Source organism: Myxocyprinus asiaticus, chromosome 33 (genome assembly GCF_019703515.2).
Source record: "Myxocyprinus asiaticus isolate MX2 ecotype Aquarium Trade chromosome 33, UBuf_Myxa_2, whole genome shotgun sequence".
Lineage (NCBI taxonomy): Eukaryota > Metazoa > Chordata > Actinopteri > Cypriniformes > Catostomidae > Myxocyprinus > Myxocyprinus asiaticus.
Window position 1 is genome coordinate 39,107,139 of NC_059376.1, and position 288,358 is coordinate 39,395,496.

A 288,358-nucleotide genomic window follows, 5' to 3' on the forward strand; every position below is an offset into this window, starting at 1 on the left:
CCTATAAATAGTAAATCCAGAGAAACTGATCATTTTGCAGTGGACACTAATTTTTCACGAGCTGTATGATGTAGAGATGTACGATATATAACCTCCTCATAATTCTTCTTAACCATCCATGGGACGAAGTGCACCTCCAAAATGTTTGTAAGCAACATGTATTTTTACAGAAGAGTGTCTAGAATGGACAGGTGGAGGAGGGCTTGTTTGAAATTTGTTCTCTTCAATGCAGGGTGCAATTTCAAACAGTTTGGCATTTATTTGTGTATTAATTTAGAAAGTAAATTTAAAATGGAAACCAAATCCCCTGTGTGTATTTGTGGATTGTATTAAGCCCTTTCAATGCAGTGTGGTAGCTACATGCACACATGGCTAGATGTATACATAAAATATTTAACATCCAGACCACTGTTTTAAAATCTAGGGGCATTAGTTAATTACGAGCTAGTTATTGCCTTTGGTTGATTGGTGATGAAATCAAGAAATGTAATCATGTAATTCATAAATTTAACTATAATCTGATCACGTACATTATAAAATGTAATGTAATCCAATACAAGTACTTGACTTTTGTAATCTGATTATGTAATCTACATTACATGTAATCTATTACCCAGCACTGACCGCTGATTACCAAAAATATGATTATTCAAAGAATCCGACAACACAAGAAACAGCATTATGAAATTTGAAATCATCTGATTATTCTCTGCTTTTGATGTCAAACCGTAAACAGGCCTGTACATTCAATAATCAGCAAATGTGTTTATACAGAGTGAAATTGTGTGTCGATCGGTTTATGCTTAAACTGTTCATGACCTTTTAAACCCCCAAAAATAATGCCGTTTAAGTCATTTACATGACAACACAAGTTGTCGGCTTATAAAGTGTAATTGGTGTAATGTGCATGTAAATGCACTGTTGAATGGCCCTCAAAAGTTAAGCATTTTAAGGACTTTTACAATCGAAGTTAAAAGGTACAGTTAACCAAAAATAATAAATAAATAAAATACAGCTGTTTTAAAACTTTATTCATACTTTTTTCCTAAAAGTAAAAAACAAAAGCAAAACTAAAATCGAAGAGTACAAAAAGAATTCTGCATAACTGTTGCTTATTTCAATGTTGTTAGGAAAATACAGGAATAAACATCCACAGTGTGGATACATTGAAATAGAGAACAACATACAACAAAACACATTCCCTTTGCTCAAGTCTGACTGGACATCTACAAGATATTATCAAGTACATATTCATGACATGAATGTAAACACTGCCTATTTTTTATCTATTCGTTTGCAATACAGTGAATTTCAAAAGTTTTGACATAATTTTTCAGATGACGCTCTTGACATACCACATAACTGATGGCAAATTTTAGGACATTTGAACAAGCAGAAACTGTACAACAATGTCCAAAACACACAAAGGCTCAGATCCCAATGCTGGGTGTCAAAAAAAAAAAAAAAAAAAGAGGCTACAAAGGAATATATTCAAAGTAATAATTTAGCTGGAAGAGAGCCAAGAAAACAGCGATTCCCTGCGGTTTGGGACTGAATTTAAGTTTCGGCAGCTCTGAGCATCTTCAGCTGTGATTCTGCATTGACAAAGCAGCTGCACACCAGCTGTGGACATGCAATTCTGCATTATACCACGCTAAAACTGAATGCAACAATACAGGGATCACACAAACACAAGCACAAGGGATTGACATTGCATAGATCTTAAGTAATTGATTTATTTACTGTCATTTTACGACACGATAATCATGTGTTCTGTGATTTTTCTAAAAGGCATTTTAATTAAGTAATGTTTACTAGAAAAGTATTTTTTTTTCCCCTTTTTGCCAGCAAGGTACTAAAACTATCCATCATGTTAGACACTAATATCTTTGAAAACATTAAAAAATATATTTTGTGTAACCTTAAACACAAGTTTTATAACTTGATTCACGATAATAGCACAGTTAAAGAGTAAAATAAAAATATCTTCAGAATGTTTGTTAGTTGTTGTGCTACACAAGCACGTCATATATTCAATATATATTATTATTATATACATGTTTACCCAGATACATCACCACATGGTATAGATAAGTCGAAAATATTCCTGCACCTTTTAGTTTTTATCTTTTCTCCACTGGGAAAAAAAATTATAGCGCCAAAATCTGAAAATCAGTCTACAGTCATATAAAAAACAGTTTTATACAGTATGTTTCCAGCGTTGTTATACACAAGTACTTTCGCAAAAGTAAACTTAGATTACACCTCATTCTACGGTTTCATTAAAAGGAAGCGTTTTCGTCTGATTTCCTTTCAATGTGGCTTTTGGCTCAAAAACTGGGTCTATAAAACTTGAAATAACCATTAATGACAATGAACATGTGTAACAACCATAATTCAGCCAAATGCATTGCAGTAATGCATTTCAAACTCAAAATGACAGTTCAACGATTCATTAAAGGAATAGTTCACCCAAAAATGAAAACTCTCTCATCATTTACTCACCCACATGACATCCCAGATGTGTGTGACTTACTTTCTTCTGCAGAACACAAAGATTTTTAGAGGAATATTTCAGCTCTGTTGGTCCATACAATGCAAGTCAACAGGGTCCAGAACTTTAAAGCTCAAAAAAGCACATAAAGGCAGCATAAAAGTAATCCATACGACTCCAGCGGTTAAATCCATATCTTCAGAAGCAATATGATAGGACTGGAACTGTTTCTTACCCGCACCTATCATATCACTTCAGAAGACATGGATGTAACCACTGGAGTATGGATTACTTTTATGCTGCCTTTATGTTCTTTTAGGAGCTTCAGAGTTCTGGAAGTTCTGGAGTTCTTTGTGTTCTGCAGTAAAAAGAAAGTCATACACATCTGGGTGAGTAAATGATGAGAGAATTTTCATTTTTGGGTGAACTATCTATTTAATATGATTTGTTCCTGTCTGGCAGAGAACAGGAACATTTTTGTGGCATCAGAGGTTCTTTGAATGTCAAATGAAACTCGACTGTCATCTGATCACGTAAACCTTTGGTGCTTCGCCATGAAAGTACTTGCATAGACAATCTAACATCAGCACATTATAATAATTAGTGATCCAAAATTAGAAATTTTGAATTGTTGGGGTCTCAATTTGATCAAATAAAAATCATTAAGTTAAAATCAAAGTTGGCCTAAGAAATATCCTTGCTGGCCAAGATCCAGTTTTGTTCAGAATAGATAAACACCTATTTAATACATCTTTAAATGTGTAGGTATTGAATGTACCAGCTCTGGGACATTTGGGCCTTTTTCTAAAATATCTCAAGCATTTATTCATTCTGTTAAGCTTTACATCTTTCAAAGCCTTCAAAATCTCTGAAAGAAAAAAAAAAAGATCCCAACTTGAAATGAACGCAGAGTTTTTTCTGTCAGTTGGTTTTTCCTGAGGACACATACAAGCACGTTTAAAAACAGGTTTACTGCCACCTTGATCAAATGTGCAGACGTGCAAGCATGCAGATACACATTCTCGCACACATTCAAAAAAGGAAACAAAAACACTACTGTCCCTTTGATATTTGATGAGCTACCTCAAAGTTAACATGACAAGTTCAAAAGTCTGAGACCACAAGATAAAATTCTCCTATTATGCATTTATCTCATAAACATTTTTCATTTTAAATTTGTATACAAATTATATTATCAGCATAACAATCTGAGTGAAAAGTTCAATTAAAAAATGTGTATGATTTTCAGAATTTCTTTCTATTTGCTATGTCCCACTTTTGCTTAAAGAATAGCGTGCACTCGAGCTGGCATCAAAAGCTGATGATCATGTAATCCAGCATGATTTAAGAAAGTTCCGCAGAGCATCTTGTGTGAAATTTGACCGTCTAAACAAGGAAGTTAACATGCTCAAATTTGCTTACATTTGATAAGTGACCTAGAAATCTTAAATACCTAAATATTTCTTCTTCATTTTATTAAACTTTTCCTAAATCTCCTTTAATTTTTTTTTCTCCAGGTTCAAATGATTCTACATTTTCAATGTGGTTGCAGACTTTTGGACCCTACTGTTTATGGCATATAAAGGTGACAATTTAATCTAAAATTAATCAGATATTTACCTTTTCAGGCATGTTTTTGTCCCGACATGTCTTATAAATTAAGGTGGCTTTTTGTCTAGAAGTTATTATTATACTGCTTGCTACTTTTCATTCATCTGCATAATACAAACACAAAATAGATGTTTTAGATGCACTAAATCTACTCTATGTACAAATATATTCTGCTATTAATCAGAGGTCCAGATAATAAACAAGGCTTTAAATATCAGCGTCTGCTCCCAAAGTCTTTGTATTTTTGAGTCCCCTCTCGTATATAACTTACCACTGTTCCTACAAGACTTCAACAGTACAACGATAAATGAATGATCTTGGGATTACACTGCCCTCTACTGGCCGTCAATGGAGAACGCAAGCAGGAACGTAGACGCTGGGTTGCAGCGCTGCTCTACCAACTTAAACGATAGTCATTGTGGACCACGCCAAACTATTGTCTGACATCAGGGTGTCACACATCTTCCTCCATGCTGAAGCTGCTTCTACGACTGCTTGTTTTGGAAGCTCCCGGGGACACAGAGGAAAGCAGGGGATCGATGCCACCGTCGTCCATTAGGATGTCCCCCAATCCTATATCTGCCATCAGGGCAGGGTTAAATACGGAGGAGGCAGGGTCGTCTAACTCGCCAAAGCTGAGAGTCCCGAGGTCCAGGGGGCTTGTAACTGCCCCGCCCACAGAGGAGGTGGAAGAAGGCGGAGACAAGAAAGAAGAGGGTGTGATCTGGTTGAGCCCCACCCCATTGAGCGACAAAAGGGTTTTGGAGAGGGGATCATTGCTGGGGTGGGAATCCAGAGTTAATGTCTGCTGCTGGGATAGTGTGGAGTCAGAATTCTGGGATGAAGAGATGCCGTGGACACGAGCCTGCATCTCCAGCTCCTGTAGATCCCACATAAAAAAACAAAAAAAACAATCAAATTACAACAAGAGCATTTATAAATTGACAAAATGTAGGATTTTAAAACAAATATTTCCAACTCGTTTTGTCTGAAATTCTGATCGGATGAGCAGCGTTCAAATTTGTTGTAAAATGGCCCATACTTGCAGAAGCTGTTTTAACCACTCGATGATTTAAAGCGATATATATGTTGTAAATACATGTGTAATTTTTCAGGTTTACTTTTTGCATTCATGCCGCTAATGCGCTAACAAGCGGCCAAATATATGCGGATTACACAGTTATTGTAATTTATTACATGGTTTTCTGGAACACTCTATTCTGATTGGTCAATGGCACCATCTAGTGGTCCAATATTGCTCTGTAACAACCGCACCTCCACGTATCAGAACACTCATCCGGGTTCTGCGAGCCATCTCTCCTGCTTCTCAGCTCACTGTGCGATCTCTACAAGTAAGCTAATAAAATAATTTAAACTCAAATCAATGTTTCATGTTCATTTATTTATTTGGCAAGTAGTCTTGTAATAGGCTGAATATTGGGGAGTCATTTTTACAAAATAAACACCAACAGAACGCAAATCAGAGGTTGATTTCAGCTGTTCAGCTATTTCTTTCTTCTCAAATTACATAATTTCAACGCAAATCAATATTATATGTCCATGTATTTATTTATTCGGTTAGTAGCCGTGTAATTAGCGGGATAATGTACAGTCAGCCAGTTGTGTCGCATCAGGGTCCTGATCACCCTGTCAGGGTTTACTGTGCAATAACAACCGGCTGACTGTACATTATCCCTTACTTATTTTGACACTGATACTATTGCAAATGAATGATGGGTGTATAAAAGAGGGCTAATGGGTAGAATACAGACAAAAGAATGATGGTAAGAGAGGCATCTCTCACTTTGGGCAGATGTGTAAATGGCTTTCGCTGCAGAAGGCACATGAATGAAGCAGCATATCAAACAACAGAGACAATAATTACTTAAGCGTATTTGAGTAGATTTGATTCCTTTTGTAGACTAGTAAAAGGAACTAAAAAATAAATAAATGGAAAAAATTATAATCATATGACATGTTCTTGGAAAATGTCTCTATGTGAGCGATCGTACAGATGTAGATAAGTTTGCACCAGGTCACTAATGTAACAACACGCCGGTGTGTTCACGTTGACTGATCTTAACTGACTGAATGGGAATTAGCTGTTGGCCTCAAAGAAGGTGGAGCTCCAGATCACACCTACCGATGATGTGGACCAATGGCAGTAAGAAGGTATTTAGTACGAAGTTTTCCCGAAAGTTCACACTGGCGAGCCGTAAAGAACCACTGAAATGAACTCAAAAACACAGTTTTTCACACACGTTCGTTCTTCGATTTCATATGAAATGTGCAGGGCCTCTAGTCTACTGTTAGGCTAATGAACTGTATTACTTGGCGGACAAATTTATAGTGATCAACATTTTTAATAAATGTATTTATTGAACGTCAGTGTGTCTTTTAGCATATTGCTTTTGCTTTATAAAAGCCACTAAAATCCATGAGTTACAGTGATTTTACCATGGCTAAAGGGGAAAGACTTCTTTGCATCAAGCCAAACAACACCCCCTAATTGTGGTAAAAATCCCAGTAATAACCTACCATAGAAATTACCCACTAATATGACATAAATACTGGAACTAGAGGAGCAGTGGGACTGTAATCATTCCTGTACTATTCAGTTTCACATAATTATACAATAAATAGCAGGATGATACTAACACTTATAAATTAATAAAAAATGTGTGGGGAAACTGGACTGTTTTATTGAAGCGGAGGACAAAAAAAAAGGGGCAAACAGTTTGCATTGGTAGGTCTAAATGAAATCTGTGCATGTTTTTTTTTTACTTGCATTGATTGTGTGAGATTTCTCTGGAACTGATTTAAATAAAGTAAAATGTGTTAGCTTGAGCTAAGAATACCACACTCTTATCAATATCTGAAAACAAATAGAAAATATTTAATAAAAAAAGAGAGGGAAATGTGTAGAACTTTGTGAAAGACGGGCGTTTGAATTCTGCAGGTGCAGCTTCTGGTCAATGCATTAGCGAGAGCTGCAGTATACCTGAATGCGCAGGAGCAGACTGCGGTTGGCATGTTCGAGCTTCTTCTGTCTCATCTCCATCTCTTTGGCTCTCTGCTGCTCCTTCTTCAGCTTGCGGATGTAGTCGACTGACGCCTTCAGGATGGTCCCCTTATTCCAGCGCATCTCCCTGTTGAGAGAACGCAGAGTAATCGTTTTATTTTTTTAATCCCTTTTAATCCCCAATTTGGAATGCCCTATTCCCACAACTTAGTAGGTCCTCGTGGTGGCGCGGTTACTCACCTCAATCCGGGTGGTGGAGGACAAGTCTCAGTTGCCTCCGCTTCTGAGACAGTCAATCCGCACATCTTATCACGTGGCTTGTTGAATGCATTACCGCGGAGTCATAGCGTGTGTGGAGGCCCACGCTATTCTACTTGGCATCCATGCTCAACACACCGCGCGCCCCACTGAGAGCGAGAACCACATTATAGTGACCACGAGGAGGTTACCCCATGTGACTCTACCCTCCTAGCAACTGGGCCAATTTGGCTGCTTAGGAGACCTGGCTGGAGTCACTCAGCACTCCCTGGATTCGAACTCACGACTCCAGGTGTGGTTGTCAACGTCAATACTCGCTGAGCTACCCAGGCCCCCCTACACTTGAGTCCTCTTAAAAAAAAAAAGAACCAGACTAAATAACAGGGTATATGCAGGTTTAAAGGAAAGACATTTTAGATATATTAAGACTTTTTAAATGGCAATTTTAAAAAGATTTAAGACCATTTATGTAACAAAACTTGTACATTTTGAAGTCATTAAAAAGTGAGGTCAACACGCTGTAAGTTGTATGAATGGTAGTTAAGGGCCTTTTGATGATATTTGATATTCTCAGACAGCTTAAAAGGGTGATTTTAACTCACAAAAGAATAATAATTTGGACAAAACAGCAATCTTTGCAAGATAAAACAATTCATAGTTCCGTGAACAATATTTAAGGCATTTTCTGTGCTATTTAAGACTTTTTATTGCCTTACATTTTTAAAACTGAATTTAAGACTTTTTAATACTTTTAAGAATCCTCAACAAAACAACAATTATTAATATTATTATAATACATAAAACAGTACCAGTAACAGAATGTAATATTTATGTAATATTTTGTTAACCTGCATGCGGCATAGCAATGCAGGCCTTCATTTTGGCAAGAGCTTTTATTCTGGTGGTACACTAAAGGAAGGCATGAAGTTAGAGAATTGACAGAACACTTCTAGCAAGTTGAGCCTACAAGCTTAGCATAAAATAGCATAACGCAGCGGTCCCATAGACATGCTATGGGTGGTACACTGGCGAGGAGACAAAATGCCGTGTTTTTATTTTTATGGATGTCTATGGAGTAAATGCTTGAGTGTGCTGAATAAAACTGCTTTTGTGAATAAACAGCTCATCACTTAATGAATTGAGTGCCTGTCCACTAATCTTCAAAAGGATTGTTAGTGTAAAACATGGAGTGAAATATGTGAGGAGATTACTATGATAAAATTGCTATTTTATAAGAGAAGACACAGACAATTTTGTGACAGGTAAGTGTCAGTTTACGGCTCTTCCCATTCATTTGTATGGTATCCGCAAACAGTGACTTACTGTCGTACCACGCTAGTTGACTGTTACACTCTCTCCTATGGTAAAACGCAGAGGTCATTATCTCGGTATAAAAGATCTCTGGAAATGCTCTCTCCTCTGTCCACAATCACCCAGTGTTATGAGATTACTTTAGATTTAGATTTTTGGAATTACAGAAATGTGCTAATAGTGAATCTAGAGCGCTGTAAATATAACGTGTCAGTTCATTAGCCTCACACGCGTGCTCTTACTACAAAGAACAGTAGTGTGCATATACAGTAAGCGCAGCGAGCAGTGAGTGCAAAATATTTAATTAAATTACAACCTTTGAGGTTTGATAATTGCACTATGTCAAAGATATTTAGATTTTATTTATATTTTTCGTTCAGCCCTAATTATTTATATATTTAATTACTTCACTGTATAAAGGCATGACATACTCATAAAAGCACATGCACTGCACTAAATCATTGTAAAAATGCTAAAAAAAAAAAAAAAAAACGATAAGAATGTACAATATGGTTGTATTCATTAACAATAGTTACTGCAATACTAGTGCAATAGTTAACCTGAACTAACAATGAACAATAAATTTTACAGCATTTATTAAACTTTGAAAATGCTAATTACGGGGGGGCCTGGGTAGCTCAGTGGTAAAGATGCCGACTACCACCCCTGGAGTTCGCTAGTTCAAATCCCAGGGCGTGCTGAGTGACTCCATCCAGGTCTCCTAAGCAACCAAACTGGCCCGGTTGCTAGGGAGGGTAGAGTCTCATGGGGTAACCTCCTCGTGGTCACTATAATGTGGTTCATTCTCGGTGAGGCACATGGTGAGTTGTGCGTGGATGCTGCAGAGAATAGCGTTAAGCCTACTCATGCGCCATGTCTCCGCGGTAACGCGCACAACAAGCCACGTGATGAGATGCGCGGGTTGACGGTCTCAGACATGGAGGCAACTGAGATTCGTCCTCCACCACCCGGATTGAGGCGAGTCACTACGCCACCACAAGGACTTAGAGCGCATTGGGAATTGGGCATTCCAAAATTGAAAAAAAAAAAAAAAAAGAAAATGCAAATTACTATATATTAGGGCTGCAACAGTACATGTATCCACGCCGAACCGAATGGATAAAAGGTCTTCGGTATGGTACACGCAGTCACACGAATGATTACATATCTTAGCATGTGTGAAACCAATATTAAAACATATAATGAACAACACTGAACTAAAATGAAAAAAGATTGCAGAGCAACACGGGGCCGCACGGAATCAAAACTTAGCAGAACAGAGTGGCACACAGTACACTAGAAACGCGTTTATATCCGCGTCTCCCGCTGAACGTGCTTAGATGCGATATACAATATGGAACAGCCTGTCTGCCCAGGCCCGGGACAAAAGGTCCAATCATCCCCCCTTATCGGCGGCCCAGCTCAGGAAGCACATCTAACATGATGACTCATTTGCGGCGACATTATCCACATGTGTCTCTTGAGCTTACAGGAGCAAAGCATAAACAGCCTGTGCAAGATAGTCTCGCCATGGCGTTCAAGCATCCTCTCGCTGCAAGCTCAGACAGGGTTAAAGCGATAACGAATGCCACAGGAGTATATATTGCTGCAGATATGCGACCATACTCAATCGTCAAGAACACAGGATTTAAGTATCTGCTTAACGTGCTTGAGCCCTGTTATAAAGTTCCTACAAGAATGCATTTCAGCAATTCTGTAGTGCCCGCTCTATATAAACAAGCACACACTGTAATTGTCCAGCAGGGGACATTGTCAATGCTAACAGATCCAACCTCTCCTCTGATAATGTGGATATTCTGATTATTATTATGTTTGTAATGTGCATATAAGAGGCTCTTAAGTTTTGCATTGGAATTTTGTTGAAGAAATAGTGCAGACATACATGAATGAACCTTCACAATAAGAATTGTTGCCCATCAGCCACTGTGTTTTCAAAATAAATAATTTAAAGAAAGATTCTTTGTTTTCACTGCTGTACCGAAACTGTACCGAACCGTGACCCCAAAACCAAAGTATGTACCGAACCGTGAATTTTGTGTACCGTTGCAGCCCTACTACATACAGTATTCTACTACAATTTTAAACAACATTTTAAATTATAAGTTAACATTAGTGCATAATGAACTAACATGAAACAACGATGAACAAATGGTATTTTGATTTTTCATGGTTAGTTCATGATATCTAATGCATTTACTAATGTTAACAAAAATATATAAATAAAATGTTACCAAAGAAACATATTTAACATAAATAAACAAATCAATTCATTTACAACATAATTCAATTCATCAATTAATTTACCACGTAACAATCACTGTTCAACACAATAGAGAAGTGAGAGTGAGAGCAGAGATACTGACGGGTCAGAGGATTTTGGAATAAGCGCTCCCAGTTCCTTAATGCGGTCATTAATGTTGAACCGTCGTCTTCTCTCAACTACACAAAACACACACACACACACTGAATGGATGGGAAAGACTAAACAGGCAAGATGTTTGTTACAGATAAACAGTAATGCAACTTCCTTATACTCCACAGATGTCTGAGGACAAACTTTATCAGACATTCAGACAGATTTCATTTACATTTAGAGATCTCATGAGACTCAAAAATATTATAGGTTAAAACACCAACAAATTAAAAACTCACTGATGTTGTGGTTGTCTTTTTTCTGCCTCTCCTTCATAAGAGCTTTTGCCTCGGCGTCTACAAAAAACAATTTACATTTAATATTAACAACATTAAGTGTGACATGCAATACTCCCATCAAAACAATTTAAAACAGCATTTTATAATCATTATGCATGCATCTTTTATGACATCATATTAAATGAATTTGCACTTTTTAAAATTCATCTGGCACACTGCATGACCATGTAAATCTTTACTGTAAAAGGCAAAAAAATTAAATAAATAATAATTTAAAACAAAATGGTGACTATTTACATGAGCCAATATATGCATTTTGCCTTATACACAACCTAAAATTTTGATGTTGATTAAATGTCAATTGACATAATAGGGGCTGTTTAGACAGAACGTATTACTGCGCTAAAAAAAGCTAGATGCATCACAATGTACAGAACAGAAAGCAGACAAGATGTGCTTTTTAATGTTTAACTCCTTTTTAACTTGACACAGCATCTAAAAAACATGGCGTTATTGTGTGAGATACAGGAAAAAAAGCAAGATGTGGCGCAACGATTAAAAGACGTCTGTCTAGCACGTTAACAGAAAACATTTGAAAAACAGTACGGCCAGATGCAAACATGTGCTAGGTGTGAACGGACCTGTATGCAACGCTACCCTAATCACTTCTGCAAAAGCATAAATATACACCAATGGCTAAAATCAAGGATAAATTGGTGAATCATACGCTGTGATAATTTCATCTGAACTGGAAATGGCTGTGAAACAGAGAAATGGCAAATGTGGTGAGGGTTGGGCTGTAACGGAATACATGTAGCAGCGTTACATAATCAGAAAACAAAAATGAAGTAACTGCATTCAGCCCTTGTTACATTTTCAAGCGCCTGTATTAAAAAATACAGTTACTTCATAAACTTTTGTTAGAATACTTTAAAAATCCTTCTCATAATGACCACAAAAAAAGGCAGATGTGAAAGAAAAAAGTCTCAATCAAGTGAGAAACAGCGTTTTTCTAAACATCGCACAAGCGCACGAGCAGCTGCAGCGCGTATGCAGTGTTGCCAGAGTCGCGCATTCAAAACAAATTTGGCTAATTTGAAAACACAATCGGGGTTAAATTTATAGACTTAGTTTTTATGGGGGGGGGGATACTTAGACACTAGATAATAAAATACAAATATTCATGTTCAATGATTCCATTATAGAATATCTGGCAACCACACTGGCACACCTTAGTAGGGTAACCGACTGTGGATTTTGCAGATACCAATAACTTAGGTGGTGGGAAAGGCCGATAACAGATTAATCGGCCGATAGTTTTAAAACTGATTTACAGAATGTCAAAAAAAAAAAAAAAAAAAATCTTATTCTTTTCTTACTATAACAGAGACAAAGAGTCCTAAATAAATAAAATCCCAGATGCAGTTTATTGTTCAACCAAAATCCCTCAAAAAACAAGAAAAAATAAAGATTTGGTGCATAACACTGGACTTTTAAGCCCGAAACACACCGGGTACTCTTATATTGAAATGACGAAATTATGAAAAAACTATGAGCAACTATCGCCATAGATTTTTACCAATAACGATAGTTCCAAAAAGCAACTATCGGCACCGATTAATCGGTATAACCAATATATCGGTCTACTTCTACATCTTAGTCTTAACAATCAGAAAGTTTTTTCACAGATATAACATTCTGCGCATGATACATTGTTTCCCGCGATTGTAATTGCTGTGTAAATACATTTATGCAGCTGCTGATGCGGCTTCTGTGCCGAGCTTTGCAGTGTAAAGACGGACGGCTCTTGATAAGCATTTGGTGAGCCACTTCCACATCGGAAACTTGCAGAATGAAGATCTGTTGAGAAACAGCAGTTATAAACAACAATAATATGAATAGGTAAAATACGGGAAAGTACTGGAAAGACTGAAAGAGGGAAAAGGACTTGAAGTAGATCAGGGACGTTCCAACGTTTGCAAAAAAACCTTGTGTAAAACGTTTCTGTAAAATTTGTGGTTTATAGGCGTACGGCCGGCTAGTTCACAAACATCTCAGATGAAGTGATTCACACAACAAAGAAAACAACAATAAAAAAAATTAATAAAAAAATAAAAAAATAAATAATAAAAAAAGTAAAATAATTAAAAGCACCCAAAAATAAAAGTGTCTGTAATAAAAAAAGATGGAAGCAATTAAGTTAATAATTTATACACTACATGTACATATGTTTTCATTTGACCTCAATAGATTGTTTAATTTCTGCATGTGGCATTCAGTTATCATCTCTGAAATAAATGTGGTTACTTCCCATTTCTTATCTAATTTTGTGTCAAAAATTATTAATCAGTCTAATCAAAGAATAGGTAAAGAAAAAGATGAGTGCTGAAAATAGTTAAAAATTTAGTCATGTCTGAGAGTATTTGTACCTGTCAGCTCTCTCTTGATGTCATGCAGGTCTGCAGGGCAGGAGTTGCTGACAGTGATGGTGGGTGTCGCCATCCCCTGACTGCTGTACACATCCAGGAGGTTCCCTGAAACTGGCAGCTGCAGAAAACCAATTGCAATGCATTAAACCAGGCCCCAACCACCACATTATCTGCTGAGAGCCCCCCCCCCCCCATGGTGTCCCGTACGGATAACATTCATTCAACTCAGATAACCACAAACACAAACTAACCTGTATATCTGAAGGGCAACACCTTTAACAGTGACCAAATGGTTCTTATGTGCACATTTAATTGAAAGTGAAACTACTCAAAAGACAAGTCAAGGACAAATTTATGGAGAACATCTGCAAAACTAAACAGATAAAAATGAAATATGGTGGCCAAAAAGTACAAATACTTCAATATTCTTATGTTAATACATACTGAAACCTCTTGAGCACTGAAAACAAACTAACCTTGACATCAGAACTTTTTGTCACAGTTATCCAACCATCCATAAACATGTTTGAAGTTTAAAACACACAGGTTTACCAGAAACACAGAAGTATTTAATTAATCTTGACCAACAGAGCAAGCCTGAAAAGGTGACTTTTGATTTTCAAAGCCGAAGAGGTGACAAAAGTACAAAAATCAGTAATATGTAAATCCAACAAACTTTCTGCAGTTCTGAGGTCTGGCACTTTAAAGATGGCCTCAAATAAATCTCATATTCCATAACATGCAGAAACAATTTAAAACTTCACATAACATAATTTAATCAAATAATGTCAAGCCACCTCTCTGCTTGAAAGCAAAACTAAAACACAAACCTACCATCTTCCATGAGTCATTAACACAAGCCAGGAGTAAAAATGTGTCAAATTTACCTCAATCTTGTCTTTTTTCTTTTCATTCTCCGACAGTAAAACCAGAATCCTCATGTTCTTTCACACACCCGTGAAGTGCTTCCTCTTTCAATGTAACTCCGTAAAAAGGGACGTTTAAAAATGGGGAAATATCTTTGAGTACAAAAAACAAAGCTTGCAACTGAATTCTATCAGCTTGTGCGCACACACGTTGAATGGCCAGAGTTTGTGTGTGTGTGTGTGTGTGTCTGTGTGGGGCAGCTCTCAGTCACTCCTCCACATCGTGCCAACCCCACCCATTGTGCGCCATGTGTCAGAAGTTTATATTTGCTCTCAGTGCAGAACTGAATTCCAGTGTTTCCAGCACACATTCAAACCAAACGGTCTGAATACAAACACAACACTGACTATTAATCACATAAGGCTTCACACAGAAGTTAACCTTTGATCGTTACTGGTTGCACAACCTCCACTGTCTGACTCAACTGACATTATTGATTTGAAAACCGAATTTGCATTTCTAAACCAATGGGTTAATATCGACATATCATAGCATGATTTGCTACAGCCTGTGTTTTGCAGTAACAGATTTGTTGCAAAACACAGGTTGCATCATGGAATTCATAATTGGACAAGGAATGGAGAGTTTACTTTTTATGAATTATTTACATTCTGCTCCCTAAGGGTCATAAAAAAAGCAACAAGTGACTATAGGCCACACATTACAGTGATTTTACCATAGGTCAGGATTTTCCCCTGCATTCGCATTACGCCTAAACCCTCTTAATCACTGGTAAAATTACTGTTTTGCACATCATTGAGTGGTTTATTTTCTTTTTTCAATTACAGCAATAGCAATAAGTTAAATAAAAGGCAACATTTATTATTATTATTATTATTATTAACAACGTTAACAAAATATTCCGGGCTCAATGCAAGTTAAGCTCAATCAACAGCATTTGCGCTATCATGTTGATTACTACAAAACTATTTCAACTCGTTCCTCGAGCAAAAACCAAAGTCACTTACAAAGGAAGTGAATAGGGCCATATTTTTGGAAAATTTAAAAAGGCAAAAAAGTGAAGCTTCTAATTTTATAAAAGCACTTAAATTCATTCTTATGTTAAACTTGTGTATTAATTGAGCTGTAAAGTTGTTTAAATCATCGTTCACTTGAACAACTTACGGTCATTTTAGGGTTTACTGCGTTATGTCATCAAGGCGTCATCATTGTAAAATTGGATTTAACTTTACACAGAAAAGGTTAGTAAACAGTTTTTACCACACTTAAATCATGTTAACAAACATTCTGTTTGCGCCCTGCGGCTAATCTTTTGAAACAGTGAGTATTTTAATGTTTACGGATTGTCCACATTTACTTGTAAAAGTACTTGTATTGAACCCAGAATATTCATACTCTATACAAGTACTTGAACACAGACGCTTCTAGCTATTCAAGCTTAATTTTGTGTATTGTTGCGTTCCACAGTGTGTCAGATATAATAGAAGTATGCGCTGCATTATCAACATTGCCACAAGGGACACTGTAGCGAACATTAATGTGAGCTGTCCGTTTCTACGGTGAGTTTGCTCTTTCAAGTCAACTACTGTCATGATGGAGCAACAGTTTGAAGAGAATATTGCTGAGCAAATGAGATGAAGTCAATATATTTATAGCAGCTTGCCTGAATAATAACAAATCCAGTTTAAGGGTACAGACTTCTGAAGGGAAATCTATCCCCCTGCCACAGTAACACAAAAACGCTCATCATGTATGTTCAACCAGACCGGGCGTTGGCAAAGCATTGGCCAAGTGTTCGCATTTGCATACACGTACTTGCACAAAAGTATGTTCCTGGCTTTAATCACAATAACAATCCTACCGCCAAGTAATATAGTGCATTATCCTAACTATACTGTCCTACGAAGTAAGGTTGGGTATTGATACAGATTTCCCGATTCAGTTCGATTCTGTTTCACAAGCTCTCGATTAGATTCTGATTTGATTCAATATCGATTCATATGGGTTTATTTCAGTTATAATGTTCCTTTTGCTTACATATAAAAGAAATGATCTCCCATCTAATGCTGTTAATTATACAGGGGACCTTTTAACTAGGTACATTAGGAAAATATAAATTTTACTAATTATATTTTATTACTTTTTCATCATTTTGGCTTTTTAAAAGTGAACAAATAAATGCATTCAATCAATAAATAAGATATTATACAGGGTTGCTGCAGAGTTTTTAAAATACAAATGTAAGACTTTTTAAGACCTTTTTCAAGACCTGAACAAATAAAATTAATACCGTATCCCCATACAAAAAAACATAAACATATATAAATCACATTAAAATTGGTTTATGTACCATTATATAAATACAAATTAGAAGTAGACCGATATTGGATTGTGCTGATTCAATAATGTGTTGAAAGCCAGTTAATCTGCCAATAGTTTTTAAAATTGGTAGCCTACTGTGCAAAAGTCTTAGGCACATAAAATGTGTTACAAAAACATTTGTCTTAAGATGGTTATTTATTTCTTCAATTTTAGTGTCAATGGGAAATATACATTTTAGACTTCCAAACATTCCTTTTGCTAATTGCACAGAATAGAAGAACAGGGAGCCCTGCAACAGATGGCATTGCCCCCACTGAGCCCCCCACTGAACATCCGAGTTGGTCTGGGATTACATGAAGAGACAGAAGCAATTGAGACTAAATAGATAGAAGAATTCTCCAAGAAGCTTGGAACATCCTATCTGCTAACAACCAAGAAAAACTGTGTCCAGGTGTACCTAGGAGAATTGAGGCTGTTTTAAAGGCAAAGGTGGCCACACCAAATATTTATTTATTTATTTTTTTTACCCAATTTGGAATGCCCAATTCCCAATGCGCTTTTTTAAGTCCTCGTGGTCGCGTAGTGATTCTCCTCAATCTGGGTGGCGGAGGACGAATCCAAGCTGCGTCCAAGACCGTCAACCCGCGCGTCTTCTCACGTGGCTTGTTGAGCGAGTTGCCATGGAGATATAGCGCGTGTGGAGGCTCCAAGCCATCCACTGCGGCATTCAAGCTCAACTCACTACATGCCCCACCGAGAACGAACCACATTATAGCGACCACGAGGATATTACCCCAAGCGACTCTACCCTCCCTAGCAACCAGGCCAATTTGGTTGCTTAGGAGACTTGGCTGGAGTCACTCAGCACGCCCTGGGATTCGAACTAGCGAACTCCAGGGGTGGTAGCCAGCGTCTTCACCACTGAGCTACCCAGACCCCCACACCAAATATTGATTTAGCTTTTTTTTTATGTTTACAGGACTTTATATGATGTTAACTGATAAATGAAAACTATTTATGGCATTATTTTTGAAGACATTCTCACTATGCATAATTTTTCACAAATGCCTAAAACTTCTGCACAGTACTGTACATTGATTGTTGAACACGTGTTAACACCAGTACTGTCTCTCTAACAAAAATGGCATTTCTGTACACAACGCCTTTAAATGAGTGCATGTTATCTAGAGAGGACTTGAATGGCTTTACCTCCTCTGTGCGATGCATGATTAGAATAAAAAAAAAAATTATCAACAACTGACTGTAAAGAACAGAAAGGGTATTAAGAGACAGTATTCACTGACAAATTGATTGTGTGGATCTCGTCTTGGACACACACGGAACAACTTCTACTCTCAACAAGCTGTGAAAGGCTCTCACTGCTGAACACTTCATGACTAAACTACATAATTACTGGTGAGTACATCCAGTTGCCAAATATATTCACTTTAGTCGCAGATGTGAGTGATTTCCTCTCATTGGAATAGAGGGTTGTGCATCGAGTTAAAGATTGATCTTGGGATTTCAGAACTGATATCGAGATCGTTCAAATGAAGACTGTGATTAATCGGAAAAACAATAGTTTTACCCACCCCTACTACAAAGTGAACAGGCTATTTTATAATGGCACTGAACAAGCCTAATCCATTCAGAATGTAGTGCTTCTAACTCTAAGATGTAATGTAAATAATGTTTAATTTGTTCTTAAGAATGGGTGGCAAAATTTCTCACACATAGGATAATAGTGAAAGTTCCTAGGTGAAGTTACATACCGTGTTGGGAAGCTGCAAACCCGAGTCGATCAAAGTCATAAATTCATCATTTAAACTTGACTCCAGGCTGATGATGTCATCGATGACGTCCTCAATCTGTTAAATGACAAAGAAAAAACTGCTTAGCAGGACTTGTAGATAATGCCAGTTTGAGATTCCTTGCAGCACAGACATCTGTTTTAAAGTAATATTTCCACAGTGAGTCATTCAGTACAGGTTTAAATAACACAGTACACAGCGATTTCCAGAGTGACACACCAGCCACATGGAAATGAGAAGTACAACCAGACATCCGATTCAAAAAGACACTTATCTGAGCCACCTATTAGGCCATATAAACTAAGTCTCGAACCTTAGACAGCTTGTATTTCATTGTAGGGCTTTCCAGGCAGTTGTTCTGTTTGTGAAGGGTTCTTCAGTACATTAACAGGAGAAATACAGGGCTGAGAGTCTTTAATGGCCAAACCCACACAAAGTGCAAAGTGTGCTGGGGTCATTGAGCCATGAGTGTGATATTTACCAGCACAATGTGGTACCAAAAACAAAGTGCCCGAAAGAGTCTGACCGACTTCACACAGTTGCGACAAAGCACTCCATTGTATTTAGTCCACGAGAGACGCATTCCTCAAAAGGATCTTTTAGTTTATGAGTTGTCTAGCACACTCTAAATGGCTTAAAACTTGAGATTATTACGACAATAATTACCGGTAAGTCTGGTGTTTTTAGGCATTTGAAATTCGCAGACTGTGACTTGCAAAATAAGCAGCCTCACGTGCAAGCTGGTAAGAGAATATAGTCTTGTCCAGTAAATGTAACATTGTTCGACAACCATAATGTTAAACTTTGACAAATTCATAGTTTTACACTTGTGCTCCTCTTCTAATGACTTGAGAGTCTTCAAAAGACATGACAACCCTTCCGGTAAGGGAATACAGTGAGCAACGATGCTCACTTTATGGTGCAGTGAGATTTTTTAGGGAATGAACGTTTCAGTACACTGGAACGATTTTGCGATGAAGACAGGCCTAGAAATGGCCGACTGCCTGATCAGTGCCCTGACTACTGAACTAGAGAGCTGATTGAGACACTGAACACTGAATCTGTTCAGATAAAGACATAATATATGTTACTGTGTCTGGCAATTTATTTGTTAAAGTCACTGAGCTCAAAATAATGGTCAAATACTTCTCTGAAATATAGCTATTATCTGTTTCTCAGGTTCAACGCCTGCTGTGGGATTCCGCTTCATTGTAAATGTACTGTTAACTGTTTTATTATGTATAGGTTTAAATCTGATGTACGCTGTTAGCTCACTTCACAGTGTTCAGTGAATATGAGAAATACAACTGTTCAACAGGTTTCTGATTTAATTATAACTTTTCTGTTTATTGCCATTTTATGCATTCATAGCATATCACAATCATAAATCAAAAAGATTCTTTGTTCATTATCTCATAATGCCGTTAGACTTGTTGATATCAGCTGTATTTACAATGACAGATTATTTACTCCGGACTTTAGAAACGAGACCCAGCCAAGTTTTGTATTACCTTAAAAGTAACATTGTCTATTTGAAAATTAAATGTAATAAATGAGACACAGTGAAACAATTAATTTCAGAGTATTCAATTAATAAGAGACCTCAAACAAGATAAGCAAGCAAGCTTGCATGCTAATGCTAACTGTCCCGAGTCCTGACTGCTTTATGTAAACAAAATACACAATGTTAGTTTCGTAAGTTCAAGAATGAATTTATTGTCATTCAACGTTTACACAGGTGTAAAAGAGATAAAAATATTTTACTAAAGGGACAAGATGGCAACAGAAGAACACTTACAAATGAAAGAAACAGCCAGGTAAACTTTAGCGTGCCATTACACTCCATAGCCTTTAGCTGGCCATCATTCATCTGTATTACTCCAGTATGAATGGTAAATTCTGTATATCCTTAAAATACCTAGATTTAAACTTAAAAGATGTGATCAGAATACACCCAGCTTAAAGTTTTTTTTTTTTTTCTATTCATCCTGGCTAATTAAGTATCCCTTCTTTTCTCACTAAGTGCTCTGATGTTCACTCCTTTGTGCTTCTTCACCTATTGGCCAGATTATTGCATTTTGCAACTAGTTACCATTTAAAAATTAAAACAACCAGTTAATAAAGTATGTAAGCTTGATAGTTTATACCAAAATTAAAATACTACACTAAACTTTACATGGTATTTAGTCTTTCTCTCGCTGCATCGCCAGACGACAGTGTTCTTGTCGCAACAACAAACAAAAATCATGCTTGCAATCATCATCAATGGGGCAAGTGTACTGAAGGGAAACAGACATTTGAAGCTCATATTTTTGTTAAAGCACTTAAATGAATTCATATGTACAAAAATGTGTTTCTGGGTCTTTTAGCTGTGGGACTACTTTTCTAGCCAGATGCATCAAAGTCCCTTTCAAGGCAAGCCAGTCCACTTGGCAGCCATCTTTGGAACACTACTGGACAGCTATTTTCTATGGATACAAGCGGCATACAAGTACAGCTCTACATGAATGGGGAAAGACCGAAATCTCCAAAATAGTATTGTGTCAAGATTATGATCAAATAACAATTTAAATCTGCAATAACTTCTAACAACAATCATAAATTGTGCTTCTTCAGCTCAAGCTCATGCTAAGAACGTTGTTTTTCAGGCTGGTCCAGCTAATGCGCGTTGTCGAGTTAACGGACAGTCAATGTCTGTATCTAAATAGGGACTGGCTCTTTCACCTGTAAGGCGGGACTTCCGTTTCTACACCCTCCACAATGAAGTATAGGTCTCTGTGGAACAATAATGGGTGTTTTCAAACCAGGATGGCCATTTCTGAACTATCCAATGAAAGTAGGGAATCTCAATATAGTAATCAGTGGCCGTTTTCAAACCAGGATGGGCGTTTCTGAACTATCCAATGAAAGTAGGGAATCTCAATGTAGTTGGCAAATCATGTAAAGCAGTTGAAAAACGCCCAACCCTGTTTGAAAACACCCACTGATTGGGAAAACGCCCATTTTTGTTCTGCAGAGACAAGTCTTGCCACATTATTGTTCCAATTTCTCCCATTAATTTTAATACAAGTGCTCCATCTCCGGATAAATACTGTCTGGTATGCAATACAATGTCATTCCTGCGGGTAGAGTTTGCACCATGCAAACAGTACTTTGCAGATGGTTACTTCACATCTCTTTCTGTGTATTGTGCTAAAGTTACTGCATTCAGCAGCTTTGCATGGTCATGACAGAAGTTGAAAGATTAAATATAACTTTGGCACAATATGTTAACGTGTATAATGTTTAAATCTTCATGTCCCTTTCTGATCTCTTTCTGTGTATTGTGCTAAAGTTACTGCAATCAGCAGCTTTGCATGGTCAGGAAAGGAGCTGAAAGATTGGATTTAATTTTGCACAGACAATTTTAGGGGTAGTTTTTAATCACAATAGTTTCATGTTAATATGCATATTGTTTCAATCTTGTTTCTATACTTTCAAAAAATCTGTAGTTTCATGTTCATTCTGGTGCTGTGTCTTGTCCCACTGGCTTCTATCGTAAATCCAATACTGTAAACACAAGTTTTGCTTGTTTTAACAAATTAAGGGACGAGATAAAGTTATTGTGGACCTATAAAATATGCCATTCATAGAATGTTACTTTTATTGAGCACAGAAGTTTCCTTTAAGACAGAGAAACTCCATTCAAAACCAGCAGCATTACTGCCTACAGTATACGCCCTGTACAAGCTATATCATAGCTGTATAAAGATCTGTTCTGAGTTCATATCTTACCTCTTCTTTGTTTGATCCCAAGCTGAGCACAGCCAGTGGGCTGCAGGGAGTGCTGCTGGCAGCAGGTGCCAACTCTGGGGCGGAGCCAGGTTTGGGTGAGGGTGATGTCACCGGGGTCTGATTGGCTAATTTATTTCCCAGGGTGTGAGAGAGGTATTGCTTCACTTGCTGTCTCTGAGCCTGTTGGATGTGGTACTTTGTCGGATTTTCCAAGTGAGTTTGAACCTGGGATTCAAACACAGAACAATAGGCTTATACTTTTGAATAATTGTTTGCAGGACAAGAAATACAAGGCTTACTGAGGATTTGCAAAAATGAGTACACCCTAATGCAGTAATTGTAAAATGGATAGTTCAGGTCCTGGATGCGCAAATACTCAATACAGTTACAGATATGACACTGGAGCAACATGAGGGCAAGTAAACGATGAAAGAATTTTCATTTTTTGGGTGAACGACATCATCAATAATACATCATAATATCAATATACCTTCAGCACTTCCACGGGCACCTGGGCGGGGGTGGCAGGCAGTGTGGAGGCGACAGAGATGGCAGGGGTGGCATCAGAGGCCCGCAGCTGAGCACTGGAGGCCTGTTTCTGGGCCTCCCGCCTCTCCTGGTCCTGAGCCTGCTGTCGCATCAGCTCCTGTCTCATCAACACACGTGACGTCATCACAGAGCCAGCTGGGGTCACGGGGTCAGCAGAGGTCAGAGAGCCACTACAAGGGCAGATGATGAGGCAAATCAGCTTAAAGTACCACGCTACTCCCCCATACTGTAATCATATTACCACAAGCTATTTCTGAAGCACATGGCTGAGAATTCCCCATGTGAGAACAGCGTGAGAACAGCAACTTACAGGACAAGGAAGCTGAAATGATTTTTTCTTACTCAAGAAATATGCATTTGTTCTTTTCCCATTAATAAAATGTATTGCTTATAAAGGGGGATAATCCTTTTAAGAAACAAAATCAATTGACTTTCTATAGTGGTTAAATCCATGTCTTTAGAAGCGAAAGGTGTGGGTCAGATCAATATTTAACTCTTTTTTTTTTTTTTTTTTTTTATTACTATAAATCTCCACTTTCACCAACCCTCCTAAGTGCTCATCTCTATTAAGTGTTGTTCTTTTGTTTTTGGTGATTCGCATTCTTTATGCATATTGCCATCTACTGGGCAGGGAGGAGAATTTACATTAAAAAAGGACTTTAATATCGATCTGTTTCTCACAAACACCTATCATATCGCATCGGTAGACATGGATTTAACAATTGTGTCATATGGATTACACTGCCCTTATGTACTTTTTGGAGCTTCAAAGTTTTGTTCACCATTCTCTTGCATTGTATGGACCTACAGAGTGGAGATATTTTTCTAAAAATCTTTGTGTTTTGCAGAAGAAAGAAAGTCATACACATCTGGGATGGCATGAGGGTGAGTAAATGATGAGAGAAATTGTAATATTTGGGTGAACTGTTCCTGTGTTTACCTCTCTTTACTTCTCTCATTTAATATCCTATTTCTGCGAATGCCATTATACGTTACATTAACTACAGTAGATTTAAGAAAATAACCATTTTCATTTTAGATGCATTCATTTTAGCAGATGCTTTATCTAAAGCGACTTACAAACAACAATAATACAAGCAGAATATGTTTTTCACAATACGTCAGTCCAATAAACCTCTCTGCAATCAATGAACACAACGACGCTGCAAAATAAATCAAATCTCTTCTCACTGTCTTGCATTTCCAACAAAACTCACTTTACATTTCCTTCACAGACTCATTTCTTTTCTGCTGAGTCATTCTGGACAGACCCAGAGTGAAAAGAAAACAAGCAGCCAAGACCAAAGCTGCCTCAAGCACAGTATTTGCAACAAGATGATCTAAAGAGCACCATGTCAGGTAGATTACTCTGTCAGATAAGAGACTGTGGGAGAGAGCAGCAAGTGAACTTCGAAACACTTCTATGATCATTTTATTTTGTGAAAAACACCTGGTTACGTAATTCAGTGCACTCTTTGCCGTAATCATACCAACTGACCTACTATCCTGAAAAATATAACTCACTAGTTAATATATGTAAGGCTTTTGGTTGAAAGGAGAGGAGTGGAAAGAGGAATTATGATTGAATGGGCTTGTTTACATCACTGCTGAATAACTGGTAAGTTCCTGAATACAACACTAGGAAGCTCTGTCAACAGAAACCCAACACCCAGTCTCTCACCTTCAACACAACATGCGCTGACCTGCCATCATTGCAGAAAAAATATATATAAATATATGCGGCGCACACACACAGACTGGCACAAAAACACAATCCTGCACTGAAATTATTGATAATTAATAATGAAACGAGAAACATGCAAATTAGTTAACCCTATCCCTTCACATAAATGAGACGAAGAATTCAGAATGTGTCAATTCATATAACTACAGTACCAGTAAAATCTTACAGAGGTTAACCTGATCCAGTATAACAATGTCACAGGTATATGGCAATACCTAGACTGCATTTTGGGGTATCAATTCCCAAAACCTAATATGCATTAATGCCCTAGTGAGCATCAGATCTACTGAGATACCTATATAGACCGCATATTTGGGCATCAATGCCCAAAACATAGTTTGCTACCTACCTAGACTGCATTCCTAGTGTGCTACATATGTTGAATGTATTTATATATTTGGCATCAGTGCCCAAAATCTGCTCATTGTAAATTCCCAAAACCCTTGCGAACTGCCTACCTAGTCCTAGACTGCATTTCTGGTAGGGATGGGCATTCATCAATAATTTGGTATTCAAATATTTAAGCTAATAAAAAAAACAATACTCGAATATTCTATTATTTAAATGAAGGTAATTAATGAGAGAGACATTGTAAAATATTTTTTTTAGTCATAAAGGTTGCATCACCATTTAAAAAAAAAAAGAAAACATGCTTCTAATTATATTCAAAACAAGCTTATATTATGTCCTATGTTTTTTTTATTTTTTTTTATTTAAACATTTAATCAAGCAATGTGTGAAAACAAAAAAGTACAGAATGAAAGCATTTAAGCTCATGCAAAGCGAAGGAAAAGAAACCACTAATAAAGTAGACTGACACAATTAACATACAGGATGAATATAAACACTCGACATATAATAGTTATGTTTATATGGTATCTCATGTCATGTTTTTGTTGAGAAAAACAAGAATATCCAGGTGCTCAGTAAACTATACTCATTTGTAAACACCAGTTTAAATGATGGAATGTCCCTTACCTCAGCTAGCATAGTCTTTCTTGGATGCCATGTTTGTTTTTTACAGAAGTGTCACGGGGATTACGTTGCAACGGGGAAGCTGCTTTCTGATGAGTTGCTCATATACGGGAGTAAAGGGTACACCACTTATACAGTACATTTAAACAGGAACCCAGCTTTCTCACAGTAACCCACATTCTCGCAATAACCCACTTTTTGGTGTCCATCTAAACGTACTGACAGAACAGTTTGCTCATCAAATGTGATCAACTTGTGTCCACACTCAACAGTGGCACACAGTGCATTCTGTTATAACTGAATTGTAGTTTGTGTGTTCAGGATTTAACATGCATCTCACTGCATATATGGCCAGCAAAGCAAAACTTTGTTAAATTCGAATAATATTTTTACTTTCAAATACTTATTGCAAAACGAATACTTGAGTATTCGACTACTCGTGCACTTCCCTAATTTTTGGACATCATATCCTAAAACCTAATAAGCATCACTGCCCTAGCGAGCATCAAGCCTAGTACAGCAGCCAATCTAGACTGTAATTTTTGCCATCAATGTCCCAAACCTAGTGTGCTACCTACCTAGTCTGAATTTTCAGGCATCAGTGCCCCAAATCTAGTTTGCTACCTACCTAGACAGTATTTCCAGTCATCAGTACCCCAAACTTAGTTTGCTACCTACCTAGATTGCATTTTTTTTTTTTACATCAGTGCCCCAAACATAGTATGCTACCTACCTAGATTGAATTTTTGGGCATAAATTCCACAAATCTAGTATGCATCAATGCCCTAAAGAGCATAAAACCTTGTGAGATACCTACGTAGACCCCATTTGTGGACATCGATGTCCCAAAAATATAGTGTGCTACCCACCTAGACTGTATTTGCTGGCATCAAAGCCCCAAATCTAGTGTGTTACCTACCTAGATTGCATTTTTGAGCATCAATGTCCCAAAACTAGTGAGCTCTCCACTTATGCGGCATTTTTGGACATCCATCCTCATAACCTAGTAAGCATCAATTCCCTAACTAGCATCAAACCTAGTGTGCAGCCTACCTGGACTGCATTTTTGGGCATCAATAGCCAAAACATAGAGTGCTACCTAGCTAGACATCCTTTCAGGACATCAGTTCCCAAAACCTAGTAAGTATCAATGACTAGACAGCATTTTCGATCCTAGATCAATAGGCAGAGCATTTTAAGTGCCTTCTGAACCACTACAACCCAGTTGACTTACAATCTATCAGCAAATTCCCAGATCTTCCAAAAATCCACCATCTTGACAACCCACCACAGTTCTCTGAAGTCCTTAAAGTCATCAGAACCCTGAAGAACAGAGCAGAGATACTAAAGAACGGGGGCTACCTGCTCACTCGCCATCTACACCTTCTGATCACAAATAACTGGCAGTCAGAGTTCCTCCATCAAGAGAGGAAGGACTCCAGTATTGTGATCATTTACAAACAGAAGGGGGACAGAGCAGTATGTGGAAACAGTCGGGGAATCTCTCGGAAAAGGTGCTGGCAAAGGTCATGCTCAACAGACTAGTGACCCACATTTCTGAACACACTCTCCCAGAACAGCAGTGTGGTTTTAGGAAAGGCAGGAGCACAACTGAATTGATCTTTGTCATAAGGCTGCAGGAGAAGAGCAGAGAACATCGTCGAGATCTTTACATAGCCTTTACTGACGGTTTCAGCCCCGTAATAAATCTCTAACATGTCAGATACATGAGTTGCAATATGCAGATGACTGTGCAGTCATAGCCCATACCCCTCAATCCATGCAGCATGCCCTCAATACAATCTCCAGCATCTACCAGTCCTTTGATCTCCAAGTCAATATTCAGAAAACAGAAATTACTGCACAGTTCTCAGTACAGCCAGCCATATTTCTGAGCTTCCCCGTCAATGGTGTTCCACTGAAAGTGGTGGACAGATTCACCTATCTTGGCTCCACACTCTCCTCAGAATGCTCCCTTTAAATAAACTGCCGCATTAAAGCCTCCACAGCCTGTGTGTGAGGGTCTTTGAGAACAAAAATCTGAGAATAGCCACCAGGTTGCGTTTAATAACGCGGTATGTGTTTCCACTCTCCTCTATGGGGCAGAGAACTAGACACCATACAGACGGCATATTGTGCTCTTGAAGGCCTTTCCTGTGCGATGTCTTAAAAAAATCCTTTGTCTTGGGAGGATTGGACTGAAGCAATACTGGCTAGACGTCATCTTTGCTGGCTTGGGTATGTCATCCGCATGCCAGAACACCGGTTACCATGGCATGTCCTGTATGGCCAAATCCCTACAGCAAAACGTGCTGTTGGTGGGCAGAAGAGCCGTTTTAAGGACTGCAGCAGAAACATCCTGAAATGCTGTGGCATTGATCCCACTCATGTTGAGACCCTGGCTCAAGACAGGTCTGTCTGGCATGCTTCTTGTGCCAGTGGGACTGAAGAATTGCATTGATCCGTACAAGAGCGGAGGAATGAAAGACGTGCTCAATGCCACAGATGGGCTGCTGGCTCTGCCCTAGCATCCGGCTTCTCCGGCCCCACCTGCAACAGAGCGTGTGGTTCTCGGACCGGCCTCCACAGCCACATGAAGTGGCATCAGCATCAACCCAGCTGATGCCCTCACCTGAAACCTACCCATTCTCCGAAGCAAGCGTCATCATCGGATACGATGGACATAAATTTCCTAGCTAGCATCAAACCTAGTCTGCAGCCTACCTAGACTGCATTTTTGAGCATCAATAGCCAAAAAATAGTCTGTGTTCCACTTCACTTTTAACATCCACTCGCTAACTCGCCTAAGCACTTCCCCTCAGGGGAATCCCCGCCTCCATTCTGGAAGTCCGTTCCACTTAGTTCAGTGAGCGAGGGAAGTTTCTACTGACAGACCCTCAACCCCTCGATCTTGACCGAGGGAGCGAGCCTACTCTGATATAAACTTCAGGCAGCTTCATATCCCACAATGCAACTCGATTGTGACAGCATATTGCGCTTCAACAACCCCACCCCCACACAACTCTAATTTATAATGAAAGTGAAGTTAAGCAGTTTAAAAAGTTATATTGAGGTTTGACAGCATAATACTTGTAGCTACCTTAAACTATCTGTATGTCACACAGTTATAGCCTGTGTTCATTGTTATCATTTTTGTAAAGCTTGATTAATCCTTTCTAACAATTAATTCTAATTAAAAAAAATAATAATTAAACATGAGATTTATACATAAGCCTCTGAAATTACAACTAAACTTTATCTGAATCTGTGGTTGCATCAATCTCCGAAAACGTTGTTTTCTCAGGTGCAAAAATCACTTAATAATTCCACAAATTGACATCAGCCTTTGACGTGCTCCAAGTGATCAAGGGTTTAGGGTGTTCCAGTTAAACCCACTGCACATTTTCCGCCAGTAGTGGGCACTCACGCGACGTAAGCAATGATGTACATCCGAGTCCATGAGACGGAGGGAAGTTAGCGAGGGAAGGGCATAAAAATTTGAAGTGGAACACAGGCATGGTGTGCTACCTAGCTAGACAACTTTTTACGACATCAGTTCCCAAAACCTAGTAAGCATCAATGCTCTAGCGAGCATCACATCTTGTGAGGTGCCTCACCAGACAGCATTTTTGGGCATTAATGGCCAAAACCCTGTGAGGTACCTACATATAGTAGACCACATTTTTGAGCACTAATTTAACCTGGTTTACAGTGCAACAAATAAACATGTCAGAAGTACTGTATGCAGCAAGATGTGATCAAAAATATCAAGATATGATTATTTTAGAGTATGCAGGAAGCAAAACAGATAGGTTGTGGTTCTCAAACATATTTGGCATGTGGCCAGATAATGTGTAGATGAGTGTACAGATACAAAGAGGAAGTGTATGAACATTTGAATAACTGAGTGTTGATCAATGTTTTGTTTGTGAGTTTCCAAACTCACCTTGATGTAATGGGCTGACTCTTTATCTCGTAGAAAATGTCAGAATCGGTGGAGAAAATGCCGTCCACCTCAATATCAGCTACAATCCCAGACTCAGGCAGCAGGGGTTCAACACTGAGAAGGGAAGAGCATGAATACTTAAATACTGTCGAATTACTGTGAGACCAAAAACATCTCCCGTAACTGCCAACATGTTGATGCAGAGACCGGCTCCAACAGCCTGTTATGGGAACAGGAGGGTTCGAAGTGTAAAACTGCGGTAATGACACATTGGAATGAATAAAGAAAGGCTGTCAGTCACTAAACACAGTTCCTCTTTCCTAATACTGTTCATTTAATGTATCGTAGGATCTGATGGCAAAAAACAAAAACAAAAAAAACATGCACATATACATTACATACAAAATTGAGATGATAGTACAGTCATTTAATACAGCTAAGCAAAATGATTTAGCATTATCATCATATATTAAATATGCATGGATTGATTGTTATTTAATAAAACATATGCAAAACAACAACAAAAATAATAAACATTCTTTTTCATAGCTCTGGCACTGACACAGACTTATGCATTATACTTTCTGAGTAAATACTGGCTGTGTCTAAACCTAGTTAGCTGCCTACCTAGACAGCATTTTTAGGCATCAATGCCAAAAAACCTAGTGAGCATCTACGCCAGAAATCTATAGTGAACTGTTTACACAGACAACATTTTTTGGGCATCAATGAGCAAAACAAAGTGTGATACATACATAGATATTATTTTTGAGTATCAAATCCCAAAGCCTTGTGTACTGTCTTCCCAGAAAGCATTTTGGCATCAATACCCAAAACACAGCGAGCTCAGCTGCCTACCTAGATAGTATTTGGGGCATCAATGTCCAATACCTAGTAAGCATCAAGCCCAAAACCTAGTGAGCTGTCTACCTAGAGAGTATTTTGGGGCATCAGTGCTCAATTCCAAGTGAGCTGCCTACCTAGACAGCATTTTTGGACATTGGTTACCATAAAGTGCTGTCTAGACTCTAGATAGGCAGGTCACTACTGCAGGTTTTGAAAAAGCCATTGCCATCTTGCCAAGATGCCAGACTTTACTATTACAGAAAAAGGTGACAAAAACATGACAAGAGTCAACAAAACCATCATATCTTAGACAAAAAGTATGACATTATATACACAGAGGGTCTTAAGCGCAAGACCACGCACAGAAATCACATACCTACTGGTTAGTGGGAATAATCCAAGCGATGTAATCAGATCAAACGTTATCAAACGATCCCATTCCGGTAAATCCGGTTTGTAAACCTCATCTAGTCATAATCTGTATCTCAATTTTGCACTGATACGACGCTGTCACATTGATATAGACGGTCTAACGGTGAGATTTAAGGGCACAACTTCGCCGTTTTGCCTGTGCTTTAGTTACACTCGGTAGCCATGTTTGTGCCACTCCGGGCATGTGAAGCTCCTCTATCCTCCTGTGAAACTGCCAATTCTACTACGACCAAGGCTAAGCTCATGTGTATTAAAGAGCTCATGCCGACGTTGCTTGGTAACCTTCCACAGAACGTCCAATCAAGAGGCCTGATTAATATTCATGAGCCAAGCCTACGCCACAGAACTGTTCGCTAGCTAGCGCCCACTTGCCCACGTCTGCCTCTCAGCCAATCGGTCAGACTTTCTGGCCCTACGTAATTAATATACATGAGCCAAGCCTTCACAGTAGTAGGTTATATACGTTACCATAAAAGAGAGCGTTTTAGGCAACGAAACTAAAAAAAAAAAAAATCCCTCCACATTTCTTGTGAGAAACTCATCCCCAAGCTCGGATAATAGACACTTCCCAATCGTTTTAGCTGCGGACTGCCCCAAAAAGTCACCTAAAAATAGCGAGATGGAAAATTACAATATTGGTAGTGACCGCCAGAGAGAGCCACTCCATCAATCCAATAAAAGCTAGTTAGTACAAATATCAATGTGTTTAAAGACATTTATAAAAAAAAATTATAATAATAAAAAAATTAAAACAATAACATTTTTTTACACTGTTAGCTCTGGCTAGCTAAATAAAGAGAAATAGATGCTTATTTAACATTTTAAAACTTTTACTTCATCTCCTGTATTTATTGTTCTGCTGTCTGCACTAATGTATAGCCTGCTCCTTCATTTTGATTCACACTGAACAAGAAACATATTCTGAGTTTTATGTGCTAAAGTAAAAAGAAAAGTCTCGGCCAACATTTAAATGGTTATATCTCGGCAATGGTTTGGAGTAGAAACATAACAGTTATATAACATTAAAAATCTGAGATTTGACCTTTTACATAAGTGCATAAAACTCACTCAAAATGATGGATAAGGTTACATAGATATTTCCTTTAAGCACTTAAGCATTTACATACTGTACTTTATTTTGTATTGTGTGTGTGTATGTGCGTATAATGTGTTATTCCATGTCTTGCACTGTGCCATACTGAACACTACGACTAACAATTTGATTTTGACATGTTATGCAACAAGGGCTTTTTATGCAAAACATAAAAATGTAAATTTGTATGGTGATTGGGCTATAGAAAGAAACAGCAGTTGTCATGTCTTTCTCTGCAGATAGCAATTGAAAAACACATTCCTTTTGGGTACAAAAGGAGCAAAATAGTGTGTATTCAGCAAGTGTTCAGTCAATGTAAGCAAGAACTTCAGAGGAAGTAGAGCAAAACCAGGGATATGAAAAAAATGGAAAGGGAAAAATCTGAGTGGGAAGATTTGCTGAGTCATATCCCATGAAACCCATGGCTCAGAACTGAAACTGAAAAACAAAAGGCTGCTGGTAAAAAGGCTCTTCTGGGTCAAAGAACCCAGACATTCCATAGGAATTTTGGGGAATTTGAAGTCTGTTTAAATGGCTTTGGGATTTGCTGTAAGGACTGAGAATGGTTCTCGTTTGAATTTTCGTGCATGAAACAATTTTCATAAATAAAGAAATGCAAAGTGCCATTGTTTTCATTATATATATATATATATATATATATATATATATATATATATATAAAATCAGATGTTATAGTTCCTCTCAACTAGATTAGCACATGTGCTTTGCTTAGGTCAGATTTAAACATTTAAGACTAATAAGAATGAGAAATGAACTCTTAAATAACAAACCTAAAGAAACCCACTCAAAATCTCAGAGTGCATAACTTCACAAACACCCTTCGAAATTGGTTGCTTTTTATATGCTGAAGCAGTGTCTTATGCACCAATGAGTCTGTAGAACTAACCAGGGCATCCACAGACATAGTATAGTTCTACTGTCAATGCATGTAACAGCAAACAATAAAGAACCCTGAAAGAACCATACAAAGACCAAAGACCAAAACATTCAGTAATAAGCATTGCACTGAATGCAACAACAGCAACTGCTCCAAAGCTACCAGATCCAATGCATTGTTTATAAAGCTTCTACAACGTTTACTATGTCTTTCAAGAGTGATCAATATATGCATGCCAACCTCCGCGAGCACAAAGACCCTATCTGTAACTCTTAATTATTAACCATTACACAATAGCCTTAAGAAGTTTAACAAACTAATAATATATCCTTGAACTAGTGCAGTCACTACAGTCTCCACTCAGGAGCCCAAGACTGTAAATGGCAAAAGTTTAGGTAATTGTAAGGACTACTAGATCAACTATTTGGATGTTTAACTGATCTAAACTGGAGTCTGTAGAATGTTTTGATGGCTCGTGCTCAGACCTGATGAGACTGACAGATTCGGCTGAGGAGTCCAGTATGACGTAGACGGTTTGAGGATGCTCGTGCGGCGCCGGTTGTCCAGGTAACGCCGCTGGACTCGTGCTCTTGGGAGGAGAGGCAACTTCCGGTCTGCCCTTCTCAGGTATGATGGCAGGCAAGGTGGACATTTCTCCAGAGGTAAAATGGTTTTTAAAAACAACAAAACGAACGGGTAAAAACAACTATATGTGGCTGAAATAATAATGAGGTAAATAGGCTGGCGAAATGAATATTCTGAAGAAAATCACGTTAAAATAGACAAACGTCGCACTCAACAACCCCTCAGCAAACTGCCGAGATGTTTACAGTCCGGTTGGTCTATTCGTTTCCTTAAACTACCGCATCGATGCTTTCTTCTTCTGTCTAGACTATTTAGATGTCCAAAGTACTTATTTTCAGTACCAGTGTCTGTCTGTCTCCCGGTCTGCCGTGTACACAGTTGTCTTGCTCGTTTCTCCACACGCTGAGGCGAGTGAATTTTACGGAAAACCCCCAACATGACGTTCTATGATCAGCCGAGTGTGGACTGATAGACGAGCGCACCAATAGCTGTGCGCTAGGGGCGGGACTTTGTTGCCATCAGCCAATAGGCGGCCAAGAAGAGTGCTTGTTTTCTTCAAACGTTAGGTCAGCCTTTGATATAACGTTACAAAGTATTTCGTCATACTTGTTTAGAAGATTATCTTCCTTGCCCTCTGTGATGTTTAATGTACACGTTGATATCAGTACTCGTCATTTATTATCTCATTCGCATAGCCTTTATGAAATATGGGGAAAACATTATTTAACTCAATTATTTATTATAAAATATGATTATAGTATCTTGAAGCATAAAGTGTCAATGGAATTTTTCTTTTTAAATCAACATCATGATTTTAGGCTAAAATTTATATCAATGTATAAAAGAAAGTATATATTTAAGGTCCTGTAAATGGTTGCCATTCCTTTGCCTTCACTAATTAATTTTAAGTTGTCCTGCGGTGTTACAAATTAATTTTTAACATTAAAAATATTCTGTGTCGTCTCTAAATTAATATGAAAGTTATACAAGCATTATCAAAATGCTGTGAAAAATAGGTTCAGATGGAGTATAGCATGCCACACCATCCATTTGCATAGGTATATGCTTTTACATTAGTGATGAAAAACGGTTTGTTAGTGAGCTCTGGTACATTATTAAAGTGCACATTACAGTGTTTGGATATTAGAAGTGAATCTGATACATGGTTGTTCTTTTATTTCTTTAATTCATAAACATTTTCATGATCTTGCACAGATTTCATTGGGATATTAACATACAATGGTACACAGTGGCCTGCCACTAATTTAATTAATAATAATAATTATAATAGTATTTGAAATAACAGTAATACCCATTATGTTTACAATAAACCAGATTTCATGAGGGAAAACAATATAGTGTGATGTTTGGCTTGTTGAAACAATCATATCAAAGCTCATAATGCAGTCAATTCATGTTCGTCTGAGAGTGTTTCTGAACAAAATTACAGAGTCTCAACTTCTTTCTTGAAAAGTTCTGGCAATGTTTTACAAATCCCACTTTTGCTGATTCGTTGCAGACATACATCACAAGAGGAGTCAGCGTTAAAAACAGATACAGGTCAGAGGTGTTTGTTCCAGTACCTCGGGTTTGGCAGGCAGTGATTATGCCAGACAGGAGACGAGAGGGGATGGTAAATCACAACCAGGGTCACTGCAGGTAATCATTAACATCTATGTGCAAAAACAAACGTTTGCACTCAGAATTTGCACATTTCTTTCCTTATCTCCATTACGCATGTGTCCATATAAAAGAGATATAGAAACCTGCTTGATCAAACTTTGGTTTATAATAAATAGGTTTTGAGTTTGGATTGTATCAAAGTAGGTCCTCATGACAGGATTGAATTTGGTGCAATCAGACAAGGGTATAAAAATGAGCAAAATTTTTACACTATAACAAGTCAAAATCCCAGCTGTAGGAACAGGTCATCATCAGACTGTGCTATTCATGTACTCTTGATAGATTTGAGCATAAACATTTGCAAAGCTAATATATACAAACTAACATTTAATTGTCTGCTCTGCACTATGGTTTCTCCCAAATGATCCTTGCTCATATTTTGCCAGATAGCCATGTAAAAAGAGTCATTCTCAAAAGAGGTCCTTTGTGCTACTCCTGCATACATTAGAAGCTTTGATTACCTTGTATAGCCCATTTATTCAGGTACAGCGATATGCATGAAAACTGAATTCCTGATCCCATCATGATGTCATTGTGTTGTTTATAAGCACAAAGCTGTTCCCTTGATCAAACAAACAAAATAGCATCTCTGTTTCGGAATTCTTCACTTCAATTTCAATCAAAGATTTTTGCTAAAATGAACTACAGTGTATTTCTCTGTTGTTTGAGTATGTAGTTGGTGGGATCTTAAATAATTATTTACCTTTAAATGTAGTTTACAAATAATTTAGTTGACTGAATAATGTAGAATAGAAATGTATGATTGCTGAGGCTTCAGTTGAAAGATCACAAATCAAATCTCATGGATTAACTTCCAACTGTTGTGATACTACAGAAACAGTACTTTTGTCTTATTTTGCATTAAAAAAATGATCTAAACATCCTTTAAACAAGAAAAAATTACTTAAGAAGCAGAATGATGTGATATTAAGTCTTGTTTTTAGAGAAATCTAAACATTTAGTTGAGTATTTGGATAAAACTAGAAAAAATTAACTAGTTTTGCCTTTGAATGAAGTTTTTCTTCTTTTCCACTGGCAAAAAGTTTTTTCTTGTTATAAGCATAATTACTAAATTTTGTTAGATTTCTAATAAAATAAGACAAAATATCTTGTCATTTTGTGTCTCGAGTAAATTTACCTTGTTTCAAGAATGTTTGGATATTTTTACAGAAAAACAAGACAAAATACTCAGAAAGATTTTTTTTTTTTTTGCAGCCTGAGAGTGAACAGACACCATAACTTATGTTCTCAAAAAAAAAAAAGCTTTAAAAAAAAAAAAAAGTATTTGTATTTTGGTTGTGTTCAACTTTTGATACCACACATATTTTCACAAGCCTCTTTAAAGTTACCTCAAGGAGTAAAAAAAAATCAAAACCACAATAAATACTCATAGTAAAAAAGAGAAAGGAAACAAACAAATAACCAGATAAAAACGTGATCAAAGACAAAACAAAACACACACAGAAAATGACATTTCAATCTCTAATACACATTTTCTGCAGTATACTTTGGCAAAAAGCAATTGTGAAAAATAATCCGTAGATAACCACAGGGGCGCAAAATATCGTAAGGCAGGATATCAAGAACAATAATACCGAGAGAAGCAGGCAGATGAGAATATGTACGTGCGAGTGACAGGCAGGCTCAACTGAGGTCCCGGAATCACCAGTACCAATCGTAAACATGTAAATTAACACGCAGCCCTGTCCCATAACCATCAACTCTCCTAAACCATACTCTGCCATAAACAGTCGGGGTAAAAATCAGCAAAAGTCACAGCTTTCTTGCATCTTAAAGGGATAGTTCACTCCCCATCATAAAGTCATTTTGGATGAACTATCCCTTATTATTCAAGCAGACAGGCTGGAGGCTGGTGGATTGGGGAAACACACTAACTGGTTCCCCTTTCCTTTTCATCAAGCAATGTTTTTGACAACAAAGAACAAGATTAAAGCAATATCAAAACACAAAAACTTAAAGCAGTTCTGAATGAGCCATCAGGCGTTCACATTGGCAAATACATTTTGGAAACTGGATTCACAAGAGGAAATGAAATGAGCCTCTTTCTAAAACACTGAATATCTACTTCTGGAATAAGTGGTAAAAAAAAAAGAGAGAAAACTTTTCCTAAGCTTTTCTTAACCCAAAATGTACCACAATGCTCTGAAGTCCATTTAAAACGGCACATAACAAAGATTAAAAAAAAGACAAGCTCATCAACAATACCTAACCCACAAAACTGGGCTCAGAGGAATAAGTTATATTTACAAATTAAGCTGGCCTTAAACCGCTTGCACTTTTCATGCACAAATACAACACTGCTGAAAATGTTTGATAGCCTCATCAAAACTTTTATCATGTTTTATTTACTTATATATATACTCTATATTTATCAAAACCCCTCTAAATAAGGCAGGAATATCACTGGATTTACAATGATAAAAACTAGCCCCATTCATACCTAAAATCTTCATATATCTGCAGTCTTATCAAATACCCCAAACATCCCTGCATTCATAAAACCATTGTGCACAAATGCACATTCATGCACACTCAAAGAGGGCCCACTAGGTGGCAGAGTGCATTTGGTTTTGTCTTCCAAGTGTTAACAGGAAGTTCACTTTCTAGAGCCTGATATTTCTGTTATAAGCGGATCATAAAACGTTCGGTTTTCCTCCAACTCAGTTCCTGATTACCACACATAATCAGACATACTATGAATAACCACTGCATTTCTATGATAAACACAGGCTTGCATAGCTGAACAATAATCCATGTGGCCCATCTTTTAACAATTATTTTCTCACATTGTTTTATATGTAATGGAAATTTAAAATCCAGGTTTTGATCCTCTTACCAAGGAATTATTGCCGTAAATATAGGCTGAATTCATAGTTCACCTAGTTTTCCTCAATTTAAAATGAACAAACCAAATCATAAATAAATATCTGTCTCTCTTTTAACTGCTTCTGATTGTGTAAGCTGGGGGTTGCTGGGTGTATCTCACAAAATCTGTCAAGAACATGTCCTAATCATATATCACCTCAAAATCAAAAGAAATAAACAAGAAATAAAATTTTGCCTAAAAACAAAGCCTATTTAAAGCAGAAGTGTAATTTCTGCACTACTAGCGTCACCAAACTGAATTGCAAAAATAAACATTGATTTCAAACAGCTTTCCCAATACACCTTCATCTGCCTTTGGCTGAATCAATAAGATAGCCTCACCCTAAACTTACACCATTGGTTGAGCCAGTGTTGCTGTCGCTCATACAAACACGGCAAAACTGGAAGTGGCATAGATCCACAGTGTTTACACTTTTCAGGGAAATCAACCAATAAATGATTTATTTATAATTGTCTCTGCATACTAAGCTGGGAGAAAGTGATTTAACAATTAAGCATATTTTTTTTCTGTGCAAAAAAAAAAAAAAAAAAAAAAAAAGAATTCTAATTCTCATTACTGAATAAAAAATACAATTATTTAAATTGTAAAGTATTTATACATCATGATAATATTTGTAGCTCTGCCTTTAATTTATGCAGATTAAATTTTTGTTTTTTTACAGTATTACACTAATGAGAATCTAATGACAATAAGAATTACAAATAAAACGCAAGTCTGGACGCATGCAAAAAAATATAATGGTACTTAATTTCCAATGCAAAAAGTATTTATTTATTTTGTTTTGATTTTGAGGTGAAATGTGACCTAGATGTGTTTTTGACTTATGATTCTTTGTATAACCTGAACTTTTCATGAAACCAGACCAAACATTCAAGCACAGTCACTCCACCAGTCACCTCACCGTACTGACATCAATAAAACCATGTCATTTTGCTAAAACAAAGCCTACAGGTCTTCTTTTGCAGAGTTAGAATCCTCGGTCGAGAAACCTTTTCACAACACCTCAACATTTGGCAGAAATGGTCGATTTAACACAGAAACTGCTAGCGGTCGAAAAAGTGGATACTCAATATGAAACACATAATCACGTATCCTTTGATACGTTTTCTTTAAAGTGTGCACACTTTCGTCAGGTTGTTCCGAACACTGGCCACTCACACAAGCAATACACATTGAAACGTACCTGTAGAGTTTTTCATGCAACTTACAACTGACAATTAATACAGATGTGTGTAAGAGAGAAGTTAAATGTGTGTGTTCTTGTCTACTATATCCTGTTGCTGTGGTCACATTTGTACAGTTTGTGTGTGCAAAATGATATAGCATTTTTAAGCCAATCATGTGCTTTCTCCTGCAGGCACTGGCTCCTCCCCCTCTTCCTCAAGGGTCTCAGAAATTGGACCATTTGACTGCAACTCCTCTCCCCTCCCAGCTCTTGATAAAACCTCCATCCAGCGTCGCTGTAGCTCCTCATTGTCGGCACTGAAGTAAACGGTCAAATGACTCTGGCTCATTTTGAAGGCGTAGCGACGTTCGAGACGGTCACTTGATTCAGGTAGAGATACCTCGAATCCAATCAGGGGAATACTGCGCTGAGCTTTGACATCCTGTTGAGAGAAAGAGATAAAGAGAGAAAATAATCAATACATCACCGGTAAACCATTAACCGATCACTGTAAACCACATTAGTCATTCGGTGGTTGCCCGGTTAACTTAAGTGACATGGAGAATCGGTTTCTAGTAAATAAATAAATAAAATCTAAAAATCTAAAACATATAAATCACATCTATTTTATGCAGTATGCAGACACCTGTTTAGTCAACATGAAATAAAAAAATAACCGTTTTTAATTTCTTCGTAAATTTTTTATTACGATTCATCTGTGTATGTAATTCTAAAGCAAAAATGTTTGTCTTTATAATCTTTCATTGAGACCACTTTTTGCAATCTAATCAATTCACAATGGATAAAATTAAGTCTCACCCTACAATTGTTTTTGCATTGAATATTACAATTTCAATCAAAAATATGTCACATTACTACAGTACAAGGGGCTGTGAACGCCATTTAATACTGACTTTAATAATTGTGTGTATCATGTATAAAGCCAGTGGATTAGTTAAAGGAATAGTCCAGATTCAATACAAGTTAGGTGCAATTGACAGCATTTGTGGCATAATATTGATTACCACAAAAATGAATTTCAACTCGTCCCTCGTTCAAGGCACTTGAATGAATGGGGCCAATTTTGGAGGGTTTTAACACAGAAATGTCAAGATTATAATTTTATAAAAACACTTTCACATTATTGTTCTGTTAAAACTTGTGTATTATTTGAGCTGTAAAGTTTTTAAAATGTTTTTAATGGTCATTTTAGGGTTTTAGGGTTTACAACGTTACATCGTTATGGCAACAAAATCATAAAATTGGATATAACTTTACACAGCAAAGTTTAGTAAGTGATTTTAACACACTAAATGCTGTCATGCATTTGTTTACATCTTGTTGCAATACTTTTGTAACTGTGGGTATCTTCGCGTTTACAGATTGGCCCCCATTCATTTCCATTGTGAGTGCCAATGTAACCTCGATTTTTGCTTCTTCTTTTCTTTTTTCGAGAAAAGAAGGGGCAAATATATATAAATATATATTTTTTTGTGGTAATCAAAATTATTCCACAAATGCTGTCAATTGAGCTTAACTTGTATTGAAGAGAAATATTTCTTTAATGCCACCCTGTTTGACTATCATACCTGTGGAGCACCATAGATATACAACACCAGTGGTTCATTTTCAGGGATGACAAACCAGGCCTTCTGCCATCCACGTCCACTTCCCTTCTCCATGTGTTGCAGGAAACTACACAGCACACTGTTTTCAGCTGCCACAGAGGCCTGTTTCTGCACATCAGAAAACACATTACAATCTTAATATGGACTACCACAGTTTGCAAGATCAAAAAATGTGTTTACAGTGATACACTTACAATGGAAGCCTAGCACGCAGGCAGGTTGGAGGGTAAAGGATTGTTCAAATTGAATGTTAGGGGCTGGGTATTCATACATATTTCTATTCAGGGTACCTTGAAACTAGGTACATTATGAAAATATACATTTTATAAATGATACTTTGTTTTTCTTCATTTTGGTCCCATTTTAGCTTTTAAAACATACACAAATCTATGTATTACATCAATAACTACAATATTATATTGCATATATTATTTTTTTACATGTTTATTGTTTAATGCATAATTTGTACTATTTACAAGTATTTACATTGATTTGTAGAACACACAAGTGCTAAAATCGGTACCATCTCTTTAAGAAAACTGGCAGTTCTGTAAAGAGTGTCTGTAAATGAGCGTATATGAGGAGAGGACTCGAATGGCATCTTTACCTCATCCGTGCTATTCGTGATTTAGTGTTTATTTTTGGTTGTTTTTGATCAACAATTGACTGTAAAGAACAGAAAGAATAATAAAAGACACATTATTCAATGACAAATGGATTGTGTGGATCTCGTCTTTGGACACACATTACACAAAACGTGTCTAATCAAACTTTTACTCTCAAGATGCAGTGAAAGGATGCTGAACTTCTTCACCAATATGTTACTCAATCACTGGTGAGTAAAATCTGAACATTTACCAGCCAGTGGCTAATCACAGACATTTTTAACCGATTAACACAAAATTTGGTCTCATGTGCGATTGATTTACTCGCATTGTAGAGAGTTGGACATGAAGTGAAAGATCACTCTTGGGATTTAGGAATCGAGATCAAGACTGATGCATTATGGCAGCAGTCATATCACCCTGTAGCTCTAGACTAGTTACCCACTGAAGCTAAGCAGGGTTGAGCCTGGTCAGAACCTGAATGGGAGACTTCCTGGGAAAACTATGTTGCTGCTGGAAGGTGTTAGTGAGGCCAGCAGGGGGTGCTGACCCTGTGGTCTGTGTGGGTCCTAATGCCCCAGTATAGTGACGGGGACACTATACTGTAAAAGGCACCATCTTTCGGATGAGATGTTAAACTGAGGTCCTGACTCTCAGTGATCATTAAAAATCCCAGGGCACTTCTTGTAAAGATTAAGGGTGTAACCCAGGTGTCCTGGCCAAATTCCCCCCATTATATATATATACACATTTTCAGTTGTGTATTTTAATGCATTTTTGTTTAGTGTCAATTCAATTTGTTTAATTTACCATTAATTTAGTAGCAATGATAATATTTTTTAGAGATTATACAGACAAGACATTGTCTCTAACAAAACTTGTGTGGTTCGTAAAATACTGTACTTAAGCTAAGCACAATAGTTTGTCAAATTAATTGTCTGTGGTAATCGAAAGCATACAGCAGATGCTGTCCACAATCATTAGGCTGCAAATAACCTGGAATATTCCTTTAATATATTCATTCTTGTCTCTAAAACGTAACCATCTCCATATTCTGTTTTACCTCTAAAATGGAGCGGCGCCTCTGTGTGCTATTGGTCAGACTGGCCGGAGACGGCGGGACTCCTACCAGCGTCGTATAGCAGTCTATGCACACACGGTTGGCTCGGTTGTTATCGTACAACAGACGAGCGCGGAACTCCGAACACTTTCCACACACCACCTGAAATCAAGACATCACATCCAGCAATTGGCTTCAACATAATGAGCATTTTAATGAAGTTGTGTAACCTACATGTCCGCAGGCTTTGCAGTGATGTCGTCGTTTGGTAATAGAGTTGAATGGCTCCTGACACTTCATACACAGTGTGACCTCTTTCTCTCGGATCGGAGTGGGCGCTCGCTTTCCAAGCTCTGTGCAATTCTGACCGGGTAAAAAAAAAAGAATGGGGAGAGAATATTATTTTATTCATATACTTTATTTTGTCCATGGAAGGTCAGTATGGGGTGAATCTCACAAAAACATGTCAATAATCAAAAAGGATCAAATCAAAAGAAAAAATAAGAAATTAAATTGTGAAAAAAGAAAATAAAGGCTATTTTTTTTGCGGCATTGCGACATTAGTTTTATGACAATTAAGCACATTTTCCCCTCAAATTCTCATTACCATAGCGTTAGTTAGGTTACTCTAGAGCTTTTTGTAATTCCTATTATTCTTATGGTGATTCTCATTAGATCTGATTTAATTTCTGTCTATAAAATACTTTTTTGAAACTCCTTGTCCGATTTGCACAAAATTTGGTATAAATCATCTACAGACCACCCTTGACAAAACTTTTCAAAAGAACTTTGATTCGTCAAATCGCTTCATAGTTACAAGGCAATAAAATGTTTGGCCATTGCCCATTTTTGCTTTTCAGCCAATATCTTCTAAACACAATGTCCAAACTTAATGAAACTTGGTAAACTTAGAAACTAAAACATTTTTAGGATGCACACCAAATATTATCCAAATCTGCCCATGAGGGGCTCTATAACAATACAACCATCTTAACTCTGCATCTGTTTCCTCAGGGAAGTTGGGATTTAGCATGCATCTTCTTGATTACATTGCTTACATATCCTTAAAATATTGATTGGACAAATCATAAAAAATGGCTGCCAGCAGCTAAACCTTGCATTGTGAATGGCCAGACATCATGAAATTTGGCATCCACTTATAGGTTGCATTTACCAAACTATTAGTGTAAAACAGTCGTTCTGATCTGTATTAAAGTACAAAAATGACTGTATTACAATGGGCCTCCTCATTCATGAAAGATGAGCACAATGTATTTCTGCATAAATCGTTCTAAGACTATTAATATGTAAATTGTTGCACTTAATTGAATGTGAAAATGTACTTTAGAGAATGTTTTAGAAAAAAAAATTTTTATTTTGGGGTGAAATGTAACCCGGACATAATCTTGACAGGTTTCGTGAGATTCACCCAGTGAGGTCCAAGTGCCCTGGGTGTGAGTGATAAGATAAAAACCAACCGGAGAGTTTGGAGGAGTGAAGTCCTCCTCACGGAATGAGCAGTTCATCATACGGAAGGTTTGTTCATGTCTCTGTATAGTGGCCTGGACTGCCTGTGAGAAATGAGAAAGAAATGAGAACAGTATGAGTGGGAGTGTTATGGTTAAGCTGGACGAGATCAGAATAAATATTAAAACCTCTGATATGGCATATGCAGGAAAAGCTTACCTGAATCCAGTCTCTCTTCTCTTCCTCCGTCCTGGCAAAAGTGAAAATTCGGTCATTTAAAACGCTAAAAGCCATACATATTTTTATCGTGTTTTCAATAGCTCATGTACTCTTCCTGAGTTTTTCCCCACAAAAGCTTCATAAACATAAAAGAACATTTCTGTGGTTTTCAATCAACCTCAGATAAAATATTTAAGCGGATGAAGCACATTCCCTCATATTTTCAGCCATTAATCGTACCTTGCTTGTAGCTCTAGTGAACGTTGTTTTCCAGACACCAGGAACGTCCGCGGTACATTCATGCTGCTGGTCTCTTTCAGCTGTGAAACAAAGCGAGTGCATAAATGGTTTCATAACAGCAGGTTTACTTTGAATATAATGCCGTGAAGGAGATAAAAATGTGACAAACCTCCATGCCGTCGACGTCAATCCGTGCTCGGACACCAAACTTCTGTCCTATCAGCCTCAGTTTGGGAACACAGTACAATAACCTGTCGTTGAACTTCAGAAAGAGAAAATAATATGAGTTTAACATAATTTCCCATAAGACATTAAGAAGAACAGTTTTTCCAGAAGAAATAGTGAGCAAACACCACTAATCAAACAACTGCAGTATGTTTCACTCACCAGAATGAGGTATCGATCCTGTGAAGTGCCATTCTTGGCTGACAGTTTCAGGATGTGTCCCTCTTTAATCAGTTCATTAGTTGGGTTAACGATGTCCTCTTCTCCACCGAGCAACTCGTACACCTTCAACAGCTTTCTCATGCGCTCCTGAAGGACAAAACGTACAAAAACACACTTGTCGAGATTATAAACATTTTTGTAATGTCGCAAATGAATAATTTAATCACAGTTTTGAGTCGATTCACTGAAATGGACAGTTTAAACTGTTTACAGAAAGGAATCGAACTTACCAACTTGAACAGCATTTTTGCTTTTGAAGTTTAAAAGTTGTGAGTCGCAAGAAAAGAAAGGATTGCAAAACTAGTCTAAAGATAAAATTAAAGATCTAAAGACTGTTCTGGTTTAAGCTCAAGCAAGTTAAGCTAAAGCAACAGCATTTGTGACGATGTTGATTACCACAAAAAAAAATTTCCACTCGTCCCTCATTTATAAAAAAAGTAAATAAATAACGGTTATAGTAAGGCATTATAAGTGGAAGTAAATGGGGTCAGGCCATAAACATTAAAATACACAGTGTTGCAAAAGTATAGCTAAAAGATGTGAGCATTATAAGTGTTAACATTAAAATTGCTTACTTACCTTATCTGTTTACAGTTATATCAAATATTGCAACTTTTTTTGGCATGGCGACGTAACGCAAGTAAACTCTGTAATCTGCCAAATGCTGTACCGCCTTTAAATCCTTGATTTTATCGCAATAAAATCACTTTAACACGTATAACATTTACATCTTGTTGCTATACTTAACAGTGTCTATTTGAACCTTTAGGCCTGGTCACATTAACTTCCATTGTAAGTGCCTTACTGTTTTGCTTAATTTAAAAGAAACGAGGGATGAGTTGAAATTACTTTTGTGGTAATCAGTATTGTGCCACTAATGCTGCCGGTTGAGCTTAACTTGTATTGAACCTGGATCATTCCTTTAATGGACCTAAAAAAAGTGCAATAAAATCATTGCAATATTTACACTGTTGCTTGATTTTATATTTATAGCAGAAACATTGCTAATCAGATAAATTCAATATATTGCCCAGCCTGTAGAGAGTGCCTCAAAATGTGTAAAATAAAAAATTTGCAATTAACAGCTCCAAATGAAAGACTTTCCAAACAGACTACACATTAAATATGCAACCATGCTTAATTACAAAGGGATGTAAAGTGGCAGTGTTGGTTTTCACCCCAGATGGTGTATGACGTGCTGTGGTGTGGTTCTTCTTAAACTTCACTCACCATTTTCCTGATGGCAGCATTTGAATGTTCTGCCGCAGTGGCAATTAGCTCCAGAGATTCTGTAAAGAACAAAAGCATAAATTCGGGTTCATCCCACACGAGTCTTCATATTCACAAGGTGTAATTTTCCTCTACCTTTCATCTTGGCCAGTTAACCTCAAATGAAACTTCTCACTGAAATATTTCCAGACACATGCATCGACAGTTGAAATAAAACACAGAAATTGGGCTGCCATGGCCAGTGAAGGAGATAAGGCCCATTGCAGCGTTCCGCTGTGCTGCACTCACTCTGCGCATCTTTGAAGTCGTCCGCGTCCTCTGGCAGACGGTGAAGATAGTCTTTGAGCAGCAGCTCGTAACGTGGGATTCGCTGCACAGGCTCCAACATGTGGTGCTGCAGGGTAAGATTCCCACACATCTCCTCTTTCTGCATTACACACAAACACACCCAAAATCACACTATGAACTAAAACACAACTGCAAAAAGAATTCTCTTAATCAGTATTTTTTGTCTTGTTTTTCAGTAAAATATTTTAACATTCTTAAAAAGATAAATTTAATTGACAAGTAAAACTTTGTAAGATAAGACTTAAAATCATCACATTTATTTTTCATACCCCATTGGCAAATAGTATTCTTTTTTTTTTTTCTCATTTTAAGCATAAATCTAACAAAATTTAGTAAGGTTTATCCTTAAAACAAAAACAAAATATTTGCCAATGGGATAAGAAAAATAACCTTAATTCAACATATAGGAGAAAAAGGAGGACTACAGTAGCTGTCACACTTTTTACTTCAGCGTAGGTTTATCAGTACATTTTTGTATAGGCACATAACTTAAGAAAAAACACTATTGAACTTTTCCACCATTATTGCCCAGGAATAAAGATACAGTTCAGTAACACATTTAGACCTTTTGTGACAACATGCCCTCTATAGACCTGTTGAATCCTGGCATTAAATAGCCTTTGTGGACTTTTTAGCAAAGTGTAAACCGTAAAGCACTCACAAAATAAATAAGCAAAAATGTCAAATGTAATGTAGATTTTTTATATTGTAATTTCATAGCTAACATTTTAAGCATCCTAAACACACAATTAAATAATATTTTCACACATTTTGTGTAATTTGTGGGACTGCGGGGTCGTAAATATTGATAAATTGATAGAAATAATTTTAATAATAAATATTGCAATGGTTCATATTTATTTTATTCTTTGTTTAGACTGTCATAGTTCTAAACATGTAATAACTTGTATTTTTATAATGCAATTTCATAGTACTATTGAAAGTTTGGGTTATCTTTATACTCTAGATTGTTGGTGCCAGAATGGTCCCATGCCACGTTCCAAATCACTGAGATCTCATTTTCCCCATTTTATAGATATATGTGTGTGTGTGTGTGTGTGTGTGTGTGTATGTATAGTTTACAACAAGGCTAAATACACACCTTTAGACAAATTAGCTTTTTTTCTGGTCACAAAATGTATCAAGATTGAAAAAAACAAACAAAAAAACAGATTTACTTATATTGAATATTGATGGAGCAACATCATTTGTGTGAAAATAAATAATTACAGAAGGTTGTTTTGCTTAAAGTGGCGAGGGGGCATTTTACCCCTCACCTGGGGTAAAAGGCTTCCTCACTTGGGGTAAAAGACTTCCTCACTTGGGGTAAAAGGCCCCCAGAGGTTTTATAGTGATATTGTGTAGATATAGGGGCAATAGCTATAGTGCAAAATTTGTCAACTAATGCAAATAATTTTGAAACAGCAAGAAGCTTTTTTTTTTGAGGAACAAATTAAGATAATGCCTATTTAAAACAACAACTTTAGAAAAGTTACCAATTACCAGGTAATTTTAAACACAAAAATCAATGTTAGTCCACTTTGAAAATTTTCATAACTAAAGTGGAGAGGCTTTAGCCCCGTTATACCCTATACATACATATTCTGATATATTAATATCAGAAATATGTCAGATTACATAAGTTACATAAGTTAATTGCATTATGAATCCCTTTTCATGTTGTCTTTGACAATAAGATAAACATACAAAACATGGTTAAGTACTGTCAAGGTAATTCATTGCTAGTGTAACCTTTGCGTGATGGAGCTTATATCATGCCTGATCTTCTTACAGCAGTCTATGATCTCAGGCTTTGGGCCTCCCCCACTCTTAATATTCTTCACACAGTGGCAAACAGAGACATTTGAAGTACAACACCAGGTCTGATTGCATCTCCATTGGTATTTAGCATAACCTACAACACCTCCAAAACATGCCTGCACCCACAGCAATTCGCTCTTTCATCTGATGCACTCGCTGAGCCATGGGAGCGCTCTTGATATTTTTAACATGAACGCTCTTGTTTCAGACTGTGAAGGTGAATTTCGTGGAGCACACCTGGTGGATGAGATTGCTGTATGACTAATACACACTCTGTTGATTCAGTTGATGGGTGTGAATTATGCACGGTTGCACGCAATTAACACTTGTTATAAACCACGAAGGGGGTTTCACACATTTCAGCCGAGAGTGCGATTGTTCACAATACTCACCCTGTCTGACTTTCACTCGATGTTAGTACCAAACGATATCTGTCTCGATATTGTCACGATTACAGTTTTGCAGAGAACTATTGAATTTTATTTTAAGTTTAACTCCTATTGTGTTTTTACACTTCTATATCTAGAGATCCAATCAGATACTAGGGCTCTTCTCTATTCTAGCCATTTTTAGGCATCAAAAGGGCACTCCAGACACAAAAGCTGTTCTAAACAGTGAGCAGGAAAATAATGCTTGTCTTTTAAGATGCCTCATTTTGGCCAACATCTGAGGTAGCATTGCATATTTCTTTTGTAGAGGGTGAGCTCATTGAAAATTGTGATCTAAGATGATGGACCAAGCCGAATTAAATGTTAATTTTAAATATACCTTTGCTATATTATACTATACATTTTTGTATATAATTGGTATCATGACTGTATTATCAAATCCTTGGCCTTGCAACATGCAGTATGATACAACTACAGCACGTTGTATCCCTTACACTGGCAAAAGCAGATGTTATTCCCACCTTGCGTGCCCGCAGTGAGAAGCTTCTCACTTCAGAATCACATTAAAACAGCCTTGTACTGCCATCTCCTTCTGGAGGAGAAGGACACCAGGAAGGTTTAAAATCTGCTTCTGTGCAAATTTATAAATAAAAATATAAAAATGGGCACCTTAAGTTGTAGAGAAACACTGAATACACTTAAATTCACTGTGTCAGTAAAAATCTTTTGTGGTATGAAAAATAGGAGGGAAATAGTCATAAAAATAAAGAGCCGGACACGTAGGCCAGCACCAAAATATGTTAGCAGAAACTCTGTACTGTATATATATAATATACAGTGCCTTGCAAAAGTATTCAGACCCCTGACCAATTTTCTCATATTACCGAATTACAAATGGTGCATTGAAATTTCATTATGTTTGATATTTTATTTTAAAACACTGGAACTCAAAATCAATTATTGTTAGGTGACACTGGTTTTATGTGCTGTGGAAGCTGCCAGGTTACACCGATGAAAGAAATTGCCCTAACGAGGACACAGTTACTTTACCATTGGCATCCACCTGTGAATCATTACAGTTGCAATCACATTTTCTGGATAAAAACCCATTGTTGAAGGATCATTTGTCAGGCTGTGAATCTGAAGGAAAATGAAGACAAAAGAGCATTCCACAGAAGTTAGAGATAAAGTAATAAAAATGAATAGATTAGGGAAAGGATACAAAATAATATCCAAATATTTGGATATCCCAGTGAGCACAGTTGGATCAATAATCAAGAAGTGGAAGCTGCACCACACCACCCAGGCACTACCAAGAAAAGGCTGTCCCTCAAAACTTAGCACTCTAACAAAAAGGAGACTTGTGAAAGAAGCCACAGAGAGGCCAGCAATCACTTTGAAGGAGCTACAGAGTTCTGTGGCTGGGAGTGGAGTAATGGTGCACCAGTCAACCATATCAAGAGCACTGCATAACGCTGGCCTGTATGGGAGGGTGGCAAGAAAGAAGCCGTTACTCAAAAAGTACCATCTGAAAGCATGTCTGGAGTTTGCCAGAAAGCATTTGAGTGACCCAGCTGCGATGTGGGAGAATGTTTTGTGGTAAGATGAGACCAAGATAGATAGTGTGGCACAAACCTAACACTTCCTATGCCTCAAGACACACCATCACTACAATGAAGTATGGTGGTGGCAGCATTATGCTGTGGGGATTCTTCTCATCAGCAGGGACTGGGCATCTTGTTACAATTGAAGTAAGAATGGATGGAGCAAAATATAGGGAAATACTGCAAGAGAACCTGCTTCAGTCTGCTAAAAAACTGAAGCTTGGGAGGAAATTCACCTTTCAGCAGCACAATGATCCCAAGCACAAGGCCAAAGCAACATTGGAGTGTCTCAAGAACAAAAAGAATCTGTGGCACTATTTGAAAATTGCAGTCCACAAGCATCACCCAACCAACCTGAACAACCTGGAGCAAATCTGCCGAGAAGAATGGGCCAAAATCACTTCGTCACTGTGTGCAAAGCTGGTACATATGCACCCCAAAAGACTTAAAGCAGTTATTGCAGCAAAAGGTGGCTCGACCAGATATTAATGTGTGGGGGTTGAATACTTATGCAAGCAAGATATTTCAGTATATATATATATATATATATAAAATACAAAAAAAAAATAAATACAAAAAAAATAAAACATTATATACAGTATACTGTATGTACTGTATATATATATACTGTATATATAGATATTATTCTGCTCAGGTGGCTGAAGGTTCTGCCCCATAGAAATAAGATTTGCTAAGCAAGAACAAAAGTTAGAGAGAACATTGTTTATATTGTGCATGCATGCTGAATGAAACCGAGTAACAATCGCATTATCTAGCTCTGTTAGTCTGACTTTGCCAAAAAAAAAAAAAAAAAAAAGAGTTACACTGGAGTTATGTTTTATGATGCCTGTATGTGATATTTTGAGCTTCAAAGTTTTGGTCACCATCTCTTGCATTGGACCTACAGAGCTGAGATATTCTTCTGAAAATAATTTGTGTTCTGCAGAAGAAAGAAAGTCATACACATCTGAATGGCATAAGAATTTTCATTCTTGGGTGAACTATTCCTTTAAACTGCAGGTAAAAAAAAAAAAAAGTGCACATATTGTCAGACTGAACTGTGCGAATCTGTTGAGGAGAACTATTAGGGGCTGTTCACAAAGGGCATGTTCTTGAGTCCTGCATCTGTCTATTTTGTGCTATTTTTTAATTGTTCTGTAAGAATTCACTAGACAGATGCCTTTCGCTGATTTTACAGTGTTTTGTCCCATGAGTTCTGTGTTTTTAAGACAATGTATTAAGTTAAAGAAGATTAACTAATAAAAATGGTTCTTGAGAGACCCCTATATTCTACTCCATTTCACTGTGCTATGTAAAAAAAAAAATAAAAAAAAAAAGAAGCTAAATGCAGCACAATGAATACAACGCAGATGTCTTAAGCCACATTTTTTTAACTCCTGTCCGAAAATAGCAAGACATGCCACAAACATCATAGAAATTCGTCTAGCACTGGGATTTTCAAAATGGGGCCCAGAGACCTCCAGGAGTCTGCAGATAATAATAATAATAAAAAATAAATAAATAAATAAAGAAAAAAATTATATATATATATTATAATTTTTTTAATTATTTTTAAAGTTGACTTTCTAATTTAAGTTATTAATTAAATATGCTTAATTGTTCATTTTTAACACAACTTCACCAAATTTGACATAACATTTTACTTTACCATTTCATTGTTTTTTTCTAATGGCTGTCGAAAATCATGAGATTAATCTTTATAATTTTATTCTATAAAAGTTGGACTGTCAATTTAATACAAAGTAAACATTTTCCAGAAAATATTTTATTTTAATTGAATGTTTTTTCAAATTAAAAAAGGACAATAAAAGCTGAATTGAAAAAATAAACATTGATTTCAAAAAATTTGCCCACCATAAGCTGTTTATCAAACAAAGAGATAGTCCCGCCCCCAACTCACACCATTGGTCGAGTCAATGTTGTTGCATCTCACTACATTTAAGCAGGCTCGAGTAACCCCGCTGTTGAAAAAAACCTGCACTTAACCCCACAGTAGTAGAACCCCACAGACCAGTCTATCTCATCCCATTCATGGCGAAAACACTTGAAAGGGCAGTTTTCAATCAGATCTCTGCCTATCTCTCACAGAACAAGCTGCTGGATGACAATAAGTCAGGCTTCAAAGGTGGATACTCCACCGAGACTGCCCTGCTGTCTGTCACTGAGTCGCTGAGACAGGTGAAAACTGGATCCAGATCATCCGTCCTGATTCTACTGGACCTTTCTGCAGCCTTTGACATAGTCAACCATCAAATCCTACTCTCCATCCTCTCTACTCTGGGCATCACAAGAACTGTGCATGACTGGTTTAATTCCTATCTCTCAGGTAGGTCCTTCAAGGTAGCCTGGAGAGGTGAGGTGTCCAAGTCACATCAGCTGCTTACTGGGGTACCTCAGGGCTCAGTGCTTGGGCCACTTCTCTTCTCTATATACACAACATCACTGGGACCCATCATTCAGGCACATGGTTTCTCTTACCACTGCTATGCCAATGACACACAGCTATGCTTGTCTTTCCAGCCCAATGACACCATGGTGACTGCTCGAATCTCTGCCTGTCTGGCAGACATCTCAGCCTGGATGAAGGAACACCACCTGTAACTTAACCCAGCCAAGACTGAGCTCCTTGTCTTTCCAGCCAACCCTGCTGTTGAACACAACATCACCATGCAGCTGGGTGCAACTACAGTAACGCCTTTCAAAACAGTCAGAAATCTAGGGGTAACCATCGATAACCAACTAAATTTCACAGACCACATCTCAAAGACAGCACGATCATGTAGATTTACACTCTACAATATCAGGAAAATAAGACCCTTCCTCTCTGAACATGCCACACAACTTCTTGCTCAGTCGCTTGTCATAACTAGACTGGACTACTGTAACGCTCTCATTGCAGGCCTCCCTGCATGCGCAATTAGACCCCTGAAAATGATCCAGAATGCAGCAGCACGTCTGGTCTTTAATGAACCAAAGAGCACATTACACCACTCCTTGTCTCTCTTCACTGGCTGCTGGTTGATGCACATATCAAATTCAAGGCTCTGATGCTGGCATACAGAACAGTCACTGGGTCTGCTCCAGCATACCTAAAATCATTTCTGCAGAGCTACGTTCCCACCAGAAGCCTGCGGTCAGCTAAGGAACATCGCCTTGTTGTACCAACACAAAGAGGCACCAAAACACTTTCCCAGACTTTTGGTTTCCTCTTTTATAAGTCACTTTGGATAATGTAAATGTAAAACAGAGACATTTTCATAGAACCTAAGAAACACAGTTTTTCAGTTTTCAAGAAAATTAACCTATGAACAACTTAGCTGAGATAGAAGAAAGTATTTTAACAATGAAAAAGTTACACACTTTAGCTTTAATTAATTTAGCAAAGACCATGTTTTATTTATAATATCACAAACTATATTTCTCACACAGTACAAATGGGTCTATATATATTAAAATATATAGCTGCATGTATATTTTAGCAAGGGGGTCACATCATCATATTTTGAGGCCCTGGTATCAAAACATTTGAAAACCCCTAGTCTAGCACATATTTACATAGAAAAACAATTGAAAAACAGCGCAGACGGTTGCAAAAATGAGTTTGATGTCAGCAGCCCCTTAGAAGGTAGCAGCCTTAGTACACAAAAACAGCAAGGAAGCTCACTACGTTTTGGAACAGCCTGGATCTGGCTTTCACAACCTATTAAGACCATGATAGAACATACCGGAGATGGCTAAATGCAATGCATTGCCTGTCACAGTCCTGTCACTCTGTCAGTCTGGGTTTTTGTCTGACAGGACCGTGGCATTATTTTCCCATGTCTGTCTTGTGTTTTCGGTCGGTCATGTCTGGAGCATGGTGTCTGGATCCTGACCCTTCTGTCTTGTTCGGTTTTGGTGTCGGGATCCGGACACTCATGTTCCATGTCTTGTCCTGTATTGGCGTGAGTGCATTGCACTTGTCATCTTGGTGGCATGCACTCTATGGCAGTCGGTGGCATAATAATCTATGTCTGTCTCTCACGACCGCGGACGCACGTTGCACTCGCTTTGTGCTGCACGCCCGGGTCGAAAGTTGTCTTCATGTTGTGCTGAGGTTCGGTCATTTCGGCCCTTCTCAATCATGGCCTCCTAATAATCACCATACACTAATTGGCTCTATAACTCTACTCTCTCCTCACCACCATTAGCTGGTGTGTGGTGAGCATACTGGTGCACTATGGCTGCTGTCGCATCATCCAGGTGGATGCTGCACACTGGTGGTGGTTGAGGATTGTCCCCTGTTCACTATGTAAAGCACTTTGAGTGTAGTGTCAGAAAAGCGCTATATAAATGTAACGTTCATTCATTCATTCACTTCGGTCTGAGGTGTCGGGTGTCTGTGTGGCCGAACTCTCGCACAGGCGTCCTGTCTTGTTTTTGTCACCTGTTGCATGCATCGCGTGCCATTTGCCTTGCTCAGGCTTCGTTTAGTGTGAGAATGTGTGGCATTGCTTTGTTTGGCATTGCTACGCATTCTCTCATCTTGTTTGTCGGTTGGCATCATCGGTTGCGCTCGTGACATTCGGGTGTTCTGTCTTGTGAGAGCATGTGGATTTGTTTTGTTTCTGTATCGCCGCGTGTCTCTCTGTCTTACGTCATATCCCGCCTCCTTGTTTGCCCATTATTAGTTTATTAGTCACACCTGCCCTCTCTTGTTAACCTGTTGATTTCTCTCCCTATTTTAGTCTCCTCATGTTTGCTGTCCAGGGCCAGTTCATCTTGTTTCCAGTCTTGTGTGTCTTGTGTGTATTCTAGTCTGTCCTGTTGGTTGGTCTTGTTCCAGTCAGTCCTGTTCCCTGTCCAGTCGGTCTTGTGTGTTTGCCCCGTTTTCCAGTCCAGCCCATTTCTGTTACCCTCTGCCCCAACCTGGACAACTTTTTCCCCTATGGGGTAGTTTATGTTTGTTTCCCCCTTGTGGGAGTTTTGGTTTGTTTTTTATAAATTTTTGTATTTAAATAAATTCCTTGTTTTTTTGAATCTCTGCGCTTGGGTCCCGAGCCTCTCTATTCCTGACATTACCTGGATGTTATGAATGATGGCTTTGAATTGAGAGGAGCGTTGCATCCATGTATTCACCAGCTCCATAGCTCTGTCAAAGTTTTTGACATACTCTCCGTACATCTTCAGGAAAGGGGCCAGCTTCTGCAGGATATCCCCGATGCGGGGGTTCAGATCCCTAAGGGGAGAGGAGCAGAAGTCAAGGTTCTCTCGGCAGTACAAATTTTTGTCGAAACACTGTGAAGGTCACCCTTCCCTTTTCCAAATTCTGCATATTTTAAAACAGTAGGAGAGTTTAGTTTGTGTACAAAATGATCTCTCAATATTTCAATGATTGATTTAACTGCTGTTCAGATACAATTCTAGCTACATCTGTATAAAAAGGACTTTCAATTACTTTTCCATTACTATAGATTTTAAAATATTTAGTAGAGATTGCAGTCAGAAAGAGAAGTTTCTAGTGGGTGAAATATTTTAAAGCTGAGGATAACCAGAAAAATGTATGTATATTCACCATAAAAAATTTCCATGACTTTTCTATGCCTGAAAAAAATCACAATTAAAAACATTCCCTGGTATTTCCAGATTTTCCAAGACCATGAGAACCCTGATATTGACAAAGATATCTATGATGAACTATATTACTTTGAGGCAGAATCGTTTATTGTGATTATTATTCATAATATATGAATCTGTTAAACATTGGAGTCTTAATCTTATTGCTGTTATTGACATTTTAATCAATAAATCACCTGAGGCTGATGCAGATGTCAGACCTTTAACCATGGTAAAAACACTGTACAGTCTTTCGTGTCTTATTATTTTATTTAAATACTAATTAAAATATGTACCATAAGCACATAATATCCTTTTACAGTCCCTTTCTTTCTTTCTTTCTTACTTTCTTTCTTCTCTTTTCTTCTTTTTTTATCCTTCTTTTTTCTCTTTCCTTAATTGTTTCTTTCTTTTTTTCTTTCCTTATTTGTTCTTTCTTTCTTTCCTTCCTTCCTTATTCTCTTTTTCTTTCTAATTTTCTTTCTTTCCTTAATTTTTTCCTTTCTTTCTTTTTTCCTTTTTATTTGTTCTCTTTCTTTCTTTCTTTCTTTCCATCTGTCCTTCCTTACTTCATTTTTTTTCTTTCCTTTTTTCTCTTTTACTTTCATTTTTTCTTTCTTTCTTTAATTTGTATTTGTTCTCTTTCTTTCTTTTTCTTTTCCTTTCTTTTCTTTCCTTCTTTTTCCTTTCTTTCCTTTTTATTTGTTCTCTTTATTTCCTTTTTTCGCTTTCTTTTTTCTTTTCCTTCCTTACTTCCATCCATCCTTCCTTCCTTCATTTTTTCTTTCCTTTTTATTTGTTCTTTCTTTTTTCTCTTTCTTTCTCCTTTCTTTCCTTTTTATTTGTTCTCTTTCTTTTTTCTTTCCTTCCTTCATTTTTTCTCTTTCTTTCTTTCTTTCCTTTTATTGTTTTCTTTCTTTCCTTTTATTACTTTCTTTTTCTTTTCCTTTCTTTTCTTTCCTTCTTTTTCCTTTCTTTCCTTTTTATTTGTTCTCTTTATTTCTTTTTCTCTTTCTTTCTTTTTTCTTTTCCTTCCTTACTTCCATCCATCCTTCCTTCCTTCATTTTTTTCCTTTTTATTTGTTCTCTTTCTTTTTCTCTTTCTTTCTCCTTTCTTTCCTTTTTATTTGTTCTCTTTCTTTTTTCTTTCCTTCCTTCATTTTTTCTCTTTCTTTCTTTCCTTTTATTGTTTTCTTTCTTTCCTTTTATTACTTTCTTTTTTCTTTCTTTTTTTCTCTTTCTTCTCTTTTCTTCTTTTTTCTTTCTTTTCTTCCTTTTTATTTGTTCTCTTTTTTCTTTTTCCTTTTTTCTCTTTCTTTCTTTTTTCTTTCTTCTCTTTTCTATACTTATTTTTTCTCTCTCCTTAATTTTTTTCTTTCATTTGTTTTTTTCTTTTTTTATCTTTTTTCTGTTATGTTTTTCTCTTTCTTTTCACTTTCTTTTCTCATTCTTCATTTTCTTCTTTCTTTTATCTTTTTATTTCTGTTCACTTCTTTTTCTCTTTCTTTCTTTCTCTCTTTCTTTCTGTCTTACCACTCCTCCATGCGTTTCTCCAGAGCAGGCAGCAGGAACTGCTGGTGGAAGCAGTATATGGAGCAGATGTTGGAGAAGATGCCCATGACCACCTCACAGGGGAAAAAGTTGCGGGTTCGAGCCTCCTCCATCAGCTGAGCGCAGAACACCTGATCCAGGAGGTGCAGTCTGGACACGTAAGCCTTTTCTGTATGCAGCAGCTCATTAGCAATGTTAAACACTCGCTGCTGGACTGAAAGCTGGAAAATAAGACAACACTTGCTGAACACACCTGCAACAACAAGTTGTGTAGAATAAGGTGCATCTAATTCTGAAGGTTAACATATGTCAAGGAGCAGATATGAGGGCATAATTCATATACTGAATATTTATTGCAAGTGCTGAGCCTAATTTTATGTCACTGTCTACTTAAACCATCTAATAAAAAGTTAAATAATTAAAATACGTCTTAAAACAATTAAGTGCTAAATGATTTTTTGTTTATAGTTTGCTGGGTCTTATTTATCTACCTAAACTACTGATACATCAGTGGTCTTGGACTTTAAACTGACACCTATTGGTGTGGAAGCAGCATTAAGCAAATGCAGGCATTTTCAATTACAGATGCCACTGCAGAAATACCCTCGTTGCAAACATATCACCCATGATTAATTTATTCTGCAACCAAAAGTGTTTGATAATAGAGGAGTTACTGGGAAGTGAGTACTATTTGGCTGGTCATGTGATCTGCACATTGCGACCACCGTTATGAAGAATAGTTTTTTTCTATGACACTAATATGACAGTGTCTAATATATCATGTGTCTGTAAAGTCTGTCAAAAATGCTACACTGCAGAAAATTAAATTCTTATTCTTGTTTTTCAGTAAAAGCATCTACCTTCCTTAAAACACAATAAATATACTTGAAAAATAATTTTTTTTATGAGATAAGAAGTCTTGTTTTCAACTAAATTTAGTGGGCTTTATGCTTAAAACCAGAAAAAAAAAAACACTATTTGCCAGTGGGGTAAGAAAACTACATTTGTAAGACTACAGTAAGAAATTACAGTGCACTAATTTCCTCGCAGGTTTTAAGGAAGGGTTTAATTTACTCACATGCATTTTTGCCAACTTTTGAAAAACTGCAAATATGTCATGCAGGTTTGCTCAATACTCACCTCAGTGGAGTCTTGTCTCTCAACTTTAGGGAGAGGTTGTAGAGCCATCGGATTCATTTCACTTTCATCCCCGCTGCCTTCCTCCATATCACTGTCCCCCTCTGAGTCTCTGCCACCCTCTACACCGCTGGCCCCCTCTCCTTCAGGCCCCTCAGCATAGCCGCAAGAGAGGCCGGGCCCCGGACTGCATGGGCAAATGTCCCTCTCATGACCGATTCGGTCCTCATCCCCAACAAAGCACAGCTCCTCACTGTGCGAGGGCGAACTGATGCTGTCAATACCACTATCCCTATTGGCCAGCTTCCCATCCATCTGGGATGGTGGGAGGGACAAGCGGTCAGAGGGGATTTCTGATTGGTTGGCCATAAGGTCCCTCATTTCCATAGTGTCCAACAGTTTATCACAGGCGCCATAGCCTGATTCCATAGAGAGACGCTTCTCTGAGCAAGACGCTCCGAGTTCGCTGTTGTCTTCCTCGGTTTCGTACACCTCTGTTTTGTCCTTTTCTTCTTTCTCTACCTCTGCTTCTGCCAGCGGCGCCTCTAGTGGAGCTTCAAGGGATGTGCAAGGTAAGATGAACTCGGAGGGTGGGGGGCTAACTGCCCCAGCAGCTGCCTGCGTTTCGGGGACTCGTGGGGTGCACATCACTCCCCCGGTGATATCTGGCACCACAATGATCTGCTCCCTGAAAATAAGCGCAAAAATCCTTAATTTATTTTACCCATAGCAACTTTTCTAAAAATATATATGGGTCACTCTGTCTATGCTGTTTTGAAGTCCCCATCATGTGTCTTAAATTTATTAAATAAAATACTAAATACAGTTTTTAAAGGTGGAAACCATATATGTATGTCACAATCAAGTGAACTGTGATTAATTCAATACTTTTGTTATCATTTGTATAACAAACCAAGTCATGTCCCCAGGTACTACGCACAAACTTTTTGAAGAAAAAAAACAAAAAACAACTGGTCAGTTTATCAAGATATATTCCAGGTGTTTCTTTATTTTTTCCTGTGCCTTATCAAAATGTTTCAAACTAAACATGTTTTCTTGGGAACACTGTTTTACATGGCAATCAATGTATGGGTGTTTCTTCTACTTTGGCACTTTCATGTCCCAGGAGTTGATTATTATTAAAACAGATTTAAACCTTTTTTTTTTTTCTCATTAAAACTGAATTGGAAACTTTTACCAGGCCTTTATCATTTATTTTTAGAACTTTTTTTAAATGCCTTTTATGTTTTAGCCTTGTCCCATACCCAGACTTTCAATATTCAACTATGAAAATCCATAATAATAAAAAAATAAAAATTATTACATGTCTAAAACTACGATAATCTAAACAAAGAGTAAAAAAAAACAATGAAATGATGGCCAATATACAGTAAATTAAATGTAACATGAATAGAAATCTATAAGTTTCTGTTTACCTGTGATCAGCAAACAAACAGCGATATAATTACCAGAGAACTGCAAATCAGATGCAATTGTAGCTATGAATAATTAAAATGTACCGTAATCTAAAAACCGGTTCCAGTAACAATCACTCGGCTGCTTGTTTTCTCTCTTACCTCTCAAACTTCTCGATGAGCGAGAGGACACAAGTTGGGGAGGAGCTTCCCTCTGCTCTTGGTAAAGTGCCACGTGATTGGCGAGGGTCAGCGGGGAGTGGACGGCAGGGTGGTGGGGGGAGGGGTTTGTCTGGGGGGTGTGACCGTCGAGAGCTCTGCTGCTGTAGATGAGGTGGTTTCGGGGGCACTGCGCGAGACAAAATCAATACGGAAATCAATAGAGTTAGACTAGAGTATGATCACATGAATGCAACACAGAGACGCATGGCTGTTAAATGGAACAACTGGCTACAATAACAAGTGTTTTTATTAGATTAGATTAGATTACATCATACTTGCATATCTTATGTTATCAATAAATATCTATGAGATCACACAGAATACAGGAAACATTAAAATAACTGTGACTTGCATATATTTATATATACACAAAATACTAACAGTTGGCAACAAAAAATGGGCGTTAAATGGATAGTTTATCCAAAAAAGACAAATATCATAATTTACTCGGGGCAATCAATTTATATAATGTTTTCTTTCTTTCTTTCTTTCTTTTTTCTCTTTCTTCTCTTTTCTATCCTTAATTTTTCTCTCTCCTTAATTTTTTCTTTCTTTTCTTATTTCCTTCTTTTTTAACTTTTCTCTTTATTTTTTCTCTCTTTATTTTCTTTTCTTTTGTCTCTTTCATTCATTTTTTCTTTTTTATCTTTTTTTTTCTTCTTTTTTTCTTACCTTCTTTTTTCTCTTTCTGTCTTTCTTTTCATTTTTCTTCTTTTCTCTTTCATTCATTTTTCTTCTTTCATACTTTCCAACTTTTTCTTGTTCTTTCTTTTCTCTTTATTTCTTTTCTTTCTTTCTTTTCTATTTATTTCTTTTCTCTCATTCTGTTTTGTTTTTTCTCTTTCTATACCCATAGGAATCAGAATCTAATTTTCTGTATGAATACCCAAACCGGTTGACAGCCCCTGGTCACTATGTGATTTAAATGTATGGAAAAGAGCAGCTTGGACATTCTTCAACATATATTATTTTGTGTTGCACAGATGAAAGATGGATTTGCAACAAGTAAATGATGAGAATTATCATCATTTATATCAATTATCACAGAATTATAATTTTTGGGTGGACTATCCTTTTAAATATACAGAACAAACCTTGAGGCTTTGGCCCAGGTAAAGGTGGGCGTGTTTTGGGAGGTGGAGGCGGGACATCTTGCGGTCCGTTCTCAATTGTGCCATTGCAGTGCTGTGATTCCAGGGGTCCAGGGTCAGAGCAGAGGCGCTGTGGGGTCTCGTGGGATCCGAGACAGGGGCCTGAGTCAAATGACAGACTCTCGGTTAGAAGCTGCGGACTGGATGCAGAAAGGCCTGACAGAAAGAGAGAGTGCACACTTGCTTTGATTTAGAGGATTTGAATTAAAAGTATGATAACATCTTTTGGGAATAAACCATGCCTAAGAATGGTTCTTAGACAACTTTATTCCAAATTTGAAGTCTTGTAATTGGTTTCATTTGAGCTGAATGGCTTGGTCAAAATGATGCTAATCTGAATCTGTGTTTTGTGAATTAAATTCAGATTCGGATTCAGATTCAAATTCAGTTAATATTCATGACTCTCTCTTTCATAGGGCTTTGCAATGAAACTGCAGTGCATGTGTACACCATTATCATTTTGTTTTAGTTTGAAACAAGGTTCATCATTGGTAGCATGATCATCTCCGACAGCAAACTCTTTTAGAATCAACAAGAGACGCAGAGTACAAGACAGGCAAATTCAATTCAGCCTAATTTAATGGAGCCGGCTGGGCGTAATGGATTACAGCTCTGGTGAGTGATATGTCTGAAAGCCCAGAAAGCATAAATGTATAACAAGTTTTCACATAAATCACAGCTGAGTCAATAAACTATGTGTCCAGATCCAGTGATCGCTGCAAAGTATATACTCGTGTTCATCTTGACCTTAAATTACACATTGGCTTGTGCTGACAATCTTAACATGGCATCAAACCGTGAATTCTGGGTAAATCTGGAGAGCAGTAGAGTGCTTGGCCCCCGTGTTGGGCTGCTGTGTATTAAGTAGGTCAGTGTGTTAAAGTGCCAGTCTTTACTGTTTATAATTCCTGTTCAGCTCAATAAATGTAACATATCATAGATTGGATCTAGTGACATAACAAAATTCAGGCCAGAAAAATCCTGCCTGTTCGGAAAGAGGCCAGCGTAAATATGATTTGAATATACAATACGGCTTTGATAGCGAAATGAACAAGGCAGGGCTCAATAATAAGGATAACCCACTGACCCGGGGGCCAGTGTGAGAGTCAGGTCAGTTGATGAGCTGTCGCTTGCCCTATCAGGCCAGTGCTGTGTTGTTTGTTAATCATATGAGGTTTTTATGCCTTTTTTAAATGTAAAAATGTTTTTTTCCCTGCTGGTTTAAACTTTTAAACTTACATTTCCATCACCTTTCCATCCCATGGTGTTTCAACAGTAACCGTAGTTAAACTATGGCATTTGTAGTAAAACCATAGTAGCCTTGAAATTTACCACGGTTTTACTACAGTAACTATAATTCAACTGACATTTGTAGTAAAGCCAAAGTAATAATTAGGGCTGGGGTAAAAAATCGATTCTGTTACAAATCACGATTCTTGACTCAAACGATTTTAAAATCGTCTCCCTGATAAAAAAATTAATTTTTTACTTAAGAAATAAAAAATATGTTTTTATCTTAATGCTACAATGATTAATAGATTAATACAGGAGCCTATATTTGTGCCACACTAACAGGCTTTCTCTCTGAGAAGTTTTGTCTCTTTAATTCTTTAAATTTAGTTCTTTAATGCACCGCTGCTACAGCCATCAAAGTGCCGTTTGTTCATTGTGGGTCGTCAAAATCCTCTGCAGCCTGTGACCAATGTTCCTGTTATTATGCATCTAAATGTCTATTTGAGAGGTGTTGTGAAGAGTCAGGAGTCATTCTGCAGATTCTGTCTGACACTGCTTTAATAAATAGCTGAGCCGTAAAACGGCTTATCAAACAGTTGGATGCCGTAAACTACATGTCGTGCCACCGCATATAATCTAACAGCCAAGGTTTTCATATGCAGCGTCGACAAGAAAAGCCGCTAGACACAAAGACGCATGCTTAAAAAAAAACTCACCTGATTATATTTTGAAGAAAAGACAAAAGAAATGCCGGCGATCCGCGTGTCTGATTTGCTTTTTTGTTCAGAAGTTCATTTACGCTTTGGTGCCAATACGCGCAATGCGATCGTGTCTTACGGAACACGAGCAAATGGTGAGTTCTCACTTTTTTCCCTCTGTTCTTCAATAGACAAGTCAGAAAAAGGACTTAAAGTTTTTTAATGTTTTATGAAATAATCGTAATACATATCAAATCGGCTAGGAAATATCATTGTAATATAGAATCGGTAGGTTTGTGGCAATTCCCAGCCCTAGTAATAATAAAGGAAAACTAAAACTATGGTAATAAAAATCATAATCATTCTGCCAGACATGTTTGGTTATTAATATTTACCATGGTTTTTACAAAAAATAGTTCCTATAGTTATGGTCACTGCAATTTTTATTCGAGTAAAACCATAGTTAATTTTCGCATGGGTATGTTTTGTGCTGGATTTTTTTTTGTTGTTTTTTTTTTTTTTTTTTACTTGTACCACAAATTAACCATGGTGTTACTGTAGTTTTTCCCCGGTATTATTACTATTGTTTTACAGCAAATATCATGGTAAAAGTATGGTTACTGTAGTAAAACCATGGTAAATTTTGTGGTAACTACTGTTTTTACTACAAATATTATAGTTCAACTAAGGTTAAGTTAAACAATGGTTAAATTTCATAAGAGATGGATAAAGCTGTTGTGAGGGAACACAAAAATCATTGTAAGGGAACACAAACTATTGGAAGGGAATGCAAAACCTTTCATCAGGAAATGTAAACTATTGCAAGGGAATACAAAACTTTGTCAGGAAATGTAAACTATTACAAAAGAATGCAACTTATTGTGAGGAAATGCAAACTATTGCGTTACTTTTTTAGAAAATAAATTGGCTCCCTGTCCTCTGAATATCTCTGTAATATATATCAATAGTCTTGACTTCTTAAGTACTATTAAAAATGGGTTAAAAATAACAAATCATTTAGTAATATTTTGCATTATATGCTACTGTTTTCCAGCAAGTGAATATAGCCATCATAGAATTACATTGCATAATTTCTTGAAGTGGCACAGCCAGGTCAGATGGTGGGCAGACCGGCCGTTTAGATGACGTTGCCATTTTTTAAAAAAAGCTTGTCTGTCCCCCCTCCAAAGAGCTAATTGGTTCCATATGGTGACACTCATACCAACTAGAGCAGGCAAGGGCTGAAATGACTTCCACATGTTGTACCAAAATTACTTAAAGGTGAAAAAAGGCTTGCGAGGAAGAAACCAAAGTTATCCTGACCGCAGATTTGGATTTACTGCGCATGTTGTTTTTCCCATGTGCTCTGGAATTCCTGTACAGGAAGGGAAGGGAATGTGTGCTTTGACCTACAAGCCCATTTGAGGTGGGGCAAATTAAATAGGTATTAGAAGAGCTGGCCTTTCAAAAGCATGTCAACCTGAAGAGCACGTAAAGATGATAGATGCCTTTCAAATGTTCTTTAAATCAATTGTCCTCAAATAGCAGAACAATGCTATTCTATGTGGTTGCTAAGGTTTTATAGGTGGTAGATAGGGAGTTGCTATGCAGCTACGTAGTGGCCCAAGTCAAAAGAGCGTCTACAATACTTTCGCCCCTAGATATGGCTCAGGTCCATCCTTCAGTGTAAATCTATGGGATTTTTCTGCCCGTTTTATCATCTGCCAGGCAAAAATCATTAATCTAATCCTAAATTTATACTCCAAAAGGCTCTAATACATTTTTCCACATGGTCTTTGTGACAGACTTATTTTCTATAGTCAACAAATAGCAGACAGTAAAAAAACAATCTTTCCAAGTCAACTGAGGCACCAAAACAACTAAAAGCATGTTCAAACTTCAGTTTGAATGCCATCAAAAGTAATTCACTATGGAAATATGCCACACACAGGCATCTTATCTTTTCATAAGTTTACTCCTAACTGACTGCAATTTTCATGCTCCATTTCTCCTAGAGACAGAAAGTGCAGACGGGGCTTTTGGGGTCATAAAGATAACGCAGAGACAGCTACAACTAGAGTAAAAATATGCTGTACTGCTCTTCTATTCAAAGATTTACACCATTCTTAAAGGAATATTCCAAGTTCAATACAAGTTAAGTTCAATTGACAGCATTGGTTGCATAATACTGATTACCACAAAAATTTAAAATAAAAATCTGTATTCCAGTGAGGCATTCACAATGGAAGTGAATGAGGCCAATTTTTGAATGTTAAAATACTCACTGTTTTAAAAGTATAGCCACAAGACATAAACAATATGCATGTAAACATGATTTTAGTGTGATAAAATCACATTTTCCTGTAAAAAGTTATGACCATGACGATGTAATGTCAACAAACCCTAAAACGACTGTAAAAATGACAATTTAAACAAATTTACAGCTCAAATAATACATGAGTTTTAACAGAAGAATTCATGCAAGTGCTTTTATAAAATTATAAGCTTCACATTTCTGCCTTTAAACCCACCAAAAATTGGCCCCATTCACTTCCATTGTAACTGCCTCACTGTAACCTCGACTTTTGCTTTTTTCTCAAAGAAAACGAGTGACGAGTCAAAATAAAATTTTGTGGTAATCAACATTATGCCACAAAAGCTGTCGATTGAGCTTAACTTGTATTGAAACCTGAATATTCCTTTAAGATGAATCCATGCAGTTTATTAAAGGAACAGTCTGCCTAAAATTAAAATTCTGTTTACTCACTCTCAATGTCGTTCCAAACCCATATGACTTCATTTCTTATGTTGAACACAAAAGGAGATTTTAAGCAGAATGTTGATGCTGATCTTTTACATACATTGAAGTATGTAAGTTTGGGGTGGTGAATGAGGGGTGCGCAATTAGCACAGCAACCGCATCATTGCCGCTGCTGAGACTGCCCGACTGGAACCCCACTGTGTGTGGGGTGACTTCTGATTTGGCGCCTCCCACTACAAACTGCCCTGGTAGTCCATATTACTTGCACACTATGTTCCATATATAACTGTACATACCCCTACCTTGCACATACATTACCACTTGCACACGTACATACACCATTCTCTTATATGTCCTATCATTTGTATGTCTATTTATACTCTTACCTTGTCTTATATTCTGTCTCACTGTAATGTTCTGAGTGCACTTGTTCTCCTATCACCAAAAAAAAAAAAAAAAAAAATTCCCTGTGTACATGAGAACACTTGGCAATAAAGCTCATTCTGATTCTGATTTACAGTATTGTACTGTATGAGTCATTTGGACTCATTTTAATGGTCCACAGTAAATGTATGCAAGTATTTAGTAATATGTTAATCAGCAATTAGTGAGCCAGGGCAGTTATACTTGCACAATAAGACCTGAATAAAGAACACAACCAGCTAAAAGCAAAGGAAGTGTTCTCCAAAATCAAACTTTTAAGGAAGAGAAAGCGCACACCCTGTGCATGGGCAAACAGGATATACCCTGCACCTGCATTGTAAGGAAGTCACTATTAAGGATATTCACACATTTCAAATTCTGCTCTTAAATGCTGCCAAGAGGCCTATAAAAAATGAGCTGTGCTACAGTGAAGAAAGATCAAGGAGGTACTGCTGGGTAGCACTGAGGCACAGAAATCTCCATCCTATGGGTATGGTCTCTCTCTCTCTCAGGATATCAGTTACATCTTCATGATTCAGATTGATAGCTACACTAAGCAACAAAAACTCTTCTTCAATGATGTTCACAGGCAGCTTTGCATTCCACTCAGGTGAAAAAAACAAAGATAAATGCTCAACATTTGAAACAGTAACAATATGGATTCCTGCTCAGTCATTCGTCAACTGCTTGGTACACTTATTAAATAAAATCTACTCCCAATTAAGGACACTAGGCCTAAAGACTTGTGAAAGACCAGGCCGATTAATATTCAGCTGATATTTGACCATTTTGAGATATTAACGCTGGCTGACAACTGATCCTGCTCACCCTTGTGTCAGTTCCAAACTGTATCGACAGCGTTGTCAGTGATCAATGCACTTTTTTATGTTTTCTAAAATAATAATTGTGTGCGTGTGTGTGTGTGTGTGTGTGTGAAAATTGTGCACAGTAAGTATTTAATGTAATTTCTGCATTTTTTGTTTGTGTCTCATTTGCCATCACTAAATTTGTATTATACTTAAAGAATTATGTAGAGTTGATAATAGAAAACCCTGACAGGGTAATCAGGAGCCCACTTTCCCTTATCACTCATATTACACAGCAACATGCCAAATATATAAATACATGAACATGAAATATTGATTTGAGTCACAAACATTATGTAGGAAAACGAGACAACATCAATTATGCAGTTTAGCTGTCATTATAAAAAATATTTGACCACAGATTGTCCCTTTTAAAGCCAATATTGGGCAACTATGACCAATATAAAAGATCCATTTCTAAATACTTAAGCCGAAATCTAAGAGAACTGAAAATATTGCATCTAAATAAGATACCATAATGGTCTTTCAAAGGTCTGAGCTTTCAATATGTATGTTTTGTTTTTCTAAGCCTATGGTTCGAGGTGTGACATTCTGTTGGATGGGCTCTATAGATTAGGGCTTCCTTGTGTTACAATAACATGCCCAATTAGAATACCCTGCGCTCTGTCAGTCACCTTGAGATCAATAAGCCATCAATAAGCCACAGCATCACTTTGCTGACTCATCCATCTTATTTGACTTCCCATGAATATTTTATGAACTTACTGACAAAGAATGAGAATTAGCACCTCAGAAAAGCCAGATGACAGTTTTTGTACCAAATGTTATTCTCATCCTAACCAAAACATCAGACCGCATACCGACCGACCGCCCACAGTTGCTAAACTGAGCATCTGATGCACATTTCACAAAATGCCAAGTGCTGGCTGAAATCGCAAGTTACAATCTGATTGGCTAGCTTTACTTAACTTCTAAACTTTTGTTTTGTCTAAAACAGTTGTTTTAAAAGGTACTGTGTTGATACAATAAGCTAAAAATGCTAAACAATTACAGTCGAAGTCAGAAGTTTACATACACTTAGGTTGAAATCATTAAAACACATTTTTTAACCACTCCACAGATTTAATATTAGCAAACTATAGTTTTGGCAAGTCGTTTAGGACACCTACTTTGTGCACGAAATTTTTCTAGCAATTGTTTACAGACAGATTGTTTCACTTTTAATTGACTATATCACAATTCCAGTGGGACAGAAGTTTACATACACTAAGTTAACTGTGCCTTTAATCAGCTTGGAAAATTCCAGAAAATGATGTCAAGCCTTTAGACAATTAGCTTCTGATAGGAGGTGTACTGAATTGGAGGTGTGCTTGTAGATGTATTTTAAGGCCTACCTTCAAACTCAGTGCCTCTTTGCTTGACATCATGGAAAAATCAAAAGAAATCAGCCAAGACATCAGAAAAAACATTGTGGACCTCCACAAGTCTGGTTCATCCTTGGGAGCAATTTCCAAATGCCTGAAGGTATCATATTCATCTATACAAAAAATAGTACGCAAGTATAAACACCATGGGACCACGCAGCCATCATACCGCTCAAGAAGGAGCTATATCTACAGTAAAACGAGTCATATATCGACATAACCTGAAAGGCTGCTCAGCAAGGAAGAAGCCAATGCTCCAAAACCGCCATAACCATCGTAATGTTTAGAGGAAAAAGGGTGAGGCTTGCAAGCTGAAGAACACCATCCCAAATGTGAAGCATGGGGGTGGCAGCATCATGTTGTGGGACTGCAGAAGGGACTTGTGCACTTCACAAAACAGATGGCATCATAAGGAAGGAAAATTATGTAGATATATTGAAGCAACATCTCAAGACATCAGCCATGAAGAAAGCTTGGTCGCAAATGGGTCTTCCAAATGGACAGTGACCCCAAGCATACCTTCAAAGTTGTGGCACAATGGCTTAAGGACAACAAAGTCAAGGTATTGGAGTGGCCATCACAAAGCCCTGACCTCAATCTGATAGAACATTTGTGGGCTGAATTGAAAAAGCATGTGTGAGCAAGGAGGCCTACAAACACCAGTTCTGTCTGGAGGAATGGGCTAAAACTCCAGCAACTTATTGTGAGAAGCCTGTGGAAGGCTACCCAAAACATTTGACCCAAGTTAAATAATTTAAAGTCAATGCTACCAAATACTAACAAAGTGTGTGTAAACCTCTGACCCACTGGGAATGTGATGAAAGAAAGAAAAGCTGAAATAAATCATTCTCTCTACTATTATTCTGACATTTCACATTCTTAAAATAAAATAGTGATCCTAACTGACCTAAGACAGAGAATGTTTTCTATGATTAAATGTCAGGAATTGTGAAAAGCTGAGTTTAAATGTATTTGGCTAAGCTGTGTGTAAACTTCTGACTTCAACTGTATTTGTGGTTTGACAGCTTGAATGAAACATATTCAAGGCTACATTCAGAGAAATTGCATAATAAATGTCTCCATTTCGAATCGTTCAGTTTGCACAGTTACACCAGTTTCATACGCTAACCTGCAAACTCGACCATGTCACTTAGTTAATTCTTGAAGAACTAAAAAACCTTTGTAACTTTTGTGTGATTGGTGACTAGATTCACAACTTTGGACTGCATCCTGTGTGTGATACCTTTGCCTTGTCCTACCCACGACTGGCATCACCCCCTTGTGGTCTCCCAAAGCTATTACGCCAGACTACATTAAATGGAAGGGCAACAGTGAATTGGAAAGCAAAAAATTAGGCTTCATATATAAATGTCGGCTAATATTAATAGGCTATCGATGCCTCAAAAACGTATAGAGAAAATAACGTACTGAACAATAACTGATGTATCAAAATGTTATGACATTCCTACATCCTACCCTAAACCCTGAACCTAACCGATAGTGTCATAAAAAGCAAAGTTGACATGTGCATCTGCTTTTTCAGCTCACTTGATTTTAGTACTCGTACCCCAGTCCTTTGTGCAATGCTCTTATCAGTTGAGCTACTGCACAATTTTATCACGCTCGAACAAGCTTGTAAATATAGTTGATTATGTAATGCAAACGTTAAAATGCATTGTGTTACAAGTCATGCACTAGAGTAAAAGTGTTTTGAAGTCATAAAATAGCATTGTGTAAGGTACAGGCCAAAAAAGTAAGCGTTCATGAACTGATAATGTGCCATTTTACATGTGATTTGTGTGAAAGTGAATAAAAGTCATTGTTCAAGCACCTCTAGTGTTTATTTCACCAGGAAAGTGTAGTGATATATACAACAAGACACAACAAAATAAATAATTTTGAAAAACTGTAGATATAGCAACGTGATTCAATGAGACCAGGTTGAGATTTGCCAATTTTTGCCATGTTGGTGACATTAAAGAGTATAGTTTGAGGCACTTAATAGCAAGTAAACTACAAATCCATTAGCTAAATTGATTTCTGAATGGTGTCTGTGAAATAATCAAAACTCGTTACTTTTTTCGACAGACAGAAATTCTGATCACAAAGTCTATACATTTTTTGCCATTTTTGTTTGGTAATTTGTGTAAAACCGTTCACGGATACTTCCACGCAGTTTTTTAATTCCAATTTTTCAACTGTTGTTTATTATTGCAGAATAATCTATTTCAGAAAACCCTACTTCTAAATGGCACGTACATTAAAACACATTGGGCCTCATTCATGAAACTTTCGTAAATATATGAGTAAATTTGGATTCATTTGCACGTAAAATGGACCTTCCCAAAAATTTTCCGCCGGATTCACAAACACTTCGTACTCCCCAGATTTGCTAGTAAAACGTATGTTAGTGAATTCCAAACATTTGTAAATAGGGTGCATGTGCACGTTCTTTCACAATTTTCATAATCCACGCCCATGAAAACGCCATATAAAGAAGGCACCAGACTTGCTAGTAAATGCTTTTAACATCTATGCGGAACGGTAATGAAATCGTTTTTTTTAATCAAGTGCATTCACATCGTAAAATTGTTATTTAGCAAACACACTAGCGTCTCAAAGAAAGTGAGGACTTGCTGTCATCGCATGTTTTTGCTGTCATATAACGCTCTTTTGTGAATCAACATTTGTGAAACTTCTAGGGTAAATCATGATGTAATGGTGATATACTTGTGACTGGAAGAATCTTCAGAGAAATTAACAGAATACCTGAAGAAGATCTTTGACCAAAACGCTGTAAGATATTACAGATTTGCAAGCTATCCAACAATGTGCAGGCTTTTTCTATTTTTTCTCCTGTAAAAATATGGTGTATGCACCTGCCCGCAATGTGCTTATTAATGGATTTAACAGTTGGGAAAAAATTATACTTTGAAAAAACACATTCAGTCTGTAAAGAAACGTTTCTAAGTAAGTATAGGCTATGATTTAAAAAGAAAACAAAGCTTTTTTTTCTTCTTCTTTTTTTTACTAATTTGTTTTTTTAAGGTAAATTTTACTCTTCATACCTCATTATTTAATTTCACCTCTATTAAAATGTAGTCATGGCAGTTTGCCTGAAAGAACACAACACTTTCAGATGTATTAGGCACGATTTACACGTGGTCGGGAGCAGGTGTAAATTTAGTTTGTAACAACTAATGTTTTGAAAATACGAAAACGTTCATGAACCCGAGAATTTACGTCAGAACAGCTCTACGAACGATTTACAAAACAATTTGTTCTGCTCGTGTTTCATGAATGTGGCCCATTGTGGTTGGTCGCTGTCATTCAGACTCTGAATTAGCTGCTATGTGGACCAGATATTATGCCGTTTAGTCAAAGGTCTGGCTATGCGAAACTATACTCATCCTGCATGGATTATAAAGGGTAATAGCAAACATGAGGCTGCTCTGGCTATGGAAAAACACTCCAGTGAAAACAAACATTCTCTTTGATATCTATTCTGCCGTTAGCTGAGGGATGTGTTGAAAACCGTTGACTATTTTTATCCTCATCAGGGCGTACACTGACAAGACAGTCAACACACTGTCGCCACATAAGCTGAATGCTCTCATCCAAACACAGCCAAGATTCAAGTGAACACTGCATAACAATGTATAGCTTGTGAAGTGGAAAAACAAGTCTGTATTACAGCAGCACCAGAAAGGCTTTGAAAAAATCTGCACAGAAACATTACAAGAATCTTTTTAGAATCTATATTTTAAAAAGCTGCAACATGAATGCAGTTAAAGCTAGAAACCCAAAAATAATCTGTTAGGTCAGTGGTTCCCAATTAGTTTTGCTTCAGAACCCAGATTTTACATTGGACATCAAATGGTGACCCAATACAGCATCAACCAACCCATTTTGAATGTAGTCTGGGTTGCATAGTTTTGTTCATGGTTTGAGGATAAGGGGATGTAATGCAAACTTTCCATGTTGGTATCTACCTAATTTGGCTAGCTTCATCCAAGTGACAGATGAACTTGTGCTGTAATGCTGCTGTGTTTGACTGAAAAGTCATGCAGGTTTGGAATGACATAAAGGACCTGCTGGCAGAATTAAAATGTTTGGGTGGACTATCCCTTTAAGAACCACTATTTTATGCAGTGTTGGGGAGTAGTTAAAGGGATAGCTCACCCAAAAATGAAAATTCTCTCATCATTTATTCACATGCCATCCCAGTTGTGTTTGACTTTTTTCCCTCTACATAACTCAACTGAGATTTTTAGAAGAATATCTCTGCTCTGTAGGTCCATACAATGCAAGTGAATGCTGACCAAAACTTTAGCCTCTTTTCCACCATCGGGCTGAACTGTTCTTGTTGCAAAACTGTTCTATTCTCTGCTGATCCAGGCCAGCTGGCAAGGTTACGGATTTTTTTTCCACTGTGGTGCTGAAAACAGACTTTGAATGTACACAAGAAATACGTCAGTCATTATCTTTGTAACGCAAGAGTTTAAGGACCGCATGAGAAGTGTGTTTACTTTGCCTAAATAGTGAGCTTGGCCAGCTACAGACAAAAAATAAGCAAACTTGGCAACTGACAAGTGACCAATCGTGAGTCACGACGTCACTACAGGCATTCCACCAGCACAACTGAGCACCGTCGTCTAACCATGCTGAGAATACCGGGCCGAGAACGGTTTCTAATCATGCCATGCCGAATCATGCCCAGGTGTAAAAGCTACTGTAACCATTCCTCACCGTGCTCAGAACAGTTCGGCCCGATGGTGGCTAAATCCATGTCTTCTGAAGTGATCCAGTCAGTTTTGGGTCAGAACAAACCAAAATGTAACACATTTTTTAGTATAAATCTTGACATCAGCAGCATTGGTGATCATGATTTCAAGCTCAATTACACTTCCTTGTGCTTGACGCGTGTCAAAGTCTTTTAAGCAAGTCTGTTCACTGGCTATCTTTAAAACACTCCCAGGGTGCTATTTACTTGGTAAACAAGCGGCATGTCAGTGCAGCTCCTATCTGCTTGAATGGGGAAAGACCGAAATCTCCAAAACAGTTGGTCAAGATTACAATCAAAGAACATAATTCAGATAAGCAGTAAAATCTGACAACACTGGTATCATAAATTGCGCTAAAAACAAACTTTCCAGGGGGCCTGGGTAGCTCAGTGGTAAAGACGCTGGCTACCACCCCTGGGGTTCGCTAGATCGCTATTTCGAATCCCAGGGTGTGCTGAGTGACTCCAGCCAGGTCTCCTAAGCAACCAAATTGGCCCGGTTGCTAGGGAGGGTAGAATGGGGTAACCTCCTCTTGGTCGCTATAATGTGTTCGTTCTTGGTGGGGCACGTGGTGAGTTGAGTGTGGATGCCGTGGTGGATGGCGTGAAGCCTCCACATGCACTATGTCTCCGTGGCAACACACTCAACAAGCCACGTGATAAGATGCGTGGGTTGACGATCTCAGACGCGGAGGCAACTAGGATTCACTACGCGACTGCGGGGACTTAGAGCGCATTGGGAATTGGGCATTCCAAATTGGGTAAAAAAGGGAAAAAAAAAAAACAGTTCAACTTTCCCCGGCTTGTATAGCAAATGTGCATGTGCATTCTCGAGTTGATTCACAGGCGATGTCTGTATCTAAAAGGTGATTGGCTCTTTTACCTTTAGGGCGGGACTTCCTTTCCATATCCGCTGACTGCTGGGCATTCCAATTTCTTACATTCATTTTAACAGAAGTGACCCGTCTCTGATAAATAGTCTCTGTACATGTGCAGAGCGCTAGATGACATTAGGAGTGTAATTGAGCTTGAAATTCTGATTGCCAAGGAGACTGCCGATATCAAAATTTATAGTGAACATTTTTATTTACAGTGTTGTGAAAAAGTGTTTGCCCCCTTCCTGATTTTTGTGTATTTTTCATAATAAATTGTTTTAGATCTTCAAACAAGATATAACATAAAACAAAGGCAACCTGAATAAACCCAAAAGTTTTCAAATATATATTTCTTTTATTGAAGCAAAAAAGTTATCCAACACCTATATCACCCATGTGAAAAAAAAACTGCCCCATTAAACTTAATAGCTGGTTGTGCCACCTTTAGCAGCAACAACTGCATCCAAACACTTCCGATAACTGGAGATCAGTCTTTCACAACACTGTGGTGGAGTTTTGGCCCACTCTGTAGAACTGCTTTAGTTCAGCCTCACTGGAGAGTTTTCGAGCATGAACTGCCCGTTTATGGTCCTGCCACAGCATCTCAATCGGGTTCAAGTCAGGACTTTGACTAGGTCACTCCAAAACTTTAATTTGGCTTCATTTGAGCCATTCAGAGGTGCACTTACTCCTACACTTTGGATCATTGTCTTGCTGCATAATACAGCTGCACTTGAGCTTCAACTCACAGACTGATGACCAGACGTTCTCCTTCAGGATTTTCTTGTAGAAAGCATAATTCATGTTTCCCTCAATTATTGCAAGTCGCCCTGAAGCAGCAAAACATCCCCATACCATCACACTACCACCACCATGCTTGACCGTAGGTATGATGTTCATTTTGTGAAAATCTGTGTTTGATTTACGCCAGATGTAACAGGACCCCTTCTTTCAAACAGTTCCACTTTCGACTCAGTCCACAGAACATTCTCTCAAAAGGTTTGAGGATCATCAAGGTGTGTTTTGGCAAAATTCAGATGAGCTTTAATGTTCTTCTGGGTTAGCAGTGGTTTTTGCCTCATCACTCTTCCATGGATGGCATTTTTGGCCAGTGTCTTTCTGACAGTAGAGTCATGAACAGTGACCTTTATTGATGCGAGAGAGGCCTGCAGTTCCTTGGATGTTGTCCTTGGCTTTTTTATGACTTCTTGGATGAGTCGTCGTGTGCTCTTGGAGTAATTTTGGAAGGTCAGCCACTTCTGGGAAGAATCACTACTGTGCCAAGTTTTCTCCATTTGGAGATAATGGCTCTCACTGTGGTTCTTTGGAGTCCCAGAGCCTTTGAAATAGCTTTGTAACCTTTCCCAGACTGATGTATTTCAGTCACCTTTTCCCTCATCATTTCTGGAATTTCTTTCGATCTTGGCATAGTGTGCTACTGGGTAAGACCTTTTAGGGGCAAATACACACAGGCCCAGTTGGTATTGGATAACTTTTTTGCTTCAATAAATAACATTATCATTTAAAAACTGTATTTTGTGTTTACTCTGATTGCCTTTGTTTTATTTTAGATTTTGTTTGAATTTTTTAAAACATATATATATATATATATATATATATATATATATATACAGGTGCATCTCAATAAATTAGAATGTCGTGGAAAAGTTCATTTATTTCAGTAATTCAACTCAAATTGTGAAACTCGTGTATTAAATAAATTCAGTGCACACAGACTGAAATAGTTTAAGTCTTTGGTTCTTTTAATTGTGATGATTTTGGCTCACATTTAACAAAAACCCACCAATTCACTATCTCAAAAAATTAGAATATGGTGACATGCCAATCAGCTAATCAACTCAAAACACCTGCAAAGGTTTCCTGAGCCTTCAAAATGGTCTCTCAGTTTGGTTCACTAGGCTACACAATCATGGGGAAGACTGCTGATCTGACAGTTGTCCAGAAGACAATCATTGACACCCTTCACAAGGAGGGAGCGACACAAACATTCATTGCCAAAGAAGCTGGCTGTTCACAGAGTGCTGTATCCAAGCATGTTAACAGAAAGTTGAGTGGAAGGAAAAAGTGTGGAAGAAAAAGATGCACAACCAACCGAGAAAACCGCAGCCTTATGAGGATTGTCAAGCAAAATCGATTCAAGAATTTGGGTGAACTTCACAAGGAATGGACTGAGGCTGGGGTCAAGGCATCAAGAGCCACCACACACAGATGTGTCAAGGAATTTGGCTACAGTTGTCGTATTCCTCTTGTTAAGCCACTCCTGAACCACAGACAACGTCAGAGGTGTCTTACCTGGGCTAAGGAGGAGAAGAACTGGACTGTTGCCCAGTGTTCCAAAGTCCTCTTTTCAGATGAGAGCAAGTTTTGTATTTCATTTGGAAACCAAGGTCCTAGAGTCTGGAGGAAGGGTGGAGAAGCTCATAGCCCAAGTTGCTTGAAGTCCAGTGTTAAGTTTCCACAGTCTGTGATGATTTGGAGTGCAATGTCATCTGCTGGTGTTGGTCCATTGTGTTTTTTGAAAACCAAAGTCACTGCACCTGTTTACCAAGACATTTTGGAGCACTTCATGCTTCCTTCTGCTGACCAGCTTTTTAAAGATGCTGATTTCATTTTCCAGCAGGATTTGGCACCTGCCCACACTGCCAAAAGCACCAAAAGTTGGTTAAATGACCATGGTGTTGGTGTGCTTGACTGGCCAGCAAACTCACCAGACCTGAACCCCATAGAGAATCTATGGGGTACTGTCAAGAGGAAAATGAGAAACAAGAGACCAAAAAATGCAGATGAGCTGAAGGCCACTGTCAAAGAAACCTGGGCTTCCATACCACCTCAACAGTGCCACAAACTGATCACCTCCATGCCACGCCGAACTGAGGCAGTAATTAAAGCAAAAGGAGCCCCTACCAAGTATTGAGTACATATACAGTAAATGAACATACTTTCCAGAAGGCCAACAATTCACTAAAAATGTTTTTTTTTATTGGTCTTATGATGTATTCTAATTTTGTGAGATAGTGAATTGGTGGGTTTTTGTTAAATGTGAGCCAAAATCATCACAATTAAAAGAATCAAAGACTTAAACTACTTCAGTCTGTGTGCATTGAATTTATTTAATACACGAGTTTCACAATTTGAGTTGAATTACTGAAATAAATGAACTTTTCCACGACATTCTAATTTATTGAGATGCACCTGTATATATATATATATATATATATATATACACTATATTGCCAAAAGTATTCGCTCATCTGCCTTTAGACACATATGAACTTAAGTGACATCCCATTCTTAATCCATAGGGTTTACTATGACGTCGGCCCACCCTTTGTAGCTATAACAGCTTCAACTGTTCTGGGAAGATTTTCCACAAGGTTTAGGAGTGTGTTTATGGGAATTTTTGACCATTCTTCCAGAAGCGCATTTGTGAGGTCAGACACTGATGTTGGACGAGAAGGCCTGGCTCGCAGTCTTCGCTCTAATTCATCCCAAAGGTGCTCTATCGGGTTGAGGTCAGGACTCTGTGCAGGCCAGTCAAGTTCTTCCACACCAAACTCGCTCATCCATGTCTTTATGGACCTTGCTTTGTGCACTGGTGCGCAGTCATGTTGGAACAGGAAGGGGCCATCCCCAAACTGTTCCCACAAAGTTGGGAGCATGGAATTGTCCAAAATCTCTTGGGATGCTGAAGCATTCAGAGTTCCTTTCACTGGAACTAAGGGGCCAAGCCCAGCTCCTGAAAAACAACCCCACACCATAATCCCTCCTCCACCAAACTTCACAGTTGGCACAATGCAGTCAGACAAGTACCGTTCTCCTGGCAACCGCCAAACCCAGACTCATCCATCAGATTGCCAGATGGAGAAGCGTGATTCGTCACTCCAGAGAACGCGTCTCCACTGCTCAAGAGTCCAGTGGCGGCCTGCTTTATACCACTGCATCCGACGCTTTGCATTGCACTTGGTGACGTATGGCTTGGATGCAGCTGCTCGGCCATGGAAACCCATTCCATGAAGCTCTCTACGCACTTTTCTTGAGCTAATCTGAAGGCCATATGAACTTTGGAGGTCTGTAGCGATTGACTCTGCAGAAAGTTGGCGACCTCTGCGCACTATGCACCTCAGCATCCGCTGACCCCGCTCTGTCATTTTACGTGGCCTACCACTTCGTGGCTGAGTTCCCAATCACTTCCACTTTGTTATAATACCACTGACAGTTGACTGTGGAATATTTAGTAGCGAGGAAATTTCATGACTGGACTTATTGCACAGGTGGCATCCTATCACAGTACCACGCTGGAATTCACTGAGCTCCTGAGAGCGGCCCATTCTTTCACAAATGTTTGTAGAAGCAGTCTGCATGCCTAGGTGCTTCATTTTATACACCTGTGGCCATGGAAGTGATTGGAACACCTGAATTCAATTATTTGGATGGGTGAGCAAATACTTTTGGCAATATAGTGTATATATATATATATATATATATATATATATATATATATATATATATATATATATATATATATATACAAAAACAGAAGAAATCAGGACATACTTTTCACAGCACTGTATCTTGGTCTGTTTTCATTCAAAATTTATTAGATTGCTTCAAAAGACATGGATTAAACCACTGGAGTCGTATGGATAACTTTTAAGCTGCCTTTATGTGCTTTTTAGAGCTTCAAAGTTTTGGACCCTTTTGACTTGCATTGTAAGGACCTACATAGCTGAGATTTTCTTCTAAAAATCTTTGTTTGTGTTCAACAGAAGAAAGAAAGTCATACACATCTGGGATGGCATGAGGGTGAGTAAATGATGAGAGAATTTTCATTTTTGGGTGAACTATCCCTTTAACTAAAAGTAGTGACACTACTAACTGAACTACATTTTCAGTAGTGTTACAGAAGCTCAGCTTTTTTCACAATAATATAGCTTTTTCAGTTACGAGCTGGATTTTCCAACAAACAGTACTGTAGCTATGGTAATATTGTAGTAACCATGACTATAGTAACCATGGTTAATTTTGTGGTTACTACTATGGTTTTACTATAAATATCATGGTTAATCTACGGTGTCTGTAGTAAAACCATGGTTAATTTTCTAAAAGGAATGTCACACTAATTATATACAGTTGTGTTCAAAAGTTGGCATACCCTGGCAGAAATTGTGAAATTTTGGCATTGATTTTGAAAATATGACTGATCATGCAAAAAAACTGTCTTTTATTTAAGGATAGTGATCATATGAAGCCATTTATTATCACATAGTTGTTTGGCTCCTTTTTAAATCATAATGATAACAGAAATCACCCAAATGGCCCTGATCAAAAGTTTACATACCCTTGAATGTTTGGCCTTGTTACAGACAAGGTGACACACACAGGTTTAAATGGCAATTAAAGGTTAATTTTCCACACCTGTGGCTTTTTAAATTGCAATTAGTGTCTGTGTATAAATAGTCAGTGAGTTTGTTAGCTCTCACATGGATGTACTGAGCAGGCTAGATACTGAGCCATGGGGAGCAGAAAAGAACTGTCAAAAGACCTGCGTAACAAGGTAATGGAACTTTATAAAGATGGAAAAGGATATAAAAAGATATCCAAAGCCTTGAAAATGCCAGTCACTACTGTTCAATCACTTATTAATAAGTGGAAAATTCGGGGATCTCTTGATACCAAGCCAAGGTCAGGTAGACCAAGAAAGATTTCAGCGACAACTGCCAGAAGAATTGTTCAGGATACAAAGAAAAACCCACAGGTAACCTCAGGAGTAATACAGACTGCTCTGGAAAAAGACGGTGTGGTTGTTTCAAGGAGCACAATTTGACAATACTTGAACAAAAATGAGCTGCATGGTCGAGTTGCCAGAAAGAAGCCTTTACTGCACCAATGCCACAAAAAAGCCCGGTTACAATATGCACGACAACACCTTGACACGCCACACAGCCTCTGGCACACTGTAATTTAATTAATTATAAATTATAATTATAATAATAATTTTCTTTATTTATCACACATTATACATTTGCACATATACGGTGAAATTCTTCTTTTTCACATATCCCAGCTAGGCTGGGGTCAGAGTGCAGGGTCAGCCATGATACGGCGCCCCTGGAGCAGATAGGGTTAAGGGCCTTGCTCAAGGGCCCAACAGTGGCATCTTGGCGGTGCTGGGGCTTGAACCCCCGACCTTCTGATCAGTAACCCAGAGCCTTAACCGCTGAGCTACCACTGCCCTAATTTGGAGTGACGAGACCAAAATAGAGCTTTATGGTCACAACCATAAGCGCTATGTTTGGAGAGGGGTCAACAAAGCCTATAGTGAAAAGGATACCATCCCCACTGTGAAGCATGGTGGTGGCTCACTGATGTTTTGTGGGTGTGTGAGCTCTAAAGGCACGGGGAATCTTGTTAAAATTGATGGCAAGATGAATGCAGCATGTTATCAGAAAATATTGGCAGACAATTTGCATTCTTCTGCACGAAAGCTGCGCATGGGACGCTCTTGGACTTTCCAGCACGACAATGACCCTAAGCACAAGGCCAAGTTGACCCTCCAGTGGTTACAGCAGAAAAAGGTGAAGGTTCTGGAGTGTCCATCACAGTCTCCTGACCTTAATATCATCGAGCCACTCTGGGGAGATTTCAAATGTGCGGTTCATGCAAGACGACCAAAGACTTTGCATGACCTGGAGGCATTTTGCCAAGACGAATGGGCAGCTATACCACCTGCAAGAATTTGGGGCCTCATAGAAAACTAATACAAAAGACTGCATGCTGTCATTGATGCTAAAGGGGGCAATACACAGTATTAAGAACTAAGGGTATGCAGACTTTTGAACAGGGGTCATTTCATTTTTTTCTTTGTTGCCATGTTTTGTTTTATGATTGTGCCATTCTGTTATAACCTACAGTTGAATATGAATCCCATAAGAAATAAAATATATGTGTTTTGCCTGCTCACTCATGTTTTCTTTAAAAATGGTACATACAGTTGCAATCAAAATTATTCAACACCCCTGACCAGCAAAACATTCTGGTGATGTGAATTAAAACACATAAACTAAAACCTCAGTAAACAGTCAAAGTAAGTTTTTAATACACATTTGAGTGATTTTGAGAACAAAGAGTTCAGTTTACCCAAATTTTAAAATAAAAAATAACTAATTCTCTCCACAAATGTCATGTCAAAAATATTCAACCCCCAAGGTCAGTCATTTGTGGAGCATCCTTTATCCTTAATAACAACAAATAAATGTTTCAGGTAAGTGTTCTCAGGCTTCGGACACCTCTCTATTAGAATTTCTACACATTTCTCATGAGCAAAATTTTCCAGCTCATTGACATTCTTTGGTTTCTGTGCTGCCACTGCTTCCTTGAAATCCCAACAAAGGTTTGCAATGGGATTTTAATGATGGACTGAAAGGGCCATTTGAGGACATTCCACGACCCATCCCTGAACCAGATTCAGGACAACTTGGATGTATCCTTGGTGTTATTGTCTTGCTGGAAAGTCCAGTGATCAACGAGCTTCAATTTACACACTGAAGGCATCACATTTTTCATGCCAAAATGGCCTGATACCTGAAAGAATCCATGGTGTCAGTCACATAGTCTGGATAGCTGTTTCCTGCAGCCACAAAACACCCCAGAACATGCTTGACTGTGGGGACGGTGTCATTCTTGTCATCACCTTGTCATCTTACTCCAAACGTACTGCTGACTCATGGGTCTAAAACTCATTTTCAGTTTCGTGTCATACGTCTATAAAACCTCCAGGACTCCACAGGTCTTTCCTAATTACTTCTTGAATATTCAAGTCAACATTTCCCTTGGTGAAGTTTTGCTTTCTTCCACACCCCAAGAAGGTTCCTGTTGTACCATATTTAAAAAATTTATGAATGGTGCTGCCAACTTTGTCTATTGGAAATTGAAGTGCCTTGGAAATGTACTTTTAGCCATGACCTTTCTTGTGAAATGAAATAATCTCCTCTATTAGCTTTTGAGACAGCTTATTTTTAATTGCATTTTTTGCATAGAAATACATTTTTGCTTACAACACTAAAGTTACATTTTAAAACTTAAATAAGTGCCATTGCAGATTGATGACTTAATTTTGTTTTAAAACAATTACACGTGTAGCCTTACATATTTAAGAAACAGCTATATGCAATAGGGGTTGAATAATTATGACATGGCTGTATTTAAAAAAAAAAAAAATCCTGCTATTTACAAATATTAGGATATATATTCACACTATGACTTTGAATGAGTCACTGATATAGATGTAATGTTTAAAAATCAGAAAAGCTTACCTTTGTAAATCCTTACTGTCTTGGGGGGGGTTGAATAATTTCGATTGCAACTGTATATTACCAATTCTCCAAGGGTATGCAAACTTTTGAGCACAACTGTATATAGCCTAACTGTCAGGTGTTATTACTGAATTCTGCAATCAGAACTGATTAATAATATCACCTACTTTATCATTCAATTATCTATCTAATATTTTCTTCATTAAAACGCTTCAATCAATGCAGTTAGCTACTTTCTGTGAGAAGCTTATTCATTTTTTAAAAGAGTAGCTTGACTGTAGTCTAACTACTTAAGTTATGAGTAGCTTATAGCTTGGGAATTCATAATTTCAAAGTAGCTTCCCCAACACTGGTCTAATTTGACCTACTGAAGGTGGTCAAGTATGCAGATTATGCTGGTGGAGACATCTGTGCCTCTGAAGTCTGCATTATGGGTCAAGCATGGCACTAAATTCAGCACATATCTGTCAGTCATTCTCCTAGTTTAGATATGCATGTAAGTCCAAAAGAAAATCAGTGCATTGTATAATGACATATATTTAAAAAAAAAAAAAATCCTTAAGAAAAGAGTAGGAACACAAAACAGCAGTAATGTTCATGATCTAGAAATTAGGATGCTTTTAGAAAGCTACACAAGCTCATTCATTGTCAAAATGCAGCATTCCTATGGAGCACATAGCTGAAATGGATACTGTAGTCAGGCACACCCACTCTGTCGTGAGTTGACAGATAACATTCATTGTTTTGATGTATCATACAGTGTCTCTTTACTTTTAAAATTGCATATTGTCAGCTCATCAGACCAGAACCAGAGCATTCCCATAACTAGACCCTGACAACAACATGAAAACACAAACAAACACATACCTACAGCTCACATTCTTTAATAATGGTGGATGTATGCTGTCTCTACAGTGTCAAACAACCTTTAAAAGCATGCATGGACTCACTGCACACACACTCACACACATTCTATGTGTCAAGCTGCACTGCATATCTGCATCCTTATGCTGCAGGCAGCAATGCACCAGCCTGCAAAATGTTAAGTAAAGCACCAGGAGCATTCCACAGACATCTGAACAATTTAAAATATGCATGTAGATGTGATTTATCACGTGCATGACACAGTATATATGTTACAGGAGCCTGTCATTAATTTTAGGCTACATGTAGGTGGGGGGGGGGGGGGGCTGTATAAAGGCATCCAAAATATCAAAACACACATTTAATGACAATGCATGCTAAAAATAACCGAATGTCATCGCAAATTATTTATGAAAGCAAGCCAGTTGGTGAAAACAGCCCCTTTACATACTGACACACTGAACTATTGAACATGCATGTATAATATTCCAGGCATGGTGCTTGTAGTTGATGCTGCAGCCGCATTCAATGAGCATAAATATACATTGCATATTCCCAAGATGCTGTCATTAGCATTATTTCGTTTTTAAAACACCAAATAGCCCTTAAAATGTCGAAATAGAACAGAAGTGAGGTGGAAATTGGTACTTACCCCGGAGCACACTGGTTTTATCCATGTACATCGCGCAGCAAAACACCAAACCAGTCATTAAAAGACAGAACGGGAGACACAACTTCCCCCCAATTACTCAAAGGACGAAATAAAGATCAAATGTATACATTTGATGCGAAATAAAACGCGATTCCGGTGGAACGACCTACAGCGCGAGGAGGATTCTGCGCTCTCCACGCGCATATCCAGCGGCTCGAGACCAACTCCGGTATACCACACAACCCTTCAGGAATCAAGTTCCCAAAGGCGAAAACTAAACCAAAACGAGTATATTAGATGTTTTAAAGCGGTGGCTCATGATGACACCTAAAAAGTCGAAATGATAAGGGAATAAAATCCACCCTCGCGCCCCCCACCCCTCTCCACCTGCCCTGATAGCACAGACAGCAGCAGGCATCACAAACGATCCGACCCAGGTCCTCCCACCTCCCACATCCACATCATCTCTCCCATCCTCATCTCTGTTTCCTTGACAACAGTTTAGAGGGTTTACTTTGGACTGTGTGTATATTGTGCTAATATTATCATGCAAAGCCCAAATGTAACTGGCATTGCACTATTTTCAGTATATTTGCCCGGTAAATTCTAAATGATTCATTTTTATTCCTTTTATATAAAAGTACTGTGGATGAAATGATAATAACATAGTAGTCTACTCTGACATACACCGATCAGCCACATCATTAAAACCACCTGCCTAATATCGTGTAGGTCCCCCTCGTGCTGCCAAAACAGCACCAACCCACATCTCAGAATAGCATTCTGAGATGATATAGAACTGAATCCATGACCTCAGAATTGCTGACCCCATGCTCTACAAAATGAGCTATAGCAAATACAATTGTCCAATGATAAAAATTTTTTTTTAAAAAACATGGAAAAGGCAACAAACAGTGTTTTACTATTTCTGTTGCTGCAACACTGCAATTTTACTCTATTCTAAAATAATAATAGGTTGATGTCAAGTACGTTTTTCTCCGTTATGACAGTATCGTGGATCTGATACACTTGAAATGTATGCAATTAAAAGGGTTCTGACAGATCTAGGGCCTGTGACTCATGGTATGACCGTCTTTAGAGTTAAACCGCAGGCGTGGTCCCGTGTAATTAGATTTTCTTAAAAACAGGCATCAAAAACATCAGATGGCTCACACAAATTTTTCATGCACGTGACACCCTATCTGTCATTGTCTTGATGTTCTGACTTTACCCAAGCATGTTGAAGACACATTCTAAGTGTAAAGATGTAGGAAGGTATGCAGTGGGGTCCAAAATTCTGAATCCACATTGAAAAGCTCTCATTTTATTTTTCACCTAATGCTGGAAATAAACTGAAATATTGTAGGACAAGAATGTATAATGAATAAAGTTGTTGAAGGGAGCTCAAGTTAATGTTTTGTGAAATCTTGGCTGCAGGACATACAGTGAGGTAAATATGCGCAGACAACCATAATAAGTTAACTTTACTCAATTAATTGAGTAAACTCGTTGCCACAATTATATTGAGTAATGGTGTCTCCATAACTTGTATAATTAAGTTCACTTTACTTGGTGCTCATGTAGAATGAACTTAACTATTTAAGTTAAGGTAACTAGATGTAAGTAGACTTAACTCAGATTTGCTATTTAAATGTTGTTTTTTCAACTTAATAACTTTAATTAAGGTCATACAATTACACAGCTTAAATAATGAAGATAAAAAAATTCTAGTTCGATCATCAAATAAACGTATTTCTCACACAGAAATGCATATATGCCTGTACTTCAGTTGAACATGATTGTGTTAACATTTACATTTACATTTACATTTATTCATTTGGCAGACGCTTTTATCCAAAGCGACTTACAAGAGAGGAAAACATAAGCGAATCATCTTAGGAGACAGTGGTATGAAAAGTGCTGTATTACAAAGTAACACTAGCATCATAATAGTATTCAAAACAGAATAAAGTGCAACAGAATTTTTTTTTTTTGTTTTTTTTTAATGACTGGTTAAGTGCTCATGGACAGGGTTAACAGGGTCCAACTTGACCAAAGGGGACACAGATCACCCTTATGGTGACATCACATAAAACTATTTGCAACAAAACAACATAAATAATACTACAAAGAGCTAAAACCTCTATGGATTCTTAATAACAACGATTAAAATGTCCGCATAGGTTCCCTTTGACCAAGGAAACATAATTAAATAATTCAAGCGCACAGCACTGTGGTTATTCCCCATAGCCTCAGTTTTGTACTCAACAGTTTGAGTTATCAACACTTAAAATATTAAGGCTATGGATTTTTAGAAAAAATAATTTAAAGGAACTTAGATATTCAAGTTATGTGCCCAAATCTTGACATTTCAAGTAATGTTAAATTAAGCAACTTGATTTTTCCAGTAATGACAACATTAGGGTTTACAGTGTGATTGAAGAAATGCTTCTACCGTTGGCATAAACAACTGCAAAATCATCCAGATGGGTTTCAAGCTGGATTAACATTTCATAGGACATAGAGTAGAGACTAAGACCTGAATAATGAATTCTGACACAGCATATAAAAGTGTGTCACAACAGATCCTCTGTCAGAGTGACATCAGGTAAAAGAGGTGCTTGCCTGACCTTTCAGGTCACACAATTCACACATAGCTTCCCTCAAGACATGACACTTCATCATGCTATTACGTGCATTCTGGGCTCATTTGTGATGGGTGTATGTCCCTGTTGTCTAAATAATCCTCTCTCAAAGAGAATGATTTGGGATTACATGACACCAAGGCAGTGTATCATTCTTGCCCCATATCTCACTGTCTGTCAAGCTTTTTTCCAATCCACACAGTCCCTAACCAGTGTTCATTGCTCCCTACACAGTCAGTGGGGGATATCTTTAGAAGTTCACTAAATTGTAGTTAGTCTCAGTTACTATTCACTTTCATTGTATGGAAGAAACATGTAATAAAAATGAACGGTGACTGAGACTAACATTCTGCCTAACATCTCCTTTTGTTTTCAGTGGAATAAAGAAAGTAATATGAGGGTTAGCAAATCATTTTGTGTGAACTATCACTTTAATATGGCCAGATACCCTGTGGAGTACACTTCCCAGGGCACTATCAGGTGATTGAAACATACTCTGTCTCTTTCTCTTGCAATTTCCTCACCCCTGCTGGGTCAACAGTGCTGTTGCTCTCTCAGGCCCTGGCGCAGGTTGTAGGCTGTAAATGGAGAGATTTACCCCCTTGATTTCCCCAGAGAGAAGGCCATCTGCCTACTGTCACCTTGCCCATTACTGCAACTTCTATTCAGTGCGCATGCTCGCTGACAATAGCACGTTTTAATGCCAGAGCGCACTTAAGACACAGGCAGGCAAACAACATTCATATTTATGTTTATTAAAAGCTTGCACTGATTATGGCATGCCGGCTTTACTAGTATTCGCCCCATTCGTGTGTTGATGAACTGCTTGCTCTTACAAGATTAACGACTATCATGAAGCCTGAGTGATTCCTACATATTGACATTTATAAATGACTCCTTGCCTGAGTGTTACTTCCTGGTTACTCTTCACCTCGCTGTGTCTATGCTGGATGTGTGACTTTGTTTACATTGTGTGAACCTCAAGCCTTGTAGTTTATACCAACCTTCCTGTTGAAAGAAGTAACTCCCCTTTATGCCAGCTTAAGTTCTCTGTTTTCGGCAAGTGTTGTTTCCAGTTATGGTTCCGTGCCTACTACTATTGCCCTGTGTTTGACCTAAGTCTATTGTCAAAGACTTTATTCCTATCCTGTGACTCCCTGTATACACAGCGTACCTGTTTCTCCTGAGTTTCCTTTAAACTCCCGCATTTGGGTTCATCACAACTCCCGCGTGGTGTCGTTACAATAAGTGCACATAAAGCTGCACTTCAGCTGTGCATGTTCACATTGAAAAATTACATGGATTGAACAGGATCCAATTTCACCAAAATGAACACTAACTTAATGCTGACTTTACACAAAACAACTACTTACAGTAAAAAAAACATCAGTTATACTAAGACAAGATAAAATCTCTATGAATTCTTAATAACCAATTAAATGCCCTAATAAGTTCCTTTTGGCCAAACACACATACTTAAATTATTCAAGTGCAAAAGTTTTATGGGTATTCCCCACAACCTTAGTTCTGTACTTGATTGTTTGTGTTTGTAGTACTTGATGTTAACTTTTTTTTTTTTTTTTTTACATTTGTAGACATTTTATGTATAAATAAATTGATACAATACTTTATGTATACATTTATTAAAATTATCTTTAGAGTTGTAAATGTACACTTGTGTGTAGCTTAAGGTCATAAAAAAACAAAAAAACAAAACTTACAACAGTCCCTTTGGATGAATATAAAAGAGTTGTAAGGCAGTTCACTGGTAGTTTGTTAGCAACAGGAAGGGTGAGCTAAGGGTTAATGGGGTTGACCTTCCCTCTGCATTCATCAGACTTTTATTGGCCTCTCGGCAAACACATCACCTTAGAGTAATTAACAACACACACTCTGTACATGGGGCTAGTGCAGAGTGAATTTAAAGTGCTACACACTTCATTATTTTATATGACTTTTGGATTTTACATGGCTGCAAGCAACTGAAACTAGGTTAGAAACAAAATAATTTCATCTGTATGTAGCTCCCATGTTGCTGGTAAACCTGAGCTATATGTTTGGAATAGCTCTAACATACTAATTGTATTATTTCTGCAGTAAGCATGTATACTGTGTGCAGCATGCATATTTCTGTTCGGATAAGCATACTGCCATCCTAGTATTCTGAAGTATGCAGGATTTACTGTATACTGTGCGTATTATGCTAATTTTCTCTTCGGAACAGAATACTGCCATACTAGTATTATTCCTGCACTATGTACTGTATTCTATGTGTAGTATGCAAACTTTATGTTCGGATAAGCATACTGCCATACTTGTGTTATTTCTCCAGTATGTACCTTTTATTGTGTGTAGTATGAAATTCCCTGATCTAAATAGCATACTGCCATACTAGTATTATTTTCACAGAATGCAGAATGTACAGTATACTGTGTATAGTATGCAAACTTTCGGTATGAAATAGTATACTAGTTTTCTTTCTGCAGATCCCAGGATGTACACCGTGTGTTGTATATTAACTTACTGTTTGGAATAGCATACCACTTGTATTATTTCTGCAGGATGTGTGTAGTATAAGATTTTCTGATCTAAATAGCACACTGCCATACTAGTATTATTTTTGCAGTATGTACTGTATCATACTAGTATTATTTCTGAAGTATGCATCATGTACTGTACTGTGTGTAGTATTACATTTTCTGTTCTAAACCGCATGCTACCATTCTAATTGTATTATTTCTACAATACGCAGGATGTACAGTGCATTCAGAAAGTATTGAGACCCCTACGTTTTTTTTTTACCTTTTTGTTATTTTGCTGCCTTATGCTAAAATGCTTTAAATGATTTTTTTTTCCACATCAATCTACACTCCATACCCCATAATGACAAAGCAAAAACCAGATTTTTGATAACTTTGCAAATTTATTAAAAAGAAAAAACTGAAATATCACATTGACATAAGTATTCAGACACAGTACTTAGTTGAAGCACCTTTGGCACTGATTACAGCCTCAAGTCTTTTTTGGTATGATGTGACAAGCTTTGCCCACCTGGATTTGGGGATTTTTCTGCCATTCTTTTCTACAGATCCTCTCAAGCTCTGTCAGGTTGGATGGGGATCATTGATGGACAGCCATTTTCATATCTCTCCAGAGATGTTCTATTGGGTTCAAGTCCGGACTCTGGCCGGGCCCTTCAAGGACATTCACAGAGTTGTCCCTAAGCCGCTCTTGTGTTGTCTTGGCTGTGTGCTTAGGGTCATTGTCCTGTTGGAAGGTGAACCTTCAGCCAAGTCTGAGGTCCTGAGTGCTCTGGACCAGGTTTTCATTAAGGATATCTCTGTATTTTGCTGCGTTCAGCTTTCCTTCAACCCTGGCCAGTCCCCCAGTCCCAGTCACTGAAAAACACCCCAACAGCATGATGCTACCAGCACCATGTTTAGGCCGTTGGGATGGTATTGCGCAGGTGATGAGCAGTACCTGGTTTCCTCCAGACATGACGCTTGGAATTGAGGCCAAACAGTTCAAACTTCATTTCATCACACCAGAGAATCTTGTTTCTCACTGTCTGAGAGTCGTTTAGGTGCTATTATGCAAATTCCAAATGGGCTTTCATGTGTTTTGCACTGAGGAGGGCTTCCATCTGGCCACTCTGCCATAAAGCCCAGATCAGTGGAGTGTTGCAGTGATTGTTGTCCTTCTGCAAGTTTCACCCATCTCCACACATGATCTCGGGAGCTCAACCAGACTGACCATCGGGTTCTTGGTCACCTCTCTTACCAAGGCCCTTCTCCCCCGATTGCTCAGTATGGCTGGGCAGCCATCTCAAGGAAGAGTCCTGGTTGTTCCAAACTTCTTCCAGTTAAGAATTATGGAGGCCACTGTGCACTTAAGAACCTTCAATGCAGCCAAAAGAAAATTTGTAGCCTTCCCCAGATCTGTGCCTTGACACAATCCTGTCTCTGAGCTATGCAGACAGTTCCTTTGACCTCATGGCTTGGTTTGTGCATTTTCAGCTGTGAGACCTTTATATAGACAGGTGTGTGCCTTTCCAAATCATGTCCAATCAATTGAATTTTTGCCACAGGTGGACTCCAATAAAAGCGTAGAAACATCTCCAAGATGATCCAGAGAAATGGGATGCACCTGAGCTAAATTTCAAGTGTCATAGCAAAGGGTCTGAATACTTATTTCAATGTGATATTTCAGTTTTTCTATTTAATACATTTGCAAAGTTATCAAAAGTCAGGTTTTTGCTTTATCATTATGGGGTATGCAGTGTAGATTGATGTGAAAAAAATAATCATTTAAAGCATTTTAGAATAAGGCTGCAACATAACAAAATGTGAAAATTAAGGGGACTGAATAATTTCTGAATGCACTGTATATTGTGTAGCATGCAAATTTCCTGTTTGGAAGAGTATACTACTTGTATGTGGTGATGTGGGCATGGCCGAGCGATGGCCTCGCTCTCCACAGACAGGAGAGGGAGAAGGGTAAGGATTGACACCTGAGGGGAAATTATCTCTAACAGCTGTTCTGTGTTACAGTGAGAGCTGGAGGGGGATAAAAGGGCAGTCCACACTGCCGGAGGGGGTAGAAAGCAACACAGGAACCTGACTGTGTGTGTGATCGGTTGTGCTGAAAAGCCATCAGTGTGTGTGTTTATACTGAAAAGTATCAAGAATAAAAGACTCTCTCACCGAATTGTTTGTCCGGCTCCTGCTTCCTCGAAAGTTAGAGATTTGTCACATTGTATTTCTGCAGTGTGCAATATCTATACTGTATGCAAAATAAAAAAATAATTTTATCTGGATGACTTATTATATTTCTCAAAGTGTGCAATATAAAGCATACTACTTGGAATACTGATTTTACACAATGCAATGTGCTCAACACTCCATTTCCAGTGTGAAGCATACACCAGACGTAATTACAGACACAATTTTAAACGTCTCTTCCTTGACTTATTTATTCGCACTCCCAAGCATTTAACATTTTTATTCAATTACGAACACGGAATAATCTCTGTTTTGTTTGCATCACATGGTGAGGTCATGTAACTACAATGTATTATAATATTACTTGAAATGTTGATCACTGCATATGTCAAATACAAACGTTGATCATTGCTTAGTTGCAAAATAAATATGTAGACTAATAAGAATCATTACAGAGTTCATGTGTCTCGTGGTGATGTACAGGAAGTTGTGTGTGTGAGCGGTGCAGGGCTGAATGAGGCCTTGAGAGTCTCCGCTGTTTGCTTGCTGACATGTCAAACTCACTCCCAGAGGGCTGGATTTGTTACGCCTCCTTTACAAGATGTCTAACAACACTCTCAGATAGAGGGGGCTGCTTGTCTGCTTACTTGTGATAATACTCAAATAATCAAAAACATGATTAATAATATCCGGTCCTGTGAACACAATTTGCCGTTAGCATTTAAAGTATCATTCAGTTTTGAGCATGCCGACAACAAATAGGGCTAAATTTTGCAACTCAGAATCACATTAAGGCCTCCTCACATGAAATTGAAGAACAAACATGTGACATCATTTAGAACAAAATCTGGCCAAAAAGGTGTTTTTGAGTTAGTTTTGGTGGTTTGCAACAGCTCGCCAGGGCGAACTTTCAGGAAAACTTCATACTGGCTCCTAAACAACTTCTTACTGCCATTGGTCCACATCATCTGCATGTGTGACCTGGACCTCCACCTACTGTTAAGATCAGTCAACATGAACACACCGGCGAGCAGATTTACCAACATCTGTATGATCGGTCGCACAGAGATATTTTACAAGACCATGCATGCAATTTATGTGTAATTAGTCTACAAAAGGAATCAAATCAACTCAAATACTCTTAAGTGCCCATTCACACTTTTGTTTGATCTGTTGCATCACTCATGTGCCATCTGCAGCCTCAAGCCATTCATCTTCATTCTTTTGTCTGTATTCTACCCATTAACACACTTTTACAACTGAATGGTCACACAGTATGTCATTGCTCAGCTGTTCAGAACTTTTTTTTTCCCTCTGAGCGAAGATTAAGAATTTCACTGAATATGCTGGGGTCTTTATACTATACTGTAGAGCCGAGGAGGGCGGGGCCGGGCTGGAATGAGACACACCCGGTCCCCAATCAGCCTGATGGGGCGCGCGAGGGATAAAGGCGGCCGGGGACGACAGTTCGAGAGAGAGAGAGAATTGCAGGCAGCTGTACTGTGTGGTTTTTGGTTGTGTGTTTGTTTAAGTTGTTTATTAAATTATTATTTAAGTTGTCAAGCTGGTTCTCGCCTCCTCCTTTCCACTGAACCCCCTTACACTGGTGCCGAAACCCGAGAAGGAAGAGGGATTCCCGTCGCAGAGTCCTCGACACTGCCGTCCACCCAGGGGAGCGCTGCTGCCGTCCGACGGGGGACGGAGTAGCCCGACCACCCGGACGCGGGGAACGGCCGCCTTCCGCGAGGCGAGTGGGGACGGGACTCCCCGACCGCCTGGAGCGAGGGAGCCGCTGCCGGGGGTGGAGGAGTGCCCTGCCGTCCCCCGGGAACCCGGAGGGGTCGAGAGAAGACCGCTGTCCGTGGGGGGAGGAGGGAAGCGACTCCCCGACCGCCTGGAGTGGTAGGGCCGCTGCCAGGGGCGGAGGAGTGTCCCCACGGGACGCCGGGAACGCGGAGGGGCGTTCTGTCCGCTGGGGGTCGGAGGTCTGACTCCGGTCCGCCCAGGGAGGAGCGGCTGCAGTCCGCCTGAGAGGGTGGAGTAGTGATCGAGGACCACGCGACGGCGCATCAGAGAACCGGTGAGTTTCCTTTTCTCTCTCTCCTCTCTCTCTCTCTGTCGCCTTCCCTCGCCATTTTGTTTTATTGTTTTTCCCCTCCTGTCTCCTCCCAGGTCGAGGAAGGTGGGGATGACCCGCCGGCAGTCGGGGCGTAAGGCACGCCCCCCCCGGAGATGAAGGGTGGGGGATGTACGTCATGCCGGGGGCTCTCCAGCCTGAGGTAACGCCGGGAGGAGTGTAGAGCCGATTAGGGCGGGGCCGGGCTGGAATGAGACACACCCGGTCCCCAATCAGCCTGATGGGGCGTGCGAGGGATAAAGGCAGCCGGGGACAACAGTTCGAGAGAGAGAGCGAATTGCAGGCAGCTGTACTGTGTGGTTTTTGGTTGTGTGTTTGTTTAAGTTGTTTATTAAATTATTATTTAAGTTGTCAAGCCGGTTCTCGCTCCTCCTTTCGACTGAACCCCCTTACATATACCTACATTTTGCAAATGCTCATCGTACATCAAAATGAACACTAGGGGCGCTACAACAACAATGACTTTTATTCCCTTTCACATGAACCACAAGTAAAACGGCACATTATTAGGTCATAAACGCTTACTTTTTGTCCTGTTTCTCACACAATGCTATATTATGACATCAAAACACTTTTACTAATGTGCATGGCTTGTAAGGTGATACATTTTAATGTTTGCATTCCATAACCAACTACATTTACAAGGTTGTTCAAGTGCGATCAAATTGCGCGGTAGCTCAACTGATAGAGCATTGCACTTGCGATGCAAAAGACCGGGGTATGAGTACTGAAGAGAATGCAAGTCGACATGTGAGGCGAAAGTGTCATAGAGCACCACAAAATGATGTGGTTACTTCAGCATTTGTTTTTCATCTCACATTTTCTTTTTATAACACTATTGGTATATACATGCTATAAAATCAGTGGTCATGTTGTAATTACAATTTGGGCCAAATCTTCAGGTGTTTTCCAGTGGACTTTTTTAATAATAGGATCAAATGGGCAGATTCAATCCATATAAAATTTTATTGGCAAGACTTAATTGTACATTGCCAATGTTTTATTAGACACTATACATTCAGATATAAAAACATATTGAATGCTTAAGTTTAATTTGCTGAAATGTAAAATCTCAAAACTCTTATTTTTCTATGGCTGCCGTTCAGTCTATATTAGTATACCTGATTGTTGCTTGCTGAACAGGTCCTTCAGCCTCTATCGCGCACACGTTGAGGCTCTCTTGGGTGGTTTAGTTTTTGACACTGGTTCAGATGATGTGAGCATTTTAAGAGCATTTTCAGTCGATGTGAAGAAATACAGCAGCTTGCCCATATCTCTCACATGCCTGGTTCACCGCTTGCGGGTGAAGTCACCATTCTCCGTATAGTAAATCCACTCCCGTGTTTATTATGCCCGGGACATGCACTGCGTGTACTGAATGACATGCACAAATGTACACTGTACAAATGTGCCTGGGTTTGTAGCCTGTCAGGAACGGATACTGCATTAATTGCGTTTTTAACGCTTTAAACAAAAAAAATTATTTGCAGAAAATAACGTTAAATTTCCCAGCCCTATTTGTGTATTTATTAGAGTACAATAATATCAGAAATGTGTATTAAAGTAAAAACAGTCAATTTTGATTTCATGCTGACTGAAGAAAATAGGCGAAGTTGACTAGGGTATGATTCCTGATAAAAGGACATACTGTAGCTGTGGAGGAATTGATAAAACCTTCCATTTAAACTGCTAAGAGGATTTGGTTTTAAAAGAGCTCAAGATAACCAACATTTTCTATATACCTCTGCACTCCAGTCTTCTGAAATAACAAGCCTAATTATAGCATCTTTCTTTGGTAGCAAACCAGGTTGCAGATATTCAGCCTATGCTAGTGGTGCATGAGAGGTGAAAGATTTATGATATCATTGCTTTTTACTCAGAGTAGCTTCACTTATCTCTAGCTAAGGAAATCCATCTTGCTTTGGTCGCAGCATTCCACTCTTCAATTTCAATTCTGATGCTATTGTACATATAGATGGGTGCTTCTCTGCACATTCTGGAATGCAACAGCTTTGTTCAAGTCAGACAGGGAGGGATGTGTGATCAGTGATCTTTGACTTTGGCATTTCATAGTCTGAAATAGCTCTTACAAATGGAAGTCTTAAAGGGAAAGTTTACCCAAAAATTGTAATTCTGTCATCATTTACTCACTCTCAGGCTGTTTCAAACCCATATGATGTTTATTCTTCCATGGAACACAAAAATAAGTATTAGGAAGAATGTTAGTCTCAGTCACCATTCACTTTCATTGCATTTTTTAACCAAACAATGAGAGTGAATGGTGACTGAGCTAAGCATTCTTCCTTCTGTGTTTCATGAAAAAGTCATACGGTTTTGGAACAACATAAGTAAATGATGAGTGAATATTTTACATTTTTGGGTGAACTACCATGGAGCTGAGAGGGCTCAATGTTGTAAACATTAGTGGAAAAACCAATATGTCATGCAGGCTGATTAATGACCTATATTTGACTATTTTGTAGCCGCTTGGTCAATTAACATTCATAGACATAATCATTTCGACCGACACAGTAATAGTGGTGAACCACTATTAAATATGATTCAGCTGTCCACCATATTGCATGGTTTTTGTCATATGAAGTCAACATGAAACGGCATTTACAACCCATTTTACTTCCGTAATGTGCTGCATTCCCAAGTGAAACAGGATATTCAATTGGAGAAAAAAAAAATGTAGACTTAATATTTTCATCTGGAACTGATTAGATGGAGAAAAGCGGTGTCAATATGACAAGTGGTTAGAGGGAAGGGTTGAAAAATGGCTTGGTGACGTCACCGAAAAGGAAAGTTGCTTCAAAGAGGGAGCAAGTAAGTACATTCTGATTAAAGATAACAAAAGACAAACTTATTTTGATGAATTGTGCACAATACGACCAGAAATAATGTATGTATTGATAAAGTAAATAGGTTTCATTTTGATTTCATATTGACTCTAAAAGATGAGATGCACACGTGGACCTGGATACTGACCACATGAAAAATGCTACATGAATGGGAAAATCCATGGAATGCCACTGCACAGACATCTCTCATTTCTCACTGTTGGAAAAGAAGTGGTTAAGAGGTCACGTTTTTTGCCTGTCTTCTCGCATTACGTTTTCTGCTGTTGAGAGGCAGAGATGCGTCTCCCCCGCCCCCTCCCCAGACACATTCGTCTCTCTCATGAGCCGTCTAATCAGCGTGTGATTTTGAGACCCATCTCTGTATTTATTTATCAACCCCTCCCCGTTTACTTGAGCAGATTAAAGCGTACAGGATTTGAGTGAGTAGCTTAAAGCTCTCTTTCCGACTCCTCTCGAGCGATTAGAGCTTCTGTTGCTTGCTCTCTTTCTCCAGAGTCCTGCCACGTTGCCCATGGTTTCAAAGGCAGCACGACATTCCCACATGCTGACATAGTGACACAGTCTTTGCTTTCGTCTAAATTTTCCTTCTGCTTTCCTCACTTGTCTATTCAAATGACTGCTTGCTCTTGTACAATAATGAACTAAATTCAGTTTTCAGCAAATGGTCATTGAAAGGAGGTGTTTCAGGGGGTTCACCTCTTTAGAAAATGTTGACTGAAAATGTTGAACTGAATATTATATAAGCTGAATATTATGAGTCATTTTATTTTAGTTTGTTTTGGTTTTTGCATTCTGTTACCAAAATTTAAGACATGTCAAACTGTAGTTTCATGATTTGTGTGATTTTTACTATTTTCCGGGTTCTGGAAGTAAAAGTCTTTAAACGGTAGGTCTGTCTTTAAAAACCTTTTAAAGACAGACCTATCGTGAGTTCAGAACAGGGGTCGGCAAACTTTTTGACATGGAGTGCCATTTTTTTTATTTTCCTGGTCAATGGCTGTGCCACAAGTGTTTTATTTACTATTTTCCATCATTTTTAATTCAATTATGTCATGCGCAATGCTTAATGGGATTGTAGTTCATTCCCTGTGTTAAGTCTCGATTTTCAAAAACTTTTTTGTAAAAAATAAATCGGAAAAATACTTACTTTTGATTAAACCTACAGTATTTCCCCATAAATTAAAGTATAATTTTTTGAATAATTCTGATGATTCTTCCATTAACTTTGATTTGAATATTTGACTTTCCACAATTCTGTAAAAAGGGCTACTTCCTGTGAGTCACCATTTTAACAATTGTTCCACTTTCTGTAATTTTGTAATTAGTTGTAAATCATGAATATCATATTATAATATTGAACATCAATTCATAAGATTATGTCAAAATTATCATGCATGATTTTCATTGTTGTATGCAGTCAAGAAATTAAAAACCTCGGAGGTGACCAGGGTGTGCTGAGTGACTCCAGTCAGGCTTCCTAAGCAACCAGTTGGCCCGGTTGCTAAGATGGGTAGAGTCACATTGGGTTAACTTCCTCGTGGTCGTTATAATGTGGTTCTTGCTCTCGGTGGGGCATGTGGCGAGTTGTGCGTGGATGCCGCGGAGACCTAGCGCGTGGAGGGTCACGCTATTCTAGCGCGCTCAACAAGCAACGTGATAAGATGCGCGGATTGACCGTCTCAGACGTGGAGGCAACTGAGATTCGTCCTCCGCCACCCGGACTGAGGCGAGTCACTACACCACCACGAGGACCTAGAGCACATTGGAAATTTGGCATACCAAATTGGGGAGAAAAGGGGAGAAAATAAAAAAACTCGAGGTGGGACAGGTCAAAATCACATGCTATGTTCATTGTGTGTCAAATAACAGTTTATTTAACATACACTGCCTGGCCCCAAAATAAAGTCGCATACCCTAATATTTCGTTTGACCGCCTTTAGCTTTGATTACGGCGCGCAGTCGTTGTAGCATTGTTTCGACAACCTTATGCAACGTTTATTTCCATCCAGAATTGCCTTCATTTTTGGCCGAGATCTTGTATTGACAACGAGAGAGTCGAACCACTCCGTAAAGTCTTCTCCAGCACATCCCAAAGACTGGGGTTAAGGTCAGGACTCTGTGATGGTCAATTCATGTGTGACAATGATTCCTCATGCTCCCTGAACCACTATTTCACAATTTGAGCACGATTAATTTTTGCATTGTTGTCCAGCAATATGCCCGTGCCGTCAGTGGAAAAACAAATCCAATGACGGGATAATCTGGTCATTCAGTACATTCAGGTAGCCATGAGCCATGAGTTCTACTGTTGATTTCTTTCAATGTGACTACACGGAGTTTTTTTTTTTTCAACCACATTTCTTCCACGAAGCTGACGGTTAACCACTATCCTTCCAGGTTTTAATAATGTGCTGGAGTTCTTAACCCAATTCCAGTGATTTCAGCAATCTTAGTTGTTTTCTTTGCTTGATTTAGCCCAATAATTTGCCCTTTCTGAAACACAGAAACATCTTTTCCACGATCACAGGATACGTCTTCTGACATGGTTGTTTAAGAAATGAGAAGCTACACACTGCCTCAGTTAGGGTTAAAAGATTTGTTGCCAGCTGAAACATATTAATCACTGCAATAATGATCCAATCACAGGCTCTTAAGTATCTGCTTATTTAAATCCAAACGGCAATTTTTTTATTTTTATTTTTATTATTTTGGGCAGGCGGTGTATATAATAGTTTTCACAATGAAGAAAGTGACTTGTCCCTTTAATGCTTTAAAAAGCAGTCATGAGACACCGTGTACTCCATTCACAATGCCATTCACAGTGTTTCCCTGTTAGCTACTCTCGGCCCAAGAGAACTACACAAGTCCCTGCTTATTACATTTGCTGTTGCATTTAAACAAATTGAATAAAGGTAAGAAGTAGCCACATGGTGCTGGTGTTTTTCACAGCAATCAGAAGGAAGGAAAGAGAAACGGAGGATGAGAGAACAAGAATAACATCTCGTTCTGTCACGCTGTCACTTTGTTCACAGCTAGCTAGCTCTCTCAGGCAGTACCTGCTAAAGACGCTTCACTCGGTCGACACTGCAATTAATCACATCTGCTTCAGGCTATCACACATCCATCATACACATTACTAACCAAAGGTTTACATAAGATATGACTTACAGTATTTGATAACTTCAATTTGAGCAACTAAAAGCAGAATATTAAATACTGAAAATACTGTTTAATATAGTTTTAAATTGGGTATACCATGTCAAACACACGAAATGTCAACTTCCCAGAAGTATTTCAAGTCTACTAACCCAATTATTAGGACTCTCTATTGCTTAGTGTGCAACATCATGGCCCTGTACCATGGTTCTGTACTGTGCACTCCAGCCAAACCTCAGAGGTTTCTATTTATATCCGTGAGTGGTGCATGTGTGACCGAAATGCTTGTCAGTCCTCTTTGATAGCTACTGTATATTTCCTCATAGTTGTAACTATGTGCCACTGTGCTGTTAAGCTGTTAAGTTTCATGAAAATATGGACTCCAGTCTCCAAGCAGTCTTCCAACAGGATTGGAAAATTATTATATACTGAAATTACAATTATTAGGGCTGTCAATTTAATGATATAATATAAAAAATTGTGAAAAAAAAAAAAAAATTCACAATCAATCATGCCACTGACCTAAAGGTAAATTCTGTAATAAAATTTCATATATTCCTACCATCGGAGCAATTCAAACGTAAAATTCATGTGTTTTTCGAGTCGTGTCAGTAGAGGGCAGTTGAGCGTACTTAATAAAAAATTTCACAAGCAGCGCAGCCACAAAATGAGAGCACGGTAACACAGAACGTGTTTTTGCAGTCTGATCTCATGAACATTAGGTGACCATGACAAAATTTTTGCAAAACGAAATTACATGCTTCATTACATGTTTTGCTGCAGATTCCCAGTTAAATGTCCAGCAGGGGGCGTCAAAAGCAAGTTAAATGGTGTCATAATCAGACAAGATTTTTAAGGTAAATATTACATTTTAATGAGTAAAACGAACCTCCCTAACCTAAAACTTTAACCTAAACCTAGTTACCTAAAATATAGTGTCTTACAGTTTTTCTCAATCGCTTTGGCTCATTTATTGAAACAGTCTTAACATTCTCTAAACTGTAAGTGCAATTGTCACAACTGTTTTATGGTACATCACAACTCTATTGCATGTCTGCAATATGTAGTTAATTGGCCAATGCTACCAAAATGAAAAGTTTTTTTGTCATCGTGTGAGCCGTACTGGTCAAAATGTTTAGATGTTTTTTCACCATGGCAGTCAACCCTGGAAATGTTTGTTATATACAAATTTCACTTTTGTTCTACTTTTTTCTTGACACTGACTGTTTACTGAACTATACAAGAATGTCAGTTTTGTCTAGCTGAATGCTACTGCGTATCACACTGAGCTTTTTAGATACCGATTTCAACGGTAGGTAAAAGTTTACTGGGAAAAGTCAATACTGTACAATACTGTAGTACACAGAAAAAGGATATGCACATTTGTATGTATACAGTACATTCATTTTTGTAGCAATGTGTTACATGTAAACAGAAAATTCACATTTGCATGTCCATTTTTACACAGTTCTTACATGTAAAGTCATATATAGTGAACAGAAAATTGCCAAAAAATGACATCCATGCAAAAATAAAATAAAACACACAACAATGAAAAAAACATTACATGTCATAGATATTTATGGATATACATGTATGTCTGACAGATTTTGATAATTGAATGGATCATTTTGCATGTGATGGCTCACACGATGAAAGAATGTTTAGAAGTTGTGACGAGTGACAATTTCACTGAGAATCAAGCAGTAAACCATGTGCATTTAGTTATTGTGCAAATTGTAGACAATTGTACTTACTCTTTTGCACACATGTGCCAAAACACGTGCAATTTGCTTAAATGAATAACAAATTCAAATCAGGTGTGAACAAGAAACTAATTGTTCAGAGATCTGAACTTATTTTGAGAATTGAGCCAAAGCGATTGAGAAAAACTGTAAAAGCAAATGAGAGGTAAACAAAACAGACATCTTTACCCTTAACCAACACCTAAACCAGCCAGGTCTAAAAGCAAATGTGACATGAAAAGCACATTTTCTAAAGCAACCGCGTCATTTCTTGTCGCTTCCATGACAGTTTCGTCCCACGTGTCATCTTACTTGGCAAGGCTCAAACTGCGGTCTTCTGAGTCCAATGTCCAAGACTTTATCAGTGAGCTACCACGGAAGTTAATTACATAGGAATAAGTGTTGGCCTGTAATACAAGTGCTAAAATATATTGTTTTTCAAATGATACGTAACAATAAAAGTGTTTATGATGTCGTACCATAGAAGTGTGTGAGTAATAGTGCGAAAAATACGTGTATATAAAGACATAATCAGCCACTGTAGCTGTGATGCATGACAGTTGTTGTAATACCTCTAGTGTTAATTTCACCAGGGAACTGCAGCGAAACGTAGAACAAGGCACGTAAAAGTCAGTTAGCAAAAATGTAATTATATTCATGTTTATTCTATGAGACTAGGTCGGGTTCTGACAGCTGGACAAAGCACAACAGAATACAGGGATCTCAAAACGTATTTTCAAAGTTTCAACTACTTTTAACTTGACACAGCATCTTAAAAACACAGCATTTATGATGCTGAAAACCAGTGAGATGCTCCAAAAGTGTCTGTCGTATCCTGTGAGAGCAGGACAGATTGACAAACTCAATGCAAAATGGTTCAATGCAATGGGAATAAAACAAACATTATATTGACTTCTAAAGCCATGTTTTATACAGTCTAATCAATGCTTTAAACAAACACACACACACACACACACACACACACATATATATATATATATATATATATTCAGTTTCACTTTGAAATATAACCAGTAGATCTTTTGCTAATGCTTTACGTGCAGAAACTGTTGTTGCTCTGAACACCTGAAACAATTCAATCCTAGAGCTACAATCAAATCTAAATGATGGCTTTAACTTTTGAAACTCAGCTTGTGTTTATTTCATAACCTGCGCAGTATGAAATGTGCATGCAATTATAAATCAAAACCGAAAATATGTAAAAAGCAATAGAGGCAGATTTTTATGGGATTCTAACGAGAAACAGTACAGTAAAGCTTCATCAACACGGCTCCCAAAAGCTCCATTGACTCCACTGTTTATTTCCCCAATGGTTCCAAATCATATTACCCTACAATAATACAGAAAGCGTAGACCATAGGTGAACATTACACAAGGCTGATAAATCAACATGCTGAAATGAAACCGTAATCAAGTGAACTCTTGGTTGCCTTTTCCCTTTGTGTTTGCAATTTGGGCCTATTTAATAAAAATGTACTAATGAGAAGGACAGAATTGTTCTTTTTCCAAATTAATCCATTTAATTTACAGTCGAATGTGCTTATGGAAATGGTAACAAGTAAACATGTTGGGGCCAGTTCACACAGGATGCATTCTTGCGTTCCGTCTATACCATTTCTTCATTGTTGGGCTTAGGCCACGTCCACATAAATACATTTTTATTTGAAAACGCATTGATTTTGCCACGCTTATGCGCCTCTAATCCAAACATCGAACAGTGTTTTCTTCCACCTAAAACTCAGAGTATCTCTAGCAGACTCTAAGACTACATACTTTGGAAAACAATGATGCTGAAAACGGATTAGTATGGATGTGGCCCTAGTACAAATGCGCTAAATGTCTTTGGCTGTTATGCAGCATCTCACTGTTTTGTTTTGTTTTCAGCGCCTTGCCTTCAGCGCTGTGTCTTTAAGATGCTGTGTCAAGTTATATTCTTTTACATATGGACCAACATATGGCCACTGTTTATATTAGCAATAGAAATTAATGCATCTATGAATGTGCATTTGCACACTAGCTGTTTTTAATGAAAGAATGTGTCTGGTGTGAAAAGCCCCTTAGGCTGTTTACATACACTTGAGGTCTGGGACGTAACTCCATTTCTATATCCAGTGATGGGAGATGGGTTTGTTTTTTTTTCAAATCACTAACCACTAAATATGAGCAATAGTAATAGATGCTAGCCTTAACAAACACCACTAATTACCCATTTTGAATGAATAATTACTGAATATATCAAAATATATCAAAATGTGCAAACATACAATTATTTCACAATTTAGAATATTAGAAATTAAGACACATTTCCGAATGGAAACAGCCACCTTCAATCTAATCTCTTCACCAGATGGATTTATGAAATGGTGGTATGTGGGCATTTATAAACGTCTTAATGGGTATGTCTGTTGAATTAAAGGCATAGTTCTGCTTGCATTGTTCCAAAGAATGAGGTCAGCTGAGCACTTACAAAGGCTAAGAATGAAGCTTTCAAAATGTCAATGTCATTGACGCTGCCAAAAAAAATCAGAACTTGTACAAAGAGATTTATAAAATGTAGAGAAAGGTTTTTATCCACAAATGAATTGCATGAAGACTTACTTGCAATTACCAACATATAAGAAGGTCTGACTAGGCTATGCACAAGACCTGTTACTCAGCCAAGAAGATCAAACAATGACTATAAAGTGCAATGTTGACCACCCTCTAAATAACCGGCCTGGATTCCAGAAATATTTTTCGCATTCATTTTTCTACATTGATTATCCCATTTCTAAAATATAAAGGTAGCTTTATATTTTCATGTATAAAGACCCATTTATACTGTTTGAAAAATAATAAGCGTGATATTATAAAAATTATAAAGACAGACAACATGTTGTTTGCAAAATGAAATAACTGACATTTAAATTGTCATTGTACTAAAGCCAAAAATCGAAAATATTTACTTTATTTTAAGTAGGCTGTGTATCTTTTTTATACACACTCTAAAAAAAATGCTACATATATAAACCTGAAAATAAAACATTTCAACTCAATTATAATTCATTTATATAGAACTTTTCAAAAACATTCTGATTAACACTTTTGATTAAAGGTCCACATTAATACACTAGTTAAGCATGAATAAGACAATAATTAATACATAACTGAATGTAGAGTAAAGCTATCTTAGCAATAATTTGAAACTTATTACACATCTTGGTAGCACTTTAAAATAAGGTTGCATTTGTAAACATTAGTTAATAACATAAATTAACATGAACTAACAATGAACAATACAGACAATGGAGGCGAGTCACTACGCCACCACAAGGACTTAGAGCGCATTGGGAATTGGGCATTCCAAACCGGGGAGAAAAAAAAAACAGAACTAACCTCGGACCATCGCTTCATGACATCTACATAATCAGGTCAGGCACTGTCAAAAAACGGTCATCTGGACTCTTAAGTATCGTCAGTTTAAAGCCACATGTTTTTGAAAATGTGGAAATTGAAAACAGGCGAATAGGGGAACACTTCTGCGTTCAGGAAAAAGGTGGATAAGTAGAATTTCTGAGTGAAGGGAGACCAACTCCTTTGCGTCATCTGCAGCGTTTAGGAATCGGCAATCGCTGCTGAGCTCTTTCGGCGGAATTTACATTTTCATGATAATGGCGACTTCTTCTCTGATTGGATCTCTCTTTAGGATTGTGTGTAGTGTAGGCCCAGTACTTGACTGGGAATACATTAAACACGTTTTTTTTTTTTTCGTTTTTTTTTTTTTCACACTGACTTGTGACGTCTACAGAAGAATATACCACCACTTATCAACCTCTGAGCTCTCAGTAGATCTGTCTTGAAAGGTTTATATGTAATCATTAAAAATCAATTTGTCAATGTATTTGTAAAATGTACTGTATGTGATTTTCACTTCGGAACCAGACTCTTGTGCTCTGTTGCACAGCAATCAAACTAGGACAAGGTAAAGTAAACATACTGTATCTCTGCACAGTATTTATAAAAGAGGCCAACAGGGTCACGAGCATGGGTCTGTTTTGCATGCAGGACTTCCTAAAGCAAAATCTGGGTTAGAGAGCCACTAAGAGCCCATCTCCTTCCCAACCTATATATGGATAGATCTTGCACACTGTTTCTTTAACAGCGCTCTTGAGATTTACAGGGAGTTTGGCTCATTCACACAAGTGTTATTCTACACAGAGCGCCAGGCCGAGCAGCCAGACAGACTTCCTACTCATCTACCGAGTTGGCTGTTGACCAATGAGAACTGCTGCGCTTTCACGCTGTCATTATAACAGCTCTTAAAGCTGAAGTGGATATTTTTTCGAAGTACTTCTTCCTATCCCAGCTAAAAGTGATAGTTCACCCAAAAATGAAAACTGTCATCATTTATTCACCCTCATGTTGTTCTAAAACAAAACAAAAAACTTCCGTGGAACACAAAAGGAGACGTTACGCACAATGTTAGCCTCAGTCATCATTCACTTTCATTGCATCTTTTTTCCATACAGTGAATGTGAATGGTGACTGAGGCTGTAAGTCCCCCCTAACATTCTTCCTTACATTTCCTTTTGTATTCCACAGAAAGTCATACAGGTTTGGAACGACATGAGGAGGAGTAAATGATGATAGATTATCATTTTTGGGTGAACTAACACTCGATTTTAGCTGAATAAGCCGTACTTTTCTTGCTCACAGCTACTCATGACATCTGTCTGGGAGGAGACAAGATTGTTTTTAAGAACTATGTGACAATAATCAGGGGAATTGTGGGGTTTGATTGTAGGCAGGCCGTGTTGTTACATAGATAAACACACCCTTTCAGGAACGGACAGATCCAAGTTTTTTGCAACATCCCTCACATTCCAACATTTTCCAGCAAAAGTCCTTCACCCAAACCAAACAGACGCAGAGACAGAGCAAACATGGTGTAAAATACGATTGCTGCAATTATTTCTGCAACAGAATAATACATTTGTAAAATAAAGGCAGGCACTATGTTCAGAAAACATGGTACAGTAATGGTATCAGATGGTATTACCATGGTATTTTGATAGATAACATGCTACTGAATGATTACCATATTCGTATACCATTGTATTAACATCCTCTATGGTACTCCAAGGTTTTCAAACTGGGGGCTGCAAGGGGGTGCTAGGTGGTCCACGGAAAATTTCATTGAAAGAAAAAAAGTGTTAAATGTAAAAAAGTAATTTTTTACAGACTTTTTTACATTATTACCATTTAATCGAAATGTTTCTCTTGAGACTCCCCCAGCCACTGCGTCAGGAAGGGCATCCGGCGTGCCAAGTCAAATATGCGGATCACAGATGGTCCGCTGTGGCGACCCCTAACGGGAGCAGCCGAAAGAAGAAGAAGAATCTAAATGTTTCTCTTCAGTTTTATACATAAACATCATTCAATTATTGGGTAAAAATAAAGTTCCGCTGTCAATGTACTACAAAGTAGGCTAAATGTTTTCCAGATAATTAGGAATGCGATGTACGGATATTACAATTTTTGGCATATACAATACTGATTTGAAAAAAAAAAAAACGATAGGCCGATACCGATATTTTGCCACATACAGTACTCACCTTATTTTGTCATCAGATCGATGTTTACTTAGGAATTGTGCTTTAAAAATGTCCAAAGAGGTACAAAAGCTATTTTATTGTTAAAAAAATAATTTCACTTGAACATGGATCTGTTGAACACACGACAGGCCAAATGAAAGATAAGTACAAGGGGGGATAAAAAGGTTATTTTGCACTTCTAAAACATTTTTGCACTTCTGTTTTTGCATTTTATAGAACTCACATTTTACATATTATGACAGATTATTACAAATTCATATTATGAATTTTTATATTCGACATGCTTTACTTTTTCGGATTTCATTTATTTTGGTAGGTATTTCTTTATATTACGCACTGTAAAAATGACATTATATTTCATCCAGCTTATGGGGGTTTTTGAGTCACAGATTCTAAATGTGAATTACTTTTGCATCTACATAAAAACACATTAGACCAACAATATTCCCCTAAACATTGTCCCAACTAGCCTTACAGAGTTGTCTGAATGAACAATTTCATATTAAACATTATTGCTGATATGCAAGTTACCAGCATTTATTGCAGCATGAATAAATTATGCAACTGGTGTAATAGGCTTATTTTTTGCTGTTTGCTGACTTTATTCATGCTGTTATTGTTGTTTTTGGTTTCCACTGTTAGGTAATTGTTATGTGGTGATGTTAAGAGCTCATCTTTTAACTTTATGAGGTTTGTTGATTGTCACTGTTTATTGAGGTTAAAGGGATAGTTCACCCAAAAATTAAACTTCTCTCATCATTTATTCACCCTCATGCCACCCCAGATGTTTATGACTTTCTTTCTTCTGCAGAACACAAATTATGATTTTTAGAATAATATTTCAGCTCTGTAGGTCCATACAATGCAAATGAATGGGTGCCAAAATTCACAAAAAGGCATCATAAAAGTAATCAATACGAATTCAAAGTGTTTTAATCGATATATTCAGGTGTGATATGATAGGTGTGGGTGAGAAACAGATCAATATTTAAGTCCTTTTTTGCTAGAAATTCTTCTCCGTGCCCAGTAGGGGGCGGTATGCATGAAAAATGTGAATCACCAAAAACACAAGAAGAAGAATGTGAAAGTGAAAGTTAAAGTAAAGATTGACAAATCAAATTTATAGTAAAAAACGACTTAAATATTGATCTGTTTCTCACCCACACCAATCATAACAGTTCTGAAGACATTGATTTAACCACTGGAGTCTTATGGATTATTTTATGCTGACTTATGTGATTTTTGGAGCTTCAAAATTTGGCACCAATTCACTTGCATTGTGTGGACCAAAACAGCTAAGCAATTCTTCTAAAAATCTTCATTTTGTGTTCTGCAGAAGAAGGTCATACACATCTGGGATGGTATAAGGGTGAGTAAATGATAAGAGAATTTTCATTTTTGGGTGAACTGTTTTAGGGTTGAGACTGTGTGTCCATGTCAAACAATTGTTTGTACTGCCTTGCAAGCCATACCTTTTTTCAGAGGCAAAGATGGCAGTCGACTTCATGTTGTATTACGAATCGATAGTTGGCTGAACATGAAATTAGTAGTTCTCTCAAAAATAATTGTTGCATTTAGTGTACAAACAAATTCAAACTGACTAAAAGCAATTATTAAGACAATGGTTGAGAGCTACACTGAAAGTTGTACTGCGTCATGTTGCCTTTTTTTCTTTTGCTCAATAATTCCCTTTATACAGTGAGCAGAAATATATTATAAACTTAATACAACACAATAAAATAACGTAATTATAAAAAAAAAAACATCAGTTTTTCATATCAGCATTTTCGCAGATAAGAAAAACCAATGGTTTATATTGGTGGTTCATATCGATGGTCATAGCTGATGGTTTTAATTTGGTCAATAATTGGCCAGTACATCGCATCCCTACAGATGCATATGTCCAAATGGCAATTGGTACATCCATTACACATGTCCAAAAAAAAAAAGAAAAAGATACTACCACTGTTCCATATAAAAAAAAAAACAACAACAAATACACACGGTAATACCACAGTACTGGTACTGAGGCCTTCCTAACAAAAAAGTACTGTGGTGACTCAGAACATGATACACTGATGGATTTTAGATAGTAATACCATGGTATTACAACAATGGTACTGAATGATTATCATATTCATATACCATCGTCTTTCTTTACAGTACATGATACTTCATGGTACTTTTGAAAATACAATGTCCAAAAATAAATAAATAAACATGGTAATACCAAGGTACTTTTTTGTTAGTTCTGATCTCGCAAAGCCATCCTGAAGCAGAAATGGTTTGTTTCCAATTCATTTTAGTCCAGTCTGTTGAATCACATCAATGTGCAAAGCTTTCACATACACACAATCACATACACCAAGTATATGCACATGAAGTATCATCACAATACAATATGGCATTAAATTCCCCTTTCCTTTTCAAACCTTTGGGAAATGAAAATGATACAAAGAATGCACATGAATTCCAGCTCAATCTTTGAAGTCTGGCAACAAGGCCTCTTTTAAACAGCTTGTGACATAAACACAGTATCTGTAAATGTATCAACAGATGTTTAAGCTGTGATCAGATACGTCCGATACAGTTGTTATATCCATTATACCAAATGTGAATGTGTTTTAGGGTAACAACTTTCAATAAGAGGACAAACCCCCATGACCCCATCTGTTACTTTCATACACAATAAGGATATAAATGTTTCAAAACAGCAGCAGATTAAAACACTCCCACTCTATTTTTATGGGCAACAATGGAAAGTGATCCCGTTCTGTGGGTCCAAATCATTTTGAGAGATGGTTGAATGGTAATCCTCTTGTGTAGATCTTTCAACAGTAACAGACAGTGATTTCAATTCCAAATGCTTCCTTTATGAAGGTCAACATGAGATTATTCATGGTGTGCTGGGGTGAATTACTTTTATTGACTAACTGTCAAGCGAATTCAAACACAAACCTACTGCTGATGAGATATGCATTGCAGAACACCCATTTGCACAGCTATTGTAATCTGTTGTTTACTTCAAAACTGCATGCATATGACCCTTTACACAACAGATCTATGCCATTAATCTATGCCTTCCAATGCACCAAAAAGCCAAAACTACAAACATGTTTCTAAAAGCCAATGGTGGTCCCAAAGCCACTGCATTGCTCTGTATTTCAGACTTTAATTGGATTTCACAGTGCAGTGCTTAAGTAAATAGCCCAAACTGACAGACCCTCAAGGAACCAGACAGTAACAGGCACACACTTGAGTCCAAACATGGCAGTCTAGCACCAACATATAGCAATAAAATACAAGACAATTGGGCTCTGCTTCAAGGTCTCTGCTGTTGCCTTATCAGCAAGTGAGCAGTGGACCATGTGAATATCATTATAGGCACAGTGAACATCTGACGGCCTGCATCACGAACACTAAAGATGCCCGTTTCTGCATTTTTACAGTAAGATTATTGTGGCTCCTGCAAACTAAAACATCATATGCTGTCTTATCAGGTACTACTATACAGTCAACAGTCCCAAGAGAAACAGTATGCATGCTTCTTAGAGACAGTCATTTCTTCTCTTTTTAGAAGAATAAAGGTAAGATTACATGACAATCCAGAAAATGTCACTCTGAAACAGAGGGCATTGATTTAGTGACATGCTCTCCTGTAAGACAAACATTTGTGGTTACAGGCTAATACATTATGCGACTGTGACTGATGACCTTCTTCAAGCACATCCATTCAGAGCACAATTGCTTCTGCAATCTTGGCAGCATGTAGGATAAATAAGAAGAATGGTGGCGTGTGTGTGATTCAACCACGGTAAACATGCTGAATGTCATGGCAGGATTCAGTAGGGCTGCATTCGCAATGCATCTTCCATGTGCTCAAGCACCTTAAAAGAGTAGTTCACACTCATGTTACTCAGGCTTACGTTGTCAAATTCATATGACTTTTTGTTCTACGGAACACAAACTAAGATATTTTGAAGGATATACATATATGTTTATATCCATACAATGCAAGTCAATTGTGTCCAAAACTTTCAAGCTCCAACAAGGACATATAGGCAGCATAAAGGTAATCCATACACCTCGAGTGGTTCAATCCATGTCTTCTGAAGCGATACAATGGGTTTTGAGGGAGAAATAGACCGAAACTAATTATTCACTATGGATATAAACACATCATGTACATGTATCCTTCTTAATATCTTCATTTGAGTTCCAGAGAAAAAAGGAAGTCATACGAGCTTAAGGGTGAGTAAATGAATAGAGAATTATTATTTTTCAGTAAACTATTCCTTTAAAATGTCTCACATTTTTGGCTGAACAGTTGGGTTAAGAGTGCCTTTATAACCTTTTTTCTTTAATGTTAAATCCCTCCTTTTCTTTAAAAAAAGAAAAGAAAAAAAAAGCACAAATCTGTTACAATGCAGCATTTACAGTGAATGTGGGACAATCCGTAAACATTAAAATACTCTCTGTTTTAAAAGTATAGCCGCAAGACTTAAAAAAATATGCATGTTAACGTGATTTTAGTGTGATAAAATCACTTCCTAATGTTTTCTGTGCAGTTATATCCAATTTTTCAACTTCATTGCCATGACGACATAACGCCATGAATCCTAAAAACCACAATTTAAACTCTACAGCTCAAATAATACACAAGTTTTAACAGATTAATTAATGTAAGTGCTTTTATAAAATTATAAGTGACACATTTCTGCTTTTGAACCCTCCAAAAATTGGCCACATTCACTTCCATTGTAAGTGCCTCACTGTAACCTCCATTTTTGCTTCGTTTATAAAGGAGGGAAGGGTCGAAATTATTTTTTGTGGTAATCAATATTATGCCACAAATGCTGTCGATTTAGCTTAACCCAAAATTTTCCTTTAATTTCTGATTTTACAAGGACTGAAGTGGTGACATTTTTCTAGTCTTGAAGACACGCAGTAATCACAAAACATCAAGCACCGTGGTGTCTTTTATTAACCCAGATGTGTTACCATTTTATCATTTAGCTTAATCTTTTAGCCAAAGCAATTACAGCTGGCTGAATTAGGGCAATCCAGTACATTAGCTATGTATGTGAGCATTTCTTAGTCCCTCACAAGCACTTCATCTATATATTCCAGCTGGGTTGTCATGATAAAGTCTCATAGGTTACCCCAAATCACCATACATTTATTATAAGTTCTCTCCACCTACAGTAACCATGCTTAGCATCTACTCAAGGACACAATAGTGATGGATCAACCTTTGTGGTGTTTGAACCATACAAGCTTTGGGTTACCAGACAAGGCTACTACACACTCCATCTACATTTAAATAGATAATATCTCTATATGTCTTTCATAATGGTGCTTTGGTATTACTGCATGAGAAACAGTCATTCTGATAATTAAGAGAAACGTCTCAATTAGGTCCACACTCACCTGTTCTGCGCAGGGCAGGCTGAGGACTCTGCAAACCGCTGCCGATGTGGTACGAGAAGCGCATGGTTTTGAACTGGCTGGAATAGGACGAATTGTGTGGACTGGAGGTGATCATATGAGCGCTCTTAGGTCGATTCAACTGCATGCCTGTCCGCTCAACCCTCACAGTGGCTTATATGACACAAGATGCGGTCAAATCCAGAAGAAAAACTACAACACTGTACCGTTTATATCCCACGTTCAAAGATAAGACCCGAATACCCAAAACAGTCCAAGTCCAAAGACACAAGACACTTCTGCGTCCCGCCAGTATCTTCTTGGCGATGCTGTAAACGGTAAACCAGCCGACGAAGTGCAATTCCAGTAACATTCGCTTGCCATCAACGATCAGCTGAACTGCAACCACGTATGTTCCCAAGACAATTTCGTTCCCAAGAACTCCGAGAAATCGCAATAAACTTTAGGGGGGCGTTCAGACCGAACGCGTTCCAAAAAAGAACGCAAGTGTATACGCGTTTTGTTTTGAAGTTGCTGTTTTTTTTCCTGGACTCGACATATAAAAATGCGGCGCCGAAAAAAGCAGCGTCCATCAAACGAGCACGTTTACATTGAAAAGACGAACGTAAACACGCGTTCGGCGTGAACAGCCCTTCGGGAATATTTATCTTATGCCATTGGCAGCTTTATGATTATCCATATCAGAGGTCACCGAATATATCAACGAATAACTGAACACACATGCATACATAGTTATGCGTCCAAAGCAGAATCAATATAAGTTATAGCTTCGTAAATTGTCATCGTTACATTGCGTTTACCAATGCAAATTGTTTAACTACATTTGCTCGGTTACTGACTTTCCTTTAAATCTATGACATCGTCGGGTTTAACGCAACTTTCCCGTTCCATCTTAAAACTTCGTTTCCGATCGTAAATTACAGGTTAAACGCGCGACGCGAAGCCGCGACAAAGATCGCCGCACATTGCCGCTATTTGTTCCTCATTATTCAGACGGTTTTCCCAATTTCCTTTCGGTGTAACCATATCCAAAAATATGCACACTCAGCTGCTTTAAACAAAATCCACATACGCTTTGTTTCCTTACTCCTCCGACTGTGTGTGCGTGTCTCTTTAAATTTAATCCTTACACACAAGAATTGACAATGTCGCGATGACCCATTGTTAGAACGTTTCAATGTAACAGTTTTGCTCTTGTTTGCTCCACCGGTTGCTTGTCTATTCTTTTGTGGGATTCGACAACGCCAAAGTGTGCTAAACTGAAAACCCTCCTCCTTCAGGACATATGAAACCGAGCTTCAACCCCCTCCATCCCTCTCTCTCCTCTTTTCCCAAAGTCTGTTTTTCATCTCTCTCTCTCTCTCGGTTTGTGCTTGAAATCTGAAGCGAAGGGAAAACTTTCAAAGGATTTTTGAATGTTCCCCTTTCCTGAAAAGAACACATTTGGGAGTATATCCTAATCGAAGTAGATGGTTTATATTTCATAAATTAAACATTTACACCCCATTAAAAATATGTGGAAGTGGGCTGTAAACATGGACTCGTCCCATTTGACCTAGATTTCAACAGTAGCTCAAGTTGAAGAGGTTTTAGAGGAGACTGAAAACTTTAATTCAACTTGTAGGCGAGGGATCCAATTCATAGCACGTTATTGTCCTTTTATTGCAGTTATTTTTCTTTAAACAATAATTTAAACTCCATTGCAGCTTCTATTAATGAATGGGTGAATCTTACAAAAAACATGTCCATGCAGGTTACAGCTTAAAAAAAAAAAAATCTAAATTATGGCATTATCATCAAGTCCCTTAAAAGTCTTTTCTGTTAAAAGTCTCATAACTCTAATGCATCCAGATGTTTGTTTTTTTGTTATAACCATTATTTTCAGTGTTGACTCTCATAAGATTATATTTACTGTAACACAATGCATTTATTTAAATCAGCATGAAGTTGCATATACATAAATATATATATATATATATATATTATTCAGTATGTACTGTAAGTATAAATATTTATACATTAAAAAAAATACACAATTTCAAAATCAAATTGCTCTATTTATATCATGTAAATAATTCAAAAACTTAATGGTCCTAAAAACAGGAATTGTTTTTTTATTTCTTTGGACTCTGGGGTTAAATATGACCCAGGTATGTTCTTGACAGGTTTTGTGAGACTCACCTAAATAATACATGAAATAATGCAGGGCATGCATTAAAAACAAGAAACACAATTGGGGATTTGAATGAAATTTTGCTGCATCAAAATGCAAGTTTGATGCTCTACAGAATGCTCACATGCAGTAGAGTTGCTTTTTTAAACACTTATTCTAATCCTAAAATATTCAATTATACTTCCTTTATGTATTTGCCTTTCTTAACAGTGTGAACCTATGGAGTACGTTTTCCCATAAATGAAGATGTTGGAGGAAAAAAAAAAGAAAGAAAAAAAAAAGAGTGCCATTAAACTGGACAATGTTTATATAAGTCGAGTTTGTACAGGCTGAGTCAGTAACTTCTGTCCAGCTGCAAAACTGGATGTCATCACTGGTCACTCCGGGGGCCGAAATTTTGTATGTTTCTCCACCGCTTATTCATTCGTTAGAAGCAGTGATGTGCAGACTATTCCAAATGTATTCCAATCTAGTCAAATATAGTACATAATTCATTTTATTTTTAACTTGAAAGGATTCAAAAGAGCAAAACCACATGGACCTGCCCACCACTAACTACAGGGATGACAGTATTTGACACTAGGAAGGTTTGAGCCCTTGTATAATTGGCGGCCCCAACTGCAGCGTTTGACCATTAGATGTCAGTCTTGTTTAGAAAGCTGGATACATTTTTTTTTTCTAGACATACAGTATTTGTTGTAAAGGCCAAGAGGTTTTCATCAAATACTGATACTTAAAACATCATTTGATTTCAAAGTTTCTTACTCAAAGGTGTTACACTGGAACTCATTTATTGTATTTGTAAAAAATGAAACATAAAACTTGACATAAAAATAGTGTTAAAAGATTCAAATGAAAAAGCAGCATATATTCAGTAATGATTATACGTTCTTGTGTTCTCATGTTTCAAAAGTATTTGACCGTTCTGTAAGATCTGACTGAGTTCTTATGGCATCTCTGCTATTCACTGGTTCGGATCTTTGGATGGCAATCTGTCAAACTTTATCCGGATGTTCTGTATCAGTCCTTCAACGCGCTAACCTCTGGACCACGCAAGGATTTCCGACTTCTCAGGCTATACCTCGGCTGTTGGTAAAAGCAGTGAAACCCTATTAGCATACAGACATTTCCAATCAAAATACAGCCGGATAAAAGTTAATATCCGGAGGTTGCAATAGACATCCATAATTGCTTTGGTGGAAATGGAGATTTAATATTGGGGTGAGTGCTAGAAATTTCTTCATACACGAGTGAATTTTAAAACTTGGAAACATTTAAAATGAAAAATGACTTCACTGAATAGTTACTCACCCTTATCTCAAACTCACATACTGTAATGTTTTCCATGGAATACAAAAGGAGAATTATTTGCATTCAGATTTTTCAAAAATAGTGTCGAAGTTATCCAAGTACTACTGTTGTAATGCTGTTGTTTTTTTGGGGTTTTTTTTTTGTCATTTTTGGATTTTGACAGACGTTGACACTTTAAACAGATGTTGTATGGAAAAGAGCTACATGAAAACATTTCAAAATTTCTCCTTTCGTGATCCACAGGAAAAATAATAGCATATAACCAAGTTTAGAATGCCATGAGATAAGTCAATCATGTCAGAATTGTAATTTTTGGGTGAATTACTAATTCAGTAAAGGATGTTTTTGTGAAATGAGGAGGAAAATATCCAAAATATGTGATACAAGTGCCAGACTCTGTTTAGGACAAACATATAACACTAGAAAAACATTATTGATGTCATTTTTCTATATATATTTCCTGAAAAACTGTTTTGGAACAATACAAACTGTTAAAAGCACAATACAAATAAAACTAAATATACATCTAAATGTAGATATTATAGCACCTGATTGTCTTCCACCAGCACGCTGTACACCACAGCAGTGGACGGCCGCACACGAGACCCTGAGGAGCGTCGCTGATGTTTCTTAATGACTTCTGAAGAGCTCTGGGATTCCAGAGATGGATCAAAACTGTCACAATGCCTGCCTGATATCACACAACAATACACAATTGCATTAGGATTTATTTTATCTTAGTTCAACAAATTAGAGATAATATTGTTGTTAGGTAAACCATTTCACAAAGACTTAGATCATTGTCTGAGCATCAAATGAAATGCAATTTGACTCCTGCTCAGATTAAAATGTCAACACTTTTAGAAGCACATCTTACTGTCATGAGGGCCAGAAAATGTCGACAAGGTGGCACTCACGACGCTAGAGGGATGCAAAATAACCAAATTGTCACTTTTCTCTTCCCAGTTGCTTTCCCAATGTTTGCTTCTGGACCTCTTCCATTTGTTAACAGATGCAGAGAGACATTCTGGAAGATACCGCAAGAGAGATCTTGAACAATCTTTGGAACCAAATCAAAACGGTGTAAATGTCAAGGAATCTTCTCTCCAGTAGGTACCAGCTCTCTGCAAGGCCTGCTGAAGATCAGAGCGGGTCTCTTTTAGCTCCCTCAGAATTTCAAGACTCTCTCTACCGACATTGCGGTAACGCAGAGCGAAGAACAGCAGAATAAGGCAACCAATCAGGATCATGGTTTTTCTTAGAAGCCCAACTAAAAAGGTGATTCTCTCCTATGGAAAAAGGAAAACAACAAAACATTTTCCCATGAAAACCATGACCAGAACTGAAAGTATTGCTGAAACTTGAATTCAAAATATGTAATAAAGTCAACATGAAACACCTCATCGCACCTCATTTCCATAATGTGAAATATTTTAGAGAGAGAAAGAAAAAACAATGTAGGGCTGGACTTGATTCCTTCCATAGGGAATTGATTGAATTGGGAAGAATGGCCTTTACAGTTTATGACAATAGTTGGAAGGGAAGGGTTGAAAAATAAGAGGGCTACATTGTAAATCATTTTTGTTGTTTTGGCAGTATTACTGCTGTATTTCCAACTGCAACTTGTTGTAAATACGGTTTACAGTATGTTGCTGTCAATTTTGTTGTTTTTACAGTATTATTGCAGTATTCTCCACCGTGCATTACTATAGAAACTGTTTACAGTATGTTACAGTCAAACTGAGCTGTATTCTTTAGGAAAAAATGAGCGGGAAAATAATTACAGTAATTTACTGTTAAATTGCATGAGAACTTACACAATTTAGAGAGGAGATTTGTGGTTTTATTTAGTGATCTACATATTATCAAAAAGATGAAACCCTGGAGATGTCTTCTCTGCATTGGATTTACTCACACAATTGCATAAAAAGCAGAACTGTATGAGAATGCACCTGGCAACATGAACGTTGAGTCTGCACTCGACTCCTCGACACTTCAGCATTGAGAGGAGCAGAAGCAAAGCGATCTCCTTTCGACTGAACCAGGTGAGTGGCAAAGTCGTACAATACATCTTATAGCAGTTTATAATAATTTTTTTAAACATTAATCATTTGACAATGAAGATCTGCACATCACTTTTGAAAAGTAGCTTTGAAAAGTTTACGTTCTCAAACAGATTTTAGCATTAGTTATAATGGCCATTCCGTTTAGTATTGACGTCAGCACTTACACGTTTGGAAGTAGTAACCAAATTACCTTTACATGGGTCGAACGTGTGCACTTCGTTGGATGCCCTGTTTTTTTTATTTTGATGAGTTATACCGGCCACTTTATTTGACCTGTCCATCTAAAATATAGGCTATTTATATTATGTACAAATAGAACATGTGTAAATGTTTTGCTTTTTGCAATTGATTTTTGTATTTTGTTCTCTAGGTCTGGACAGGCAAAGAATTGGAGTGTTCTTCAGTCATTTGGACATCTGGTGAACTTAATATTGAAGATTTTGAATGGACTTGTATATGTGTGTAGTCATAATTTGCCTTTATGAGTAACATTTATGTGATATTTGAGTTGTCATTGTGTAATAAATGTTCTGTTTGCAAAAAGGCCTCAACTGTTTCATTCTTTTTTTTTACTTGTAATAGATAGAAGTTAGTTACTCTAACTCTGTAACCTAAAACTGTGCTTACTGTGGTTAATTCTACAGTATGGACACTCCAATTTAATATACAACATACAAATGATTACCGTAATTAATTTTACTGTACAGCTAATATACTGTAATTTTAATATACGTCATACAAACAACTACCGCAATTAATTTTATAGTACAGCACATACTGTAAATCATTATACAGTATGCTGTAAACTACTGTAGATAGTTTACAGTAATTTTACTGTGGTATTGGATACAGCAGCTTGCTGGCTATTTGTTGCCAGTAAGTTAATGTTGATTTTAAGTCAATATTTTTACAGTGTATGTGACATCAGCCGAAATAGAAAGCTGTTTCAGAAGCAGAGCAAATTAGTAGATTTTGATGAAAAATTACAAAAGACAAAATTATTTTCTTTGGAATAACATGGACTGATTAATTATTCATAATAAGACCAAAACTGTGTATTAAGTAAATACTCTCAGTTTTAAATTCATGTTGTCCTTAAAGGGTTAGTTCACCCAAAAATGGAAATTCTCTCTTCATTTACTCACCCTCATGCCATCCCAGATGTGTATGACTTTCTTTCTTCTGCTGAATACAAGATTTTTAGAAAACATCTCAGCTCTGTAGGTCCATACAATGCAAGTGAATGGTAAACAGAACTTTGAAGCTCCAAAAAGCACATATAGGCAGCATAAAAGTAATCCATAAAACTCAAGTGGTTAAATCAATGCCTTCAGATGAGATTTTATAGATGTAGGTGAGAAACAGATCAAAATTTAAGCCCATTTTTACTATAAATTCTCACCAGTTGGTGACGATATTCACGAAGAATGCGAATCGCCAAAAACAAAAGAACTCTTAGCATAGAAGAACACTTAGGAGGGCTTTTTGAAAGTGGAGATTTATAGTAAAAAAAAAAAAAAAAAAGTTGACCTGTTTCTCACCCACACCTATCATATTGCTTCTGAAGACATGGAATTTACCACTAGAGTCTTATGGATTACTTTTATGCTGCCATTATGTCCTTTTTGGAGCTTCAAAGTTTTGCTCAGCATTCACTTGCATTGTGAGGACCAACAGAGCTGAGATATTCTTATAAAAATCTTCATTTGTGTTCAGCAGAAGAAAGAAAGTCATACACATCTGGGATGGCATGAGGATTTTCAATGAGAATTTTCATCTATTTCTTTAAGATCCCATTGAGACTCAAATTTTGTACTCACCATCTGTTGGTAACCTGGATCCTCATTTTCCAACACCATGTTGCATATCATCCTCTCTAGGTATACATTCAAAGCCACGAGTCCAAAAAGGAAAAATCTAAGATTAAACAAAATGCATCAATGTCAACATCTTATTAAAGGTGAAGATTTGAGACATTATTTTACCAACCATTTCAACAGCATTATCCATTCTTCAAACCCTACACTAACTGAGTGAGGTTTAGACTTGCCTGGCCCCGGCTGTACACTGCACAGAGGTCAGAAAGAAAGAGGCACCAAAGCCCAGAGCGTTGTAGAAGAGGGAACTGAAAGTGTGTGTCTCGGACATGATGAAGCTCTGGAGGAAAGCAACACGGTTAAAGATTTCCGCAAATGCCACCTGCTGCTCCTGAGCAGAATGCCTCATCTCTGCAAACACATCTCTCAGGCCTGGAACGAAGCATTGCAAAATAGTTTGGATTATTGGACACATTCAAAGAATGAGAAAAGTGAGTTTAGGCAAAACATTTTGAGCTTAAAGCGTATATGGCCACTTAACCTGTTGATGTGCATGCCACCCGCCCCACCCCACCAGAACTGATGTCACTTTGCTTAAATTAGTTCACATTTACTATATAGTCTAGTCAAAAAAAGTTAATAATGTTGACAAATTATACAGATGTATATTTTTGTCAACATTACGAACAATTTTGAACAGCACACTATATAGTAAATGTGAACTAATATAAGCAAAGTAAAGTCAGGCCCATGGGTGGGGTCAATGAGCATCAACAGGAACAGTTCATCCAAAAAAGCTAAAAAAAATATTTATCTTTTTCACACCAAAAGCGATCGTGTCAATTTAGAAAACATTAATTTAACAGCTGGTGTCGTATGGATGAAGTTTTTGCTGACTGTCTGTGGTTTTTGGAGCTTCAAAAGTTAAATCGCCATTCACTTGCATTTTAAGGACCTACTGAGCTAAGATATTTTTCCATTTTTCTTCAAATGTGTTCTAGTGAAGAAAAAGTCATACACACCTGGGATATCATGAGGGTGAGTAAATAATGAGAGAATTATAATTTTTGAGTGAACTATTCCTTTAAGGCGCACATCAAAATATCTATTAAAAAAATAAATAATAAATAAATAAATCAAACAAAGTGCCATTTATTTTTAATAAATACAGCCAACCTGGTCTCATAGAATCTTGTTACTAAAACTTTACTTTTGCAAACTGTTTTTATGTGCCTCATTCTACGTATCACAGCAGTTTTCTGGTGAAATAAAACCAGAGGCACAATTTTACGATACATTTTAATGTTTGCATTATATAACCAACTACATTTACAAGCTTATTCCAATGTGACTAAGTTACATGGTTGCTCAACGGATAGTGTGTTGGACTTAAAACACAGAGGACTAAGGTTGGAGTCCAGCAGAGCACTCAAGTCGACACGTGAGCCAAAAAGCATCACAAAATGACATAATTGCATCAGCTACTGCTTTTTTATTTCACATTTGCTTTTATGACACTATCGGTCAGCTTAAGGTTAGGGAGGTTGGTTTTGTTCATTTAAAACTCCATAGAGCATTAACCTTCAAAATATCATCTTTTTGGGAGAACATTTCATTTCACTTCGAAACCGCAGAGATACGGGTAATGACCCACGTAATGTTATTTAGAAAATATGTCGCCACGGTCACGTCATTTATATATATATATATATTTTTTTAGACTGAATCTAGTACACTTTTTTAATAAAAACATTCACAAAAATTATTTTGACGGAATCCCAATAATAACCTAAAAAAAAAAAAGATTTGGTGTATAACATGGGACTTTAAAATAAAGTATTTACCAAATTAAGCTTTTTATAGCCTATATATTCACATGAAGTTGGAACTTTCAACAACAACTGCCGTTGATTTTGCAGATAACAGACTGTTTCAAAAAGCCACCATCAGCACAGATTAATCAGTAAAACCGATATATCCCTCTACCTCTAGTCTCAACAGGACTGTCCTTCAGACAAACAAGTACTGTTAGTACTATTTCAGAGTAATCCTCAAACTTTAGTAGCCATAATTCCCTCATTTAATCTGAACCAGCACCTTGAGTTGAGTCTTGCAGGGTGCTCTTGAGTTCTTCTCCATTGCGAAGGATGCTCTCCTGGGATTTTAGTGCTGCACTTTGGGCTACAACCAGATCCTCTGCCATTTGCTGGGTGGAGGCAAGCTGCTCTGCCACACCGGCCGAACTCTCAGTCAACCTGAAACGTAGACGAACCCTGGGTCACATAAATATTTTATACACACATGGGTTCGATTCCCAGGGACAGCATAAAATGTACCTATTGAATTCTCTGTTGGTCACTTTGGATAAAAGCATCTGCCAAATTAAAGAATGAATTATACAAATTTACAAATGAACTGAATGAAGCAATGAAAGAATGCATGACATAAAAATTAATAAACTTTACATTTATATAATGCCTTTAAAGGTAGCTTCAAAGCATTTTAAATATATACGTTTAAAAAAAAAAAAATACAAAAATCAAATATAAGAAAGCATTCAAGTAAAGGCTCGTCTGAAAGTTAAAAAAAATACCTTTTGAGATACCCTTTGTCACTTCTAAAGCATTTCTAGTAACTTTTGTACCTGTGAATAGTGTTTTCGGCTCTCTGTTGCCAGCGTTCACTCTGTAAATAATGACAGATGCTGTGTGCGTGGGTAAAAAACTCAGTGTAGGTGTTGAAAGCCACAGGGTCCATGTCTTGGGTGCATGTTTTGACATCACTACCTTCCAGGCACTCTGGGAAAGTGCGACCTGACCTGCAATGGACAATTCAACAATTATTTGAGGAATAGTTATTTGGTACATTTCTTTTTAATATTATTAGCAACATGCACAGAATGTTTACTTTTTCATAAAGTCACAATACTGTCTAAACCAGTGGTTCTCAACTGGTGTGTCATGACCCAATACTGTTCAGATTGGTGATATATCAGCAATACCAACAAACAGCCGATATTTGGCCACTTTGTTATTTTAAAGCCATTATTGGAATTGACTGAAGTGTTCGCTCTCCCTGATGTTAGTTTCATTATGTACCAATTATAATCATTGGATAATAAACAATACTATTTCTATTCAGTATTTTTGTGTGTGTGTGTGTGTGTGTGTGTGTGTGTGTGTGTGTATTTAACAAATATTGTGTAAAAAAAATGTCACTTAAAACATTCAAAGCGTTGATCTTAATTGGTATCTGGGCTATGATTCAATTGTATTGTCCTATATCACATACCTGTAAAAATCCCCTGGTAGCACACGTACACCACCCAGATGTCTATTTGATGTGTGTGTTTACATCTTTTTTTTTTTTAAACATTGCTTGCTCATCTGCAATACATCTGTAAGATGTTTACTCTCTGGTGTCAATAAGACATTCAGCAGATGTCTTTATGACTTAGAATGTTTATAAATCTGATCTTTTTAAGATGTTTAGCAGATCGCATTGCTTTTCAGATGGAAAGATCTAAAACAGACTTCTCAGAGATGCATGTGTATATTATGTCGTATCGACCACTGCAAAATCCTTATTGGTCGGCCACTACCCAGATAGCACACGTACATGTCTGTTTTAGATCTTTTCATCAGGAAAGCGTCGCAAACTAATTAACATCTGCTACACATCTTAAAAAGATCCGATTTACAAATTTACAAATCATAAACATCTCAAAGACATCTGCTGAATGTCTCATTGACATGACCGAGGAAATGTCTTAGAGACATATTGCAGATGAACAAACAACCTATAAAATTCATCTTCCATATGTAAGCACGCACATCAAATAGACGTCTGAGTGATGTACGTGTGCAACCAGGGTAGTTTTGATAGAGTTGCAGACAGCAGGTTAAAAAAAAAAAAAAAATAAAAAAAAAAATCTGATTGCAAATAATACATTAAAACATATATATATATATATATATGCAAATAAAACTTTGAAAAACTAAGTACAATAAAGCCAATACAATACAAATACATCCAAAAGTGTCCCTTAGATTTTGCTTGGCCTATGCAGTCCATGATAATTTTAATACAATTCAGTGTTTGATTTAAGAATATCTTGTTTACCTTTGCACGATAAAAAAAAAAATAAATAAATAAAGCAAAAATAAATAAAATAAATAAATAAAAGATACAAAAAAATAAAAAGGGGGTGGGGGGGGGATGGCACTGTGTGGTGTACACCATTTGTGTAAAGTCTAAAAATCAGCTGAGAACCACTGCTCTAAACTATATCTGAACATGGCTCAGTGGGTTTTTCCAATTGACTGCAGTAAAATAAGTAGATGACCTTTGCAGGTGGCAATGTGTGAAGGACAACGCGATCTTGCTCTGCACATCATCACTGAAGTCTCTGCAGCTTAAGTGGATTTTCTCCAGCGCTCGAGACCAGCACGCGCCATATCGCGGCTGCTCTGCCAGTTCACGCATTCGCAGCAATTCAACACGGCCCATGTCTTCTAAACTTCTCTGACTCCCCACGGCACAGACTAAAACAGCGATGCCAAAGAATGCAAATAGCCCAGCGGTCCACATTTTAAGAAAAGCAGGCCGCACTGACTGCAAATCCACACCGGTGTTTCAAAGACATGCAAACGTTAATTCAATGCAACATTCCTAACACGCGATCAAAAAACACTCACCACGCTAGCAGTCAAATCACTTGTCTATTACCCAAAGGAGATAGTGGTTCCGCCTTCAGGGTGGAGAGTAAATGTGGGCTGTGGTTGCATTGGTAAATTCGATACACAGGCGATCAAATCAGATGTAACTATCATTATGCTTTGCATTATGTTAAGCATTTTCATTTTCTCTAAAATGAATCAAATTAAACAGTTTGTGATTAGATGAAATAGTTAGAAGGGGCAATTGGGAATGGAGGCCCTAAATACTCTAAAGCCATTTAAACACTTCAGGTGGCACAGAGGCTGCACCTGAAGTGGCGTGTTATGTTATTTACACAGACTGTTTGTGTTTAATGCTATTCTGAGCAGGCATAAATGCATTTACACAGCAATTACAATTGCATAAAGGATGTTATGAGCTTAAAGTTTCAAACATAAAATTATGAATATAGAAATATGAAATAAATTAAAATTTGAAACTATACTTTTAACTGAACTAAATTATGATATGCTCTGTCATGACAACAACAAAGTTTAAGGCTGCTCTGATGCTGCATTTTAATTTTTTTTCATCCAGTGAATATTTCTCAGGATAGATGTATTTTTGAAAGTCCATTTTTGTGTTGACACATGTTGAAAAGTCTTGGTTTCAAAAAGCTATTGAACATTCCCTTTGTTATTGCCCAGGATTTTTTTTTTAGGACTACAGAATTCAAAAATACATTGTTTCCTGTACATAAAGGTTAATTGCAAAATGCTTTTTGTGTCTTCCAGGCCAGCCAGTGTGTCATAAATCAAAATGTGACAAAATCTGAGAAGAAAATTCACATACGTGAATTTACACTATTTATGTTGGTTAATTCAGTTAGTTTCAATTAACACTTTTTACCATACATATTGTTCCAATGCACCTTTACAGAAAATAAAAGTATGTTTAAAAGGCTGTCACGTGTCAAAGTGGCAAAAGAAGTTTAAAAAAAATAATGACATAATCGTTGAAACAGTCTTTTTTTGTTTGTTTGTTTTTGGCCAACTCTAGGAATTATGCCACTCTTTCAACTTTAGGCCTATAAGAAAAGACCTGGGATGTCCCCTAATAGTAATCTCATTTCCTTGTGTTATTTTTATCTTACATCACTGCCACATTAATGTGTCAAAAGAGGAAGTTGGGAGGAGGGGGGAATTGCAACCCCTTAACCTTACAAACAAACCCCATTTAGGCCCCTGCAACTTGCTGATTGCTCACAGCTGTACTGATAAAAAAAATGTCAGTGTGAAGCTGAATGTACAACTGCAGCCAAAAGTTTGGAATAATGTACAGATTTTGCTGTTTTGGAAGGAAATTGGTACTTTAATTCACCAAAGTGGCATTCAGCTGATCACAAAGTATAGTCAGGACATTAATAATGCAAAAAACAGCACCATTTCTATTTGAAAAAAGTCATTTTTGATCAAATCTAGACAGGCCCCATTTCCAGCAGCCATCACTCCAACACCTTATCCTTGAGTAATCATGCTAAATTGCTCATTTGGTACTAGAAAATCACTTGCCATTATATCAAACACAGTTGAAAGATATTTGGTTCGTTAAATGAAGCTTAACATTGTCTTTGTGTTTGTTTTTGAGTTGCCACAGTATGCAATAGACTGGCTTGTCTTAAGGTCAAAATTAGGTCAAAAATGGCAAAAAAGAAACAGCTATCTCTAGAAACTCGTCAGTCAATCATTGATTTGAGGAATGAAGGCTATACAATGCTTGAAATTGCTAAACAACTGAAGATTTCATACAAAGGTGTACACTACGGTCTTCAAAGACAAAGGACAACTGGCTCTAACAAGGACAGAAAGAGATGTGGAAGGCCAGATGTACAACTAAACAAGAGGATAAGTACATCAGAGTCTCTAGTTTAAGAAATAGACGCCTCACATGTCCTCAGCTGACAGCTTCATTGAATTCTACCCGCTCAACACCAGTTTCATGTACAACAGTAAAGAGAAGACTCAGGGATGCAGGCTTTATGGGAAGAATTACAAAGAAAAAGCCACTTTTGAAACAGAAAATCAAAAAGAAAAGGTTAGAGTGGGCAAAGAAACACAGACATTGGACAACAGATAATTGGAAACGAGTGTCACGGATCTTAACCCTATTGAGCTTTTGAGGGATCAGCTAGACTGTAAGGTGCATGAGAAGTTACAAGAAGGAAGCGTGGGGTGAAATGTCACCTGAGTATCTGGACAAACTGACAGCTAAAATGCCAAAGATCTGCAAAGCTGTCATTGCTGCACATGGAGGATTTTTTGTTGAGAACACTTTGAAGTAGTTTAAGAAGTTCTGAACATTTTTTTCAAATTGTAATAGTAATTTTTCACATTATTAATGTCCTGACTAAACGTTGTGATCAGTTGAATGCCACTTTGGTGAATAGAAGTACCAATTTCTTTCCATAAGAGCTAAATCTGTACATTATTCCAAACTTTTGGCCACCAGTGTATGTAAAATAACACAACATATATATACAATATTTCACTTGTACTAGCAGCTTTATATTGCATGATTAGGTGTATGGTTTGGATAAATGGATAAAGAATGGCAATTGCCAAATTGTGCAATGTAAACGTTTAAAATAAAAGTATTTCAAACAAATAATCACTGTATTATTGTTCTTTTTTACTAGGCTATTATTGTAGATTTTATTGTAACAAACTATTGTTAAACATGAATTAAGTAAATTATTTTCAATATGACTAATTATTTTTACATTTGAAAAGTTACTTATTTGCAATTACCTTTTAGTTGATAAAACAATAATTAATTCCTCCTTTATTTATGTTACACTTCTAGTCTTATGTGATGTATAGGCCTGTCAATTAAAAAATTGGAAAAGGCTATTTATAAATCTATTCTTTGACCACAAGTCAATGAAAGCAGAAAGCACTTTAAAAATGAACATTTATGTATTTCAAAGCAACTACACTTTATCACAGAATGGAAAACAATTAATAAGCCTATGCACTATTATTCTGGTGTGCAATGCAGCTTTCGCCCTGGACTGAGTCTCCACTTCTCAATTCTCGCGAGAACGTGCGTTTCGCCCCCTTCTTTGAGCCCCACTTCTCGCGAGAGCATGCGTCCGAATGATGGTGTTGTGTGAGAGGGAGTGGGAAAGAGGAGGGTGAGGGGTACCCACAAAGATGTTGCGTGATTTTTTGGACATTTATTTATTTAAATAAAAATGGCCGCCGCAGAGAGCGGAGAGGAGAGACTGTAAGTGTGAACCGCATCCATTCCCATTGTCACAGATTCCACTGTCAGTCGTCGCGAGCGGCGCGGCGATGGCGTAGTATTTTTTATCGTTTTGTCAGACAGGCTCTCGGTCTGAGGGGGGAAAATGTCAGCCGCGCTATTCCGCTAATGCGATGAGAATACGTCACTCGTGTTTCTCCCGTTCTTTTTCCACATCATGGATGATCAGCGGACAATTTGTAGAGCCGCTTGCGTTAGCCGCGCTAGGGTTCGCTGTCAATTTCTGACGTTACTTCAAAAACTCATGTGAGATATATACCGCCTAGGGGTTTAGACGGACATATATGATGCCATATGTTTTGTTTTGGTCATATTCGCGGCTCTCGTTTTAGGCAACGTTATGGTGTTCCTGTGTTTGTGGCTGTCAAAAACAGCAGACTGAAGTAAGTTTGCTTGCTTGTGGCGCTGTTCACAGCTGCAGGACAAGACAGGGGACTGAAATGAGATTTGCTCCACATATATCCGTCTGTCCTGGCGTAGAAGTGCTTCACGCAACCGCACAAGTGATTACAATTAGGTAAACTTGGGGTGTTAGATCCTGTGAAAAGGTGTTGCACTTGGGTTTCCTGTCTAAGTAGCTGTACATCTTCAGGTACCAAGTTTGCATTTGCAAGCAAGTTGGCCAGTGTGCTATTTCTCTGCCTGATGTCACTGACTGTTGTTGTTGTTGTTGTTGCTGCTGCTGCTGCTGTTGCTGTTGTTGTTGTTGCTGCTCATTTTGTCCCTGCAGCATGCAAGCCTTTTAACGTCAGGTGCAAAACACAGTTAATATCAGTGTTTTCCTCATTACATCAATGTGATATAGTGTATAGTGAGCATGCTTTGGCAATGCACAAGTCACTCCCATGTGAGAGCAGGCTGGTGATTTTCAGAGTATTATTGTTGTGCTGCTGACTTCCGGTAGCCAGCTTATGGATCTAGCATCATTATATTTGTGTGAATATGTGTGTGTGGTCGAACGCAGGGGTGTTTGCACCCTAACTGGGTGACATGCAAGACATACTGGTTCATACCTTCTGTACACACTTGTGACATGTCTCGAAGGTTGAACTTGCATCCTGTGCTCCATGCATTTATCGCAAGGACATTCATTGGTGCATTTGTTTATAAAATGAGATGTTCTGTTTGTTAGAGGTAGAATATTTTACTGGTTTGTCCTTTATATTTGCCTTTAGATGGATTTCCAGACTTCAATGTTTGTAATTGCATTAAAATATAAGTCTAAGCATCATGCGCCTTGATTATAAATAAATCAAATTATTGTCTTCAACATTTATGTAATTAGCGAGGTTACTGAATTACAATGAAGTTCCCAAATGGGGCAAATGGAATCGGTATTGTTATGACTCACATTGATGGTCAAATACAAACAATTAAAACCTTCCTGTATGTCTTTTCAAAGACAGTTGTTGATGCTGTCTAAACATTATGCTTGACAGGTCAATATAGTGAAATTGTGCTCTATGTGAGAAGGGTTTCATCTGTTTTGAGAAGCCTGCAAATGAAAATGAATCTATTTGTCTGACTGCATACAAAAATGATTGATGTCCAGGTGTAGTCCAATCTGCCTTCAAGTCCTTATCGGAGGTTCTTACTTAGAAGTTATTGAAATAAAAGTCATTGCATTGGGAAATATAATATTTATGTCTCTTTTGCACATTCTGACAAAACAGGAAATGTTTTTTTTTTTTTTTTTTTTTTGGTGCTAGTGCCTCAGTGCAAGTTAAGGTAAATCAACAGCAGAGTTTAGGGTTTGTTGACATTACATTGTCATGGCAACAAAGTTGTAAAATTAGATATAACTTTACACAGAAAAGGTTACACTAAAATCATGTTAACACGCATATTGTTTATGTCTTGTGGCTATACTTTTGATTTTTTTTTTTTACTTGTCACTTCCATTGTTGTGCCTTTCTGTATACCAGATTTTGGCTTTTTTTTTTTTTTTTTAAGAAAAGGTGGGGCAAGTCAAAATAAATTTTTGTGGTAATCGATATAATGCGACAAATGCTGTTGATTGACCTTAACTTGTCTTGAACCCGGAATATTCCTTTAAGGGAAAAATATACTGTGTGAATTAGGTACACACATAGCTGAGTTTCCATCCACGTATTTTTATGCGCATTTTGGAATATAGCATAAAAACTGCTGGATGAAAATACAGTACTAGATGCAAATAAGATCTCCAAATTCTGAAATCTGAAATTAGGGATGCCATTTTTGCTCTTCTGATCCGATTCCAGTACCTGAAATCTCATGATCGGCCGATACGATCTGATACCAGTGTTGTTTTTTCGTAATCGGTTTAGAACCACGGTTTTCAAACTGGAAGGAGCATGTCAGGGAAGTGCGGAGATTGTTGATAATTTCACCAAGTAAAAGAAAAAAATGAGGGCTGCAACTAATGATTATTTTGATAATCGAATAAACTATCGATTAATAGAACGATTATTCGACTACTCTGCGATTATTGCAACGATTAATCATTAGCTCTTAACCGATTATTCAGCCTGTGCCCCTACTTAAATGGTTGCATTAAACGTGCTTACTAACAATAAAGAGGACAAAATCATCTTTAAAAATACCTCTAAATGACGTTCACTGAATTAAAGAAAAAAAACCTTTTTATTACGTTTAATTCAATAAAGAAATTCACTGCAAAAAATCCTATTGTCTTGTTTTCCATTTAAAATTGTCTAAAAATCCTTAAAACAAGATACATTTACTTGAGAAGCAACATATAAGATATTTAGACTTGCTTTAAGAGAATGTATCTTACATATAAGTGTATTTTGTATATAAGTGTATTTTTTCACTTGGTTATACTTCTGCAAGTGCAGTAAAGACAAAATATACTTATATTCAAGATCTATTCTCTGAAAGCAGGTCTAAATATCTTATATGCTGCTTCTCAGGTGAATGCATCTTTTTTAAAGGATTTTTAGATATTTTAAAATATTTGTATTTTTAATATTATGTTCAACATTCTCAGATAACACTTTTTTCTTCTGCAGTATAGCTGCTAAAGAAAATGTACATTGTTTTAAAGGAGTTTTAGATATTTAGTTTGGAAAACAAGCCAAAACAAAAACAAATCAAAAACATATTTTGTTGCAGTGTAGACTACGAAGGGCGAAGACTACCCTCTCTCACCTTTCTGTTCACATCAATCCATCTATAATTCACCAAAAAAAAAAAAATTCTCTCTTATTAATAAAGCTGCGTATTGCCAATTTTCTTCACGATAAGAAATGCACAGTGACATATATTATGATTCAACAAGTCGCGAGCCATCACGTTATAATCAAGCTGCATTAAGCGTGTGCGCTCGAGGGATGAAAGTCCCCGTGAGTGTGCATCAGCTGGGTGCAGTTTTAATCTCTCCCCTTTAGATCGGGACATTCGCACAACTCATAGAAGAGGCGCTGACTGCACAGAGAAATGCCAGTTTCGGAGTTTGTAGTTATTTAAATGATCTGCTTCCTTATTATTTGAACTTTAATAAAGCTATAATGCATTAAATATAACTGCATTTAAGATGTAATGCTGGGTTGTTTCCTTTAAAGACGCTTGACACGCATGCTTCAGCGGAGAGGCAGCTCTGCTTATTTCACAATGAGAGTGCATCAATATTACTTAATTTGTATTTTTGTATTATTCCCTCATACTTTGCGATCTACATCACCTAAAGCTGTTTGGAAAGTGCATCCGGACTGTGAGGTGTGTAATTCCGCTCCTCCATCAGACGCGAGCTGCAGTGCTGCTCTCACGTGTCATCATTAGAGTTTAATGTTATCTCATGTTACGTTAAATGAGATCAAACGACTATTCGACAACCAACATTTTTTATTGTCGACGTTGTCGAAAACGTTGACTAATCGTTTCAGCCCTACAAAAGATGCATAAATACAATAAAAATGTGTTGTAAAGATAAATGAAAATTATTGGCATAATGGACTATAGTCCAGCTTAATAGACTGTAGTTCTATGGCATTATAATACTGCTTCTTTTTTTTCCCTCTTTTCTCCCAAACTTGGTATGCCCAATTCCCAGTGTGCTCTAGATCCTCGTGGTGGCGTAGTGACTCGCCTCAATCCGGGTGACGGAGGACGAATCTCAGTTGCCTCCGCGTCTGAGGCCGTCAATCCGTGCATTTTAACACGTGGCTTGATGAGTGCGTTACCGCGGAGACATAGCGCATGTGGAGGCTTTACGCTGTTCTCCGCGGCATCCACGCACAACACACCCCACCGAGAGCGAGAACCACATTATAGTGACCACGAGGAGGTTACCCCATGTGTCTCTACCCTCCCTAGCAACCGGGCCAATTTGGTTGCTTAGGAGACCTGGCTGGAGTCACTCAGCATGCCCTGGATTCGAACTCGCGACTAGTTCTGTTAATGTAGAAAGCACAACATGCATATCATGCAAGAGCGCATCCATGTACCGGTTGCACCAGCTCGAATCTCTCTGCTCTAGGGATGTGCGAGACTAGTCAACTAAACGGTTCTGATGCTGGTAGTTGACACTGGAATTACTAGTCGGTTAATATTTCCCCCCATTAAACTGATCATAATTTTTGAACAGTTAGGTTTGGCTTTATATTTTTACATCGGCTGCACTTAAATTACATATTAATGTTACATATTTTAAGTAGAATTAATAATATAAATATTATTTTAAAAAGAGTATATCTGGAGCAGATACGGGGGGGGGGTCTTGTACATTTTCTCAGAGGGGGGGGCTTACTCTCCAAGACTTTGATAACCCCTGGTTTAGAATATCTATACCTCACTCTCTGATACTAATTGGTGGTACTCTTTTATATCTACAGAAACACAAACCTTTAACTACAAATTTCAATGTACAGTTGAAGTCAGAAGTTTACATACACTTAGGTTGAAGTCATTAAAACTCATTTTTTAACCACTCCACAAATTTAATATTAGTAAACTATAGTTTTGGCAAGTCGCTTAGGACATCTACTTTGTGCATGACAAGTAATTTTTACAACAATTGTTTAAAGACAGATTGTTTCACTTTTAATTGACTATATCACAATTCCAGTGGGTCAGAAATTTACATACACTAAGTTAACTGTGCCTTTAAGCAGCTTGGAGAATTCTGGAAAATGATGTCAAGCCTTTAGGTAATTAGCCAATTAGCTTCTGATGGGAGGTGTGCTGAATTGGAGGTTTACTGAATTGGAGGTGTACCGAATTGGAGGTGTACCTGTGGATGAAAGTCGGCATGAAACGGAAGTTGCTATCAAATTTTATTCTCTATTGTGACATATATCCGAGTGAAACGGTTCATTGAACAAGAAATAAAATGGTGGATGGACTTGATTTTGGCCATTGTGAATTAATTAGTTCATAGAAAGTGGCCGTTGCAAACTAAATGGAGGCAGATCTAATTGCAAGTTTGCAGTCAGTTGTGGAGGATTACCCTCCACCTGACACACCATTGGCACCCTCCCTTGAAGAACTTTTTGAGGAGGATGACGAGAATGAGGACGATCAACAGCAGCTAAATTTCACCAAAGGAATCACTCCATATTTATTTGAGCCACTGCCTACTGCAAACTGAGAGAGTGACCGGGATGAGGTGGCTGACAGTCAAGTTCACCCTCGAGAGCATCTCGATGTGTCCCAATGGTAACACTTCTTTTCTAAATCTATAGTTATTGGCCTTAACTGCCATAACAATAACTGGTATTTATTTACTTTATTTATTGGCAAGATTGTTGAATGACAGCTTTACCGACAACAGTGACTTAAAACAATGTCAGAATATCTATCCATGTAAGTGGCTGTCGGACAGATACAACATACAAAACATCACAACGGCATTTCACAATCTCTACCTAAAAACGCTATACGATTATTTCTTGTAAGCTAGTTAATCAGTTTGACTTACCTTCACACTCTGTGATGTTCCAACTGTGTACACAGACGGGACAGCCGTGTCTGCCAAGTGCAGAAGTTTGACAAACCCCATTTAGTGCTGTCTAAAATTCCTGAAGCATTCTTGGGTAAAATGCCTCACACACAAACGTGAATTCTCCGTGATTCCTCCTTCAAAGTGTACAAATTTGAGCCAGCGGCCATGCAACCAGGGTACTTTGGGGATAGGGAAGAGGGTTAGGGGAGGGGAGCAACTTAACATACACCTTACCACCATGTCTTCATTTGCTAATTGCTGCGATCGTTTCATGTGAGTGACAGGTTGCTAGAGGGGAGGGATTGAAACTTGTCTGGCTGTTGGACAACCTCATTGCTCAGCCATCACGCCAGTAAACAGGTCATCAGAGAAGAGAAGTCGTTGCGAGGGGGCAGGCACATTACTGTTTTTGATGAAAGATTACGAGGTCATATCTTTTTTCTTTTTTTTTTTAAAATAATGATGCACACGGATAAATCGTTTATAATAAACACTGCAACATTCCATAAAAAAATTATAATTGTCAATTTTGATTTCATGGTGACTTTAAGACCTACCTTCAAACTCAATGCCCCTTTCCTTGACATCATGGGAAAATCAAAAGCAGTCAGCCAAGACCTCAGAAAAAAAATTGTGGACCTCCACAAGTCTGGTTCATCCTTGGGAGCAATTTCCAAACGCCTGATTGTACCACGTTCATCTGTACAAACAATAGTACACAAGTATAAACACCATGGGACCACACAACCATCATACTGCAGAGGAAGGAGATGCATTCTGTCTCCTAGAGATGAACGTAGTTTGGTGCGAAAAGTGCAAATCAATCCCAGAACAACAGCAAAGGACCTTGTGAAGATGCTAGAGGAAACAGGTAGACAAGTATCTATATCCACAGAAAAACGAGTCCTATATCGACATAACCTGAAAGGCTGCTCAACAAGGATGAAGCCACTGCTCCAAAACTGCCATAAAAAAGCCAGACTACAGTGCACATGAGGACAAAGATCTTACATTTTGGAGAAATGTCCTCTGGTCTAATGAAACAAATATTGAACTATTTGGCCATAATGACCACTGTTATGTTTGGAGGAAAAAGGGTGAGGCTTGCAAGCCGAAGAACACCATCCCAGCCGTGAAGCATGGGGGTGGCAGTATCATGTTGTGGGGGTGCTTTGCTGCAGAAGGGACTCGTGCACTTCACAAAATAGATAGCATCATGAGGAAGGAAAATGATGTGGATATATTGAAGCGACATCTCGTGACATCTGCCAGAAAGGTAAAGCTTGGTCGCAAATGGGTCTTCCAAATAGACAATGACCCCAAGCATACCTCCAAAGTTGTGGCAAAATGGCTTAAGGACAACAAAGTCAAGGTACTGGAGTAGCCATCACAAAGCCCTGACCTCAATCCGCTAGAAAATTTGTGGGCTGAACTGAAAAAGCATGTGCAAGCAAGGAGGCCTACAAATCTGACTCAGTCACACCAGTTCTGTCTGGAGGAATGGGCCAAAATTCCAGCAACTTATTGTGAGAAGCTTGTGGAAGGCTATCCAAAACATTTGACCCAAGTTAAATAATTTAAAGGCAATGTTACCAAATACTAACAAATTATATGTAAATTCTGACCCACTGGGAATGTGATGAAAGAAATAAAAGCTGAAAAAAATAATTCTCTCTACTATTATTCTGACATTTTACATTCTTAAAATATAGTGATCCTTAATGACCTAAGACAGGGAATGTTTTCTACGATTAAATGTCAGGAATTGTGAAAAACTGAGTTTAACTGTAAATGTACAGCCTATTAAGAAAAACTTTATTGTTAACTGGTCGACTGGATATGTAGCAGCAAAATTAACAGAAAATTCCAGTGAAAGTCTTCAGCAGAAAAGAAGCCAGTTCTCTTTGTACATTTTTTTTTTTTTCAACTTGCATCTGGACTTTAAAGGAATCAGGTCTCTTTTTTTGTTCAATTTAGCTGTAAGTTATCAGTCCACTTTTTATTCACACAGTTACATTTTGGAATCCAGTCAACTATATTGTTGTAATTTGTAAACATAATACATTATTATTATTATTGACTTTTAGAATTTTATAATACAATAGTAATATATTTCAGTCGTGCACCTTTAACTAAAATCCTCTGGCTTTTATTTTGACAGTCGGAACACTCTAGGAAGCCCTGTAAGTGTCTGTATTTAGGCTAGTTTACAGTAGCTTCATTCGCTTCTTATTCAAAATCTTGTGAAATGCTCCTCCGGTGCCGTACTATTGAACATCTCATCTGAAATTTTGTTTGTGTGTAGTGCTTACATATTGTTCATCGTTCTGGGGGCTAAAATCGAAAATAGCCATGAGCGCATCACCAGCCTGCGCATGCTATGTATGTGTCAACAGAGCAGCGGCAATCATACTATATATTTACTTATTAAACATAGCCTTTTGTGATACACAAAGCTATCGCATGTCTTCAAGTGGCTTTGAATAAAATGCACGAGTCATATAGAGTACTTTAATCAGATTTCTTTGTTGTACATATATTCATGGTATATTGTTAGGTTTGTTTCATTGCGATCGGCTGTTTTTATGGGTTCAGTTAGCTTGTTAGTTGTTCATTGTTCATTTACCCAGACACCAAGCCATCATGTGGTCATGACAGTAACATATATGGATTCGAGTAATCTCACACTCCTAGGCAAATTAAGTTTGTATGTAACCACTTATTTTTACGTAAACCAAAAGCATTTTTTGTCCACTTGAGGGACAATCCTCAGAAAACGGGGAAATTCCTTTATCTGCCAAAGACAATGATTCAACCTCCACGTCAAGGTTTACTACAGGGGAATCTTTACACTTTCAGGGTGATTTCCTGTGTCTGTGTGTAGAGTAGAAATCAAATATGGGTTTCTCCTGAAGTTACAAAATAGACGCATACCAGAGTTGGGTTTCACATGAATTTTATCTGCAAATTGCATACATTTATTTGGTTTACTTGGTTTCATAGAATCATGTTACCATACCTACGTTTTTGCTAAATTATTTTTACCTTGCTCATTGTACGTATTGCAGTAGTTTCGGCAGTACGTGACTTATAAGGTGATACATTTTAACGTTTGCATTACATGTCAACTACATTTACTAGCTCATTCATGTGCAATCAAGCTGTGTGGCTCAACTAATAAGGACCACGTACGAGTCCAGAAGAGTACACGAGTCAACTCGACACTACAAAAAATGAAGGGGTAGCTTCAGCAATTGCGTTTTTAATCATCGTACTTCGTTTGCTTTTGAGACACTTTTGGTTAGGTTTAGCCTAGGTTTAAGGTTTAGGATAGGGAGGTTGGTGACTCGATAGAACGATAACTTTAAACTCTTAACCTTATATTTAACTTGCTTTTAGCACCACATAGTGAACATTCCTCCTTGAAACTGCAGCGATACGTGTAAGGAACCACGTAATCACTTAATTTTCAGAGATCAGGCTGTAATTACTGCAGCATAAACATCACCAAACAGAATAGCAAAAATTTATGTTTTCAAAACATTTTCCATTGAGTGGCAGAACAGATAGTCGCGGCAAACTCACACCATAGGTTTAGGCAATGGGCTGGCTAGAATGCTCACACAAACAGCAATGTTTTGATGGTGCCACAGTGCCTTTTACACTTTTGAGGGACATCAACCTAGAAATGGCTTTCTTGTAGTTGTGTCTGCATATTAAACTTAGAAAATATTTTAAGCTGCTAATTGCATCAATTGATTTGGTTAAAAGTAAGGCCAAATGCAAAAGTTTTATGCTTATAATTTAAATTCTGGCCACATTTAGCTTGCTTGTCGGTGGTATTTAATAAGGCTTGTGTGATCTGAAAAGGAGCAAGCTTTCAAGCCAAAATATTTAATTGATGAGGACAAAAATGCAGGCATAGCACTGATGTTCTATTGAAAAAAATTCATGGACATTTTGACAAGCAGTTGAATGGAATTAGGACCTGTAAGACCTGTCATCCTGTCTAAAAGTGTCACTTATCTCTTGCGTTGTCAGCAGAGGTGAGGACAAGAATGAAGATCAGGAGGCCTCAAAGGACAAGACACAGAAACAGAAGAAAAACAAGAAAGAACGTCAGAATGTGGAGAAACTGGAGGCCACTGTCTCTGTTCCTCCACCCGCAACTCCCTCCACAGCAGGGGATGACGGACAACAGAGAGAGGCAGGAAAATCCGAATCCACTGCCCCTGAAGTTGGAGCTGCTCAGAGTGCTCCGGAATCTTCCGCATCAGCCAAGCAGCGTCGTTCCATCATTCGTGACCGAGGCCCGCTGTACGACGACCCTTCACTGCCTCAAGGTTGGGCTCGTAAGCTGAAACAGCGCAAGTCGGGCCGGTCCGCCGGCAAATTTGATGTCTACCTTATCAAGTTAGTGCATTTTTTTTTTTATACAGTTGTGTCTATTAATATTACAGTAATATATCCAAATGGCATTATTATAGTGCTTGCAAGGCAAGTATTATATTGAAATTTCTCTTAATTTTTTAATTATTTTTCTTTTCCACAAAGTTCTGCAATTAAGTTAGCCTGAACCACTTAACATAGAGATTCTATTCAGATTTTCTAGGTCATTTTGAATACTTTTTTTAATAAATTTGGATTTAAAGTTTGAAATCTCCCTTATACATTACATGCATAAGATATGTTCACCATTCAAAATCAAACCCACAGTAATGGCATTGTAATTGCATTTTGAGTGGTGCCATTATATTTGCATTCTGAATTCCGAATGTTTTTTTTACATGTACATGTTTTCTTACATGTTTACATGTATTTACACCATGCAACATGTATTTTTTTCATGATTCTATTTAACCATATATGTAGCCACCTTCATGCTGCAAATATGTTATTGCATGTTGCATCTAGGGCTGCAACAACTAATCGATAAAATTGGTAATTATCGATAATGAAAATTGTTGACAGTGAATTTCATTATCGTTTAGTTGGATATTTGCGTCGAGCACAGAGAAGCTCTGTCACGTCACTTTACAGCCCAGTGAAAAATGTGTTACACGATAACACGTTTGAAAAACGACGGAGACAAGTTGTAGCGGAGAAAACATGACCCAAGATGCCCATCGCACAAGAGTACTTTATAAACAATTCAAAGAAGATCATAATAAGCATACAGTTTATAGTGGAGTGGTTGCTGCATCAGGTGCGTTGAAAGAGTGATTTTTGCTGTTTCATGCGTTTAAGACTTGTTTCTCTCCAGTGCATAACTTACATTTTACTGTTATTTTCTATGTTTTGTAATGTATACATGTTATGAATTAAAAATCAGGCGCATATTTCCATTTCACAAAACCGTTTGTCTTTACCACAAGCGAGTCTCCGTTCAACTTCACAGAGCACGCGAGTGCGCACATCCACGTCAATCAAACCGATTGCAATGGAGAAAAGGAGCGCAATCGTTTTGATTACACGCGTGCAATATCATACCATGATTTCAGTTTCAATGTAATCAATTATGCAGCTTTCATGGATGTCACAATTTCTCAGAGGTCCAAGTGTGCCAGCTTTTAAAGTGTTTAAGATGTTTTCTTTTCATCATGTAAGCGCATGTAATACAATGAGCTTATGTCTCGACAAAAAAGTCTGAGATGAGACTTTTCAGCGTGAGAGTGAATCTGATGATTGTACAGTATAAACTGTATGCTGAATATAATGATTAATAATGCTAAGGGTCCTGATATTTGATAGTCCTGATAATGCCAAATGTAATGTCTGATTTCACCAGTAAATTTATACTATGGCAAATGTTATTTTACTGGATAAGCATACACTACCATTAAAAGTGTTTTTTCGAAAATAATAGTTTAGAAACATGTAATGAGTGATTATACTTTTTTAAAACGTACAATATTTCAGCTGGGCAGAATTATTAATATTTTTATTCTGGTGTCATTTTGCCCTCTGTTGGGCTGATTTTTTTGTCCCACTCCATCCCTGATGGATCATTTTACTCTTTAATCAATAGTACTTTTAAGTACTGTTACGCTTTACAAGTAAAGGAAAGGAACTGTTTTACATATATCCTGAAAGTAATAATAATATAAATAATAATAACTTCAAACTTAACTTTCATGATTCAGGCTTTGTTCAAAGTTTTGTGAGAGTATAGAATCGTGTAGCAGAATTCAGTACCGTAATTCGAACCAAATATTCACGGTCTTTATCATTTATTTTTTTAAATCTGATTAATAGATTAATCGGAAAAATAATCGAAGATTAATCGATTATCAAAATAATCGTTAGCTGCAGCCCTATCGATGTAATTCATTTAATTTACACAGAACCAAAGCCTACAACCTGAACTTACCTAAAACTTGAACACTATTCTTTTGCTGCCTTGCGAGCACTGGTATTCCTTTCAGGCGATGCAAATGTAGTTAAAGTTACATTGGTGTGTTTGGGTACACTTTGCACACTAATTGAAACACTGTTTACACTGGACACATGTGGTATGTCATGATGCAACAGAACTTTAACTCTCCCATTCTAATTATAAAATGGAGATCTATAGACCGGAAGTGCCTGTTGTGGCTACAGTTGACTTTCTATATTAGATGTGCTACTACTTTATTTTCTCAGACAGTCAACTGAAATAAAATTATTGTATTCAAAGAAATCTTCAGTCGATTGCTATGAATTTATTTGTTATTTATTTAAAGAACCTTTACACCAAAGCCAGCTTGTGATGTTTCTAGTCTCTGGCCTACATATTTAAATTATCTTTTGTTTCTGACTATATTTATACACAATTAAAACATTATGTTTTTAAAATGGATAGTTCTGGCTCTAAATTCTGATTGGACGAGCCACGTTTAAAGCCATTATAAAATGACCATAAGCCCACACCTGTGAATGCACATTCTTTATCAATGCGTCAAGTTGCTACGTTGCTTTGCAACCTTAAACTTTTTCAGTTAAGATAATGAATTATATAACTTGGCGTAAGAATAGCTTATTCCAATTATTATATTATTAATGATAACTGTTTATTAAACATGGTATCTTTAATCATATTGCTGTTGCTGCTTTTTATAAAAGCAGTTGCAATTTGAGTCTCTGTGTTACAGTGATTTAGCATGGGTTAGGGGGTAAAGCTTATCGCTTTTTTGAATTGGCATTTTACTGTGGTTAAAGTCTATCCTCGAGCTTAAAGCGGATTGGTCCGATTTGGTCAAGGCTGGTCATTGTGTCCTGGTACCCACATCATTTTATCAGCTCTAATTTCACTTGAATAAAGGTTAAATCAAATAACAATTTCATATAAAGACAACGTGTTTATGATGTATAAATTATGTATGTGATTACGCTGAATCAAATTTGGTACAAGTACACTTTCTCAAGTTCAAATACAGTGGCTCCAAAAAATATTTGAACATTTAAAGGTGCTGTAAGCGATTTTAGCCATTCTGAAACTTCCACCAGACCAGCTGTTGAATTAGCCACGTCCCCTTTTTCCAAAACCCTGTGCTCCAAAGTCATGCACATACACACAAACACACTAGAAGCCACTGTACCGGCACTCGTAAGAGCATAAATGCTCTGCCCTGTGAATGCGTAAAATGATTGTCAGGCAGAAAGTCTTCTGACTGGCTAAACAAAGGATCTGACCGCGGCCCGCAGACATCATTTACCCCACGGATTACCGAGCCTAGGGCTGTTACAAAGACTAGTGCGATATTTCATTGCACCTATTTCAATGAATCTGACTGGTAATAAGGACGTTTTCTACATGTAATAAAAAATAAAATCACTTACAGAACCTTTAACTCACACTAAGTAATGTCTGAATGTCATCTCATTAGATAAAAATCAAATCAAAGTGCTATCTTCAAATTTTGTTTAACTTTTTAACCACATGTGTAGCTCATCTCATTCACTTTAGACATGTTCCACTGTTCAATTTTTGACAACAAATAAATGTCCAATAGCCACTGTATTTCATTTAAAGTCACAAAATTATAATAAAACATTTGTATTTGTTTTCCAGCCCAGAAGGGAAAGCCTTCCGCTCCAAAGTGGAGCTCATGGCATACTTCCAAAAGGTGGGTGACACCACCACGGACCCCAATGACTTTGACTTTACGGTCACGGGCCGAGGGAGCCCTTCTCGCAGAGAAAAGAGGCCACCAAAGAAGCCTAAAGTGGCAAAACCCACCGGTCGTGGGAGAGGCCGGCCAAAAGGCAGCGGGAAGATACGGCCTACCACGGAAGGGGTGGCTGTAAAGCGAGTTGTAGAAAAGAGTCCGGGGAAACTCCTTGTAAAGATGCCTTTTATGACCCCTAAAACTGAAGCAGGGGCTCCCTTGGGGCAAGCGCCAAAAGTTGCCAAAGTGCGTCGAGGGCGCAAGAGGAAATCGGAACAGGAACCGCCGAGTACTCCCAAAAAACGTGGCCGCAAGCCAGCAGCTGCATCTCAGTCAGCAGCGGGGACAGGCTCTAGTGTAGCTTATGCCGCTGCTGCCATTCTCAGTGCTGAAGCCAAGAAAAAAGCTCAGAAGGAGTCTTCCGCAAAGCCTGTACAAGAGAGGGCGCTTCCTATCAAGAAGCGCAAAACACGAGAGACTATGGAGGAGCTGGAGGGATCCACCACCTCTACAACTGAGACATCTTCACTAATTAGTACAACAGGGGTAGCAAAACGACTGACAGCATCAACTGTGACCCCTACAGGGGAGGAGGTAGAGACAGGACAGAGGCTTCACAAGCATTTGGGTCGCAAACACAAAGAGGCATCCGTGGATCCAGGAAACGGGAGTAGCGGCAGTGGAACAAGCGGTGGTGGAACGAAGAGCCACAAGAAGAAAGATCAACGTGGGCAGCACTTGAAGCACCACCACCACCACCATCATCACCACCACCAACACCATCTGCAGGTGATGCCCGCCTCGACCTTCACTCCGCAGGCTCACCAGCTCTCCCTGGGTCACTCTACGCAAGGAGGGCCACCTGTCTCCGTGGAAAACGAACCCCAGGACTTGAGCACCTCAAGGCCCAAACCTGAGCACGTGGCCTGCAGGGAGGAGGCCAGAACTGACAATTCCTCTAGCAGGGACGCACAGAACGCAAGCAAGATGGCTTCTGCTGACCTGAGAGGGGACGGCAAGGAGCTGAGAGACATTGTCCCGCCCTCCGCCGTTCCGAGGCCGAGTCGAGAGGAAACGGTTGAGTCGCGGACACCAGTGAGCGAACCCGTGAGCTGACTGACTAACTGACCAATCAGCAAATGCTTTGTGTGCAAGGGAAGTTTAGGCTATTGCAGCGAGACGAGTGATTTTTGTTCATTTTTTACTGAGGAAAAAAACAGAAAAAGGAAACAAAAATATACAAAAATGTAAAGTACTTAAACAAAAGGCAGCTGTTGTGTCTCGTTCTCTCTGTGGGTTGGACGTGTGGCGATTAATTATCTCTGACGTATTGCTTCCGGATGAATCCTCTGCAATCCTTTATACTTTTTCTTTTTCCCCTATATCTTTGTATTAGTATATCTTAGCACTCACCTAAACCCGTTATTTCTTTGTCAAAACTTGTAGGAAATAGAAACACACTCAAGTGGTAATGGTTGCATAAGTCACACGCCATAGTTGTCGTGAAGCAAAAGTCTCAAAAGTACTAAAATGCTTTGTAGTCATGTCATTTCAACCCTAGGGACAAAAGGTGTCATATCAATGTTTTCCTTTTGTGTCATTGAGATAATAAAAAAACTGCAAATCCAGTGGGCTTCACAGAATATGGTAAGCAAGCAGGCAAGCTGACGAAAAGGGCCACATTTCTGAGCTCCACCTTTCCATTTGAGTCGGACACAGCTGTTGCAGCATCCCCACGTTAGCTTCAATTAACTTCGACAGAAAAGAACTTCCTAGTTGTGGGTTCGTGCCAAGTTGAATTTGTCTGCCTGTTGACCTGTGAAGATTTATTTAAATTGGAATTACAATTTCCTTCATTGTCTTTATTTTTTGTGCACAGATGTAGAGTGAAATTCCTTAAGAGTATACTTCGTTTTTCCTCTTGCCATTCCATCTTGCACACGGTCAAGCGCCAGGTCTTTCAAAGTATAGCCTTATGACCGCAAACCCATACGGACGTGTTGGACGCATGCGCACTATGACTGCTCTGTGATAGTCTTTTAGCACGGTCAATGCCAGGCGCATTCGCCATTGACACGCAATGACGTGGACTCTCTGCTTGTTTAGAAAAACTAGGCTGCGTGCGTACAGTCCTCGCATACTTTATGCTGATGACGAATTTGAGTCACGCACACTGCTCACAAGAAAACCGAAGTATACTTTGACTTTTAATTATTAGTTGTTCAATTAACATAATCGCCTGTTTCAGAAGTGCCCGAGAAAATGCAACTAGAGCGGGAAGATGTATTTTTTCATTTTTCTGTTGGGAATGCTAAAGCACAAATGTATTTGTTAGGGAATATTGAAAGCACAGTCCAAAGTAGAGTCAGGAGTAGATGTTATCTTGCTTAAATGAATAAGAAAAATTGAAAGAATTTGTTGTTTACCTGCTTTTGTCCATGAAGTACAATTTAAATAGTGGCCTTGTGTTATAGTAACACAAATCGCTAACAAACAAAAAAAAAAAAGCATACCGTTTCAAATGGAGCATTTCATTTTATTGTGTGTGGTTATAGACTAATCCCTTAGAGCTGCTGTTCTAAAAATGATTCAGATGGGAAAGTTCATAGATGGCTATATTAATATAACGTCTTGTCAGGCTGTAGCTTTGTCTAATGCATGGGTTGCTTATGTTTGTGTGTTTTAGGTCTACACTCAGTAGCTGTTTACTACAGTACTCCAACATTGTCTTTCCTGTACATAAAAGGTTTTAAAGCCTGGTACAGCACTTATGGCTTACAATGGGGGTGAAACGTTTTAGAAACATAAAAATAATGAACAAACATTTATGGCAAAATGGAAAGAAATTAACTTCATTCTACATGCTTTACATTTCATACAATCTTGCTATCATATTTATTTAGAAATTTATCTTTTTCCAATCTAATGCCTACTAGTTTTCTTTCTCTTAATAAATGCTGATATACTGTACTATTCAGTAGAAATAAAAAAAGAACATTTGCGAACAGTCGTTAAAGATTGGAGAATGGATGTCTCAGTAATTACATTTCGAAGATATATATTTGATTGTACATTTGGGATGAAACTTAATCCTAAAAACATTATGAACCAAACTGAGGAAGTTCTTCTTTGTGGATTGTATAAAACAGTGTTTAGGATTTTGCATAAACTTTACTGCACTTTTTTCTGTTTTATTTTTATATTTCTAGATGAAATGCAACTTACTTTTAAAAACATTTAACTAAATTACAAATGAAAATGAAATCACATGAAATTGCGAGAGGCCCACCCACATTTTTGCAGATATGTTTCTGGTTAGCCTTGCACATACTTCTGTTTCATGTCGGGAGGTTGTAACTTTCTTGAGAAGTTAGTATAGAATGCATGTTTAAAGTAATTTTGTTTGAATTTTGCATTCTCTTTTAAAATACCCTGAATATATCAAATGATACGTGGTACACACACATGCACGTGATTTGAAATTCTCAAGCCTATAGTTCACCTACAGTATCTGATATCGAATATTTACGGCCAGTAATGAGGTAACAAAGGCACTGAAGTCATTTAATGATGCTTGACTGTTACCATACAAATTCTAATAAATCTAGAACATTACAGAAGGAAAAGGAGACTTTTAATGTCCTCCTATTACATGAAAGACAACATACACCTGTTAGCATGACAAATTCATGTTTATATTTTAGATGTTGCGACTTGAACTCAAATAGGCTCAGAGTTAAGGAGTTGCGCATTTTTTTAAACCTGATTCCCATTCAGTTTTGTCTGTGTATGAAACCTTAAATATTCATGGTTGTTGTGGCTTAGGTAATGGATGTGCATTTTCACTGACATAAATGTAAAAAAAAAAAAATTATACTACTAAACCTAAATCAGAGCGAGTGAGGTATAAAATTACACTCAGCACTCGCTAAATATTTTTGTCTGTTCTACTACAGGATGTTGTTTTGATAGTTTGTTGTTTAGGGGTTAAAATGCATGTGAGAGAAAACTTGCCAGTCATTTTTCTGAAGTGTGCTTTAGGGTAGTGAGTGCCTCATTATCTGATATCTTAAAAATGTAAAAAAAACACAAAAAAAACAAAGAAAAGATTATTTTTATTTTGTCGCTAAATATGTAGATTAAATTAGAATCGACAATCACATGGGACATTACCTCTTCCGTTTTTTTTTTTTTTTAATTCTCAACTCCTCGCTATATATTTTTTAAAAGGTCTAATTAAGAACTAAAGTTGTCCGTTTCCATTCTCTTCCTCCAACCCCCCGTTACCTCAACCCTCACCACAAGGAAGAGGCATAGAGAATAATAGAGCGTTTACGCTCAGAACAAGGGCTATGTAATCATTTCAAACAGTTAATAAAAAGTTGAAGGAAGTGGGTTTTGAAGTAAGAGTTTTTTGTTTGTAGAAAGTGTGATCCATTCAACTCTTTAAATGCAAACTTGGTTAATTGCTTGAGGTCAAACAAGAGACTTTAGGTGTTGTCAAATATCAATGGCTCACTTTGTGTCCTTGTCAGAGTCTGTTCACTCACTTAACCAGCGGCTGACGTTGTGACCTATCTGCGGTGAACGTCTCCCTGGTGTGACTGAAATTGGGTGGGAGAATGGGGGTTGCAAAATGGATTCCTTCAACCTTTACTCCACAGTCAAAGCAAGAGAGGTACATAACACGCTTGTAGACATTCTTGATATTACGTTTTTCAGTTGAGGGGAAAATCCATATAAGAAAGAAATAATACAGAATGAAAGAAAAAGTAACCTCTGAACATGAATTGAAGTTATGACAACTTGGTTCAAAGTGTTGACTCTAAATGACTGTAAAAGCATTAAACAGTTTGGGTGCAACAGAAAGGGTAGTGCCTTTATTTTGGGAGACTTTCTAAGGTGGTAGAAGTGACCTTTGACTCTGAAGAATCACCCTTATCCCAATAAAGCAAAATGGAAGTTGAATTTACTACAATGCTTAGATTTGATTGGTCATTTTTTCATAGGTATGATGTGCACTGGTGTGTGTTGTAACTAGTCATTTTATTGTTATTCATTTCTCTTTTGCCATCAGCTGGACGTTTGTGTCAACCTAGAAATTGTGTATTCTTCAAAACCCTTCTTGCTTTTTGTAGAGCTCAAAGCCCACTGACAAAAATGGAGCCCTACTAATGGGTAAAGAATAAGAACATTACTTAGTAACACTTTACAATAAGGTTCCATTTGTTAACATTAGTTAATATGAATTAACCATGAACAATACTTTTATAGCATTTATTGATCTTGGTTAATGTTAATTTCAAAATATACTAATACATTTTTTAAATAACAAAATTGATTTGTTAACATTAACAAATGCACTATGAACTAACAATTGCATTTTTATTAATTAACATTAACAAAGATGAATAAATGCTGTAAAAAAATATAATTTTCATTGTTAGTTCATGATATGTAATGCATTAAGTAATGTTAATGAATGGAACCTTACTGTAAAGTGTTACCAATTACTTTTTATTATTTTTATGTTTGATTGTTTGTTTGTTTGTTTGGATTTTTTGTGCCTCTGGCAGTGAAATATGCTATGGAATGTCCTTGTGTCCCTGTACCCAAAAATACATGCTATGTATGTGAACATGTATCAATATGCATGATTGCCATTAGAAGATAGGACATTGCTTGCCCTTTACTATTATATATAAGATGTTTTCAGACAACACTCCAAGAGCTGAGCCCAACCATGCCAACTGAATCTGAAGGTTTTCATGAGGTATAAAAATACTGAATGTGTTCTGTTTAATTAAGGCTAGCTGTGCACTTCGCTCTGTTATATGATAATATGAACAGATTTTATTTCTTAAATTATTTAACTGATGGTAGCTGAGTTTGGGCTTCAAATTCCACTACTTGTGTCACGGCTAGTGTAGATTTCTGTGTTAGATTTATTTTTATTCTTATTTTTCTTTTCTTTTTTTAATAAATCTAACATTGGGAATAGGCTGTTTTATTTTCATTGCAATATTATAATCGTTTACCCAGCAGATCTGATGAGTTTTCTCTTTTAGTATGTCTCTAATTTGTGTACTGTTAAACAATAGAATTGAAGCAAAAGAAATACTCAAATTTTACCCATATAACTTAAATACAGCACTTCAAACCATGCGAGGAGGATAATTTAAAGTCAGATGAAACAAGTTTAACTATAAGATCTAGATTCCAGTTCCACCATGGTAGAGAGTTCATGGTCTATTTAACATAGTCTTGTGCCTTGAAGTTTGAGTAATAGAATTTATCTTTATACCGTAGTTTTATTTTTATTCCGAGTCCTGTGTTTGCCCCTTGTTGGTATTCAGTGGTTTGGATGAATTAAGGATTTCTAGAGATCAACAGTACATTTGCCTTGCTTTATTTTCTTAATTGAAAAAAATAATAATTCATTGGATAATATTAGGGAGATGTATTTGGGCAATATTGATGATGTAAAAAAGCTACAGGATCTTGATGCGTTACTCATCCCTTGTATGTTGTCTCAGATTATCGAGTGAAGTGTGTTCGTTGGGAAATATTCTCCATTTTAACATAAGAACCTGGCCTCAAACATAATCTTCCAACCACTTTATGTTTTGTGACAAAAATATTTCAAACTTGACCGGATGGACAACCAGTCTAAAGATCTGCACCTTATAAAGTATGTTTCCCGGGAGAACACCCATTCACTTTTTGTATGTATTTTTTTACCTTTGCCCAAAGCTGTTTTTTTTGTTTTGTTTGTTTTGTGTGTGTGTGTGTGTGTGTGTGTGTGTGTGTGTGTGCATAATATTTTTTAATTTAGTTTTAAATAAAAGGGATGGGTAGTATGTATCTTTAAAATATGTTATTTTAACCAAACAATCCTACAGACTAGGTGTCGGTGGTTATTCACCATCTGCCAAGCTAAGTCCTTGCCTTCCTGACAGTGAAAAGTATAGTTTGTGTCTACTTTTATAGTACTGTGTTACTGTATCATTTGTTTGCCATATGTAACAGATACACAATAGTAAACATTTACCTGCTCTCTGTCTAACATGTTTATTTCTTTCAATACAAACAAAATGATATTATGACTTGTATATAGTATTATGATAATTTAGAGATGTAGTACTACAGTAAGAGGAATGCAAAATGAATAATATGAAATCATATATATATATATATATATATACATACACATACACACACACACACACACACACACACACACACACACACACACACACACTCACACACACACACACTGGCGGCCAAAAGTTTGGAATAATGTACAGATTTGGCTCTAATGGAAAGAAATTGGTACTTTTATTCACCAAAGTGGCATTCAACTGATCACAATATATAGTCAGGACATTAATAACATGAAAAATTACTATTACAATTTGAAAAACAAAATTCAGAACTTCTTAAACTTCTTCAAAGATTTCTCATCAAAAAATCCTCCATGTGCAGCAATGACAGCTTTGCAGATCTTTGGCATTCCGGCTGTCAGTTTGTCCAGATACTCAGGTGACATTTCACCCCACACTTCCTGTAGCACTTGCCATAGATGTGGCTCTCTTGTCGGGCACTTCTCACGCACCTTACAGTCTAGCTGATCCCACAAAAGCTCAATGGGGTTAAGATCCATAACACTCTTTTCCAATTATCTGTTGTCCAATGTCTGTATTTCTTTGCCCACTCTAACCTTTTCTTTTTGTTTTTCTGTTTCAAAAGTGGCTTTTTCTTTGCAATTCTTCCCATAAGACCTGCACACCTGAGTCTTCTCTTTACTGTTGTACATGAAACTGGTTGAGCGGGTAGAATTCAATGAAGCTGTCAGCTGAGGACATGTGAGGCGTCTATTTCTCAAACTAGAGACTCTGATGTACTTATCCTCTTGTTTAGTTGTACATCTGGTCTTCCACATCTCTTTCTGTCCTTGTTAGAGTCAGTTGTTCTTTGTCTTTGAAGACTGTAATGTACACCTTTGTATGAAATCTTCAGTTTTTTGGCAATTTCAAGCATTGTATAGCCTTCATTCCTCAAAACAATGATTGACTGACGAGTTTCTAGAGAAAGCTGTTTCTTTTTTGCCATTTTTGACCTAATATTGACCTTAAGACATGCCAGTATATTGCATACTGTGGCAACTCAAAAACAAACACAAAGACAATGTTAAGCTTCATTTAACGAACCAAATATCTTTCAACTGTGTTTGATATAATGGCAAGTGATTTTCTAGTACCAAATGATCAATTTAGCATGATTACTCAAGGATAAGGTGTTGGAGTGATGGCTGCTGTCTAGATTTGATCTAAAATGACGTTTTTCAAATAGTGATGGTGTTGTTTTTTACATCAGTAGTGTCCTGACTATACTTTGTGATCAGCTGAATGGCATTTTGGTGAATTAAAGTACCAATTTCCTTCCGAAACAGCAATCTACATTATTCCAAACTTTTTGCTGCTACTGTATATGTAATCATAAGTATTTTATTATCACTCATTTAGTAATGCCTCCATTTCTTGAGTCCCTCCTCCAAAAGTACATTATTGATAATGGAAACTTCAGTTCACGAGTCAAAAGTGAGGATAAAATGTGAATGAAACAAGGAAAAGTACTGATGGCTGCTTGTTATTTGGAAAATGAAGTCATCAGTCAACTATCAGGTTTATTATTACAGGCGTTTCAGTTTCGCTTTTAGTTTTTCCTTGTAGTTTTGACCTAAGTTTAAACATAAAAATGCATGTTAATTATATTTTTCATCGCGTTCAACCTTGATGACATTTAACTGACTAATTTTTGACAAATACATTCAGTTTAAATGTCTATCTCTGACGAAAAGAGAGCATCACTGAATACATGGGCCTACTTAAGAAAACACACATTTGTGTAATATGGTTTGTGTATGGCGTTGTTGTGGGATGTTGCATCACTTTAAATTTTTTATGGGAAAAAAAAGTCATAAAATGCAAAAGCAGCCCATTTAGTTGGCTATAAGAGCCGTGAAATTTACCCTGTTACTAACTGTGGAAAAAGGAAGTGGAATATGTGAAAATATTGTTTGACGTGATGGAAGGCAAAGGAACTTACGCACTGTACCATGGTAAAGGTTTTGGCTTATGAATATTTATTAGGTATCGTGACGTTTGCCCAGTACGTATAAGTGATTGACTGAAAGGCAGACGTTTTGAAAGTGGGCGTTTCAATAAGCTTGGCGAGTGGCGAATTAATTGTACGGTGTAGGCGTGGCTCCTGAATTTTAAATGAGATGCCTCGCCTCTCTACAAAGGTGGCTATTCAATATTCATGAGCAACGCCTTTGCCATAGTACGATTCGTAATTTCGCAGACTACTATGGTGGTGACTCAAGGCAAAAGTGGCGAAAAGACCACTGACACTAGTGACAGCCACAAGCAGGAAACTCCCGCATTCAAGAACCACGGCAAAACATAACAGGTCATATTAAAAACAAACAAACGTACAAATCAAAGAAAACAAAAGAGAATTAGGTCATTTAAAACACGGAAGGTTTTTGAAAAATGTCTCGAGCGGAGTTTGACAATGAGTTTCTGTACAACTTACCCGCATCTATTATGAATGACTTTACACGGCTTGTGGACTCGTTTTCACACTCGGACTGGATATTATTCGGTAAGATTATTATATGTATTCTTAATTTTTATTAAAACGACGTGTTACTGCTTTAACTTTTCTTCTTAGCGTGCTGACGTGATTATTAGCTCAGTCGCTAATCGCTTAGCCATCTGAATGTGAGGTTAAAAGTTCAGTTTCTGGGAAAATGTGTAATTCGTGTAATGTTTATTTGTTACAGCTATGGTTTATTTACTTCTTGTAGGTGTGCATAACGTTAGTAAATCTTTGTAATTATAGCTGTTTAAATAACTTCATATGCTAACCTTCTGAAACCATATACGACTGTTTGCACCTTAAAATATATTGACTGTAGTAACTACAAAAGGCCACATGATGATTTAAAGGGATAATTCACCCCAAAATGTAAATTCTCTCATCATTTAATCACCTTCATGCCATCCCAGATGTGTATAACTTTCTTTCTTCTGCAGAACATGAAGATATTTAGAAGAATATTTCAGCTTTGTTGGTCCTCACAATGCAAGTGAATGGGTGCCAACATTTTGAAGCTCCAAAAGCACATGAAGGCAACATAAATGTAATCCATAAGACTCCAGTGGTTAAATCCATATCTTCAACAGCTATGTGATGAGTGGGGGTGAGAAACAGATCAATATTTAAGTACTTTTTTACTATCAATCTCCACTGTCACTTTCACATTCTTCTTCTTTTGTTTTTGGCGATTCACATTCTTCATGCATATCGTCACCTAATGGGCAGGGTAGAGAATTTATAGTAAAAAAGGACTGAAATATTGATCTGTTTCTCACCCATACCTATCATATCTCTTCTGAAGACATGGATTTAACCACTGGAGTCTTATGAATTACTTTTTTGCTGCCTTTATGTGCTTTTTGGTGCTTCAAAAATTCACTTGCATTTGTGATAGCCTACAGAGCTGAAATATTCTTCTAAAAATCTTTGCTTGTGTTCAACAGAAGAAAGAAAGTCATACACATGATGAGAGAATTTTCATTTTTGGGTGAACTATCCCTTTAAAATTCATAAAGAGTGACCCTTTCAGGATCAATACACAATACGTGTACAGTGTTATACGTTACTAACAATTTTAATAGTTTACCGTAAAAAGTACATGTATCCCCTTGTTAAACATAATATACATTTTTATTGTTTATACGTAAAATCATACTTTTCATCTAAAAAACCAAAACAAAATATTTACAATATTTTACAGTAACATTGCATGTTTAAACATAATTTTTACAGTGTTTGTAAAGGTAACTACCCGTTAACTAATTAATGTTTTACAGCAGTGGTTCTCAACCTTTTTTTCATGAACGTCCCCCTACTTCATTCCCTTACCTCGTATCCATCTACAGAGCCATACAGGTGCATTAGCCGAGGTTGTGCCTCCGCTTTTGTATTTGACGCTGCTAAACCAAATACTTCAGATGCATCGCTATCTCTACTAATTTGCTCTCAGCGCCCCCTGGCATCCTTTGAACGCCCCCGTTGAGAACCCTGTTTTACAGTATTTACTGAAACATTCTTTTACCATTAAAATTACTGGCATTTCACGGTGAATGGTAACCATATTTTTTACCAACATGTCAAATTATTACTACAGTTCAACTGTAGTGACTTGCTGTTAGCCACTACTGTCAATAAATAAATATATAATTATAAATAATGAATTACAAAAATCAGGAAAATTCTGAAAGCTTCTTACAATTTTAATTGTAATTTAACACAATTAAAATGTAATTAATTATGATTTGATAATTAACTTTATCAAAAATAATATTTTGGTGGAAACTGTGGTTACAGTGGTAAATCTTTGTAAGGGGTGCTTAAAATGCTTTTATTTCCAATGCAGCTTCACGGATAATATCTGATCAGACTGAGCTGCGGCTTTTGGAGCACGGCAACAGGCGGACAGAAGAACTTATGCATAAATGGGGCTGTCGCAATGGGACGGTTGGAGAACTTGTGAAGATTCTTGAAGACCTGCAGTGGTTTAGACCTCGTGATATCATCCTTGAATGTATGTCAATTTTTATCTCATTGTCTTCTTCTTGCCTAGTTGCCTTCATTGTCTACACCACATCTACAATGTGTGCCTTAACCAGAGAGCTTAGCAATAACTTTAATTGAGGTCTTAACTCAGGTACTGTATTGACAAGTCTCTCCCACCATTTCAGAACTGAATTAAGAAAACAAGCATGATGTTGTCAGGTCACATATCTCTGTCGTGATGACATATGCTTGTTTGTTAAGGTTCTCTGATCTCTAGAGATGTCGTCACGGCTCAGCTTCTACAAATGACATTTTCTGCCAATATCTATGAAGACAAAGAACTAATTAGGCTCATATTTAGATCTTGAAGTAAAAATGGACCCTATTTACATTGTTAATACATATTCCTAGTCTTAATGTGTATGATTCATAAGTGCATGTCAAGATATTTGTTTTCATAATGTTTCATTAAAATGCAATAACTTGCTCTGCCTCTGAAATGGAAAGAAATTGGTAATAATTAATAGTTGAAGGATAAGTGTTTTTTTTATATATATATATATATATATATACAGCTCTGGAAAAAATTAAGAGTCCACTGCAAAATTATCAGTTTCTCTTGATTTACTATTTATAGGTATGTGTTTTGAGTAAAATGAACATTTTTGTTTTATTCTATAAAGTACTGACAACATTTCTCCCAAATTCCAAATAAAAATATTGTCATTTAGAGCATTTATTTGCAGAAAATGACAACTGGTCAAAATAACAAAAAAGATGCAGTGTTTTCAGACCTCGAATAATGCAAAGAAAACAAGTTCATATTCATTTATAAACAACATAATACTAATGTTTTAACTTAGGAAGTGTTCAGAAATCCGATCCTCAGAGTTGGAGAACATTGTCAGAGCAGAAGGAAGCACATTTTCTTCCAGGATAACCTTGTACGTGGCTTTATTCATGCGTCCTTCGTAAACACGAATCTGCCCGATTCCAGCCTTGCTGAAGCACCCCCAGATCATCACCGAACCTTCACCTGGTCGTCTAACGGTTAGACGGAGACCTGGAGAGGCCTACAAGCCACAGTGTCTCACACCCACTGTGAAATTTCGTGGAGGATCGGTGATGATCTGGGGGTGCTTCAGCAAGGCTGGAATCAGACAGATTTGTCTTTGTGAAGGACGCATGAATAAAGCCATGTACAAGGTTATCCTGGAGTAAAACTTGCTTCCTTCTGCTCTGACAATATTCCCCAGCTCTGGGAGTGGCATAAAGTCATCCAGCAGCAATGTGAAAGACTGGTAGAGAGCATGCCAAGACACATGAAAGCTGTAATTGAAAATCAGGGTTATTCCACCAAATATTGATTTCTGAACTCTTCCTAAGTTAAAACATTAGTATTGTGTTGTTTAAAAATGAATATGAACTTGTTTTCTTTGCATTATTCGAGGTCTGAAAACACTGCAGCTTTTTTGTTATTTTGACCAGTTGTCATTTTCTGCAAATAAATGCTCTAAATGACAATATTTTTATTTGGAATTTGGGAGAAATGTTGTCAGTACTTTATAGAATAAAACATAAATGTTCATTTTACTCAAACACATACCTATAAATAGTAAATCCAGAGAAACTGATCATTTTGCAGTGGACTCTTAATTTTTCCAGAGCTGTATATACAGTATATATATAATGATATAGGCTAATAGGTTTAATTTTAGCCATTGAAATGTATACATATGTATTAACCATTGACAGGGTTGTTGGTACATTTTAGAACTGATCTTAGGGAGATCTAATGTTTTCTTTCTAGTAACTGTATAGGAGAAGTGTATACAGATATAGAGAATGTATGTACCATCTGATTTTGTTTTGTTCAGACACTACTGGTAAAGAACTTGGATAATAAATCTGCTAATGTACTTTTGTGTGCACTTCCACAGGGAGACATATTCAGCAGTCTCGCTCGGAGCAACAGTCAGCTTCAGCAGTACCACAATCTACTGTATCTCAACCCAGTACTGACATCTATGTGGAAAAGCTTCTCCCTGTCCCTGGTAACATGTTATTCTGAGCTTTACACAGTGTTTGCACCTGTCAAACTGGAGACAGTCAAACATTAGAGCTTAAGTCGCTTAAATCTTACTGACTTCAGCACTTCCAATCAGAATCTCATGTCTTTAAGATCTTTAAATCTTCTTTCAAAATAGTCTCTTTTTTTCCAGAAATCAGGCCTCTTCCCAAGCCTGGCCCTCCACCCCCTGATCTGGATTCCATATGTTCAAGAGTCTCTAAAACAGAAGAGGAGGTGATTCATTTGATTTACAAAATACAAAACTCTTTAATATTTTTTTTTACATCTGTCAATACATAGCCATTACAAATTGTACTTTTTTTGAACTTTTTGATGCATTAGTCAGCATGATTCGTGCTTGTGTGGTCATATCACATATCACTTCCTTTCTATTTTTTAATCCACTGGTGCATTTGTGTCTGTTCATAGTGCCCGTGCGAGAACCGCAAGTACCCCCTGCCTCTTTTATCCACTGCGATGAGCTGGCCATTTGAGGAAGTACAGAGAGGTACATGCAACTTTTCCAAGTACAAGCAGATTGGAGAAGGTGGTTTCGGACACGTGTACAGAGCCACAATGAGAAACACAGAGTTTGCTGTGAAGAAGCTGAAAGAGGTACTACAACAGAAAAAAACACAACACAGATGAAGATTTTTAGAAGAAGATAAGAGCTCTGTCAGGTCCTTATAATGCTAGTAAATGGGTGCCAGCACTTTGACGATCTCTTAATATCTCTTAATGTCTGTGTAAAGTTATATCCAATTTTACTCTGGAAAACCCTGTAATTCCGTTAAGCGATTTTATCTCACTAAAATCTTGTTAACACGAATAAGGGTTACTTGTAGCTAAACTGTTGAAGCAGTGTTTATTTGAATGATTATAGACTGGCCCCATTCACTTTCATTTTAAGTGAGTTACTGTAACCATGATTTTTCTCTTTCTTTTTCTTAATTTGTTTTTAATAAACGAGTCTGAATTTTTGTTTTTTTTGGTCTGTCGGTTTTGTCTAATTTGTAATAGAAATCTTTCCTTTAACCTGGTACAATATGCTCTGGGATAGCGTTGCACCATGCGTTTTTAAAGCTGTAGTGTGTAATTTCTGTGACACCGAATGGAATTGCAAAAATAAACGTTCGTTTTCAAACAGCTTTCTGAATACGCCCCCCCGTCTTCTGTTGATCGGTCAAACAGATAGTCCTGCCCCCAGCTTGCGCCATTGGTTGAGTACATTTTATTGTGTCTGTATGGACGGGTCGCTCAAAACAGGTGTTTTTATAGCACCATAGAAAACACTGTGTTAACAGTTTTTCACACAGACACACTTCAGCTTTAAGGGCCCAAACATGCTTCATGCAAGTATGCAAACGCAGACGCGAGTGCTTTGTCAGCGTGTGGTCCCATTGTACATACATTATGTGTGCTATTGCGTGGCTCTGGCGGTTACAAACCCCGGACCACAAGAGGGCAAAAGAGTTTTTTAGGTGCCACGAAACCAGATGTGGTGGAGTCAACATGTTTAGAGTTGAGGAGTGTGTGCTTTTTTATTTTCTGAAAAGACTACAGAAAAATATGTTTGTATAATCTAACTTATTCGGCAAGACTCTCCTCAAATTGCTACTCCACCATGACAGTTGTTGATTGAAAAAATAAAATCCGCTGTAGTGCCCCTTGCGACAACGCTGAGAATACAGCGTGTACTTGCGTAAGTTATGAATTGCACTCTGACACATTTCACAATGCAACGATGTGTGAAGTCGAGCTTGCGTAGCAAGGTGCGTCTGCGTCTGCGCACTTGTGCGAAGTATGTTTGGGCCTTAAGTCATTGTCATTCAAGCATTGGCACAATTTTAATTTAATTAAATCAACTGAATTTTATCTAAAAGGGATGTTTTTGTTCATTATATAGTGATTAACAGCAATAAATCATCAAATGATGGAGAAGAGCATTATAACTGTTCCTGGATATGCGCACAATGTAATCAAGCGCAATTTCAGCATTTTAAAGAGCCTATTTGGGTGCCTGGATCACGATGGTTGAGTGATGCTGTACAGTCCCAGTAAAACATGCCAAATTGTAGTAGTCCGCAGCATCCTTCACAAACTAGCAATCAGAAACGACCCACAAGCTAGGGAATTGCGGCAAATTTGCATTCAGCGCTAATTTTGGCCGTATTTGCACCATTACCTAGGCCTAATTTGTAACATTTCTTTAGCGAATTGCAGATGGCATATGCAAGTAAATAATCCTACCTGCAGGTGCAATTCTTGAATTTTCTCTGTTTTCTTTTCTTGTCTCTGTTTCCTTTTGGTGTTTTGATCAGGACTCGCATCTGGACTGGAATGTCATAAAGGAAAGTTTCAAGACAGAACTGGAGAAACTATCGCAGTAAGAAACTTTCTCCATCCAGCCTCTCGTTTTGTGGCTTTTGCTTCGTTCTCTTGCACCTTGTGCTTTTAATTCTGTCTTTCCTGTTTTTCTTAATCAGCTTCTTTCAGCCTGGCTGTGATTCATTTATGTTTGTTCTGCAGAAGCACAAAAGGGACTTGCCCACTTGAAATTATGTTTGCTCTTTCATGACCCCAAAAAACTGAAAGTCTCCAGCACACCCTCAAACTTTTTTGTGGGTAGTTGTCATCCTTTTGTCTCCTAACTAGGTCATTTTCTCTGACACATCAGTCAACAATTTCAAGCCTTGCTTCCTTCACATACTCTGTAATATTCTCATTAAATGTTGTTGAATCTAAAGTAGCAAGGTTTATTTAACACTCTTTTTTCCCCACAGATACAGACATCCCAACATAATGGACCTTGTTGGCTATAGTATAGAAGGACAAACATATTGTCTCATATATGTTTACATGCCAAATGGCTCTTTAGAGGACCGGCTGCACTGTGAGGTGAGTTACCTCTCTTGGTAAACAATATGGCCTCTTCAAGGAATACTTCACCAAAAAAAATGAAAATTGTGTCATTGTTTACTCACCCTCACATTGTGTCAAACTCGTTTGATTTTCTTTCATCCGTGGAACACAAAAAGATACGTTTTGAAGAATTTCCTGGGTGTTCTTTCTACACACAACGAAAGTGAATGGGAACAGGGACTGTCGAGCTCCAAAATGAACAAAAAAGCAGCATAAAAGTACCAGAAAATATGACTAAGTTAAACGATAGCTTTGTGTGAGAAACGCTGAAAATTGGCCCATTTGTTCTCAAAAAGGGCTGGCGATATATCGAATATGCACAATATAATTGCGATGATTTTGTTGACGATATAAAATATCAAGTATATCGTGATTTTTTTTTCAATGTGCTTTTTTTGGGCCATTTAGTTTCATAAAGAGCATCAGTTGACTAATTTCACAATCCTTCAGGGCTGCACAATTAATTAAAATGACATCAAAATGGCTTTATTGTCAAATGTGATTCTTAAACTGCAAAAGGCTGCGATGAAAGACAGATGAACATGGTCTGTGTGCGCTTCAGAAGGTGTGTTCTGTGCATACACGGGGCTCATGGGCTCGTGTTTTTAGCGCTTTTAGAGCAGCAGTTCACATTCATTGTGAAAGAAAGTACTGCAGGTTCAAGCATTCGTGCAGTTCCAAACATTAGTAACTGCTACAAGTTATTATGCAAATCTACAAACACGGCACAGTATAACAGAAAAGGAGATGACAGTGTTTCACCAAATGCAGAACATTGCAAACAAAACTACACAATGCACTTTCAGTGTCAAAATAAAAGCTCCACACCTTGTTCATTAACAAAAAATATGTAGGTTAAAAATATATGAAGGTAGATAATGTTTTTTATTAAGCATATACTGTGTATCAGTGTATATAAATGATAAATGTGCATAGCAATGAAAATGAGTTGATCTCATTCTCCCTTTAGTAAAAACTGTGGGGAAACATGCCATTATTTTTTAATAGATTTTTATTCAATGCCTTTAATTAATTTTATCTACTTTGCTGCAGTGGCTGATTAGATGAAATAATGGTTCCTCTGATTAAAAGAAAATCACTTTTGAACCATTTCAGGGCAAATACAAAATTATCAAGATGTATATCATATATCGTCAGTAGGCTGAAAAATATGGAGAAATAATTCTTTAGCCATATCACCCAGCCCCACTCTTAAATCTCCTTTGTGTTCCTATACATTCAAATATGCCATGGAAGAGCTTTTTGCAACTTTTTAGATTTTGACAACCCTGTTGTTTCAATTACTTTGTTTTTTCATTCAGTCAAACAGGTTTGGAACGACATGAGAGTGAGTAATCTATTATGAAATTTTCATTTTTGGGTGAATTATTTATTTTAGGCATTGGAACTGTGTTATTCACAATACATGTCTCTTTCAGGACAGCAATGCCCTCTCTTGGCCACAGCGTGTAAATATCTTAGTGGGCACTGCCAAAGCTACCCAGTACCTGCATTCTTGTTCACCTGCGCTTATTCATGGAGATATCAAGAGGTGAGTTTAAGTTCAACATTTGGTCTCTTAACATTTGGTGGCAGCACACACAATGACTTCGAACGCAGCTACTTCAACACCCTTACAACACTTGAACCAAACGAACCAATTCTCAGATGAATCACAGCATTAAAACATTTGATTCACAGCAAAAAAGTATTTTGAAAAAATACTCCTCCCATGAGGTATTGCGAATGATGTAATAATATAAAATATATATATATATATATATATATATATATATATATATATATATATACATATAATTACTGTACGTGGTCAACCAAGGAGGCTTCACTTATGCGTTCATGCGTTAATGCAAGCTCTATCCACGAAGCCAACCATGAAAAAGCTTGAATCTACCCTGCTGTTACAAAAAATGTAGGAAATATGTTGACCTATACGTACTACCTCACGACTTCGCAGATTAGTTGCACATTGATGGAATGAAAATTTTCTTGGAACCAAATTCATTTTTCAATATTATTTCTTTATTTATGATACAATTGTTTTATTGCATGAAAAAAATATATTTTATCAGTGATTTTGAAACACTAATTTAAAATAAATTTTAATTTTAAAATGTGTATATTGTAATATATATACACTGTAAAAAAAAAAAAAAAAAAATCCTGTTAAATTTACGGTAAAAAACTGGCAGCTGTGGTTGCCAGAAATTCACCGTAAAAAATATGGTAACCACGTTTCAGGCTTTACGGGATGTAATTCTGATACCTGTATATTTTACAGTGCATTATCGTTGTTTATATTATTAAATAATTAACTTGACATATTAACCTTCTGAAACTGTAAAAATCTGCTTTTCACTTTATAATGTATTGTTAATCACTGTAGTAATTACAAAAGGGCATATAATGACATGAAGTTCACCAATAAAGGCCCTTCCTGGATTGGAGCAATGATCAATAAACATGTAGAGTGCTCAGTGTCACACAAACAATAAACACCATCAGGGTAACATGTGAAATTAAAATAATGTAATAAACATTAACTAAACTACATCAAATATAACACAGAACACCCCAAAATACGTAACTGATATTAAAAATAATAAGAAACAACTAATCCCATAAAATATAATGAAATGAACTGGGTCACGCAGGTCATTCTGGGAATTAGAATGTTTTTTGTTTATTTACCATAAACAAAATTATTTTTGTATTTTTGTTTTTTACCGTAATTATCAATAATTTACCGTAAAAAGTACATGTACTCTCTTGTTAAACATAATATAAATTTTTACTGTTAATTATACAGAATATCATACTTTTTACATTAAATAAATATATATTTTTTTACAAAATTTACCGTAAAACTACATGTATTGTCTTTTTAAATATATTTAAAAATGTTACCGTATATTTTAAGGTAACTACCTGTTAACCAATTAATGTTTTTTCACTGTAGCATTTTTACAGTCTTTTACTGTTAAAATTACATTTTTACAGTGTATCACTGAGAATCAGGGACTAAAAACGGTTCAAGGAAACCAAAAACTAACTAAATGTTTAGCAGAATGTAAATGAAAATTGGAACATAGTTATTTTCAACTGTTCCAGAATGAAAACGTAATTTTTTTGATGCTGGTAACCAGTTATAACTGGTTAATTTTGTTCCAATAATTTGTTTATGAAACTAAACGCCAAAAGGTTTATCACAGTAACATTTGGAACTACACCACTTCATGTTGCCTGAAAAAATGAAACTTGTGCTTTGATCCTGAAGGAAACTGCAGCATCACACATTTCTTTGCTTAATTGCCTGTTGTGGATGTCGCATTCTCTGAATGAAGACCTTTTTAACATCTATGTATAAATACTACATATACTGCACAGCTAATCCAGATACAAAGAAAACATTAGAGGTAAAAGTACATTTCTCAGTTGTTTCAAGTCTTCACTGAATTATTGTTAGATATGATGCATTAATATAGATTTGATGCTGCCGGGTTTTGACTCAGAAGCAGATCTGTAATTAAAATTATGCTTAACTGTTAATTAAGTGTATGCTTGTCATGATTTCTATGCTGATAATTCCACCACACAGGAAAAAAATTAATTGCTAATTTTTGCTTATTTTGGTGTGGCAAGTGGCTTATTTTGGACTTGTTTGTTACTCTTGTGAGATTTGGCAATACTGCGCCTTAGTGCAGAGTACTGTCATTTTAAAAAGAACATTATTAACCGTTCTTTTATTTTGTTCTAACCAGTAACCTTTTGCAAAGGAGGCTGCAGAACTTCTGAACCGGAGCGAAAAAATACTGTTTTTGCTCAGAATGAACCAAAATGAAAATCATTTTGTTTTTAGTCCCTGCTGAGAAGATAGACTTTTTTTTTGTTTTTTTTTTACTTTTATCACTCAGCCCTATTCTAAAGTCAAGTGTTTTTGTTTTTTGTTACAGGTTACAGACCATGCTCTCTTAGGACACATTTTTTCAAACCTTTGTTCGAGGCTCAGATTATTAACTATCAGGCTACCACCTGGTAACTCTCACAAACCAGTCATGTTTCTTCCTTTACAGCTCTAACATCCTTTTAGGGGATCACCTGGAACCCAAACTGGGGGACTTTGGATTGGCAAGGTTATGTCAGAACCCCAACAGAACTCCAGGCAAGACGTCCAGCATAGCTCGCACTTCAACGGTACGAGGGACGCTCGCATACCTCCCAGAAGAGTACTTGAAGGATGGACAGCTGGGCATGGAGATTGATGTTTATAGCTTTGGAGTGGTAAGAGAAATCTGGAATGGTACCTAAATGGCATTTAACACTACAACTGAATTATAAAGTGTAACAAAGTAGCTTAAAATATATTGCAAATCACTACTTTGAGGTCTTCAAATGCTGATGTTTTAGCATACTGTGATGTAAACCATAAGAGATCAGAAGAAGCTGCTGCTTGCCATTATGCCCCAAAGATCTGGAACTTTCTACCGATTGAAATAAGACAGGCTTCAAGGATTTACATTTTTAAACCATTTAAAGCCATGCTTGTTTAAATTAGCAATTGAGTAATACATATGTCTGCATGCATATTCATATTTTTCCATATGTATTTAGCATTTGTTCTCCATAATTTCAATTTCCCTTTTTATTAATTTACACTTACATTATTACGTCATATTTGCTCTTATTGCAATCACTTTCTTTCTTTTTTTTCCCTCCCCTTTTCTCCCTAATTTGGAATGCCCAATTCCCAATGTGCTCTAAATCCTCGTGGTTACCCCATGTGACTCTACCCTCCCTAGAAACCGGGCCAATTTGGTTGCTTAGGAGACCTGGCTGGAGTCACTCAGCACACCCTGGATTTGAACTCGCGGCTCCAGGGGTGGCAGTCAGCGTCAATACTCACTGAGCTACCCAGGCCCCTGCAATCACTTTCTTGATGTTTTTATTTTCTGATATGTTCAACACTTTGAGCTGCATTTAATATCTAATTTCATATTTGATGATATGAAAGGTGCTATACAAATACAATGCATTATTATTAGCGCTGTCAGTCGATTATAATATTTAATCAAGATTAATTGCATGATTTTTCATAGATAATCATGATTAATCACAGATTTTGAAAGTGCTGCAAATTGACTATATAGACTTCTTTTCCTGTCAAAATGCATTTAGTTCCTATTTATTAAAGAAAACTAAACATAATTTAACAATAATAATAATAATATAGAAATACACTTAATAGCACCAATTCAAGTAACTAAATGTTTCTCTAAGTGTAAGGTTGACTAATTGAATTTACTCTTATAGGTTGTGTATTCATTGCAGTGTGCATTAAATCTCTTAAACTATCATTATCCACAATATTAATTTTGGCTATCCACTTTGCTACTGCAATCGTGAAGCTGCATTTACATGATTCGCTCTGTTTTGAACTCCACATGAAAAGCTCTTGCAGAAAACGTCTTGTTTTGCTTTTAGCGCTGGCACTGCACATGTAATAATACTTAAACCAAATTGTCTTATCACAAGTTCTTTCTGGGTTTGTTTTGTAAAACAATAAAGTTGAGAGATCCTTTCTCCATCACTTGATCATTGGCACAAAATTGCTGTTGTGTGTGTTTTTGTGGTGTGTATGTCAGTGTATAATGTCCTCTGACACATCGCAAAGGTTCCTCCCTATTCCAAGCTGTGTTCAGCTGAATAAAATATACGAATCTAATGTGAAAATGGGTACATTCGCTAATCGCGTTTAAGAAAAATGAATGCGTTAAATATTTTAAATTAATCGCAAGCTTTAACGTGTTAATTTCGACAGCTTTAATTGTTATTTTTATTATTATACATTATAAACTTTAACGCTACAAAATACATGAATAGTGTTATGGTTATATTTTCTGTACTGTCATGTTTTTTTGATTAGCTCTTTTAATGTTAATTTTTGTAAACAAATGCTCTGTTTCTCTTGTACCACAGGTGTTGTTAGAAATACTTACTGGGCGAAGGGCTCTAGAGGGCGATGGCCAATCCAAAACGATTTACTTGGTAAGGAAATCTGAAGTAATATCTAGTCACTTAGTCTCACATTATACAGTGTTAGTGCTAATTGCTGGTGGTTTAACACTCTTATTTCTCACAGAAAGATCTGGTAACAGAGGTGGAGGATGATGGAAGAAGTTTCAGTAGAAGGAAGCAGTCACAGGAGATGTCCTCTTCTCAAACCGCAGAGAACATCTGCAGGAAACATCTGGATCCTCGGTTGATGACTAAAGACACATTTGCCCTTCATGGTTCAATGGAAATCGTTCAGCTGGCATGTCAGTGTTTAAACCGACGGAGAAAGAAGAGACCTCAAATGACTGAAGTAGGGGAATCAGTTTGTATGCTATATGTGTTCAGTTTTAATAAAAGTTATTGGCCTACTATATTATAATATTATAAATTGTGCCCATTTAATTTGCTTTACAATATTATTATTTTTTTTGTGTGTGTTACAGGTGTTCAAAGAACTCCAAGATGTGCATTCAGGGTTGAAGGCCTCTGGCAGATCAACTATGTTCAAAATGTCTCCTGTATCGTTTCATCCATCCACGCCTGTGCCTCTGCACTCTGACAACTGCACCCCGGACTCTCTTGCCCATCAGTTCTCGAAACTCCACCCTCAAGAGAACACCTACCCCTGCCTTCACAAGCCTGTCTTTCCCACTTTGAACTCTGTAGTGACTCAGACTGAATTCTCAGAGTCAGATTGGAATGCTGAATCATGGGGTTCACAGTCGTCTGGAACGCCGTGTGAATCGGATGAGAGTCAAGGCTTCTCTCAGTACTTAACAAGTCACATTAGCAAATCTCAGCAGTCGTCATGTAGGGCCTGTGAAATTCTGGGCACTAAATCAAGTGGTTATTTAGTTGATAACCCTTCACAACCCAATCCGAATAAAGGTAATGAGATTCAGAAAAACAGAAATCTACAAATGAGCCAGTTTTCTCAATAAAGGTTATTACAACCCTGTATGTTTCATTCTGTTGTTCCTCTCTAATTCTCTTTCTGGTTATTTACAGAGTTATCTGATCAGAAAGTTTTTATTAATCCAGTGAGACAGCGACTTGTCCAGAAGATGGAGCTTTATGAAGAGGGCAGAATTCTGACTTCTGATCTGCTATCATCAGGTGACTCATGTAAGTGTCCAAATCAACTATAGTTATGTAGAATCTAAATAAAACAAATGCAAATTACTTAATATAAATGCTGCGTTGAGAAGGTGGCAGAGGATAGAGGTCGACCGATAGTGGATTTTGCAGATACCTATAACCAAGGTGGTGGAAAAGTCCAATAACGATTTATCTGCCAATATATTTTTTGAAATGGATTTATAAAATGTTAAAAAATGCTCTTAATCTTACCTTACTATGATGGGCACAGACGTAGCATTGTAGCCTACATAATTAATAAGTCCCAAATGTGCAATCAAAATCCCAATAATAACCAGAAAAAATTAAGAGTTGGTGCATAATGTGAGACTTTTAACTATAAACAAGCCTGAAATATACATACTTATTACAGGACTCTTATTTTGAAATGAAGTATTTACCAAATTAAACTTTTTATAGCCTACATATTCACCGATTTTCAAAGTTTCCACTACTTTTGACTTGATGCAGTGACCTAAAAATGCATTGTTTATGATGCTGAATATCAGTGAGATGCTCCATGAGTCCGTCTGAAGCATGCACATGTGCATAGAGTGACAATTAAAAATAGCGCATACGGGACTCAAGAACACGAACTATGAGAACTGGACACATAAGCAAATTTAATGCAAAACAGATTGCTGTCAACTGTAGGCTAATTCAATGATATGAGAATAAAACAAACAATATATTGAGTTCTTAAGCCACTTTTTGTATTGTCTAATCAATGTTTAATTCATGTACCACAATATGCGATTTATTTTTACAACTAAATTTCAATCCGTATTATATGTTTATTATAGGCACTACATATTATATTTATAAATATTTGAATGACTATGCATTATTTATATGAATCATCTTTATTTGCGGGGACTTTCTCAGCAAATAATGTTGATTGTGATTAATTGCGATAAATTTGATTAATTAATCGACATGTCATTTAATTAATTTCATAAAATTTATTCAATTGACAGCCCTGTGTGTGTGTTTGTGTGTGTGTGTGTGTGTGTGTGTGTATATATATATATATATATATATATATACACACACACACAGTGAGATGACGATGAGCTTTTTTTCTGCAAGATAGGAAGTTGGAGACATGCTGAAAAAAAAAAATATTGGCAACTATCGCCCGTTGATGTTTTCTGATAACCAATGGTTCCAAAAATCTACTAACGGCACCGATTACTCAGTAAAACCGATATATCGGTCTACCTCTAGCAGATGATAATTCCAAAATCTATTAACAGAATTACTGTTATACTTGTGGAAGTTGTTTTATATTTGCATTTTGAATAGTACACTTATCCTTTTTCATTGTTTTGTAGATAGAGGGATGAATACTCAAACAAGGGAGCCTGAAGAGAGTGATGAGTTTGCGAGTGAGACCTCTGAAACCAATGTACAGTTACCTACAGCAGTATAAGACCAACTTTGGAGGAAAGCGCACACAAACATATTTTACAAAATATTTACAGTACAAATTCTTGTAATGCCTTTATGGTACACTTATTTACAGCAGTGGTAGAGAATACTTGTACTTACCTCAGATCTGCCAAAGCTGCAGAATTACATTATTTTTTATGGTAATAGCAAGTGGTAAAAAGTGGTATGGTAATCGCAAGCTGTATACCTGTAAATCTTGACTGATAGAGTCAGAAGTAGTGCATCATTTATTATACGCCTGTTATTTTGGCGATCTGATATCTGGCTGTTTTTTGAGCTTCGTTCTCAGAGACTTGGTGAAAAAGTCATGTTTATGAATTATGGTGAAAACACCTACATTTATGAGAATAATATTTAACCACTGATCCTTGAGATAAGGGACAAAACATGTTTAAAATCAGAGTTTTTATTTTTTAATACTAAATTAATTTTAAATGGATATATTTGTAGACAAAGGTGTCAGGTAACGAACCATGTAAGAAAACAGGTTTTTATAAAACCTTTTTTTTTCTTCTGAAAATTGACATTTATTTACTTAATAACGTACATCTTACTGTCATTTGTATCAACTCCATCAGACACTAAAAAGCATGCTATTTTAATTTGATCCATCTAACAAGAGTGTAAAGTCTTTGTTATAATGGTGTTCAGTAAAGAAATTAAGTGATAAAAAATATGCTATATTTTTTTTTTCTGTTTCCTGAAAGGCATTTAAACCCAATTTTCTGTATTCTGAAAATTCAGACGGAGTTGACAAAATGGAATATTTTTCCATTTTAACCATGTGTTGTACACTGGAGCCATTTTGTTTTTTTCCTCAGTTAAAGCTGCCTCTATAACCTAAACTAAAATTTCAAAATTTATCTCACAGTTCTAACATGAATTATCATAATGGGAATGACAGAGTTGACATGTTGAAGCTGTGACCTCAAAGACTTAAACATTGTTTGTTTAAAATATTAAAAAAAAATATTAAACTTACCAGACTAAGTGTCCTACTGTTGCATCCACCATGAGCAGGAAGTGGGCAAGGGGTACTCAGAGTTATCCACCTTTTTCCTGATCACGGAAGTGTTCCACAATTCGACTGTTTTCAATTTCTGGTCTCCAGTGTTTTCACTCGCATCGGTATATTCTTAGCGGGTAATGTAATGTTTAAGGTATTACATTTGTAAACATTGTCAAAAAACATGCCGATACTTCACAGAGTCGAGATGACCGTTTTTTTTATAGACAGTGCCTCACCGGAGTGTGTTGATGACATGAAGTGATGGTCAGAGATAAGTTACGCTGATATCATTAATTATTCTGAGTTGTTATGACAGCCAACAGCTGCACAAGTTGAGCCTGAAATTTATTTGTACTCCAAGTAACACTTAAATGGTTGTTGTTCTCCTCTGGATCACTCATTTTGGCTGTTTTGACTTGGCGTCTCGAGACCAGAAATAGAAAACAGGCAATTAGAATCATCATGGTACCGCCGAGTGTTTGCTGACCATGACATTGTCTGATTTATTCAAGATTTTAAAAAAATCTGACGGAGTTGACGCAAAGTGAGGACACAAATTTGATAGACAGTTTTTTTTTAATCGAAAATATAATTTTAAATTACTTTATGTATTGTTTGATATCTTACAGATCCATATCTTTCATTTGATATTTATGAATTGGTTGCATTTTTAAACGCTTTGTTTGGCAGTTTAACATTGTGACCTCTTGCTAAGGACTTGTGCTTCCAAGTATAGAGCATGCATTTGAAAAATTTCAAATGAAATTATTGAAAAATATAAGTAATAAATGCCCTGAGTATACATATTTCCTTTAGAGTTAACTTTTCCAGTATTTGTATTTTTTATTATTTTCTTGATTTTTAACATAAAGATGACTTCTGTATGTAAGACATGTTTTGTCCCGTATCTCAAGAATCAGTGAAACATTAATAACTAACCTACCTGTAAAGGACTAACCTGTGGTATACTTTAGAGGTCGACCGATAGTGGATTTTGAAGATACCGATAACTAAGGTGGTGGATAGTTTTTAGATATTTCGCAGTTTTTCATTACTGTGACGGGTATTGACACGCAGGCTAAAATGAATGAATTCCCAGATAAAGTTTATTGTTCAACCAAAATTCCAATAAAAATAAGAAAGAAATACGATTTGTTGCATAACGTGGAACTTTATACTATAAACAAGCCAGAAACACACTGGGAGAAACGCACCAGGATGCACTGTGGGAAGACGACAATCCGGTGGAGGCAGTGTGATGCTCTGGAAAATATTCTGCTGGGAAACCATGGCTCCGGCCATTCATGTGGATGTCAATTGACACGTGCCACCTTCCTAAACTTTCATTGCAGACCAGGTACACCCCTTCATGGCAATGGTATTCCCTGTTGGCAGTGGCCTCTTTCAGCAGGATAATACACCCTGCCACACTGCACACATTGTTCAGGAATGGTTTGAGGAACATGATGAAGAGTTCAAAGTGTTGACTTGGCCTCCAAACTCCCCAGATCTCAGTCCGATTGAGCATCTATGGGATGTGCTGGACCACAAATCTGATCCACGGCGGCTCCACCTCGCAACTTACAGGACTTAAAGGATCTGCTGCTAAAGTCTTGGTGCCAGATACCACAGGACACCTTCAGAGGTCTTTTTTTTTTTGTTTGTTTTTTTGCATGCCTTCACTACAATTTCGAAAACTTGATTATTAAAATAACAAAATATGCATTGAAGTGATCATAAAAATATGGATGAATATGCATGTTACAATGATGAAAGACTTAGATACAGCAAATGTTTTTATTTCACCTCTGCCGCTGTTATAAGAACTGTAGAATCCTCCAGCGCTGGCCACAATGTAAAAAGGAAGAATAAATAAAAACTATCGACAGTTATTATAGATTATTGCCAATAACGATGGTTTCAAAAAGCAACTATCGGCACCGATTTATCTATTGGTCTACCTCTAGCACACTTATATAAATATAAAAAGATGTTTACCCTTGCATATTTTCATAACTAAACTTTTGTTTTAAAGTGTATTTTCTTGTCGGAGGTATATACATCTCCCAATTTTAGAAATTAAATGTCTACTTTTGTTTTCCTACACCTCTGGTCCTTTAGTCCAAGTTTTTGAAACATGTTTGTGTTGATATTATTTCCAGCTCACCTTTTTAAAAAAATTAAATGAATTAAAAACAAGGTGAAATCTGTTGTTTTATGTCTTCTAGGCATGTATGTTTTATTAATTCTATAGAATTTCAATTTGACAGCATGATCTAATTGTTTAGGGATGACAGAATGAGAGATTCGAGCATCGAGATAAGTGAGCAAAAGTCACACTTTCTTTGTACAACTAAAAATAAAAACATAGTACAGTTGTCAATGGAAATAAACTGGAATTTAAATTGGAATCATATTAACCAAAGTCACCACTGTCAACAACATTTTTTAAATAAACCTACAAATAACAGAAAGCTTCTAACGATGTTTGAAGGAGATCCTTTTATATTATTGATTATAATACGTGTTCATATTTATCATAATTATACGTTTATTATAATTTTACAATAGTGACGATAACTGTAGTGCCTGTGCCATTTTGGCGGGAAACTATTTTCCACTTTTTTGGGGGATTAGGCATGATAAAGCATCATTCTAGAGTTGTAGTGAGTGCGTGTAATGGTAATGAATAAAATAGTGTAATAGCAGCGCATCATGGTAGAGTTGCGGTAGCGAGCGACGCGTTTTGGAGGCTGAACCGCCCCGCCGTTTAATTATTGAGGGCTTGTCAAGAAGATGGCGGCTTCCTGGGCGGCATGAAAAGATGTAGACTTAGCATTATCTACAGTGAAAGGCGCACACAGGGTTGAATTCGTTCTAAGAGTCCTCACTCGTGCTTTTAAAAAAATAAATTAACAAATCGGAACGAGTAAGTATTTTGTGCAACGGAATGAAAGAATCTGAGTATTTTACAGCTTTATGTGACGGCTAACGGTACATCCGCCATTTTTCTTGAGGGAAGCTAAGCGGATAGCACAAATACTCAAGCTGAACTGTGCAACTCGCATGAAATGCCATTAAGCTATTCTTAAAGTAAATAAATAAAACAGCAAAAATGAATCATGTAACATTTTCTCTGTTCTGCCGATTAAGTATGTAGGATTTGCATCGTTTAATGAGCTATTTAGCATTGATGCTAACTGGATGCCCATAGATCTCATTGAACATTTCAGCTAGCGTGCTAATGCAGCTAATAGCAGCAGCCAGTGTAAGTTGCTTTTTAGTCTTATTTTGAGATCAAAGTGTATAAGTAAGTGCCCAATGCAATTTATTTAAATTGACTTTATATTTCAAAAGTACATGTGCATTGGGGTTATTGACAAAAAGGGGTGGGTTGTTTGGTTGATCAAGACAAGAGGCATGAAAAATCCACAAATCAACTCTTAACACACAAACCCACAAAATCATCCTCTTTATTTGCATTTTATTAATGCAGACTTCCACTTTAAAATTGTTGTTTGATCGGTGCATTTATCATTTCGTTTCATGATACCTCATATAGCATTAACTCCAATGAAAGCTGATATTTTGTTTGGTTCACCGCCCATTTTTATTCGTTAGCTTGTATGTGTGTTTTAGCCTAGCCGCTTAGCAGCTAATCAGGCGCTTGTGCTGCAAGCAGGCTACAAGATGGAGGCATCCACATCTTCACCGAGCTCTGCTTCATCACTGAAAGGCATTTAAACCCACCAGCCGTACTTTTTTATGCATATTGAGGTTTAAGGAAAAAATGCACGGGAGTCCAACTGCATGCAAACCTACGGCCTTGGAGTTATTTTCGTTCCTTTCTCCTGCAATTGGCGTTTTTGAACTGCCGGCGTTCGTCTCTCATTCGCTCATGATGAAAAGCGACTTCTGCCGCTAAAATGGCGGGTCGCCCATATTTTTGCTAACCGGCTAGCATCGTTATACACGCCTTTTCGTGTTACACACTCGCGTTTAAAGGTAACTTAAATTTTACTAGACGTTTCTACCAAATAACGCAGCGATTCGTGCAGAAAACGTGCGGTATTCATACATTTTCATGTGACCTATTTTGCTCGCGCAAAGCTACACAGTACTAGCGCGCTAATCCTCAATAGCACAGAGCTTTTGACACACGAATGTTGTTTGCATCCAAACTAAAACCAAGACTGTGCATGGGATTTGTGTCTCGCTAGAGAAGTGGACATGGCTTCTTCAGGCACCGCGGGCTCGGTTCTGCAGCTGCGCTGGAAGAGGGTTTTGGGCTGGTCCGGTCCGGTTCCTCGCCCGAGACACGGACACCGAGCCGTGGCCATTAAAGAGCTGATGGTGGTGTTCGGCGGAGGGAATGAAGGGATTGTGGATGAACTGCACGTCTATAACACAGGTATATAGGTTGTTATAAACAAAGAGTTTGTTTTGGCCATTTCTGTAACTGATTATTACTTTGTGTAGCCTGTAGCTCGCTATGTTGTTTTGTTAGCTAGATTCTTGCTCTCTCTTCGGCCTAGGATTGGTGTTATATTTAAGTCTATTTGGCCGTTGGAATAATTCAAAGTGTTAACATATAGGCAGAGCTCCTTTTATTCTCGTTTTGCATCGACTTTTTGACTAATTGCTCACAGATACAGTGTTAGCACAGTGGCATTAGCTTGTCAAGCACTTAGCGGCTAGGCACCCTGGAAAAGAAAATCTGCATAAGTGATCATCAGCTAACTAGCCGTAAAGAATGTGCACTAATTTAAAATATACTGTTGATTTGAGTCTGATATGTAGCGTTTGTAGTGGCACTCAGTACTTTGCCATTTGATTGCTGAATAACTCGTTGTATTTGTCTGTACTGTGAGCTGCTATGTGTTGTGTAGCGATGTTGTGTATAACCATATGTGCTAAGTGTTTGTGTTGAAGTGTCAGCTAGCCAGCTAACGCTACAGCACTAGCCAAGCAGCGGAACAGGCACGCCAGGGAAAAATGCAGAGAAATGGCGGGTTAAAAGAACGCCTGCTACGTCATCACAACACACAGGCCCCGCCCATTCGGTTTCCCGCATTGCCATGTAAATACTTGTAGTGTCAAATGAGTGGAATAGAGACTGTTATTGTTGGTGCGGATGATTCTGTTGAATGTGGAGTCGTGTTGCAAATGTTGTTGTTTGAGGGTCCGAGAACTCGTATGAAATTAAGGCATAAATGTGTAACCTTCCAGCTAAGATATTGTCTTGTGTCTAATCGTGACATATTGCTGGCTGGGTAACTTTTCCTTAGCCTGCTTTCATATGTTGTACATATTGTTGACACTTATTTATTCTCTTGTTGAAACCACACACAATAAGCTAACCAATGAAACTTTTTACATATTGTGTTCCATTTTTGTGCTACATTGCCTCAGCTGAACCGAATGAAAGAATATGATACATTGCAACACACTACTGATTGAACTGTTCATCAACCCCATACATATTTCTCAACAGCCACCAATCAGTGGTTTATTCCTGCTGTCCGTGGTGACATTCCTCCTGGCTGCGCTGCATATGGATTTGTGTGCGACGGCACCCGACTCCTTGTTTTCGGGGGCATGGTTGAATATGGAAAGTACAGCAACGATCTCTATGAACTACAGGTAAGCTCATTGTCTTAAGTTTTCAAAGGTTGAGCTTAAAAGAAAGCTGTTGTCATGTCTGTGATTTCCATGACCTGTTTCTTGTAGCATCAGCTCTAGCCTTTTTACAAGAGCTCATTGGTGTGTAAAATATTTTTAAACAGGCCAGCAGGTGGGAGTGGAAACGGTTGAAGCCCAAAGCCCCGAAGAATGGCCCACCACCTTGTCCCCGTCTGGGCCACAGTTTTTCTCTAATTGGAAACAAATGCTATTTGTTTGGTGGACTGGCAAATGACAGTGAGGATCCCAAAAACAATATTCCAAGGTAAGCAACAAAGGCTTTTTCAGTTTATTAGGGCTCCAGACTGTGGCTAAAATGGTCGCAAATGCGGCCAAAAATAATTGATTTCAACACTCATTTAAAATCTAGTCACCATTGGCAACAGTTGGGTTGTGTGCGCATTCATATGCGGTTTTGTCAGATACCTTGCATTATTGAATACATTTTTAGAACACACACTAGTGTGTCTCGTGCCGCTTTTCACCCATTCTGTTTCTGACGAGCCCGCTGCACCGCATGCAACAACAACAACAAACCTCAAATGACTTTTGAACCAGGTCTTTCATGAATCACCCGAAAAGAACTGAGGGTTTGAACTCAGGAGCTCAGGTTAGCAATTTGAATCAGATTCACTTTCTCAGCAAATCAGCTGTCAGTGAGCTCACAGCTGGGAGCTCAGACATTTCTAAAAAAGAGTCCCATGTGTATTTTGGACTTCTTTATAATTAAGAGTCCTGTATTGTGTACCACTTTTTTTTCTTCTGGTAATTATTGATTGGGATTGGAGTAGCACAATAAACTGCATCTGGGATTTAATTCAATTTGCACTCTTGTAGTCTCTGTGATTGGGGCCATCTGGTAACGGTAAAGAAAGACTAAGGCAATATTAATTTTTTATTTTTTAAAAACAAATTAAATTAGATATATAAAATCAAGCTTTTGACACTTAGGACAATTGAGGGACTTATACACAACTATTACAGAAGGTGCAAACATTCATTTGATGCTCAAGAAGACAACATGCTACTATTTTGCAACACGGAAGTAAGCAGCGGCGAATGTGTAAAAGTTCTGCTGTTATTGACCGCAATATAAATAAATAGGATAATACCGGAATTTAGTGATATAAGTTTATAAACTATCACACAAACACAGGATGTACAGCAGAATGATGGCCTAATGTCGAATACTTTTCTAACTTCAGCATTTATAGTAAATCTTTCACTTGCTGCTGTGTGTTGTATTGAAGAAACAGTAATAAAATCTGCTTCTTTACTGAGATCGTGACGATGCAGTGTTTCTTGTCTCCATGTAAACCTGCATTTATATGTACCTGCATAACCTCCAACGATGCCTTTATTTCCAAAGGTGATTTTTTTCATGAGCCATGCTGAATGCTTGATCTGCATGTCTGTTTACTATACACTGCTAAGAAAGAGAGAATGCTCTCTGACAAGAACGGAGAGTAAAATGCATTTATTAATTTGCCAAGAAACAAGATGCCGTTTTGGTGTAAAGAAAGTTAAAGCAGCATTTGCTCAGTGGCTTTCTGCTCTTTGCTGGTTGTGTAAAGTTTGTGGAGGCCTGTTAGACAGCGTGTAGGACTGTCCTGTCAGTGCCTGACCTCTCATTCATTCTGCCTGTGCAACAGTGTGACAAAGCGATGGCAATATACAGTAAAACTATATGCGTTCAAAACCAATGAGTTTATGAATATCATGATAATATGACGACATATATTTGCCAGCCTGTAATATGAAGCAGCATGATGTAGTATTTTTGTGTCGTTAAAATAGCTGGAAATGGCTGATACCGGAAGTGGTCCACATTCAAGATTGATAATGGCGGCATCCTAGTTTTGCTGAAAAATAAGGTGGATACTTTATGTAAATATCTGTAATGTAGATTCTGAAGAGCAGTACTAAATAAATAAATCTTATCTCTTATATTTGTATAAATTATGAAAGGGGTGTGAACATTTGAGACAAAAGGAAATGCAAACTTAACTATATATACTGTTTGTTAAGCCTTCGATTAATGGGTTATCAGCTGTCTTCGGCTTTCTATCTTGTTTCTGAACAGCAATCTAAATCGAGCAAATCTGTGATTTGGCGACTAAATACAGCCATTTGGCTCCTTAATGTTTCAGTTTATTTCAATTTCATGATTCTTGATAACTTTATCACAAAAAAAGATAATTTGCTATTGAACACACTAGCGTATTTTCTTTCTAAATTCTGTCTTTTTTTGTAAAATAAAGTACTACACAGTAGAGCATTACATTATAAATGACAACATTGAAACTTCTTTGGAGTACAGCACTCTTGCTTGAGAGATATTGCTTAAATATAACTATTATTATTACAGTAAATACTACATCATACTATACAGTAATAAAATATTTCTATTGCGGTTTCTTAAATTTCATGTGTCAAACTTTTATTTTGACTAAGACTTTTCCGGTTCTGTGTTTTTGACGGTAGTTTCACACTTACGCAAAAGACGATGGTTGTTATTAAAATGCAAAATGCTGTTATTTAATTATATAAATATTAGGGCTGGGCGATACATCAAATATCCACAATGTAATCGCAGAAATTTTGCTGACGATATAAAATTCAACAATATCGTGTATATTGCGATTTGATTTTAATGAGCCTTTTATTTGGCTATTAAGTTTCATAGAGTGCATCATTAAACTAATTTCACGATCCTTCTGGGCTGTATAATTAATCAACTATGTCAAAATGGTGATATGATCATATGTGATTATTTAACTGCAAAAGACTGCGATTAAAGACAGAAACATGGTCTGTGCCCTTCACAATGAACCGGCGACACGCTGATCTGTGCACGCGGAGGGGTGGCAGGGCTCATGGGCTAGTGTTTTTAGTGCAGTTCACCTGCATTTTGAAGTACTGAAGGTTCACGCATTCATGCAATTCCAAACATTAGTAACTGCTATTAAGTTATCAGGGTTCCCGTGGATCCTCAATGTCTTAAATTCAGTTTTCCAAAATTTAAGGTCATAAAATGTCTTAAATATCTTAAATGATACACAAAGTCTTAATTTTTATTTAAAGAGGTCTCAAATTTGGGGGCGGAAAGACAGGAATCGTGATATGACCTAATGTGATTATCAAACTTCAAAAGAATATGATTTAATTAAATTAATGCATGCGCTTCATCCTTCAAAGTGAAAACACGACACTGTTTTATTTTCTCCAAGCATGTGGGGGCTTGTAAGTGTTTCCAGCTGTTGCAGAGCAGTTCACAATCATTAAGCCATATTGGAAATTTATGACAAGCTATCACTAAAGATCAACTGTTGATGATGATGATTTGTTTATTGTTTTATAAGTTGTAGATTATTGGAGGAGTGCACATTTTATATCCCTTATTTGCTTGAATGAGCAGCTGGAAGCAGTGAAGCACAAACATTTCAAAATAAGAGTCCTCGGTGTATTTTAAAGTTAAAGTGCCTTTAAAGTTCCACGCTATGAATCAGATCCTCCCCCAGCCCTTGTCTGGCCCTCCCCATCACAGGAAGGAAAGACTAAGAACATTTAATATAGACTACCATTTTAAACTATTGGCAGACTAACTGGCTTTCTTTCAACATATTATCGAATTAGCGCAATCCAATATCAGTCGACTTCTAATTTGTATTTACTTATATAATGGTACATAAACCAATTTTAATGTGAGATATATGTCAAATCAAATCACTTTTATTGTCACTCAACCACATACACAAGTGCAATAGTGTGTGAAAGTCTTGGGTGCAGTTCCGAGCAACATAGCAGTCGTGACAGTGAAGAGACAGTACCAATTTACAATAAACATCAGATTTACAACACAATTTACATATCTAATATACACAATTACAACACAATATACAAATAATAATATACAATGTACAGTATACAATACACAATATAGAATACACATACAATACAAATAGTATATATTGTATATATAAAATATACAGTAGGTTGTATTGTTCTGTATTGACATTCAGGCTGTCGGTTGATAGTCAGTTGCCATTGTGTTGTTAAAAGAGAATATAATTTATGACAGTCCAGTGTGAGATAATAAGATTAATAAAGTGCAGTGCATATTGATGCAGATGTATATTGATCGTGAGAGATCAAGAGTTCAAAAGTCTGATTGCTTGGGGGAAGAAGCTATCATGGAGTCGGCTGGTGCGGGTCCAGATGCTGCGATACCGCCTGCCTGATGGTAGCAGTGAGAGCAGCCCATGGCTCGGGTGGCTGGAGTCTCTGATGATCCTCCGAGCTTTTTTCACACACCGCCTGGTATATATGTCCTGGAGGGAGGGAAGCTCGCCTCCGATGATGTGTCTGGCAGTTCGCACCACCCTTTGCAGGGCTTTGCGGTCGTGGGCGGTGCTATTGCCGTACCAGGCAGTGATGCAGCCAGTCAGGATGCTCTCTATTTTGAGATTGTTTTGGTATGGGGATACGGTATTAATTTTATTTGTTCAGGTCTTGCAAAAAGGTCTTAAAGTCTTAAATATGATTTTAAAAACTCTGCAACAACCCTGATTATACAAATCTACGAACGCAGCACAGTAAAGGAGAGTTTGACAGCGGTTCACAAGATGCGAAACTCATAACTATCAAACAAACATTACACTATCTGTTTCATAATCAAAGCTCCTGGTGAAGGTGAAATAAGCACGGCTGCGCTTGCAGTGTCAAAATAAAAACCCCAGGTTAGGGTGAAGTAAATAGGACAGAAATATATTAACTTTTATCTTTAACAAATCTTATCCTGAAAATAATAATAATTCAGTATTATATTATTATAATAAACATGACTGTGTTCCACAGTAATAATTTAGTACTATGCAATATTCATCTGGTTTCCAAAAAAAGTTTTTGCACACTTTGGTCATTCACAAAGAAAAATGTTTTAGTAAAAATATATGAAGGTTTATAAGAATTTTATTAAGCTTCCATATATGATTGTTTGTTAAATATAAGCATAAATGTGCAAATCAATGAAAATGATTACATTTTACTCTCCCTTGTGTTAATTGTGTTAAACCTGTGGAAAACATGCCTTCATCATTTTTAAATAGATTTTGATTTAATGCCTTTGTAATATTAATTCTACTTTGCTACAATGGCTGTTTAGATGAAATGATGGTTCCTATAATAAAAAAAAAAACCCACTTATACTATTTCAGAGCAAAAACATAATTATCGAGATATATATCAAAAATGGTCAGTTTGCTGAAAAATATCGAGAATTTCTGAAGCTATATCACCCAGCCCTAATAAATATAGTCTGCAGGTGCTGTGCACTTCACAAAAATGTTCTTCTCGTACAGCAAGCACTGCGCGCGATGTTCAAAATGTGTTTAAAGCATATGAGCAGCTTCAGATATTCATTTTGAAGTGCACAGTACATGCAGACTGAATATTAAATTAAATTGCATCCTTATGCGGTTTAATAATCACACTAGGACATATCACAATATTAATTTGATTTATTGTCCATTTCAATGTAAAAGGAGTCACAGAACAAGCGCTCGAATAAGTGTATGAGCAGTTGAAAGCAGCCCTCTGTCATTTAGGCTGCGCACAAGAACTGAATTGAGTCGTTGCTCGGTACTACCGATACTGCAAAAACAATGGTATCATTACATCTTTATTTTCGTATCGACTTGGTACCGAAGTATGGGGTTTTTTGACATCACTAATCCGTTTCTTGGAGGACTTTTTAAGCTGCAGATCTTGAATTCTTAGTTATTTCTCCGTTCACACAATAGATACCTGAATGACCTCTATACACTCGAGCTACGCCCAGGCTCTAACGTAGCAGGCTGGGACATCCCCATTACATACGGCGTGCTGCCCCCTCCTCGAGAGAGCCACACTGCTGTCGTCTACACAGAGAAAACATCCAAAAAGTCTCGCCTCATCATCTACGGTGGCATGAGTGGCTGCCGTCTTGGAGATCTGTGGACTTTAGATATAGGTGAGAGAAATATGTGAGAATACGCAAATAACACTAAGCTTTGATCAATATATGCGAACTGTGTGCAATTTGCTCTGTTCTGTAGATACTTTGACCTGGAACAAACCTGCCATAAGTGGTGCGGCACCGCTGCCTCGCAGTCTCCATTCTGCCACTACTATAACCAACAAGTGAGTCACAACCTCTCAAGCTAGTTTAAATGATACATTTTAACAGATTCCACTAGGTTCAAGACTTATTTTAGAGATGTAAGTTGGTGTGGTGTTAACTAACTCTGATCTCTTCATAGGATGTTTGTGTTTGGTGGATGGGTCCCTCTGGTTATGGATGATGTCAAAGTAGCTACACACGAAAAGGAATGGAAGTGCACTAACACTTTGGCCTGTTTAAATCTTGGTAGGTTTGTCAAATAAACTCTATCACCCTAGAAGCGATGTGATAGATGTTCAAAAAGTTTTTTTATTTAAAATAGATTTTGATCATTGACAAACCTTATATTCCTTTCAGACACAATGTCGTGGGAAACTATTTTGATGGACACTCTAGAGGATAATATCCCAAGGGCCAGAGCTGGACACTGCTCTGTGGCTATTAACAATAGACTGTATGTATGGAGTGGCAGAGATGGTTACCGCAAAGCCTGGAACAACCAAGTTTGCTGCAAAGACCTGTGGTACCTGGAGACAGGTGGGCTATTGATATTCCTCACAGATTCTCAACCCTTAACCCTTACTCTCAAACTTCAGCAGGTAATTCAGCCTAAACCACTTGAATCAAAAGCACACCTAAGGCATAAATGATTATTTTGCTTCTGTTAACTTCATATTTAAACAAAAAAACGTAAAGTTTGGAAATCTTTCATTGTTAGAATGCTCGCCATTCAGAATCTATTTGCCAATAGCTAAGTTTTCATTCAAGTTGCAAATTTAATTTGTGAAAAACCATAATATAGCACAAAAAATTTGCAAATAAAGCAGCGTTTCTATCCCATGTGTTCAAAAGAACAAAATCGTCACTTCCAGAAAACTGTAGCCTCTGTGACTATTAATAACAGGGTTCCCTTGGATCCTTAAAGTCTTAAAATGTCTTAAATTCAGTTTTCCAAAATTTAAGGTCATAATAAGTCTTAAATATCTTAAGTCTTAATTATCATTTAAAGAGGTCTTAAATTGAGATGGAAAGATAGGAATCGTGGTATGACAATGTGATTATCAAACTTCAAAAGAATATGATTTAATTAAATTAATGCATGCGCTGCGTCCTTCAAAATGAAAACATGGCACTGTTGTATTTCAGTGCCATGAAAGCCTTCACAGTTTTAGCAATAAATGCTTTTTGAGTTATTAATAATGAAAATTGTATATCCCCTCTCATATGCTGAGAACTTTCCTGACCCATTACTTATAAAAAAAAAAAAAAGAAAAAAAAAATACATTTTATTTCTTCAATTATTTCTTTAAGTATACATCTGTGTTGGTTTATGTATTTTAATGTTTTTTTTGTTATTTCTTTTATTTACTTTATTTTAATTATTTTTTTTTTTCCTTCACCTGTACTTGTCTTTGACTCAGTGACTGTATTCATACATTGTTGGATCAGTGTAATTTTGTACATCTTATTGAACATTTTATATTGAACCTTCTGTTTTTCAATAATAAAAAAATCACAAATTGACGAATCGCGTCCCGTATTGATTCGATACGGGATGCATCATTTCATATTTAAATACGGGATGATCCCGTATGAGCAAAGTGTTGATGCGGAAAATTGAGTTTATCGGGAGAAATTGTAAATCGGGAGTACAGCGGGAGGAGGGGTGGAAAAGTGGGAGAAACCTGGCAAAATCGGGAGTGTTGGCAGGTATGCATGATCTGTTTTGAGATTGTGTTGGTTTGTTTTGGTATGGAGATACAGTATTAATTTTATTTGTTTAGGTCTTGAAAAAGGTCTTAAAGTCTTACATTGAATCTTACATTAAAGTCTTGCAACCCTGAATAAAATGTATGTGGTTTAGAGCACACAGACAAAACACTGTAAAGAACTTGTCTCGTGTGGGAGCGACAGCACATTTCCTCAATCCTTATGACTTACCGTGCCGATCTCAAAACTGCACTTCAGCATAGTTCAAAGTTTGTATTCAACTTGTTTGTTCTGCAAACTTTTTGCAGGCTTTGTATTTTCTAGACCGTTATTTCGTGGCTGTGGTATTTAAACGTGCTATGAGACGCAGGCGAGGGAGATGAGCAGGCACGCTGGTCAAGCTCCGTCGGCGGGGCTTTCGAACAACGCTGCCGAGCATTCATCTTGCGAATCTCTGCTCTCTTCCTGACAAAACGGACTAACTACATCTCCTCACCCACACAAACAAGGACTTTTCAACCTCTGCTGCCTTGTGCTTCACAGAAACCTGGCTGAGTGAAGCCATTCCGGACAGTGCTTTACATCTGCTGGGCTTCCAGCTGTTCAGAGTGGATTGCATCACGGAGTTAACGGGGAAAACAAGAGGCGGTGGAACGTGCTTTTACATCAATGAAAGTTGGTGTACAGATGTAACAACGTTAAAGAAGATTTGGGAGCGCTCTTTATTAACTGTAAGCCTTTCTACTCGCCGAAGGAGTTTTCCTCGTTTATTCTGTTGAGTGTGTGTGTATATCGTGCCAAACGCGTGCTTGAATGCCGCGCTGCAACAGCTGGCTGATCAGACACAGAACAACAATACTCAGTTATTATTATTCTTGGGGAAACGTGAACTGCCCAAATACAAACAGCACATTACATGCCCAACCAGAGACAGAAATATACTGGATCACTTCTACACAACAATAAAGGATGCATATCGCTCTGTTCCTAGAGCAGCTTTGGGACTATCTGATCACTGATCTTCCAACCTACAGACCGAAATTTAAATCTGCTAAGCCTGTAGTAAGGACTGTAAAGAAGGGACCAACGAAGCAGAGCTGGAACTACAAGCCTACTTTGACTGCACTGATTGGAGTGTTTTTGAGGCTGCAGCCACAGACCTGGACGACCTCACAGATACTGTTACATCATATTCAGTTTCTATGAGGATATGTGCATTCCTACTAGGACTTATTTAACATTTAACATCGACAAACCATGGTTTACAGCGGAACTCAGGCAGCTTTGTCAGGCCAAAGAGGATGCTTACAGAGCTGGGGATAAAGTCTTTTACAATCAGACCAGGAACACACTGAATAAGGGAATCAGAGTGGCTAAAAGAAGATACTCTGAGAAGCTGAAAAACAAGTTTTCGGCTAACGACCCTGCATCAGTGTGGAGTGGCATGAAACAACTCACAAATTACAGGACTCCTATCCCCAACCCTGTGGTGGACCAACAACCGGCTGACAACCTGAATGTGTTCTACTGTAGATTTGAAAGGCCCAATCTCACACCCACTCTGACCTTCTTCACACAAACACCAACACCTCCTGCAACCCCCCCTCCTGCTACTCAGCCTGCACTTAAGATCTGTAAAGATGATGTGAGCCGCGTCTTTCGAAAACAAAGGATAAGGAAAGCACAGGGCCCAGATGGCGTTTCACCTGCATGTCTTAGATCCTGTGCTAACCAGCTGGCCCACATCTTCATACAGATCTTCAATAGATCACTGGAGCAGTGTGAAGTCCCATGCTGCTTCAAACGTTCCACTATCATCCCCATCCCAAAGAAATCAAAAATCACAGGACTTAATGACTACAGACCTGTCGCCCTGACGTCTGTGGTCATGAAATCATTTGAGAGACTGGTGTTGGCCCACCTGAAGGACATCACTGGACCCTTTCTAGGTCCCCTTCAATTTGCTTATCGAGCAAACAGGTCTGTGGATGATGCAGTCAACATTGGATTTCATCATATCCTGCAACATCTGGACAGACCAGGGACATATGCAAGGATCCTTTTTGTGGACTTCAGTTTGGCTTTAAACACCATCATCCCAGCTATTCTCCAGACTAAGTTACACCAACTCTCTGTTCACACGTCTATCTGTCAGTGGATTACCAGCTTTCTGACAGACAGGCAGCAGCTTGTGAGACAGGGGAAACTCACTTCTAGCACCTGTACAATCAGCACTGGTGCCCCCCATGGATGTGTGCTCTTCCCACTACTCTTCTCCCTCTACACCAACGACTGCATTGCCAAGGACCCCTCTGTCAAGCTCCTGAAGTTTGCAGATGACACCACAGAGTCAATCGCTACAGACCTCCAAAGTTCATGTGGCCTTCAGATTAGCTCAAGAACAGTGCGTAGAGAGCTTCATGGAATGGGTTTCCATGGCCGAGCAGCTGCATCCAAGCCATACATCACCAAGTGCAATGCAAAGCGTCGGATGCAGTGGTGTAAAGCACGCCGCCACTGGACTCTAGAGCAGTGGAGACGCGTTCTCTGGAGTGACGAATCACGCTTCTCCATCTGGCAATCTGATGGACGAGTCTGGGTTTGGCGGTTGCTAGGAGAACGGTACTTGTCTGACTGCATTGTGCCAGCTGTGAAGTTTGGTGGAGGGGGGATTATGGTGTGGGGTTGTTTTTCAGGAGCTGGGCTTGGACCCTTAGTTCCAGTGAAAGGAACTCTGAATGCTTCAGCATACCAAGAGATTTTGGACAATTCCATGCTCCCAACTTTGTGGGAACAGTTTGGGGATGGCCCCTTCCTGTTCCAACATGACTGCGCACCAGTGCACAAAGCAAGGTCCATAAAGACATGGATGAGCGAGTTTGGTGTGGAAGAACTTGACTGGCCTGCACAGAGTCCTGACCTCAACCCGACAGAGCACCTTTGGGATGAATTAGAGCGAAGACTGCGAGCCAGGCCTTCTCGTCCAACATCAGTGTCTGACCTCACAAATGCGCTTCTGGAAGAATGGTCAAAAATTCCCATAAACACACTCCTAAACCTTGTGGAAAGCCTTCCCAGAAGATTTGAAGCTGTTGTAGCTGCAAAGGGTGGGCCGACGTCATATTAAACCCTATGGATTAAGAATGGGATGTCACTTAAGTTCATATGCGTCTAAAGGCAGATGAGCGAATACTTTTGGCAATATAGTGTGTGTATGTATGTATGTATGTATGTATGTATATATATATATATATATAATATACACATATATATATTGTCTATTGTGTATTCTATATATACTTTTCAATGTTTATCTATTTTTTTATTCAATTTTAATTATTTTTTAGTCTTGTTGCAGTTTTTGTATTGTTGTGTACTGGAAGCTCCTGTCACCAAGACAAATTCATTGTATGTGTAAGCATATAAAGCAATAAAGCTCATTCTGATTCAGGAAAGACCAGAGTAACATTTCAACATGTGGTGATTGGTCCGCTGGGAAGTCCAGTGATGAACGAGTTATTCAGTCTCATGACTTTTTTTGATGCGCATCTTGTATTCCTAATAAACTCAATAGAAGTTTATTCTGTAATTGTTTTTTCATCATAGTTTACGCACATTGTTTTTTTTTGTATCGGGGAAAAAAATGTATTCACCTCAAGCGGACGTTTTTTTTAATGCGCATTTTGGAGATTTTATTCACATCTTGTTGTTTCCATCCAGCAGTTTTTATGCAATATCACAAAATGCACATAAAAATACATGGAAGGAAACCCAGCTACTGATGTCATTGCAGTATTTGCATATGAATTCAGGTCATCTTTTTTTGTCATGTCTGTATCCTGAATTGTGTTTGGCCTTGTTTTCTTGATGTAGCATTTAATTTACACAGAACGAAAACCTAAACTTACCTTAAACATTAACACTTTTCTTGCTGTCTTGCTAGCATTGGTGTTTATTTTTTGACTGATATATCGGCAGGGCCGATTAAGACGATATTTGTCCGTTTTGCAAATTTTCAGTATTAGAAGCGTTAACTTTCCCTTGTGTCCGTTCCAAAATCTACTAAAAGTTTTGTCAATGAATATTAACATTTGTTTTTTTTTTTCTCTCTAGTTTATGCATATTTGATTAAATATTGTATAAAATACCTGTTCGTTTCACTTTCGAAATTTTGTGTGTGACACCTGATTTACTGTTGTGGATATCCGATCAGCATCGGTCATTGAGTAACTCATATTGGTCAACCTCTAATTTCATCCAGTAATTGAAATCTTGTTAATTGACATAATTCCTGGTAATTTAGTACAGAAAATGCTTTATTATACTCATTCATTTTATGTTCATCTTTCTCAATCAGATCGTCCTCTGCCTCCATCACGTGTGCAACTGGTCCGTGCCAACACCAACTCTCTGGAGGTGAGCTGGGGGGCAGTGCCCACAGCAGATACATACCTGCTACAGCTGCAGAAATATGACATCCCTGCTGCGACAGCTGCCATGTCTCCGACCGTCAACCCCACTTCGTCCTTGCCCGTCAACTCGCCCAAGAGTCCTGTGCCTGCCTCTGCTGCTCCTGCGGCTCAGAGCATGCCGCTCTCTGGGGTCACACTGGTGCCACAAGTCCCTTCACCCACTACTTTCATGCCAGGCAGCCCGATAGCAGCCTCACCTCGTGGGCCAGGTACAGACATGCATTAATTGGGTTTCAAATTTGAGAGATGCATGTTTTTTTTTTTTCAAATCTCTTATATTCCTGCTATGCGACTACCTTAAAAAGGGGGAGTTCACACAGAAATAATTTACTCACTCTCATGTTGTGTGCTTTAACACAAAAGGAGATGTTTGGCAGAATCGTAGCCTCAGTCACCATTCACTTTCAATGTATGGACATAAGATACGATGAAATTGAATGGTGACTGAAGTAAATGTTCTGCTTAACATCTCCATTTTTGTGTTCCACAGCAAAAATGTATAGGGGTTTGAAAAACATTAGGGTGAGTAAATGACAAATTGTATTTTTTGGGTGAAATAGAAACTTAAGGTTACTTATGTTATTAAACTTTACACCTAAATGCATGTTAACATATGATTTTTTTCATTCCTAGCTATTCTTAAAGTGGCAGCGCCTCATTCCACACCTGGGACATCCGTTGTTACTGTACGTCAGGCCATCCCAGGGTCTAAATCCCCGGTCACTGTAACATCACTTCCTGCAGGGGTCCGCATGGTTGTCCCTGCACAGAGCACCCAGGGCACGGTATGTGTCGGTATTAAGGTTGTACTCAATTAGGGATGCAAATTTTGGCAAATTATTTTAAGAGTAACCAGCAGTATTAATCGGTTAACCGATAAGCCATGAATCAAACAGTGGCCAAACAGGCATGACAATGGCTGCGTCCGAAAATGTAGGCAGCTAACTTGTTGCCTTGCTGCCTAATCAGTTAATGGCTTAACTGACAGCTTGTTTGAATGAATGGAACTCTTAAGGAAACTGGTCTCTGAACAGTTTGAAAAGTACCTTATTTTCATCCTGCCCCCGAAGGCAGCATTTTCCTGGTTTCGGACACAGCAAATATGTTTTAAGTCTACACTGGCTGAAACAAAACAAGCTCACATGACAGATGTGCATATTTCACAATAATTATTACATCCACATTTGAATGAACAATACAGTATATTTCATAACAAACTTTTTGAATGGATTGCTTGCACGCCCTATTAACCTACGAGACGATAATTTGGCAGTTTAATTATGGAAGAATAAAAACAGTCAGCTTACCCACAAATTCTGCTGCTGGGCAATCCCAATCATTTTTGTTTGTCTTCAACATGTATATACGTAGGCAGCTGTCCGTATGTTGATGGGAAGCACAGAGACTGAAGTCCGCTCCGAAGAGACTGAAACCCACTCAAAGCACTGAAGTTCAGCACGCATCGCACTCTCGTCTCCCGACCCGTACAACATAAGCGGAAAAATATGCTCTTAGATGTTGAGGCTTGCAGATGTTTGTTTTTATATGGTACCGCATTGTACTCTACTAAACTGTGCTACTACTAAACTTTAACATCCTGTTTTACAATTTGCATCGGAACATGTCTTCACAGGCAAAATGTTCCCACACAGTGCAGAGCACATGCTTCATATTTCCTTGTTTTTCATATTTCCTTGCTCCCTCGTGTGTACATAAACATTCCCTACATGTAAAACCAATAAAAATAGGTCTTTTTTTTTTTTTTTTTTTTTTTCAATTTGGAATGCCCAATTCCCAGTGCGCTCTAAGTCCTCGTGGTGGCGTAGTGACTCGCCTCAATCCGGGTGGCAGAGGACGAATCTCGGTTGCCTCCGCATCTGAGACCGTCAATCCGCGCATCTTATCACGTGGCTTGTTGAGCACATCATGCCGGAGACATAGCACGTGTGAAGGCTTCACGCTATTCTCCGCAGCATCCACGCACAACTCGCCACGCGCCCCACTGAGAGCGACCCCCATGTGACTCTAACCTCCCTAGCAACCGGGCCAATTTGGTTGCTTAGGAGACCTGGCTGGAGTCACTCAGCATGCCCTGGATTCGAACTTGCGACTCCAGGGCTGGTAATCAGTGTCTATACTCACTGAGCTACCCAGGCCCCCGTCTGTTATTTCTTCGGTTAATTTTTAACCGATATTATTAGTCGAGCAAATTGTTAATTCCGGTTAAAGGTCTACATCCCTATACTCAATGTTTCCTAGTAGTACTTACAGATGTTTAAAAACACTCACACATGAAATAAAGATTATCCGAATCAGTCTCCAAGAAAATTATTCTTTATTCTACATCTGGTGCTGGCACATTCTTACAATCAGGGCTGCCATGTTGAGATCACGTGACCAGCTGAATATTTCTTCATCTTAATCCCCAGTAGTTGGACACTTTGGCAGAATAAATTAATCATGGCTTACTAGCACATTTTTACAATTGATAACTGCATTTACGTCACTAGCTGTCAGTGAACAAAAACTGAAATTTTACAGTGTGCACCTTTTACATTTTTTTACTGTTTTGGTCTCCAGCCGATCGGCAGCAGTCCTCAGATGAGTGGCATGGCTGCTTTGGCTGCAGCTGCAGCTGCCACACAGAAGATCCCGCCCTCTTCCACAACCACTGTGTTAAATGTTCCTGCAGGAGCCACCCTAGTAAAGACTGTCGCTATGACTCCAGGATCCACGACTCTTCCCGCTACCGTCAAAGTAGCTTCTCCTGTTATGGTGAGTGCAGTAATTGAATTTAACAGTGAATTTGCATGGCATACCATATACAAGCAAACAACACCTTAGGATAGAATCATCTGCCTATTGAATTAAAAAAGGAAAACGCATGAATTCAGGGCAGAAATAAGGATGGCCTGCCACCCTGGGGCCAGAGTGAGGAAGTTATGGGCCAGTTGATGGAACTGTCACTTGCCCTATCGGGCCAATGCCGCATTGTCAAACCTTGCCTTGCAAAACATTAAACATTTGGATGTTTTAAATATTGTTGTTGCAAAATCTGCTGATATAAACTTGTCACCAAGGAAATATTACCTGTCTGTGTTTTGTTGAAATTCTGAGAATTTGTGATTCTTTGAAGCATCAGTAAGAATGGGTTGAAAATTAAAAATCAGTCAGTAATGTTTTCCATCATATGCCATAGTTTTCCACCAAAGCCAGATTATTGTAAAGAAAACCTAACATGTAATGAAAAATATAAATGGTATTTCTGGCACTTAAACATACAGAAAACTATTACTAATAATAAAATGTATGGGCCAGCGAAAATGTTGACATTGCAAGTAAAAATCTTATTTTACAGGCCCAATCAGGCCAGTAGAAAAATAAAATCTTAATATACACTAGCCTGCTGGCCAGTTGTTTAGATTTTTACTGGCCCCACTTTTTCTTTTTTTTAATTAAAAAATATTTAAATGTTTATTAATTGTTCACTTACCAGGAAAAAAAAAATTACAAACACATAATAGCTTAAAATTGTACAACAATATAATCAGGGTTCATACTGAGTTTTGAATGTTTGTACAAGGCTTTATTTTTACAGCTATTTTTTCAAGGTTTGAAATATGCTTGAATTTTGAAAATGCTTGATTTTTTTTTCCTTGGGTCTAACGGCATAATGGATGCATTGCAAATTCAACAAAACCTCATGACAGTCAGCTAGATGACGTAATCCTTTTAGTTATATATTTAAAACATCAGAACTCCGTCATCTGTTCCAAAACACACTCGCACTGTCACTAATGGACCATGCGTATTGTCGAGCCCTGAATTAAATGTTCAGGAAGTGGTACTTTTCATTAACTCATTCAGCATCCAGCTGTAGGTCAGTGAACTTCCTTTTTTGATGTCCGTTGGACATGAATGAACCAAAATATCCACTTCCTCTCTATGACGTGTTCCTCCTGTTCCAGGTTACTAACCCTGCTACCCGAATGCTAAAAACGGCTGCAGCCCAGGTCGGCACTTCAGCCATATCTACTCCCAACACCCCGACTCGCCCCATCATCACTGTACACAAATCGGGCACGGTGACCGTAGCCCAGCAGGCCCAGGTTGTCACCACCATGGTTGGAGGAGTCACCAAAACTATAACGCTTGTCAAGAGCCCTATCACAATGAGTGGCGGCAGTGCTCTGGTAAGATGAACAACCATTTGTTTATTTTCTCAACTCAAATGTAGTGACAAGATTTCAATGTAATCTATAATAACAAGTAATCCCATTCCTAAAGGATGGCATTATAATGAATAATACATTTAATGGGGGGCCTGGGTAGCTCAGTGGTAAAAGACGCTGGCTACCACCCCTGGAGTTCGCGAGTTCGAATCCCAGAGCGAACTGAGTGACTCCAGCCAGGTCTCCTAAGCAACCAAATTGGCCCGGTTGCTAGGGAGGGTAGAGTCACATGGGGTAACCTCCTCGTGGTCGCTATAATGTGGTTCATTCTCGTTGGGGCACGTGGTGAGTTCAGCGTGGATGCTGCGGTGGATTGCGTAAAGCCTCCACATGCGCTATGTCTCCGTGGCAACGTGCTCAACAAGCCACGTGATAAGATGCACAGGTTAACGGTCTCAGACGCGGAGGCAGCTGGGATTCGTCCTCCGCCACCCGGATTGAGGCGAATCACTACGCAACCACGAGGACTTAAAAGCGCATTGGGAATTGGGCGTTCCAAATTGAGTGGAAAAGGGGAAAAATCCCTTATTTATTTATTTTTTTTTATATTTTGTGTGTGGCATTTGTTTTTCTGTATTAAATTCTGTAGTTAATTAACTTTTTTTACTCTTTTGTAGAATTAAAAAGTAGATATTTAACAATGTTTTGACTGCTCTTTCCCATTCAATGAAAGAGGATGGCGAGTTACACTGCCAAGCTCTTAAAGGACAAAAGACATGGTCCATTGACTCACGTGTTATATTCAAAGTCTTCTGAAGGAAACAGACTGAATTTCAAGTTATAGCCTGGTCATTTTCCCAAGTATTTTCCGCTTTAGTCCATGGCATAGAAAAACGTATGGTGTTTTGAATGACTGTGTTTGAACTGTAGCTTACCCTCGCGTAATAACCCTTCACCATTCACAGATCTCCAGTCTTGGGAAAATGATGTCTGTTGTTCAGACCAAACCAGTACAGACTTCTGCAGTGACTGGACAGGCTGGAAGTAGCCCTGTCACACTAATACAGGTCTGCAATCTAGCCTATTAATAAGAAATAATGAAAATCTCTTCGATCTAAACCTAAAAATTTCTTAACCTGATTTGTTTTGCAATATAAAATGCATTTTTTTGTAGCTTGAGATTTTTACGTTCTCTCTTTTTTTTTTTCTCTCTTAGACAAAGACTCCTCTGCCTGCTGGTACCATCTTGAAGCTGGTCACATCTGCAGATGGCAAGCCCACCACTATCATTACAACTACCCAGGCAGGAGGGACTGGCACCAAGCCCACAATCTTGGGCATCAGCAGTGTCTCTCCAAACACCACCAATAAACCAGGCACCACCATTATTAAAACCATTCCCATGTCTGCCATTCAACAAGGAGGTACAGGCTAGTTTCATATTAGAATCAGTTAATAAGCTTTATTTTTAATATTTATTGTAATGTGTACTGATGTATTCTTGAGTTAAGCCACTTACGACACTTAAGGTATAATTGGGTAGCTATGTTATACTCATGATGTCCTGTTATTTCCCCTCTTATCACTAGGTGTGTCTGGTAGTCCTGGCATCAAGTCCCCCATCACGATTATTACCACCAAGATGGTTACTCCTGGCACTCAAGGCAAAATCATAACCGCTGTGCCTAAACTGGCTACAGGGGCAGGACAACAGGGTGTCACACAGGTGAGTCTTCATAGCCGCTGAAATTACTCATTACAGAAACATGCTTCAAGTACATTTCAGCTCAAATGATCAATGACCCATGCAGTATGGGTCTGATAAATCTAGAAATCCTGGGAATTTCTTGATTTAAATTTCACATATTTGTGTAGTGACGATTGTCACAATTATTTTAGGTTATCAGCCTGGGTTCTGATCATCTAATTTTAAATTTAGCCTGTATTTTGAGTGGCCTGTGATTTGTCATTTTAAAATATTTATTTGCGCTCAGGTTGTCCTGAAGGGGGCGCCAGGTCAGCCTGGCACTATCCTGCGTACTGTTCCAATGGGTGGAGTTCGTCTTGTTTCACCAGGCACTGTGTCAGCTGGCAAACCAACCGTTACCACATTGGTCGTCAAGGGCACCACAGGTATGCATATTCAGGCTAAAACTTGTGCTATAATATTGGCACGGGTTTTCCCGTAGCTTGACTGTGTGCAAAGTTTGTTCATGTTGCTTTATTTAACTTTAGTTGATTTGTACAAATGAAATTACAGTAAAAATACTCTTCTAAATATACATTCCTCTGCATTTAGGTGTCACAACTCTGGGCACAGTAACTGGTACTGTAACAAGCAGTGTGGCAGGGGGCAATGTGGTGAGCGCTAACACTAGCCTGGCGACACCTGTCACCAATCTTGCCTCCATCGCCACGTTGGCCAGTCAGGTGATCAATCCCGCAGCCATCACTGTATCTGCTTCCCAGACCAGCCTTGCCACTGCCACAATGCAGGTCAGACATCTCTGATCAAACAAGACATGTATCAGTTAAAAAGACAGTGGTCCTGATGTGTTACAATTAGGTCTGTCAATAGTTTAAAATAATTGCAGTAAATCATAAAATTTGAATTCATGGAAATTTGCGTCCTAACTATTTTTTTTATTCTTTCAAAATGTAGTCGGTTCAGTTTTAATACATTTAGTTCTTTAAAGGAATGACAGCTAATCTCAAAATCGTTGTTTTAGTTTGGCAATCCGGTTTTGTCTGTTTTTCTTAGTCGGCAGCCCAACCTACTCAAGTGACTCTGATCACCACTCCCAGTGGTGCGGAGGCCCAGCCTGCACAGGACTTGCCTGTCTCCATCCTGGCCTCTCCCACGTCTGAGCAGCCCTCTACCACCAGTGCTGATGCTGGAGACGGTGCGGGTGACAGTGCTGGTACCGTGACTTTGGTCTGTTCTAACCCTCCATGTGAAACTCACGAGACTGGAACGACCAATACGGCTACAACAGCTTCTGCTAAAATGGGCACCAAACAGGTCTGTTCCAACCCCCCATGTGAAACTCACGAGACTGGAACGACCAACACGTCTACAACTGCATCTGCTAAAATGGGCACTGAACAGGTTTGCTCCAACCCTCCATGTGAGACACACGTAACGGGCACCACCAACACCGCTACGACTGCCTCTGCCAACATGGGCATGGAACAACAGGTGACAATTCTGAACTATCACGCTGCAAGTAGACACTTCAGTATTATTTCAATTTCTTTTCACTTACTACCATTACTTAATATTATCGATACAAGTGTTCTGAGCCTCGTAGGGCTGGCAACAGGGCTGAGAAACTCTATAAAAAAAAATTCACTGAAGTATTACCAAAATTCTAATTAAATCTGAGTTTTAAAGAGATTATTTCAGGTAGTGGGAAAAATCTACAAGAAATTGGATTTTTAAATCGACGTTGTGACCCTTGTTCTGTTTTATTTGTTGCAATGCATCTGTTTTAGCCCAAGAATGTAAGTCATCTTCAGTGCTTGGCACACCAAAATTCAAATGCGTATTTTATAGGGATGGGAGAATATACAATGTGAGGTTCACGATTCGATATTATCTGGATTCGAAACAATAACACTAAGTATGGCAGAGAATTGTTTATTTTTTGAAAAATGCTTGTGCAAAATGCACATTATAATTTCTCATCAAAATAAAGTTCTTTAATACACAATTTAAATGCTCAAAGTTTAAATAAGAGTTTCTCATATACCTTTCACTATAAGATCACAAATATATAAGCCTTCAAAATTAGTGGACTAAAGCTGATCAGGTGCAGAAAAAGCAATCGAACTGAACAGAACCTGTCCTGAAAACAGTATGTGAAAATGTTTATTTTTTTAATAATTTGTTTGTCTTGATTATTATAATTGCATTTTAACTTATTAAAAATATAAAAATTCTACATTCTATCAATTAATATTATTTATTGAAATTGTATATATAATAATAGGGGTGTAACGATTCACTAGTTTTTCTCGATGCATCGATACTAATCCTGCCAATTCATATGCATCGATCTAGAAATATGATTTTTTTAAAAATCGAGAATCGCAAGTGTTGGTCAATAATCGATTTAAACTGTTAAAAATGGAATGAATCTCGATTCAGCAAATTAGTATACAATATTTTAGAATATAGAAATACAGAATTAGTTACGTGTGTGATTTAAACGAGACATGTGTAGCTTCATTGTCTAGCGCATCACGGAGCGAATGCCCTCACAGCTCTTCCTCTCCCCACAGACGTACGCTGCACTCTTCCATCACCCTTCACGGGATCGCACCTGCTCTCCGTTTCATCCGTAACTCTCACTGAAACTTTTTCTGAGCAGCTTTCTGAGTCTTTCAAGCACCTTATGTCTGATATCTCCTCCGGATGGCCACTATCTCATGAGCAAATGACAGCTCGCAATAGCACTCGTCGCAAGTCAAACTAACTCAAACCTTTTGATGCAGCTGCCAAATTGCTGCATGGCCACTACATGTGTTTTCTTTCAAGTTACTTATGGTGCAATAAACAATGTTAAGTATTTTGTCTTTTTCTTAAGGCACATAAGGGGAAGTATTTAAAAATACTTTAAAACTGCAGAATTGAATCATAAATCGAATTTCATTGTGAATCGAATCAAAAACCTGTGAATCGAATCGATTTGCTTTCAACTCAAAGATTCACACCCCTATATAATAATGATATGAGCTGTCGATGTTTGAAATGTGTAAAATTTAGAAGTAATAACTTTTGTTTACATTCATTTGTATAACAAGACTATAATGGTACTGTTACTTTAAGAGTTTAACGTGCATCTCACAGGCTCGCACAGGTGTTGTGGTTCATTAACGAAAGAGAAGTCTCGGTTTTTTAGCACATCTGTGCTATTTGTTATTAAAATTATTTTTTTTACTTTATCTGACTGTAAAGAACAGAAGGGATTTTAAAAGACACATTCAATGTAAGTGGAGTGTGGGGTCTCATCTTTGAAATTAGTCTACATGGAAGAAATGGTCCATTTTAATCTCAACACTTCAACAAAACAAGGCGATTTTCCAGGTATTTAAGTTAAATTTCTAAAAGCTAAATTCAAGCACTTCAAGAACCTTGCGTGAACTGTGTCAACAGTGTAGAAAAAAGTGCAGTAGGGGTGAAATCAAGCGATAGAGAGATAATAATGTTACACGGGTCATTTCATTTATGATCACATGGACAGTATGATCACAAAACAATATTTCATATTTTGAAAGATCGAGTTTTGTCTCTCTGGTTCATAATTTTTTCGGTTTGCGATATATCGAAATTTTATATATCGTCCCATCCCTATTATTTTAACATACGAATGTATTTTCATCTTAAATTTGAGGAATATTAAAATTTTAATTTGACCACCTTAGAGCCTTGTCATAAGCTTTTCAATGCCTAGTGTATCTATGTGAACTAAGCAAATGACAAACTTGACTTTACAGGTGTGCACCAACCCTCCTTCAGAAACACATGACACGGGCACAACCAACACCGCCACCACTGCCAGCTGCAACATGGGTTCTAAAGAGATGGGCACAGTGAACAGCAAGACAGAGGCATCTTCGTCTGCTGAATCCTCGGCTTCCGGGTCAGAACCATCCACGCCTGTCACAGAAAGCAGTGGTGCTTCTGGTGCCATGCGGCAGGAGAATCTCCGCACTGGTACCACCAACACCTCCACCACAGCCCGCTCCAACATGGGCTCTGATCAGACAGGAACAGTGCAGAGCTCTAACAAAAGTAAAGCTGCCATCTCTTCCACACTGATGCCTGTTTCCTCCAACCCTCCCTGCGAGGCGCAGGATACGGACACCACAAACACGTCCACTGTGTCTGGCGAAGGAGATGTCCAGCAGGTCTGCTCGAATCCACCATGTGAGACACTTGAAACGGGCACGACCAACTCTGCTACACAGTCAACCTCCAGTATGGGCAGTGGGCAGAGCAATGTTGTGCAGAGGGTGTGCTCCAATCCGCCTTGTGAAACCCATGAAACGGGCACTACCAATACGCCAACTCGGGTGTCATCTATTGGAGCTGGACAGAATGGCAGCGTACAAAGGGTGTGTTCAAACCCACCCTGTGAAACCCATGAAACGGGCACTACCAATACGCCAACTCAGGCGTCATCATCTATTGGAGCTGGACAGAATGGCAGCGTACAAAGGGTGTGTTCAAACCCACCCTGTGAAACCCATGAAACGGGCACTACCAATACGCCAACTCGGGTGTCATCTATTGGAGCTGGACAGAATGGCAGCGTACAAAGGGTGTGTTCAAACCCACCCTGTGAAACCCATGAAACGGGCACTACCAATACGCCAACTCAGGCGTCATCATCTATTGGAGCTGGACAGAATGGCAGCATACAAAGGGTGTGTTCAAACCCGCCGTGTGAAACCCATGAAACGGGCACTACCAATACGCCAACTCGGGTGTCATCTTCTATTGGAGCTGAACAGAATGGCAACGTACGAAGGGTGTGTTCAAACCCGCCCTGTGAAACCCATGAAACGGGCACTACCAATACGCCAACTCAGGCGTCATCTTCTATTGGAGCTGAACAGAATGGCAACGTACGAAGGGTGTGTTCAAACCCGCCCTGTGAAACCCATGAAACGGGCACTACCAATACGCCAACTCAGGCGTCATCTTCTATTGGAGCTGAACAGAATGGCAGCGTACAAAGGGTGTGTTCAAACCCACCCTGTGAAACCCATGAAACGGGGACTACCAATACTTCCACAACTGCGACTAGCAGCTTAGAGACTGGAGAAGGTACAGGTATGTGTCTCATGCTACTTTAGCTCCCTTTTCCCATGCGTTTAGTTAAAAACTAGCTTTTTTTTTTCTTTTTTCAGCTTCATTGAGAGGTTTATATGTAAATCATGTCATTTCTGTACAGCGCATCAGTCTGGTTCTGGAAGTTAAAAAGCATAATTTTTTTTTCATAGGGGAATTAATTTAACGATAACTGCTAAACGTTTGAAGACTGAGGTTGTTAAGCGATGGTATGTTCTTGTTGAAGCCATTAGTCCCCATTATTCCAAGTTGAACTGCGTTCAATAGCAGAATTTGTGAAGAACTACACTACCTGTAAGTCCTGAAGAGACTTGGAGAATTGCAGCAATCAAAGTGCAGCAAAAGAGCTCTGCTGCTACAGCCCACTGCCATGATGCACTGTGAATGATACAATCAATCAATCAGTCCCACAACACTCTTAAACTAGTTATTTTCTAAACTTCCAATCATTTAGTTTTCATTTGTTTACGTGATTGACAATACTTCATTGGATTGTAGTTTATTCCCGCATTAAAGATGTTAAAGGAATTGTTCTTCCAAAAAAGAAAATTCTCTCATTTACTCACCCTCATGCCATCCCAGATGTGTATTACTTTCTTATGCTGAACACAAAGATTTTTAGAAGAATATCTCAGCTCTGTAGGTCCATACAATACAAGTCAACAGGGTCAAACTTTAACGCTCCAAAATCACAAAGGCAGCATAAAAGTAATCCATAAGATTCCTGTGGTTAAACACATGTCTTCATAAGTGATATGGAATAAATCATCATGTTTGCACAACAGCCCAGTTGGTGGCGTTATGCATGAAGAATGCAAATCGACAAAAAAACAATGCACATTAGAGGGCTGTTTGTAAGTAGATTTACGGTAAATAAAAAAAGGACTTAAATTTGTATCTGTTTCTCATCCACACCTATCATATTGCTTCAGAAGACATGTATTAAATCACTGGAGTCGTATGGATTTATGCTAAATTAATATGCTTGGAGCTTCAAATCATTCATTTATCATCAGCAGTTACAGAAATACTCAAACCAGCCCGTCTGAAACCAACAATCATCCATGCGATTATCTAATCAGCCAATCGTGTGGCTGCAGTGCATAAAATCATGCAGATACAGGTCAGGAGCTTCAGTTAATGTTCACTTCAACCAGAATGGGGAAAAAATGTGATCTCAGTTATTTGGACCGTGGCATGATTGTTGGTGCCAGATGGGCTGGTTTGAATATTTCTGTAACGGCTGATCTCCTTGGATTTTCACACACAACAGTCTCCAGAATTTACTCTGAATAGTGCGAAAAAGAAAAAAAAATCCAGTGAGCGGCAGTTCTGTTGATCGAAACGCCTTGTTGATGAGAGAGGTCAACAGAGAATGGCCAGACTGGTTCAAACTGACAAAGTCTACAGTAACTCAGATAACTGCTCTGAACAAATGTGGTGAGAAGAATATCATTTCAGAATGCTATTCTGGGATGCGGGTTGGCACTGTTTTGGCGGCACGAGGGGGACCTACACAATATTAGGCAGGTGGTTTTAATGTTGTGGCTGATTGGTGTGTGTGTATCGGCTGTTACAGTAACTGTAAAATAATTGTTGGCTACCGGTTTCAGCCAGACTTTATTGTTGCATCCCTAGTAAATAAGCATCTGTGTTTGTTCCTTAGCTCAACAGGGTGCTGATGGACAGGGTGACAGTGGCATCAGCTCAGAACCCACATCCTCCACAGAACCAGCCAATCCCACAACACAAAGCAGAGCCTTCACCATGGTGACACAGGCCACGCCCACTCCAGGACCATCAGTACCGGTATGAGCTGCTGTCTAACGTGATTGCCTGTTTTCTGGGGGGTCGGGTTGCACCGGTTTATATCAGTCTGCTGGGAAACAAATTCCCCAAGGAGCTACTGTGAGCACTTATAGGGAGTTGTAGTTAATGTAATTGCATGGCCTAAAATGAGTTTCGTTTACGGGCACTTAATAGCAAGTTATTCCACTTAACCACTAATAAATATGACATAAAACAAGTGTTAAAAGCAACTGTGGTTGGTCACTTCTCATATTGGATAAATGACCCCTGTCTGTTTAATAATAAGCTTCAATGTGGACCTGACCTTATTCTGATTGTCTTGATCATTAATATGACAAATGCATGAATTTTGTTCTCATAATATAAAGATGCTCTAAGTATTTTGTTTTCATTCTCCATTTCTGATTTTCTCCCACTGTCCTCCTGCAGGAAATCTCGTCCATGGCTGGCTCTGCAGTGGTGGCAGAAGTACCGGGAGAGGCGGAAGCCATGGAGCAGAGCAGCGCTGAGGCTGTAGCAGCTGCAGAAGAGCCCATGCAGACAGAGTGTCAGGGAGAACTAAGTGAAGAGGGAGCTGTCAGGGTGGTTGCCATAGATGAGGGTGCAGCGGGTGATGAGGGCACCATGATACAGGTTCATGTTGCTATGGAAGCACAACCCGGCCAAGGAGATCAGGCTGAGGTAGGGCCAAAAAAAAAAAAAAAAAATGTTGTAATCATGTGTTTTTGAACTAGGTTGGCATGAATTTTACTCCTTTTTGTATGAATACATCTGATGTGTGTTGATATGTTATGACATTGACATTAACAAATAAATGCTGTGTAGCGTTCTAAAAAAAATTTTTTCGCTGAAATGTAATTGCAATTTTAAATTCAAGGTTTCTTGCACCAAAAGCAGTCATTTTAATGTAGTTTGACAATTTGCAACCCTCTGTGGCTTAAGCAAAAAGTGTACTTTGGTCATACGCAAACGCTAAGCATCTTTGTACACATTGTGTGACAAAATAAGCTAAGTGCTCGAGCACTGAACGCGTGCGGCTCGATTTTTCTAACCGCGCATACTCCGAACCTGCTCCAGAAATTATTGGAACTAATTAGTTGGTACACAAGGTGGCAACACTTACAGTTAAGCAGTTGCTTTCACAAAGTGCTAGAAGATGTGATCACAGCTGAACATCAGGAGACGAAGGTAGAAACAACAACAGTGGATTTTACAGGTCAAGAGAGCGTGTGAGGAGGTCACGAGAATCTGAAGGACTATAAAGACATCTTCATAGATCTAAACTCCTGAAGAGAAATACTTCAGTATCTCATAGGAGTCGTAGCGTGCATGCGCCAACCACCTGTGAATGCACGCACAGTCAAATGAAGTTTACTTCGAAAGGCTGAGTGTTTGTATGCAGACGCTATGCATTCGCATCAAAACCGAAGTATAGTTTGGGCTTTAGAATTAAACATCTATTTTTCTACTGTATCTTTTAGACTTATCTGTTATGATTGGCTAACAGATAAGTCATTATGTAGTTCACTCTGTTAGAGTGGTCCAAGTTACTGAATATAAAATAGTTGAATGTAAATGTGGGCCTTTTACATAACCACTTAACCATTGCGATTACGAAACAACTTTTTTACAGCTTTGTTTCCATAAATGGTGTGGGTCGACTGAGAATGGAGCTTTGTGATGCAAACGTTTTCTACATGAAAGTCTTTCATCATATGTCCCCTTTAAATGGCATACCAAGTTTTCCTGTGTGAGTCGCCTTTGTATTGGTTGACTTGATGGAATATCGCTTCACTGTTCTGTGTGTACAGCAGATGGAGGCTGGTGTGGAGGCAGCAGAAGCGATGAGTCTTGCTGCGCAGGACTCGGAAGCTCTCGCTCTGCCTCAGGAGCTGATGTCTGCTGAAGGACAGCAGACGACTCTCATGGTGACTGGACTGACCCCGGAGGAGCTGGCAGTGACTGCAGCAGCTGAGGCTGCTGCACAGGCTGCAGCTACAGAAGAGGCTCAGGCCCTCGCCATCCAGGCTGTGCTACAAGCAGCTCAGCAGGCTGTACTCCGTAAGTGAATGACACGCTATGTAAAGAATACTGTTCAGGCCTATTACACCAATATCTACAGTTGGTTTCCCCCTCTAAACTCTCAGCTTGACATACTTGATGTTGATTTACTTCCTCTGTCTAAGGTGAAGGGGATGCAGGTCAGGACGGGCAGCAGTCCACCACCATCCCTATAGTTTTGACCCAGCAGGAGCTTGCTGCCTTAGTTCAGCAGCAGCAACAGCTGCAGGAGGCGCAGGCGGCTGCAGCCCAGCAGTTGCGTGCTGAAGCAGCTGCACTGCCCACTGAGGCCTTGGCACCAGCAGACAGCCTCAACGATCCAGCATCTGAAAGCAACGGCCATGAGATGGCAACCGCTGTTACTGCCACTGTGGCCCGTCTACTTCCTCGCACTTCTGCTGAGAGTAAGAATTTAAGTGTCTTTTTTTTGTGTGTGCAGCAAAAGTGTAATTTCTGCACCACAAGTGTCGCCAAACAGAATTAGTGTCATTTTCAAATGCATTTCAAACACTGATGTCTTTCAATGGTTGGACAAACATGTAGTTCTGACCCAAAACCGAACAGCCTCTCAAACAAGCTGATTACAGTTTCAGATTACTCATCTGCCACAATAATGTATGGCATTTTAACCCTCTGGGGTCTGAGCAAAAACTGGGCTACAATAATATGTGAACAACATGTATGTACACGTTTGTATTTTTGAGAAAATAACGTTTATGTGTGGTTTTTGAAAAAACTAAAATTAAGTCACTGAAATAAGGCCATATAACACATACTAAACATTTGTTCACAAGACTTTTGAGAACTTGATCTTGTAGCCTAGAGTTTTTGCTACAAAATGAATTGAAAACCAACCTGATCACTCATTCATACAAAACAATGTAGTCATTTAACTTTTAAGACACTTTTAGTGTTAGAAAGGCCATATGCGAGGAGGCATGGATGATCATGAATATTGATGTGATTCACATCTCAGGAGACAAAGACCCCTCCCCTGAGAGAGAATGAATGTGAGGAGACTTAATGATTGAATGTATTGTTTGTAGTTAAAGTTAAAAGAAGTAATCTGACTAGACAGATAATGTTTTTAAAAGAAGTCTCTTCTCACCAAGGCTGCATTTATTTGATCCAAAATACAGCAAAAACAGTGATATTGTGAAATATTTTTACAATTTAAAATAACTGTTTTCTATTTGAATATATTGTCAAATGCAGTTTATTCCTGTGATCAAAGCTGAATTTTCAGCATCATTACTGCAGTCTTCAGTGTCCTTCAGAAATCATTCTAATATGTTGATTTTCTAATATGGGCATATTTACAGCACATTTTACACATGTACACCCGAACAGATATTTGCAAGCACAAGCTTCGTTGATCATAATGAGGCAGCATAAACACTAGTTAAAATATAATCTAAACATTCATATTATTTGTATATCACATTACATATCATATTTATATCATGCAGCATACAATTTAAATACTTGCTGTAGCTGAAACAGCATTTAAATGTAACTAAAACTTGCCAATTGGGACATATTTCAAATGTCAATACTCTGAATCCTGGCTGGCAAGTCTGGAAATAGTTCAACTTGTAAAATATGTCCATGTTTATATAAAATAGCATGTCAACTAATATGTAAGTAAAACTAAATGACTTACTCATCCGAAATTGTATCCTCGGCTGGATCAAGTCGCTCTTCAAAATGCAAACGTTCTTCGTCGGATTCCCGCTCTTCTTCTGAGGAAAACGTGAACACATCACTATCCAGGAGCTTCCTCACCTGTGTAGTGTGCCATCTTCCAAATGCGCAGAAAAGTGAATGAACTTGATGCTTTTTAAGGCATTGTTGGGGGCGTTTACCATTTGCATTGATCGCCTCAGCACATTACTGTATGAATAGCGCGCTCTGCTGGTGGGTGTGATCACATTAGGAATAATTAGCTGAGCCAGGAGAAACTGTACATCGCTTTGTTTCATACAGATTACATTGCAGGAGAATATTTGTTTTAAATTTAAAAGTAGACATTTTAAGCTTTCTTTAGACATATGTTTCATGTTTGTCTGATAAGTATTCGCGGAGTTTCAGTTCATTTTTGTGACGTGTTTCAGAAAAATGCTCGCGGAGACAGAGACAGCTGAAAGCGCACCCTGTTTATTTTCTTTATTTTACAAAAGCACAAGGTTTTATTGTTATTGTGAGTGTACACAAATAAAAGTAGACCCTTTTATAGTCTCTAATGATGTTTTACACTTCTCTGTATGCCCAAAAATGACGGAGTATTTTAAGTTGTTTCCGCTGTTATGAGGAAAAAATCTAGCAGGACGCGCCGGCGCGTCCATCGACCCCAGAGTGTTAAATGTCCGAATTATTATATTTATAAGATGTATTATATTTATAATTATTTAATCATTAAAAATTTGTATAATTGGTAATTGGGCCATTTCTCTGCAAATATTTATATGCGATTTGATTCATTAATCAGCATGTCATGTAATTAATTTTATTCTATTGACTGCCCTTAGGAAGAAAAAAACATGGAGAAAACGACGAACATCTTTGTGTCGTTTGATCAAATTATTTTATTTTTAACATTTTTATTAGGGCTGTGAATCGATTCCAATTTAACGAATTAATACCATCGTTTTCTGTTATTTTTAATCATGAATAAATCATGGTGCATGATGCATTAAAAAATCATGAAATATATTACTTCATACTTTGTCTCAAAACTTGCAAGACATTGCTCAGTCACCATTTTTTTACATTTAAATTTGTACGTTACACTTCTGTGAAGCGGATAAGGCATGACATGCAGCGCTGTATAAACGGCTTTATCAACATCTGCTGTCATAATTACTGAATGCATTTGTCCTCAAAATAATCAACAATCGATAAGCTAAATAGATCAAATTAATAACAATTAATCAATATTCGATTAATCATTAACATCCCTAGTTGCGCATTTACAGGCTATGTGAAGAAACAGCCGCTTGCCCGTGTCTCTTGCATGCCTGGTTCACCGTTTGCGGGTGAAGTCTCCATTCTCCGTATAGTAAATCTGCTTCTGTGTTTATTAAGCCCAGGACATGCACCACATAATAAGAATGTGCAGCTCCACCCAATCAGTTTCAGTTTGAGGATGTGCGGTCGAGCGTGCACCTTCTGAAAATGTTTGTATTCCAGTTTTAGCCACAGAAAGTGGGGAAAAACATTAGTGACCTTTTACCCATTGTACAAAAGGTGCCTGGAATTGTTCCTGGCAGGCAGCAGATGCCCTAAACCCACCCCCACCCGAATCCTAACCATATGAAGCCTGTGGCTGAATAGCCAGTCAGAAACCGCTCAAGACAGTTCTCCTATCACATGATGTTTCAGGAAGTAAAAATAAAAACGGATACTGCATTAATTGGGTACATTTTTAAAATTATTAATCTCAGAATTTAAAATGTTAAATTTACCAGCCCTCATTTGTATTTACACTAAAATTAGATTCAATGGAGGAAAGTAAAGATTAACAGATTGTTTACTCTAATACTCAAAACTAGTTTGAAGTAATCGCCTTACTACTACCAAAAACATTTGTTGGCTGGAAAAATATTAGACGATGTAGTTCGGATGTTGGAGTGGTCTTCATTTTTTGGTGCTTGTAGAACAATGCCTCTCTTTGTTATAGCTTTGGCCCCATCAAGTACTTTTGCTCCATCTCAGCCGATGGTGGTCGCCAGCCCTGCCAAGATTCAAGCAGCCACCGCTCTAGCTGAGGTGGCCAATGGGATTGAGTCTGCAGCTGGGGTGAGTTCACCATTGGGACTTGATAATTACTGCACAGATTTGGTTATTTCAGACGTTGTTGATATTCAAAACATTTATATTTACAAAATTACTCAACCAACTTGTCTTCATTTTAGAAGCAAGAAGCACCTCCAGCTGTTGTGAAGCCTCCAGTGAAGAAAGAGCATCAGTGGTTTGATGTTGGAGTCGTCAAGGTGACAAACATGGTTGTCACTCACTATTATGTGCCGGCAGATGATTCACCTGTTACTGATGTAAGTAATGAGCAAGGTGCTCCAACACTCATATATATATATATATATATAAGACAGTAATTTAACATAAACAGCGTTCACTTCTGCAGTGTGACACTAGAATCTTTAGAGAAGGTTTTATCTTTTAGGAATTGATTGGATTGCGACATGGAAGTGGGGGGGGTGTTGAGAAATAATAGGGCTTGGTGACACCAGCCAAAAAAATAGTGATTTTTAGAGATGGAGCAAGTTGTAACATTTTTATGAAAGATTACAGAACTTATTTTCTTAACTTGGAATAACATGCACCAATAAATCATGCACAATTGACCCTTTGCTAAGCTCCACCCCCCTTGGTTACGGTTGCCCCCTCTGACTAGCTCTGCAGAACTCCCCATTGGAATGAATGGAATATTGCCTTGAACGACGAGGTTTTAGGCAAAATATTCTCAAACGGAATGGATAATGTTTTTACATGGGCTGATATGAAGAGTGACAATGTAATGCATATTTATCTGATTTTTTTTTTGTAAAATAAATCTAATTACACAGTAATTTGATTAGAAACTGTGAATCAGATACAAGGCAAACGATTATTACAGTCACTTGAAAAGAGAAAAACTTCATTTAATAGCAATTACTTTTCTAATAACATTAGTGTAAGCAAACAGAGCTGTTTATAACATCTCATAACACACTCATTTTGATGCTGTGAACTGTTTATATAATATATTGCTTTTACTATGACTTGAATCAATATGTAAATTAATTAACGGTCAGTTATTAGCTTTAATTTACCTTGGAGCAAATGTAGGTGTCGTTGCAGATGTTATATGTTCATTTTGTAATGAGGGCTGACACAGTTTAATCCATTACATCAGGGGTCGGCAACTTATGGCATGCTTGCCAGCACTGGCACGCGGAGGGGTAATCACTGGCACGCCAGCAACGGTGAGAGAGGAGCAGACAATTTTATTTATATAAATTCCGCACCTGCATTCCAATCTACATCTTGATGTAATCCTTCCTCATGATCACGCAGCGTGTTTTCATGAGCTGAATGGGAGACTAAACAAAAAGATAAAATGTGACTAGACTGTAGTATACCCAACAGAATCATGCAGCATGTACAAGCCATTCATGCATCACTAGCCGGCAACGCTTCACTTTCAGTTAATCGCGCGAATAAATGCGCCCACTTTGTTTCGGTCAGGCTGAGCAGGTGACAGCCTACATTCAGTGTTTCATTTGTTTCTTTTTGCTTTCAGAACAACACGTGATGTAATAAGGAAAACACCACTATTAATCCTTGAGATTTCCAACCCAGGTACACCCTCCTTAAACCAGTCACACTTAAAATTACATTAAACGATTAAAAGAGAAAACATAAACCCACATCGTTTTGAAGTCTATTCAAAATATAAATTAAACCTGGAAATACAGTTTTAGTATCAGTTTTTAGTATTTTGCAGGTGTGATTCACCGAAAAGTGCTAAATAGTTCATAGATTCTCATCACATTTTAACAGTGTTTAGTCTCCCATTCAGCTGATGGAAACGCTGCGTGATCATGAGGAAGGATTACATCAAGCTGTATATTGGAATGCAGGTGCGAAAAACTTCATATAAAATAGCAAGTAAAAAATAACTTCAGGTTTCAAAAACGCATGTCGAGACACCTGCGTACTGTTTCATTCGTTGTGCCGGATCTTGATTGTTTTTAGCGCAGGTGTCACAAAGATTTAACGTTCTGAACAAGTTCAGGTTGCAAAGAGGTGACTTTAACAATGTTTAACATTATTCCAGATTGTTCTGCACCAAGCAATTTTCAGTGCTTGTTAAATGGAAATGTTTTTATCCCCTTCTGCTCTAGTGAGCTGAGGGGCCCGCATTGCCTTGTCTGTTTACTGTTACAATACTGTAACGAATGTTGCCTACGATGCTTACATAAAATACTGTCTTTTGCAACATGTTAAACAATACACTGCAGCCTCCAGGTGAAAAAGTAAATAAGACAGAAATATATTACTATTGTATACAACAAACCCTCAGTTATAAAAATAATACTGCATCATATTATAATGACAAACTGGACAACAATAAATAATTGTTGGGTTATAATAATAAATGACAACTGAATTCCAAAATATTAGTGAGTGAAGTAGTAGGTTTTGCACACCCTGTTCATTAAAGTGTTTTGTAAAAATATACACTACCGTTCAAAAGTTTAGGGTCACTTACTCATTTTTTTTTTTTTTTTTTTTTTCATATTTTAGAATAATAGTAAAGTCATCAAAACTATGGAATAACATAAATGGAACTATGGGAATTAGGTTGTGACTAAAAAAATCCAAAATAAATCAAAACTGTGTTATGTTTTAGCATCCTCAAACTTTTTTTTTTTTTTTTTTTTTTTTAGACATGTACTCTTGACATCTTGACAACCAACTTCTTGAGGTATCACCCTGGGATGCTTTTTAAACCATATTGTTTCTCATCTATACGTTGGGCACTTATGGCTGCTTTTCTTAATTATTCGGTCCAATTCATCGATTTCAAAAACGTTTTTTTTTATTTATTTTTTTTTTATAGAATTTTATTTTTGTAATTAAATTAATATGGTGGCACAATTATATTTTTGTCTACAAAACTAATTTCAAATATTTAAGCATACGCCTTCAGATCAAAAGATTTTTAAGATCATGAGAAACATTTCAGGCAAGTGACCCCAAACTTTTGAACGGCACTGTATGTTTTGCTTTTTTATCACTGTATTGTGGAAAAACTGGAAAACATGTATTATCTTTAACTAGATTTTTATTTCATTTAAACATTTTGAATGTTCTTGGCTACAATTGCTGATAGGCACAGCCATTGACCAGGAAAGTACAAAATGGCAATCCATGTCAAAAAGGTTGCCGACCCCTGCATTACATGCTCTCTTCCAGATTTATTTAAATATTTTTAAAAAATAAAGAAAAACACTGCGGGTATGCTCTCTGGGTAACTCGTCACTATTACAAATGACCCAGCAAAAAAGTGTTCAAATGATTTTTTTTTTATACATTTTGATAAAATCCCAACTAAAAGTACTCAAACACATTACTTCCATAGGCTGTCATTGGAAAATAGCAAATGCGTGTCAGAGTAATGGCGGCAGGGCAACAGTTGCTAAGACAGGATTGGTCAGAAACGCTTTTAAGGCGGGGCTTAGCGAAGGGTTCGTTAAAACAGGAAGGTGTATAATGAAATAAATAGTATACATTTTAACTTTGTTGTTGTCTATCACATCGGCAGCAATTAGATTTCTGTATTTATTAGGGATGCACCGATGTATCGGCCGCCGATATATATCAGCCAGTTATTGACCAAAATAAAATCGGCCATCGGCAAATCCGTTCCAAGCATGAAAAGGCGATATGAAAAACCGATGGTTTATTTATAATTAATAATCATCACACTTTGTTGAAACTTGGCTGGCACTCCTAAGAACATGTAATATTTAATTTATCAACCTCGGTTCTCGCATTTAAAAATTATTAATTATTAAAAAGGGGAATTGTTCATTGTTAGAACATAAGCTTTTGTACCTTTTTGAACATTTAAAAAAAATGTCAAACAGTGATCTGATGACAAAATAAGGTGGCAAAATATCTGTATCGGCCAATAGGTTTTTGTCATAATCGGTATTGGCTAAAAATTTTCATATCAGTGTATCCCTGTTATATAACTGGCTGGTTTCCAAGGCCATGGAGAATAACTATTTATGGTGCCGTTTAAACAGTATCAAACTAATTTTTGTAATTTACTTTAGCGATGTTTATGAGGACAATTTGAACTCTTCTTTTTGTCCATGATGTTGCAGGATGATTCCGGTGCCATACCAGACTACAGCCGGATGAAGAAAATAGAGCTGTCTCCTGGCACTGCTTACAAGTTCCGCGTTGCCGGTATCAATGCATGCGGCCGGGGAACGTTCTCTGAGGTCTCTGCATTTAAGACCTGTTTACCTGGCTTCCCTGGAGCACCGTGTGCCATTAAAATAAGCAAGGTTGGTCACTGCAAACAGCTTGTGCTCTCAACACTCTACTACATTTTAGATTTTTTTAATTTATTTTTTTTGGTGGCTAAAATAATTTTTTTTGTCATCTTTGTTTTCAGAGTCCTGATGGTGCCCACCTGACCTGGGAGCCTCCTTCAGTGACGTCAGGGAAGATCATTGAGTACTCCGTGTATCTGGCCATCCAGAGCTCACAGACAGTGGAGGCGAAAGCATCCACTCCGGCTCAGCTCGCCTTCATGCGGGTGTACTGTGGGCCCAGCCCGTCCTGCCTAGTGCAGTCATCTAGTCTCTCCAACGCCCACATTGACTACACCACCAAACCCGCCATCATCTTCCGTATCGCCGCCCGCAATGAGAAGGGCTATGGTCCTGCCACGCAAGTCAGGTGGCTACAAGGTGTGTAACTCGGCAGAATGGAAAATGTTGTATCATGGCATAGCTAGTGATGGTTATCATTAGGAATGTAAAACCCTGGAAATATCAGGGAGTTTTAAAATAGTTTTTTCAAAGCCTTGAAATTAATAGGGAATTGGTAAAAACAAAAAAAAACAATTAAAATAGTTGTAATTATAAAAATAATAATTTTATAGGTCATGGAAATTTCTATTGTGAAATATACATTTTTCTAGTTATGCTGTACTCTATAAAAATATTATATTGGCTAAATATTGCTCTTGTGTAGAATAAAACTTAGCTCACAAACCATAGTTCTTTTGAGTTGGTTCTTTTCAGTGAATTGGTCAAAACAATTAAAAAATAAGTCTTAATGATTCCTTGGTGAATCGGAAATAGTCTGAATCAAAATGATTTGTGTTTGTAATCACAAATGCCTGGGGAAGATAGTTCTTTTGAATTATTTTTAATGAATCGGTTGGCAAATTGACCTGAATCAAATCAAATTTTAATAATACTTCTGCAGAAATCACAAACGACTGAAAAGATCATGAAAGAAATGCATTAGTCAAAATGTGTGGGAACCTTGTAATATGTTTTAATCCAATGAATGAATTATTTTTTTTTTAATTCTCTATTGGTGTTATTTGCAGAAACCAGTAAAGATGGCTCTGCGGCCAAACCGGTTGCAAAGAGACCGGTCTCGTCACCTGATTTGTGAGTTTCCTTTTCACCACCAATAAATAATGCTTGTCTATTTCATCTTAAAAACAAAAGGTACAATGCATTTGCTAAAAAGGTTTTCTGTTCCTGACTCTTCTTTATAGGAAAGGCACTGGTCCAAAGAAGGCCAGATCTGACCAGTGAGAGCTCACCATGACCCCTGAACCATGACTGAACTTCACTTCCTGCTGAATGATCTTCCTTTTTCCACTTCTCTCACCCCATTCCAACCTCAACAGGAAATGGCAGCCAAAAATAGAAGTTGAAAAAAGGAACAGAGAATCCATTTTTGAAAAGTCAGCACCCATCACTGGACATTTCGGTTCCATGGACGCCTTCTTTCCAACTGTATTTTTTATCAAATCATAACCTCCCCCAAAGTTAAAAGCACATACATTTGCTTTTCCTGACGACTTTTTGTGTAAAAAGATTCCAGTGGCAGCGTTCGATCTAGTTAACTATTATCAGATATTCATTGTATTTCCTCCCTCAATATTCATTTATTTTTAAGCTTATTTCAATACAAGCAATAGATAACAATGGGAAAATACCTTTACTCTTTTGTCAGTTTGTTGATGTTTTCATTATTTGGCAAGGTGGTATATTTCAAAGACGACGGGAGCGATACAAAGGAATGAATGCGGACATGCAACGTCACCGGGAGATGCATCAAAATGCGAAAAGAAAACAAACAGCACTTGGTGATGCTTTTGAGGGAAAAGACTCAGTTTATTTGAAAAATCTGTAATTATTCACTCACTGCGAGTCCAGTAGCCTGTCTTACATCACTGTGTTCATACATTTGCTTTGATGGACAGAAACGAGGACCGTAACGCTGAAGACAAAAGACTTCAATCCATGTAGATGAACGGCATACTACTTTTGCATTGTGTTAACTAGATCTTGTATAAAGAAAAAATTCCAAGAATAGTAAATGGTGATACAGGAGTTCTTTGTGTGTGGTTTATTTTTGTATTTTTTCTGTGCGCATTTTTAAACCTCGCACTTCTCCTTAACATGTTCACCGCTCATTCCTGTAGTCTCCATACTCGTGGAATTGTAATGTGGTGGCTTGTCTAAGCGCCACTGTTTTTCCCATCCCATGTTCAAAAATGATTTACACTTTATTTTGGGAATTGTACTGTAAAGTGTATGTATTCTTTCTGAAAAATGACCCACACTAAACAAGCTTGAGAAAGCCCCTTCTTTTGTGCATAAATTTTTATTGTTTGGCATTTATTAGAGCCTACTGCAGAAAAAGATGCTTTTATTTTAATTTCCCACCGTTATCCTTTGCCTAGTCTATAGTTTCTGTAAATTTACTTTCTGAAGCTGACGTTTTTTTTATACACTGATTTGTGAGTTGGTAGATACGAACTGGGATTCTTAAATTGTGCAGCAAAAGTTGAAACCATTTTCATTATCTGCAGACTGCTTTGGACTTGTTTAGGGATGCAGGCCTGTGTAAATGCTAAAATGTTGGAATTTTAGGAAAAGTTTGACAGGTATGTCTTTTGTTGAATGGAAATTGGAAACGGTCCTGTTTCTAGCGGTTGGAAAGTGTTTAAGACGGGATTGTTGGACGGGAGTTTGAACTCAGTTGTAAATTAGTTCTTTCACGTAGTAAAATGAAAAACTCTTTGCCTTTTTTATATAATTATCTGTAACAAAATGTTTTTACATGTTGTCATCTATTGATTGCTTTTTTTGTCTTGGCATATAAAAGTAATTGAATTCTGTCTGTGTTAATTTGTGTGTCCTGTTGCCTGCTCTTTATGGCGTTGTTTGTGTTGCTGATTGTGTCTTATGGTCTTGTGTTTAAGATATGTTATGTACAAGAAGTAAAGATGACCAGCAAGAGATTAAAGATTATTTGTATCAGGACAAACAAGAGAAATGGCGTTGGGATTTTAACATGATCAGTATTACCTTTACAATATCATAACTGAATTGAATATTTTATTTTTATTGAAAATACCACATTTACACACATGTAGGTAGAACAATACTTATGGAGTATGGATTTTGAAAGCTGTTGATGAGGAAGATTATGTTTCGTTTCTATCAGTTATGAGTGACAAGGCCGTTCTAAATGTGAAGATCATTTAAAGGTGCACTCAGTAATTTTTCTCTGTTTTTAGAAGTTTTATTGTAAAGAAGTTGTGATTTTGAAATGTATGTATAAAACCATGACCAGTAGCATGAGATGAAGACCTTATAAAAGCTGCTTTAATCGACATATTTGAATCACGACTAGCTGAATACTAGCTGAATTTCTGCAACCACCCTGTTATTGGTCACTCAGGATTTTAATTAATCCTGGCTGAATTAATAGTGATTTCTAAAATGGCATTGTCCACTAAAATTGTTGCTTTTAAATGATGCTTCCTCCACCCAACTAGGTGTCACTGTAAGTCCAAGATGACGCATTCAAACAAATACTGAGTGCACTTTTAAAGGGAAAATTCACCCAAAGATATAAATTCTGTCATCCCTGGTCAGAATGACAGACTCAGGCACCATTGATTTCTTTATTTATTTTTTTGCCATGCAATGTAGGTGAATGGTGATTGAGGCTAATACTCTGCATAACATCTTTTGTTTTACTGAAGAAAGTCTTACTTGTTTGGAACAACATTATGGTGAGGAAATGGCACTTTTATATATATATATATATATATATATATATATACTGTATATACAGGGTTGGCAGGGTTACTTTTGAAATGTATTCCACTACAGATTACAGAATACATGCTGTAAAATGTAATTTGTAACGTATTCCGTTGGATTACTCAAGGTCAGTAACGTATTCTAAATACTTTGGATTACTTCTTCAGCACTGGTAGATTTTTTCACTTGTTTTGACTATAAAAACTCTGCTGGTACTGTAAGACAAAATACACATGTTAAAAATACATTCTCTGAAAAACTGAAATATCTTATGCAGTGTTGTTTCTAAAACAAGATCAATCTAATTGATCTTGTTTTAAGGATTTCTAGATATTTTTACAGGAAAACAATTCAAAAATTATCAAGAATAAGATTTTTGCCCTAATATAAACGGTCTTACTAGAAAAAAAGAAATTATGATCCAGCGTGAATTTTCTTGATAAAATATGATCGTGCCTGGTAACGTGCATGTAAAATGGCTAGAAATAGCATTTTATCTTAGCGTAAAGCTGACAGTTTACACAAGGTTTATTTCTATTTCTTCTGCTCCAAACTTACTTCAAGCTTACTTCTCTGTCTGCTCGTATGAATGTAACACATCATAAGAAAGTGTTTCACCGCTGTTCAAATGCACTTTGGATCACATCATTTATATGTATACATTTTTCCATCTGAAAGGACTAAATATTAAATGAAACAAATGACATTAAAATGCAAAGTAATCTCTTCAGTAATCAAAATACTTTTTGAATGTAACTGTATTCTAATTACCAATGATTTAAATTGTAACTGTAGTGGAATACAGTTACTTATATTTTGTATTTTAAATACGTAATCCCGTTACATGTATTTCGTTACTCCCCAACCCTGTGTGTGTGTGTGTGTATATATATATATATATATATATTTGGGTGAATTATCCCTTAAACATTATGGATGTTGAGTGAGTGTTCTTTACCTCAAGAATGGTTCAGCATGTATGAACCTTATTCAGGACTGTCTAGAAGTTAAACCCCTGGCAGTCTAAATCTTGTGAGAGTCTCGTTAGGTTTATGTTAGGTTTAGGGTCCTTTTTTGTTGTATGGTTAAGGCAAAGTCTCTCTAGCAAGTCAGTCCACTGTCAGTCATCTTTGGAACTCTCTCTGGAGGCTATTTACAGTCATGATAGTAAAGCTCCTATCTACTTGAATGGAGAAAGACCAAAATCTCAAAAACAAAGAACATGTTTCAAATCAGCAATAAAATCTGACACTACTGGTATCATAAATTGTGATTCTTTACCTCGTATTACGCAAAAAAAAATTTTTTTTTAAAATGCAATTTTTCCGGCTTGGATAGCTAACGCGCATGCGCGTTTTAGAGTTGCTTGACAGTCGATGTCTGTATCTAAATGAGACCGACAGACTTCCACTGTGCGAAAAGCATTATTCCGAATACTTAGTTATAAAAGGTATAGCAACGCGAGTTAGAACAGCTGAAGGTCTGTGCCAAGTTTGGTAAATGTAGCTTGAAATCTCTAGGGAGGTTACAATTCATTATTTTGGTCTTGGTTTAGAGATTTTTGGAAAAATCATAAAAGTCCATAGAATAAAAGTATGTTGGATTTGTCAAGCCAACATAATTATTGTGTCAATTAATTGTTACGTATAAGTCAGGGTGTAGAAATTGATCATTGCAAATACATCAGTACGACAAAACAATTTGCATCGATTACAGAAATTAATAAATGATTATAATTGATATAGTAATGCCCAGTGTATAACACATTAATTTCTTTACCAAAATTTAATTCTTGAGCCTCTGAATATAAAACATGGTGTTTTTTTTGTTTTTGTTTTTTTTTTTGTCAATATTCCACTACTTTGTAAATTGTGCCTCCAGTTACATTTGTCTTCAGTGCATTTAAAAAAAATATATTTACAAATTGAACAAAAATAACAATCGAGTCTAGCCAAACTGAGACCATATTTCATATTTCAATGCATTGCATCATTTAGTAAAGAGTCACAATCAAACTGTTGCCAGAGCAAATATTGAACTGAATTGAACACACCAATTTGAGTTGTATACATTCTGTCTTCTCTCAATTGTCCACTAGATGTCAGTGGTGCATACGTTACATTTCTCATCTCTCTTCTTGTTCCAGGGCAGTGGGCTGCATTTTTGGGGAGCTGTTGAATAGCTGTCTCCTCTTTCCCCTGGAGAAAATTACATTGAGAAAGCTGTGCTGTGTGCTACAAGTGCTGGGAACTCCAAACCAGAAAGTTTGGCCAGTGAGCTCTCACTTTACATTCAATACATCTGCCCATGATGTGGCATTGTTAACGATTAGCTTAAAGAGGTTCTTTTTATGTATATTATGTTTATTATGACTTGCATTCAAACCTATAAACTTGTAAATGTTTAACCCTCCTATTTGTCTTAAGAATCTGCACCCTCCTTTCTTCCGGGTCATTTTTGACCCAACCATTCAATATGCATAAATTCTTGATTAGTGTACAACGGCACTAAAGTTTAAAAAATTGACAAACATTGGCCAAGGATGTCTCTATTTATGTTTAGTTCAATCCCTTTTGGCATTTTATAATGTCTTAATTATATTACAAAACTTTCTGATTTATTCCGCTTGTGGAAAATCAACAGTGCACATTCTAGGGTTACAATTTTAGTAAATGCATATTTCACAAATTAATCTCTACTACCTTTCCCAGCAGACAAAACGGGCCCACTTTGCATGTCTCTTGCAACAAATTCATTCCTTCCCACTAATGATAAAAGACAATTTGTTGCAGTGTTACAGGCATTTATTAAGGTGCCATAACAGTTCTTTCTGCCATCTAATGTTTTAGGAGAAATAACATAAAACAGGTCCTTTACCATTGAGGGGCTTCTAGCCCCATTGTACCCTATCATATAAAATCATGTTAGTAAATGTATTTACTAACATATTACCTGCTCAAAATGGTAAAATAACAGCTGTGTGCTTGTGTGTGTGAATGTGCATGTGTGCACAAACACTGTTTGAGAGGAAAGTCTGCAATTTGTGGGAAAGATGCAGTAACCAGTGGAGCAGGTGGGGGATCTAGAGAACAGCATGGGGTTAGGGGCTGAATATTAGAAAATGTGAAATATTCACTTTGAGCTGCCCATCCCACAGCTTGGGGAAAGCACTCCAGACAGCACATTCAACCCCCCTATGAATTCACAGTGGATCAACCCTTACATGAGAGCTCAGTGGACCCTGGGTTGATTCAAAGGCACGCATGGGGTTGTCTATGACAGGGGTCCGTAAGGGGCAGCTAGGGTGTCCGTGGAAAATTTCAGTTTCAATTATTTGAAAAAAAGATTAATAGCGATTATTTTATTCGATTGATAGCCATAGTTCCAACAGTAAAAAATAAAAACAAACCCTGCATATAATGTTATATATTATGAAAAAACATTTTGTATTTGCAAGAAATGTACTTCGCTGTTTTCTTTAAAGCTGCTTTGAAACAAAGGCAATGCAAATCAATTTGAACTGAATTGAAAATGTTTCTCTTCTGATTTAAACATCTAACATTGCAATAATAGAAAAAAGGCACACTGTTAACTTAATAAAAACTAAATGTTTTCCATATAATATAATTTTAATAATTAATTTTGTGTTAGTACAATGGGACTAATAAAAACGAATTAGGTAATTTAGCAAACAACATGTCTTTTTAATATCACGTTTACTATTTTTCTCAAAACCATGGGTCCCTCTCAAGGCTATCATCATATTTAGGAGTCCTTTGGATAAAATGTTTGAGAACACCTGATCTATGTAATTGCCCAACAGTTGTTTTATTATTATTATTATTATTATTATTCATGGTGATAAGTGGTCCAAACCTCAGTTAATGTTTTATCCTACAGACTATGAAAAAGAAAACAAAGTTTAAATGATGCATTTTAAAGGGAACACTTTTCAAAAAGGTTCTGTAGGTAAACAACAGTGATTGCTTGAGATATCATGAACTTGTGCATATTGCATTAGTGTTAACTAATGTGTATACAACTTTTAATGCAAAAAATAAATAAATAGTATGTCTATATTAGCATTAACCAAAATAATAAATGCTGTAAAAGCATGGTTCATTGTTAGTTCATGTTAACAATTGCATTAACACTAGTTCTCAGAGGAATTGCTTATTTGACTTGATAGCATCTCAGGCTGTTGTATTTTATTTTACTTCACTGGATGTGCAAAATGGGAATGGATAAAACATCCTTCTTTCCTGTTGAACAACTATTGGGGGCATTGTACTCTATTTCCACTAAATTTAGGTAACGTCGTTTTGGATCACATTTCTGAAACACTTGATTCGGATTGGTCAGTCGCGGCATGCTGCAGTCAAATATTTTTGTATAATGACTGTGATACTGTAGAATTGACTGTTGTCTCAAGCAACCGAATTCCAACATATCCGTGCTCTCTCGTATCAATCCACAATCTCTTTCTTCTCATATAATACAATTAATTCAACGTATTAATTTTTGCATTTATTTATTAAGTTATTTATTTGCCAATTAGCCATGTAGGCTAATAAGCCCAACTTAAAATCCCTTCCTGTACTTAATATCTGATACCATGTTCCAGTATTTCCTGCACCGCCGCTACTGCATTTCCAGCGTCACGGCAAAAGAAGATACTCAAGTCATGAGCTTGCAGTCTGAATTGAATGTGATGAGATAAAAGTAGCGCGTGCCACGAAATAACGCAAAAACAGTGCTTCTTTCTATTGCATTGTGTAGGGCTGAACGATCCTTCTGATCTATAGGCTACTCGATGACCTTATGTGAATATTAAACTGCAAAGGGCTGTGATGTGATTTAATCAAACAGTTTGTACGTGATGCTCGTGTGGAGCTTTGTTCTGGTTCTGTGCCGCTCCACCAGTGTCATCTCGTGCACAGAATAACAGATGTGTTGCGTTGGTTTCGGTTTGGTAACGTGCGCTGATACACCGATCAGCCACAACATTAAAACCACCTGTCTAATATTGTGTAGGTCCCCCTCGTGCCTCCAAAACAGCACCAACCCACATCTCAGAACAGCATTCTGAGATGATATTCTTCTCACCACAATTGTGCAGAGTGGTTATCTGAGTTACCGTAGACTTTGTCAGTTCGAACCAGTCTGACCATTCTCTGTTGACCTCTCTCATCAACAAGGCATTTCCATCTGTAGAACTGCCACTCTCTGGATGATTTTAGTTTTTGGCACCATTCTGAGTAAATTCTGAGACTGTTGTGCATGAAAATCAAAGGAGATCAACAGTTACAGAAATACTCAAACCTGCCCATCTGGCACCAACAATCATGCCATGCAATTATCTAATCAGCCAATCATGTGGCAGCAGTGCAGTGCATAAAATCATGCAGATATGGGTTAGGGAGAATGGAGAATGGCCAGATTGGTTCGAACTGATAAAGTCTACGGTAACTCAGATAACCGCTCTGTACAATTGTAGTGAGAAGATTATCATCTCATGCTATTCTGAGATGCGGGTTGGCTCTGTTTTGGCGGCACGAGGGGGACCTACACAATATTAGCCAGGTGGTTTTGTTGTTGTGGCTGATCGGTGTATATTTACAGCCCTCCAAATTCACTTTCATTGTTCACTTCAAGTTCCTATACAAATCTTAAACAACCCTATGACCCCAGGTTTTTGTAGACAGAAGAGGAGATGAGATCATCTCGAGGTTTAACCAGATCCCTAGCAATGACGTGTTTATTAAATTATTAGAGAAATATTAATTGGGTATAATAATAACATGAATATAGTTATTATTAGTTATTATAATACAATTGTAGGCCTAATATATTTCTGTAATTTATAATAACCATTATAATAATAATAATAATAATTAGCCTGTTTTCAGGGCCTGAAATTCGGGTACTGCGCACAAAACTGTAATCAATCCCGCATGTTCCATGTTCATAACGCGGGAATTTCCGCACTATTGTATTCATTTTAACATGTAGCTGAGAACTGGTAAACCAGCACATACAGATGAACAAATCAAATCAATAATCGTGTCTTTGTATCAAACTGTAATTCCACAATCTGAACGAATAATTCAGCTCTTCTGCATGTCTCTCTCTCTCTCTCTCTCTCTCTCTCTCTCTCTCATGTGCAGCTTTCGGCAAATGATGACAGATTTGTCATTTTTACGTGAACTATCCATTTACTGCAGAAAAATACTACCTCTAAAATGATGATTATATTGTTGAAAAGCTATGGAGGAAAGCGATCCTATCAGTGAACATGCAAACAGTGAACATGCATAGTTTCTATTAATAGCACTATAAGGAGTCTTATCATTGTTTTATCGCTGCTTTGATTTAACCTGTGATTACTTTAACCACTAATACTTTTACAGTGGTGAAACCCTTATGAAAGTACAAAATCACACAACCTTCTTCAAGGCTATCATATCAGGATCAGATAGTTCACCCAAAAACAAATTGTTTGTCACTATTTGCCCTCATGTTGTCCCAAGCGCATATGTCTTTATTTCTTATATATATATAAATATATAAAGATGCTATGAAAGTTTAAGGTGACTGAGGCTAAATATTTATACAGGTCATTTGGGTTTGGCACAACATGAAGATGACAACACGATGACCGAATTTTGCTTGCATGTGTCGTCTTTTTGATCTTGGGAAGTTGTGCCTACTGTACGTTTAGTGACCTGAATGGCAGACATTCTCTTTAACACCCGCTTGACTCATCATCACTGTAACTGAATGAACAAAAGAAAGTAGAACGGTACGCTTTGATTAACAAATGACTTCCACAGCCCGCGCTCTTTCTGGATGCGGTCAGGCCGTGCATCTTTGTAATGATTGCAGCGTTTGACTCTGTTTGCATTATTGCAATCAGCTCAACTGTCCTCTTGTGTTACATATTAAGCTGTGCTTTGCATCTTTTACTGGCTGCACTTTCCCTTTTGTTCCATTGGTGGTTTTGCATTTATCAAGATTTTTCTGAGCAAAAGTAAGTTTAGTTAATTTGTTTATTTCTTTCCACTGTGTTTTAGTGCATATAAGTCCTGTTGGTTCTGTCTATGATCAGATTTCACTGATCATAGAACATTCATTTATGGAATATAGAAAAAAAATGAGTGTTTACATGCACACCAATACGCTAAAACACTCAAAAAAAACAAAACAAAAAAAAACATTTTAGCCTATGTTTAAGAATAACGCATTTCAATTTCATAACAAATTGTGTGATGTATAACAAAATTAAATTAATAAAATGTAAAAAGTATTTAGATTATTTTATTTTATTAAAGATTAATAAATTAAATTTGATGTAAATTTGTTATGAAACTGAAATGCGTAAACCTTAAATAATGTTTTTTTTAAATTATTTAAATTTTTTAATTTTTTTTGAGTGTAACGACCAAAATTATTCAGAAAATCTGACAACAAGAAAACATTTTACTCATAAAGAAAAAACGTTTGAGGCATTTACATGATCTTAGATGTTGTCGGCTTATTAAGCATAATCAGTGTAAGATTGTGCACTCTTTATTTCAAAATGTAGAAATAATCACCAACTAATCTGGTAGTTGACATGACATTTCAAGCATTGACTGTATAGTGTCCTGCAGCCAAAAATGTCTGTAATGTTAATGGTTAAATAATGTATAAATGCTACACTTAAAAAAATAAATTATTTGGTTAACGGGTAGTTACCTAGACATACAGTATACTGTTAAGAAATATTATATATTAAAAAAAGACAACACAAGTAATTTTACGGTAATATATTGTAAAAAAAATATATATATATTTGTTTATATAAAAAGTATGATTTCCCCATGTAATTAACGGTAAAAAAAAAATAATTTTTTTTTAATTAAGTTTAACAAGAGAATACGTGTACTTTTACACTGGCAGCCAAAAGTTTGGTATAATGTACAGATTTTGCTGTTTCGGAAGGCAATTGGTACTTTAATTCACCAAAGTGGCATTCAGCTGATCACAAAGTATAGTCAGGACATTACTGATGTAAAAAACAACACCATCACTATTTGAAAAAAAAGTTATTTTTGATTAAAACTAGACAGCAGCCATCACTCCAACACCTTATCCTTGAGTAATCATGCTAAATTGCTCATTTGGTACTAGAAAATCACTTGCCATTATATCAAACACAGTTGAAAGCTATTTGGTTCATTAAATGAAGCTTAAATTTGTCTTTGTGTTTGTTTTTGAGTTTCCACAGTACACAATAGACTGGCAAGGTCAATATTAGGTCAAAAATAGCAAAAAAGAAACAGCTTTCTCTAGAAACTCATCAGTCAATCTTTGTTTTGAGGAATGAAGGCTATACAATGATTGAAATTGCCAGAAAACTGAAGATTTCATACAAAGGTGTACACTACAGTCTTCAAAGACAAAGGACAACTGACTCTAACAAGGACAGAAAGAGATGTGGAAGGCCAGATGTACAACTAAACAAGAGGATAAGTACATCAGAGTCTCTAGTTTGAGAAATAGACACCTCACATGTCCTCAGCTGACAGCTTCATTGAATTCTACCCGCTCAACACCAGTTTCATGTACAACAGTAAAGAGAAGACTCAGGGGTGCAGGCCTTATGGGAAGAATTGCAAAGAAAAAGCCACTTTTGAAACAGAAAAACAAAAAGAAAAGGTTAGAGTGGGCAAAGAAACACAGACATTGGACAACAGATAATTGGAAAAGAGTGTTATGGATCTTAACCCCATTGAGCTTTTGTGGGATCAGCTAGACTGTAAGGTGCATGAGAAGTGCCCGACAAGACAGCCACATCTATGGCAAGTGCTACAGGAAGTGTGGGGTGAAATGTCACCTGAGTATCTGGACAAACTGACAGCTAGAATACCAAGAATCTGCAAAGCTGTCATTGCTGCATGTGGAGGATTTTTTGATGAGAACTCTTTGAAGAAGTTCTGAACATTATTTTCAAATTGTAATAGTAATTTTTCACAATATTAATGTCCTGACTATACACTGTGATCAGTTGAATGCAAGGGCGTAGATTTGGCTTTATTACCTGGAATCTACGCCCTTGGTTAAATGACACTTTGGTGAATAAAAGTACCAATTTCTTTCCATAAGAGCAAAATCTGTACATTATTCCAAACTTTTGGCTACCAGTGTATGATTAGCTATTGTTAAAATTACAGTAAAAAACAATAATCGGCCATTCCCAGAAGTCCCTGCGTGACCCATCACATTTCATTATATTTTACAGGATTATGTTTCTTCTTATTTTAATACCAGTAATGTACATTTGGGTGTTCTGTGTTATATTTTATGTAGTTTAGTTAATTATTACTGCATTATTTTAGTGTCCCATATGTTACCCTGATGATGTTTTGTGTTTGTGTGACTGACACTGTGCACTTTCTGTACATGTGCATTAATTATTGTTCTTGGAAAGGCCAATCTTGATGAACTTTAAATCATCATGTGGCCTTTTGTAGTTACTATGGTGATTAACAATACATTTTAATGTGAAAAGCAGACTTTTGTAGTTCTATGCGGTTAGGGGATCAATAAATAATTCAGTAGTTCAGCGAGTATTGACACTGATTACCACCCCTGGAGTCGCGAGTTCGAATCCAGGGCATGCTGAGTGACTCCAGCCAGGTCTCCTTAGCAACCAAATTGGCCCGGTTGCTAGGGAGGGTAGAATCACATGGGGTAACCTCCGCTTGGTCGCGATTAGTGGTTCTCGCTCTCAGTGGGGCACATGGTAAGTTGTGTGTGGATCGCAGAGAGTAGCATGAGCCTCCACATGCTGGAAGTCTCTGCGGTGTCATGCACAACAAGCCGCATGATAAGATGCGCAGATTGACGGTCTCAGAAGCGGAGGCAACTGAGACTTGTCCTCTGCCACTCGGATTGAGGTGAGTAACTGTGCCACCACGAGGACCTAGTAAGTAGTGGGAATTGGGCATTCCAAATTAGGGAGAAAAGGGGATAAAATAAAAAAAATTAAAAAAAATTATTATAATAAGTTATATAAATGGCAGTAAACCGTAAAATATACAGGCATTAAATTACACCTCGTAAAGCCTGAAACATGGTCACTGTATTTTTTAAGGCAAATTACTGGTAATCACAGCTGCCGGTATTTATACCCTAAATTTAACGTAATTTTTTTTCTTACTGTGATATAGCCACTTAATCTAAAACTATTTTAAGCATATTTCTAATTCTGGTTTAATTAATACATGCTGCATTTACAATCTCATAAAAAATTGAGAGACTACACAAAATACTTTCAAACATTAATTTGTCTTACGGCGGGACTATTTAAATGAAAAATAGACTATTTAAATTGATATCTCACCCTTATGTTGTTTTAAACCTTTATGACTTTCATTCCCATGTGAAACACAAAAGGAGATGTTAGGCAAAATGTTTAGTCAGTCACTATTCACTTTCATTGCATCTTTTTTTTTTTTTCTCTGTGTGGGTCAGGTTTTGCCTACATTGTGATGACCAAATGTTGTGTGTGCGTGTTTTAGGAGATTTAAGAACTTTAAAATGCTTATTGTTGGCTTTGCATGTTCATCTGAAATTTTTTGATTTACAAATAGGTTTTCAGTGTAGTGTTTCTTACATTTGTACTTATGAGGCACCATATTTCCTCAAGTTGACCTGTCTTTGGCTCCACCTACCACCCCACATGTGTAACCTCAATCACCCTCAGTACCAGAGCACAGAAACCTTAAAAGTTCTGACCCATCCACAGCTCTCCACTTTACACTCGCCAACATCACACACACCTGTCCTGCTCACGGTCAACAGATAATCTCAGGTATGTCCACATTACATTATCTGCTTACAGTCGAACAATCAGATATATCAGTAATTTGCTTCTATAAATGTAATTCTTATATTGTGCTAAGTAGATAAACGAGACTTTGATTGCTTTTGTAACTTGTCTTAATGGTGGACTTTAAAGCAGTATTAATTATACTTTCGATTAAAGATCCAATGGGTGTTTTTTTGGCATTTCGAAATACAAGTACTGACAATGGATTGAAAGCGTGAAGTGCTTAAAAATACATTTTATTGTGATTGTAATACTTGCTGATTTTCTATTATTCTAACTGCTGAAATTATTAAATTGTGTCGTATATTCATTAATTACAAATCATACACATATAATGTTATTTCAGTATTCTCAATATTAAAGTGTAATAGTTTATCCAGACAGTAAAACATTTTAACATTCATTTCAGAGGTATATATAATATATTTTAAAACATTAAAAGTACATTAACATTTATGAATGCATTATGTTAAATTATGTTATAATCATGTTATTAGTTAAATGCCTAAAGCATTTGCTGGGAGGAAATTTTAGAGAAAAAATAAATAAAACTAACAATTAATAAGTTATAACATTATTACAGTTTGATATTAATAATATGAAAATAATAATATTTAGTCATTTTATATGGGCTTAAGTATAATGACATTATAAAAGCGAATTATTTAATTTTTTATATACAGTATTATATCCCGCATACTATTTTTCTCACACAGTATAAATGAGCCTTTATTCCTGAAAATATATACAGTAGCTGCTTTTATATTTCAAGAAGGTGTAACTTGCAAGCGGATCATCATATTTGGGGGTCCTTGGCATCAAAGAGTTTGAAAACCCCTGAACTACTGTAACATGAACTAACAAAGAACAATAGTATTGATAAATTAACATGAACCATGATTAATAATTGCTGCAAAAAACATTGTTCATTGTTATTTCATGATACCTAATGTGTTCATGTAACCATCGTTCGTTTCTTCAATTTCATTATTTGATGTGATTCATAACCATTTTATTACTAAAAATAGTTCAAGAATTGTATTTAACACAAAATACATTGGGTATTATTAAAGTATTAACATTGATTTAATAAATTCCTTAACCAATTTTCATTGTATCACAGTGCATGCATTTTATCACCCCTATATTTCTGGTTAATTCAATACAGAGAGAGTTCTTGATACACATGGAGACCTCCATTGAGCAGTCTCGCTGGGTATCGTCCTCAATGATGCCATCGGAGGTAATGCCCACCTACCCATCTGACTCCACTTATCTGGCCCACAATGAGGAGGGGTCATCGTTCCCCTGCCCTGAGACTGAACACACTAGTTTCCCCTCTGTGTTCACCAGTCTTGTCCATAGCCGCGGCTCCGGAGCGTTTCAACACAACCCAGGTCAGTGCCACATGTATAGGGCACAGAAAACTGGCATAAGAGCTTGAGCCCATATATTATGAGTTTTAGTGTCTTGCTACTCGTGGTGCATTCATGGTATAGTGACAGTATGACATAGATATGCCATGGTACAGAATGATTACCATTTTCAAATACCATGTTATGTACATTGTACTCCAGTGTACTTCAAAGAATACAATGGTATTACATGTCCAAAATATACTGTCCTGTCAAACATTGTTACACACTGTCCTGAATTAATACATTATACCCTTTAATCAGGGGTGTAAAAAGAGCAAGGAAAAGTTGGCATTTTATTTTAAATTGTTTGACGTGGACAAATTCAAGTCAGATTTGTCCATCTTCAGCAATGTTTATAACTGAAACTTTGCTTTAGGTCAAAGACTGAGATGAAGTGATTCATTTCAGCTGTTTTAAATAAAACTGTTTGAAATTAAATTTAATTAAATTTCATGGGAACATTATCTCATTTGGCTTGTTAGCTAAATGCAAATCTTTTAATAAGGGAAATATCCATTTAGTCATGATGACTGATGAAATATATACTTAGTAATCAAATAAAGTACAAACTCCCCAAAAAGAATACTTTAGGAATTAAGTTTGATTCCACACTAATGTATAATTTCTCTTTACTTCATTTTGTCTCTTTGTTTTCTTCCATATGTGAATCACTTATTAACAAGGGGGGCACAATTATGTGTATGTGTTTATATATGGGTGTTTCTTCGGGCAATTTAATGTCCCAGGGGTTGAATTTGTATTTGTATTTTGTTATATGAAGGCCACATTAAAACTGAATTGAGAACTTTTTACCTGGTACTTTTTTAAATGCCTTTTTATGTATTGTTTTTGCCTTGTCCCAGACATTCAACACTAAAGCATGAAAATACCATTATAAAAATACAAATTATTGCATGTTTAAAACTACGATAATCTAAACAAAGAGTGAAATAAACATAAACCATTTCAATATTTATTGTGGGACAATTATTTCTTTTTAAAGAATTAAAAAAATTGCAAGTGTCCCACAGCTGTGCCGTTATTTCCACCACACCAAAAAATTTTGTCCTAATATATATATATATTATAAAGTTAGTGCCCTTGTTAACCAATTCGACAAGAGCATGCTTGAGATGGAATATAAGAAAACAAAGAAAAATCAAGGTAAACATCACTTGTAAACGGAATATTTTTATAGGGCGTCTTTTCCAGTCAAGCTGTAATTTTGCCAAATTATGAAAAAAGTGTGAAAATATGATTTAATTGTGTATATTTAGGATAAATAAAATGTTAGCTCTGAAATTAGCCTTAGCAAGACAAATGAGTTGGCCATTTTATTTCAAAAACATAAAAAATTTAAGTTCCATCAGCGTCATTTCCACCGCAGAATTCTATTAAACACAATACAGAATTTTGTTTTTTTAAAAGTGCTGAAAATGACACTGTGATGGGAATTTTCATAACTCTCAGAAAAAAAGTAAAACAATTACATAAATCATAAATAATGTACATTCACTGTTGGACATTGTTAGCAAATGAATAAAACATTAGGGAGAATGTGATTTTTTTTTTTTTTAAATGAGACTTTACTTTCTAGAAGTCAGCTGTGCTAGAAGTGCCCGAAGTTGAAGAAACACTCAAGCATATATTTTTAACAACATCAGTTAACAGACACCCTGTAGCAGCGGTACAAACTAATGGATTAATTTCAGATTATTTTACTCTGGATAGGGGCACCCGGCAAGGTTACCCTCTTTCCACATTATTATTCTGTCTTGCCCTGGAACCATTAGCAGCTGCGATAAGAAAGGAGGATGATTTTCCAGGGGTGATGGCGGGAGGTGTGGTGCATAAGCTTCTGCTTTATGCAGATTATATTTATTATTCGTCTCCGACCCTTCTAGATCTATGCCTTGCCTCCACAGAATTATTAACTCCTTTTCTAAGTTCTCGGGATACAAAGTCAATTGGTCTAAATCCGAAGCTTTGGCTCTGACAGCATACTGACCAGTAACGGCCTTCCAACCGGGTGCCTTCCGGTGGCCCAAACAGGGAATTAAGTATTTGGGAATTTTATTCCCAGCAAATTTGTCTGATTTAGTCAGAGTTAATTCTGATCCCTTAATAAAAAGGTTTTCGAATGATGTGGACAGGTGGGCTTCATTACACTTATTGATGATTGGAAAGGTTAATGTTATTAAAATGAATTGTATTCCAAAATTCAACTACCTGCTACAATCTCTCCCTGTAGATGTCCCCCTCTCTTATTTCAAGCAATTTGATAGCATAGCGAAGTCTTTCATTTGGAATGGTAAACATCCCAGGTTAAATTTCAGTAAGTTACATAGGCCGATTGACAAAGGTGGGCTAGGCCTACCCAAGATTTTATTTTATTATTATGCATTCAGTCTTAGACATTTGGCTCATTGGTCGCTTCCACCTGAGAGAGCCCCTCCCTGGTTTTGTATTGAAAAGGAAGTTCTTGCCCCTATCTCGCCACTGCAAAGCCTTTCGATTAAACTAGCTGGAGAGGTTAAGTCGCACCCCGTTATTTTGTATTTGCACTCGATATGGACAAAAGTGTCCAGAGTGTTTAATTCTGTTATTTATTTAAACGTAGCCTCGAGCATATGGCTGAACCCTAAACTATGCATTAATAAGTCCCCTTTCTGTTGGTCAGATTAGATTGTGAGGGGGGTTAATACACTTGGTGACCTATTTGAGAGTGGAGTATTGAGACCTTTTGAAAATTTGGTTCAACATTTTGGCATTCCCAGATCTCAGTTTTATAAGTATTTACAGCTGCGCCACCTACTCTGCACTGTTTTTGGGAGTGGCACGCAACCCCCCCTCCAGTGCGGCAGATACTCTGGGAGTGGTGATTGCTGCTTTTGGGAAGGGTCATGAAGCATCAGTGTATTACTCCATGTTAATTCAGAGTCTGGGGGACGGAACTTTGAATTCTCTCAAAAAATTATGGGAGAAAGATCTAAACTTGACACTGGAGGAGGGGGTGTGGGCTAGGATCCTAAAAAATGTCAAGTCTGCATCTAGAGATGCAAGGGTTCGCCTTATGCAATTTAAGATTTTACATCGATTTTATTGGACCCCCTCCAGATTGTTTAGGCTTGGTTTCAAGACACACCCACCTGCTGGCAATGTCAATCAGAGCTTGGAGACATAACTCATGTCTTTTGGGGGTGTGTTGAGATCCAGGAGTTCTGGTTGAAAGTTCAGAGTCTTATATGTGATGTATTGGGCACTCGGCTTTCACTTTGCCCCAGACTCTGTATTTTGGGCGATGGGGTGGTCATCGACGTTGAGAATCGGCACATAAAGAGTTGGGCCCTAACGAGCGTCATGATCACCAGACAGGTTATTTTAAGGGGTTGGAGGTCAGTTGGAGCACCCTCATTTCATGAGTGGTGCTCAGAGATGGGGAGGGTGGCGACCTTTGAGGAAGGGATGTATAGAAGGCTGGGAAATCTGGGGTTATTTGATAGGAAATGGGGCAGATATTTGGCCTTTTTGGAAGGCTTTCGGGGAGGGGTAGTGGAGAGGGATCTCTAGTTTTAAATATGTGTGTGCAATTTGATTGTTTTTGGAAAATATGCTTTTTATTTATTTATTTATTTATTTATGTGTGTGTGTGTGTGTGTGTGTGTGTGTGTGTGTGTGTTTTGTGTTTTTGTTTCCAAATATTTATGACCACTGGGGTGAATGCTTGTGTCGAGTGGGGGTGTTCGGGGGGAAGGGTTTAATTGTACATAATTTGATTCCGCATTTTCTGTGATGTTTATTTAATTTGTTGAATAAAAGTTTGTCAATAAAAATTGTTAATAAAAAACAAAACAAAAAAAAAACAACATCAGCTAACGGTATCTGTAATTTTATGATGGGATCTGTACATGCAGAGATTATAATAAATAAAGTATGGAAAAAAAAGGAATCATTGAGATTCATCAAGTACATTACACTCCTGCTTCTAATCAATTATAATCAATTCTCTGACTTCAGTTCAGTTTTTGAGCATTATACTCTCTCTCTCCCTCAGTATATCCCGTTTACTCCTCTCCATTCCTCGGCAACCTGTCCTGGTTCGAAGGTTCAATTGGTTCCTCTCTACCCAACCTCTTCCCATCATCTCCATCATCCTGGCACAGCAGTGCCTTATCAAAGACACCCTCCTCATCTTTCTATGCCTCCACTCCCCTCTCCTCCACCAAACCTCCTTGCTCTGCACTTTCCTCTCCTATCCCAGACCACAAAGAGGTGTTCAGTCTTCAGGATAGCCTGAAAGGAGAGAGGATGAGCCCTCCAGGAGGTGGGGAGGCATTTGGTGGTGTGTATCCACTCAACCATTCTGTAAGCGGTGTGTATGTGCATACACACTCCTCAAAAGCACACACACTGCCACACTCACAGTCAGTGAGCCACTGCGGTCCATATGGGAGCATGACACAGGATTACAATAGTGCAGTTCTCTGTACACCCACATCCTTCTCTCCGACATTACGCAGCAAGATGAGATTCTCCCCTACAGGTGAGAAAGTATTGCTAACAGGCAGGTTTGGGTTACACTTTATTTTACAGTACATGTACTTTCAGTATACATGCAGTGTACTTACCCAAGAAAGTAATGTGAAATATTAGGTAACTACATGTACTTAATACGGGTTAAGGTTAGGGTTGGGGTTAGGTTTAGGGTTAGTACCTATTAATTACTGCAGTTGTTGTAATTATATAGTACATAAATGTAGAACAGTACTGTAAAATAAAGTGCTACCCTGGTTTGGGGTGGTGGTGGTACTGTTAGGTCCTAGGTTTGCTTCAAACCATGAATGGAGTGATCTAGACTGGCCCCAAAATGTATTTGGACACTTAAAGTAATAGTTCACACAAAAATGAATATTCTCTCATCATTTACTCACCCTCATGTCATCCCAGATGTGTATGACTTTCTTTCTTCTGCAGAACACAAATGAAGATTTTTAGAAGAATATATCAGCTCTGTAGGTCCATACAATGCAAGTGAATGGTGTCCAGAACTTTGAAGCTTCAAAAAGCACATAAAAGCAGCATACACGTAATCCATATGACTCCAGGGGCTTAATCCGTGTATTCTAAAGCAATTCCAAGTGGTTTTGTGTGAAAACAGACCAAAACATAACTTTTTTTTTTCACTATAAATCTTGACATCAGCAGTCTTTTTTGCAATCATGATTTCAAGCTCGATTACACTTCCTAGAACCATCTAGCGCTCTACACATGCATAAGAATCATGATCATGCCTAGAGACAACAATGGCAAGATGTACAGTGAAAAAGGAGTTATATATTTTTTTTCTGTTCTCACCAAAAACCGATTAGATCACTTCTGAAGACATGGATTAAACCACTGGAGTCATATGGATTACTTTTATGCTGCCTTTATGTGCTTTTTGGAGCTTCAAATTTTGGTCACCATTCACTTGCATTGTATGGAAAGTCAAAACACATCTGGGATGGCATGAGGGTGAATAAATGATAAGAGAATTTCATTTTTGGGTAAACTATCCCTTTAAGTCACACAAGTTTATGAATGTCATTGCACTTGATAACAAAATAACAAACCAAGTGGCATCTGCAAGCAAATGCTGCTAGAGTTTTTCTCAGAACTAACGTCACTGTTCTGAGTCATTTATGACTTTAAATCAACTGTGTCAAGGTGATTTTTAATGGATGTATGAAGTCAGTTCCCCTCAAGTTACAGATGTTCTAGCAGAGTAACCACAGGAGGAATTAATTACATTAACATGAGACAAATAATTATTGTCTGAATTTTGAACAGTATATATGGGTGTCTTCAAATTCAGACACTTTCATGTACCTGGGATTGATTTTTATTAAAATTACCTCCCCCCAACCCCGCTGGAATCTACACCCCTGGTAGTTAACTAATGCTAACAAATGGAACCTTAATGTAAAGTATATTTGAAAAATTAAATAAACTAGTGACTAGTTTTAAGGTGTTGCTTTATTCTTACATAAAAATATTTTTTCTTTATTCATATAAGACAAAGAAATTAATTTCTGATAATGTTAGATGATGTCGTGCAATTTAAACGAAACAAATTCATATCTTTTTTGCTGACAGAGGCACGAGAGTGTGTGAACTGTGGAGCCACTGCCACCCCTCTGTGGCGGCGCGATGGAACGGGCCACTACCTCTGCAATGCTTGCGGATTGTACCACAAGATGAACAGACAGAACCGGCCTCTTATCCGACCCAAGAAGAGACTGGTACACCTCACAGATACTGAATGAACATTAATAAGCAGCAATAATTACTGTATATTCTACCTTGAAGCCAAATAATGTGCTGTTTCAGAGCAAACCTCAAGTATATGACATGTAGAGTAATTCTACCATCTGTCTCTCTTTCTGTAGGTGGTCAATAAGCGAATAAGCACACAGTGTGCAAACTGCCAGACCAGCACCACCACGTTGTGGAGACGCAACATCAGCGGAGAGCCCGTGTGTAATGCCTGCGGTCTCTATTTCAAACTGCACAATGTGAGTGACTTCTTTTTGCGTGCTTAATTTTTCAGGATCACTTTTTGGCAGTTAATATGTCAAACTTACTCAGTTAAAGACCCAAATATAACAATCTGTCATCATTTACTCAAAACTATAACATTCCAATCCCATAGATGTCTTTTCTTTCTTCATGTGTACCCCGGGGGAAAGTCTGTTCCACACACAAATTTATCATTTGACTTTAGTAGACTTGAAATATAGCGGACGAGTCATGTGCACTACTTTTATGGTGCTTTTATGTTTTATGACAGCCCCAAACATCAGAATAAACATCTATTAAAATTTCTTCTTTTGCGTTTCGATGGAAGAAAGAAAGCCATCCAGGTTGAGAACAACATGAAGATGAGTAAATGATGGCAGAATTTTCATTTATTGAATGAACTTACTCTACCTTTGTAGTTATCTAAAGCTTTTAATAAACTTGAAAAATTGGATGTAATATTTTCACTTCTCATTAGGTAAACAGGCCACTTTCTATGAAGAAAGAAGTTATACAGACGCGCAACCGTAAAGTATCAAGCAAAAACAGGAAAGGAAAGAAACTTAATGCTGTAGAGGAGAATCTGTATTGTGATTTTTCCAAGGGCCACATCTCAGATCAGCATTTCGACTCGTATTCTCTGAGCCCAGGTCATCTGGGGGTCTACAGCCACTCTTCTCATTCACTGTCACCCAGCACTGCGTACCACGGCCATGCCACCCTGCCCTATCCATACCACCAATCAGCTGCTATCTTGCCCAGCATGGTGTGAGAAACTGGACAAAAGACTGTAAGGAGTGTATGGATAGTTGGAAGAACTTCTGCATGATTTTGTTACGCAGATATAATACACTCACATTAACCCAGTCATCAGTGAAAACACTCAGTGTAAACATATATGTAAACTTTACTCTTTTTTTTGTACGGATGTGGATGAATAAAACGAATAAATGTCTTTATTGGTGTTTTTTCAACTTTGGGCACTTTTAACATTGTGGATGTCTCGAAAGTAAAGTCTCTAAAGCATTTTTCACATTAATTTTTTCACACTATTTTTTTTAAGTGGTCTACTAACAATGTTATGTTGCATGTATATGCAACACAGGTGATACAGTGCATCCGGAAAGTATTCACAGTGCTTCACTTTTTCCACATTTTATGTTACAGCCTTATTCCAAAATGGATTAAATTCATTATTTTCCTCAAAATTCTACAAACAATACCCCATAATGACAACGTGAAAGAAGTTTGTATGAAATCTTTGAAAATTGATTAAAAATAAAAAATGAAAAAAATCACATGTACATAAGTATTCACAGCCTTTGCCATGACACTCAAAATTGAGCTCAGGTGCATCCTGTTTCCACTGATCATCCTTGAGATGTTTCTACAACTTGATTGGAGTCCACCTGTGGTAAATTCAGTTGATTGGACATGATTTGGAAAGGCACACAACTGTCTATATAAGGTCCCACAGTTAACAGTGCATGTCAGAGCACAAACCAAGCCATGAAGTCCAAGGAATTGTCTGTAGACCTCCGAGACAGGATTGTATTGAGGCACAGATCTGGGGAAGGGTACAGAACAATTTCTGCAGCATTGAAGGTCCCAATGAGCACAGTGGCCTTCATCATCTGTAAATGGAAGAAGATTGGAACCATCAGGACTCTTCCTAGAACTGGCCGCCCGGCCAAACTGAGCAATTGGGGGAGAAGGGCCTTAGTCAGAGAGGTGACCAAGAACCCGATGGTCACTCTGACAGAGCTCCAGCATTTCTCTGTGGAGAGAGGAGAACCTTCCAGAAGAACAACCATCTCTGCAGCACTCCACCAATCAGGCCTGTATGGTAGTGTGGCCAGACGGAAGCCACTCCTCAGTAGAAGGCACATGATAACCCGCGTGGAGTTTGCCAAAAAGCACCTGAAGGACTCTCAGACCATAAGAAACAAAGATTGAACTCTTTGGCCTGAATGGCAAGCGTCATGTCTGGAGGAAACCAGACACCGCTCATCACCTGGCCAATACATCCCTACAGTGAAGCATGGTGGTTGCAGCATCATACTATGGGGATGTTTTTCAGCGGCAGGAACTGGGAGACTAGTCAGGATCGAGGGAAAGATGAATGCAACAATGTACAGAGACATCCTTGATGAAAACCTGCTCCAGAGCGCTCTGAACCTCAGACTGGGGTGACGGTTCATCTTCCAACAGGACAACGACCCTAAGCACACAGCCAAGGTAAAAAAGGAGTGGCTCCGGCACAACTCTGTGAATGTCCTTGAGTGGCCCAGCCAGAGCCCAGACTTGAACCCGATTGAACATCTCTGGAGAGATCTGAAAATGGCTGTGCTCCCCATCCAACCTGATGGAGCTTGAGAGGTCCTGCAAAGAAGAATGGGAGAAACTGCCCAAAAATAGGTGTGCCAAGCTTGTAGCATCATACTCAAAAAGATTTGAGGCTGTAATTAGTGCCAAAGGTGCTTCATCAAAGTATTGCGCAAAGGCTGTGAATACTTATGTACATGTGTGTTGTTTTTTTTTTAATTTTTTTTTTTTTATAAATTTTCAAAGATTTCAAACAAACTTCTTTCACGTTGTCATTATGGGGTATTGTTTGTAGAATTGAGGAAAATAATGAATTTAATCAATTTTGAAATAAGGCTGTAACATAACAAAATGTGGAAAAAGTGAAGCGCTGTGAATACTTTCCGGATGCACTGTATATACACACAATGTGGTCCAAAAGTCTGAGACCACTATTTTGAATTCTTTCTTATTTTCATTACAAATCATATCAGCAGACTAACAGTCTGAGTGAAAAGTTTAATTTAATAAATTGAATGAACTTTACTCTTATACAGTGCTTTTCTGACACTACACTCAAAGCATTTTACATGGTGAACAGGGGACTCTCCTCAACCACCACCAATGTGCAGCATCCAATTGGATGATGTGACGGCAGCCATAGTGCACCAGTATGCTCACCACACACCAGCTGTTGGTGGAGAGGAGAGAGTGGAGTGATAGAGCCAATTCATGGATGGGGATTATTAGGAGGCCATGATGGATAAGGGCCAATGGGGGGAATTTGGCCAGGACACCGGGGTTACACCCCTACTCTTTACGAGAAGTGCCCTGGGATTTTTAATGACCACTGAGGACATCGGTTTAATGCCTCATACGAAATATGGAATTTTTGCAGAAATTACAGAATTACTGAAGCACTCAAGCTGGCATGGACCCCAGAAGTTTGTGCAAAACTCAGCAAGATTTGAGGATGTTCCAAAGAGCATCTTGTGTGTTTCAATGGAAATCTTACCTTTTGCTTAAAGGAGTTAACATGGTCCTTGTCACAGATTTGCTTACATTTGACTGGTGACCTAGAAATTTTTCATCCTCTTTTTAACTTATCTTTGATTTTTTGGACCCTCCTTTATTGTTTACAGTGTTTGTACACACAATTTTGGCTTTTGTACTCTTTTCATGTTTGAAAAGTTTCTGAAATTGATATTTCATCAGGTTTACAAGTAAATGTTTATGTAAAATATGAATACATGCTGATTTTCTCTGCTTTTTGCAACTACTAACTAATTCTGGAAAACAGACACATGTATTCTCACAAGAGAAGTGTGGGGCCTTGCTTGAACGCACTTTGACATTCAAAACAGAATCTTTACACCAAAACCATTTTAATGGATATTTAAATCATAACGCTCACGTTTAATATTGTGGTTGGGCTTTTTCTATGGGTCTATTGTAAGCACTGCCGCTTGGTAATTAGCTTGCAGTGGGAGTTTGACAGTTACAATGTGTCATGACAGCACACATGCAAATCCAGCACTTTCCATAGTACAAGGGAGTCAACCAAGTGCACTTTTACACTCCAGCAGTGCCAAATGATGTCACATTTTTTTAAAAAAAATCAAATGATCTGTTTTAGTGCCAATTCAAACCCAAAGGAAAAATAACATTTCTTCAATAGTATTTGGTTATAATGTAAAAGATATGTAAACTATGATTCATTGTCAACAACAGTCCAAAACTCAATGGAACTGAATGAACTGTATAATTTTTTTTATTATTATTTTTTTTTTAATAATATAAATATTTTAGTATGTTTTTGCATAATTAGTGGTGTTTGCTAAAGGTCATACTTCTAATTCAGGGATGCAGACTACTTACCTTTTGGCTAAAGTCACCTTTTTTTTTAAGCTAATTTGCCCAATTTGTGTGGAAAAATGTTCTACATTTTATTTATTAAAATCACTCAAAAGGGGTACTTTAAGCTTAAACACTTAAAAAGAGCTTTAAATAAGATAAACAAATCAACTGAAAATATAAGTGATTAGACTTAGAATTTACATCTTACAAATGAAAAATAAAAAATAAAAAATAAATAAAAATAAATATTCCAGACTTGCATTGAAGGAGTGATTCAAGCCAGAATGTCATTGAAACTTGGGGATGGGTTCTGTGGACTTGGGCCAGTTAGCAATCACCTAGCAACCACAATAGCAACATGCTAAAAACCTCTCTGAACACCTTAGCAATTGCATAGCCTTGGTAACAACCCACAACAGCCTAGCAACCACATAGTATCATGCTAAAAACTACTCCGAACACCTTAGCAATCGCATAACCCTGGCCCACCCAAAACACCCTAGTAACTACATAGCAATTTGCTAAAACCTCTCTGAACACCTTAGCAACCACACAGCCCTGGCAACCATTCATAATATCCTTCCGCATAGCAACGTGCTAAAAACTACTTTGAACACCTTCACAATCGCATAACCCTGGCAACCACCCACAACACCCACGCAGCCCCATAGCAACATGCTAAAAAAATACTCTGAACACCTATGCAACCGCATAGCACTGGAAACCACCCACAAACCCCAAGCAACCCCATAGCTTTGTGCAAAAAACACTCTGATCACCTTTGCAACCATATAGCACTGGCAACCACCCACAAAACCCTAGCAACCTCATAGCAACATGCTAAAAACCACTCTGAACACCTTAGCAATTACTTTGCCTTGGCAACCACCCACAAAACCCTAGCAACCCCATATCAACGTGCAAAAAACCACTCTGAACACCTTTGCAACTGCATAGCCCTGGCAACCACCCAAAACACCCTAGCAACCCCATAGAAACATGCTAAAAACCACTATGATCCCTTTAGCAACCGTTTAGCCCTGGAAACCACCAACAAAACCCTTGCAACCCCATAGCAACATGCTAAAACCCACTCTGAACACCTTTACAAACACATCGCACTGGCAACCACCCACAAAACCCTAGCAACCCCATAGCAACATGCTTAAAACCACTCTGAACACTTTAGCAACCGCATAGCCCTGGCACCCACTAACAACACCCTAGCAACCCCATAGCAACCTGCAAAAAACACTCTGAACACCTTTGCAATAGCATAGCCCTGGCAACCACCCACAAAACCCTAGCAACCTCATATCAATGTGCAAAAAACCACTCTGAACACCTTTGCAACTGCATAGCCATGGCAACCACCCACAAAACCCTAGCAACCCCATTGCAAAAATATAGCCCTGGCAACCACTCACAACACCCTAGCAACCCCATAGAAACATGCTAAAAACCACTATGATCCCTTTAGCAACCGCTTAGCCCTGGAAACCATCAACAACCCTAGCAACCCCATAGCAACATGCTAAAAACCACTATGAACCCTTTAGCAACCGCTTAGCCCTGGCACCCACCCACAACACACTAGCAACCACACATCAAAATGCTAAGAACTACTCTAAACACCTTGGTAGTTGCACAGCTCTGGTCAGGGTCACATAAAGCACGGGCTTACCAGGACTTAAGCCAAGGGGCCCGTGGCTGTTGAGGGAGCCCAACTCCCAAGGGGTGGCATCCACTATTCCCCCGCCACCCGCCCCCCGCAATACCTTAATATGGCCCTGACTCTGGTAACTAGCAATCCTAGCATCATGGTTGTGATTTAAGCACAAACTTTTCACTTACAGTTTCTTAAGAAACGTAGAAATGTAGTGTTTTTCTTGTTGTCCTCATAGTTACATGACAAGAATGTAACCAAATAGTCAACACTGGGGGAGGACAAAATTTAAAAGTTTAAGAATCATTAAGAATTTAAGAATTGAAAACCTATCTTTATTGACCAGCATTCTCAAGTGTTGGAGTGGCTGTGTTATAGTGTAGAAAAGGCCCCAAAATCCACCAAACACATACACTAGTTCCCACTGAAATTAAGCCAATTACTCTCTCAGTCCATGCTGACATGTATCTTATTCTTTGAAATATAATCCAAAACAGTAGTTTTTGGATCTGGTAGTATGGAAATACAACTCAGTGGCATGGAATAAAGGGTTATATCTCAGTTTAACACGGGTTGGTGATGGTATCTTTGATACCTCCCCTCCCCTCTTCTGCATCTGTTTCCATCTCTTAGGGTTGACCACATAGCTCTGCTCCCCTAGCTTCTAGTGGAGCCTCATTGTGCAACGCAGGCGGCTTCTGGTTTTCCGGACTCTATAAAAAAAGTGCAGAAGGGAAAAGGAGATGCACAGAAGGAGGCTGCAAGTGCGGGCATGGGCCTCGCTCGTTTGTTTTTTTTCAAGACTGGTACACGAGGCACATAATTAGCTTTTTTCTGTCATTGGCTTCCTCCGTTCATGGTGAACCCATGTTATCTGGTGGAGTGGGCAGCATGGTGAGGGGGAAATGGTACTGAATGACACAGAGAGATTAGCAACCACACAACAACACGGAGGACCGTACGTTAGTGCTTACCAGCTCTGCCATGCTTACTTCTCTCACACTGACAACTTGTGACCTAATTTCAACACACAGAGTAAAGTGCACTAAAATAACATCAAGAAGGGTTACATTTATATTTTTTTCTTGTAGTCACACAATGACATCTTTACATCTAGTCCACCAAGGTGCATGGGTCCCTAGTTTGGCCCCTGACCCCTCACCCCATTGGTGTGCCTCACCAATGGCTCTGTAGTTAATAAAAAGAAAAGTAGTTAATAAGAAAATGAAAGAAGTGAGAAGAAGAGAAAAGAAAAATGAAACCAGGGGGACCAGGTTTACAAGTGCGATTACATGTAAAAAGTATCTTGTGCCATTCATATTAACAACTTTGTCGCACTATAAAAATAAAACGCTCATTTGACATGTAACAGTGACCTCCAGCGTTTCTGCACATACGAGTATGCAAGTATGCACTAAGTATGCATAGTAGCGTCATTAATGTGCGCCCGGCCGCGCGCTCTTTAGAAAAGTAAACGTGTAGAATGGTAATTTAAAACAACGCAAATGTGGCGATTCGCGGCCCAGAGGAGGTTTGTAATTGGGTATAAATAAAAATATTATATTTTACCCCTTCACTTTGTATTTTCATTTTAATGGCTGTTTATTTGGGAGTAAATTGCTGTCCAGACCGCTGCAGAAGCGTCTCATAAGCAGAGTGGTCGCGTGGTAGCTGTTCCTTTACTCAGCGCTGTTGAGGAAGGACTAATCACAGTCGTTTGTGATTACTGGATAGGAGTTTAAGTTAAACAATTTTATTGTAGATAGCTGTGGTATATTTATATCCGTACATCAGATATAAAATACTTAAAATATTAAAAATATTATACTTCTGAGTGTAAAAATGTCCCTAATGATACAAGAAAACTTACTGAGATTTGAATAAACTTCAATGGAGGATTCGGCTTTATGAGCAACAGCGCGCCCCCTACAGGATGTGTGTCTCAAGAGAAACAGTTAAATAGCTCTATGGCGCTGAAACGAATGTGTACTCATGGGCGTAAGCAAGCTTGTTTGTATTTCCAAATAAAAACATTACTTTGTGTTTTCATATCCACTGTGGTCAGTTTTGGATTTACCATTGTATTTGCTATGTTGTCCCTATTTTGGCACGCACACTTCTCACTTATATGTCAAATCCAGATAATAAAAACAAAAATAGAAACTTAAGAAAGCAGTGTGTGGCAGATTTGAATTTGCATGAATATTTGAATTTTAGAGTACTGGATCTATATTTATTTTTAATGGCAAAACCTCTCATACACACAGCACATTTCTGAAACCAGTAAGTCAGTCTTAGTATGCATTTCATTGTGACAGTTGTCTATTTTAACATCAATTTCTCAGCAGTTATATCAAAGAAATGAAAGTGCAATGGTCTGTTGTGTAAATCTCATTAAAGTTGCAGATTATTTGCTCTAGATATAGAATTAGTGGAAAAGTAGGATGATGGAGTGGATGTTGGACGCTTTCTCCTATACTTTGTAATTTGTTATTTATTAATGGGTTCTAATGCCTTACTTTTATGTATTTATTTATTAATTGTATTTATTAGTAGCTTCAAAATCTACAAAAATGGAAATTCATTTAAAACAACAATTTAGACAACAGTGAACCTTCATAACAAATCCATGGGTTACATTCTGTACTGGGATATACAATGAAGCTAAACAAAATATCTATGACAGTTTTGCACTGTTTACCGAATTGGGACATAGATCTTATGTAGATGTTTTGAGCACCAGTTGTACACCTGTTCTTCTAGAGATCTTTGGTGTGGAGCTATAAAATCCTCCTCTGATGGATCCTGTACCAGACTTTAGTGACTCCAAACCCTCCAAACTCGATCACCAGAGAAATGAAACAAAGTAAGAGAACATCTCTAACCCATCAGATCATAGGCTGTTGTTTCCATCAGTATGTTACATGTGTAATCTCCTCCACGGGTTAATAATCCACAAAGATCCATGGAGTTTGCCCAGTTTTGCATACTGTAGACATTTTAGACATTTGTAGACATTTACGGATGTCAATAGCTGGAGCAAGTATTTTATTTGGATTGCCCTCTTAATAGTCTAGACTTCCGTGTCTGTGTCTTATAAGACTCTTTTGCTCTCCAGAGAGAAAACACCAAGCCAATGATAAGAAGAGTCTGCAGGAGGCACGGAGGAAGGGCAGAATGGATCAGAGTAAAGCTGAGGAGATCAGCAATGAACTCCAAAATCTGGTAAATCCTTCAGCATAATAATGGTTCAAGTGAATCTTATGAAAACTTTCAAGAAATGTCCAGGTCAAAATATACCCCAGAAATTAAAATAAAAAAAAAATAAAAAAAATTAGAAATTATATTTTGCCAAAATGAAAATGAAGCTTGTTTTTAAAGGGATTATTCTTTTTGGGGTGAACTTTCTCTCAGCATTTACTCACCCTCATGCCATCCCAGATGTGTATGACTTTCGTTCTTCAGCAGAACACAAACGAAGATTTTTAGAAGAATATCTCAGCTCTGTAGGTCCACACAATGCAAGTAGGTGAGAAACAGATTAATATTAACCTCCTTTGAATGTGAAAGTGATAGTGGAGATTCACAGTAAATAAGGACCTAACTATTGCTCTGTTTCTCACCCACACCTATTATATCGCTTCTTAAGACATGGATTTAACCACTGGAGTCTTATGGATTACTTTTATGCTGCATTTATGTGATTTTTAGAGCTTCAAAGTTCTGTTCACTTGCATTGTCTGGACCTACAGAGCTGAGATATTCTTCTAAAAATCTTCATTTGTGTTCTGCTGAAGAAAGAAAGTCATACACTTCTGGGATGGCATGAGGGTGAATAAATGAGAGAATTTTTATTTTTGGGTGAACTATCCCTTTAAGATATTATTCTCATGACAGTTAAGCCCTTTTAACTCCCACCCCCAATTCTCAGTATACTACTGTAATGTAAAAAAAGGTAAATATTGATTATATATATATAGTACTTAAATTAAGTACATTTGTAAAGTGCAACTGAATGTGCACATCAATGTAGCATTCCAGGAGGATTTCAGGATTACGATAATAAGAGATTTTTTGCATTACAGTAATGATGGAAAATGTGCTTAAATGTCACATTTTGATAGCTGTGCTACATTTTCTTTATGCAAAATATAAAAGCAAATCTGTACTAATGCAAACATTTGTGCATGGAAATGTAATATCTGGGCGATTATTCAAATTCAGCTATTTGCATGCAGTATTTTTCTTCTGTTTGCATTAGCTTGCATGCTCAATAAAGGAGTGTTTTGAAATAGCTGTCTGAATTGGCATGTGTTTTTTTACTTGTTTTTTTAGGATGTGCGTGGAAAGACTAAAGCAGCAGGAACAGGTCTCGTTTATTTAGATGCTTTCACTCGTTATTACTGCCTCTGGGATGCCAGGTGATGCTTTAAGTTTGACTGACTTGCATGAAAGACTCTTCATGAATTTTATGTACAATTCAAAGACATAATCTTTTGTTCTTATCCATTAAGTTTGTATTAACTTGAAACAAAATTATCATTCACTTGAAGATGTGTCACCCGGAGTGTCTGGAGAGAGTGAGCACTGTCATGGACACACTGGATAGGGAGGGATTGCTGGCACGCTGTGTACGGTTCAAGGTAAAGAGAGTCCAGTTGTTATTTTATTTTTCAACAATTCTATAGTAATTAATAAAGGTTATCTTTGTGTTTCAGTCCAGAGCTGTATCAGAACAGGAACTGTTACTTGCTCATATGTATGTTAAGCATTATTACATTAAGACTACACAGCTTATTGGGTTAGTTTGTATTTTATGCAAGATTATCGTATGGTACATGAAGGAATTGTGTGGTGTATGTCCAGGAAGGAGTACATAGAGCTGATGAAGTTTACACCGAAAAAGTCAGAGGAGGAACTAAAGACTCTCGCTGATAAATATGACTCCATCTACCTGCATCCTGTGAGTTTGTGTATCGCCAAATCACTCATGTCCAGTTCATCCCTGAAATATATGATGCATTGAACTGCTTCTATATGAGATCTTGGGATTATTAAAGCAGTAAGTCACTCGAGGCTGTGCATTACAGTGATTTCATTACTGATGAAAGTAAGGTGCAGGAAAAGAATCAATACTTCAAAGTATTGCAGTATTTTACTTCACTGTAATATTCTTACCAAGAATCAATGTTTTTGGTTTTTAATTGTTCACCAGTTATGCTTAACAAACTGACAAAGCATAAGGTCATGCAAAAGCCTTAAATGGTTTTCCTTTCTTGGGATAATATCATAAACCCCCTTAAATGTGGTTAAAAATATTGTAATTTAATTTCAGATTATTTTACTCTAGATAGGGGCACCCGGCAGGGTTGCCCTCTTTCCCCATTATTATTCTGTCTTGCCCTGGAACCATTAGCAGCCGCGAAAAGAGAGGAGGATGATTTTCCAGGGGTGGTGGCGGGAGGTGTGGTGCATAAGCTTTTGCTTTACGCAGATGATATTTTATTATTCGTCTCCAACTCTACTAGATCTATGCCTTGCCTCCACAGAATTATTAATTCCTTTTCTAAATTCTCGGGATACAGAGTTAATTGGTCTAAATCCGAAACTTTGGCTCTGACAGCGTACTGCCCGATAATGGCTTTTCAGCCAGGTGCCTTTTCGGTGGATTACACCCCAATATCTCGCATTTGCATTCGGTATGGACAAAAGTGTCCAGAGTGTTTAATTCAGACATTTATTTAAATGTTGCCTCAAGCATATGGCTGAACCCAATATTATGTATTAATAAGTCCCCTTTCTGCTGGTCAGAGTGGATTGTGAGGGAGGTTAATACACTCAGTGACCTATATGAGAGCGGGGTGTTGAGATCCTTTGAAAATTTGGTTAAATATTAAACATTTTAGGATTCCCAGATCTCAGTTCTTTAGGGATTTACAGCTGCGCCACCTGCTCTGTATTATTTTTGGGAGTAGCATACACCTACCTAAAGCAGCAGACACTCTGGGAGTGGTGATTACTGCTTTTGGAAAAGGTCATGAGGCATCAGTGTATTACTCCCTGCTAATTCAGAGTTTGGGAGATGGAGCTTTAACTTCTGTCAAGAGATTATGGGAGAAAGATTTAAACTTGGTATTGGAGGAGGGAGAGTGGGCTAGGATTCTAAGTCTACATCTAGAGATGCAAGGGTGCACCTTATGCAATTCAAGATTTAACATCGATTCTATTGGACCCCCTCTAGATTATATAGGGTTGGTCTTAAAGGCACACCCACCTGCTGGCAATGCCAATCAGAGGATGGAGACATACAGTGCATCCGGAAAGTATTCACAGCGCTACTTCACTTTTTCCACATTGTTATGTTACAGCCTTATTCCAAAATGGATTAAATTAATTATTTTCCTCAAAATTCTACAAACAATACCCCATAATGACAACATGAAAGAAGTCTGTTTGAAATCTTTGCAAATGTATTAAAAAAAAAATAAATAAATAAAAAAAAAAAATCACATGTACATAAGTATTCACAGCCTTTGCTCAATACTTTGTTGAAGCACCTTTGGCACCAATTACAGCTTCAAGTCTTTTTGAGTATGATGCTACAAGCTTTGCACACCTATTTTTGGGCAGTTTCTCCCATTCTTCTTTGCAGGACCTCTCAAGCTCCATCAGGTTGGATGGGGAGCGTCGGTGCACAGCTATTTTCAGATCTCTCCAGAGATGTTCAATCGGGTTCAAGTCTGGGCTCTGGCTGGGCCATTCAAGGACATTCACAGAGTTGTCCCGGAGCCACTCCTTTGTTATCTTGGCTGTGTGCTTAGGGTCGTTGTCCTGTTGGAAGATGAACCTTCGCCCCAGTCTGAGGTCCAGAGCGCTCTGGAGCAGGTTTTCATCAAGGATGTCTCTGTACATTGCTGCATTCATCTTTCATTCGATCCTGACTAGTCTCCCAGTTCCTGCTGCTGAAAAAGATCCCCACAGCATGATGCTGCCACCACCATGCTTCATTATAGGAATGGTATTGGCCAGGTGATGAGCGGTGCCTGGTTTCCTCCAGACATGACACTTGCCATTCAGGCCAAAGAGTTCAATCTTTGTTTCGCATGGTCTGAGAGTCCTTCAGGTGCCTTTTGGCAAACTAAAGGCGGGCTGTCATGTGCCTTTTACTGAGGAGTGGCTTCCGTCTGGCCACTCTACCATACAGGCCTGATTGTTGGAGTGCTGCAGAGATGGTTGTTCTTCTGGAAGGTTCTCCTCTCTCCACAGAGAAATGCTGGAGCTCTGGTCTGGTTCTTGGTCACCTCCCTGATTAAGGCCCTTCTCCCCCGATCGCTCAGTTTGGCCAGGCAGCCAGCTCTAGGAAGAGTCCTGGTGGTTTCAAACTTCTTCCATTTACGGATGATGGAGGCCACTGTGCGCATTTATATTTAATGCATTATAGCTTTATTAAAGTTCAAATAAAAAGGAAGCTGGTCATGTAAATAACTACAAACTCCAAAACTGGCATTTCTCTGTGCAGTCAGCACCTCTTCTATGAGTTGAATGTCCCGATCTAAAGGGGAGAGATTGAAACTGCACCCAGCTGATGCACACACACACGGGGACGCTCATCCCTTGAGCGCACACGCTTAATGCATCTAGATTATAACGTGATGGCTCGCGACATATTGAATCATAATATATGTCACTGTGCATTTGCAGATGTATAGCAAAGTGAAAAATACACTTATATACAAAATACATTTATATTTAAGATACACAAATATCTTATATGTTGCCTCTCAAGTAAATGTATCTTGTTTTAAGGATTTTTAGACAATTTTAAATGGAAAACAAGACAAAAACACTTGATAACAATAGGATTTTTTGCAGTTAATTTTTTACTAAATTAAACTTAATAAAAGGTATTTTTTACCTTTAATTCAGTGAATGCCATTTAGAGGTATTTTTAAAAGATGATTTTGTCCTCTTTATTGTTAGTAAGCATGTTTAATACAACCATTTAAGTACGGGCACAAGCTGAATAATCGGTTAAGAGCTAACGATTAATCGTTGCAATAATCGCAGAATAGTCGTTCTAATAATTGTTAGATTAGTCGATTATCAGAATAATCGTTAGTTGCAGCCCTATTTGTGAGCTTCAGATATATAGTCGCCTTCTCCTGGACATGCATATATGCTGAATTACAGCATGCGATGCACAGAGGCGCAAGTGTCATTCACTCTGGTGCCCAAAATTACACCACATTAATAAAAAACACACAAATATAGCGAACCACACTTATGTGAACGTTTGTGATGATGCAAGTTTATGACAGAAATGCACCAGGGTTTGACAGAATCATTAGTGAGTCTGAAACCAGACCAATGTTGCGGGGGGTGCCGGGAACAATCACACTCGGATTTGGACTGCAGCAATGTGCCCAGTATGAAAACCACCTCAGATCAACTATAAACACACCCTCCCTCCCCAGTTCACCAAGAGCATTTATTTAAACTAAATTGCAAAAATGGGTCATTCAGGAATTGTCATGGTTATGATGTAACAGGTATAAGCATATGGCCGCCCATATTTACAAATCAATGCCTATACAGTATTCAGCATCTTACCCATGATTTACCTCCCAGACTTTTCCAAACACTTCCACGTGTGTTATTTACATAAATACAGTAAGTCTCATCTGCAAAAACAGCCTGTTTAGTTGTAAGGGTCAGAGAGATGGTGGAAAACGTTCATGGAAAACTAAATTGCAACTTTTTTTGTATGATCTATTCATTTAACTCCAGATAGGGATGGAAGATGGTGATTACGTCACAGCCTTCCAGCAGCTTCTCCTGCCTGTGGTGTATGAGGTACAAACACCTCACAGATCGCTCACCTGGACATCTGATGTACTTTAACATCTAATTTAATGTGTATTGTTTAATGACGGCTGATCTCTTTGTTTATATGTTGTACAGTTTCAGCCTCAGCTGGTGTTGGTGGCAGCAGGCTTTGACTCTTTGATCGGGGACCCAAAGGTGGGTAACAGTGATTTAATATCATTGTGTGCAATATTTGATGCTTTTTAGTTGACCAATATGAGTTTTTGGGCAATACTGATATCTGGAGAGTGGCTAATTGCCAATATTGAAGTATATACATTAGAGGTCGACCGGTTTTGCTGATACCAATAACTAAGGTGGTGGAAAAGGTCGATAACCAATTAATCGGCTGATCATTTTTAAAATCAATTTATAGAATCATAAATTCAATAAACTGGTACTAACATTGAGGCTACAAGAGTCCAAAATGAATAAAATCCCAGATGCAGTTTATTGTTCAACCAAAATCCCAATAATAACCAGAAAAAGAAAAAAATGAAGATTTGGCGCATAACATGGGACTCTTATTTTGAAATGACAGAGACTTGGTTCTGTTACAGTGCTCTCCAATTAATTAGGCTATTTAATAAATGAAGCTTTTTATAGTCATAGATTTTTACAAATAACCGATAGTTCCAAAAAGCAAATCTCGGCACCAACTAATGTCGTAACCGATATATTGTACTACCTCTAATATACATAACCTACTTTAATAATGACAAATGAAACATGCGCATAAAACTGAACACTGATTGTACACAATATTTACTCTTAAGTTCTGTATATACACAAAATTCACTATTTATTTATTTTTTTTAAAATCTAAAATAACCAGGGTTATTATAGATTTGGATTTTTAATTGAGTTTTTATTCCATTTTATATGCAATTTGATATTTCAATTTAGTTTCCTTTTCATTAGTTTTTACACATTGTTAGTTTTTGTTTAGTTTTTTGTTTTCTCAGTGATTTCTAGTTTTAGGCTCAGATTTAAAATATATTGTCGGCCAGAAATGGCCTTTAGTGGGTGTCTCTATTAAAATGTTTTAGTTTATTTAAAATCTTTATCCAGTAATTACAAACGATTGGAAAGTCATGGAAATTCATTTGCCAAAAGGTGTGGGAACACTGTTTATATATACACTACCGGTGAAAAGTTTTGAAACACTTACTCATTCTTTATTATAATTTGTTTTTCACATTTTAGAATAATAGTAAAGTCATCAAAACTATGGAATAACATAAATGGAACTATGGGAATTATGTTGTGACTAAACAAAATACAAAATAAATCAAAACTGTGTTATATTTTAGCATCTTCAAAGTAGTTTCCCTTTGTCTAGAATTTGCAGACATGTACTCTTGACATTTTCTCAACCAACTTCTTGAGGTATCACCCTGGGATGCTTTTTAAACAGTATTGAAGGAGTTCCCATCTATGTTGGGCACTTATTGGCTGCTTTTCTTTATTATTTGGTCTAAGTCATCCATTTCAAAAACTTTTTTAATTTATTTTTTATTAAATTTTAGTTTTATAATGAAATAAATTAATATGGTGGCACAATTATATTTTTGTCTACAAAACTAATTTCAAACATGTAAGCATACACCTTCAGATCAAAAGATTTTTAAGATCATGAGAAACATTTCAGTCAAGTGTTTCAAAACTTTTGACTGGTAGTGTATGTTATCTTATTGTTTACTGGATAAAGAGATAACCCTCTTTTCCTGTAGGTACTTGTGTGGTGTTCTTAGAGATGGTGTGGTTCACTTCATTGTGTTAATTGGTTAAAATGTTCGTTCTGTGTGTGATTTTGATTTGATAGTGCATAAATACATGTTTAAAATGTGTACAATGTGTCCAATCCCACAGCCATCATCCAGAGCTCCCTCAGAAAATTTCCAGAATCATCGCTCGCCACGAGGAATTGGGCCTGGTGTCTCGTTGCCATCGGATACCAGCTCGCCTAGCAACAGAAGAGGAGTTGGCGCTGTGCCACAGGTAAAATGCATTTTAATGCGTAAACATGTATCGTTCACATAAATGTATGAAATTACATACAAATCTGTTTTTTAATTTGTATGATCGACTTTTCCTTAAATAAACAATTTTGAATTGATATGCTTCTGTCTGATTACTAAAATTAATTTTGTGCATTTTCACCATTAAATTTGATTAAATTCATTTTTGTTTTTCTCTCTTGTATTAGTTCAGAGCATATAAACACTATTAAGGGCACAGAACACATGAAACCCAGAGATCTGCACCACTGAGGGAATGAGTACAACTCCATCTTCATCAGTAATGAGAGCTATAACTGTGCTCTGCTCGCCGCTGGATCGTGTTTCAACTCAGCACAGGCCATACTCACGGGCCAGGTCTATATTTGGATTTTTCATTGTGTATCCTCAACAACTAATAAGCTTTGGATGTCTTAATAGAATGTTATTGCTTGTATTTATACCAAAGCATCCACATAAATGTCAGTCACTTTGTCCTATAGGTGAGAAATGGTGTGGCTATAGTCCGGCCTGCTGGCCACCATGCCGAGAAAGACACTGCGTGTGGATTCTGTTTCTTTAACACGGCTGCTTTAACAGCACGCTACGCCCAAAGCATCACACACCAGTCCCTGCGTGTCCCCGTCCTCGACTGGGATGTTCACCATGGAAATGGCACAGAGCACATCTTTGAGGAGGATGTCAGGTTTGTCCAGTCTCTCAGTCATCCAAAATATTATATGGTACATGAAGCTTATCTACCTTCCAGTTTAAGCCTGGACTCCAAAAGTCAGATTGCTTTAAACTGTCATGTTTTAGAAATGTGATTGACTATGTCCATAATGGAATATTAGAGTGCTGCATACTGTATAATGTTCTGTATATGCTGTGTACTGCCTTCTATTTTTAAAGATCGCATTTGAAGCAGTATGCAACAATAAATGTTTAATTTTATTGTAATCACTTGACCTCACTGTTGCATGTTTAATTCATTGAGTGGCATCCAGATATTTAGGAAGTACATATGGTTAACTTATTTTACATTTTTAATACACATTTTGTGTGTTTGTAAAAGTGTCTCAACTTTTTTATGATGTAAGTTTATTTAAAGGTGCTGTAAGTGATTTTAGCATTCTGAAGCTTTCACGTGACTGAGCCGTTGAATTATCCACGCCCCCTCATTCCAAAACCCTGCCCTCCAAAGATAATTTTGAGACCAAAATCGAGCAAAAAAGCAGCATTTGTTTTCCCTGTGGCTATCAAATTCAACAGTGGCACAATAGCGCCCTCAACTGACAACATTATGAATCATAGCCTCAATGATCCGCAAAGATGACACTATGAGAATGAGCAAAATGATTGACAGGTAAAAAGCGTCAGTGTCCGCATCTGCTGACACATTTTTTTTACTGTATACAAAGTCTACAGCTGTCACACTGACCTGTTAAATATCTCAGGACACTTATTTGATTAATATCTTTAAGGGAGTAGGAACATGTTTTGCATACTTTTCCATTAAAAAAAATCACTTACAGCACATTTAAAATACATTTATATGCATTTACACAAACCCCGTAATCAGCGCGACTTAAGCGTTTTCTTTGATGACGTTGCAGGGTATTCCAAAAGAATGAATTTTGCTGTGTGAAGTGAACTTTAACAGATAATCTGTGTACAATGAGTAGGGAGCATTGAGCAGTGAACACTGCATAGTGACCCTGTGAATTGGAACGCAGCTTTTGTCTGACTAGCTTGCTAGCTGTTTGTCTTACTGTAATGTCTGTATAACCATCAAACTTTAAACTAGTTGAAACTTTCAGGCAAGGCTTTGTCAAGCCAACATCAAATTTTGTCTTGACAAACTTTGCCTATCTAGTTCAACTTGTCTCTCTCCTTCTCCAGTGTTCTGTACATCTCTCTGCATCGCTATGAGGACGGAACTTCTTCCCCAACTCAGAGGATGCTAATTATGATAAGGTGGGGCAGGGGAAAGGCACAGGTTACAGTGTCAACATTCCCTGGAGTGAGGGCTTTCCATCACTTAGTGATGCCTATTGCCAGAGAGTTAAACCACAAATCGAAGACTTTCACAGCATATGCTCGTTTTTTCTAATGACCACAATGGCCTGTTGATTGATGTTGAATACTAAATACTTAGTCTTGGTCTTAGTTTGCACCAGAGCTGGTGCTGGCGTCTGCTGGGTTCAGCGCAGCACAAGGTGATCTGTTAGGAGAGTATCAAGTCACCCCAGAGTGCTATGCCCACTTCACCTACCAGTTAATGAGTCTGGCTGCAGGCAGAGTGCTCGTCATACTGGAGGTGAGTTCCTCTTGGTATATGTTCACAGATGGAAAATATGTACTATGTATGTTTTACTTGTGGTGTATTGATTTCTGAAGAGCAGGGTGACTGATGGCTGATATAATGCAGATATATACTGTACCTAATACAATTTGAGAAAAATTGTTCACAGTATTTAATACATTTCACTACAAAAATTGAAAAGAGAAAGTTTATTATTATCTATTGACATGACTGTTATTAGAGTTTGGAGCAAGTGGGAACCATAACTGATATTTTAAATTTGGTCAATATCAAAAGTCATCTAATCCGCATGACTGATACAGTATAGTGGTCTATCACTATTTTCTACAGAATCTCTCATTCTTTAATGGTTAGTTACAGTTACTTGCAGTACAAGCTGTTTTACGTGCACTTTCGTTGTTTTAAAGAGGTTCATGATGCCGTTTACCCTGTTTCGCCACAGGGAGGATATAACCTCAACTCCATTTCTAAATCCATGTCCATGTGTACCAGTATGTTGCTGGGAGATTCCCCTCCCCCTCTGCCCCACCTGCCCAAATGACACCCCAACGCCACTGTCACCATCAACGTTCTGCATGCTCACGCCCCCTACTGGAGCTCCCTGAGAATATAGAGTGAGTTTGCAGCGAAATTAGGCAGAAGAAATGATATTTTACCCAAGTTCTAAACCTACAGTCTGAAATTAATGCGATGAGATAAACAAATATACAGTGCAACCAGTCCATTTTTTAAGGCAGATGCTATTTGCACCCTGTTGCAAATAATGGTATAAGCTATTTACACCCCAGTATAAAATGGTGGCAGATATTGTTTGTACCCCAATCACTGCGATGAACTCAACATTTATATCATTTTTTCTATTATTTTAAGTAGTATTAAAGGAAATATTAAGAGTGGAAACAGGAAATCGGATGGGAAAAAGAGTGGGACAAAAGGCGGAATCGAACCGGGGTCGCTAAGACAACACTAAACATTCATACTGTCTTTACACCCCATGCCACTTCAGCGCCACCTATTGTCTAGTTTGTCGTATATTCCTGTGGTCTCCCCAGACTATTGGGGTGCAAATAGCTGCACTGTGTGGCAGATGCTATTTACACCGGCGTGCAAATAGTCACTAAAGATTCTTTTAATCAGTTTGAAATATCAGTATGAGTCTGACGTGCTAACTGAATCTATCAGAGCAGTTACTGAATTAAAGTAATTTTCCAGGTTCAATACAAGTTAAGCTCAATCGACAGCATTTGAAGCAAAATTCCAACATTTTGACAATTTGAAATGCTTTTGATTGAGCTTTTACTTTTATTGAACCTGGAATATTCCTTTAACATATGACTTGCCTACTGATGGGATATTTACATGTAATCTATTTATTTATTGCAGTGGTATTTTAATAAAACAAATATTTAAATTGTTCAACATAAAAAATTACAATAAAAGAATTCAAATCTAACTTAATAATAGTCCATTTTTAAAACATTCATAATAATAATGCAAAAATAATATCTTGTTCATGTAGTGTATGGGTAAGTAGTTAAAAGCAATTATTAACACTAATAACCTGTTAGATTCTTATACAGTTGTTAAGCCAATAATGGCATGACACAAAACAACAGCTGGTTGTTGTCTAGAACATTTGTGTGCTAGATGTCATTCTAATGCTTTGTGTTTTTGTTTATTTATGCCAGTTCCAGAGTCACTCTGTTTGTCTTTGCCGTCTCCTAAACCAAAAGGCAAGCTGGCGTTGGCAGGCAAGAGCAAGAAATCTCCTTGCCAGTCCACCCCTGACCAAATACTGCAGCATCACTCCACCCCTGAGGCTTTGGCTCTGCCCACTGTTGCCCATGAGCATTCTGCTTTGATGACCTCACTCAGGGCCTGCTTTCTTTGGATCTCAACATAAGTACCTCAACTAACAGCAACCCAGCCTCAGTTCTAGTGGGAGGAGCAAGACACAAGGTGAAATCCAACTCACAGAGGGATCTGACAGGTCAGCAGGCAAATTCACAAGGAAAACTGATGTCAGAGAAAGCCAAAGGAGACGGTGCAAATGCAGAGGCCACGCCCATAAAAGCAGAGACGCCTGTAAGTGATCTACAATATAATTATCAGGAGGTTTTGAAAACATGTTAAATGTATTTTTTTTTTTTTTTTGTATTTTGATTGCATTGCACAAAATTGTTTTAATCGAATTGGCTGCGATGGCTGTTCTGTTGAATTGATGGTGCGAAAAAAAAAACGTTTAAGGCATTTCAGAGCAAAAACATCCATATAGAATATTGTCGAATTGCTTAAAAATATCAATATATTTTTAATGTAATAATTTAACTTTATTACCCAGCCCTCCGTAATAAATAAATAAATAATTTTATAAGTAAATAAATAAACACCTTTAACTCGGATGGCTGTAAACTGTAGGCCAGTGACAGGCTTATATTCAATAACATGGAAATAAAACAAGCACAATATTAATTTCTAAAGCCACATTTTGTATTGTATAATTCATTCTTTGAGTTATCTGAATTATTATATACATTTAAAAAAAAAATATATTTTTTTATACCTTGAATTAACTTGATTTGGGGTCCTAATTACTCTGCATTTTATATAATTAATTTGATTAAAAATTTAAATCAATTGACAGACTATAATTTTAATTGATTGGCAGCCAATCAATTAATTATATATATACAGTGCATCCGGAAAGTATTCACAGCACAAAAAAAATCACACGTACATAAGTATTCACAGCCTTTGCTCAATACTTTGTTGAAGCACCTTTGGCACCAATTACAGCCTCAAGTCTTTTTGAGTATGATGCTACAAGCTTGGCACACCTATTTTTGGGCAGTTTCTCCCATTCTTCTTCGCAGGACCTCTCAAGCTCCATCAGGTTGGATGGGGAGCGTCGGTGCACAGCCATTTTCAGATCTCTCCAGAGATGTTCAATCAGGTTCAAGTCTGGGCTCTGGCTGGGCCACTCAAGGACATTCACAGAGTTGTCCCGTAGCCACTCCTTTGTTATCTTGGCTGTGTGCTTAGGGTCGTTGTCCTGTTGGAAGATGAACCTTCGCCCCAGTCTGAGGTCCAGAGCGCTCTGGAGCAGGTTTTCATCAAGGATGTCTCTGTACATTGCTGCATTCATCTTTCCCTCGATCCTGACTAGTCTCCCAGTTCCTGCCGCTGAAAAACATCCCCACAGCATGATGCTGCCACCACCATGCTTTACTGTAGGGATGGTATTGGCCATGTGATGAGTGGTGCCTGTTTCCTCCAGACATGACGTTTGCCATTCAGGCCAAAGAGTTCAATCTTTGTTCCTCATGGTCTGAGAGTCCTTCAGGTGCCTTTTGGCAAACTAAAGGCGGGCTGTCATGTGCCTTTTACTGAGGAGTGGCTTCCGTCTGGCCACTCTACCATACAGGCCTGATTGTTGGAGTGCAGCAGAGATGGTTGTTCTTCTGGAAGGTTCTCCTCTCTCCACAGAGAAATGCTGGAGCTCTGTCAGAGTGACCATCGGGTTCTTGGTCACCTCTCTGACTAAGGGCCTTCTCCCCCGATCGCTCAGTTTGGCCAGGCGGCCAGCTCTAGGAAGAGTCCTGGTGGTTCCAAACTTCTTCCATTTACGGATGATGGAGGCCACTGTGCTCATTGGGACCTTCAATGCTGCAGAAATGTTTCCGTACCCTTCCCCAGATCTGTGCCTCGATACAATCCTGTCTCGGAGGTCTACAGACAATTGCTTGGACTTCATGGCTTGGTTTGTGCTCTGACATGCACTGTTAACTGTGGGACCTTATATAGACAGTTGTGTGCATTTCCAAATCATGTCCAATCAACTGAATTTACCACAGGTGGACTCCAATCAAGTTGTAGAAACATCTCAAGGATGATCAGTGGAAACAGGATGTACCTGAGCTCAATTTTGAGTGTCAGGGCAAAGGCTGTGAATACTTATGTACATGTGATTTTTTTCGTTTTTTATTTTTAATAAATTTGCAAAGATTTCATACAAACGTCTTTCACGTTGTCATTATGGGGTATTGTTTGTAGAATTTTGACGAAAATAATGAATTTAATCAATTTTGGAATAAGGCTGTAACATAACAATATGTGGAAAAAGTGAAGCGCTGTGAATACTTTCCGGATGCACTGTATATACAGTATATATATATATACAAATCAGGGTTATTCCACCAAATATTGATTTCTGAACTCTTCCTAAGTTAAAACATTAGTATTGTGTTGTTTAAAAATGAATATGAACTTGTTTTCTTTGCATTATTCGAGGTCTGAAAACACTGCATCTTTTTTATTATTTTGACCAGTTGTCATTTTCTGCAAATAAATGCTCTAAATGACAATATGTTTATTTGGAATTTGGGAGAAATTTTGTCAGTACTTTATAGAATAAAATAAAAATGTCCATTTAACTCAAACACATACCTATTAATAGTAAATCAAGAGAAACTGATCATTTTGCAGTGGTCTCTTAATATTTTCCAGAGCTGTATATATATATAATTTCTCTGTTGTACTTTTTATGACTAGTCAGTCCATCAGTCTGTCGTCACAGAAAATGTGTTTGCTGTGGATGACCAGGAGAGTTCTGCTCTTGAGGGCGCTTGTGGTTATACTGAGAAATCTGTGTTTGAGCTTGTCTGTGGAGCACAAGACATGGATGGGGTAAAGTGTCAGAGTTATTAAATGCTTTTGTTTTCTAAAAAAAGACACTCTAATTTCTAGTCCTAATGTTGTTTGTAATGTAATAACAGAGTAATCTCTTCAATATTTCACTCTGCTCGATGTTCTTAATGTGATTTTGAGTGCTGATCTAATTGTGTGGCTTTTGTTGCTAGGAGACTATGTATGCGGTGGACCCGTTGTCATGGTGCCCACACTTGAGTCAGTGCGGCCAGTGCCCGCAGGTGGCATCGATGTCTTCCTGCCGTGTGAAGTGTGTGGAGGTGATGCTGAGAACCTGATCTGCCTCTTCTGCTACAAGGTTACAGTTGCTTAATGACACTCGAATTCTCAACAAAGACAACCTGTATATGTGCAAAACTGATTCATGTAGCATCCTCAAAAAGTACTGAATGTATTTCTGTACTGTGACTTGATAATATCAAGGGTGATTGCTAACATTGTGACGCATTAGCTCACAGGTCTGGAGTTATTAGTGCAGTTTGCTAAGACAAGCATCACTATTTCTATTGCTCATACAGCACTTAGGGTTTGGGATTTAAACAAACATAGTAGTAGATAGTTCATCCAAAAATAAAAATTCTCTCATCATTTACTCACCCTCATGCAATCCCAGATGTGTATGACTTTCTTTTTTTAGAAGAATTTCTCAGCTCAGTCAATGTTATGGAGGTGAATGGTGACCAAAACTTTAAGCTTCAAAAGGCACATGAAGGCAGCATTAAAGTTTGACTCCATACAGGCCCGGTTCCAAATCAAAAAATTCTAAAGGCTCTCTGAAAATAGTGGGGGTGCTCCGCATAAAGTGAAGGGGGGGTGCAACAAAGTTTTCCTCATTCAAATAATCACTTGATCTGCTGCAAACAGTAGCTATTCTTTAACATCTTTCAAAGATTCAATGGCATAAACTTTGCATGCTTTGGCAAATCTAATAAAAAGTACACAATTCATTACAACGCTTTATATTTAAAGGTGCTATATGTAATATTTTACTGTACTAAATCATAAAATGACCATAATATGTCATTAGAGAATTAGGAAACATGCTAAGTTGAAATATTGGCTTCTCCGATAACAGTGGTACAGCCAGTATATTCTATTCCGGGCCAGAATTGCTGTTTATGTTTTGGCCTGTGTGATCACGCCCACTGCCCACTCACCAATAGTATTTCGACACCGCGGGGTTGCCAGATTTGAACAAGTTTGCAGGCAAACAACACTGCGTGCTGCAGCCATGGAAGCCAGCAAACGAACTGGATGAGAGATCACAGATTCCACCCGACCTAAAAAGCCTCGCCATCCATCTAAAAACCACCATGACTAGAGGCATAGTAAAACAAGGATAATATTGGAGATGCCTTTGGAAGATGGAGACAGCTTAAAGCCCAGAAATCCTTTGAAACGGAAGCTGAGCTGGCTAATTTGCGAGTCAACATTCTGGCAACCCACATGAGCTTCGAGTCGGGGGCGGGGCAGACAACTCTACAATATTTTGAATTTGGACTGCAGTACCCATTTCAAATGCTTGTTGTCAATCTTACATATAGCACCTTTAAATATTAACCAAATGAAGCCTTTGTAGCCTATATATTCTCCAGTTGAAGGATTTTGAATATACAGTATATATTTCACCAGATGAGGTTTAATGAGGAATACGGTTTATTATTATTCACAAGATATGAATTTTGAGACATGGGCTGAGTTCAGAATGGCATACTACTCATACTACCCTTACTATAGTATAAGTAGTATGATAGCATGCAATTCCGACTCAGGAATCGTGTATGTGCTGAGGGGAGACGTTTCCATATAGTTGCATTTTCCTTTGCATGCCCTTGCTTAAATTTAAAACACTTTATTATCTTGTCAAAACAACAAAATATGCATTGAAGTGAGGATAAAATATGGCTGAATTTTGTCAATGATGAAAGATTGTTATCCAGTAAATCTCCACGATGTACCAGTGATTGTTTTTATTTCATCTGTAGAAGCCGCTGTTTTGCTGTAGAATCAAGACATTTTTACTGTAGAATAAAAAACCATCGGCATAGATTTTTGCCAATTACCGATAGTTCCAAAAAGCAGCTATCGGCACATATTAATATGTGAAACCGATATACTGTATCTGTCTACATCTGGTTGTGATTTACCTCAGCACTGGTTGGTTTGGTTCATGGCACTCTTTTATAAAGTACTTTATGAAATCCCTATAGAACAATGAATTGGAAAAATACTTAGGGTACTAAAATGGCTGAACAATAGGGCAGGCCCTGTTGCGCTCTATGAAACAGATAAATAGAGTCCCATAGACTTGCACTGAAGGAGGGACTCAAGCCATATTTGGGGACCAGACACTTGGCGGTAGACATTATTGACTTGGTCAGTAAGCAGCCACCCTGAACACCTTAGGAACTGCACAGCAGCATGCTTAAAAGCACGTAGAATAACATAGGAACCCTGGTAACTGCATATAAAAGTGCTTAAACCATTCACAACACCATAGCAACTGCTTAGCAATGCCCTGGCAACAACATAAAACACCCTAGCATTGTGGTGGCGAGTTTTGCACCGACAAGCACCATTTTCTTTTTCTTCCAAAACATGTAAAAATCTAGTTTCAAGGTAGTAGTGTTCAAGCCTGTTATATGTAATACAGTTGAGGATTGCATTAGCATGTGATTTATTTTTCACATGTTTATTTTCACTTCTCTGTTTCATGCTGTGGCTTGTTTCCAGGTGCTCTGTGGGCGTTATGTAAACCAGCAAATGGTGACCCACGGGCAGGTGTTGGGCCACTCTCTGGTGCTGAGCTTCGCTGACCTTTCTGTCTGGAGCTACACCTGTGAATCATACATCCACAACAAGGTGGGTGCCACACACATAATGGGATTGTAATCTCAGTACTGTCAAATCTGTAATCTAATGCCAAGTGTTTTGTAAATGTATATCATTGTACTGTATCAGATGCAACTGTTTTATACGTATTGACCAGTGTTGGGTGTAATCTGATTACAAAGTAATTAGATACTTCAATCTGCTGACTTTTTATTTAAAAAGTAGTGTAGCATTAGATTTTAAATTGTTGTGATCAGATTACAGTAACTGACTTTCAGTTAAGTAAATTACTTTTAAGGTCATATTAGGGTTAGTTGGTGTTATTTAGAAATATTAGGGAGGTTGACTAGTCAGCGGCCAAAAATGTCAGTCTAGCACATTTACATAGAAACACAATTTAGAAACAGCACTGATGAATGCAAACACATGTTCGTCTCAGTGGCCCCTTAAAAGATTCAAAATTAAGTGTGACATTTTTTTTCTTTTCAGTAATTTAATTTTATTAAGGGTTACCTCAGAAACATTAAGAACAAAAAGGTAGCATGGCACTGAAATCACAATTTTCCACCTGAGATTTTAAGGATTTTGAATTGCACAGGCTTTTTGTCACATATTTGATTTTTCAAAATACAAGCAACAGAGTTTGCGCTGTAATTGTTTGAAGGTTTCATGTTTTCATTGTATAAATCCAGACCAAGGCCATCAAACTGTGGAAATTATGCAACCACCTTAAACTTAAAGCAATATATAGTGCAATATTTCCTCTAACAGTATTTGAAGGCAGAGTTATTTTCTTTTACTTTTTGCTTGTTCCTTTTTGCACAAGTATATTGACAAGATTTGTTTCTATTATCTGTCAGAAGAACAACCCTGGTAACATTCACTTTGTAACTTTTGGTACACGTTGCAATCTAAATAAAACCTTTCTATCCAGTGTTGTTACAAGCCAACATGCTTTTTTTGTTTGTGAAATAAAAAAATGAAAAAGAGGCAAATGTCACAAAATGTGTCGAGGCATTTTCTTGTTCATAATTTATTTTGCTTGAAGAATATTAAGCCTATCTTTAGGACCATTAAGATTTTTTGCATTGTGACAATATTGGATATAAGCTATTCTAATTCTTATTACTGTAATGCAAAAATAAAAAATATTATTTCAAATATAATAAAATATATTAATATTTAATATTTTTTTTAAAATTACATATAATTAAATAAAATACTTTATTAAATAAATAAAAAATAAAGTAATATGTAACCTGTGTTACCTTTGAGAAAAATGGGAAAGACAAAAAAATAAAATAAATAAATAAATACAATAAAAAAGTGAAACATCTGGATACATTGCAGTAATTAGAATTTGAGATAAAATCTGATTAATATGAATGAAAAATATGACAATGTGAAAAATCTGTTCCTAAAAATAGGCTATAATATATTATTTAAAATAAAATGTAATATTTTAATATTTAATAAATATTTAAATAAATAAATGTTCTAAAATATATGAAATAAAATACAAATATTACAGTAATATGTAACCTGTATTACAGTAATTATATTACAATAATTACTGTAACTTTTGAGATTCATAGGAATTACAAAAGGAAAAAAAAATATCCAAAAGTGACGCATTGCAGTAATGAGGATTGGGGAGAAAATGCGCTTAATAATCATGAAAATATTAAAATGCGAAAAATCTTAAAATTCTTAAAGTCTTAAAAATAGGCTATGATATATTATTTAAATGATAATAAAATTAAATATTTAAATATGTAAAAAATAAATGTAATGAAACATTTTATTATATAAAGAAAATTGAGTAATATGTAACTTGTTTTACATTAATTATATTACAGTAAATACTGTAAACATTGAAAATAATAAAGAAAAAAATGAAACATCTGGATGCATTGCGGATATGAGAACTGGGGAGAAAATGTGCTTAATTAGCATGAAAATATTAGAAAGCGAAAAATCGGGTCCTAAAAGTAGGCTCTTTATTTAACCATTTTCTAGTGCAAAATTTGTTTCTTATTTTTTTATTTCTTGTGATTTTAGGGTGAAATGTGACTGGGCCATGTTTGCAAGAGATTCACCCATTAAATCCTTTTGTTAAAGTGCTGTTCCAAACACAAACACTAATGTTCATGTTCACTGACAGTAAACCTGCTATCCAATGCACAGATGAACTTCCTCCTACCATTCACACATTACTGACATCCCTGCTGTCTTTCTGTATTATCTTGTGCTCTTCTGAAATGCATCACTTGTGCCATCTCTTACTCTCTCACTTTCTCTTTGTATCCTACAAAATGTATAACACTTTTAGAATTGATGAGCCATAACTCTCTCTTTCCCCCACAGGGAATGATCATTTCATTCTCTCATTCTTCTTCAGTGGACTTGCCTTGCTGCCTCCTGCATATGTCTGTTTGCGTTCAGAGACCCTCCCCCCAATCAGAACAGCCCTGTCCCCCCCCCCTTCTCACACTCTCCTCTGCATCCATATGTGCGAGGAAGATGGTTGCCATCGGTATAGGCCTGTTTTTAATGTCGCACATCCTGCTACCGTAAATCCCACTGGGAGGAAGAGAAGAAGAATCCTTCCATTCAGGTCATTTTCTCTCTGTATCTCACCCCCGCACTCTTGCGCAATGCTGTTCTTCATTAATTACATTTTTATGTGATTTTTGCCACTCAGTTCCTGTTGTGGGAGGAAGAGATTTGGAATCAGGCAGAGCTGAGAGGTGAATCTCCCTTCATCCATCCGTTTACATCCTTTTCCGTGCTGAGATCAGGTTTTGTGGTTTGGATTGTGATCATTTTACTGTAAGCATTACCTTTCACATTCAACTGTTCATCTGTGAATCTGTATACATCATTTCACTTATTATCTTTGGGTAGTGTTAAGTGATTTTTATGTTTAGTCCTTTCCTTGCACTCACTACACTTGCAATACAGGACCATGGTGTTATCATGGGTTTTTGGTGTTTTTAACCATGGCACTTGTTAATACTTTAGTGTATTTGGACCATGGTAATACCATATTGTTGGGCATATTACTATACATCTGATACCATCATTGAACCATGGTACCACCACTGTACATATACTATGGTAATACTATGTTTTAGTTTTTATTTTTGTTGAAAATGTACCATGGTAATACCATGTTGTTTTTGGACATGGTACCATGGTAATACCACATTGGATGTGTTACAGTGGTTTTACCATCTGATATCATCACTGAACCATGGTGCCCCCACAGTACTTTTTATAAGGGTAATGTTACCATCACCTTCTGGAGGGTCCAGAGTTCTTAGTGATGCTGGAATTGGATTATGCAGCAAAGCCTTTCTTGAGGGCCAGCAGCTTCAGGACCTTAAAAATCAGAAGTTTGAGGAAAAACAATAGTTTATTTCAAATTTAGTTTTTAACACATTTAAGTGAATATTGAAGGGAGAGTTTGTATTTTTAGATGCTGTTACTGTTGATTGTTTCATTGTTGTTGTTCTTTGTTGATGTTTCATTTTTGTTTTAGTTTCTGTTTTGCTTTGGTTTAGCTTTTTCAGTTTTGTTTGTATCATTTTTATTCGTTTTTTGTTTATGTTTTGTTTAATTTCATTTCTGTTTTTTTGTTTTGTTTTTTATTTTATTTTGTTTAGTTTTTTTTTTTTTCTGTTTGTTTTTATTGTTTGCTTTGCTTAATTTCCTTTTCACTTGTATAGTCCTGTGGTGTGACTTTAGTGAGATTACAGAAGTATTCTCCCAATTAATTGGAGGTCATTAAAAATGGAATATATTATGAATATATATAATTGCAATAAATGTCATGCTTGTATTATTGTGATTGTCTCCTCCAGATCTCCACAGCTGCATCATGCTGCATCACTCCTCCGAGGTGGCCCGTCTGTATCAGACGGAGTTCATCCGGAGTGCCCGGGCTGTGGGCGTGCTGTGGGCAATCTGCACGCTCTGCTTTGCCATCATTGAGGTGGTCATTCTCATCCAGCCGTCCTGGGTGGGCACACAGGAGCTGCAGTTCCGTGGAGGGGGACCGGCTCCTCCCTCCGGGACCCTGGGCCTCTTCGAAGTGTGTTTGGAGACAGACTGGCCCGTCCCGGATTGCCGAGGGTCTCTGCACACTCTGACCCCACTGCCAGCTTTCCAGTCACCCGCTGTGCTGGTCTGCATGTCTCTTACTATGGTGTGGGCGAGTGTGGGATGCCTATGTCTGTTCAGGTTCTGCAACGCAGCAACAGTTTATAAGATATGCGCATGGTTGCAGCTGACAGCAGGTGAGACATTTCTTTTGTTCATGCGACACATTCAGAAATGTCTTAACCAACATATTATCTCTCTTGCATTCATAATCTTCTCTGTTCTTCTCACAGGATTCTGTTTGGCCCTGGCGTGCGTGTTGTTCCCAGACTCCTGGGCCTGCGCTGAGATGCGTGCTCTGTGTGGGGAGCGTGTGAGTAGTTTCTCTCCAGGGAACTGCTCTGTGCACTGGGCATACATACTCGCCATGCTGGGGGTTATTGATGCTGGCATACTGGCCACATTGGCTTTTGTATTAGGGAATCGGCAAGATGCCCTGCTGCCCGAAGAAGCCAAGGATGGTGAGGGTAAACACTTCACCCATTGTTCTTTATCAATCAGTTTAAGTCTATTAGTTTAGTAATACATTTTTTTTCCACTAAACCAACTGTTTTTTTCTCAAGGAACACAAATATTATCATTATTTTAGAATATTAAATTGGTAAATAATTTATATTAAATAACAAATATTCTTTCAAAATAAACATTTCTTTAAAAAATGTTTTAGTAAGGTAATAAATGTTGTGCCAAGCCTTACTGCTTGATTTGCTTTCTTAAAATGTTAGTTCACCCAAAAATGAAAATTCTGATTTACAATCATCCCGGATGTGTATAACTTTACTTCTTCAGCAGAAGCGAAGTGAAGATTTTTATAAGCAGATTTCAGCTCAGTTTTTCCATACATTGCAAGTAAACAGGTGCCATCAGGCTGCTGGCTATTTGACGGTCCAAAAGGCATATTTAGGCAGCATAAAAGTAATCCACATGACTCCAGTCGATCAGTTAATGTCTTCTGAAGCAAACCGATAGTTTGGTGTAAGAAACAAAATGATAATTAAAACGTTTTTAACTTTAAATCATTGCTTGTGCCCAGCACTGTACATGACATTCGTTCCTCTTTTGTATACAGAGCGCGTGCTTCCAACTTCTTGCGTGAACTCGCCATGTCACTGATGCGACGACTGCTGGCAGGAAGTTAATAAAGGTTTAATTATCAATTTATCTTTTACATTAATTGATGGACTGGAGTCGTGTGGATTACTTTTATGCTGCCTAAATATGCCTTTTGGACTGTCAAATAGCCAGCAGCCTGATGGCACCTGTTTACATGCATTGTATGGACAAACAGAGCTTAAATCTTCTTATAAAAATCTTCACTTCAGTTCTGCTGAAGAAGGAAACTCATACACATCTGGGATGGCTTAAAGGTAAGTAAGTCATGAGAGGATTTTCATTTTTGGGTGAATTAACCCTTTAATAGTACCTTTTCACATTTCTGGGATTTTTAATTCAGAAATAAACTATAGCGGGGTAAACTTCTATAGTGGTGAATGGGAGACCACAGCAAATATGATTTTTGCATTCCTATTTGCTCCAGCAGCAAAATAAAAACATCCGCTATGTTTCCACAACTTTACAAAAAAGGGAAAAATAGAGAGATATGGATTAAAGGGATAGTTCACCCAAACAATGAAAATTATCTCATCTTTTACTCGCCATCCCAGATGTGTATGACTTTTTTTCTTCTGCAGAACACTGAAAGATTTTTAGAAGAATATCTCAGCTCTGTACATCCTCACAACACAAGTGAATGGTGACCAAACTTTGAAGCTCCGAAAAGCACACAAAGGCAGCATAAAAGTTATCAAAACGTCTCCGGTGGTTTAATCAATGTCTTCTGAAGCTATCTAGTTGGTTTGGGGAGAGAACAGACCAAAATGTAACTCCTTTTTCACTATACATTTCGCCATTGCAGTTTCTAGGCACGATCATGATTCCAAGTTCTTTTACACTTCCTATAGCACCATCTAGCGTTCTGCACATGCATCACAAGGAAGTGTAATCAAGCTTGAAATGATGATCGTGCCTAGAAACTGCAATGGCAAAATATATAGTGAAAAAGGAGTTACATTTTGGTCTGTTCTCTCTCCAAACCACTTGGATTCAGAAGACATGGATTAAACCACTGGAGTCTTAATCGATTAGTTTTATGCTGCCTTTATGTGCTTTTTGGAGGTTCAAAGTTTTGCTCACAATTCACTTGTGTTGTATGGACCTACAGAGTTGAGATTTTCTTGCAAAATCTTTATTTGTGTTCTGCACTAGAAAGAAAGTTTTTCTGGAATGGCATGAGGGTGAGTAAATAATGAGACAATTTTCATTTTTGGATGAACTATTCCTTTAAGAGAGCGAGAAGAAAGAAAGATGGCAATTTACTGTTACTCCCTCAGCAGCTGTTTTTGAAGTAGTGTTTACTAGTAATTTTAATGAATGCCAGGGTGATATAACAAAGAATAATGTTTTAAATGCACATTCAATTATAAAATTTAAAATATATATTTTTTACTAGGGTATTATTATTAAAACACAAATGAGACCTTATTATTGCACATAAATCTGAAATATAGTGTACAAATATACAGTTTTAATAGCTTTCTCTTTAGCACTGATCATAATAGCATTTTTATATTTTCCAGTTATTTAGTTTGCTGGATTTACACTAGTGGCCAAAAGTTTGGAATAATGTTCAGATTTTGCTGTTTCGGAAGGAAATTGGTACTTTAATTCACCAAAGTGGCATTCAACTGATCACAAAGTATAGTCAGGACATTACTGATGTAAAAAAAACAGCACCATCACTATTTGAAAAAAGTCATTTTAGATCAAATCTAGACAGCAGCCACCACTCCAACATCTTATCCTTGAGTAATCATGCTAAATTGCTCATTTGGTACTAGAAAATCACTTGCCATTATATCAAACACAGTTGAAAGCTATTTGGTTCATTAAATGAAGATTAACATTGTCTTTGTGTTTGTTTTTGAGTTGCCACAGTATGCAATAGACTGGCATGTCTTAAGGTCAATATTAGGTCAAAAATGGCAAAAAGAATAAAATAAAATAAAATAAAACTCGTCAGTCAATCATTGTTTTGAGGAATGAAGCCTATACAATGCTTGAAATTGCTAAACAACTGAAGATTTCATACAAAGGTGTACACTACGGTCTTCAAAGACAAAGGACAACTGGCTCTAACAAGGACAGAAAGAGATGTGGAAGACCAGATGTACAACTAAACAAGAGGATAAGTACATCAGAGTCTCTAGTTTGAGAAATAGACGCCTCACATGTCCTCAGCTGACAGCTTCATTGAATTCTACCCGCTCAACACCAGTTTCATGTACAACAGTAAAGAGAAGACTCAGGGGTGCAGGCCTTATGGGAAGAATTGCAAAGAAAAAGCCACTTTTGAAACAGAAAAACAAAAAGAAAAGGTTAGAGTGGGCAAAGAAACACAGACATTGGACAACAGATAATTGGAAAAGTGTGTTATGGATCTTAACCCCATTGAGCTTTTGTGGGATCAGCTAGACTGTAAGGTGCGTGAGAAGTGCCCGACAAGACAGTCACATCTATGGCAAGTGCTACAGGAAGTGTGGGGTGAAATGTCACCTGAGTATCTGGACAAACTGACAGCTAGAATGCCAAAGATCTGCAAAGCTGTCATTGCTGCACATGGAGGATTTTTTGATGAGAAATCTTTGAAGTAGTTTAAGAAGTTCTGAAATGTTTTTTCAAATTGTAATAGTAATTTTTCACATTATTAATGTCCTGAGTATACATTATGATCAGCTGAATGCCACTTTGGTGAATAAAAGTACCACTTTCTTTCCATAAGAACAAAATCTGTATTCCAAACTTTTGGCCGCCAGTGTACGTTACTAGATTAAGGCAGAAATGCATTTTCACAGTCTGTTATAAGGGTCCGCTAACTAAATTCCCATGTTTATTCTGATGTTCATCATCATGTTGTCCTTGACCCATTGAGTTATTAAATTTTTTTTTTTTTTTAATTTCTTTTATTTTAAAGAAATGCTGTTTCCTCTCTTTCTCAGTAACTGGATTATTATTGGCAGCGTAGGCCTGACCTGAGCTGTTCTCAGATGTTGTCAGAGACTGCAGGTAAGACAGTAGTTTAGCAAATTCAGACTCTAAGCATCATTTATTATCTCTACGCTCTTAAAAATAAAGAATCAAAAAGGTTTTACAGCCTCGAACCTTACGTTCTTGATAGGTAAAGAGTTATCCGATGAACAGTGCTGCAAATAACCTTTTAAAGATGGATTTGCATTTCCTGAAGGAAATACCAGCACTTGCAAGGCAGCAAAATAATAGGGTTTTAGGCTTTAGTTCTGTCTAAATGAAATGCTGCATCATAGCTGCTTTGCCATTGTTATGACTTTTAGTACGCGTCTTGCTTTTTGTCAGCTGCACACAAGAATCAAAGGTGTTAAGATGGCTATAAATGGTTAAATCGTGTACAAGACCTCCCTGAATACAGCATGGGTCATTTGAAGTTATGCTTTTTTGTCATCTTTTGAAATAAATGACTGTGAATGTACTGTGACTGTTTGTTGCGTCTTTATAATTGTTGAGAATTAGTTAGGTTTAGGGTTAGTGGGGTTTAAAGCTCAAAATTGTCTGTATAAAAGTGTAATGTGACTAAAATCATTGTGACTGTAAATGTATCTGCCAGTTACGTTTTACATTGTCGAAAAGTGATTAGGTTTAGGGGTTGAGTTAGGAGACCTAAAATATCAATATGAATATAATGTAACTAAACGTTTACATTTCTAAGTATAATAAAATATATTGCGGTTAAACACGAACTTGTTAGGTGTTGCTTTTGTCTCCATTTATGTCATTTTTTCCCTTGTTTTTATAATTTGCCAAGCCCCTACAATCTCCTCTGTAATTGACGTCATTATCGTTCTCACTCTTTCAAATGGCTGTTTTATCATCTCATTAGTCAACTCATTAGTCAACTTCTGTCAAATAATATTGGCATCAAAATGTGTGAAGGGATCTGTCTCTCTTCCCCCTCAGCATGACGTCATGGTCCTGACAGTTCTGCTTACATAAGCTGTCTGCATAGAAACAGTCTCCTGGCAACCGTATCCGAGCCCCTTCTCCCTGGACGGAGGAGCATTATTGTGATCTTGTAATAGTGGCTGTCAACAGAGAATAGGAAACACAGAAAAGGCTTTTAAAACCTTTAGTATGTTTCTATTCACTGTATAGTTAAGATTTCTTTCATGCACAAACAGCTGTGAGATTAGATGATTTTGTCAATAATCAACCAGACGTTGTTATGTCTTATTTCTGTTTGACTGCATTGCAAGGACCATTATTCAAGATTTCTGTGATTGTTTTTATGTGCATGTATGTGTCTTAAGATGAGATCTACAGTTAAATGTAGAACAGTTCCAATATTAGGAATATTATTCATCTGTTAAATTAGATTTGTTGTTTTTTTCTGTCAGCAAACCTTTTGATAACTAAGAGGTACACTTAAAAAATATTTTAGCCCATTGTTAAGATTTATGCATTTCAATTTCATAAAAAAATTCCATCATGTTGAACTGAGTAATTATTAACAAAAAGAATAAAATTTAAAATGTTTAAAATTTTTGTTAAAGATTACTCAATTCAATTTCATGGAAATATGTTATAAAAAAATTAAATGCGCACATTTTAAAATGATTTGGCAACACTTTACAATAAGGTTCCATTAGTTAACATGAACTAACAATGAACTATACTTGTAAAGCATTTATTAATCTTAGATAATGTTACTTTCGACATATACTAATCATTTTTTTTAAGTTGTATTAGTTAACATTAGTTAATGCACTATGAACTAACATGAACTAACAATGAACAATTGTATTTTTATTAACTAACATTAACAAAGATTAATAAATGATGTAACAAATATATTGTTCATTGTTTGTTCATGATACCTAATGCATTAACTAATGTTAACGCATGGAACCTTATTGTAAAGTGTTACCAATTATGTTTTTGAGTTTATTTGATAATCTTTAAGCTAAAGTCGGCAAATGATTATGTGGTTATATGATACTGTATCTAAAACCGCATGAAGCTGCGTTGTAATTGAAATGGCCTTCCTCACCCATCATTTTCAGTGTAACACGTCCTTATACTGTACTAGTTTTGACTCTGTTTTGCTACTTTATTCTCTGTTTTTTTACTCTTCAGAACTTAAAAAGGAAATCGTTATTGTACTCACCTTACAGTGGGTAGATAAATTGCTAATACAATGATTTTACCGTGCCAGTACATTAAATGTTACATGTGATATAAGAATTATAATCCACTTACAAGAAATGCAAAGTTCTAAACAAAATATGATTGTTCAAATACACTTTATTAGCACTAACAGTGATTTTGTTGCTTGACAAAACTTGCTGTGCAGATTTAAGTATTTTGGTACAAGATTTTATGACGGCACGAATATCGAAAAAGCGTTTGTATACTCGGAGTCACGATTTCCTTCACAAATTCATAATAGTCAGATTACAAACCTAGAGGGCAAAAAGTTTGGGACAGAGAGATCAGTTAGTACAGAAACCCAGATATAGTGTTTCATTGGCAAAACCAAGAGGAAAAAAACACAGTCCATCAAACTTGGATAGGACACATAACACATTCATTACTGAGAAGATGACACCACTAAAGACAACCAATCAGAGAAAAGAGAAGACATGAGACTTGTTTTTAAAATGTTTTGATTGGCTCTTTCATGGTTAAAAGTATAGAGTGCTGCCTGTTGTTATATAAAGTAGCTGTTCTGATGTCTTGTGCCGTTTACAAGGGTCCTCTAACGGTTCTGAATGTATCAGTTATTTTGTGTAATAATAATAATAATAATAATAATAATGTTGTAATAAATAAACATATTTCAGAGATGTTTGTCTCAGTGGAATTAGTTGTTTCATTATCATTTATTTCCAAATCGATAATGTTCTTGGGAAGCTAATTAAAAACAAAAGCTGACGTTCACGTTCATAGAGTATTTGGAATTTATGAATGTATGAAATAGCTTCACTTTTCTGAGACATTTTTGCAATGACTTTAAGGTGATTTTTAGTGAATGTGTGAACTCAGTTGAGAAACCACAGGTGTAGTTTAACCATCGCAAGCCCTTCTGACATTTAATCATGTGCAGTATATGAATTATAGATATCAACAATTACATTTTTACTAGTTAAAATGCTAATTCCTGATATCAAAAATAGAATTTCAACTGTATTGTGATACTGTACTTGTAACTGCATTTTCACTAGTAGAATGTCATTCACTCCTGTTCAAAACACATTTACAGATATAATGAATTCCTTACTAGTTGAAATAACAATTTCACATATCAGCAATGTTATACTTGCTAGTAAAAATGATAATTGTTACTCGTGCAAATGTCCATTCCTGATATCAGCAACTGAATTATAATGAGTAAAAATGCTAATTTTTGATATTGGTCATTTGGTTTTCACTAGTGGCAGTGTTAATTTTGGATATCTGCAATGTTTTTGTAACTAGAAAGAAAGCCTTTTAAGATTTCGTTAATGGCTCTTCAGTTGATTGAAATCTATAATCCATTTCCAGGTATCTAAAATTCAAAATCTAACATGTTGAAATAAATGTACAGAAATAATAAATTCATCATGTTATATCATATCATAAATAAACATTATATTAAAAAAGATGATTTTTACTAGTAAGAAGTTCTCAACTATATGTAAGAAATTAATTATAGACAGAGTATCTGTAACAGCGTTTGAACAGGAATGATTGACAGATAACTGAGAAATTCTACTAGTGAAAATGCAGTTACAGACATTAGTAATGATCTTTTTTACTAGTTGAAATTACAATTTTTATATCAAGAATGGGTATTTCCGTGAGTGATTACATCATTTTCGATATCAAGAATGAATGTTTTTACTAGTGCAAATGTATTTACTTATATCAAGAATTAGCATTTTCACTAGTGAATATAGAATTATCTATTTATCTGATTTGTAGTTTAAAACCTAAACTTATTTTTGTCAAATGTTTTGCTTGAAAAATCAGCTTGTTATCATTCATAAAAAAATAAAAAAAAATAAATAAATAAAAAAACATGATTTGCTATGATTTTTTTCCTACCTAGATCAATGAGATTCCTACATTTTTAAGTGTGACTTACATGTCCAAATACTTTTTGGGGCCACTGAGCTCATGTAATGTGACTGCATGAGGAAAAATGTCCCTTGTATTTCCTAAACGCACTCTTGCGTGACCTTGGTCAAGCTGTGTGTTAAGGACCATTGTTGGGAGCTTATCAGTTATACAGTTACCTACTGCATAATCCCCCAAAAATATTTTTTATTAATAGCTTATGATCACAACAGAGTAAAGAATCGGTACCCACCGTGGCACAAAGGTTAGTGTTACCTTAATCCTCTTGATTTCAACAAATACAGCAACATCTAATTAAATAATTTAAAATCAGTCAATCAAATTAATAATATGCAATAATATGCCTTTATAACATATGGCGAGAAAAGCAAGCATATTATATAAGCTGTTATGTGTGTGGAATGTATTATAGTATAACATCGAAACACATTAACATTGGTACCCTAGCAAGCAGGCCTGTTTAGACGTAGGCAGATGACAGTGAGTGCTGGCGTATCAGTGAGCAAATTTAGCATTCCCCATTGAAAACTCTCTTTCTGCCTATCTGTCTATATTTATATTTCCCTTTATTTTTATCCCATATTTACCCCTTCTTTTTCACTTGAACTCTTTAGGCTGGTAGATACTGCAGGATGTGCTGTGCGATCAGGTTGGGGTCATAGGTCAGCGCTCTGCGTTTGCGGCTGTGTTTTTGAGGGGGTGGCTGGTCAGTGTCTATGCGTTTCATTCTCTGCAGGCCGACATGTGGTGTTCTGTTGCTCTGCACTATGACCCCTTCATCATCGAAGTCATCGTCAAGCCTTTTCACTCTCAACAGTGAGGCCTCTGCCTGGGTGGAGGGGACGGGGGCGGAGTCCAGGGAGCGACGAGCTCGTTTTAGGACGGAGCCTCCAGCTTTCTCCAAGCTGGTCACGGCTCCCAGGTCCCGTTTAGCACGCTGGTTTGAGGAGCCTGCCTGGTTTCCACCCGATGCCAAACTGGAGAGGATTTTCTCAACGAGGTACCTTTATGCAAAGAAAGAAAAATGTTACATTTTAATGCAAAAAATGTAAAACAATTTTTTTTTAAATGATTTCAATTTTACATTTAGTTCCTGTACTAAAAAGATGTAGTATTTAAAAAAAAAATTCAACAATGACCCTAACGCAGTAGGAGGGTTAAAATGATCTACTGGAGCAATCATTATACATTTGCCACATAGAGCTTTTATTGAAATTCAACATTACAGTAAATATTTACCCTATTTACTTGCTAAAATAAGTTGCTGTAGTTATTGTACATAATTTATTGGTGCATGCATGTAATACCAAATAAAAAGTTTGTCTTCATAATCTTTTATCACAATCAAAAACAACCAATCACAACCCCTTCCATCTGGCATGTAATGCCCACTTTTCACAATCCAATCAATTCCCAATGGAGTACTATTCTTAATTTCCCCCCCTGCTGTTTCAATATCCTGTTTCCCTCGGAAATAGATCAGATTACAGAAATGGTTTGTGAACAGTGCTTCATGTTTGCTTAAATGTGAGGTGTGTAATTTTTCTTATGTAAAACTACTTTCTCCAGATTAATATTCAGAGACAACAATAAGAAAGGCATTCGTAGGTTGATTTTGCTGAAAAGTGTTTACACTGTGGAGCTCAACCAATGGCATGAGTTAGGGGCAGGACTAGATCGCTTTGTCCAACCAATGGCGGACAGAGGGTGTGTTCAGGAAACCTGCTTGAAAACAATCATTGTTTTGATAATTTTGTTTGGTGACACTAGATGCACAGAAATCATACACTTCACATTGAACTTGTGTTTAACCAATAACATTCCCTTAAAAGAATGTTCCAGCTTTAATACAAGTTAAGCTCAATCGACAGCATTTGTTACATAATGTTGATGATCACAAATCATAATTTAGACTCCTCCCTGGTTTACAAAAAAAACAAAACAAAAAAAAAGCAAAAATCTGAGTTACAGTACTTACAGTACAAGGTACTTACAATGGAAGTGAATGGGGCTAGTTGATAAACATCAAAATACATCAAAAGTATAGCCATAAAACACAAACATTATACACATTAACATGAATTTAGTGTGATAAAATTGCTTACTAACCAAAATTGTGGAAAGTTACATCCAATATTACAACTTTGTTGTCATGACGACGTAGTAGCCGGTAAACCCTGTAATTCCAGTTGGCGATTTTATCACACTAAAGTCATGTTAACACGTATAATGTCTTGGTTATACCTTTGAAACAATGCATTTTAATGTTAATGGACTGGTCCCATTGACTTCAATTGTAAATGCCTTACACCATGATTTTTTGCTGATGAGTCTAACAAAATTTTTGTGGTAATCAACATTATGCCACAAATGCCATTTATTGAGCTTAACTTGTATTAAACTCTGAACATTCCTTTAATAGCAATACATCATTCGTACATTATTCATAAAAGCTCAACACAGTGACATACTGTCAGGTTTTGGTTACCTAAGCATCTCTTGGTCTTTGTCCTGCTCCCTCTCTGGAATCCTGTTGGTGGTTGGAGCAAGTCCAGCCTGCATCAGTCTCTCCTGCTTGTAGCTGTTGAGTAAGGCCTGAGTAAGCTGAGGATCCAGAAGGCCTTGCCATGATGCCTGAGGCTTAGCCATGCTCACAGCCTGCTCGGTCTCATCATAGTCTGGAGGGTATGGTCCCTGGAAATCCCCTTCATCCTCCTGCTCCTCTACTGGTTTGACCTGTCCGTTATTTTGGGCCTCGAGGAGACGCATCAATGAAGCCAGATAAGCTGCCTCCTGTTCTCGCCTCTGGTCGTTTTCCACCATTCGCTGGAGGGCTTGTCCAAGACCTTGAGCTCTCAAGGCCTCTGGTTTGTAGTACAGATCACTCCGATCCTTGAAGTCAGCTCCAGGGTATGACATCATCTGGGCCTCATAGGGCACTGAATCGCGGAGGTCCCTTCGAAGACGGACTCCACCTGCCTGGCTGTCGAAGTTGTGACCGCCCCCATGCATGGTGGAGAGAGGCTGGGAAATACAGAGACAGAGAGACAGAGTCAGCTGATTGTGAGAATTTTTTTTTTTGTAAAGTCAAAAGTGAGCTGATCGGTGATATATGTTGCTTTCCTCACCAAAACTTGAGTTTTGAATACGAGTTTTGTGGCTTTTACTCCATTATACACTGTGTAACAAAATTATTATTATTTTTGCTCATCTTGATAAATTCAAGGAGAACATGGGAGCATACTCAGTGGAGCAAGGCGAGCGCTTCCATCAGGATATACTGGACTTTGAACGCCGCTACCAAGGACAGTATAATGAGAACATGATGGGAGACTACATTTGGGGGCTAATTCGTGAAAGTGATACGATGTATACGATCAGTTTTGTTTTTCCATTTAGCACTACCCTTCAAAAGCTACATATTAGATATTTACAGTACGTATATTCCACAAGACAAAATAATAATTGAAACAAAGATTCAGATCTGTTAGATATGTAAATATCCGTTATGTCAAATAAATAAAAATAAAAGATTTAAATAAAAAGATTTTTATGATCCAACTTTGTTTTTTTTTAAATAACATCTTGCACATTCTGGAAGGGGAATGCAAACTTGACTATCACAGAATTAATATATTTTTTTAATATTATAACTTTTTTGATTCCAAGAAAATATTCTAGAAATGTATCACTCTTATTAATTTCTGTTTGAGGATATACAAAAAAATTAAAGCACATACAGTAACACAAGTGTCCAGGATTTCATACCCTTCAACAAAATAATGCATGTTTTATGTAGCTCCTTGCCGTTGTTGTGGACTATGCAGTTACTAGTCTTAGTGTACAGCAGAAAAACAAGGATCTGTTTTTTGTTTTTTTCTCATAAAAATAACTCAAAGCACTGGGCATCTATTTTATTTGAAAACCTATAAGTGACCTATCAAGGTCCTCATTTAACATTAATTATGTTTAATTAATGTAACTATAAGAATTCTTGCAGAACACCAAACTCCTCTGTTCCATCTTTAAATCTAAATTAGAATGGAGGGAGATTGGTAGCACGTGCAGATTTTATGGTGGATTTGTACATTCTGAAGCCTTTGGTAGCACACAAAAACACAAATCTCCCAGTGCAATTTCCTATGACACTTCACTAATCATTCATGCATTTGACACAGTGCAGCCATATTTCATTCAGAAGTGTTAGTAAGCATATTTTCCTCTCCTTTCATCTGTGCTCCTGTCAACACCTCTCCATCCTCAATGAGTCAGAGCTTCCATTACACTCACACACAGAATCTAATCATCTCGCCACCCACACCACCTTTATTGAGAAGAAAAGAAAGATGCTTCTGTAGAACCTGAAATCACTCGAGGTTGCATGGCAAGCACATTCTGACAGCATGAATAACCAGCTCTTCTTTGGGTGTATTAGTTCTGTCACCAGCACTGATAGAAGACCTGTGTTTCTCTGCTTGCGCTGTACTGCCACTGATTTATTGTTTAGAATTCTGAATCTCTTTCCCTATTCATGTTGGCCATTGAACACTGGGTCATAACATCATCTTCAGCCTGTGCGTGCAGTGTAATTATTCTAAATTGCAAAGCAAGCACTGAGGCACAACTGACTGCTTTCAAAAGCACGTTTTGAGTATTATAAATTAGATTCGGCATCAGCTGTCGTAAATATGGCCAATGTCTGAGATCTTGTGTTGAGTCAGTAACTGTGTCTTTGATGGCAACCACAACGGTTACTGCATGTTTGAAGAAAGATTTATGTGGTTTTAGGTATTTCAGTTGTGTTTGGTAGTATGGAGAAGCTGTTATAATTAATAATGAATGAAACAGTGATGTATAAAAGTGAAGGAGCACAATTCCTCAGAGCACTGCGAGTCAATGTACTGGTGACTCACTCTGGTGCATTATGACGTCTGTACCGCCCCAGACAAACACATATTGTGTGTGCGTGTGTGTGTATTTATGTGTGGGTGGGTGATCTTGCTGTTCATACCATGAGTTCAAGTACTTGTGGTGATGATGTCCAGTTCTTTACCATCTGTTCCAATATGCATAACTGCTCCAATAGAAAAATGTCGAACATAATCAACTCTCTGCAATGTTCCCAATACAGTAACCTTGGTTGTGTGTTATTACAAAAATTAATTACAGATTGTCATTCTGCCATGTTATATTATAATATAAAGAAAAACAGATAGATAGACACATTGAAAAAAATGGAAAAAAGCAGGTTGTCCGATTTACTAAATCATATTATTTGTGATCTACACAACAAAACTGTTTCTCTTCACAAATCTGTTTTCTTTGCTTTCAATGAATGTGATTCTCTAAAATGTGCACTCTACTAGATTAAATTATGTAAGGTGAATGTGAACCAAAGTATGTTCAACAACAGTGCAAAAAATAATTTTGCTGCTTGTTAAATTTACTTAATTTTCTTGCTCAATTTACAATATTCTTGAACACTAAATTTATTTCATTTGTTGATATAACTGAAACAGGAGATTTGTAGTTCCCAGCCTGCTTTGCATGGAACTTGATGCGAATAGTATCAACTTTTTTAAAATTGTTATTTGATGTATTTTTAAGCAAGATCAGAAAAGGGGGAGACTTGATAGTGTTCGGTTATTCAGTCATATAATGCTCAGTTATTTTGGGAATTAGAACCGATTGTGTTACACAGCGTTACCATTGTGATGAAGAGTGAAGCTTTTGCTTAGCTTGAGGACAGGTACACAAAAGAAAATGCTGTATTGAGTTAAACCCTTTACTCAATGAGCAAATTACTAAGCATCTAGCATGCTAATGTATGCTCTTGCTAGCTAAAAGTTAGCTAGCTAGCATAAACTTATAACATAAATCAGTAATGTGAGAAAAAATATTATGTAAAACTGCAGAAATGAATCATGTTAGGGACACATGTAAAATCACTTTGAGGCTACTTTATTCCATTACGTTGAAATTACGTGAACGAATTATATTGACAAAGAATTAATGAATTAAACCAATCTGAAAAAAAATATGTTGATGTAACTTAATTCATGTGGAACCGGTGTACATGATTAAATCATGCAAATTCAGAGCATGTGTGTTCCTTACAGACAGACAGTCAGACAGACATTAAAATGTTTTATATATTATAGTTATTTATATATTTATTTCTTTGAGTTGATGAAAATCAGTACATTTAAATGTAAATCTAGAGGGAAGAGGAAACTGACTGTGCTCTGTGACAGCTGTTACCATGGCAGTGTTCCTCCTCCACATCGGTCGGCTTTTTTTCTGCTAATGAGATTGTGCTGCCACTCCTATTGATTTTGTTCCGTATTGTTCCTCAGATACAGTGACTAATCCATCGCCAATTTCTAAATCACTGTGGCGTCTACATTGAGTTCAACACTACACTGTTTCAGCCCTGGGCGCTGTCCATGGTGCTGAAAACGGAGCGCACTTACAGCTGCAATTGAAGCTCTCGGTTGTTTTCGACTGAAACAAATAAACTACACAAGTTACCGTTGTGTACAACAACTGTTTACAGTTCTCTCCAATGCATTAGTGCCACTGATCTTTCATTTTTCGATTAATTAAAAGGAGGCGTTCACAGTCAAAGCGTCCTTGCGCTAAAAAAAAACGACCGGGACGCAGGTGAACCGAGACGCGTTTTTAGCAATTAAAGTTCTTTTTAACTTGACACGGCATCTAAAAAGGCACAACACATTGAAGAAAAAAAAAAAAAAAAAAAAAAAAAATGCGAGACGTGGCGCAACAGTCTAAAACGGCAGACGAACGCAAAAATGCGTTCAGTGTGAACTGCGTGTAAATTGTCAAAATGTATTTTGCATTAATACGCCAAGCGGCTACATTGCATGGCAATCCTAAGCAGCCTACGGTTAGACTAATTAACTATATTTGTATTGCTGTTTCTCTATTTAATATTTCTATTTCTCTCGCGCCTTATTGCTTTGTTCAGTAACATGAAGCTTCACGAAAGTCTTACAACAATGCAATGTCGTGTCCATGTCCATGTTTAACAATGTTTGTTGAATATTTGCTGAATAAAGTCACACGTTCTGGCCATTATTGCAGATTCTAAACATAACATTAATTAGCAACCTGTTGCAAATGCTTGAAGCAAAACATAAAACCCCTTACAATGTTTATTCTTGCCACTGAATTTAATTAAATATTCAAAGTTCAAAATCTTCCGTTTCAGTAATATAGGCATAATGTGCGACCAATTAATGGGAAAGTGCATGGCTTCATCAGCAATACAAGCACAGAGGCGCATGAGTCAACAAGTACACAAGACAAATATCCCCAAGGATTTGCCATCCTCTCTAATGGCATGTCTCATGCTATCTACCATCCAAAAATAACCTGGAGCCCTGTAATTGAAAGATGTAAACCCACATCACAATGTCTATCTGGTTGATTTAATATGATCTTGGGCTGTTTGCGAGAGCGATTTGCCTTGCTTTCATATTTGGGCACTGCTTTTCCGAGAAATTTCCAGAATTTACAGCAAGGCCATGTTGATGTGTCCTCTGCCGTTGCCAGGCAATGATGATTTGTATGCCCTATTTCACGCCATCTGGCTTGAGTGAGCTCAGAGCTTTCAGGAAAATATGACTTGAACAGAAATTAACACAGCCAAGCACAAGCACTTACATGGTACATGAGACCCTGACATAGTAAACTGTGTACTTCCCAACATGATACACACTTCCACAAAATAATCTATAAGTGGAATTAAGTTGTTCCTTTTCAAATGTTCAAAATGCTATAGCAAAGTATTCTTAACTATTTAGGGTTTGGATTAAAAAAGGAAAACATTTGCCAGCAAATAAACCTCTCCGTTAGCTGCAGTAAATCAGTGAAATGGAAGAAAACATGGATGTTATAGAAGTAAACATTCATTCTAACCCAGCACAAATGATTGTGTTTGGTGAAGTGAATATTTGTTACCTTTGCCTCTGGTGTGAGTATCTGGAACAGCATCAGGGAGAATATGAGGAGAACAGAGCTGGTCAGAAGGCCCGACATCCTGGAGAAGAGAATGTAGCTGCCCCTGCAGTGAAGAGAAATGCTGCGACCGAGCTCCTGCACAGAGAAGGACAGATACAGACAGGGAGAGAGGGAAAGAGAGAGAGAGAGAGGGAGGGAGCAGGGCAAAGAGGGAGGAGTTTCATTGTTACTCTGAACAGAGATGCATGTGAAGCACTAAAACTCAGAGAGGGAGAGACTGTGAGTGGATAACAGTGAGTGTATATACTGTATGTTACACATATTATGATGTTACAGAATGTGAAATACATTTCTTCTGCAATCAATTTTTTTTTATCAGGGTTTAATACTATACTAGATTGGTTACTAATGTCTGTCTGTACAAAATGATACAATAAATTCACAACATTGATATTTAGCAATATATTTTATATTATGCAATACCATGGTGTTGCAAACCAAATGTGCAAGTGACAGTAAGCTCATCAGACTTTAATAAACACACCAAGTAAAAAACAATGCATATCAAATGTAAATATGTGCAGTACGTAAAGACACACATATAAGAACATATAAAAAAGATGTAATTACGTAAAAAAATATATGTACAGTATATCTACTTCTATATACTGTACATATATACTGTATGACTTTTTAAAAAACAAAAAATGTTAGGCATTAAAACTGAACTGGAAATTTTTACCAAGCCTTCACCATGCATTTTTTAAATTACATGTTTAAAACTATGATAATCTAAAGTAAGATTGAAATAAAAATAAACCATTTAAATATTTATTGTGTAAAAATTTAAAATGTTTAACTGTTGTAAAAGTGCCCAAAGTTGAAGAACTACATAATGCTAGTGCAAGAAGATATACAGTATATGCATGGAATAATCATTTTAATCATCAAGACACTATTACAGTATTACAGTTCAGCAAGAAGAAAATCACTTTATTTCGATTTATCTGAATGCACTGATAGATTGGTTGTTCGCTCTTTCCTCTTCAGAAATTATGACATTCTCTTATGAATTCACTTAGATATCATTGGCAATCATGGAGCCTGTTGAAGCAAGTGCATTCTGCTCAATCTTTCTCTTTAGATGCAACAATTGAAGAAAGTTTTAAGAAAGGAAAAATGCACAACAATATAGTTTCTACTGTATAAAGGACATAATCAAACAGGCCTCCATGTACTGTACCACATACATGGCCTGTTAAAAACAGGAAGCGAGATTCTAAAAACTATTATAGGTTGCTGAATGCCATAAAACAACAAAAATTATTTATAGTTTTAAGTGTGCAGATGAAAGTAAACATGATGATGAGTTACGTACCTTTAACATTGCTCCTAATGGTGGTCACTGTCACAGCAGAAGTCATTATGATGAGACCAACAATGACAAAGGAGAAAAAGCTGATGTAGAATGAAGATACTCCTTCCACATGATGATCCAAGACTACTTGGAAATGATGGATGATAAATTCAGAAGATATTTTGGCTTGAATGTACTAGAATAATATACAGTATAGCACACAGACAGACATTCGCAGGATTTGAGAGAATAATGTACTGTACATGAGACAAAGAAACCTGGATCCAACACGCCATCAAAACAGATCATTGTGACTATAATACTTTTGTTATCTTTAATGAAAATGAAATGTGTACAGATGGATTTATATTTTACCAGAAGGTCTGTAGGTGTAGGTGTAGCTGTGCAGGTGCTCGGACAAAAACACTGAGTAATTAATATCGTGCACACAGGTGAAGGAAACGGGTGGGCTCACTTTAACACCAAACACACACTCTTCATTTGGATAGCAGAGTGGGTGCTTTAGTGTGTAGTTATGTGCACCCTCCACAGCACAGACAAACAGATAGAGCTCTTGTTGACCTTCTTTCCAAACATGTACATCACTATGTCAAGCTCTCTGTTCTCCACCACATGATGCACTGTAATATTTGGAAACATGATGTCTGAAATACACACATAAGGTGCTGAGACATTTGAAATGAGGGTAAAAACTCTCATGTACAGGTGCATCTCAATAAATTAGAATGTCGTGGAAAAGTTCATTTATTTCAATAATTCAACTCAAATTGTGAAACTCATGTATTAAATAAATTCAATGCACACAGACTGAAGTAGTTTAAGTCTTTGGTTCTTTTAATTGTGATGATTTTGGCTCACATTTAACAAAAACCCACCAATTCACTATCTCAACAAATTAGAATACATCATAAGACCAATAAAAAAAAATTTTTTAGTGAATTGTTGGCCTTCTGGAAAGTATGTTAATTTACTGTATATGTACTCAATACTTGGTAGGGGCTCCTTTTGCTTTAATTACTGCCTCAATTTGGCGTGGCATGGAGGTGATCAGTTTGTGGCACTGCCGAGGTGGTATGGAAGCCCAGGTTTCTTTGACAGTGGCCTTCAGCTCATCTGCATTTTTGGTCTCTTGTTTCTCATTTTCCTCTTGACAATACCCCATAGATTCTCTATGGGGTTCAGTTCTGGTGAGTTTGCTGGCCAGTCAAGCACACCAACACCATTGTCATTTAACCAACTTTTGGTGCTTTTGGCAGTGTGGGCAGGTGCCAAATCCTGCTGGAAAATGAAATCAGCATCTTTAAAAAGCTGGTCAGCAGAAGGAAGCATGAAGTGCTCCAAAATTTCTTGGTAAACGGGTGCAGTGACTTTGGTTTTCAAAAAACACAATGGACCAACACCAGCAGATGACATTGCACCCCAAATCATCACAGACTGTGGAAACTTAACACTGGACTTCAAGCAACTTGGGCTATGAGCTTCTCCATTCTTCCTCCAGATTCTAGGACCTTGGTTTCCAAATGAAATACAAAACTTGCTCTCATCTGAAAAGAGGACTTTGGACCACTGGGCAACAGTCCAGTTCTTCTTCTCCTTAGCCCAGGTAAGACGCCTCTGACGTTGTCTGTGGTTCAGGAGTGGCTTAACAAGAGGAATACGACAACTGTAGCCAAATTCCTTGCTCTTGATAACTTGACCCCAACCTCAGTCCATTCCTTGTGAAGTTCACCCAAATTCTTGAATCGAATTTGCTTGACAATCCTCATAAGGCTGCGATTCTCTCGGTTGGTTGTGCATCTTTTTCTGCCACACTTTTTCCTTCCACTCAACTTTCTGTTAACATGCTTGGATACAGCACTCTGTGAACAGCCAGCTTCTTTGGCAATGAATGTTTGTGGCTTACCCTCCTTGTGAAGGGTGTCAATGATTGTCTTCTGGACAACTGTCAGATCAGCAGTCTTCCCCATGATTGTGTAGCCTAGTGAACCAAACTGAGAGACCATTTTGAAGGCTCAGGAAAACTTTGCAGGTGTTTTGAGTTGATTAGCTGATTGGCATGTCACCATATTCTAATTTTTTGAGATAGTGAATTGGTGTGTTTTTGTTAAATGTGAGCCAAAATCATCACAATTAAAAGAACCAATGACTTAAACTACTTCAGTCTGTGTGCATTGAATTTATTTAATACACGAGTTTCACAATTTGAGTTGAATTACTGAAATAAATGAACTTTTCCACGACATTCTAATTTATTGAGATGCACCTGTAATACTGTAAGCTGGAACACCATTAACCAAACCTCTCTGTGTTGTGATATTTGAAAATGTAAACATGGCTAAAAGATATTCCTTTTACATACAGGAACTTTTTCTATGACAACGCAAATAGAATAATACTAACAGCAATACTACTACTACTACTTCTACTATTACTACTACTGCTACTAATATTACAGCCAAAAGAATAGATTAATACTGCAAAGATGCTGACTTACTATATGCCTGGAAATACAGTTTCCTCCTGTAGGGGGTTTGAGCTTGAACAAAATAAAGAGAGACACATGGGTGTTAATCAGAGGAATTTATGATCATGAAATTAAAACCCATACCAGTATACCACTGAATTACTGCAATTAAACAATTAGATAAAGTAAACCTCAGAAAAATTATCACTTGTGATTTATAGACTAATATTAATAGACTTTGGATAAAAGAAATAAATATCTAAATATTAAAGTGCATACAGTAGATTAAACTGGCATACTTGTTGAGGTGTAAAAATGACTGTTCCACAATGCATGATTAAGTTGACTAAGTTGGAGAGTCTATATAAAAAGAGAACAAACAGACTAAACAAATTTCAATGTGTATTCTACTCTGGATTTGTATCCTACTCTTCAATTTGTATTCTTATGTTTTTACAAGTTAACCAGATCTAAGCAGCTAGTTATGAAAGCACAAAGTAGAAGAGTCCTAGGAAAAATATAAAGGATGTGACATGCTAAGGTGTGTAATATATATAGGTGTGAAAAGAAAAGTCTATGTTAAATACAGTGGCAGAGCTAGGGGGTGGCCAGGGGTGGCCTTGGCCACCATGGACCGAAGCCTGGCTACCCCATCGGCCACCCTGCTCGCAACTGCCGCTTTGGTCACTTTTTTGTCTTGGACACAATTTCGTTTTTAGAGGTGGAACTGTCTCTGTACAACCGCAACACACGGGAGTCTTAACATGTGCGCACACCAAGGTCACCGCACCTCTCTGTCCCAGGTGTCACTATATTCCTCCCCCGACGAAATACTGCCTGAAAATTTCTGTGCCACTACAGACTGATCGCTGTCTCCTGCCAGGCCACCCCTGTGAAAAACTCCTGGCTCCGCCCCTGGTTAAATACATTAAACTCAAATACTGTAAGTGAGTGCAAGTAATTTATTTAATTTATCATCATATATTTTTATCAAAATCTTTAAATTTTTTGGAAGAAGAAGAATACTGAAAAACTCTTTGGATTAAAGACTATATAGAAACATTGACCTACTTGTTGAAGTTTCATAAACACTGATCCATCAGGTGGCGCTTTACAAAATGTGAACATTTTTAAACGTAAATGTTTTTTGCTTGAACCCTCCAATAGCACTGCCGTCAGATTATTAGATAAAGTGATTTTTTTCTTCTAACATTTATTCTTTTGCTTCTCAGTCAGCATTAAAGAATATAAATTCAAGCAAACTGTGTCAAAGCAATTATACAAACGTAGAAGATAAATGACTGATTACTGATGTCCCATGGGTACTCTGATATTGTTGTTCAGTGAAAACAGAAAGAGACAGACTATTCTATACAGACTATTTGAAATATTCCAGGTTCAATGCAAGTTAAACTCAATCGACAGCATTTGTGGCATAAAGTTGATTACCACGAAAATTAATTTCTACTCGTCACTCCTTTTCTTAAAAAAAAAAAAAAGGGGAAAAAGAAGTCTGGGTTACAGATACTTAATGGAAGTGAATGGGGCCAATCCATAAAATACTTTCAAAAGTATAGCCACAAGATGTAAACAATATGTGTGTTAACATGATTGTAATGTGATAAAATCGCTTACTAAGCTTTTCTGTGTAAATTATTGCCAATTTTATAACTTTGTTGCCATCACTTCCGTTATAAGTGCCTCACTGTAACCCAGACTGAGTCAAAATTGTGTTGTAAAAAAATCTGTTGTAATCAACATTATATGCTACAAATGCTGTCGATTGAGCTTAATTTCTATTGAACCTGAAATATTCCTTTAACCTTGTTTAACCTAAGCAGTAACAGATTGCCTTTGTAGAAGAACAGGTCCATTAGATTATAACACTATCGTGTTTTCAACATAGTCTTTATCAAGGAAATACAGTATTATGTGAATCCACTGTCATTAAAACATTGGCCTAAAATTAACTTCAGATGTAAACTTTATTCTAAAGTCATTTTTAATCACATTTTAAGTTTCATGGTTTTGTAATAGTGGGAGTAATGCTTATAAAAAATCAGGGTTAGGGAGTAACGAAATACATGTAACAGGATTACGTATTTAAAATACAAAATATAAGTAACTGTATTCCACTACAGTTACAATTTAAATCATTGGTAATTAGAATACAGTTACATTCAAAAAGTATTTTGATTACTGAAGAGATTACTTTGCATTTTATTGTCATTTGTTTCATTTAATATTTAGTCCTTTCAGATGGAAAACATTTATACATATAAATTATGTGATCCAAAGTGCATTTGAACAGCGGTGAAACACTTTCTTATGATGTGTTACATTCATACGAGCAGACAGAGAAGTACGTTTGAAGTAAGTTTGGAGCAGAAGAAATAGAAATAGACCTTGTGTAAATTGTTAGCTTTACGCTAAGATAAAATGCTATTTCTAGCCATTTTACATGCAGTTACCAGGCACGATCATATATTTTTTTTATCAAGAAATTCAGAAAATGTATTTTTAACATGTGTATTTTGTCTTACTGTACTGGCAGAGTTTTTATAGTCAAAACAAGTGAAAAAATCTACCAGTGCTGAAGAAGTAATCCAAAGTATTTAGAATACGTTACTGACCTTGAGTAATCTAACGAAATACGTTACAAATTACATTTTACAGCATGTATTCTGTAATCTGTAGTAGAATACATTTCAAAAGTAACCCTCCCAACCCTGTAAATAATTAGGTCATTACTTTATGGCATCATTGTAATAACAACATTGTGTAAATTAACTATACTTATAAATATTTTTTGTGATATTTTTGTTATTGCTTTGGGGTTCAAATCTCAATCATTTTATCAAATGAAAAGGACCTTTTCATATATGTTACTGAACATGTATTTTTCTGCTTTACCAGGCTAAATGTAAGTGGAGTTGTCACTGTGCAGGTACTTTTCATGTCCAAAGATAACAATCTTGTGCACACAGGAAAGCAAACAGGTAGGCTGCTCACTGTGACATGAAAAACACACAGGGGTCACACTACCGATGACCCTTCTTCCAAACACACACATCATTATCACATGCCCTCTGTCATCTACCTGCTGGTACACTATAATATTGGGCACTAGGACATCTGAAATACAACATAAAAACAACATACTTATCAAAAACAGCATCATGTTTATGTGTTACTAACGAGCACAGACATTACTGAAGCCATAATAGGCCACTCAACTTAATACTGATGATTGATAAATTGAAATTCTTCAAATGTACAGAACAGGGATGCAAACTGCTCATGGTCCGGGGTAAATTGGTCACTTTTGGGATTCATGCTGATGCAACAGGATAAATCACGTCTATTTATTTTGTATTTTTTATTTGTAGAATTACACAAAACGTTTAATATGTAGCCTACCCGATGTGCCGGTCTTATGCTTGTTTCTTTCCCTTTAATAGTCTGAATTGTAGTAATTTCCTGTCTTAACTCCTCCTCATTCCTTCTGGAGTTGCTTCCACATAGGAGAGGTAGATTTTTGCTAATCTCCAATTAATCTAATTTAATCTTTGTCTTATATATATATATATATATATATATATATATATATATATATATATATATATATATTGTATTATCTTATATGCATTTCATATTATTTACTTTATATATGTGTTTATGAATCTGTTTTCACTTGTTTAAAGCTTTGGTCTCATTAATGAACATGAAGCACATGCTCACCACCACACATTACTTTTATTCTACATAAATGCGTCAAGGGTGAACTGACACACAGTTTAAAGACTGATTTAATTTTGTTTCTCATTGGTGTGTTAACGGTTGCTTTGCTTTCAGCCAATCACGTGCTTTGCTACAGAAGCACGTGCACAGTGATTCTGTCTCTGACAGGAGTGGAGCGTTTTTTTCTGAAGGACTCTGTAGGAGCAGCATAGCATTCCACTCAACTTGGAGAGTAAGATTTACCAACTTCCTACTAGGAAAAGTGCAATGGAACGCCACTTGAATTTGGAATTCCAATTTGGAATCGATTAATGAGTCAACAGAATTTGTAGCATAATGTTGCTTACCAAAAAAACCCAAAAACATTTCTACTTGGCCCCCATTCACTTCCATTCTAAGTGCCTCACTGTAACCTCGATTTTTAAAGAAAAAGATGAACGAGTCAAAATGAATTTTTGTGGAAATCAGTATTATGCCACAAGTGCTGTTGATTGAGCTTAACTTGTATTGAACCCTGAACATTATTTTAAGCTTATGGTTTTGTTTCCTTACACGTCATCTTCCGAGCATCTGGCAATGGAATGCCTTTATGGTCAGAGATCGGAGAAGTCTGACTTGAATGGAATGAAAACAAAATTGTGACACAGGGTCGGGCTGGCCCCAGACGCAGTGGGTGGTCTGCCTGCTACCGCTTTTGTCGGGGGAGGCTCAGCTCACGGCCCAACAGCTTCCGGTAGCTAACCTGCTGGAGTACCTGGATCTGAAACGGGCCATCCTTCCAGAGGTGGTTCCTAGCGGGGGACCGTAACACCGGGGGAATTATCAACTTGGTGGTGCTGGAACAGTTCGTCAACCAGTTGCCCAAAAGGACCACGGAGTGGGTCCGGTGCCACCACATGACGTTACTAGAGGATACAGCTCGCCTGGCTGAGGACCACTTGATGGCATATCCAGGAGATGGCCAAGCTTTTTCTTTCTCTCTCTCTGGCTTCTCCGGCTCCTCCTTATCTCTCTCTCTCAACTCAGCACCAGGCGTGCATCCTCACGGCCCGACCACGCCCTCCTCCTCGTCACAGAAATGTTTTGATTTGTTGTGATTTGTGGCAAATTTGTTACTGAATGAATCAGTCAAAAATATGACCAAAACTTTTTAGTGAATGGATTCAAAGACTCCAGTCACAATTAAAATTCCCACCACTAACACCAGAATGTAAAAATAAAATTGTACGCAATTGTATGTAATTGATTACATTACTCTTTATTCAAAGACCAGGTTGTGCTCAGTCTTTTGTTTTCATGTGATTGTCCTCACCTTTGGACCTGTTATTGTCTCAACTTTTTTCACCCCTTATGAGTTCGCATCCCTGAATAAAAGCTCTAAACTTTACCAACTAAAAATGTAAAGATTTTGCCTGATCTCATGCAATAATCAAACAAACATTAAAAATGGTGAAATGATTGTATATTTATATTGCATATAAATTTTATGAAAACTTAAGATCAGAAAATAAGAGGTACATACCTTGGATACGGTGCTGAGAAAAAATGCTGAAAAAAATCAAATAAAAAATACATTGTGAAACAAAAAGGAAAAAAATGCAAATGGAGATGCAGACACAAAAGAAAGTAAAACTGTTGTTTAATAGTGTAAGAAGCATAACTAACATTAGCAAAGCCTGC

General features: G+C 37.5%; 8 protein-coding genes, 1 long non-coding RNA gene and 2 pseudogenes across 30 annotated transcripts; 7 read left to right on the top strand and 4 right to left on the bottom strand.

The window, feature by feature from the left end:
• Nucleotides 1-1,010: 1,010 nt before the first annotated feature.
• On the bottom strand, nucleotides 1,011-34,077 carry LOC127424430 (transcription factor E3-like). 4 transcript variants are annotated; one of them, XM_051669649.1, is made up of 11 exons: nucleotides 33,562-34,077; nucleotides 29,808-29,921; nucleotides 23,084-23,312; nucleotides 22,594-22,818; nucleotides 18,781-18,876; nucleotides 13,799-13,916; nucleotides 13,116-13,229; nucleotides 11,370-11,426; nucleotides 11,081-11,156; nucleotides 7,107-7,254; nucleotides 1,011-4,985 (listed from the first exon to the last, which is right to left on the bottom strand). In XM_051669649.1, exons 1-11 carry the CDS (start codon nucleotides 33,726-33,728, stop codon nucleotides 4,560-4,562), a joined length of 1,770 nt encoding a protein of 589 aa, XP_051525609.1. In that variant the 5' UTR covers nucleotides 33,729-34,077; the 3' UTR covers nucleotides 1,011-4,559. The 4 variants fall into 4 exon arrangements, with proteins under 4 accessions (XP_051525609.1, XP_051525612.1, XP_051525611.1 ...); XM_051669652.1 differs by having other exon boundaries at nucleotides 34,003-34,073; XM_051669651.1 differs by lacking the exon at nucleotides 33,562-34,077 and adding an exon at nucleotides 31,030-32,806.
• A 950-nt stretch (nucleotides 34,078-35,027) lies between these two features.
• On the bottom strand, nucleotides 35,028-114,033 carry LOC127424425 (FYVE, RhoGEF and PH domain-containing protein 1-like). 5 transcript variants are annotated; one of them, XM_051669634.1, is made up of 17 exons: nucleotides 112,754-114,033; nucleotides 61,511-61,723; nucleotides 60,357-60,543; nucleotides 58,783-59,467; nucleotides 57,625-57,863; nucleotides 55,558-55,714; nucleotides 46,602-46,740; nucleotides 46,314-46,372; nucleotides 45,024-45,170; nucleotides 44,806-44,898; nucleotides 44,637-44,716; nucleotides 44,397-44,427; nucleotides 44,189-44,281; nucleotides 42,945-43,073; nucleotides 42,714-42,872; nucleotides 41,007-41,153; nucleotides 35,028-39,859 (listed from the first exon to the last, which is right to left on the bottom strand). In XM_051669634.1, exons 1-17 carry the CDS (start codon nucleotides 112,896-112,898, stop codon nucleotides 39,590-39,592), a joined length of 2,973 nt encoding a protein of 990 aa, XP_051525594.1. In that variant the 5' UTR covers nucleotides 112,899-114,033; the 3' UTR covers nucleotides 35,028-39,589. The 5 variants fall into 5 exon arrangements, with proteins under 5 accessions (XP_051525594.1, XP_051525595.1, XP_051525597.1 ...); XM_051669635.1 differs by having other exon boundaries at nucleotides 61,511-61,669; nucleotides 112,754-114,032; XM_051669637.1 differs by lacking the exon at nucleotides 112,754-114,033 and adding an exon at nucleotides 84,441-84,753 and having other exon boundaries at nucleotides 61,511-61,669.
• On the top strand, nucleotides 35,185-42,115 carry LOC127424438 (uncharacterized). The gene is made up of 3 exons (XR_007894470.1): nucleotides 35,185-35,320; nucleotides 39,610-39,807; nucleotides 41,109-42,115. It is a non-coding gene; the product is annotated as an uncharacterized LOC127424438 (long non-coding RNA).
• A 6,328-nt stretch (nucleotides 114,034-120,361) lies between the features above and the next one.
• On the bottom strand, nucleotides 120,362-124,847 carry LOC127424085 (protein brambleberry-like). Its single transcript, XM_051668860.1, has 4 exons — nucleotides 124,484-124,847; nucleotides 122,783-122,956; nucleotides 122,236-122,393; nucleotides 120,362-120,570 (listed from the first exon to the last, which is right to left on the bottom strand). Exons 1-4 carry the CDS (start codon nucleotides 124,726-124,728, stop codon nucleotides 120,362-120,364), a joined length of 786 nt encoding a protein of 261 aa, XP_051524820.1. The 5' UTR covers nucleotides 124,729-124,847.
• Nucleotides 124,848-127,948: 3,101 nt separating this feature from the next.
• Nucleotides 127,949-147,541, top strand: LOC127424432 (methyl-CpG-binding protein 2-like). 2 transcript variants are annotated; one of them, XM_051669656.1, is made up of 3 exons: nucleotides 127,949-128,082; nucleotides 138,110-138,478; nucleotides 142,116-147,541. In XM_051669656.1, the coding sequence occupies exons 1-3, from the start codon at nucleotides 128,051-128,053 to the stop codon at nucleotides 143,326-143,328; spliced, it is 1,614 nt and encodes a 537-aa protein (XP_051525616.1). In that variant the 5' UTR covers nucleotides 127,949-128,050; the 3' UTR covers nucleotides 143,329-147,541. The 2 variants fall into 2 exon arrangements, with proteins under 2 accessions (XP_051525616.1, XP_051525615.1); XM_051669655.1 differs by having other exon boundaries at nucleotides 127,995-128,082; nucleotides 138,107-138,478.
• Nucleotides 147,542-151,600: 4,059 nt separating this feature from the next.
• On the top strand, nucleotides 151,601-170,726 carry LOC127424428 (interleukin-1 receptor-associated kinase 1-like). Of its 2 annotated transcripts, none has more exons than XM_051669645.1 (14): nucleotides 151,601-151,881; nucleotides 153,722-153,889; nucleotides 155,802-155,915; nucleotides 156,084-156,166; nucleotides 156,362-156,547; nucleotides 158,254-158,318; nucleotides 158,716-158,830; nucleotides 160,294-160,406; nucleotides 162,949-163,156; nucleotides 164,852-164,920; nucleotides 165,015-165,239; nucleotides 165,373-165,817; nucleotides 165,938-166,054; nucleotides 167,401-170,726. In XM_051669645.1, the coding sequence occupies exons 1-14, from the start codon at nucleotides 151,770-151,772 to the stop codon at nucleotides 167,496-167,498; spliced, it is 2,118 nt and encodes a 705-aa protein (XP_051525605.1). In that variant the 5' UTR covers nucleotides 151,601-151,769; the 3' UTR covers nucleotides 167,499-170,726. The 2 variants fall into 2 exon arrangements, with proteins under 2 accessions (XP_051525605.1, XP_051525606.1); XM_051669646.1 differs by having other exon boundaries at nucleotides 151,611-151,686.
• A 579-nt stretch (nucleotides 170,727-171,305) lies between these two features.
• Nucleotides 171,306-212,400, top strand: LOC127424422 (host cell factor 1-like). 12 transcript variants are annotated; one of them, XM_051669620.1, is made up of 30 exons: nucleotides 171,306-171,456; nucleotides 172,748-172,938; nucleotides 174,022-174,170; nucleotides 174,314-174,474; nucleotides 180,011-180,219; nucleotides 180,305-180,389; nucleotides 180,509-180,615; nucleotides 180,727-180,906; nucleotides 186,437-186,760; nucleotides 187,185-187,336; nucleotides 189,132-189,326; nucleotides 190,520-190,744; nucleotides 191,689-191,790; nucleotides 191,940-192,147; nucleotides 192,313-192,449; nucleotides 192,718-192,856; nucleotides 193,023-193,219; nucleotides 193,485-193,922; nucleotides 196,223-197,215; nucleotides 197,321-197,564; nucleotides 199,249-199,391; nucleotides 199,821-200,072; nucleotides 201,203-201,452; nucleotides 201,578-201,856; nucleotides 205,132-205,250; nucleotides 205,367-205,504; nucleotides 209,348-209,533; nucleotides 209,644-209,941; nucleotides 210,592-210,655; nucleotides 210,766-212,400. In XM_051669620.1, exons 2-30 carry the CDS (start codon nucleotides 172,758-172,760, stop codon nucleotides 210,803-210,805), a joined length of 6,195 nt encoding a protein of 2,064 aa, XP_051525580.1. In that variant the 5' UTR covers nucleotides 171,306-171,456; nucleotides 172,748-172,757; the 3' UTR covers nucleotides 210,806-212,400. The 12 variants fall into 12 exon arrangements, with proteins under 12 accessions (XP_051525580.1, XP_051525581.1, XP_051525579.1 ...); XM_051669621.1 differs by having other exon boundaries at nucleotides 197,426-197,564; XM_051669619.1 differs by having other exon boundaries at nucleotides 196,223-197,008; nucleotides 197,111-197,564.
• An 11,557-nt stretch (nucleotides 212,401-223,957) lies between these two features.
• LOC127424433 (GATA-binding factor 1-A-like) lies at nucleotides 223,958-233,350 on the top strand (annotated as a pseudogene).
• A 7,461-nt stretch (nucleotides 233,351-240,811) lies between these two features.
• On the top strand, nucleotides 240,812-261,575 carry LOC127424086 (histone deacetylase 6-like; annotated as a pseudogene).
• Nucleotides 261,372-269,839, top strand: LOC127424437 (LHFPL tetraspan subfamily member 3 protein-like). 2 transcript variants are annotated; one of them, XM_051669659.1, is made up of 5 exons: nucleotides 261,372-261,575; nucleotides 262,610-263,044; nucleotides 263,141-263,374; nucleotides 266,963-267,029; nucleotides 267,954-269,839. In XM_051669659.1, exons 2-4 carry the CDS (start codon nucleotides 262,627-262,629, stop codon nucleotides 266,986-266,988), a joined length of 678 nt encoding a protein of 225 aa, XP_051525619.1. In that variant the 5' UTR covers nucleotides 261,372-261,575; nucleotides 262,610-262,626; the 3' UTR covers nucleotides 266,989-267,029; nucleotides 267,954-269,839. The 2 variants fall into 2 exon arrangements, with proteins under 2 accessions (XP_051525619.1, XP_051525621.1); XM_051669661.1 differs by having other exon boundaries at nucleotides 261,442-261,493.
• On the bottom strand, nucleotides 269,280-279,240 carry LOC127424435 (uncharacterized). The gene is made up of 3 exons (XM_051669657.1): nucleotides 279,096-279,240; nucleotides 273,601-274,136; nucleotides 269,280-272,116 (listed from the first exon to the last, which is right to left on the bottom strand). Exons 1-3 carry the CDS (start codon nucleotides 279,171-279,173, stop codon nucleotides 271,723-271,725), a joined length of 1,008 nt encoding a protein of 335 aa, XP_051525617.1. The 5' UTR covers nucleotides 279,174-279,240; the 3' UTR covers nucleotides 269,280-271,722.
• Between the last annotated feature and the right edge of the window lie 9,118 nt (nucleotides 279,241-288,358).

Bases quoted from the DNA above. Each gene is read 5' to 3' on its own strand.
- LOC127424437 (XM_051669659.1), top strand. From the start codon at position 262,627: ATGCTGCATCACTCCTCCGAGGTGGCCCGTCTGTATCAGACGGAGTTC. The intron at 263,045-263,140 runs GTGAGACATTTC...TTCTTCTCACAG, and splicing joins ATGGTTGCAGCTGACAGCAG to GATTCTGTTTGGCCCTGGCG. The intron at 263,375-266,962 runs GTAAACACTTCA...TCTCTTTCTCAG, and splicing joins AGAAGCCAAGGATGGTGAGG to TAACTGGATTATTATTGGCA.
- LOC127424428 (XM_051669645.1), top strand. From the start codon at position 151,770: ATGTCTCGAGCGGAGTTTGACAATGAGTTTCTGTACAACTTACCCGCA. The intron at 164,921-165,014 runs GTAAGGAAATCT...TATTTCTCACAG, and splicing joins AATCCAAAACGATTTACTTG to AAAGATCTGGTAACAGAGGT. The intron at 166,055-167,400 runs GTAAGTGTCCAA...ATTGTTTTGTAG, and splicing joins GCTATCATCAGGTGACTCAT to ATAGAGGGATGAATACTCAA.
- LOC127424425 (XM_051669634.1), bottom strand. From the start codon at position 112,898: ATGCAGTTGAATCGACCTAAGAGCGCTCATATGATCACCTCCAGTCCA. The intron at 44,282-44,396 runs GTAAGCTTTTCC...CATTTCTCACAG, and splicing joins AGAAGAGAGACTGGATTCAG to GCAGTCCAGGCCACTATACA. The intron at 41,154-42,713 runs GTAAAACAGAAT...TCTGATGTGCAG, and splicing joins GGCGCCGCTCCATTTTAGAG to AAACAGGCCTCTGTGGCAGC.
- LOC127424085 (XM_051668860.1), bottom strand. From the start codon at position 124,728: ATGTGGACCGCTGGGCTATTTGCATTCTTTGGCATCGCTGTTTTAGTC. The intron at 122,957-124,483 runs GTCATCTACTTA...TGTCCATTGCAG, and splicing joins ACACATTGCCACCTGCAAAG to GTCAGGTCGCACTTTCCCAG. The intron at 120,571-122,235 runs GTGCTGGTTCAG...GCTTCGTTCCAG, and splicing joins CCTGCAAGACTCAACTCAAG to GCCTGAGAGATGTGTTTGCA.
- LOC127424422 (XM_051669614.1), top strand. From the start codon at position 172,758: ATGGCTTCTTCAGGCACCGCGGGCTCGGTTCTGCAGCTGCGCTGGAAG. The intron at 180,390-180,508 runs GTGAGTCACAAC...ATCTCTTCATAG, and splicing joins GCCACTACTATAACCAACAA to GATGTTTGTGTTTGGTGGAT. The intron at 210,656-210,765 runs GTGAGTTTCCTT...TCTTCTTTATAG, and splicing joins CCGGTCTCGTCACCTGATTT to GAAAGGCACTGGTCCAAAGA.
- LOC127424430 (XM_051669649.1), bottom strand. From the start codon at position 33,728: ATGTCCACCTTGCCTGCCATCATACCTGAGAAGGGCAGACCGGAAGTT. The intron at 11,427-13,115 runs GTATTTACACAG...TGTTTTTTGTAG, and splicing joins GCATCAGCAGCTGCATAAAT to ACGCCGAGGCAAAAGCTCTT. The intron at 11,157-11,369 runs GTGAGTTTTTAA...TGTTTTGTGTAG, and splicing joins AAAAGACAACCACAACATCA to TTGAGAGAAGACGACGGTTC.
- LOC127424435 (XM_051669657.1), bottom strand. From the start codon at position 279,173: ATGTCGGGCCTTCTGACCAGCTCTGTTCTCCTCATATTCTCCCTGATG. The intron at 274,137-279,095 runs GTAACAAATATT...TGTATTTCCCAG, and splicing joins TACTCACACCAGAGGCAAAG to CCTCTCTCCACCATGCATGG. The intron at 272,117-273,600 runs GTAACCAAAACC...CTTTGCATAAAG, and splicing joins AAAGACCAAGAGATGCTTAG to GTACCTCGTTGAGAAAATCC.
- LOC127424432 (XM_051669655.1), top strand. From the start codon at position 128,051: ATGGCCGCCGCAGAGAGCGGAGAGGAGAGACT. The intron at 128,083-138,106 runs GTAAGTGTGAAC...TTGCGTTGTCAG, and splicing joins GAGAGCGGAGAGGAGAGACT to CAGAGGTGAGGACAAGAATG. The intron at 138,479-142,115 runs GTTAGTGCATTT...TTTGTTTTCCAG, and splicing joins TTTGATGTCTACCTTATCAA to CCCAGAAGGGAAAGCCTTCC.